The 288,358-nt window shown below is 40.2% G+C and overlaps 1 protein-coding gene across 2 annotated transcripts; it reads left to right on the forward strand.

The window, feature by feature from the left end:
- Window positions 1-54,581: 54,581 nt before the first annotated feature.
- Window positions 54,582-234,809, forward strand: uggt1 (UDP-glucose glycoprotein glucosyltransferase 1). 2 transcript variants are annotated; one of them, XM_059949051.1, is made up of 41 exons: window positions 54,582-54,699; window positions 59,305-59,443; window positions 63,079-63,161; window positions 67,303-67,433; window positions 67,529-67,641; window positions 70,009-70,183; window positions 70,954-71,050; window positions 74,628-74,706; window positions 75,898-75,998; window positions 78,621-78,720; window positions 81,397-81,457; window positions 82,553-82,644; window positions 82,765-82,915; window positions 83,540-83,659; window positions 90,758-90,843; window positions 92,716-92,851; window positions 93,841-93,972; window positions 106,698-106,862; window positions 110,730-110,850; window positions 111,694-111,792; window positions 125,138-125,161; window positions 129,457-129,551; window positions 136,444-136,650; window positions 141,090-141,221; window positions 143,952-144,079; window positions 158,516-158,611; window positions 158,743-158,845; window positions 159,982-160,061; window positions 164,803-164,992; window positions 186,553-186,711; window positions 187,780-187,865; window positions 188,202-188,286; window positions 193,036-193,121; window positions 195,069-195,173; window positions 198,005-198,089; window positions 201,558-201,740; window positions 203,097-203,257; window positions 211,173-211,287; window positions 229,762-229,878; window positions 231,072-231,219; window positions 232,205-234,809. In XM_059949051.1, the coding sequence occupies exons 1-41, from the start codon at window positions 54,672-54,674 to the stop codon at window positions 232,228-232,230; spliced, it is 4,620 nt and encodes a 1,539-aa protein (XP_059805034.1). In that variant the 5' UTR covers window positions 54,582-54,671; the 3' UTR covers window positions 232,231-234,809. The 2 variants fall into 2 exon arrangements, with proteins under 2 accessions (XP_059805034.1, XP_059805041.1); XM_059949058.1 differs by lacking the exon at window positions 125,138-125,161.
- The last annotated feature ends 53,549 nt before the right edge of the window (window positions 234,810-288,358 follow it).

The following is a 288,358-nucleotide window of genomic DNA, read 5'->3' on the forward strand; positions in this document are numbered from 1 at the left end:
TCCGTCAATCAAACGTTTCAAGCATTTGCCAGGTGTTAGTGAGAATCATTCTTCTCCCTTGATGTTACATTAGTTTTCCAGGGTTGAATCTTCAGCTCACTTCACTCTTAGGCAGCAAAAATCTCTTCTGAAGTTTTGTTAAAATAGGCATTCATAAGGATTCATATTTTGTTTTCCATGTTTGTTTTCTCTCTCTCTCCTCCCTCCTCCCTCTCTTCTCGCCCCCCCCCCCATTTTTTTTGCCACTGCCATCCCCGCAAAATAAAAGCTCCTCCATTTTTAAACATGAGGCATTTTGCAGATTCTGTATATCCAGAGCAACACCCACACAAAATGCTGCAGGAACTCGGCAAGTCAAGCAGCATCTATGGAAATGAATCAACAGCCGAGACACCTTCTTCAGGACTCCATGTTTAGGGAGAATGTAATCTGTGTTGTTGATTTATTCCAAGTGATCAAAAAGATGTGCCTTAGCATGACATGAACAGAGGTGAGAGGAGATCCCTATGTGCGTAAATAATGGGACTGATTGGCCTGTCTTTGTGAATCAGTATCTGAATAATGTTGTCCAGGGAGGGGGAATGAGAGTGGGGCTAAAAGAGCCCTCCCTAATGACATTAACTTTTATAATAAGACTTTATTACCAAGTAAGAGCAGGATTAAAAGCATTGGCCTCTCATGCCACCTTCACTAGAAAATACGATCAAAGTTGATTTGATTGTAACCACAACTCTGAACTCCCATCTACTTCTAATATCTTTCCACATCACAGTTTATCAAAAATCTACCATTTACCCCTGCCTTAAATAAGATTCTGCTTCTACCAGCCTTTGAAGAAAATAGTTTCCTTCTGTGAGTATTCAGAACAGTCTTCAGTGGGTACCATTTTAAAATGGTGGCCTTAGTTCTAGGTTCATCCTGAAGAGGAAATCTCTCAACGCCCACACTGTCAGGACTCCTCAGAATCGTGCGCATTGCAATTACGCCACTTTTCTCATAAACTCAAAGTTTCATACCTTCCTTTTATCCTTTTGTGGAAGGTATGTACGCTTAATGTTTCCAGAGTTGCTTGAACAACTACAGGTATTTCCATGGCGTTAGTAGGAAAAGTTTTTTCAGGTTTTTTGACTCTAGCAGCTAAGTCACTGTTCCAGTGACCCTTGTTCAATCCTAACTGTACAACTGTAAGGCATAGAAGAATTAGGTCATTTGCCCCATTGAGTCTGCTCTGCCACTCATCACAGCTGATTTATTATCCCTCTTAACCCTAATTCTCCTGCCTTCTCACCGCACCTTTGACACCCTGATTAATCAAGAACCTATCAACCTCTGCCTTAAGTGTACCTAGTTACTTCGCTTGCACGACATCTGTGGCAATGACTTGCACAAATTCACCAGCCTTTGGCTAAAGAAACATTTCCTCATCTCTGTTCTAAATGGACTTCCTTCTATTCTGAGGCTGTGCCCCCTGGTACTGGACTACTTACTGTATGAAACATCCCCTTTATATCCACTCTATCTAGGCCTTTCAGTATTCAATGGGTTTTAATGAGATCGCCCCTCATTCTTCTAAACTCCAGTGCATTCAGTGCCAGAGGCATCAAACACTCACATACATTAAGTCAAGCAACACACACAAAATGCTGGTGGAACACAGCAGGCCAGACAGCACCTATAGGAAGAAGTACAGACGACGTTTTGGGCCAAGAATTTCCGGCATCTGCCGATTTTCTCGAGTGTCGTACATACATTAACGCTTTCATTCCCAGGATCATTCTCATGAACCTCACCCAGACCCTCTCCAATACCAGCGCATCTTTTCTTAGATTATGGGCCAAGAACTGCTCACGATACTACATGTGATTTGACCAGTCTAACTGGCCTACAATTTCCTTTCTTCTGCCTCCCTCCCTTCTTAAGGAGTGGGGTGGCACTTGTAATTTTCCATTTCTCCCAGAACCATTCCTGACTCTAGTGATTCTTGAATGATCATTACTAATGCCTCCACAATTTCTTCAGCCACCTCTTTCAAAACTCTTGGATGTAGTCCATCTGGCCCAGGTGACCTATCTGCCTTCAGACTGCTCAACTTCCCAAGTACCTTCTTGGTAATAACAACATCATTCACTTCTGCCCCCTGATACGCTCGAATTTCTGGTATACTGCTTGTGTCTTCCAAGGTAAAATACTTTGTCTGCCATTTCTTTGTCTCCAATTACTACCTCTCCAGTGCTATTTTCCAGTGGTCCAATATTCATTCTTGTCTCTCTTTTTGTATAACTGAAATAAATGTTTGTATCCATTTTTTTATATTATTGGCTAGCTTACCTTCAAATTTCATCTTTTTTCTCCTTGTAGCTTTTTTATTGCCTTCTGTTGGTTTTTAAAAGCTTCCCAATCCTCTTAACTTCCCACTGTTTTGCTATATTGTATGCCCTGTCTTTTGCTTTTATGCTGTCTTTGACTTCCCTTGTCAACTGTGTTGACATTATTCTCCCTTTAGAAGACTTCTTAATCTTTGGGACGTATCTTTCCTGGGCCTTCTGAGTTGCTGTCAGAATCTCCAGCCCTTTGTGTTCTGCCATCATTCCTGCTGTCATCCCTTCCAATCAACTTTGGATGGACAGCTCATCTCTCATGCCTCTGCAGTTTCTGTTACTCCACTGTAATACTGATACATCCAATTTTAGTTTCTCCTTCTCAAACTGTAGGGTGAACTCTATCATATTGTGATCATTGGCACCTAAGGGTTCCTTTACCTTAAGCTCCCTAATCAAAGCTGGGTCATTACAGAGCATCCAATCCAGAACTGCCATTCTCTTCAACCACAAGCAGCTCTAAAAAGGCATCTCATACACATTATACAAATTCCCTCCCTTGGGATCCAGCACCAACCTGATTTTCCCAATCTCCTTGAAATTTGAAATCCTCCATGACTATTGCAACTTTGCTCTTTTTATATGTTTTTTTAATCTCCCATTGTGATTTGTAGCCCAGATCCTGGCTACTGTTCAGAGGTCTGTATGTAACTTCCACCAGGTTCGTTTTACCCTTGCAGATTCTTAACCCTACCCACAAGGATTCTACTACATTTTCGATCCTGTGTCACCTCTTTCTAAGGATTCGATTTCATTTTTTACCAACAGAGCCACCCACCCCCTCAGCCTACCTGCCTGCCCTATGTGTATCCTTGGATGTTAAGCTTCCAACTATGATCTTCTTCCAACCACAACTCTGTGATGCCCACAACGTCGTACCTGCCAATCTCTTAACTGGGCTAGAAGATCATCTACCTTACTTGGTATACTGCATGCCTTCAAATAAAATGCCTACTCTGGTGTATTCTTCATCCTTTTTGCTTTTAACTCCTGCTACACTTCAACTCATCCCACTGCACTGACTGCAATTTTGCCCTATCATCTGCCTGTTCTTCCTTACTGTCTCACTATACACTGCACCTAGTTGTATACTAACTGCCCCATCCTTGGCCCTGTCACTCTAGTAGCCATCCCACTGACAAACTAGATTAAACCCTCCGCAACAGCTTTAGCAAACGTGCCCACAATGATATTGGTCCCCCCTAGGGTTCACTTGTAACCCATCCTTTTAGTACAGGTCATACCTTCTCTAGAAGAGATCCCAATAATTCAGAGATCTGAAAGCCTGCCCCCTGAACCAATTCATCAGCTATGCTTTCATCCGCCAAAATCATCATATACTTACCCTCATTGGTGTGTGTGGCAGAGTCAGCAATCGAGAGGTTACGACCCTGGATGACCTGTTTCTTAGCTTTCTACCTCACTCCCTATATTCCTCTTCAGGACCTCCTCACTTTTCCTACCTGTGTTACTGGTACGAATATGTAGCACGACTTGTAACTGTCCATCCTCCCTCTTGAGAATGTTTGGACCCAATCTGAGATGTCTCTGACCCTGGCACCTGGAAGGTCACATACCATCCGAGTGTTTTTCACATCCATAAGACCTTCTGTCTTCTCCTCAGACTATGGAATCCCCTATCTTTGCACTCCTCTTCTCCCCACTTCCCTTCTGAGCCACAGAGGCAGACTTAGTGCTTGAGATCAGTTAGCTGCAGCCTCCCCCGGTAGGTCCTTCCACCCCCCCCCCCCCCCACAGTTGTCAAAGTGGTATTATTGTTGAGGGGAACAGCCACAGGGTTACCTGCACAGGCTGCCTAATCCCTTTCCATCGCTTGACAGTTACCTGCCTCCTGCAATTTAGCAATGACTATCTTCCTGTGTAAGCATCACCTACTCATTTTCTCGTATGAGCTGAAGGTCATCCAGCTGTAGCTCCAGTTCCGTAACACAGTCCCTAAGGAGCTGGAGCCTAGTGCACTTCGTGCCTCTTGTGCTGTGTATGTGAAACTTGCATGTTCTCCCTCCCTGGGTTTTCTCAGCTGATCCAGTTCCTCCCCACGTCTCAGAATTTGTGTGACTTGACATAGGAATGAGTGCATATTTCCATATTGTGATGGTGCTTGTGGCATTTTCCTGGCCTGATCCCTTTGTCTTTTTAGTCGGTGTTAATCAAGTAGATTCCTTTGCTCTTGAAAATTTTTGAGATCCATTGGAGCTGTCTTCAGTTCTGCAGTGTAGATCACCAACGGTTTTCAGAAATCGGGAAGTGAGTCAATCAGTTCAGAGTGTACTTATACTCTCCTGAACGCTGACCTCATATGGCATTCTTGATTGGGGGCAAAATATGTTTACCAAAACCTCTGGAAAACAAATGAGGAATAAAATCATAAAACTTTCCTACCTTGCCAGTTTACTAGCATGCTAAAAATATCCAGCCAACTTATCAAATATGGCCCTGTTTTTCACATTTACTTGGCCAATGAGAGCACATTACATCACAGGTGTTCAGCCAATGAGAATGCAGTTCATAACTACCCCTATTAGAGCCATATTAATTTGCATTCCTGTTGCCAGGAACATGTCCAATTGCAAAAAAACCCACAGCTCTCAACCTATTCTTCTAGTCATTGTATTTACGTGGTTGTTCCAGTTGTCTTTTGGCATAGTTTTGTTCACCCTTCCCCATTCCACCTTCAAATTTTGCGGAATGGAAGATTCACCACGGGTAATAATTTTTGTATGCACCAGTCTTCATGTTGCTACTTGGCTTGGTGGATTTACAAGATAAGCCCCTCTTATTTATTTATTGAGATACAGTGCAGGATAGGCCGTTCGAGCCGCACCACCGTATTAACCCTAGCCTAATCACAGGACAATTTACAATGACCAATTAACCTACCAACTGGTCCATCTCTGGACAGTGGGAGGAAACCAGAGCACCCGGAGGAAATCCATGCGGTCACGGGGAGAAAGTACAAACTCCTCACAGACAGTAGCAGGAAGTCCTTAACCACACATTAATTATATGGCAAAATTTAAGGGAGTTCACTCCACCAGTTCATGAACTCCTTCACCGGCTCCCCTCAAGACTGAAATTTACGCATCAAACTTAAATGTTATTTCACTGTAGAGAAATATCTTAACCTACAGTGCTAGCAGGCAGCATTAGTGAAATGCTTTGTCTTAAAATTCATTACATTGCCAAATTCCAATCTTCCACACTTTATCAAGTACCATTAAACTATGGATAAAGCAAGTCCTGATTATATTCAAGGGGAATTTCAGTGATCCCCTTTGGTGTCTAAATGGAGCATAATCCATTTCTATTGCATGTTTTTCCTAAGCCCCTCTTGCTCAAGAGTCTGTGAGAAATGTTGAGCTGCTTCTGGATTCTGTGCATTTTTGTTGTCTAATAACATAGGCAGGGCATTAAATAAATATGTTTAATTTTCAGTTTATAAGCAATAAGGTACCATGGTGTCTTGTTATTTTTTTGCATATTTAATTCATGTCCATGAATTCGATCCTATAAGCAGTCCTTACACATTGGTCCTTTGTGAAGGAGTTATGAGCAAATTGCACTCCTGTATTATTCTTGACAGATAATGAATTGTGCATTATTTATGTAATCACTTTGGCTTTCAGTTCAAGTTATTCCAGGATAGGCAGCAATCAGCCTAATTTTCAGATTTTTTTTAGAAAGCCTGCCTGAAGGCTTCATCTTGGCAGCCTGTGTGTTCTCAGGAACAAAAGCCTGACCTAAATTACTGGCAATTTCTCCTGACATCAGCCCCTCATTACTCAAATATTTGCTCAGTTTAAGAGGTATGGATGAACAACCAGCAACCACCCCTGAAATCGGCACACTTTCCGACTGGCTCAGCTGAAGCCTTTAGATGTTTTAGTGGAAACCTTTGGACAATTCTTGAAAGGGACCTTTTGCCAGGAATTTCTCATGACTGCTACTTCCCTACCATTCACTGTGCACCAGAACTGTATCCCAAACTCATGAGGAGTCTGGATGGACCTGAGGAAAGCAAGATTCCGATTTGCATTAACTCTGATGGCCACTACAAGTTAATTTAGGGAATCTCAGGTCCACCTTTCTGTTAGGAAAGGGGCATTTTAATCCTGTGATATTCAGGCATTGGGGAGGGGGGCAATTCTGTTTTGGTTGGAGTTGATCAGTTGTAACTCTCAGACACAAAGTACACTGCAGATGCTGTGGTGAAATCAACACGTACAAACAAGCTGGATGAACTCAGCAGGTTGGGCAGCATCCGTTGAAATGAGCGGTCATCATTTCGGGCTGTGACCCTTCGTCAGGACTGAAGAAGGAGGGGGCAGGGGCCCCATAAAGAAGGTCAGGGGAGGGTGGAAAACCAATCAGTGGAAAGACCAAGGGGTGGGGGAGGGGATAGGCAGGAGAGGTGAAGGAGGAATGTAAGGGGAAAGCACTATGGGTAGTAGAAGAAGGCAGAATCATGAGAGAGATGATAGCAGCTAGAAGTGGAGACAGAGTGAAAGTGAGATGGGGGAAGGGAGAGGGAGGGAATTACCGGAAGTTGGAGAATTCGATGTTCATACCAAGGGGCTGGAGGCTTCCCAGACGGTATATGAGGTTTTGCTCCTCCAACCTGAGTTTGGCCTCATCATGGCAGTAGAGGAGGCCATGTATAGACATATCTGAATGGGAATGTGAATCAGAGGTGAAGTGGGTGGCAACCGGGAGATCTACACCTGTCCCTACACCTCCTCTCTTACCACCATTCACGGCCCCAAATAGTCCTTCCAGGTGAGGCAACACTTCACTTGTGAGTCTGTTGGGGTCATCTATTGCATCCGGTGCTCCCGGTGTGGCCTCCTCTACATCGGTGAGACCCGATGCAGATTGGGGGACCGCTTTGTCAAGCACCCATGCTCCATCTGCAACAACAGACAGGATCTCCCGGTTGCCGCTCACTTCAACTCTGCTTCACATTCCCATTCGGATATGTCCATACATGGCCTCCTCTACTGCCATGATGAGGCCAAACTCAGGTTGGAAAAGCAACACCTCATATACCGTCTGGGTAGTCTCCAGCCCCTTGGTATGAACATCGAATTTTCCAACTTCTGGTAATTCCCTCCCTCTCCCTTCTCCCATCACATTTTCACTCTGCCTCCACTTCTAGCTGCCTATCACCTCTCTCACGATCCTGCCTTCTTCTGCTACCCATAGTGCTTTCCCCTTAGATTCCTTCTTCACCTCTCCTACCTATTCCCTCCCTGCTTCCCATCCCCCACCCCTTGATCTTTCCTCTGATTGGTTTTCCACCCTCCTCCCACCTTTATGGGGCCCCTACCCCCTCCTCCTCCAGTCCTGACAAAGGGTCTCAGTCTGAAACGTTGACTGTTCATTTCAACGGATGCTGCCCAACCTGCTGAGTTCATCCAGTTTGTTTGTACGTGTAACTCTCAGACAAATTTGTATGCCCAGTTTTCCTGACCCTTGACAGTGAAAAATGTTGATACTATTCTCAGTCTGAGTAACTCCCCCATCCTCCACCAGCCAGCCTTGCATTCAAATAACGTCATTGTTTTTAAATTCCATGGTGACAACCTCGTCTGGGCTGCAGAAGTTTCCCTAATGCAATCGCACGTCACATCCTCATCAAATATTGAAGCAACCTAAGTAATCAAATACAGTACTTGTCTACATTGATTGTAGTAAGGTGTTTGAGAAGGTCCCTCGTGGGAGGCTCATCTAGAAGATTAAGATGCATAGGATCCACAGTGAGTTAGTTGTTTGGATTCAGAATTGGCTTTACCTTGGAAGTGGTCTATGGGGCTGATTCAGTCTGTGACTAGCGGTGTCCCACACAGATCTATACTGGGACCTCTGCTGTTTGTGATATATACCACAGTACAAAGTATATTTATTATCAATACACATATATGTCACCATATACAACCCTGAGATTCATTTTTCTTGTGGGCATACTCAATAAATCTATAGAATAATAACCATAACAGAATCAAGAAAGACCACCCAACTTGGGCATTCAACCAGAGTGCAGAGTATAACAACCATGTAAATACAAAAGGAAGAAATAATAATAATAAATAATTAAGCAATATATATCGAGCATGAGATGAAGAGTCATTGAAACTGAGTCCATTGGTTAGAAACATAGAAAACCTGCAGCATAATACAGGCACTTCGGCCCACAAAGCTGTGCTGAACATGTACTTACTTTAGAAATAGCCCTCTATTTTTCTAAGCTCCATGTACCTATCCAGGAGTCTCTTAAAAGACCCTATCGTATCCGCCTCCACCACTGTCACCGGCAGCCCATTCCACACACTCACCACTCTGCGCAAACAACCTACCCTTGATGTCTCCTCTGTACCTACTTCCAAGCACCTTAGAACTGTGCCCTCTCGTGTTAGCCATTTCAGCCTTGGGGGTAAAAGCTTCTGACTATCCACACTCTCATTATCTTATACACCTCTAATGGGTCACCTCTCATCCTCTGCTGCTCCAAGAAGAAAGGGCCAAATTGATTCAATCTGTTCTCATAAGGCATGCTCCCCAATTCCGGCAAGATCCTTGTAAATCTCTTTCTTCTCAACTATGATTTGTTTGTCCCACAAGACAAAGGAAAAATCAAAAAACTTTAATGACTAAAATCTGAAATAAAAACAGGTCTGTTTTTGTCTCAAAGAAAGTGGCAAAGAGCTGAACTAATTGTTTTTCTTTCCACTGATGCTGCCTTGGTGTTTCCAGCACTTGTTCTTGGGTTCATAAATAAAACTATTTTCTTAGCTGTAAAAGTAATGGTTTGAGAGCTTTATCCAAATTCAACCTGATTTTAAGTCAGGAACACATACAAAATGAAGAATTTTCACTCTTAGTGGGAGTCTTGAATTTGTAAACTCTAATTGACTCCTGTAGATGAGGACAACCCTGTTTCCTTTTAATTATCTAGATTTTCAGTGCTTAATGCCTAACAGTGAGATCACAAAAGTAACTTTACTGAATTCAGTCATTGCTTAGAGATTTTCTTTTTTGAGAAAAAGAGTTATTACAGCACTGCTGTACAATGCTTTACAGCACTGGCTATAAGACTGGGGTTATATGTCTGTAAGGAGTCCACAAGCTGAGCAAGTGGAAACATTTCAATGATGGGGCAAGTGAATTATCTCCTATGGTTAAAGAGCCTGATGGTTGAGGGGTAATAACTGTTCCTGAACCTAGTGATGTGAGTCCTGAGGCTCCTGTACCTTCTTACCTATGGCGGCAGCGAAAAGGGAGCATGACCAGGGTGGTGGAGGTCCCTAATGATGATGCTTTCCTGCAATAGCATTTCATGTAGATGTGCTCAGTGGCTGGGAGGGCTTTACCTGTGATGGTCTGGGCCATATCCACTACTTTTTTGTAAGATTTTCCTTTCAAGGGCACTGGTGTTTCCATACCAGGCTATGATGCTGCTAGAAAATGTACTCTCTACCTCACATCTATAGCAGTTTGTCAAATTTTAGATGTTATGCTGAATTTCCAGAAAGTACCCAGGAAGTGGAGGCACTAATGTGCTCTCTTTGTAGTTACAGTTACGTGCTGGGCACAGGACAGATCCTCCAAAATAACAACACTTAGGAATTTAAAGTTGCTAGCCCTCTCCACCAATGAGGAGTGGCTCATGGACCTCTGCTTTCCTTCTCCTGAAGTCAATAATCAGCTCCTTGGTCTTGCTGACATTGAGCAAGAGGTTGTTGTTCTGGCACCACTCAGTCAGATTTTATTTGTTAAAGGGGTTTGGGCTTACAGGGAAAAAGGTGTTAGAATGGAGTTTAAAAAAAGCAACAATTGACTTTATTGACCAAATGTCCTAATTCTGTTCCTATATCTTACGGTCTTATGATTAAAGAGTGCATATTAATATTGATTGGGCTAAAAGAATATTCTTATCTAGGTAAGATAATATAATGACAGGAGATACCACAGATGCTGGTTATCTTGAGCAAATCACACAAAACACTGGAGGAACTCAGTAGCTCAGATGTGCCTGATGTAGGGTGTTGGCCTAAAATGGTGATTCTTTATTCCCCTCCATAGGTGCTGCCTGACTTGCTGAGATCCCCTAATGTTTTGTGTGTAAGGTAATATAATGTTCAGTAAGTAGAAAGATTGAAAATTAATATATATTTTATTTGCCTGCAGGAAATTCTATTACATCACCATGTTAAGAGATCCAGTTTCTCGCTACCTTAGTGAGTGGAGACATGTCCAACGAGGAGCCACGTGGAAGACGTCGCTCCATATGTGTGATGGCAGGACACCAACGCCCGAGGAGTTGCCATCTTGCTACGACGGGAATGATTGGTCAGGCTGCACACTTAAGCAATTCATGGATTGTCCATTCAACCTGGCTAACAATCGCCAAGTGAGAATGCTAGCTGATCTCAGCCTGGTGGGCTGCTACAACATGTCCTTTATAACTGAGAGAAAGAGGTCTCAGATACTTTTGGAAAGCGCCAAGAAGAACCTCAAAGATATGGCTTTCTTTGGTTTGACTGAATTCCAAAGGAAAACACAGTATTTGTTTGAGAGAACTTTTAATTTGCAGTTCATTAAACCCTTCATACAGTTCAATAGTACCCGTGCATCTGGTGTGGAGACTGATAATGAGACAATCCATAGGATTGAGGAACTCAATGATCTAGACGTGCAACTGTATGACTATGCAAAAGACCTTTTCCAACAGCGGTTCCAGTACAAGAGGCAGTTAGAAAGGATGGAGCGGCGGATACGGAATCAGGAGGAGCACCATCAGCAGAATTTTCCTGAGGAACTGCCCAAAGAGGAAATGGAAGAACAGGGACGAGTGCCCACAGAAGATTATATGAGCCATATTGAGAAATGGTAGCTATGATGCACCATGGTTTGCATCAAGTTCTTAAAACTTTTAGTCTTCTAGATCATAACGAATCTGGAGGTTGAATGAAAATTTTTATCTCTGTAATTTTGAAATGAATCTGTGAAACAGAGATGTTTGCTTCAGAGCAGTATGGGTCTTTCTCGACCAACTAGGTGCACATGGATCTGGAAACAGAATCAAGCCAGGATACTCTGGCCGGCCAATAATGTGATCAAAAGGCACGATCCAATGACTTACTGCAGTGGATGTGTTTGAAGTTATGAACAATGGATAACAAAACTCACCAACTGCATTGTGACACCTGTAAACACATCCTCCAGCAGGAAGCTAATGCGTTTGCTTCAGCTTAGTAACTCATGCTGTTTATCTCTCAACGTTATATGCAGTTGTGTTCATTTTAACATTTCATGGTTTTGAAACTTTTAAAAATTCAGGGTTGAGGTTTTGTACAACCACTGGCCAAGTGAACCACTGAGTACGAGCATTCCCAGTTGAATTCAATCCCGTCTTTAGCCCCTCTAAACCAGTCTAGTCTCTCCATCTTTCAGTTTTTGCTTTCCTGCTCTTTTGTTGAAGGTCTTGACTCCATCACTAGAGCACTGATCCATGGACATTGGTTGCCCCCTTGTTCATCATCCAAATGTTCATATCGTTGATGTGAATGTGGGCCAGTTAACCAACAATGAAGAAATCATGCTGGCCAAACCTGATGCAGTCCATAGGGAGCACCTACACAGCGATCATTATATATCAAGCAAGAGTGAGAAAATAGCCCAATTTTTTTTTCTCTCTCTCTCTCCTCACCATTTTTCTTTTTCCTAAACCTGGATAAATCTGGAACACTATGGCTAGTTGTAGATCCTCTTGTCTTGGATGAGATCAGCCTACTAATCACAGAACGGGGATCAAACTTTTAGACCACCTTGATCAGTTTGACTTTTGTTCCTGAGCCGTGCGATCAAGTGGTCATGTTCAAATTGCTCTGTGTTCAGTTTATTAATGTCATGTAGCAGTTGTGCACACACGCATCTCATCTGAGCCTGTTGTTGAGGAAAGGTAGTATGTTGAGCAAATCCATGCAGAAATCAAACGAAGAGTACCTTATTTCTTCATAGTAATGGGAATTTCCTTTTTACTCATTTTGTCAGGACTAAACTTAAACTTAAAAAAAATGAATGTTATACCTTTTATAATTTTCTCAACCATTCTGTAATGATCCATTTAATCTTTTCTGCATTGTAAATCATGAACCTCTTCATGCCATTACAATACTTTTGTTGGCTGTTCATGCCAGGTACCACACCGAAAGCAGCTCTAAATGTATGTATGGCATTTCCTGAAGGACACCAAACAATTAGCTTCTCTACAACCAGCCATCTTCATCCATATGTGATACATACTTTTGTTCCTAGATAATGGAAATATGTCCTCGGAGACAGTTCATGTACAGTATCAGGTTACTTTCTTAATTGAGATTAACTTGATTATTCTTGAAGCTTGGGTATTGGAAAACTGATTTTCAATGTCATCATGTGGAAGTCCTAATAGTACTTTTTTACAAATCCATTATCAGCTCTGACTGACCACAGGAAATGCTTATTTAGAAGGGCATAACCTTAGCTAACCCACTTTAAGCATAATAAAGCCATAACATATTTTATAGTTGTACCATGTGAAGGGAGCAGGATGCTATCATATCTCTTAACTCTCCCTTTTTATTTGATTACTCAAGATCTTGGGTAATTTCTTTGTACCAGTTCGAAATATGAAACAACCAGATTAAATGGTTAGATGGAGTGAATAAGACTATTTGTTCTCATTCCCTATCTCTCTCTCTCTCTCTCTCTCTCTCTCTCTCACACACACACACACACACACACACACACACACACACACACTCACTCTTACTTTCTCTTGCTTCAGAGACAACATAAATGTCAAAGATTCCTGTTGTTTCCATCTGTACTTGAACTGTTGTGGCTCCCTTTGTTTCAAGTATAAGAGTCATTGGAGATGTGAAATATTCCAAATTTGGATAGTAAGTTATTTGTTATACTCAAAAACGTGAGAAATAATAGAGTAGGCTGCTACTCAGCGATAACAGATGATGCCCTTTTTCTCTGTGCAGATTTTGGAAGGGATCATCTTGTCAAACAATCTACATTTATAAATGCAAAATCTGTATAATCTGGATATAACTACTGCTGCTTTTGAAATCCTAATTTACTTTGATTTTTGCTCAATTATTGTCAATGTTCAAAGGGTTTTTATCTCCAAACTCCACCAAGGGAAAGGTACAATACCAGGGGCTGCTTAGAATTTTTTTTGTGTTGTGCTTATCCAGACTTCATGATTAATCATTTTGCCTGGGGGCACCTGATTTCCACAAAAGCAGTAACATTTTGGGAGCCAAGTTTGTTCCTGTTTAAGTCGCTGCAAAGCCATATAGGGAGTGTCACTGGCTAATGAGAATGAATGGACCAGTGACTACTCTGTGCAATTTTCTTTTCCCCAGGTACCATACTCCAGCATTTAAAAGGGAGCTGTCAACTTTGTAGTGAAAACTTGGGTCGGCTCTGTTTCTGGAACAGTTGCAGGTTTCATGTTACTGTTTGATTAAAGAAAAGACAAATACCTTGTAGTCGCAGATGTGATTGGTAATGCAGCTATGTAATCATGCTCCCAATAAACCTGCCGCTGTTACTCATCAGGAGTAATGGGCTTATATTTCTGGGTGAAAATTTTAACATGTTTTGATATATGTCACTGAGAAACAAATGGATAAAATAAATAAATATGTTTAAATGGCTTTGCTGTCCATGTCATCATTATCCAACATGTAACACACGTTTGATCTTGTAAATATTTTAATCCTTGCACTCACTGATGGTTAAGTATTTTACAATACTGCTTTTTAATACATTGATGATTGAAATGCTAGCTTAATTTTAAAGTACCACATTCCAGTTTTATCCTGATTTATAGTGGAACAATGAGACCACACAGATGTCTGGGTCAGTAATTAAAAAGGTTAAAGGAACATGACACAGAATATCTTTCAAATAAATCTTTTGTTAACTGGTGCTGTGTTTTAGATCTGGAAGTTAAATGGTTTACTTACTTTCTTTGAAAGGAATATAAGGAAGACATTCTCAACAAAGAAACTATAGGATAAGTGGGAAATATCCAGGAAAGGCAAAGAATGGTGGTTGTCACTGTTGGCCTCTGATTTGGAAGTATTGGAGGTATGAATGAGTTTTCAAGTCTTCTTCGTGGATTAGGGAATGGATTAGTCAATGCACCAAATGAATTATGAATCTCTTTACTTCGGAGCTATTGTTCTCTCTGGTTTTAACATCATAAACATTTACTTCGTGATACATGTGTTTTATTTATATCTGTTTTATATGTAAGTATCTGAATATTTTTTCATCAGATTGTTGCTCCAGCAAACGATACATGGCAAGATATTATGCCTGCTGATTTTGAACATTCTGATAAATTCAGGTTTAAGTTTAATTGTCATTGCACCATACACATGAATACAGTCTAACTAAACTGTGTTCATCTGCGCTAAGGTGCAAAACACAGTACCAACTATCACCCACAGCACATACAGCACATATAATTCATACAGCAGAAAAAACATACCTTCACAAGAAAAAATACTACAGCCCAAGTCCTTGAGTGTCATGGCCTGTAGATTGATGGTGCATGGCATGTTTTCCTGGAGTCATGTTTTTGCAAGAACAAGTACACAACAGTTTCTCATCTCGCTCTGGGTCAGCCACACACAAATGCAATCCAACCTGCCTTCTACCGAGTGAACACTCGAGGACAGCATGGATGAGAGAGGCCAGCCGCCAATGCAGCACAGATTCCAACTCTCCCACACTGGTTCCAGCAACTCCTTTCCTGGGCACCTGCAATGGATGACCCCACAGCATGCGGGCCTGGACCATGCAATATCCGAACTGTTCAACTTTCCCACTATTTGTCTCATCAATAGTAGACGTATTATTCTACATTACCAATATCCAACAGGCTGTTGCGATCAGAAAAAAAATGTCAAAGATGATCATTTGCACTGTTTGTTGAGTGACGCACCACTCCGATGCCTTCGTCCTTGGGTACCTGTAGCAAGCTGCAACACAGAATGCAACAAGTCCTGCTCCACTGCTATTGTGCAACTCACTAGTGGGTAGACCTGCAGTACTTGATGAGAAAGATGGAAAAAGTGAACAATTACACTTTTGTTTGGACCCAGGGAAGCCATTGCGACTGAGTGTGTCACCATCTTTCCAGAAGTACCCCTTCCATTAAGGTGAATACACAGAAGAGGGATAAGCCCTCTTCCTGTGTGAGATTTTACCTATCTTTGGTAAGTGTTCCCGGTTTGAAAAGAATGTAGTGAATTGGGCCTACCCTCGAATGTCGATGTTTCCCTTATATAATTTGAGTTCATTGGAAACTAATTGATGGAGAACGATTTGATTAATCAGCAATCCGTTATTATTGTATATATAAGCTTTCAGAATGGCATAAGGAAAATAGAGGGAAAATAAGGTCTATGGACATACATCTGTCATGGAAAATAACCTCCATTTCCACTGGTGTGCAAATATATCTATTATGCGTGGTAACATTTATTTGATTCAATTACCATTAAATTCCCTTTGTTCATACATTCAGCTTTCAATTAATATTGAAGGCACAGTTACCCAAACTGTATATGACTGATAAGACACCGAGGAGAATACAGAAAAAAAATGCGAAATTGCTATCTTGGAATACAATTATATGTTCTTTATTATGCAAGGAAGTATGAATAAGGATTATATATTTTATTGAAAACAAGACAGGGTCTAGGTGTCTGGCTTGAATCTGAATGGTCAATAAATTATCAGCAAGAATATTATTAAAGTAATATCTCCTCTTAAGTAAGCAAGTGAAACAAAAAAATGCTTTATATGGAATTATTTAGAAGGGATGTTCTCTGCTTTCATCATTTCCGATGGAAATCTCAAGTGTCCCCTGTTTAATTTGAGAGCAGTGAATCAAAATCTAAGGAGTTAACTGTTCCAACAGATTCAAGATTTTGAATAATAGATTTCAAGAATTGTAAGATTTTACCCCCTTTTCTACCGATTGCAATGATTTTCAACTGTGGTTATTTTGTGTTTCCCAAATGACTGAACATTCCTGTAGTCAGGTGACGACCAAGGGCAATAATATAGCTTCACAAAGCAGGAAATGAGGCAGAGCAGTGAATCTGTACTGCTGAATTCACTAACTGCTGCTTTCAGCAGATGTGTGATGGTAAATTTATGCCACTGTAAGCTGAGATTTGTTAACAAAGCCAGGAAATGTATGTTGTGCAATTCAATATTTAATTGAAATCACATATCGTGTTGAAAATAGCATTAAATTACTCCTGGTTATTTGCAGTTTTCTTTCTGTTTCCAACCTTCTGTTTAAATATTCAAAGGTGATGCTGGAAAGATTGGAGCTGGTGTACTCTTCTGCTGGGGAGACCAAAACAGGTCGAGTGCTAACTTTGTTAATCAGCCCACAAGAGTGATGCTAAGCCTCCAAGCCAATTGCCATTTTAATTTTCTGTCTCACTCCCACCCTGATCTCTCTGTTCTCATCTTCCTGCTGTGTTCAGATGAAGGTCAAGGTTTGGTAATTCTTTTGATTAAACCATGTTGTTACTTTCTGAACTCAAGACTGCATTCAGCATTTTCAGATCACAACCTCTTGCCATTTTTTTTCTGACAGCAGTTATGGTAATGATTCTGCTGTTCCCATTAACATCTCCTCAAGGCACGTCTATTATTTCTTGTTCCATTACCATCCATCTTCGCTGCTTAATATCCCTTCCCTATAAATGTTCCCTTTAGCTTGTTCCTTGTCTGCATACTTAAAACCCATCACACCTGCAGCTTTTTACAGCTCCGATAAAAGGCTGGGAATCTGAATTGCATTCACGTCTATTACGGCTGCCTTACATGATACGAAATTTGTTATTTTGTGGCAGTAGTATCTGGGCAAAGACAGAAAATTACTATCAAATACCAATTAATAGTGCAAAAAATTTTGAAAAATGAGTTGGTATTCATGGAACATTCTGAAATCTGATTGCAGAGATCCAGGGATGCTTCCGGATAGTTCAGAGTGGGTCTTCAGGCTCTTGATGTCCCCCACCCCCTGATGGTAGTGATGAGAAGAGGGCATGTAGTGATGGATACTGTCTTCTTGAGGCGTTGCTTCTTGAAGATGTCCACGATGGTGAGGTGGATTGTGTTTGACATAGAGCTGGCTGGAACTACAATCTTATACTGCTTCTTGCAATCCTGTGAGGCTTCCATCCAAAACTGTAGTGCAACCTTTCACCTTGTACCAAATCTCCTCAAGCTCCTAACGAAGCAGAGCTCCTTCATTATTACATCAGTGTGCTTGGCCCAGCACAGGTCCTCAGAGATATTGACACCGTGGAACTTGAAGCTGCTCACCTTTTCCACCTCTGACCCCTCAGTGAGGACTCGTGTGTGTTCTCCCGACTTCCCTTCCTGATGGCCACAGTCAGCTCCATAGTCTTGCTGTGATAGACCTCTCAACCAACCAACCTATCTCAGTCTTGTACGGTTTCTTGTCGATCTGACATTTCACCAACAACAGTGGTATTAATCTGCAATATAGCAGAGACACTTTGGCCCATGATGTTGTGCTGGCCTTTTAAGCTAGTTGAAGATCAATTTAACCCTTCGCTCTCACATAGCCCTCTATTTTTATACCAACTGGATTAAACGGAAATCTGACAATTGTTTCCCCACATATGCAGATATTTGTAAGTTTCTGCTGAGATTATCCTACTTCCCACCAGAGTACGTTGCAGTCCACTGAAATACATTTCACACTATATTTGTGTATCAATGAGGTTTTACTGGTAGTCCACTTGATGGTTTGCTATTTCTCCGTTCCTAAAACATTAATTTTAATTTTGTTACGTTACATTCTGTCAGAAGGCCATTAGTGTTGGATTTTAAAAAATAATGCTTAATAACATTTTTACCTTTTCTGTTTGTCCTTTTTAATCTTTATTTTTCCTTTTAATCCCATGGGTGTTTCCCAATTTTTTGTTTTTTTGTACATTATTTTACTTTAGTTTCCATCTCTGACTTTAAACTTCCCAGTCAATGCTTCATGAGGTTTCAGCAATCTGGTTATAGACTGTGGCAGTATACTGGCCTGTTTACAAATGCTACCAATAGACCAGGGGTGCCAAACTCATTTTAGGTCACGGGCCGGATTAGGCAAAAAGCAGCTTCATGCGGGCCGGATCAGTCGGGCACGTGCGAGCGCAGCTTTCATTGCCTCCGTTTTTTCAGCCTGTTCTCAAGTGTCTCAGCCTCTGCTATAACTACAAAGTGTTTCACTTCACAAATTCCGTTTCTTATGAAGAAGACTGCTGAGCAAGCATTATTTTTATGATTGGTATTAACTTACAATCATAGGCTTCATATCGCCGGGCCATTAATAATTAAAATAATAGATCTATCTAAAATGATCTCGCGGGCCGGATATAATTGTACGCCGGGCCGGATATGGCCCGCGGGCCTTGAGTTTGACACCTATCCAATAGACTATAAATATCGTCTTGCTGGCAAAAAGGTGCTAGCATGAGAAACCAGTGGAAACTCATAACTGCAGTCAGTGATGTGAATAGTGAGGCCTATTCCTCTACAGTTGAGAGCAAAATCAGGACCATTAACTCTCAATTCACAGATGCTGCCTGGTGTGTTGAGAATTCTCAGTATTTTTTGTTTATATCTGGGACTTAGAGTAATTTCATTATTTTGACTTTAAACAGTTTACCACTCATCTGCTCTGTTCAAAAACATAGAACCCACAACACCAAATTGATGAACGTGATGGTGAGAGTTAACATAGTGGCCTGTACTAGTTACCAGTAGAGTTTCTAGTAATCTCACAGCAGGGGCATCATTAAAAAAGATATTCTGATTATCACAGCAAGTCCTTGTAGTTTGGATATTGTACCAAATATTTATTCTGCTGCCACCCCCCCCCCCCCCCCACTGTCAATATTTCTCTTAGTTTTTTTGCAGTTTTATGATTTTTTTTTCAGTATTCTAGTGCAATTGCAGACTTTATAAAAGATTCCTAGTTTTATTCTTTACTTTGGGATAGGGAAATATTTCAGCACACTCTACATCAGATTCATCGCTTATCAGAGAAACAACGTTCTGATACTGAGATAACATGTTGGAAATGATTAATTCAAAATTAAACTTCTTGAATTAGTTGTGGCCAATGTAACTCATCAGTTTCACCTGGTTCATTAATGCAAGGTTTCTTGTTGAAGGAAAGGCTAATGCCTGTGTGTTGCTTTTGATAACCTCATCTTCAGCACCTACTGTAATTACCTGCTGATTATTGTGTCCAGATTCAAACCTTTCAATACTCTACTTCTCATACTCCACAATGGTTAACCAAACAGGTTTTGAGATCTGAGATATCGTCCTTCTTTAAAGAATGGGGTTTCCCTTCCTCTAATGTCGATGCTGTCCTCATCCACTTCTCCTCCATTTCCCATCACCATAACAGGAACATAGTTCCCCTCTCCTTACCTACCACCTTTCAAGCCTCCACATCCAGCATGCCATTCTCCACAACTTCTGCCATCTTCATCAGGACCTTGCCACTAAGCCCGTCTTTCCATCCCCCCCTCTCCCTTTCCATAAGGATCACTCTCTACATGACTCCCTTGTCCATTGATCCATCCCCTTCCCTACTGATATCCCTGCTACAGCTGCCCCTTCACCTCCTCCCTCACCAGCATTCAGGGCCCAGGACAGTTATTACAGGTGAGGCATCACCTCACCTGCAAATCCGCCGGGGTCAGCTACTTAATCTGGTGCTTCTGGCCAGCTCCGATACTTCAGTGAAACACAACGTGGACTAGTGGCCCACCTCATTAAGCACCTTTACTCTGCCTGCCACAACAGGCAGGAGCTCCCAGTAGCCACCCATTTTAATTCTACTTCCCACTCCCATTCCGACAGTCCAAGGCCTCCTCTAATGCCACGATGAGGCCACACTCGGGTTGGAAGAGCCACATCTCTGGGTAGCCTCCAACCTGAAGGCATGAACATTGACGCAACACACAAAAAATGCTGGTGGAACACAGCAGGCCGGGCAACATCTATAGGAAGAGCACCGTCAACATTTTGGGCCAAGACCCTTCGTCAGGACTAACCGAAAGGAAAGATAGAAAGAGATTTGAAAGTAGGAGGGGGAGGGGAAAATGCGAAATGATAGGAGAAGACCAGAGGGGGTGGGGTGAAGTTGAGAGCCAGAAAGGTGATTGGCAAAAAGGATATAGAGCTGGAGAAGGGAAAGGATCATGGGACGGGAGGCCTAGGGAGAAAGAAAGGGGGAGGGGAGCACCAGAGGGAGATGGAGAACAGGCAGAATGATAGGCAGAGAGAGAAAAAAATACTAAATATATCAGGGATGGGGTAAGAAGGGGAGGAGGGGCATTAACGAACGTTAGAGAAGTCAATGTTCATGCCATCAGGTTGGAGGCTACCCAGCCAGTATATAAGGTGTTGTTTCTCCAACCTGAGTGTGGCTTCATCTTGACAGTAGAGGAGGCCATGGATAGACATATCAGAATGGGAATGGGACGTGGGATTAAAATGTGTGGCCAGTCCCTATATACCTCCATCCCCCAACAGGAAGGTCTCAAAGCTCTCCACTTCTTTTTGGATTCCAGACATAACCAATTCCCCTCTCCCACCACTCTCCTCCATCTAGTGGAATTAGTTCTTACTCTCAATAATTTCTCCTTTGGCTCCTCCCACTTCCTCCAAACCAAGGGCGTAGCCATGGGCACCTGCATGGATCCCAGTTATGCCTGCCTTTTTGTTGGCTTTGTGGAACAGTCCATGTTCCAAGTCTATACAGGTATCCGTCCCCCTCTTTTCCTTCGCTACATTGAAGACTGCATTGGTGCTGCCTCCTGCCTGCATGCTGAGCTCGTTGACTTCATTAATTTTGCCTCCAACTTTCACCCTGCCCTCAAATTTACCCAGTCTATTTCTGACATGTCCCTCCCCTTTCTTGATCTTTCTCTCTCCATCTCTGGAGACGGCTTATCTACTGATATCTACTATAAGCCTACAGACTCTCACAGCTATTCCTCTTCCCACACTGTCTCTTGCAAAAATGCTATCCCCTTCTCACAATTCCTCCGTCTCCACCACGTATGCTCTCACGATGAGGCTTTTCATTCCAGGATGAAGGCGATGTCTTCCTTTTTTAAACAAAGGGGCTTCCCTTTGTCCACCATCAACTCTGCTCTCAAACGCATCTCTCCCATTTCCCACACATCTTTTCTCACCCCATCTGCCCACCACCCCACTCGGGATAGGGTTTCCCTTGTCCTCACCTACCACCCCACCAGCCTCTAGATCCAACGTATAATTCTCTGTAACTTCCGCCACCTCGAACGGGATCCCACTACCAAACACATCTTTCCCTCCCCCCTTTGCTTTCTGCAGGGATCACTCCCTACGCAACTCCCTTGTCCATTCACCCCCCCCCCCCCCCCACCATCCCTTCCCACCGATCTCACTCCTGGCACTTATCCTTGTAAGCGGAACAAGTGCTACACCTGTCCTTACACCTCCCTCACTACCATTCAGGGCCCCAGACAGTCCTTCCAGGTGAGGCGACACTTCACCTGTGAGTCAGCTGGTGTGGTATACTGCGTCCGGTGCTCCCGGTGTGGCCTTTTATATATTGGTGAGACCCGACGCAGACTGGGAGACCATTTCGCTGAACACCTACGCTCTGTCCGCCAGAGAAAGCAGGATTTCCCAGTAGCCACACATTTTAATTCCTCATCCCATTCCCATTCTGATATGTCTATCCATGGCCTCCTCTACTGTCAAGATGAAGCCACACTCAGGTTGGAGGAACAACACCTTATATACCGGCTGGCTAGCCTCCAACCTGATGGCATGAACATTGACTTCTCTAACTTCCGTTAATGCCCCTCGCCTTCTTACCCCATCCCTGATATATTTAGTATTTTTTTCTCTCTTTCTGCCCATCACTCCGCCTGTTCTCCATCTCCCTCTGGTGCTCCCCTCCGCCTTTCTTTCTCCCTAGGCCTCCCGTCCCATGATCCTTTCCCTTCTCTAGCTCTGTATCCCTTTTGCCAATCACCTGTCTGGCTCTCAGCTTCATCCCACCCCCTCCAGTCTTCTCCTATCATTTCGCATTTTCCCCTCCCCCTCCTGTTTTCATATCTCTTACTATCTTTCCTTTCAGTTAGTCCTGACAAAGGGTCTCAGCCCAAAACATCGAGAGCGCTTCTCCCTATAGATGCTGCCTGGCCTGCTGCGTTCCACCAGCTGCAGCAGCAGTGTGTGTGGCATGAACATTGATTGCTCTAACTTCTAGCAGTTTCTTCCCTCTCTCCTTACTCTCTTTTTCCATTCCCCATTTTGGTGTCCCTCCTCCTTCCCTATCTCCCATGGCCTGCTGCCCTCCCTATCAGATTCCTTCCTCTTTAGCTCTTTACCTTGTCCACCTATTACCTTTCAGCTTCTCACTCCATCTCTCCTCCTCCCACCCACCTTCCCACTCACCTGGCTTCACATATCACCTGTCAGTTTGACCTGCTTCCCCTCCCTCCACCGTCCTACTCTGGCCTCTTCTCCCTTCTTGTCCAGTCCTGAAACATCATTAAAAATTCATGAATCTTGAATCAGAATATGAATCGGGTTTAATATCATTAGTATATTTTATGGAATCTGTTGTTTTCTGGCAGCAGTACAAAGCAATACATAATAATAAAAAACCTGTAACTTACAATGAGTATTAAAAAATTAAAGTGCAAAAAGACAGCAAAAATAGTGAGGTAGTGTACATGAGCTCATTGTTCATTTATACATCTGATGGTGGAGGGGATGAAGCAGTTCCTGAAGTGTTGAGAGTGTTTTTTCAGGCTCCTGTACGTCCTGGGGGGGGGGGGGGGTCTTTGGTGATGGATGTCGCCTTTTTTTGAGGCATTGCCTTTTGAAAGTGTCTTTGATGCTGGGGAAGTTAGTACCCATGATGGAGCTGGCTAAGTTTACAGATTTCTGCAGCCTCATCCAATCCTGTGCAATTAGAATGCTCTCCATGGTACATCTGTGGAAATTTGCAAGGGTCTTTGGAGACGCACCGAGTCGACTCAAACTCCTAATGAGCTGTCGTACCTTCTTTGCAATCGTATCAATATGTTAGATCCAGAACTTCAGACATGTTAACACCTAGGAATTTGAAACTGCTCACCCTTTCCACTGTTGATCCCTTGATGAGGACTGCTGTGTGTTCCCTCGACATCTCCTTCCTGAAGTCCACAATCAATTCCCTGACGTTGAGTGCAAGTGTTGTTGTAACACCGCTCAACCAGCTGATGTATTTCACTGCTGTACGCCTTCTCGTCACCATCCGAAATTCTGTCAAGACTAGTTATGCCATCAGCAAATTTAAAAATGGTTGAGCTGTGACTAGCTATGCAGTTATGGGTGCAGAGAGTGTAGATCAGAGGAAAAAGCATGCATCCTTGAGTTGGGCCAGTGATGATTGTTAGTGAGGAGGAGATGCTGTTACTGATCTTCCCAGTGAGGAAGTCAAGATTCCAGTCACAGAGGGGGGTGCCGAGGACCAGGTTTTGGAGCTTGTTATTTAGAACTACAGATATGATTGTGTTGAATGCTGAGCTGTAATCAATGAACAGCAGCCTGGTGTAGGTGTTCCTATTATCCAAATGATCAAAAGTTGAGTGGCAAGCCAGTGAGATTGCATCTGCTGTGGACCTGTTGTGGCAACAGGCAAATTGCAGCGGGACCAGGTCCTTGCTTTGGCAGGAAATTATTCTGCATGGCAAACCTCACAAAGCATTTCATCACAGTAGATGTGAATACCACTGGGCGATAGTTGTTGAGGCAGCTCACTCTGCTCTTCTTGGGCAATGCTATGATAGTAACCCCTTTGAAGCAGATGGGAACCTTCGACTGCAGCAATGGGAGGTTGAAGATGTCCCTGAACACTCCCACCAATTGGTTTCAAAGGTATATTTAATGTCAGAGAAATGTGTACAATATATATCCTGAATTTCTTTTTCTTCACAACCATCCACAAAAACAGAGGAGTGCCCCAAAGAATGAATGACAGGTAAATGTTAGAGCCCCAAAGCCCCCCAACTCCCCCTCCCACGCATAAGCAGCAGTAAAGCAATGACCCCCCCACCATCGGCAACCCCCACCAAGCACTCAAGCATGAGCAAAGCATCAGTAAAGACACAGCTTGCAGTACTCCAAAGACTACTTGTACACCCGGTATTCGACATGCCACAGGCTCTCTCTCTCCCTAATAAGGGAAAAAGAGGTGTCTTTATTTCACAGCGAGAGGGGAGACATAACAAACAACTCACTGATTTACAATGTTAAAAGTCCATTGTGTCACTTTTTCCAAGCTCTGTGCCTAAAGAATCTGGGTCTCTGGGCACACAGCCAACAGCCAGCTCACTGCTTTCAATCTTCCATCTCCCACGACAGATTGATTTCCTGCGGAGGCACCGACCATGAGTCCGCCTGCCTCCAGAGCCATGAAATCCCGGAACTTCGTCTCCCGGCCGTGTTCTCGAATGAGAGCGGGCCCATTCCGGCAAAGAACTGAAGTCAGAGTCTAACTCCAGGTCAGGGTCTTCAAAAGAACCTGAAAGGGAAAAATAGAGATATTAAAGATAGAAATAGAGCTGTTTCTGAAGATGCAAGCAAAGGAGTCGCCATTAGGTGCCACTTACCCTCCTAAGCTCTACCCACATTGGTTGGCACAGATTTTTATGCCCTACCAGACACAGCATCAGAGCCTGTTGCTTTGCGAGGATTCACCCTTTTTGATGTTAGGTTTTGCTTTCTAGAAAGTTAGGCCTGCAAACGCTGCCAGAGTTGACTTGCATCCAACTGTGCAACGTTGTCCATGTACTGGCATGCTTTCTCCTGGCTGCCTCCACTAGCTGGCATGAGTGGAGGCACTTCTCTTGTGCTCACGTCCTTCCCGATGGAATCAGCAAAGGTTTTTATGCTGCACACAAAACAGACCTGAGAGTTGTCAACCCCGCCCGACTCCAACTTGATGGGTAAGCTATCTATTTCCATTGATTTGGAATGCACTACAGATATCTGTGTAGAACTGGACCCAGTTGTTCTTTATTCCTTCCCCAAAGCCCATTTTGGAGAGCACATTCTTCATGTACATGTGTGAAGGGCCTTCTCTTTGTCCAAGCTGAATGCTCAGGAGGGCGTCCCCCTGTCCTACACCGAGGGGATGGTATCCTGGAGTGCAAGGCTGCCAAAGATGTTTCTGCAAAGTGCAGCACAGGTTTAATCTGGGCGGATCACCTGTCCCAGAGTAGACTTGACCCTGTAGATGGTAGCCTTGGGATAGGATCTTATACTCTACGTTTAACTGTGAGATACGTCTCCAATTCTGTATGTTATCTTTCTTTCACTTCTGCTCATAGTTGAGATTCAACATGGATTCTGACACCTGCCAGTCAGAAGCATAGCTTTGTATATTTCCTGCGGGTCTGGGCCCAACCAGTCCCAAGGAACCAAGTACAACTCAGCTGGTAAGCTGCCACTTCCAGGAGTTTTGTTCACTTTAAAGGAAAGGATGAGGCCAATCATTTCCTCCAGGGTCAGTGGCTGGTCCAGACTCTCCCACTGTCTAACATCTTCCATATAGAAGACAGGAAATTCTGGGAGGCTATGCCATCTGTAGCCTTTTTGATATACAGACCATCATAGGAAGGTCTGTAGATCTTCAATATGTCTGTTAGGATGCCACTGAGACATCCCCTTCCTTAAGGCTGTAGATCCGTAAATTCACACAAAATACTGGAGGAACTCAGCAGGTCAATCAGCATCTGTGGGGAAAAAATAAACAGTCAAAGTTTCAGGCAGAGACCCTTCATCAGGACATCAGCCCAAAACGTCGACTGTTTACTATTTTCCATAGACGCTACGTGACCTGCTGAGTTCCTCCAGCATTGTGTGTGTGTTGCTTTGGATTTCCAGCACCTGCAGATTTTCTCCTGTTTGAGATCTGTGAACTGTTTGGACTAAGAGGTGTGAGCACATGGCATGCTGCTCCATGAAGCAGACTCTGGATCAGAAAATAATCTTGGAGGATTCTGAGGAAAGGAACACAGCTTGTTGGCTCCTCACCTCTTAGAGACCCTCTCTCATGTCCAACCCACTGGCTGCAGAAAAGAAGTTGCTGCAAGTCTGTCTGGATTTTGTGCCATTCCCCCCAACTCTGTCTAGCTTTCTGAACACTTCTGAAGACGAAAAGCCGCTTGATGTTCTCCTTTGTCACTTCTTACCGTGCACCAGGGAGTCAGAGGGGTTCCATGGTCCTCTAACCTGTGAAATGCCTTAGTTCCTCAACGTTCCTGGACATTCAACTTCCATGTCCCCCTGCCTGCCTGGTGACAGGAGGCTCAAAGAAGGTAGTAACTGGCACAGTGGATCTGACACGAAGGAGGAGTTTGTTTGAGACCAGGCTGAGCTTACATGGGTCATGGCTGTGCTCCACCTGCGGGGGTGCAGAAGGCTCTGTGCAACTTTGTGTCTTTAATCGTTTCCACGTTTCCTCCGTTGCCACTGCCAGATTGTCCAGCTGGATCAGTGATGCAGTGGAAACCGCCGGCCAGGACGTCGCCGACAGTGGTGGGAGCTGCTGAAGAATGACCAGCCGCTCGCTCTGCACGGGCGACACTAAGCCGCTAATCAACCAGTGCAGAGTGTTATGTCCGCTACGAGCAGCTGCTCACCAGCCACCTCTTTGATTCTTGCGATTGATCAGTTGCTTCCCCACAGCAGAAAACCAGGCTGACAGTGCAACAACCATGTCCCCTCTCTATGATCACACAGACAAGCACGTTCACCACTGTTGTGCCCACCTCCCGAAGAGGCTGAGGTACGGCAGTCAACGTTCTCATAAGGAAGTCACGACTGTGTTTACCTCGGTGAAGAACTGCAAGGTGGTAACACTTCGCACAGTGTGCTCCACTCTGTTCATCTTCAGTGATATCAGTTTAATCTCCAGGGTTATTTCTGAGTTCAGCACACACACGTTCTCTGTCCTCCCAGGTTTCATACTCACAGCTTTGGAGAACTGCATCTGTGATATGGAACTTGGAGTGACATCCCCAAGAAGTGGGGGAGTGGGTTCCCTTGTGGTGTCGCTAGAGGGTGGGGGTGATCAGCAAGTGTTTCTCTTCTCACCGCTGACTGCCCTGCTCCTCCCCCCCCCACCCCCATCTCCAGGAGCTCAGCAATAACACGTTGGTTTCTTCCTTCAACTGAGCCTATCTGGTGGCCCTCCTCCTCCTTTCTGCCCTCCTCCATTTTAACCTTTCCTCTGGCCCTGTCTTCAGCCTATCTTCATCCTTTGATGACGAAAGGTTGCCACGCTGTGATCGATAAACAGCAGCCTGATGTATGTTTTTCTGCTCCAAAGCAGTGGCAATCCAGTGAGACTGGGTCTGCTATAGATGTCTTGCACTGGTAGGTGGATTGTTTTGGGCCCTGTTCCCTGCTCAGGCAGCAGTTATTTCTGGCCCTAACCAATCTATTGAAACACTTCATAATGGTAGATGTGAGTGCTACGTGATGATTGTGTGGATAGTGGAAGGAGGGTTTGTGGGTTTCAATAGGCTCTCCTGTGCTTTGTGAAGTGACTGCAATACCTTTAACTTCCCACTGCCTTGTAGTGTCAGGGATGTGGATTCAGTTCTGACCTGTGGTGCTGTCTGTGTGGGGTTTGAACATTCTCCCTTGACCACGCGAGGGTGCTCCAGTTTCGTCCCACATCCCAAAGACGTGTGGGAGGGTAGGTTAATTAGCCACTATGTATTGCCCCTGCTGTGTAGGCTTGTGGCAGAATCTGGGGGTGGGTGGGATTACACTACCTGAAATTTTGGTTTCAGTGCATAATTTGATTCTAATTGCTGTATTTGCCTGGAGCTGCTGAAATAGAGCTCCAGAAGTTCAGCATGCAAATGCTGATTAGATGTAATTTTTTTAAAAGGCAGAATATATGAGCTTCTCACTTCCAAGGTTGTTATAGCCAGGGTGATAGTGGGGATAAGCTCCCACTACCCATAAAGTGCTCCAAATGGCATGCGTCTCTAACAGCCTTTGACAACCAAGTCCATCTTTTGGCCTTCACACGTGGCTTAGCTACTAGGCCCGGCGGAACTGTTTCTACTGACAAGGGGCAAAGGAGGACCACTGGCACCTCAAAACCGGTTGCTTCGGGCAGGTGGGGCACATCAGCCTTGGGTGGCAGCCCGCCTAGGAGAAAGAAAACTCTGATTTTAAACCTCCGCTGCCTTGTGGTTATACCCACCCATGGGAAAGGCTTCGGGAGTAAACCCTGAGGAAGAAATCCGAGCTGGGGTCCCTAAGGCAGTTTGATGTTGTTTGCAGCTCCTCTCTGGCAACCTCTGCAACAACACTGGTGCCAAACTGTATCAGCGCTTGCCCTTCCCTTGGACTACATCAGTGACGTGGGGGTGGGGGGAGCCCACTGCATGGGGCAACAGCCGGTTCTTCAAATCTTTCCACCCAGGCCCGTGCCCTGGAGAAGACACAGACCACCAGAGGCACTAATCCGTGATCCCCTGGGATCGATGGCTGCCTACTACTCATTTCCAAGGAATTTTTAGAATGCAAAGGAAACATGGCAAAGATCTGAAATAAAGGCAGAAAATGTTATGTTCTGTGCTATATTGCTCCATCACTCTGTGGCTGTAAAATAGTAGGAATTCTGATGGGGTGGGGAATCTAAGGGAAGAATTTTTCACCCAGAGAATATTGAGCCCAAGAGAGTTGGGGAAGCAGAGCTGCTGACAGCATTCAAGAGGAGTCTAGGGACTCCAGATAGGCTTTTAAATCACCAAGGCAGGGAAGCCCAAGTGCTGAAAGAAGGGAATGATGCAGATGGGTGCCCGCTGGTCAGCATGGACCTGGTAGGCAAAGTAGTCTGTTCCATTTATTCCATGTCTTGATCCGATGGTATCCACAGAGAAATGGTACAGAGTTATCATTTGTGACCAATGATCTTGCACAGAGCTGGGAAAAATCCACAGGTAAACAGACATTGAGATACAGAGAAAGGGAAGAGAGGGGGTTGCAAGGAAAATCAAAGGAAGATTTCTGATAAGGTGGAAGACAAGAAGGATTAAATAATGGAAGGAATGATAGTGCTAGGGAGAAAGGGAGGTAAAGTGACACCTAAATAAAGGACAATCAGGAGGTGTGGTAAATGGGAGAATTACTCAAGTAGAATGTTGGGAATCTTACAATAAGTGTAAATGCTAGGAGTGTTAATTATCTGAAACTGCTGTAGCTGAACCTAGAAGGTTGCAATGAACTTGCACAGGTTATCAGATATATCGTAGCATTGAAGGTTCTGGGAAGGAAGATCCACAATGAGAGGGTTGTCTTTCACCTCCATTTCTCCTTTAGTAGTTGCTGCTTTCTTTTCATTCAAGTCCAATTCCCGTTTTCCTTCCAGATCGAGATTCATCCCTAATAAAATTACCGCAACTCAAAATTCCAAAGAAATTTATTCTTGCGGTGGAGAAAGACCTGTGCATACTCTTGGTTGAATAAATCAGAAGTTCCGGAATAAAAGCCTATAAATTATTGGTAAAGTTTTCAGAAGTGGTCTCAAAAAACACCCTCAAGTGTCCTCTTCAGGCATCCGACAGCAAACTATCAATGAAAGTTAATAAAGATCTAAGTAACGTACAAAGTCCTTTGGAACTACTTGTTTATTTCTAAGTAGCTGGTCACTGGACAATCATCTTCAATTAAATGCTTGGAGCCTCCAATGAATAAATGAAGGGAAGTTAGGTGGCAATCAATAGAAAATAAAACAGGAGAGCAAGTTTGTGGAAGAGAAGCTGCTGGAGAAGGATTGTGGAAAAACTGAGCCAGATTTGCCACTGGGTCTGTCACATGAAGAAAGTGAACAAACTTGGGGTTGATTCACTAGAATTTAAAAGAATAAGAGATGTTTTTATTTGGGACACATCAAATACTAGCGGCTTCAATAATAGGGGTGCAAGGAAAATACTTTCCCAAGTTGGAAATGAGGCAAGGAGAAATTATTCACTCAGCAAGTAGTGAATCTTTAGGAATTATCTTTCCAGGGTTTGTGTTTGCTAAGTCATTGACTGCAGTCAAAATAGAAATGAGTACATTTCAATGTATAGATGGGAGTAGGACAGAGAAGTGGTGTTGAGGTAGATTAGCTATGGTGGAAGAGTTGGATGAGCTGAATTCATGGTCCTAATACTTATGTTTTCACTAACTCCTTAATAAGCTAACAGACAGTCACACTAGTTCAAGCTCTAACTGCTCTCCCAAAATGGTGTCTTCTGTAAATGTCAACCTTCAGTTTCAAAAATATAGCATTTTTAGTCACATTTTAAAGACCTTAATACCTCATGCCTCTGGGAAAGATTGTAATCCCACTATACCAGATAGTGAATCATGTGGTAAGTACCAACTTCAGATATTTACAGTCAATAACCATATATTACAAATCTTCTGATCATTCAAAACCAGAAGCTACCTAAGAACATATGGAACAAGAAGCAAATGAATCTTTTTAGTGCCTGATTACATTTTGGAATTTTTTATATACACTATTGTAAACACAAGACCATTTAGTTCAAAAACCAGCACTTCTTTAATCTTTTTCTAATGTTATTTTCTTTTCTTTTCCAAACCGATCAGGGGAATTTTACTCCTGAAGCTATTAAATTCAATCAATAAGCAGTCTCCAATTGGTATAGTTGAGAGTATTTTAGAGAAAAACTAACAAGAAATATATCCGATCTTGGTCTAACAGCCAGGGAAGCAAATTGGCTTGCAATATTTCAAAATAGTCAAATCAAACCAGCAATGGGAACCCTGAGCCTTCTGTGGTGGAAGTTTAAAAAAAACAAAATTGTCTCCAGATTAATCTGTAAATCTATGTTTATTGTGTTCAACGGATGTTAATTCTTATTGTTTTCTAAATCTCATGGATTAAAAAAAATCAATTATAATCTTCTTTAAAAGGTATGAAGGATTTCAGTTTCTTCATTAAGCAACTTCACAAGGAGAAATATTATTGTTTCAATTTCCTCAAGGCTGGTATGGCAGAATTAATTACCGTACTGATACTAATTTTGATATGACTTCTGCTAGAGCTCCATTTCCACTCCTCTGATGGGTCGAATGTTATCTTTATGAGATAATTACATTGCAGCAAAGTTTTCTGCTTAACTATATACTTTGTGAAATGACTAGCTTTTATTCTTTACTGTTCATATAAAGATGCAGCCATTACGTACAAAATGGACAATAGCAAGGTGAAGAGTCGAGAATAAGCAAAAATTTAAACAAATTCCAAAAGGTGTTTTCTGAACTGAAGTTAAATTCCAGCAGAATCTTGTGATGGAAGATAATTTGTTTGTTAAAATTGCAACTCAAGGAAACTTTATTCACATGGACGACTCTGTAGTTTATCCTCTGCTCAATCTGTCCTTCCAATCCTTTACATTGATCTCCTTTTAAATCTTTTTAATCCCTTGATCTTATTCAACAGAATTGTTTTATTTGCTTTAACTCTGTCCCGACCAGATAAACATATTTTACTCATGCGATTATATTTTGTGTGTGAGCCTCTACCTTGGGAGCTGACTGGCTATACCTCCATGAACTGCATTAGTGTTAATCTGAACAATTCTTTCTTTGTTTGTTTGTTTATTGAGGTGCAGTGCCAGGGAGGTCCTTCCGACCCTTCAGGCCATGCCACCCAGCAACTGCCAAATTAACCCTAGCCTAATCATGGGAAAACTTACAATGACCAATTAACCTACTAACGTAGCAACTGGTACGTCTTTGGACCGTGGGGGGCAACTGGAGCCAGCTGGAGACAACCCCTGCAGCCACAGGGAGAAAGTACAAGTTCCTTACAGACAGCGATGGGAATTGAACCAGGGCTGCTGGTGCTGTAACGCGTTGTGCTTGACACTATGAAACCGTGCCATCCCGCATCAGTTCACATGCTTTCCAAGTAACCACCTTTTCCTACACTCCACCTTGACTCCTGCCCTTTAAAACACTTCTTCTGAGCACCTGTCAATCTATGTTTTTTCTCTCTGCCTCAGGGTTACTTTATTTGAAAATACTCCATTGACGTTTTATTCTGGTAAAGCTGTAATATAAATGCAAGGAGTTGGTTACCTATTTATTTCTCGTCATATCCTTTAATCTCCCAGCATCCTGGCACCTCATGAAATGGAGTTAATTTGATTTATAAAGTAATCTTCGGATATTTGACAACTCCTGCAATAAGAACATAGAATTCGAGCATTACATCTTTGTACACTTATCCTTTTGGCAGATTAAGCAGAGTGCGTACACACATCATTGGGGGAGTTATTAGTTTCTGCATGCTGCTTGTAAATTGCTAGAAAGTGCTCTGTTCACTTTTCAAGGAGCAGCATTAAATAATGGACCTTTTTCATTACCACTTTAGAGGAATGTTGCATTACAAAGACCAACACAATGATGAAGCACGCCAGAGCTAAGCAAATTCCTCCAGGACGCTATTTTTAAAAGGTGTTTAGAAACAATAAGATTTTTTTGCCTCCTGTGCATAGATGCAAAAAAAAGTGCTGCATAATAGCCTGATTATTGTTTGTCAGTCATACACCCTGTACTCATCAGCCAATGCAATTTGTCAAAGGATTCTTAAAATAAGCACCATTTTTGACAGGTCCTTGGTTCGACCTGCAGGTCAACTTCATATCACTTGATCTCACAAGATCAGCGGAACCAGCAAAATTGCCCTAAATAACCCTTAATCAGAGTTGATAGAATTTCCTTTGATTATAGCCAAAGAGATCTTTCATGACTCTCTAAGAAGCTTTATATCCAGTGATGTATATTTTTAAGGTATTGTAAAGCAATTTATACTCCAAAAGGTCTCACAAATAGCAGTGTTAAAGTGGTCATTGTTTCAGCTGGATTAACTGAGGGATAAATATTAGCCAGGACAAGGGGAACAACTTGCATGCTCTTTCTCTTGAAGCACTGCCATGGACCCTTGTTGTTTGCCCGTGAGAACAGATGGGGTCTCAGTTTGGGATCTCATCCAAAACACTTTGTACACAAACAAATCCTGCAAATAGCGGAGCAATAGCAGTCATATCATGCATTTTAGCAACATCAATGTTTCTGAGAACAGAACCATTCTTCAATACTGGACTCGGTGTTACTACAATAAAAATTAAACACACAACTCATAGATGCAGAGGCACAATATTTATAGACAATTTTCTTTGCGAAAACATTCTTCATTCATAATTTTTTCCAATTATGCAATCAATACATTTTGTCATTCACCATAATAACATTCAGGTTGTGCTTATAGGATTTAAATTCTGAAAATATGGGTTCAACTTCCCTTATTAAATGTTCTATCAGAGATAGGTGTAAGTGTTTTTAAAAAGAGATTTTTATATAACTCATTATGCATCCCAGGGGATAATCCAGAGAGCCCCAAGCCCTGTGTTATGCAGCATTTTGGGATGAATTTCATAAGACCACTGCTTCTCTTTCCTGACCTTCCTGACAGATACACACTCGGAAGGAGATATCTTTGTCACGCATGTGCACACATTAGGTACCTTAAATACTTCCTTCACAATTGCATGCATAAGAAATTATACAAATTTTGTACAAACCTATTGAAAGGTTATGTGCTAATAACTATTCTTCAAATTTTCTTGTCATATATTGACCAATTGACGGAATGTGTGTTCTGCTTTCTTCTAGAAAGTAAAATGAAATATCCTTTGTGTCTTTACTGTGAAATCAGAGAGGAAGAACTGCTGTAGTCAGCCAGCATAGGAACTTAATGTGAATTTTCTTCTTTTAATTTAGAACGTTGTAGTATTCAAAACCCAAAACAACACTTTATATTTTTATCAATTTCCACCAAATGATTTTATCATCTAAATTATACTTATAATTTTTTAGACATAAAAATGAACCAAAAATAAATGTTTTTTTTCAAAAAACAAATAATTACTTTTAGCTTTGAGGTGGATACGATAGGGTCTTTTAAGAGACTCTTAGATAAATACATTGAGCTTAGAAAAATAGAGGGCCATGCTGTAGGGAAATTCTAGGCAGTTTCTAGAGTAGGTTACATGGTCGACACAACATTGTGGGCCAAAGAGCTTGTAATATGCTGTAGATTTCTATGTTGAAATGATGTGAAGCCAGTTATTCTGCAGGTACATTAACAGTGCGATGCAACTATTCAATAACTGTAGAATTGTTCTCTAGAGTGGCTTTGGAGGTGTTGATTGCCAGGGAACATCTAGGGAAATGCTCTGTTTCAATGGAACTTCCCATTTCCATGGGACTAGAGAAAGTAATCGAGGAACTGAAACTGTTCACTCATGAGCTGGTGAACACCCGATCAAGCCGCTTGACATTTTTATTGATACATTGGAATTGGACGACAACACCTCTGAAGTGGCAATTCCAGACCAAACTTGAAAGATGCTCGACAGGTGTGGCAAGGCGAAACCAAATGACATAGTTGACAACAAGGTTTCACTTTCAGATGAGCTCAATGCCTTTTCCGCTAGCTTTGACAGAAAAAAACTTGAAGGTCCCATCACAATCTCCCAGCGCCAGCCTCAATGACCCTATGAATTCAACCTCTGAGGCCAATATCAGGAATGTGAATCCACAGGAGGTTTCTGGCCCAGACAGGGCACCTGGCCGAATACTAAAGACTTGTGCTAATCAACTAGCTGGTGTGTTCTCCAATATCTTTAATCCCTTGCTTCGGCAGTCTGATGTACCTCACTGCTTCAAGCAGGCTTCAGTTATGCTTGTGCCCAAGAATGGTAACCTGCCTCAATTATTATCATCCAGTAGGACCTATATGCATCTACTGTGATGAAGTGCTTTGAGAGGTTGCTGATAAAGCATTTCGTTGCCTGCCTGAGAAGAGATTTGGATCTGCTTCCAATTTGCACAAGTCCACAGCAGAAGCCATTTCATTGGCTCCTCACTCATCCCTAGACATCTGGACAGCAGGGGTGCATACATCAGGATGCTTTTCATTTACTGCAGCTTGGCATTCAATACCATCATCCCCTCAAAACTAACACATAAGCTTCAAGACCTTGGCCTCAATACCTCTTTGTGCAACTGGATGCTCAATTTCTTCACTTGCAGATCCTAGTCAGTTCAGATTGGCAACAATATCATCCCCACAGTCTCTATCAGCACATGTGCATGATAAGGTTGTGTGAATAGCCCACTGCTCGACTCACTTTATACTTATGACTATAAGGCTAAGCACAGCACCAGTGTTGATGACACCACTGTCATTGGGCAAATCAAAGGTGGTGACAAATCAACTTGTAGGAGGGAGGTTGAAGGTCTGGCTGAGTGGTGCCACAGCAACAATCTCAGAATGTCACCAAGACCAAGGAGATGATTATTGACTTCAGGATGAGGAAACCGGAGGCCCATGAGCCAGTCCTCATTGGAGGATCAGAGGTGGAGAGGCTCAGCAACTTTAAATTTCTCAGAGTTATCAATTCAGAGGATCACTCCTGGGTCCGGGTTGCGTGTCATTACAAAGAAAGCACAGCTGCCCTTCAACTTTCTTACAAGTTAGTGAAGATTTGGCATGTCATCTAAAACTTTGATGAACTTCTATAGATGTGTGGTGCAGAGTATACTGACTAGTTGCATCATGGACTGGTATGGAAACACCGGTGTTCTTCAAATGAAAAGCCTACAAAATGTAGTGGATACAGCCCAGATGATCACAGGTAATGCCCTCCCCACCACTGAGCACATTTGCAAAGAGTGCTGTCACAGGAAAGCAGCATCCATCATCAAGGACCCCTACCATCCAGGCCATGCTCTCTCCTCACTGCTGCCATCAGGCAGAAGGTCCAGGAGCCTCAGGACCCACACCACCAGGTTCAGGAACAGTTATTATTCCTCATCTATCAGGCTTTTGAACCAAAGCGGATAAGTCAACTTCACTTAACCCATCACTGAACTGTTCCCACAGCCCATGGACTCACTTTCAAGGACTCTTGATCTCATGTTCTTGATATATATTGCTTTTTTTTTTGCTTTTTGTATTTGCACTATTTGCTGTCTTTTGCACATCAGTTGTTTGTCCGTCTTTTTGTTTGTGGACTTTCATGGATTCTGTTGTGTTTGTTTGTGTTTACTGTGAATGCTTGCAAGAAAATGAATCTCAGAGTATTATACGGTGACATATATGCTTGAGTAATAAATTGCCACAGTGATATCTCTACTTTCTCAGAAGATTGCAGAGATTTGGCATGTCATCTAAAATTCTGACAAACTCATATACTGCACATGTGTGGTGGAGAGTATATTGACTGTTGCATCACGGCCTGGTATGGAAACTCCAGTGCCCTTGAATGAAAAATCCTACAAAAAGTAGTGGATAGGGCCCAGTCCATCATGGGCAAAGCCCTCCCCACCAGCAAACATATTTATACTGAGTGCTGTCAAGGAAAGCAGTATCCGTTATCAAGGACACCGACAATCCAGAACATGCTCTCTTCTTGCTGCTGCCATCAAGCAGAAGTTACAAAAGCCTCAGCACTTACACCACCAGTTATTACCCCTCGACCATCAGGCTCTTGAACCAGAAGGATAACTTCACTCACCATCACTGAACTGTTCCCACAACCTATGGACTCATATTTAAGGGTTTTTCATCTCATATTCTCAATATTTATTGCTTATTTATTTAGTAGTATTTTTTCTTTCTGTATTTGCAGTTTCCACATTGATTGTTTGTCTCTCCTGTTGGGTGCAGACTTACATTGGTTCTATTGTGTTTCTTGTATTTACTGCGAATGCCCACAAGAAAATGAATCTCAGCTGAATCTTAGCATTGAATCTGGTGACATATGGAGTTGATATTCTGATATTACATTTACTTTGAACTTGAACTTCGAATTACTGCCATTCTTGTGATTGAGTTACTCTGATGGTGCTCTGAAGAAGGGATTTCATGATGTTGGCACAATTACTTTGAAAGAATGAGTGTAAGTTTCTAAGTTTGGATAGTACACTCAATGGTCACTTTATCAGGTACACCTGTACACCTCGTTAATGCAAATATCTAAACAGCCAATCATGTGGCAGCCTCACAATGGATAAAAACATGTGGACATGGTCAAGAGATTTAGTTGTTGTTCAGACAAAAGGTACGAATGTGGAAGAAATGTGGTCTAAGTGGGAATAGTTGTTGGTGCCAGATGGGGTGGTTTGAGTATCTCAGAAAGAGTTGATCTAGGATTTTCACACACAACTGTCTCTGGAGTTTACAGAGAATAGTATGAGAAACAAAAAAAAAAATCGTGAACGGCAGTTCTGTGGGTGAAAGCACTTCGTTAATGAGAGAGGTCAGAGGGGAATGGCCAGACTGGTTTAAGGCAACAGGACTCAAATAACCATGTGTAACAATAGTGGTGTGCAAAGTATCTCAGAAAGCAGAGCATGAAGAACTTTGAAGTGGATGGGCTACAGCAGCAGAAGACCCCAATCATATATCAGTACAGGAAGTCCTTAATAAAGTGGCCACTGAATGTATTTTACTTGAAGAGAAGTTTGCAGATATGATCGCTGCCAATGATCTGTTGTGTTAGTCTTTTTAGTCTTAGAATTTGTGGGTTAAGAACTGATCGAAAGAAAGCCTTGGCAACTTGCTATAGTACACGTTGCCAATGATGGATTACCACAAACACAGTGTGCAAATATGAACGATTGAAATGGGTGATGGGACGGCAATCACAAAGATTGAATTGTCTTTGATGGTAAGCGTTTTGGATTATTTGCTTCAGTATCGACAGGAGAGGAAAAGTACAGCATGCCGGGCGATTAATATTAAATCAGGGATCATGACTCATCTAAATTAATGAAAACATATTAAATGAAATCAAGAAAATAATAGATCTAAGTGATAACAAATCCCTAGGACCAGATAATTTTCATCCTAGGATTTTAAAGGAAGGTTTTGAGAATATTGCAGGTAACCTAATTATAATCTTCCAAATCTCTTTTGAACCAGGATCAATACCTTAAGAAAGACATTAGTCTGCCAGCTTTTAAAAAGTGAGGGATTGATAACACAAAGTTAAAGATCAGCAAACCTAAGTTCTATTGTAAGGAAAATAATTTTAACACTTGACTTTCATGTTTTGAAGCCACTGGATGGACGAATAGCACTATGGATTTATTCAATGTCGGTGTGGCTGTAGATTGCCCCTGGATTCAGTGAAGTGTTCAACATCTGAGGAGCTGTTATGATATGAAAGGGAGTAATCACTACAGGGTTTCTGAATGTCTACAGAGTTGCTGAGTGTAGCATAGGACAGTTTGAAAGTTTTTCTGCTGAGCAGAGAGAGCCAGCAGAGATTTGTGTAAGGCAGGTTATGCCTGACAAAGCTGAATTTTTTGAAGTGTTGATCAAATTGGTTGACAAGGGATAGCATGGATGTTATTTATATAGACTTCCAGAGAACATTTAATGAAATCCCTCAGAAAATGCTGTCAACTATAATTGGATCGGAAAAATTGAAAGCAAATTATTGAACTGGCTGGGCAAGTAGATTCAGTACTTAAATTAGAATCAGAATCAGAATCAGGTTTATTGTCACCGGCATGTGTCATGAAATTTGTTAACTTAGCAGCAGCAGTTCAATGCAATACATAATATAGAAGAAGAAAAAATTAAAATAATAATAATTAAATAAGTAAATCAATTACAGTGCACGTATAATGAATTGATTAATAGTCATGCAAAAACAGAAATAATATTTATTAAAAAAGTGAGGTCATTTTCACAGGATCAATGTCCATTTAAGAATTGGATGGCAGAGGATAAGAAGCTGTTCCTGAATTGCTGAGTGTGTGCCTTCAGGCTTCTGTATCTCCTACCTGATGATAACAGTGAGAAAAGAGCATGCCCTGGCTGCTAGAGGTCCTTAATAATGGACGATGCCTTTCTGAGACACCGCTCCTTGAAGATGTCTTGGGTACTTTGTAGGTGAGTACACAAGATGGAGCAGACTAAATTTACGACCCTCTACAGCTTCTTTCAGTCCTGTGCAGTAGCCTCCCAATACCAAAGTGTAATGCAACCTGTCAGATTGCCCTCCACGGTACATCTATAGAAGTTTTTGAGTGTTTTTGTTGACATACCAAATCTCTTCAAACTCCTAACGTAGTTGTCTTGCCTCCTTTGTAGCTGCATCAATTTAGAACAACAGAACCATAGAACATTACAGCACAGAAACAGGCCTTTTGGCCCTTCATGGCTGTGCCAAACCAGTTTTCTGCCTAGTCCCACTGAGCTGCACCTGGCCCATATCCCTCTAAACACCTCTCATCCATGTACCTGTCCAAGCTTTTCTTAAATGTTAAAAGTGAGCCCGCATTCACTTCATCTGGCAGCTCATTCCACACTCCCACCACTCTCTGTGCGAAGAAGCCCCCCCCCATGTTCCCTTTAAACTTTTCCCCCTTCACCCTTAACCCATGACCTCTGTTTTTTTTCTCCCCTGGCCTCAGTGGAAAAAGCCTGGTTGCATTCACCCTATCTATACCCATCATAATTTTATACACCTCTATCAAATCTCCCCTCATTCTTCTATGCTCCAGGGAATAAAGTCCTAACCTATTCAACCTTTCTCTGTAACTCAGTTCCTCAAAGTAACGGCAACGTCCTTGTAAACCTTCTCTGCACTCCTTCAACCTTATTAATATCCTTCCTGTAATATGTTGGGACCAAGTTAGGCACTCAGAGATCTTGACACCCAGGAATTGGAAACTGCAAAAAGTATGATATAACGGGTGAGGCCTATAAAAGTCTGAGATGTGGTAGTAAATGCAGGCCACAAGTGGGGTCAAAAGTCAGGTATCCAGTTTTGCAAATGAGGATAAGTGGCATTGTAAGTAATATAGATAGAACCACTAAATTACAGGTGACAGCGATGGAGTAAGTGAATAAGCAGAAGAAGAGCAAGTGTACTTACTGTGAATGTAGACAAGGTAAGAGTCATCCACTGTGGACCTAAAAAAATGGTGAAAGAAAACTTTCTAAATGGTGAAAAATTAGAAGTGATTAAGATTCAAAGAGACATTTGGAAGGGCAGAGTGTGTGGTAATGTGGATAGAACATTAAAATGCTATGAACGTTACATTCACATTCAAAAATTAATGGAATACTGTTTTTTATATTTAAAGGATTGCAGGACAAAGAGGTAGAAATTTGTAAAATCCCTGGTTAGAATACTAGAATACACATAGTGTATGTGATCCGATTTAAGGTAGTGCTTGTGAAACTCAGTGGCAAACAAATCAAAGAAAAGTACCAATGATTTTATTAATCACAGGTTTTCTGGTAAACAATCACTGCAATCAATAGCCTGTAACTTCCCTTTCAGAGTTGGGCTTTTGAATTGTCAGTATGACCTGGCATTTTCGTGGTGTGACCTGAAGTCTCGAAGGTGCAGGACGGTTGCCGAGAAGCCTGGACAGGCCGAATCGAGGCAGTGAGGCCTGGGCCCGAGAGCAGGGAATGAGCCAATGTTCAGCCACAGCTGGAGCAGACACTGAGATGATTTGATGCGGCAGAACCAGGGTAAGGCAAGTGGAGGCAAGGCAGCGGGGGCCAAGGGTGAGGAAAGAACCAAGGTTTAATCAATTTAAGTGCTGGGCTGAATTGGAAAGGCCGGGATGGGCTCAATCAGAGTCAAAGCAATGAGGCCCAGGCCCAATAGCATATGAAAGTGGCGGGGCCCTGGGCTGAGAGTAAGGAATAGCCCGAGGTTTAAGCGCCAGGCCAGATTGAAATGGCTAGGGTGCTGGGACTGAAGGTGAGGGACGGACTGGTTCAGCTTGCAGTTCTGCAAGGTTTACTCATCTCTGTGCTGAAGTGAGGACTGGCTTCACGGCTGTGGACTCACTATCGTGAACTGCAGTTGCTTGCTTGATTTTGTTGTTTGCACAAGTCTGCACGTTCAGTATTCAACTGTCTGATTTTTTTTAATGGATCCTATTGGTTTTCTTTGTTTTGTGGCTGCCCGTAAGGAGACAAATCTCAAGGGTGTATGTAGTGTACAGCCTTTGATAATAAATGTACTTTGATCAGTTCTGCACTTTACCACTTGGATCACACAGTTCTGAATGAAGACGACTGCAGTTTTGTTTTTCGCAGTCACCTGGGATACATCATCACTGAGGATGGAGATGCTCCCGGACGATCCTCCAGTCAGGTTGTCGCAGGATTGCAAATCTTTTATCTTCTTTCAAAGTACACTTGAATGCTTCAGTCATGTTCTTCTACGCTATTCATTGATCAAGGATTGATCCACTGATTGACCATAATAATTGAGTAAAAAGTTATGTTAAACCATGAGATGATTGATCACAGTGGAATTCCTCCACTGATGCTAGCTCACTGTGCTGATGAGCTGTAGGATCCAAACACTGTCTTCTCCTTTTAGCTTAATGGAAGAGTTACAGAACATCACATCGAGTGTGAATTAGAACTTTGTATCCGTAAGAGTGTGTGCACTGGCAACTCTTGCCAATACAGTATCTAGGATCTTCAGCAAGTGGGTTAGTAAGGTTAAGTTCCAGGGTTTGTTTTCATTCGTGTTGCTTCTTTCGTTGGAATATAATCTGCTGAGCTTGGCAGTTATGTCCTTGCAGACTTGGTCAGTTCACCTTGTGGAATCCCTTCCTCAGAGCATCATGAGAGTAACTTGAAGAATTGTACATGCTTGGCTCTGGATTACATTGTGAAACATGTTGTTCATATTGATTCTGTTCAATAATCTGGAGAACACTTGTCATCAAAGAGAGCTGGTCACACAGTTTGTCCTAGTAATTGGAAGTCACAGAACATGCAAACAGGCTTTTTAGCCACCCCATCAACCACCCATTTACACCAATCCTACTTAAATCCCATTTTATTCTCCTCACAATGCCATCAGTCCCACCCAGTTTCTAACACACCGTGGGCAATTTACAGTGGCACTCAGCCCACCTACACACCTCTTAGAGATGTGCAGGAATCTGGAGCACATGAAGAATTCTCACATGGCTTCGGGGTAGAATGCACCCACTCCACGCTGATTAATCCTGGACCTCTGAAGCTGTGAGGCAGGGGATGTGCCTGATGTTCCTTTATGCCATCCAAATCATCACCCACTTACTGAGTCCAAAGCCAGATACAAGGCTTAGAGAAAGACTTCTAAAAGCACCACTACCAATACTGTGAGGTTTCACCTCGGCTGAGTTTCTTTTCAACAGAATACCATTGCTGATTTGTTTGTCAGCTGCTTGGGCTAGGCAGATGTTAATGGAGCTACTTTGACTTCTTATAAATGCTTCATATTTGTCATGCATCGCTTCATTGTAGTAAGCATATAGCTTAGTTCCACTTACTCCAAAAGGGATTTATTAAGATTCTTTTCACTCTATTTATTCCACTCCCCACCCTGCCTTCTTTACAGATCCAGAACTCCTTTACTTTGCAAACCATCCTTGACCCTGCTTTAAGGCACAAGTGATTTCTCATCTATGGAAATGGTTTCAATTAACACTGCTTTTATCAGTTACTGAGCACTGAATGAAAGTAAAATTGAAGACTCCCACGAAAGTCTGGGCCTGCTGCATTCAAATCTAGTGATTGTGATCTTCACAATTAATCAAGATATGGCTTCTGTAATGCTATCAGAGATGACAAGAGAAAATACCAGTCCAAAATTGAGCTGCAGACTGCCGACAGTTATCGCAGGAATTACCTGCTGTAATGGGCTATAAAACAAAGTCAGGTAGCAACGCGAACAACATCACATCCCGTTTTGATGAACGCTTTGAGTTGAAGGAGACCGGTATGTCGCCACCCACCCTGATGGCTCCATTGCCCCTGAATCAGCAGTCACTATGGAGGATGTAAGCTCATTTTCTGGAGAGTGAACCAGTGGAAAGCAGCTGGCCCAGATGGTGTCCTTAGCCGTGTCTTTAGATCCAATGCAAATCAACCGGCAGGAGATTTGCTGACATTCCGGGCTTCCCCCTGCTTTAACTTCTTTGAGGTTCTCACCTGCTTTAAGAAGACCATTATCATTCTGATACTGAAGAAGAACAAGGTATTGTCCCTTAATTATTAGTGCCCTGTGTCTCTGACATCCGCCATCATAAGGTTCTCCAAGACGCTGATTATGGCACCCATTAACGCCAACCTCCCAGACAATCTAGATTCACTGCAATTTGCCCATTGTTGAAACAGGTCTGCAGTGGATGCCATCTCCCTGGCCCTACATTCATCTCTCTTGACCATCTGGACATTGAAGTCACCTACATTAGACCATTGTTTATTGAGTACAGCTCTGCCTTGAAAACTATAACTCCAAGCAAACTTATCATGATGCTCCGAGACCTGGGAGTCAACATATCCCTCTGCAATTGGATCCTTGCCTTCCTGATCAACAGACCACAAACTGTAAGGATGGGCGGCAACATCTCCACCATGATTATTCTAAACACTGGTGTTTCACAAGGCATCATCCTCAGCCCTGTACTCTACTCACTGTATACTCATAACTGTGTGGATTTGGCATGGTGTATTGACAATGATCTTTCCTCGATGTGAGCAAAACAAAAGAGCTGGTCATCGACTTCAGGAAAGGAGATGTTGCTCCTGTCTTCGTCAAGGGAGATGAGGTTGAGAGGGTTGAGAACTTAAAATTCCTAAGAGTGAGCATCAGTAATAGTGTGCCCTGGTCCAGCCATGTAGACTCCATGGCCAAGAAAGCTCACCAATATCTCTACTTCCTCAGGAAGCTAAAGAAATTTGACATGTCCTCTTTGATTATCGCCAATTTTTATTGACACAACATAGAAAGCATCCTATATGGATGTATCACGGCTTGATATGGCAATTGCTCTGCCCGTAATTGGAAGGATCTGCAGAGAGTTGTAGATACAGTTCAGTACATAACGAGGAACACTTCCACGGAGTCCGTCTATACTCCCTGCTGCCTCCATAAAGCAGTCTGCATAATCAAAGACCTTATCCACCCTGGACATGTTCTCCTTATCCACACCATCCCTTCAGGCAGAAGAAAAAAAATCTTGAAGGCACATCAGTCGGTCTCAAGGTCAGTTTCTACTCCATTGTTATATTGAATGGTTCAATAAGATGGATTCCTGACCTTATTTTCTATCTTGTGATGACGTGGCACCTTATTCACTACCAGCACTGGACTTTCTCTCTAGCTGTTACAGTTTATTCTCTTTTCTATTATTGTGTTAACTTGTACTTCCTCAATGCATTGTACAAAGTTCCAGCTCCAGCTTCAATTGCTTAATACAGTCTGTAAGGAGCGGTAGCCAGATGCAATTCCTGCAGGCATAGTCATCAGTGACACTGGACGACTCCTTGACATTCCACATTCTACAAGAGCAGCAAACCACTGTCCTGATTGCCATTCTCACTGCTCTACCTGTGCAATCATAAAGAATGTGAAGGAACTCACCAGAATCTTAGCGCAGTCTCAGCTCATGGGCTTGAGCTCTTCTCACCAAAGTTCCTTGAGCCAAAGCTTTCAGCTAGAAGAGGCAAGAGCCAGCAGCCTGGATGACCTCTGGATCATTCGGGAGAACAAGGGTTATTTGATAGACAGAAATTGCAGGGAGGCCTAGGTTACAGGAGGCAAGTAACTGGGTAACTATCAGGAGAGGGAAGGGAAATAGGCAGGCAGTGCAGAGCCCTGTGTGATTGTTCCCCTCAATAACTATTTTTGATACTGTTTGGGGGGCAAGCTAACAAGCGATGGTCATAGCAGCCAGGTCTCTGGCACTGCGACCGGCTCTGTTCAGACGGAAAGGCGGAAAAGAAGAATACAGTATTAGTAGTGGATTCAAGCAACGCACACAAAGTCCGGGAGGAACTCAACAGGTCAGGCAGCATCAAAGGGAAAAAGCACAGTCGACATTTCGGGATGAGAACCGAAACGGCAACTGTATTTTTTTCCATAGATGCAGCCCAGCCTACTGAGTTCCCCCAGCACTTTGTGTGTGTTGTTTGGATTTCCAGCATCTGCAGATTTTCTCTTGTCAGTGATAGTGGATTCACTGGTTAGGGAACCGACAGGAGATTCTGTTGATAGAATGTTGCCTCCCAGTTGCTAAGATAGAGCTGTCCCAAATTGAGGTGAGTCCACAGCATTCTTATGGGGGGGTGGGTGTAGAGGCAGGAAGAGCAGCCAGAAGTTGTGGTCCATGTTGATACCAATGACATAGGCAGGAAGGCGGACAAGGTCCTGCAAAGTGAGTTCAGGGAGTTAGGTGCTAAGTTAAAAGACAAGGCATCTGGGGTGTGATCTTAGGATTGATACCCATGCCTTGAGGTAAGAAATAGGAAGATAGAGCAGTTTAACACGTGGCTGAGCAGGTAGTGCTGGAGGGAGGGTTTCAGATATTTGCATAATTTAATTCTCTTACAGGGTGAATGGGACCTTAACAAACAGAAGGGTTTGCACTTGAACTGAAAGGGAACCAATATCTTTGTGGGAAAGTTTTTTTCTTGGTGTGGAAAAGCAATTTGGATTTCAGTTCGAAATGGAATTGGGTGCACATCAGCTCTGGCAGGGTTTGCAAGACATTACTTCCTAAAAGGTGAACCCTAGCATTATAAATGGCTGTGATACCTCACCCCCCCCCCCCCAGGTGAGCAAATACCTTTTATGCACACTTCGAAAGGAAGAATAAATGACACCTTTCTGAATCCCTGTAGCATCTGGTGATCCTGTGATCTCTGTCTGAGAGGCTGACATCAGAACATCACCACCTCCAAATCATATACTGTTCTGATTTGGAAGTGTATCACCATTTCCTCATTTTTGCTGGATCTTAAATTGCTGTTGTCCGTTATAGAGATTTCTTTACTAGGCGGACTAATTTCGTAGTTCAAGAAGGTAAATTAAAAGTAATTAATTCATGGTTATCAATTAATACTGGCCCAACTATAAATGTTTACATTCTGTGAATATATTAAAGAATGTATTACTGCTGGTGTTGTGAATCTGCTCACCAGACCTGATGTCAGTGGGTGTCAATGTTCAGAAAGTGTTCCAATCTGCCACATTTGATTGGCACAGTAATTCTCTTTCTCTCAAGCAAGAACAAAGGCAATAATTAAGTACTAGGACTTATCAGCCCATGAAACAAGCTACAAAAATCCCATCTGGTTAAATTGTCTATTTTTTTGGTATGTTTAAGTATCTATGCAAAACGCTACAGATATCTGTATCTTATGCTTATTCATCCATCATTGCTAAGTTTTGTATAAATCTAATTGCTCAAATCAGAATTAAACACAAATTATCAGTTGTGCATGAATAGAAGCAATAGGTTCTGCAAAGTAAATTTCAATTAGGAATGCAATTCGTTCATATCTCCCTTGATTTTCCAAGGAACAGCTTGATTCCTTTGTTCCAGTTTGGCCTTTTAAGTGCGATTAATAGGATATATTTTCATGACTGAATGCAGCAATTTATCTCCACAGTAATATTACCCAGTGAAAAGAGGTCAGAAGAGACCAAATTCTTCAAGTTCTTTGAAGAAATTGAATTTTAAATTAAACTCCTGCAATATGCTGTGTCTAAGTTTTCAAAAAGGCTTTCAACTGAGTTTTTTTATGGAACAACAGAGGTGAGCTCATAATTGTGGAGATTCGGGGCTTAATGTTAAAAGAAAATGGTTAGCCAAATTTCCATCGGTGGACTGAGATATTGTCTCAATATGGACTGCTTCATTTGCTGAGCAATTATAAATTGAACTAACTACTGTACAAAATCATCAGCAAAGATTCATTGTTCTGACTTTATGATGGAATGAAGGTAATTGATGAAGAAGTTGAACATGGTTGGCACCAGGACATTGCCCCGATGAGCTCCACTGTCCATAGTTACATTCCTACATGTGAAGTACAAGATTAAAAACTGTGCCTGTTGGCTTTGGTCTTATTTAAGCTCCTTGATGCCACTCTCTCCTCATCTCTGGAATTCAATCCTTAGATTTAGGCGAAAACCAGATTGTGATGAAGTATGGAGACCAGTGGTACCGGGGAGTCCTGACTCATTGGTTGTGATATTGTTTTGCTCTGTCCTATGTGTACAGATTTTGCTATTTAGCAAATGTACAGCTTCACTAGGCAGCTGCATCATCATTTTCGGCTATGTCTGGTTCTACCCTCTGCATGCACTGGACACTCATCGTATCAAGAATTACCTTTCGCTTGATTAAAATAGACCACAAGAGCATGGGATATAGGATTAGAATTAGGCCATTTGGCCCATCAATTCTGCTCAGCCATTTCATAATAGCTGATCCATTTTCCTTCTCGGTCCAAAGTGCCTGCCTTTTCCGCATATCATTTCATGCCCTGACTAATCAGCAATCTATCAACCTGTCTTAAATATACCCACACAACACACACAAAATGCCGGTGGAACACAGCAGGTAATATACCCAGTGACTTGGCCTCCGCAGCTGCCTGTGGCAGTGAATTCCACAGATTCACCACTCTCTGGTTAAGGAAATTCCTCCTCATCTCCATTCTAAAAGGATGCCCCTCTATTCTGAGGCTGTCTCCTCTGGTCCTAGACTCCCCCACCACAGGAAACATACTCTCCACATCCACTCTATCGATGCCATTCAACATTCAGTAGAGGTGAGGGAAATACCTGGTAATGTGATTCTAATGTTGTCGTTTGTCCACTGTGTGTAACGAATGTCAAGTGGATCTGTTTGATTTGCTCCGAGTCAATTTCATTTAGTATTTTTATAGTGTTACAGAACATGATGGAGATGCCCCTGGTATGAAGGAGGGGTTTTGTGTCCACTAGAGCAACGCAGTGGTTACTGATACTAGTGCAATTGTAGGTTTTCGCAAATAAAACAGTGAAGCGATTATGCTTAGTGAAACCCGTAACACATTTTATTGAACTACAAAAGGCATGCTAAAAGCTCTTAATGTAAAAATGTCATCACGTCAGACCAGCCTCTTAAAGGGAAACCCCAACTCAATGTGAATTAAGTACATTTCTCCCAATTACGTTACCCTACACCCCTCCCCCTCGAATTCACTAAAATCGACATTGTGAGCCTGCCTGAAGCTCAGATGAGCTGCCTGGCTCGGGTCCTGTGTTCCATGGGTGGAAGAGCAGCTGGCTCATCCAGGGGTGTGTTGACATGCTCGTGGTCATGTTGTGACATCAGGGGCATGGCGGCAGAATACTCCAAATTTTGGTGGGCCGACTTAAAGCGATCTACCAAAAAAAATTCAGGTTTACCCTTCTTATCTATGACAAAAGTCATTCCTTCCCGTTCCAAAGAGTGGAATGGGCCGTCACAAGGGAGCTGAAAGGGATGCTGGTCTGCATCATGGCAGACGAAAACAAGTGAGGTGGAATGTAAATCAATAGGAACCCGAGAGTGCTTTACACCATGATGGGAGTTAGGAATAGGTGCCAAGCAATTGAATTTACTGAGGAGGTGGAATGCCGTTGAGAGGCTGGCCATGGCATCACCTGGCACTCATAACAACTGCCCCTATACCAACTCAGCTGCAGATGACTTTAGGTCCTCCTTTGGAGCAGCTCAGAGTCCCAACAGGACCCACGGGAGATGACCCGTCGGTCAGGGAAGACCGGAGCAGCCTTTAAGGAGCGGTGAAACCTCTCGCATAGGCCATTGGACTGTGGGTGATATGCCATGGTGTGATGTAGCTGGGTTTCGGGCTTTTGCAGCCCTTAGGTCTGATGTGAATTGGGCACCACGGTCAGAGGGAGTATCAGATGGGGTGCCAAACCAAGCGACCGAAGTTCAGATGAATGCCCGAGCCACGTCTGTGGCCGTCATCAATGCTGGAGGGACGACCTCTGGCCATCTGGTTGTACAGTGCATTGTGGTAAAGTGGTGCGTGAAACTGCGGAGGGGGGTGCAGGGGAGGAGGACCAATAAGGTACACATTTACATGATCAAACCATCGCTCAGGGACCTCAGAAGGTGCCAATGAATTGAAATGAATTGACTTTATTATTTACATCCTTCACACACATGAGGAGTAAAAATCTTTGTTACGTCTCCATCTAAATGTGCCATGTGCAATCATAGCAATTTATGTTAAGACCATAAGACATAGGAGCAGAGTAAGCCATTTGGCCCATCGAGTCCCATTCAATCATGGGCTGATCCAATTCTTCCAGTCATCCCCACTCCCCTGCCTTCTCCCCATACCCTTTGATGCCCTGGCTAATCAAGAACCTATTTATCTCTGCCTTAAGTACACCCAATGACTTGGCCTCCACAGCCACTCGTGGAACAAATTCCACAGATCTGTCACCCTCTGACTGAAGTAATTTCTATGCATATGAGTTCTAAAAGGATGTCCTTCAATTCTGAAGTTGTGCCCTCTTGTCCTAGAATCCCCTACCATGGGAAATAACTTTGCCAAATCTAATCTGCTCAGGCCTTTTAACATTTGGAATGTTTCTATGAGATCACCCCTCATTCTCCTGAACTCCAGGGAATACAGTCCAAGATCTGCCAAATGTTCCTCGTATGGTAACCCTTTCATTCTGGAATTATTCTCGTGAATCTTCTATGAACCCTCTCCAATGTCAGTGTATCCTTTCTAAAATAAGGAGCCCAAAACTGAACACAATACTTCAAGTGTGGTCTCACAAATGCCTTATAGAGCCTCAACATCACATCCCTGCTCTTATATTCTGTACCTCTAGAAATGAATGCCAACATTGTATTCACATTCTTCACAACTGACTCAACCTGGAGGTTAACCTTTAGGGCGTTTTGCACAAGGACTCCCAAGACCATTTGCATTTCTGCATTTTGAATTCTCTCCCCATCTAAATAATAGTCTGCCCGTTTATTTCTTCCACCAAAGTGCATGACCATACACTTTCCAGCATTGTATTTCATTTGCCACTTCTTTGCCCATTCCCCTAAACTATCTAAGTCTCTCTGCAGGCTCTCTGTTTCCTCAACACTACCTGCTCCTCCACCTATCTTTGTATCATTGGCAAATTTAGCCACAAATCCATTAATAATTTATAATAAATAGAACAGTCAATGCCACATAGAAATACACTCAAATCAGTGTGAGTTTATCAATCTGATGGCCTGGTGGAAGAAGCTGTCCTGGAGCCTGCTGATCCTGGCTTTTATGCTGTAGTACCCGTTTCCCGGATGGTAGCAGCTAAAACAGTTTGTGGTTGGGGTGACTCGGGTCTCCAATGATTCTTCAGGCCCCTTTCTCACACCTGTCTTTGTAAGTGTCCTGAATAGTGGGAAGTTCACATCTACAGATATGCTGGGCTGCCCATACCACTCTGCAGAGTCCTGCGATTGAGGGAGGTACAGTTCCCATACCAGGCAGTGATGCAGCCAGTCAGGATGCTCTCAATCGTGCCCCTGTAGAAAGTTCTTAGAATTTGGGGGGCCATACCAAACTTCCTCAACCGTCTGAGGTGAGAGAGGCGCTGTCATGCCTTTCTCATCACACAGCCGGTATGTACCGACCACGTGAGATCCTCGGTGATGTTTTTGCAGAGGAGCTTAAAACTGTTCACCCTCTCAACCCCAGATCCATTGATGTCAATAGGGGTTAGCCTGTCTCCATTCCTCCTGTAGTCCACAACCAGCTCCTTTGTTCTTGCGACATTGAGGGAGAGGTTGTTTTCTTGACCCCACTGTGTCAGGGTGATGACCTCTTCTCTGTAGGCTGCCTCGTTATTATTTGAGATTAGGCCAATCTGTATAGTGTCATCAGCAAATTTAGTTAGCAGATTGGAGCTGTGGGTGGCGACTCAGTCATGGGTATACAGCGAGTAAAGTGGGGGGGGGGGGCCTAGGACACAGCCCTGAGGGGCACCTGTATTGAGAGTCAGAGGGGTGGAGGTGAAGGAGCCCACTCTCACCACTTAACTTTAGATGGGAGGGGTTTTGCACTTCCTGCAGAGAAAGTCAATGGTTGGTAACCCAAGTTGGCATTCAGCGGGGTTAATAATCAACCCATGTTGGCTTAAGCACTCAGAAAGTGTGCGGAGATGAGACACGCGTTCGGATGTGGATGCAGTGGCAACAAGTATGCCATTCAGGTAAACAGAAAGGTAATCTAAATCTTTTAATACAGAGTTCAACAGCCATTGGGAAATCTGCTGCATTTTTCAGCCCAAATGCATGTGCAGGAACTCAAAGAGGCCAAGTGTTATTGGATGGGTGGGACCGGGTAACAATCAGAGGTGATGGCCTCGGTAACCACCACATGAGTGGCAACCACCGTCGGACTTGGGAACCATATGGAGGGGTGAAGCCCAGGGGATATTCCACTGGAGCACAATGCCAATTCCTTCTGAGTCAGCAAACTCAGCCTTAGCAGTTGCCAGCTTTTCTGGATCCAGTCTACGCACACAGGAATGGACTGGCGGGCCAGTTGTGGGAATGTGGTGCTTGACCCCATGTTTTGTGACTGTACTGGAGAAAGTGAGCTTGTTGAAGTCTGGGAATTCGCCCAGCAGCAAAGTAAACTCACACGTGGTGATGCACACATTCGACAGAGTTGTTGTGGGGAGCAGGGTAATGACCCAAAATCCTTGACAGCCACAAGCCGGCAGTTGCTAAAACTAACGGTCCTTGGGCACATAGGAAATCTGCACTGAGCAGAGGTCCAGCTACCTTAGCCAGGACGAAGTCCCACACGTAATGTTGCCCTAAATGTAACGTCGTGCACTGAAGCAGAGTGTCACCTCATGTCCTGTCAGTCTGGATTCTGCTGCCGTTGGTGACCTCCAGCAAGGTTTTGTTACTCTTTGCCTTCTCATCAATAGGCAATGCCTGTATGTTCCCCTCTATGACTCTGCTGAATGTGTGCATCACCACGTGTGAGCTTACTCAGCTGCTGGCAATGCTCACTTGAGCACCCGTGTCACACAGGAAGCTGCGTCCTGAAAGCGTGTTCGTAATGAGCGCCCAGGGTGGTCACAGACCTCTGATGTCCCGATGCGCTGGCACTGTTGAAGCTGCAAGGCGGTTGGCATTTCATAGAGCTCATACCAAAGATGGTGTAGTAAAAACGCAGACCCAGCATAGTCTGTTTCATGTGCTTATGTTGGGAGCCATTGCTGGCCGGGTTTATTGAGGCAGGGAAAGAAGGAGGAATGATGCATCTCTGCCTGGCTACGTATAGACTATCAGCCATTTCAGCAAGCTCCTGAGAGTCCTTCACGGGTGCATTGTGAGGGCTATGCAAATGTGCTCAGACATTTGCTGCATGAAAAGTTCTTTAAAAATAAAACAAGGATGGTGATTTCCCAGGAGAGACAGCATGTGGTCCATTATCTCCGACGGTTTAGCATCACTGGGGCTGGGCAAGCACAGGAACTGTTTGGTGTGCTCAGACTCTGATAGTCCAAAAAGGTGAGGTTTCAGCAATTGGTATTTATCATGTTCATGCGAGGGTTCAAGCAGACTCACCTTTCTTGCAGCCGCTGAGCGACACTACCACATAAAATAATATTGTCGTCGGTGGTGATTTCTCACAGCTTGAATTGGGCCTCGGCTTGTACAAACCAAGCAATGGAATTTTACTGGTCTGGTATGACGATGTAAAAATCATGTCAAAACTCCGGCAGTTTTAAAGTGATTGCATTGGCTGAAATGTTCAATAACTCCAGAATCGTCCTTGAGCATCGGGGTCACCAACGTAGGCTTTCTCAAATAAAATAACGTGAGGTGTTTTATGTTTTTAAAAAATGTAAATACTCATTTATTGTACTCCAAAAATCAAACATGTAGTGCAGTACCAGAACTTCACAAAATTTCTTACATGAAAAAATGTGTTTTCTTATGTGACTATGTTCATTTTTCCCCTTTCTCACTATACTAAAGGTGCATGGATATTTTTGTACCTTGGCTCCAGAGGAATGCACTCTCCTTTGGCAGTGTGGTTTGAGTGACAATTAAACTTGATTTGACTTTTACATCATCACGTCAGACCAGCCTCTTAAAGTGAACCCTAACTCAATGTCAGTGGTTGTGAATTATGTACATCTCCATCAATTACATCATCCTGTACTACTAAAATTAGCTGGATTTCTGAAGCAACATATTTGGTATTTCATTACTCCTATATTTCATTAGAAGTCTGAGGAGATTTGGTTTGTCACCTGTTTAAAACACTTGAAAACTTCTACAAATGTACAATGGAGAGCGTTCTGACTTGCTGCATCACTGCTTGGATGTGTTACTGCACAGGATCGATAGAAGCTACAGAAACATGTAAACTTAGTCAGCTCCATCACAGGTACTAACCTCCAAAGTATCCAAGACATCTTCAAAGAGCGGTGCCTGAGAAAGGCAGCATCCATTTATAAGGACCTTCATCACCCTTTTCTCATTGTTACTGTTGGGAAGGAGCTACAAAAGTCTGAAGGCACACACTCTGTGATTCAGGAACAGCTTCTTCCCCTCTGCCATACGATTTCTAAATAGGCATTGAACTGGTGATCACTACCTCACATTATTATTATAATAATCATTATTTGTTTTTGTATTATTTTTAATTTAACTATTCAATATACATATATACTTTCTTATTGTGTATTGCATTGTACTGCTGCTGCCACGTTAACAAGTTTCATATGTGCTGGTGATATTAGACCTGATTCTGGTATTTGATATGAACACTAACTCTGAACTTTGCCTGGTCTTGTTTGACTTCAGGTTTGCAGCATCTGCAGTATTTTATTGCGGCCACGCCCCCTCCCCGATGCAATGGTGCCGGGAGCCCAATAGGGAGCGATACACTGCGCCCCAGCTTCCCAAGGTCCTTCAGATAGTAGTTGTCCTATGCAGCCGCCGGAAGTTGTATCATTTAAATCACAAATGACTAACCATAAATAGTAGAAGAAATGACAATGAAATTTCTGTAACTGCCGGGTCTTTGCCAGGATGATAAAGCGATTGTTTGTTATTTGATTGGGCATGAGTACGTGAGCCTTCGGGGTCCTGGGCGGGTCGCAGTGGACACCTAAGATGGCGGCGCTCTGGCTCGCCGGCTCTGGTGAGTAAAGAGACGGGACAGAGGCGACTCCCACCGTTCGATGGCTAGGGCTGCGGTAGCCTGTGGACGGGTGAATGGCGGTGCTATTCCGCCGTGGTAGGCAGGTGACCGGATCGCCTTAATGCTTAATCTTGGCTTCCATATCCTGACACTGCCGTGTGCTTGCTGACTGTTAACCGCAGCCGCGCCTGTCAGTAGCGCCGAGGTGCTAGACAGTGGTATTTTATCGGTAGATTGTGTACGCGCCGTGTCTGTCTGTTCGGGGCGGTGGTGGTGTCGAGAGAGGAGCAACTTTTCCAGGTGGTAGTGATTGGCAATGAATCTAACCACTCGGGGAGCTCACTTCGTTAGAGTCTTGGGTTTCGGCCAATCAGTGGCAGAGGGGCGTGTCCCATTTTCTGAGTCCGGGACGCGGCGGTGGTGGTGACACGCTGACGGTGGTGATTGGAGCAGCCCGCCAGCGCCGGGTGTGAGAGGAAGTGCCTGGTGTTTGTCTTAGGATCTGTGCCTGCATGGGCTGTTGGTACTGCATTTGCATGCGGTAATACTTCCTGTGTTGGCACCCTATTAAGATCATGTGCGTACTGGAATCCCAAGCAGAATTGTGGAACAGAGTCCATGCCAGTACCCAAACCATGATGCTGTGTACTGACACATACTCCCTCTGCTTTCATTACCACAGTATTTGGTGCCCATTGCTGCAAATGCAGTGCTGTTACTTTCTACATGAATTGAAAGGTTTTTGTCACAGTCCCTTGTCATGTTTCCTTCTTCACTACTCAACCATAGTACAAGGCTGTGCTTACACAGCACTTGTGCTCCTTTGCTATTATTAGTTAAATTGTATGCTATGTTTGTAGCTGTAACCACGCACACTGCTGTGTTGATGAACTTGCATCCAAAGCATGGACTGGCACTCAAGATTGTTTATTGACTGCAGTTATTCCTTTAATATTCTAGGAAAACTGATTGCTAAACTCTTGGCACTTGAGAGTTAATGTCTTACTCTGCAGCGAGATCCTTGACTTCAACACCTCTGTCATGATTATTTTAAACACTGGTGCACTAGGTTGCATGCTCAACCCCTGCTCTACCCCCTGTATGCTCATGACTGTGTGGCCAGACTCTGCTCCAGCTCTAAATCCATTTTCAGGTGTGCAGATAGCCTCACTGTAATAAGCTGCATTTTGGATGATGAATGGAGACATATGCTGTCATGACAACCTTTCCCTCATTGCCAACAACCAAAAAGAGCTGGACTTATTTCCACTTGGCATGATTAACTTATTATTAAATTATTTATGGTTTTTATATTGCTATATTTCTACACTATTCTTGGTTGGCACGGCTGTAACGAAACCCAATTTCCCTCGGGATCAATAAAGTATGTCTGTCTGTCTGTCTGTTTGTCTGTCATTGACTTCAGTTGAGAGCTTCAATAGCTTCTGCGCTAATCATATTATGTCACAGCCAAGAAAGCTAATCATCACCTCTACTTCCTCAGGAGGCTAAATAAATTTGGCATGTCCTGTTAATTTACCAATTTTTATTGTTGCACTATAGAAAGCATTTTATCTGGATGCATAATAGCCTGATATGGCAACTGTTCTGCACATACCTGTAAATAATAGAGTTGTGGACACTGCTCAGCACATAGCAGGAAACAGCCTCTCCTCTATGGACTCTGTCCATAATTCTCACTGCCTCAATAAAGCAGCCAGCCATCCCAGACATTTTCTTTTCTCCCCCTCCCATCAAGTAGAAGATAGAAAAGCCTGAAAGCTTCTTGTTGTTCAGTCGAGTGTGACTCTTTGTGAGCTCATGGACTCCTGCACGCTAAACTTTCTTGTTGGAAACTCTCTCTCTGAGATCCCCCAAGGTCATACACATTGAAAGTATGTACCACCAGAGAAAACAGTGAGACAGCAGGTGGTGTGTTTTTTAATTGCCAACTGCTGTCTCAATGCAGAGAGAGAGGCTGTTGGTCCTCATGACGGGGTCTTGGAGAAACAATGTGGTAGCTTGTAACTTTGGAACAGTTGCTGGTCTCTGCTCTTGTTGTTGCAGGAGTGATCTCTTTCCCTCGCTGTAGAGAGAGAGAGAGACCGGTGCTGGTTTGTGGACTGTAGTTTTGATCGACTCTGAGGGGCTTTTTGCTGCTATTTACATGAGGGTGGGGTTGGTGTTTTTGCTGGCATGAGTTGGATTCGATGTTTTTGCTGCCGTTTGCACAAGGGAGAGTTTGGGATGCTTCAGTGTTTCTATCATCCATACTGTGGGGTTTCTTGTTTTGTGGATCACTGTGAAGTATATGAATTTCAAGTTGCATACTGTATACATTCTCTGACATTAAATGAACCTTTTGTGTTTCTTGAAACAGTTTGTGGTCTCTCTACAGATTTGATCCTCTAAATCCCTTGGGCTGTTGGCTGGTCTGTAATATAGCCCCATTAACATCCTGTGCTTTCTATGGTGCATTGATATGAATTGTTGAGAGTTGACGGGAGCATGCCTAATTTCTTTAGCCTCTGGAGGAAGTAGAGGCATTGTTGAGCCTTTTGGCTGTGGCATCAATATGATTGGACCAGTATAGGCTATCGGTGAAGTTCACTCTGAGCACCTTGAAGCTCCCAATCCTCTCGACCTGAGCGCCATTGATGTGAATAGGAACACGTGCTCCACGCCCATTCCCAAAGTTGATATTAAGCTCTCTTACTTTGCTGACTTTGAGTGAATGGTTGTTGTCATGATATCATGTTTCTAAGCTCTCTATCTTCTTCCTGTATTTGAGACGCAGCCAAGTACAGTGGTATCAACTACAAACTTGTAGATGTAATTAGAGCACAATCTGGCCACACAGTTGTAAGGCAATAGAGAGACAGAGGATGCAGCCTTGTGGGGCACCAATGTTGAACATAATTGTGGTGGAAGTGTTGCTGCCTATCCTTACTCATTATGATCAGTAAGTTGAGGATCCACTTGCAAAGGGAGGTGTTGAATCCCAAGTCCAGCAGTTTGGAGATAAGTTTGTTCGGAGCTGCTTAAATAACAGTAAATATGCATGAATAATTTCAAACAAATTTATATGTTACAAATTGCCTATGTTCCTTAGAAACAACTTTCTTGTGCATCCCCTTTAGCTGTCTTTTTGATCCATCTCTGATGATGGATGCTGCTTTCCTACAACAACATTTCATGTAGATAAGCTCAATAGTGGGGAGGGCTTTAACCGTGATGTACTGAGCCAAATCCACGACCTTTTGTAGATTTTCCATTCAAGGTCATTGGTGTTTCCTTACCGGGTCATGATGCAGCCAGTCAATATACTCTCTATGGTACATCTATAGAAGTTTGTCAAAGTTTTAGATGTTACACCAAATCACTGTAGACTCTTCAGGAAGTAGAGGCATTGCTGTGCTTTCTTTGTAATTGTACGTGTTTTTGCTTTGTTGCTTCTGTGCACTGGAGTCCTGGTGGATCAGTATGGGTGGTAAAGACTGATAATCTGCCCAAAAAAAAATCGGCATTTGTTTTATCAAACAATGATTGTTGGTCTTTCCTTTGACTCACCTGGGCACTGGTTCCCATGCTCCTTTGCGACTCTTTGTGAGCCAGTCCTATCACTTGTTCAACTCACCAGGCTCTGATTCCTATCTTCCTTTTGTATCTTCAATTCAAACTACCCTGGTTCACTGGGAATAGTACTATGTACAATCTAAGAAAAGAAAATTTAAAATGTGTCGCATAACATCTAGTAGTCAGGAAATGTTACTAGCCCTGAGTGTGCCAGATGATCAGAATGTGACTTGCACAATGTGAGGGTTTTAAGGAATCAACAATTAAGATTAAGTACACATTGCTCAAGAGTGGTCATATTCCATTTCATGCTTGAATTAGATTTAATTTGAGCCATGTTGATGTTGACAATTCTTGATTGTATTTATTAATTTTAGTTTTAATCAATTTTACTGCAGATTGTTTAGAGTCTCTTAACTCTAATAATTATTTTATACAGGAGGCAGAAGTATGTCAAGATTATGAGGGGTGTTTTTCCTAGGGCAGGGAGTCTACAAATGACCTATGTTTCTTAGAAACTATTTTCTTGTCCATTCCCCTTGGCTGTCTTTAACCATCTCTGATGATGGATGCAAAATACACAAAATGCTGGTGGACCGCAGCAGGCCAGGCAGCATCTATAGGAAGAAGTACAGTTGACGTTTTGGGCCGAGACCCTTTGTCAGGAATAACTGAAAGGGAAAACATCTGATGATGGATGTTGCTTTCCACGACGGCATTTTATGTAGATGTGCTCAATGGTGGGGTGTATAAGTTTCATACACATCGGGTAGTAAATACCTGTAACAGCCTGCCAAAGTTGGTGGTGGAGATGGATTAAATTACAGCGTTGAAAGGTAATTGGACAGGTATTTGGATATGAGATAATTAGTGTTGTTTGTCATCATGGATGGCATGGGCAAAATACACCAAAAGAGCCCATTTCAATGCTCTATATTTCTATGATTCAGTGATTTGATGAGTGGGGTAGGAAGATTAGTTTAAGTAGACCAGAAACTGATAACTTCTAATCTTTTGTGCTTCATACAGCTAAAAACAACAACTCCAGGATTCTTGCAACAGTAGCTCTGGTATGTGTATTCTTCTTGGTTGTGAATGCTGACTCGAAGGCAGTGACAACAACGCTAACTACCAAGTGGCCATCTACACCATTGTTACTGGAAGCAAGGTAATTCCACTGCCTACGCAGTGCCCATGGGACTGGTAATTCATATGTATTATTTATTTTTGTCTACATGAGGTTTTGTTGCCATTCCCAATGTGAACATGATATAGCAGCTAGTCAGTGAGTATTTGATGCTGAGAAAAGAGATTGTGCTTTCATAAAGAGTTACAACATCATTATGAGTGTTAGTGATAGAATGAATTTGTGATTTCTATAACACAAGAGATTCTGCAGATGCTGGAACTCCAGAGTAACAAACAAAATGCTTGAGGAACTCAGTATCAATAAACTGTTAATGTTTTGGGCCGAGACCCTTCATCAGAGCAGGAAAGTTCAAAAAAAATTTATTATTCAGGCACATATATGTCACCATATACTACTCTCAAATCAATTTAAGTTTATTTGTCACTGAAACCATACCTGGATACAGTTGAGTAGACTGGGGCCAAGGTACAAAACCATACATGCACATTCAAAATAGAAGGAAGGAAAGAAAAGAATATAGTCACGTAAGAAAAGTCATTTTTAGACCAAGACCCTGAGCGACAAGTTCCACAAATTGATGGTTCCTGTCAGTCAAGCCTGTAATTCCAGCATTCACAGTAAACACAATGGAATCAATGCAAAACTTCACAGAAAAGGACAGACAGTCAATGTGTAAAAAAGAACAAACTGCAAATATGAAAAAAAGAAATATAAATAATAAACATAAAGACAGAATGATATGAAGAGTCTTTAAAAGTGAGTCCATAGATTGTGGGAACAGTTCAGTGATGGGGCAAGTGAAATTGGGTGAAGTTATCCCCTTTGGTTCTGGAGCCTGATAGTTGAGGGGTAACAACTGCTCCTGAACCTGGTGGTGTGGATCTTGAGGCTCCTGTCCCTTGGCAGTGGTGAGAAGAAAACATGGTCTGGACATTGGGAGTCGTTGATGATTGATATTGCTTTCCTGTAACAGCACTCATAGAACATAGAAAACCCACAGCACAGTACAGGCCCTTTGGCCCACAAAGTTGTGTTGAACATGGCCCTACCTTAGAAATTACTAGGCTGACCTATAGCCCTCTATTTTACTAAGCTCCATGTACCTATCTAAAAGTATCTTAAAAGATCCTATCAGATCTGCCTCCAATACCATTGTCGGCAGCCCATTCCACGCACTCACCACTCTCTGAATGAAAAACTTACCTCTGACATCTCCTCTGTATCTACTCCCTAGCATCTTAAACCTGTGTCCTCTTGTGGCAACCATTTCCACCCTGGGCAAAGGCCTTTGACTATCCACATGATCAATGCCTCTCATCATCTTATACACCTTTATCAGGTCACCTCTCATCCTCCTTGTAGATGTGCTCAATGGATGGGAGGCTTTAACAGTGATGGACTGGGTTGTACCTACTACTTCTTGTAGACTTTTCTGTTCAAGGATCATTGGTGTTTCCATACCAGTCCGTGATGCAAGCAGACAGTATACCCTCCACCACACATCTATAGAAGTTCATTAGAATTTTAGATTTCATGCTGAATCTTCGCAAACTTCTAAGAAAGTAGAGGTACTGCTGTGCTTTCTTTATAATGGCACTTAGATGCTAAACCCAGGACAGATCCTCTAAAATGATAATATCGAAGAGTTTAACATTGTTAACGTTCTCTATCTCTGATCCCCTGATGAGAACAGGCTCATGGGCCTCCAGTTTCCTCTTCCTGTATTCTTGATGACATTGATTGAGGTTGTTGTGGTACCATTCAATCTCCCTTCTAAAGGAAGGGGGGAAAAAGCCAGAATAAGAGGGTGAGGGAGAGGAAGGAGTATAAACTGGCAGGTGGGGATGGAAGGTTGAGTATTAGTTTCTACAATTAGTTCTAGGATTGACCAACATATTTCAATTCAGTTCTACAACTAGCCATGCTATGATCTTTGAGGAGAAAGGAAAAGGAGTTTGGTAGTTTGCAGAGCTTCGTCACAGTGTTACTTATTTTCTACGTTAGCCAACGTTTGTTCGTTCCTTTGGTGTCATAGAAACAGAGTCTCACTTATCTTGATTTTGAGCCAGAAGTCACTATAATATAAACAAGGAACAGGATTTATTTCACAATTTTGTTAGATACCTTTTTCTTTATTCTGAATTTTGGTGTTGCACTTTGTGTTCTATATCTAAAGCATCCACTTGTGTTAGAATGTTCTTCCTGCATTTCAGTTCTGTATTCAGCACTATTGACCCACAGACCTTGGTAACCAACTTTTACTCCTCAGTCCAAGTAGAACAGTGTGCAACTGGGTGTTAGACTTCCGCACCAACAGCCCTCAGATAGTCTGAATGCACCACCGCTCCCCCTTCTCCATCATTCTCAACATGGGTGCCCCCCAGGGCTGTGTGCTGAGCCCACTTCTGTACACTATGCTCACCCACTACTGCATGGTCAAACTTCCGAGTAATCATGTTGTCAAGTTCGCCGATTCACTAACAATGATGAGACAGCCAATTGAGAGGAAGTGGAAGAGCTCAAGGTGTGATGCCAGGCTTCATCAGTGTTAACAACAGAAAGGAGATGGTTGTCAATTTCAGGAGAACTTGTACCACTCACACCCTGCTTTACATCAGCGGCAACAGTAGTGAAAACCGTGAGTAGCTTCAAACTTCTGGGATTGCACAATTCACACAACCTTTCATAGTCCCAGAACACATCCTACATAATCAAGAAAGTTTACCAATGCCTCTACTTTCTAAGGAAGCTGGACTGTGCACATCAGTACTCATGACCTTCAACAAATGCACAATAGAGAGCATCTTAATGTACTGCCACACTGCATGGCATAGAAACTGCACTGCGCGAACTGGAGGCGCCATGACAGGTCGTCAAAACCGTCCAACGTATCATCGGCACCAGCCTACTTGTCATCAAGGACATATATACAGAAAGATGCCAGAGAAAGGCTAGTATCACAATGGATATTACTCATCCTGCTCATGGACTGTTTTTCCCACTCGCATCAGTGAGGGGGTGAGGTAGCATCCATGTCAGGATCACCAGACTCAAAAACAGTTACTTTCCTCAAGCAGTAAGGCTGATCAACACTTCTAACCCACTCCACCACCTCTACTTTATAATTTCCTATCAGAGTCACCTTACGTACAGAATCTCCTGTACCCAGCATCATTTCATGTACATACAATTAATTTATTTATGTTATATTATGTATTAATATTTATTATGTTTTTTATTTTAATGTGTTTTTTTCAGAGCTGCATCAGATCCAAAGTAACGTTTATTTCATTCCTCTCTTGAGTACTGTAGATGGCATTAAACAATCTTGAATCATTGTTTTGTGACTTTGCTGGTTATTCTTTAGGTAGTCAAACTTTGTAGAGTCTTCATCTAATTAGATGAATAGTAATGCATTGATGTAATTTTGGTGCATTATCTCAGTCACAGTCTGAAGTGTGTGCAAGCAACCAGAATAGATGAGGTGCTCTAACTTCAGCAAGCTGTAGTTGTGAATTTTGGATAATGATAGAAAAATAGCTAAGTAGCAAGATCTTTTCTTGTATTTTCTATGTAATTTGCTCTTAACTGTACAATAATGACTTCATTGAAGAACTGTGTACATTGTAGAATAATTGTTGTTTCTCTTGCAGTGAATTTTTGGCTGAGGAAAGCAAAGCTAAATTCTGGGATTTTGTGGATGCTGCTCAAGAAGTCCATCAAGAGGATGATGAAGGTAAAAGTTCCCGAGTTGTATACCAATTCAATTTGATGCGATTGGTTGTCCCTTTCACACAAATTCATATCTCATGTAGAACCCAGGGTTACAAAGTGGGAAGAAACACACTAGCCTGTTTAATCATTTAATAGCGTCTTGGTTTTGTGTTCCGCCTTAACTTTGCCATGAAGTCTCTTGACTTTTATGTAGCTATGTAGTGTACCAGATTATTTAGTACATGCTTACACAGTAAGAGTAAGTGAATAAAATTTATACGCTTAGTGGCTGCTTTATTAGGCATCTCTTGTACCTAACAAAGTGGCCACTGAGTGTATACTTCTGCTGTTCTGCTGCTGTATGTAGCCCATCCACTTCAAGTTTCTATGTGTTGTGCATTCAAAGATGCTCTTCTGCACACTACTGCTGTCACACATGGTTATTTGACATTTGAACCAGTTTGGCTATTTTCTTCTGACCTCTATCATTAAAGTATTTTTGCCCACAGAACTGCTGCTCACTGGATGACTTTTTTTTCATGCCATTTTCTGTAAACTAGAAACTTATGTGTGAAAATCCCAGGAGCTCAGCAGTTTCTGAGATATTCAAACCACTTTCTCTTAGCACCAACAATCATTCCACGGACAAAGTCACTTAGATCACATTTCTTCCATATACTGATGTTTGGTCTGAACATGGTCTTCACCATGTCTGCATGCTTTTATGCATTGAGTTGCTGCCATGTGATTGGCTGATTTGCATTAACAAGGAGTTGTACCTAATAAAGTGGCCTCAGAGTGTATGTGCTGGACATTAGGGACCCAGGACAGGTAAACTGTATGTTAATGCCAAAAATTTAAAGCCACTGACTCCCTCTCCTGCTGATTCCCCCAATGTATGCTTAGCGCATATTCACCCTCCTTTCACTTCTTGAAGTCAACAATCAACTCTAGTTCTGCTAACATTGTGCAAAAGATTATTTCTGCATCACTACTCAACAAGGTATCTACCTTGCTCTGGTAACAGTCATCACCACCTGTGGTTCAGCCAACAGTATTAGTGGCATTGACAATATTGCCGATGGCATTGGAGCTGGGCTTATGCACACAGTCTTCTGTATAGAGAGTGGAGCAGGGAGCTATGCAGATAGCCTTGAGGTGCATCTGCATTGATGGTCAGTGAGGAGATGTTCTTACCAGTCCTCTGCCGGTGAAGAAGTTGAGTATCCAGTTGCAGAGGGAGACACAGAGGCCCAGGACTTGAAGCTTGATGATGAGTTTGGATGGGATGATTGTGCTGAATGATAAGATGTTGCCAATGAACATTAGCCTGATATGAGTTCCCAAGTTTAAAAAAAAATAGTTTTGCAGTGTGACAGAACTTTACCACGTCCATCAGCCACTCAAATAAAGTGAAGTAAAAATTTTAAAATTCATGTAAAAGTAGTTCATTTGTTTGCCCATAATTTAAAGATCAGCTAGAAGCTACTCTTTGTTAACCATACTTATTGGATACTTCTTGATAATGGATCCTACTGTTGCCAACTGTGGTTCCTACGACCCTATGTGCCTTCAGACTGTGAATTACATAGCCTCTATCTCTGACCTTGGCCACCTCCATCTCCAGCCTGAGACCTTTCCCACTGCCACTGGGTCCCTGGGCTCCCCTGCATCCATCACTACTTCCAAACACTGGGTTGCCAGGCTCCCCCATCAGCTCTTGGATCTTCAGAGCTTCGATCTTTCACCCACCCAACCTTCTCTTAACACCCCAACCCTCCCTCCTCCTCTGATGCCACCAACTCTCTAACCCCCCTCTGATCTCTGCCATGTCTTCAGTATTCCCTCTGACCTTCCCCGCTGTGAGGTGGAACATTCTGTCCTAGGCAAGGGCCTAGCTTTTGTCCCCTTTCACCCACACCTCAGTGAGTTCTGCGCATTCCACTACATAAAGCCCACCCCACCACGATGACCACTTCTCCCATCTTTAACCCTCCTCTTCTTGGACACCCTGCTCTAGTTTTCTCTCTGCTCTGGATCTTTTCATCTCTACTTGCTGATGAGACATCAACAGGCTTGACTTAAGCACTTTTCTCTCCTCTTTGAACCTTACCTCTTCACACTGCCCTCCACTCCCTCTGTGCCAATCCCAACCTCAGACCTGTAGACAAGGGGGGTGCTGTTGTACTCTGGCATACTAACCTCCACTTTGCTGAGATCAGGCAGTATCTCTCAGATACCTTCTCTTAATTATCCCTTGAAAAGGACCCCAGTCAGGACCATCAGGACATTGCCTCCAGCATCATCACAAACCTCATCAACTCTGGACATCTATCCACTGCCACCAATTTCATAGCTCCCTTACACTGTATTGTTCATTTCTACCTCTTGCACACCTGACTGACCAAGTAGATCTGTTGTTACTGCCTGCTCCTGCCCCACTGAGCTCATGTACGCATACTTCAACTCCATTTTGTTCCCCTTGGTTCAGTCCCCTCCCACCTACATCTGCGAATCTTCATATGCTCTTGATCTCCTCAACAACTTTCTATTCCCTGACCCTGATCCCTTCAGTTTCAGCATGGATGTCCAGCCCCTGTACATTTCTAACCCCATCAAGAAAACCTTAACAGTCTCCACTTCTTGCTCAATAACAGACCCAACCAGTTCCCCTCCATCACCATCCTTCTCCATCTGGTGGAATTGCTCCATTTGTCCCTCCCCACTAATCTTCTGGCACATCCCTGTGGGCGAAAGAAGTGCTATACTTGGTCATTAACTTCCTCCCTTACCTACATTCAGGGTCCCATACAGTTCTTCCAGTTGAAGCAGCACTCACCTGCGAATCTGTTGGGGTCACCCTACTGTATCTGATGCAGCTTCTTCAACATTGGTGAGATCTGACATAGAATGCGGGACCACTTTGTCAAACACCTTCGCCCCATCTGCAAAATGCAGTATTTCCCAGTGACGAAGCATTTTAATTCCAATCCCCATTCCCATTTCAACATGTCAGCCCATGGCCTTCTCTTCTCCCATGATGAGACCACTCTCAGGTTGGAGGAGCAACACCTCATATTTCGTGTAGGTAGCTTACAACTTGATGGCATGAACATTGATTTCTCCAACTTCCAGTAGTGTTTTGCCGTCTCCCTTCCCTCTTCTTCAATTCCCCACTCTGGCTCCTTTTTTGCCTTTTCTCTTCACTTGCCTATCATCTCACCCCTAGTGCCTCTCCTCTCCTTTCTCCCACAGTCCACTCTCCTCTGCTATCAGATCACTTCTTCTCCAGCCCTTTACCTTTCCCACCTATCACCAGCCAGCCTATACTACTTCCTTCCCCCAGTCTTCTTATTCTGGAATCTTCCCTTCCTTTCCAGTCCTGAGGAAGGGTTTCAGCCTGAAATATTGACTGTTTGTTCCTCTCCGTAGATGCTGCCTGACCTGCTGAGTTCCTCCAGCATTTTATGTGTGTTGCTCTGATTTCCAGCATCTGCAGAATCTCTTCCGTCCTTGTTAACTATGTTAATCTCGTGAGACACTCATCCTAGATTTGCGCTGTAGTGTGTACTGAATTTGTCGGCACCTGAAATGTACTATTATTAGATTCATTAACTTGGATAAAAATAGGAGAAGTGAGAGAAATTATATTTATCTGCTTGTTTGAAACTTGTTGCTGTAAAGACTAGTTTTGCTATCCCTCTTTTCCCTTATGAAGAAACTGATGAGCTGCTTTCTTGACCTGCTGCAAACTTTCTTGTGAAGCTGTTCCCACTGATATTGGATGGGGATAGGTTTGTATCAAGCACCAGTGAAGAAACAGATATATTTCCAAGGCAGGATGATGTTCAGCATGAACATGAAGAGCCTGCAGTTGATGTTATTTCCATGTGCCTCTGCCTTTGTCCTTCTTGTGGTAGAGGTTATTGTAATTCTGTTGGGCAGCTGTGCAGTAACAGTGAATGATAATACATGCGTTGAGTCTGGGAGAAAATGTTGTCAGGCTTGTCCATCTGTCTGTTCTCAGTGGTCAGATAAAATTAAATATTACCCAGGAGTCTATAATCTTTCCAGGAAGGAAGGTGAGTTGGCGTGTATATTTAGACTGGTAAGGACCAATTAAAAAATATTTGAAGCATTGTAATTATTTTTTTACATGGCAGGAACCGATATTTCGTATTACAACCACATTCTGCAGAAAGCTGGTGAGTTTTTGACTCCTGTACAGGCCAATCTTCTGAAGTTTGCCTTATCCCTTCGGGCTTATTCGGCCATTGTTCAGATGTTTCAGCAGGTGAGTCGACTATTTTTGTGTCTTACATAATCAATGGAAGTGAGTACGGTATTTGTTTTTTTTATTGATATAATTGATACAAACTCTTTGAATAGATTGCGGCAGAGGAGCCCCCTCCAGAAAACTGTTCTGCTTTTATAAATGTGCACGGGGAGAAGATCTGCAGTCCTGACAAGTTGGAGGCTGTTCTTCAGAATGCCCTGGAGAGGTAAACGAAAACAAAGCACACCGTGACACTGAAAAATATCAATTATAAAGTGTTTCTGAAATTGTGGACAAGTCAAATTCAAAATAATTTATAATTTATGATTTGTTATAAGTGGGCTTTGGCATGGGTACAGTGCAAAACAAGTTCAATATGTTTTGTTGATAATAGTACTTCAGCTGCAGAGCTTGGTTTCAAATTGACAGATATCCAAAACCAAGGCTCCAATAACTGTTAATATGATCAATTAATGACTTGGATTGAGAACACACCTCAATGATGTTAATCAGTATCTTGTCAAAAGCAAAGCATTATTATATGCTGTTCACATTTGTGGGGATTTTTCTGCTTTTTCATTTTTCAAGAGGTGTGATCTGTGGACCAGTGCTCCTGGTTCACAGGCCAGGGCCTGATCAACCCTGGCTGGTTCACCTGGGTGAGAGTGTCTGATGTTGCAAGATCCAAAACACCCGATGACCCCACGTTACACCAGTGATGATGTGTCCCAGCACATCCTAGGGTGTATCTCAGCATCATGACAATCTAGGGATGTTACAATGTACTTGGAGTATTGTTAATTTGAGATTGAGCTCTTGTGAGTTGCACCAGTTGATAACCTCCAAGACCTGGATTGTTATTTGTTTTTGGATGATCTGATTGTCTCACAGTTTAAAATGTTAAGTGCAATTTTTATAGCAGAATACAATAAATTGGTGGAATTGGCACATAATTTATTAAATAAATGTTCAAGAAATTTTGTTACATTGGTACAATGAAGAAATTGAAAGAGCATAAGTTTCTTAAAGGTCAAGTCAAACCTGTGCTTCTCAATAGTGTACATTTTGTGTAACTTGGCATAACAACACTATGAGTCTGATATTTTGATGAATACAGTGAATTCCAGTTAATTGGGTCATTGCTTATTTGGAACAGCTCTTAAAGAACAAAAACAAATCGAGAAACTAGCTGGGATTCCCTTTGGTTATTTAGGATAGTATGGCAGTTAATTGGGGCAGGAGACTGCTGCCAAACATTTTCTAATGGGCATCAGTTGTGTGCATGTTATGTGGCCATTAGATGCTACATTCTGCTTTGAGCGACCACCTTTATGCAGCATCAGTTGCGCTTGTGTTTAAAAAGCGATATTTTTTTTCACTGATAGTTGATAAGAGATAAACAGTAAGACAGTTCAGGACTATTTTGCTCATTGCATTCAGACTTGGAAATGCCTGAACCGGCTGGGAGTGAAAAGAAAACTATTTCACTACTTCAGCAAGTTAAGAACTATGAAGAAGTTGATGACGAATTTGAAGGTATTGACAATCATCCCAAGTGTTACCTTAGGTCCACACCAGATACTCAGCTCTCACCTGTAGCTGTTTGCACATGACAGTGACTACTCCCTGCTGCAGTGCTTCAGCTGGCAGGCTAAACCAGATGTGGGTAGCCAACGGGGCTCATACTCTGGTGAGATAGGGACATGCCTGTCTTAGCATGCGGTCAGATCTGGCAGACTGGGCAGATGAGATCTACAGAGAGATCCAAGGGCCAGAAAGGCAGTTTTGCAACACTGCATGGAGAGCAAAGGGCATGACAAGGCACAGAAGAAGTCAAGGTCATCCACTGCAACCAGGGAAGACCCCAGATGTGATCTCTACTCATCCCACCGGACATGGACTTCTGAGACTGAGAGAGTGGAACTGTCCCACTGCTACGGCTTTTCCACTTTAAAAACTCTTCCACACAGGTTTCCTGTCATCAGATGTGACAGGCAGTCACTAGTAGTATTGGTAGTGTCCTAATTTGTTCTTCTGTGTTTCATTTAAGTACTTTTGTTACTCAGTTAAACAGTAGTTTGTCTTTTTTAAAATACCATTTTAACTATTTGCATGAAACTTTAGCTAAATGGGGCAGCTGCTTAATTGGGGCACGGTTTCAGTTGCTCATCCTTTACAATATAATTGGTCTGGTTGATGCATACATCTGTATTTAACTTGTTTGTTTATGTGGTTCATTTAGATTCTGGCTACTATATTTTTTCCTACTCTTAGAAGATGCTATGTAGTAACAAAGGAATATAAATTTATTCCTGTTTTGGAAGTACATCAGTATGCTTGGCAAGTTCCGTATTTCAGCTAGATATACAGCTGTCTAGACTTCATTGGTGCTAAATATTCAAATTTGGGCAGTTTCTTTATGGGAAAGTGCTCTCTTTTGTGACTGAATAGTACAGACGAGGACAGAAACAGGAATTATGAAATTTGGAATTGAAATTTACCAAATAATTGCCTTCAAGGAGGATTATTTTGCATAATTTTACATAGAACCTTTTAGATCTTATTAATTCTGATTTTTGTCTTTAATTATTAGACCTGGCCCTTATTTGTTTAAAGTGGATCATATTAAGGCACCTTTAAGAAATGAACTTCCATTTGTGATTCTCTACGGTGAGATTGGTACCGAAGAGTTTTCCAGGTTCCACAAGCTTCTCTGCTCCAAATCAGATGAGGGAAGGGTCAACTACGTACTCCGGCATTATGTTGCTGTAAGACAAGCTGCTTTGTAATCAAGCTTATTCCCAAGTTCTTTGTTTACTGTTATTAATTTTCTGATATAATAATTACACCATTTAGGGATCTTTTTTGAAGTGTTAACCCCATGGGATGGGCAGAGTTGTACATTCGCTTTTTAATCAACCACATTTTTATGGCAGGATCTGATATGAATCAGTTGGTACTACTATGCCCAAGTGATGAATCTCAGATACATCTGGTTAATATTGGACCCCAGTTATTGACCTGAATTCCAGCTCCATTAGCATGGGGTTTCAAGACTGCTTTGCTGATTTTTGTTTGGGAGCAGAAAGGGTCATTCAATCCTTTTCAACTTTTCTGTTATTTAGTGAAATTATTGCTAATCTGTTATAGCATAATTATTTCCAAATGGCAACTGCTAAATTATTGCTTTTGACTACAACTATTAAAGAATGTTTTTTTTTTGGTCTGACTTTCAGATCAAAATTGAAGGTTAAAATTAAGGAGCTGATATACAACAAAACAAGCAAAAGTGTTAGGCAAGATTGAGGATGGAAGGGAATAACGATTGCCTTGAGCATTTGTTAAGTTTGCATTCGGGCATAGAGCCAGGAAGCAGGAAACTTAGACTAGTGGGGATGACAAATGAAATATAGACATTTTTATTTATGATGCTGCATTTAATTATTTAACAATCCATTGTTGTCAAGTATTTTGTTAAGTATTGAGAAAGCATAATAAATGATGGGTCAGTGATATTTGTTTTATAATTTTTTTTCAGCATTCAAGTCAGGAGAAGGTATTCCTTTCTGGTTATGGTGTTGAGCTTGCCATTAAAAGCACAGAATACAAGGCCAAAGATGACACACAAGTGACAGGTGATTATTAAAAAAAAACAATTGTATGCCTTCTCAAAATTTGTGGAAATGAGTAATTAAATTAAATGGTGATGTAAGATTTGTATCAGTTTACTATTTTCACCCAAAGGCTAACTTTCAACAGAATACATTAGATTTGTGGCATAGCAAGTGGTGCTGTATATGTCGCTAATTGGATTTGTACAAAAAAAGTAAAACTGTAACATCCTTCAGTTTAGTATTTACTAATGTGAGTGGCTCCCCTTTAAGACTCATCCTGCACATTTTTGAGGGCAGGTGCTTCCAAAACCGACAGTTACAGCATCACTAGATCAGGACAGTGGAGAGCTATCTTAGAGATAAAGGGGGAACGGTGACTGGAGGGAAATCTCAGAAATGCAGTAATGAAGTGGTGTTTTGGAATCCTCAAGTGTGTGTGGCCTCAAAGCAAACCAGCTGTAGCATCAGGGACATAGATTGAAGGGTCTGTTAGCTGCAGTTGGCAGCTCCTATACCCCTTGATCTTTACAGTATCCTCTTTGTTAAGTACAGCAAAATATAGAGAATGCATTTTTGCTTTGGAAAACAACACGGGTTTAATTTAATTTTTGTGCTGTAGAATACTTTTAGGGTTATGCACTGTACACCTGATTTTATTTTGTTATTACAGCTGTCCTAAAGTAATGAGCTTTTCATGTTTTACTGCTGTTAACTGATTAAAATGAGACACACACTAACCAAAACTAGACACTGAAGTGATGCCAGTTTTAGGATGGTTTGCAGCTGGAGATGTCAGACCAATTTCATAGTAGACAGGAACAACAGTTTCTAACATTCTTGAACTCTGACGCTGTCTGTTCTTCCTGCCAGTGTGTGGGTTTCCTTTGGGTGCTCCAGCTTCCTTCCACATTCCAAAGATGTACCAGTTTGTAGGTTAATTGGTTATTGTAAATTGTCCTGTGGTTAAGAGGGTTGTTGAGTGGTGCAGCTCATTGTGCCGGAAGGGTCTGTCCGCGCTGCACTCTAAATAAAATATAAGTAAGTAAATAAATCAAGTTAGCCTTTTGAAATATATAGTTTTTGAGGTAAATGTCATATAGTGATAGTGAAAGCTTGATGTGTCAAATGTTCTTGAAGTTCCATTGTTCTTGTTTTGCTGAATGGTACAGAAAAACAGTTGGACGAGATAGACACTTGTGATTTGAATAAATAAAAGTGGGGTGCCGTGGCATAGCATTTAGGAGTTTAGATATGTTTTGCCCGAGTACAGAAAGTAAAGTAGATTATATAACAGTACACATTAGGTGGAAATGAACTTGAAAATAATTTAACATGTCTTCAATTGGTAGATTCATTTTCCTGGAATTCCTTTTGATTGAACTTCAACTGTAAATTAATGTTTTATTTTCCTGTGGGGATAGTAGTGTGATTCAATGCAGATGATTAGATTTTCTCCACAACATACAGGTTTGAAGATATCATCTTACTTATGTTGGTCATGGTCAGAAAGAGAAGGGCTTTTGCTTATTTTTTGTGCCAAATGTTTGTGTTAATTCACGGTGGTGAGGGAACCAAAGAGTATAATGGAGGGAGAACAGTTTGATTGCACATGAAACCCATGGTAGTAGAATAGGTCTTGCGTGTAAGATCATGTTGAATGTTCTGGGTTGTTGGTGTCACAAGGGGAGTGGGATTGTGCTTAGAGATGGGAATATGGGCATGGGAGATGCAGAAAGTACTTAGTGCCTAAAAGGAAAGAGTAACATTGGGGAAAGTACACTTGGATAAAAAGCACCATTAGTGATTTCTAACACATTGAACGAGTGTGTTCGTCCGACATGTGGTCTGGAACACATCTACTCACAGAATCCAGGTGGAGACGGTGATGTGGGCACCTGTGAATAACTGCTTAGCAAAATACTAAAAGAAAAATACCAGTCAGAGGATCCAAAGCAGCAAATTGTTAGTCGTAGTTTCCTTTAAACAAATTGCAACAGATTCTCGTAGTGCGAAGTCCAAAATGAATTTATTATCAAATATGTATATGTCACCATATAGTACTCAGATTCATTTTCTCCCAGCCTTGCATTTTTGCAAGTGCCCCATGCATTGATAGGGCTTGTTAACATTGTAAATTACACTTTGGGCAGTACAGCATGAATACAGGCCCTTTCGCTCAACTAGTCCATGTTGTCCATTGTGCCCACCCAGATGGTCCCAATTCCCTGTGTTTGGCCTATATCCTCCAAGTCCCAACCCTCCTGTACCTATCCAAGTACTTCTTAAATTATATTATAGTACCTGCCTCAACCATTTCCTCTGGGAGTTCATTCTAAACATTTTCATAAGGTTGCTTCTCATTCTCTTACATTCCAAAGAATAAAGGCTTATCTGGCCAGCTTCTCCCTATAACTCAGGCCTTGACCTGGTAGCATCCTTGTAAATCTTCTCTGCATTCTTTCTAGCTTAACCTCATCATTACTATAAGGTGAACAAGTACTCCAAACGCAGCCTCAGCAATGACTTTTACAATTGCCACATGATATTCCAACACTTATACTCAATACTCTGATTGATGAAAACTGGCTTGTTATGCACTTTTCTCACCACCCTGCCTAGCTGTGAATGCCGCTTTCAATAAACTAGGCTCTTGCACTTGTAGGGCCCTCTGCCACACAACTGAATGCTCTACCAGTTATAGTATGCTCTTTTGATTTTCCAAAATGTCCAAAATGCATCACCTCACACAATCTGAATTGTATTCCATTTACCACTCCTCGGCCCAGCACTACCTAATTTGGTGTCATCTGCAAACTTACTGATCAAGCCTACTCATGCAAAATGATGGGGGAACTCAGCAGATCTGGTGGTATCAATGGAAAAGAGTAAACAGCCAGTGTTTTGGGCTGACTGTCCTCTTCTGAACTCACCAAGCCTTGTACATCCAAATCATTTACATAATAATAAGGGCCCTAACACTGACCCCTGTGGCACACCACTATTCACTGGTCTCCATACTGAGAAGTAAAATTTCAACCACCACACTCTGTTTCCTCCCTCTTAGCCATTTTGAATCCACCTAACCACCCTCCTTGGATTCCATGGTACCTAATCTACGAGATTAGCCTACATGCGAAACCTTGTCAAAAGCCTTTCTACAGTCTAGCTAGGCAACATTCATTGCCCTACATGCGTCTAAAAGATGTGTGAAACATGACTTTTAACGCACGGAGCTCCTCTTAATCTGACTCTTGCTAGCCAAATGCTAGTAGATCCTGTCTCTCAGAATTCACTCCAGTAACTTTCACACTACAGATGTCAAGCTGACCAGCATATGGTTTTGTGGCTTGTCCTTGATATCCTCTTTAAATAACAAAATGACATTAGCCAGCTTTCAGTCGTCAGGAACTTCACCAGTGACTAATGATGAAACAAACATCTCAATATATGTCTTGTTCAAGTTTTGGATTAATTTACTTTGTGTGATACACACAAACCTTTTCTTCCCTTGTGGAAAGTTTAGCTCTTCATTTTTGTCTACAGCTTATCATTTAATTACTCTGATTCTGAATGATTTATTTCTATTTTCACTTTACAGGTTTTGAACTGAACACCACAGTGATAAATGAAAATGATCCTGTTGATGAAGTGCAAGGGTTTCTTTTCGGCAAGCTGAAGTAAGATTTTTCACAGGAAATCTGGCTGCTAAGAGATGACTCTCTAAGATAAGCAACTTGCAAAATATATACAAACATATATTGGAACAATTTAAATTTTAAAGCTCTTGTGTGATATAATTCACCTTACTTCAAGATTGAAGGAAATGGTGTGTAAGGGAATTATTTGCATTCTAAAGGTTAAGATGTAAGTAGGTAAATACAATATATGTACCAGTCAAGTGAAAAAGAGATTACAAAATATTTCCCCAAGGTATAAATTAAAGACAGCTGTTGATTTGCTTTTCAAATGGGATTGAATCGATATCTGGTTATAATCATTCTGGAAGTATAAAGCAGAGATAATTAATACCCTATGATTCAATCCTGCTTGATCCTTCGGAATACCATTTATAGAATTGAGTGAATCAGGTTCCACATATAGAAGGTTTCACATGGAGATCGGCAATTATATTTTTGAAACTTCCTCGTGAATTCCTTTGAATTAACTATATTAAAAAATACAGAAAATACAGGGAATACTGAACAGGCTGCACTTCTTTTTAAGATGTTTTTTCGCGTGTCGCACCAGACAGTAAGCCATTCTTGTCTGGCGCGTGGTGTCAGGATTGGTCTCCTTTTGGATTAACCGGGTCATGATATGAACATACCTTTCTCGACCCTTGTGTTTTTTTATGAGGCTGAGTTGCTGGTTGATGCTTAACCCGGCAAGAATAGAAAGCGTGCTAGGGGGTGGCCCGACTTGGATTTGAACTCGGGAGCCTTCGCTCTGGAGTCCAGCGCTGATGCCATTGTGCCACCAGCCGGCCTAGGCTAGACTAATTCTGTGGGAAGAGAAAGTGAATTAACATTTCAGGTCCAATATCCTTTGATAGAACTGGAATGAAGACAAAGGTATTTCAATTATTTCCTCTTTTTTATTTTAATATTTGAGGATCTGCAGTTTTTCTTATACTTCTCTGATTGTACTCATCCCGTACTTTGGAGTTTTGCTATTTATTTTATAGTAAAATGATAACTAAATGTTGTAAGTTATTAAATCATAATTGTATGGAGATCAGATAAAAGAAATGAGTTTCCAGCATAATTTTCTTTGTTGTAGGCTGCTTGGGGTAGAATAACTTTGCATAGGATATCAATAGGTCATAGGCAATTTTTTGCAGTAATTGCAAATATGTTTTTTGTTGACAGACAGCTTTACCCCGAGATCAAAGAACAGCTTAAGGAACTGAGAAAGCACTTGATTGAAAGCACAAATGAGATGGCTCCTCTTAAAGTCTGGCAACTCCAAGGTATGATGAAAATGGATAATTGCCAAGTCTGGAGCTGTCATTAAGTTGGCAGTCCTTGCATTATTTAAAAAAAACACAGAACAACTGTGCCCTTAATGCTGTTTGTAGTACTGTCATTGATCAAAAAGAAGGCCGTACCTTCTTGGTAATGAACTTTGCTTTAATTTCATTATCTTCTGTTCGTCCCTCTGGTTCTGGATCAGTATTGGATAAAAGCATAACTAGCCAGGCAGCTTAGTCAGTTGGTCTGATAATATTTATTATTATTCTCTAAATTGGTATTACAGTTTAGTCTGATCTCATTTGCTTTAGAGCCAGAAAAGGAGAAAATGTCAGTGCTGAATTTTGAACTGAAAAATTGCATTTTTTTTTAAATGGTCACCAAAATAATTGTCTTCTTCCACATCTTTACCATCCCTCACTGTCTGCTTTCTGCAGGTATTGTGCCCTCCGTAATTCCCTTGTACATTTGTCCCTCTCCATTAGTCTGCTGGCTGGTACTTCTGCAAGCAGAAGAGGTGCTGCACCTGTGATGGTATTGGGATTGCTGACTGCAAAGTTCGAAACTCAAAAGACAACTTTAAGCTCTATGGGATATAAATAGCCATGGATACTCTCACAAAAGCGAGATTATACCGTAACTACCAAATCTTCAAAGACTAGTTTACTTCCCTGTTTATTCTCCATGATGTGTTTAACTGCTAATACTCATTATTCAAGTCATCGGTCCTCTCTCCCTGCCAAGGCCAAGGTATTTCCAGCTAACAAAGTAGTTTAAAACAGAGTTCATTTACTAACAGTGATACACATTTAAATCCACAAAACCCTGTTAAAGCACATTTAAAACTCAGAGGATTTCTACCTTAAACAGTTTTAAATTGCAAACCATTTCTAAAACTCAGAGCATTTCCAAAGCTCAAAATATTTCTCAAACGTAAAGGATTAAGCATTTCCAAAGTACAGGTATGCATCTTATAAACAAATAAGACATACCAAAGATGCAGAAAACAAGTTGTCTGTCACAGTAATCAAATCTGGAGGAATGGATTCTAGTTCTTCCATGTTTCTTCTTCCATTCTTAATTAGCCTGAACCCCTCTCTACATTTATACCCTTTCCAGCCACATGGACGACTTCACAAGCATGTGATATTTCCTCAGTCATCCTTTAAACACAAATGGTTTGAAAGCATTTTCAAAGATATGGATCTTAGCTAGCTGCCATTAATGCTGTAAAGCTGACTTCTGAGTACATAATACTCTTCCAACTATAAATGCATTAATTATTGAATTATGCTAAATGATATTATCCATCTGTTCTGCAAGCTACCTTGAACTGAGCAATTTAAGAGTCAGCTTGTCTGTTTGCAACAACCAAAATTAAATAACTTTATACTCTACTCTTGAACAATAATAAAGCAGGAATAGTGACTCTTTACAGACAGAGCATCTTCAAAATATAGAGCCTATTTGCAAAGCTGTTCTATAAAGAATGCCCTTTCTACTTAAAACTGCTTTCTATTTGCATTTTGCAAAAAGTAGGATATCTCAGTGGCCAAACATTTTGATTCCTATCCCTATTCCATAAGACCATAAGATATAGGAGCAGAAGTAGGCCACTTGGCCCATTGAGTCTGCTCTGCCATTCAATCATGGGCTCATCCAATTCTTCAAGTCATTTCCACTCCCCTGCTTTCTCCCCATACCCTTTGATACCCTGGCTAATCAAGAACCTATCTATCTCTGCCTTAAAGGTACCCAATAACTTGGCCTCTACAGGTGCTTGTGGCAACAAATTCCACAGATTTACCACCCTCTGACTAAAGTAATTTCTCCTATCAGTAATTTGGATTCCAATAAGTTGGTCCATGGCCTCATTTATGGCCACAATGAAGCCACTCTCAGGTTGGAGGAACAGCACCTCATATTCTGTTTGGGTAGTCACCAGCCTGATGGCATGAATATCCATTTCTCCATCTTCAGGTAATTTTTCCCCCTCTCTCTTCCCTCTTCTTCAATTCTCCACTCTGGTCTCCCTCTTTTCTCCTTCCTCAACTATCACCTCCCTCGATGTCCCTCCTCCTTCCCTTTCTCCCATGGTCCAATCTCCTCTCCTATCAGATTCCTCCTTCTTTAGTCCTTTCCTTTTCCACTTATCACCTTATAACTTATTACTTCATACCCCCTCCCCCATCCACTTAGCCTCACCTGTCACTTCTAGCTTGTACTCCTTGCCCTCCACCCACCATCTTATTCTGGCTTCTTCCACTTTACTTTCTGATCCTGATGAAGGGTCTCAGCCAGAAATGTTAATTGTTTATTCATTTCCATAGATGCTGGTTTACCTGCTGAGTTCTTCCAGTATTTTATGTGTGGAATTTCCAGCATTTGCAAAATCTTTTCTGTTTCAAATAATTATTGTGTTTGTATTTGACAATCCCTTCTAAATCTTGATGGGAAGAATAATATTTATATTTTTTAGTGTTCATTCTTGTTTATTAAAGTGACTGCCATTCTTCAGTTTGAAAAAGTGTTTGTAATCCTTTAATAACCATAAATACCTCTTATTCTGTTATCGACTGTAATGGCTTGTTTTGAAGCATACATTTGTATTTTCTGAACAGACCTAAGCTTTCAAACTGCTGCTCGAATCCTGTCTGCACCAACAGACGATGCATTGATGGTTATGCGTGATCTGAGCCAAAATTTTCCAACTAAGGCCAGGTATCAAGTTTTAATTTGTTTATTGTTGTAAGAGATATTGATATAAAGCATTAATTCAATTACCGATGAAAGTATTGGAGTTTGAATGTATTGTGAAAATATCACTGAATGACAGAATTGTATAGCTACAGAGACTGGCCCTTTGGCCCATCATATCTATGCTGACCTTTTTGTTCATCTACACTCATCACATTTACCCCCATTAAGTACATATTCTTTTATGCTGTGCTTCTTCAAGACAAAATATATTTAAATGTAGTGATTAAATTTGATTCCATCACCTCTCTGGCTTTACTTTCCAGATATCAATCACTTTCTGTGTAAAAACAAAATTCCCCTCCCCCAGATCTCCTTGAAAACTCCTTCCCACCTGAAACCTATGCTCCATTGTTATTGATGCTCTTGTTATGGAAGAAAATTCTGTATATCTATCCTAACTATACCTCTTATATTTGTCATCCCTCCGCCTCCTTCGCTTCAGGGAAAACAAACCCAGTCTATCCAGTCTTTCACCATAACTGAAGTCCTCCAATCTAGGCAACTTTCTGTAGCTCAGTCACTTCCTCCTTTAGGTGTGGCACCCAGAAAAGCAGACAATATTCCAACTGTGACTGAACCAAAATAACCTCCCAACATTCGTTTCCTCTGCCCTCATCTATAAAGGCAATATGCCTTCTTCACCATTCTAACTACCTGTGTTACCTCTTTCAGAGAACTACAGACTTAAACTCCAAAGTCCCTCTATTCATCAATATTCCTTTGCATTCTAGGATTCACTGGATGTGACTTCCCAAAATGCATCTCCTTACATTTCTTGGGTTTAAATTAAATCTGCCGATACTTTGCCCAGCTTTCCATCTATTTAATATACAACTTCTGCTATTCACAACACCACCAACTTCAGTTTCATCTGCAGGCTGACTAATTATATTGCGTATATTCACACACAAATTGTTAATTTATGGTTACTGCGTTGATCTGTGTGTTACACCAGTGATCACAAGAAAGCATCCTTCCACTTTCGATTGCCAAGCCACTTCTGGGTTCTAGGTGTCTTAACTTTCTGGAACACACAATCTTGCAGGACTGCGTCGAATACCTTATTAAAGTTCATGTGGATAATGATGCCTTTATCAGTCATAGTTACTTCCTGAAAACTTCCTTAAATTAGTGAGACAGGATTTCCCCCATACAAAGCCATGCTGAATAGTTTGGATCAGCCCCTGCTATTCTGAATGTACCCATCCTTTAGACTTTTCTCCAATAATTTTGCTACCACTGTATAAGGAAATCGTCAGCCTATAGTTACCTGCCTTATCACTGCTGCTCTTAAATGAAGGAGAAACGTTTGCTATCTAAATCTTTTGGTACCTCACTTGTGGCAAGTGAAGATGAGACGAGTGATACATACCATCGTTTACACACTTACAGTAAGTGTAATCATACTTAATAGTTACACAGGGATATCTAAATTTTGCTGTCTACTTAAGAGGTATTGTAGAAAGCCATTCTGCTATACGGCTGACCAGTCAATTGAATAGAGTAGGAAGTTCTAAATCTGAATTTAGAACAGAAATTAGGGTTTACTCATTGCAATGGATGTGATTATTCACTTATGCAAAGAAGATTAACTGCCAAGCAGCATCTCTGGCACTGAAAATTAAATAAAACATGGCGCCTCACTCCTTATGAATTTAAATACTAGTTACAGATCTATTTTAAAAAGTATATTTTTTTGTCTTTCTTTTCTGTCAGTGGTAATTTCTCACCCTTTTATTCTTGTACTTTACTTTCCACATCGGGTTTGATGGTGTTGAAGTTTTCAACTGGTACTGGTTTGTTAAGTCTGTCTGGTATTTGTGAACTTGATTTGGGAGGTCTCAGGCTGTCATTGCTACAGTCTCTAAGGTTTCAAATCCCTGTCAAGGGACCTGTACAGATTTCATGACCAACTGATGACATCCTGCCATGTTGTTTGACTCACAGTTCAGAATCTGGGCAATAATTTTCAGAATGTTTATTTATTCTTAAATTCCCTTATTCAGAGCATACATTTAACAGAAGGATCATTGAACCAAAATTGAATTTGTTTCTGTATAAGAATTCTTCCATTGCTCAGTTGATGATATTCTTAACTTTAGATTTTGAGAAAGCCATTAAGTGTTTTGAAAAATTAAAGATCACCTTTATTTATCACATGTACATCGAAACATCAAAGTAAAGTGCCTCATTTGTGTCAACAACTGACACAGTTAGAGGATGAGCAACCGACAGCCCGCAACTGTCGTCAGAGTTACAGCGCCATGCCCAGAACTTATTAACCCTAGTCTGTAAGTCTTTGAAATCTGGGAGGGAACTGGAGCACCCAGAGTAAACCCACACAGTCACAGGGAGAATTTCCTCACAGACGGTGGCGTGAATGGAACCCAGGTCACTGCCACTGTAAAGTATTGTTCTAACCGCAACACGACCACGTCGCACCACCCACTCCACCGTCCCAGTTTTTATACATGATGCACATTTTTAAGATTTACCAAAATTAAGAATAAGTAAGATTAAAAACAAAGAAAAATAATGGAGTTGATGCTTATGACAAAACTGATAGATGGTTTGTTTCTGGAAAGTCACAACATTTTAAACTACAGCATGATGTTTCCTCACTTTATTAATGTACAGATCTATAACCAGGACTGTTGTGAACTCTGATATGAGGAAAGAAGTAGAAGAAAATCAACGGGTAAGCGTACATTTCAAAATTTTTTATCGAAGTCAAAGCAATTGATATTGGAGATTGAAAATCTTGCTGGGCTGTGTGAAATTATGCATGATCTTTTCACACTGTACTGGCAGAGTCCAGGGTTGTCTTTGTTCTCCCAAAGCACATTCTATTGGCACATAGAGGGTATTGGGGCATATTGAAGAAACATCAGTCAATATCCCACAGCATCATTTTATATACGATTATGCTGTAGGCTAGTAGTGTAGTGGTATCAGCACTGGACTTCAAGGCAAATGGTCCTGGTTTCAAACCCAGCTGGTTTTCAACCTGGGCAACAGCAGTATCTGTGCAGAAGAAAGGCCTGACAATCCGTATCTTGCCATGAAAATCCTATGGACCCTATGGTCCATGAGGTCATGAAGGGTTGAACTTGACTTAATGACTAAACAGCAACAATACTGTAGGAGCAAACCAAGTAGGAAGATCCCTGTTGTTGTTTTACCATTAGGACCTTCCCTACTTGGTGAGTTGCTTCCAGGCACACTGGCAATAAAAGTAACCTCTGAATGGATTGATCGTGTCTTTTTCCTTGTGATTACTGTTTGCTGACACCTTTGTTCAGATGCCACTTTCACTTCACTACTTGAAATGTGTGCACGATGCTTTGTTTCATGTTCAGTGCAAATATTGGTTCCTTGAGGTCCAGCTTTAACTCAGTGTTCAGATACTTAAGAACTTCTTGGCTTTAGAGTTTCAGGAAATATTCAAGCTTAGTCGGTAGATATTCTAGAATGTTTGATGCTGTATTTGTCGGAAATTTCTTGTATGTTGACCTTTATTGCAGACCATCTGGTTTAAGATATTTAAGTGAGCTGATTATTGAAAATCTTTCAGTTGTATTTTCACATTCATGGAGTGAGTATAACCCTGAAATTAGACGCTTCACTATTATATTGTGTCATCTTTGTATCTTGCGTCCGATCTTGACCCATAATGTTGACCACCCTCTTTCTCCACTGAGTTCCACCAGCAGTTTATTTTTCTGATCCAGATTACAGCATCTGCAGTATCTTCTGTCTCTAAAGTTTTTAGTTGCAATGCTTTATCTTTCAGTTTTTCAAAGAAACTCTGGGCCTGCATCACGGTGACTCTGCACTTTTCATCAATGGTCTTACTATTGATCTTGATGTGCAAGATGTCTTCAGGTATGGAGAGTTAGTTGATTTCGGTGTATGCAAATATATACAATTCCTCTTTGTAAAGTGAAGCAAGTAATCAGATATTTCCTGTGAAAATGAATAATCTTGTTTCTGCACGTCTGTTAGTGTTCTGGACCTGTTGCGCAATGAGGCTCGTCTTATGGAAGGCCTGCATGATCTAGGGATTCAGGGGAATGAGCTGCATGAACTACTGAAGTTGAACGTGCATCCATCAGACTCGGACTATGGTGTGGATATTCGAAATCCAGCCATCTACGTAAGTTTGATTTTCCTGCACCCTTGTTAATTTCCAGTCAGAGCTCTCTGATTCCAGTCATAGGTTCTCTGTTTAATAAATTCTGTAAACTAGTACAGATCACCATTAAATAATGCATATTTGCTAAAGAGCCTTATTGAGAATCCTGTATTGGTCCTTGCCCTTCCCTTGGACAACATCAGTGTCGTGGAGAGGGGAGACTTGCTGCATGGGCAACTGCTGGTCTTCCATACAACCTTGCCCAGGCCTGCGCCTTGGAAACCATTCCAGGCACAGATCCATGGTCTTGCGAGACTAATGGATGCCACCAATTTTATTGAGAATCCTACAACTTTGAAGGACCATTAACCAGAAATTTTTCCATTTAACCTCTTTCTAATTCTCTGGAAATACCAGCTTTCAGAACTAACGTAGAGTATTAGAGCAGAATTAATGTCAGTGATTAGAATCATTGTGGTACAAGTTGCTTTGCTGTCAATTGTGTATTAATAACTATCAGCATTTTGTTAAATCAACAAAGAAATTAAAGGAATCTCAATAATAATCACTTTTGTTACTAATCAGATAAAATGTTAGCTGATGAATATTGTTTTATAGTTGATGTTCAAATTTTCTTTTAAATAGTGGATTAACAATTTGGAAGTGGACAGCAAATACAGATCATGGCCTTCCAGTGTTCAGGAGTTATTGAGACCTACATTTCCTGGAGTTATCCGACAGATTCGGAAAAACTTCCACAACTTTGTAAGTAGAAAGCAAATGGTTTAATTTTGCTTTTTTTATCATGCTTGTTGAAAACTGATATACATTCAGTGGCCACTTTATTACACCTGCTCGTTATTGCAAGTATTTAGTCCTATGGAACCAACTCAATGCATAAAAGTATGCAGACAGGGTCAGGAGGTTCATTTATTTTTCAGAGCAAACATCAGAATGGGGAAGAAATGTGACTTGAGTTACTCTGACCATGGAATGGTTGTTGGTGCCAGGCAGAGCATGTCGGAAACTGCTTATCTAGAATTTATAGAGAATGATGCGAAAAACAAAAAAAAAAATCCAATGAGTTGCAGTGCCTTGTTAATGAAGAGGTCAGAGGAGCATGGCCAGACTGGTTCATGCTAACAGGATGACAACAGGACTTAAAAAACCATACATTACAACAGCAGTGTGCAGAAGAGCTATCTCTGAATGCACAACACGTCGAACCTTGAAATAGATGGACTACTGCAGCAGAAGACCACAAATATACATTCAATGCCACTTTATTAGTTACAGTAGGTACCTAATAAAGTGGCAACTTTGTGTATGTTAAGATTGATTTTTGGACTTATTGATGAAATTTGAATTGAGAGGAATGATTGACATTCACACTGATTAATGACACAGTTCATGGACTTGTTTCAGCTGGCAGCCCGGCCCTCCGGGATTAAGTGTTGGCTTTGGGGCCCGACCTGATCGACAGCCCGGGCCCCTGACAATTGGAAGTGGCAGCAGAGCCTCCTCCGTCACTCAGCCCGACCTGGAGCTCCCGTCGACACGACCTGCTGATTGATCCCCACGGGACGCGTCCACCAACCTCAAGGAGCTGCCAACAACACACTGCATCGATGGAAATCTGGAAAGATGCACAAATTACTGAGGAAGTGTGGGAAAAGAGCTGGGTTGCTGATCAGATTGAAGCGGAGGGGCTTTAGGATCCATCTGCCCACCATCCTACTAGCTAATGTGCAAGCCATAGAGAACAAGGTGGATGACCTTAAAGGGAGACTCACCTACTGCAGGGAGATGCAGAACTGCTGTGTATTCTGTTCACAGAGACCTGGCTCTCCCCTGCCACCCCCGACTGTGCCATCCGACCAGAGGGATTTTTGATCTATTGGATGGACTGCACGGCGTCTTCGGGCAAGACGAAGGGAGGTGGTGTCTGCCTACTGATCAACACTGCGTGGTACTCGGACACAGTGGCACTGACAAGCTCCTGCAGTCCGGACCTGGAACACCTGTTGGTGAAGTGTCGTGCTTATTACCTGCCACGGGAATTGACCTTGGTAATACTGACAGCGGTCTACATTCCCCCCCCCCCCCCCCCCCCCAGGTGGACGTGGAGTGTGCTGTGAATACACTGTATGCCAACATCAGTGAAGTTGAGACCAGGTATCCAGAGGCTTTGCTCATTTCAGCCGGGGGCTTTAACCAGGCCAACCTCAGAAAAGCGCTGCCAAAGTTATACCAACTTGTCTGCTGCTCCACTAGAGGCCCGAATATACTTGACCACTGCTACACAGCAGTCAAGGATGCCTACCGTTCCGTCCACCGATCTCACTTCAGAAAATCGGACCTTCAGGCCGTACTCCTCCTCCCGGCTTACAAACAAAAACCGAAGTGGGACATCACGGTGTCAAAAGTGGTGTCATGTTGGACAGAGGAAACGGATGAGATCCTCCGTGACTGCTTTGAATCGGCGGACTGGTTAGTATTCGAGGACTCGGCAGCTAACCTCGATGAGTATGCCTCAGCTGTCATGGACTTTATCTGGAAATGCATAGAGGACTGTGTGTCTTGCAAGACGATCCAGGTATTCCCTAACCGGAAGCCTTGGATGAATTATGAGGTCCAGTCCCTTTTCAAGGCTAGAGCTGTGGCTTTTAGGTCCGGAGATACCAGTCGCTACATGGAATCCAGGTGTGAACTCTGGAAAGCCAAGAGGCAATATTGAGCCACGTTGGAAGCCCAGGCTAACCAGAGGGATGCCAGTAGACTATAGCAAGGTCTAAATGAGATCACTGGGCACAAAGAAAAGGCTGGGAATATCAATAACTGTAGCGCTTCCCTTCCTGATGAACTTGCATATTCTGCGCAAGATTTGAACAAGAAGAGCGTCCCGCCCCCTCTGGATGAACCAGACTTGGTGCAATCAGGATTCATCGTCACCGAAGAAGACGTTAGAATAGCCTTCCTGAAGATAAATCCAAGGAAGGCGACTGGCCCAGGTGGCATCCAGGGACGGGTTCTCCGGGCCTGTGCAAGCGAGCTAGCTGGAGTGTTTGCTGACATCTTCAACTGCTCCCTGCTTCAGTCTAAGATCCCCTCGTGTTTTAAGAAGGCAACGATAATCCCGGTGCTGAAGAAAAGCAAGGTGGCATGCCTGAATGACTATCGACCTGTGGCTCTGACATAAGTTACTATGAAGTGCTTCGAGTGATTGGTTATGGCACACACCAACCATAACCTACCAGTCAACCTTGACGCTTTGCAGTTCGCCTACAGGTGCAACAGGTCAATGGCAGATGACATCTCTCTGGCACTACATTCCTCCTTAGAACACCTGGAGAATAAAGACGCATAAGTAAGGCTCCTTTTCATCGACTGCCTTTAATACCATCATTCCAAATAAACTGATTCCTAAGCTCCGGAACCTGGGTCTTAGCACTCAGATCTGCAGCTGGATCTTCAACTTCCTCACAGACAGGACCCAGGCTGTAAAGATAGGGGACAAGCTCTCCTCTACAATCACTCTGAGCACCGGTGCCCCACAAGGCTGTGTACTTGCTGTACTCACTGCTGTACTCACTGTACACCCATGATTGTGTAGCCAAGTTTCCATCAAACTCAATATATAAGTTTGCTGATGACACCACAATTGTAGGCCGCATCTTGGGTAATGATGAGTCTGAGTACAGAGAGGAAATTAAGAACGTAGTGACATGGTGCGAAGACAATAACCTATCCCTCAATGTCAGCAAGACTAAGGAATTGGTTGTTGACTTCAGAAGGAGTAGAGGACCACATGACCCCATCTACATCATTGATGTGCTGGTGGAACAGGTCAAAAGCTTTAAATTCCTCGGGGTGAATATCACAAATGACCTGACTTGGTCTAACCAAGCAGTGTCCGCTGCCAAGAAGGCCCACTTGCACCTTTACTTCCTGAGAAAGCTGAAGAAATTTGGCTTGTCCCCTAAAACCCTCACTAATTTTTATAGGTGCATCGTAGAAAACATTCTTCTGGAGTGCGTCACAACCCGGTATGGAAGTTGTCCTGTCCAAGACCGGAAAAAGCTGCCGAAGATCGTGAACATAGCCCAGCACATCACACAAACCAATCTTCTATCCTTGGACTCACTTTAAACCATACGCTGTCAGAGCAGTGCTGCCAGGATAATCAAGGATAAGTCCCACCGAGCCAACATACTTTTTGTCCCACTTCCCTCCGGGAGAAGGTTCAGGAGCATGTACGGCCAGATTTGGGAACCGCTTCTTTCCAACTGTGATAAGACTGCTGAACAGATCCTGACCAAATATCTGGACCTGACTTGCACTACCGTACTTTCCCTTTTCTATTTTTTAATTATGATTTATAGTTCAAATTTTTATTATATTTACTTCGATTTCTACTTCAGGGAGTGCGAAGTGCGGAAACAAATATTATTGTGATGATTGTACACTCTAGTATCAATTGTTTGGTGACAATAAAGTATTTGTATTTGTAATGGAATAATATTAGATATTTCACAGGTGGATTTCTTGCCATGCGTAACTTGGAAGTATGGGCTTGGCCAAAATTGTTGCTTTGTGACACTGTTAATGTATTTCAAGTTGATGTTTTAGTTACTGCATCAAGTGTTTTTTTGGTTTCTCTTTGGGCAGGGGTACTTTCATGTGTCAAAAGGGGTCAGAGTGTTGTTAGTCTATTGCCAAATGTCAGAGACAGGAGGAAATCTGTAGGTGCTGTGAATCAAAGCAATACACACAAAATGCTGGAGGAACTCAGTAGGCCAGGCATCATCTATGGAAAAAGGTAAACAGTTGACATTTCGACCCAAAATGTCAATTGTCTACTCTTTTTGTAGATGCTGCTTGGCTTGCTGAGTTCCTCCAGCATTTTGTGGGTATTGCCAAATGTCAGAGGTTTAGTTTGCCCATAATTTGTTTTCTTGGGATTTTTCATAATCATCAGGAAGAAGAGATTGTGATTCCTGCTTCCTGGGCCTATCAAAAAACAGGAACTATTATAAAATTAGGTATGTTTGCTGGGACTATTGCAGATTTATTAAATAATGTGCATTCCACTCCTCTTTAAAAGATAGCCTGTATTTTACAACTGGATCTTATTATTACCCAAGGAGAACATCTTAATCAAAGTTATTTCTCAGCTTGCTTTAATAGTATTTGGATAAGTAGAATATATTATTTGCTTTATTAGATACACTTCTGAAGTTTCTTCTGTGCAAAAGTATTGTACTGTCAACCTTCATCTAAGCATTTGTCTGAGCTATATTCAGATTATTTCTTTGTCATTTATACAATAGTTTAAACAATTTGTTCAACGAAAGTTAAATGAAAGAATTAGTTAAACGAAAAAAATTCCCACTCAGGATCAATAAAGTACTTACCTATATACTACTAAAACTCTCATGCTCTGTTTGTGACCTCCAATTAGTGCAAACGGTGCATTACAGTGGCACTATTTTAGGCTCAATTGACTTAAAATGCGCTAACTTACAGAATGCAGGCAAAGTTCAGGGTTATATATTCACATAAAATTGTTCATTCCCCAAATTCAACTGCCCCGTTTTCACTCGAGAGCCGATCCATCATCATAGAAATCTGGACGCGACACCACGATGCATGCACACGGCCAGCCTCAGTAGCTACACCAACTGGAGCAAAAGGGCAGGGCAGTTCTATTTCAAGTGGTCACATATCACCAGCATGTGCAAGATTGGGACAGATCAACGAGATTAAATCTTATTGTAATTACCTGCTTCTCTTTCAATATTTTTATTAGTTTCTGTATAAAGGAATACAGAGTACAAGAAGATATATATTATAAGTAATAAAAAAGCACCAAATACATTGTATTAAAAATACAGTTACAATCACAAAACCCTGTACAGTCAGCCCTCCTTATCCGCAGATTTCGTATGCATGGATTCAACCAACCTCTCTCTCCAGCACTTATTGTTTGAGCGCGTACAGACTATTTTTTCTTGTCATTATTCCATAAACAATACAGTATAACAACTATTTACATAGCATTTACATTGTATTAGGTATTAAAGTTCAGGCAGTCCCTGGGTTATGAATGAGTTCCGTTCCTGAGTCCGTCTTTAAATCGGATTTGAAGTCAGAACAGATACATCCGGTATTATTCAGCGTCAGTTAGTCAAACGTTTTTCTTAGTATATATTACATATTTTACTTTTCGATGCATATAAAACACTTAAGAAACATACGCATTTCAATCATTTAACCACTGCATTGCTTAGTAATAATTGTAGCTTTCATCGGGGCAGGGCCTTTCACATTCTCCATTAAAATTGTTCTGACCGTTGAACGACGGTAGCCTAACGCTTTTCCAATGACTGATGGCGTTTCACCTCTTTCCGATCACGCTATTACTTCCACCTTATTTTCAATCACAATCATGATTATTTTTGTGAACAGAAACACTGTGGATTCAGAGCTGCACCGCCAGGTCCTAATGTCCATCGCACGGGGACATGTTAAATAAAGTCCGGGGTTCCGCTGGGTCCTAAAGACCGCCGCACTGATACATGTTAAATAAGGGACTTGAGCATCCGCGAATTTTGGTATCCGCGGGGGGTCCCGGAACCAATCCCTCGTGGATAAGGAGGGCTGACTGTATTCATAAAAATTAAATTAAATTGTAATATTGAAATATAATAATATTGTTATACAGAAAACAAATCTAAACCCACTACCAAAGTCAGAGCTGTTAGGAAAAGCAGGAAAAAAGGGGGGGAAACCCTTATCTTATAATAAAATATATTATTAGCTACCAGTTGTACTTACACAACCAATCAAAGGTTTTGAAAATAACTCAAAATGGTCCCCACAATGTATAAAAGTCTTGACTAAATTCAAAAACTGAGCATCAGATCTCCTCTAAATTGAAGCATGACATAACATCCTGTAACCCGTACTTCAAGACACCCATAAAACCCTTTGCTGCAGTCAAAGGACAGCGGTGACTATATCACATCCATTTAGGAGAGCGCCAACCACATAATCAGGAATAATCAGCTTCCTTTGGTATTACTAATTCGTACCTTCCATCCAGCATTAGGGTAAAAAAAATGGTCAGCCTAACTATGCCACATGGAAACAGAAGGGGGACGTTATGGTCAAGAGATGACACCAACTGTCGTCGGGAAGTAGCAAGGAGAGGGAGACTACAAGAATTGGATGAGGCCAGGGCCGCACGACTTCAGGATCAAAGAGTCAGGACAAAAAAGATGAGAGAAGAAGAGACAGAGGAGGAGAGGAATGCATGTCTCTAGAATGACAACTGGCACTGGAGGAAGAGACAAAGGAGCTGAGAAATGCACACCTCCAAGGTCAGAGAAACGAACAAACAGCAGAAGAGATGAAGAGACGGCGCATGAAAGGACTTCACGTCCCCAGAATGACAATGAGAGGCACAAGGGTGGCAGATCAACCAGAAATGATGCCATCAGAAGTGTCCTTCGTTAAACGAGGAGGAGCTATATTTGCCTTGCTACATATCGTTCTTCTTCAATAAACTGTTTTTGCTTCTTCAATTTCCAAAGCAAAGCAATACCAATGACATACAGGAAAATTTAATGTTCATTCTGGTCACATCAGACTGCACTACCTATTTCTCAAAGGGTGCTTCTACAGGTCACCCCATTGTCTAGTTATAATAATTATTGTTATTATTGTTAGAAATTTGGCATTTGTAGTGTATAGTGCTGAGATTCCAGTTCCATCTATGAAGAGTTTGTAGCTTTAAGGAATGAAACTCTGTTTCCTTTGGTGATGACCGCTCACACTACTTCTGATCATTGTTGAATTTAGGTTCTTATTATTGACCCGATGGATGAGAGCACTCCGGAGTTGCTGACAACTGCTGAAATGTTTTATATTAATGACATCCCTCTCAGGTGTGTTTTGCATGTGAAAATCCAATGGGCTTGAAGTGGCAATGTTGTGAGTTTAGTTATTCTCTATTCATTGTATTCAGAGTTTTTAAAGCATATTATTTCAAAAATTTAAGCTGATTAAATTGGATCATGTGCTCTCATTCTTTGATATTCATAATTTTTCTGTTTCAATTACGGTCCGCGATACCATATTTTGTTTACTTGATTCGTTAAAATTTTATCACCCCTGTGACGTTATTACCCTTTAAACAAATGTCATTGGTTAAGGCACATAGATGAGAAGGAATTGTTTGCAAATAAGTAAAGATAAATCTCCACTTTCACAAATTACTGCATTTTTTGTTCAGATCAAATAAATATTTTATTTCTGTGAAAGCATCTACGGGCCAGTTAGTTTATTTTGAACAATGGCGTTGTATTAAATAAGAGAACAATATTGAAGTTAAGTAAATATCATTCAATTAGCAAACCTTTTTTATTGTTACAGTAAATAAGACAAAGTTGAATGAGAGGATAAGATAATTTAAGAAAACAAATTATAAATGTATTATATTAACCAAAGGACACAGTCTAAGAAGGAGTTCTGATACTGACATGAGATTTTATCACCGCTGTGGGCTATTTTACATTAAGTTGTGGAGGAGTACTTGTAATATTGATTTCTGATAATTAATTTTCATGTATGCAAAAAATCTGAAGAATTTTGAGTTTCTGAAATTTTATTTAGCAATTCAATTACATATTCCTGAGAGTTGAGTAGACAGTAGAAACACAGAGTATAGCCTACAGGAAAGCCATTTGTCTCATAGAACCTATATTGTCTCTTGACAGAACTATCCAATTTAATTTCAATCCTTTGTTATTTCCTTCTAGATATTCAATATTTTTGTTGGAAATTTTACCATCATATCTTGTTTCATATTTCCAAATACTGATAAATGTTCTTTCTTGTGACACTCCTTAAATTCCATAAGAGCCCTTCAGTGTTCTGCTCCCCTCTTGTGCCTTATCATGCTGCCGTTTGCTTTGCTTGGTTACTTTGTTTAGTTTATTTTTTATATTTGATGCCATCTTTTTACTCTGCCTACAAAGGTAGTGTAAATCCTTCCCAACAACAAGAGCAATCCTACCTGAAAGAATATTGGTCCCTGATTGTATAGGTTACACCTGCCCCAGAAGCAGTCTCACTTTTCCAATACCAGATATTTAAACCCCTTTAGTTTTGCATTACTTATCTCTGTTCATTCATGTGCCAAAAATGTATCACTTTGCTCCACTGCCCCAGATTTAATTGTTAATTTCGTCATTTGGTTGTGTGATCCTGTGGCTTTTGCTATCTTTTATGTTAAATCTGTTTCTAACTTTTCTAAGTGTACCTCTAGTTTTAGATACTTTAAGGTTGCCACTGCAGTCTGAAAATCAGCTCCCTTTTCTGATCAACCTTTAACCAATTTGCTGTTCATGCTTCCTTTCTCCTTTAAATCGTATGAATTGAAACTTTTGCTAACATTTTTTGTATGATGCTAACCACACTTGCCACCCTTCATTATTTCATCAAAAACTCTGTCACACTAGTTGAATATTCCTGAGTTTAATAAATCCCTGTGGGTATTCATTTATTTATGTACCTCCATTTGGAGACAATAATTAGTTTTTGCCCTTTTACTATCTTCTCACTGACATTAGATAGGTTGGCTTTTTAATCATTTTCCTTTTCAAACTGGGTGTAATTTTTGAGATGTAATTTCAGCTCCATTTTATATAAACATGTGGATATCCAAGAATAAAGACAAAAATGGACTGTAATTTTTTTGTCATAAACAACTTAAGTACAAGTGACTAATGATATGTGAATGATTTTTTTTTATACAGAATTGGCTTGGTCTTTGTGGTTGATGATTCAGATGAGGCTGATGGCTTAAAAGATCCTGGTGTCGCACTTCTCAGGACTTTTAACTTTGTAGCAGATGAATTGGATAACATGAATGCCTTTCAGACAATCATTTCGGTATGATTAATGTATTAGATGGATTAAGAACTTGGAAATGACTATGTTTACAGTCCAAAATTATTTTGTTCTTCATCTTCCACAACCTTAGCTAACAACTTTTCATGCTATGACACAAACCTGAGAAAATCTGCAGATACTGGAAATGCAAAGCAACTCTCATAAATTGCTGGAGCAACTCAGCAGGCCAGGCAGCATCAGGAGTCCTGACGAAAGGTTTCAGCCTAAAACATCTGTTCCATAGATGCTGCCTGGCTTGCTGAGACCCTCCAGCATCTTGTATGTATTGCTTTTTTATACTATGATGTTGGCATCTGAGGACAGGATCATAATGACATTGAGTCACATTACTATGTTTGAGCCTGCCATTTTGCGTCAACCACATGATGTGGACCCATCAGGCTCTATTCACTTTTTATCTTTAAATCTTACCTACTCTAGTAAAATATTCTATTTTTAAGAGCTTTTTTGGTACATTTCAGAATATTTTAGTCTTTAGTCAGTATATGGCTAAATTTTCTTCCCATTTATTATTAACAATATTAAATCTTTACAAAATAGGAAAGGATACCCAGCTAATTGGACTGATGATTTCTTATTTTTTCTCATCCATGTTCAAAATAATCCCATTCTTAGGAAATAAGTTTTCTAGATTATTACGCTAATAGGGATTTAATGTTAAGACTAGTCTGCAATCAAAAGTCTAATTCCTGTTGTTTCCAATGAAATGCCTTGGCTAATTTCAACTTCAGTTTCTATTATCAGATTTATACTAAGGAATTTTATTTTCAGAAAGTATGGAAAAAACCTCTGAGTTTTTCTTCTTAACTATGTACAGCAGCCACTGTTTTAAGTAGATCAAATGGGTTTGATGAAGTCTTTCGTGGGACAAATTATAATGGGCTGAGTTGCTATTGAGATTAGAATGGAACAACACAAGCTCATAACTTCTTCCATGTATTTATGTATTGTGTTTCCTTCTTATTCAGATTTATAACAAGGTGATGCCTGGTGAGAAATTGACAATTGAGCATATCATCAGTACCTTGGAAAAGGACTTTGCCAGTGTAGAAGTGACTAGTATCCTGGGAGCAGATTCAGCATATGACAGAAATAGAAAGGTGAGACAAATTAATTCTTGGAGATAAGTTTTGATTTTAAGTGGCCATTGGGAAGAACCAAATAAAGGCAGCCTTTCAGAATGAAGGTAGTGACTTAGCTATGCAAATAAATTGAAGCTGTATGTTGCTTAAATTGTGAAGGTTGCATGTTTTATTATCCTTTCTCTAAAGATTGTTCATGCACAGTAGGGACATTTTATGTATATTACTTACAGTTTTCCAATTCGGTACAAAGAAGAGTCGCGAGATAATCTGTGCTTTAAATCCTAATAAATACATTATCATTTCTTTTTTTGGATGGAAAATTGTCGAATGCTAGATCTTTTAAAGGGACATTTAAAATAAGTGAAGTATTATAGAAGGATTTTATTTAGAAGTTGTCTTTTCCATTATTTATAAATAATTTATTTATAAATAATTCAAAAATTGTAAAGTCGTAGGCAACCGAATGGACTTTTGGCCAAAAATAGATTATTATTTGTAGCCATTGGAATGAAAGCTTGGGAGAATTTCAAAGTTGTATGGAAATTCAGTGGAATGTTTGGAGTGATCTTGACTGTTGCCAAATTGAGCAGTAACTGTACAGTTACCACCCCTCCAGAAACAGGATGTTTGGCAAGCACCAAAGATTAAAAACTTCTTTGTTTTTAAATTCTATGAGCCAAGTCATTATGCTATGGTGTTGCATATACATCAATGTAAACATTACTACCAATACCAATATAGAAGTCTAGCATGCTTTCAGAAAAGTCAAACTTGATATGTGTAACTATTTTATTTTTTACTTCTCTTCTAGTATTTGTATATCTGTGCACATCTAATGCTACTGTGACACTGTAATTTCCTTTGGGATCAATAAAGTATCTGTCTGTCTATTTGATGTATCAATTGCATAGGTCATACTTCTTAAGGAACTGGACAGCTGGGTGGAACTTCATTTTTGGGTCTGGGGTTTAAAAGTTCTGTAGTCTGTTATAGATTTTAAAAGGTATAAAGCAGGGGTCCCCCAACCTTTTGTGTACCATGCACCCATACCATTGACCGAGGGGTCCGTGGACCCTAAGTTAAGAACACTTGATATAAATTCTTACAACATTTTGCTTCATGAAAGTAACTTTTGTCTAAGCACTGAATGGTCAAAATCGTCAAGCCCTAGTAAAGTGAAAAATTCCAATTATGTTCTGGGACATTATGAAGACAATCACTTTGAAAATAATATGTAGATTATTTTTTAATCTTAGGATAATTTTATATCCATTTAAATTTGATTTTGGTTTAAATTTAAGTCTTCTTAAGTTAAAGAATTTAATATCCTAAAAAATCTTTAGAAGAGTAGATTAAAAAATCTCTTCCATCTTGTGGGGGAAATTCAGAACACCAATTTAGTGTTCTAAAAAATATGAGCTGGTCTATTCAGAACTGTAAATTAGAAGTTTTCTTTTCTACACAATAGTATAAATCTGGAGTGCATTTGCTCTAAATGGTCTAGATTCTGGTTGTGTTGTAACTTCTAAATTGGAGAAAGATTTCCAAGAATAAGGGTGGAAAGTACTGATCAGCTATAATCTAATGGAGGGATTGAACAAGACTGACAAGTCTTCCATTATCTGTACTCTGTGAGTTTTGTTTTACCTTGAGACAGGAATATTCAAAAATCAAAACCTCTGGTGTTTGTATGTACTATGGAATTTATTCTAAGTGTATGGCACAGAATAAATTACAATTATTATCTGCATCTTTCTAAGCACTTACATAAGTGCTTTGAAATTGCATAAATTATTTAACAAGTAACAAGTCAAGTACTTTATTTGGAAATAAATGCACTCACAAAAACTGAATGAAGATTGAATATTGCAAGAGCCTTGTGTTGCATCTATGCTTTGTCATATCAAATTAATGATTTATTACTTCAGATTAATATTTCTGTTAGCTATTATCTTCTGTTTCAGGTGCCGTTTAGATTATACAAAAGAATGGTCTTTGTTGTTTATTAACTCAGTCCTGAAGAAATTGGTTCTTTATAATATAAATTAAAATTTAATGGGCACTCTCCAAAACTGAGCTGGATGTCCTGGTGAGGAGAGTTGCTAAGGCTGCTGGGGAGAGTTTAAACTAGAATTGTTGGGTGTAGGAACCGAACTGAAGAGACTGGGGAAGAGGCGGTTGGCTCACAGATAGAGAAAGCTTGGAGACAGTGTCTGAGGGAGGATAGACAGGTGATAGAGAAGGGACACGCTCAGACGAAGGTTTGAGATGTGTCTATTTTAATGCATGGAGTATTGTGAACAAAGCGGATGAGCTTTGAGTGTAGATCAGTACTTGGAGCTATGACGTGGTGGCCATTACAGAGACCTGGATGGCTCAGAGACAGGAATGGTTACTTCAAGTGCCGGGTTTCAGATGTTTCAGAAATGACAGGGAGGGAGGCAAAAAGGGTGGGGGTGTGGCACTGTTGATCAGAGATAGTGTCATGGCTGCAGAAAAGGTGGATGTCATGGAGGGATTGTCTACGGAGTGTCTGTGGGTGGAGGTTAGGAACAGGAAGGGGTCAATAACTTTACTGGGTGTTTTTTATAAGCCGCCCAATAGTAACAGGGATATTGAGGAGCAGATAGGGAAACAGATCCTGGAAAGGTGTAATAATAATAGAGTTGTCATGATGGGAGATTTTAATTTTCCCAAATAGTGATTGGCTTCTCCCTACAGCAAGGGGTTTAGATGGGGTGGAGTTTGTTAGGTCTGTTCATGAAGATTTCTTGACACAATAGGTAGATAAGCCTACAAGAGGAGAGACTGTACTTGATTTTGTATTGGGAAATGAACCTGGTCAGGTGTCGGATTTCTCAGTGGGAGAGCATTTTGGAGATAGTGATCATAATTCTATCTCCTTTACAATAGCATTGGAGAGAAATAGGAACAGACAAGTTAGAAAAGCATTTAATTGGAGTTAGGGGAATTATGAGGCTATCCGGCAGGAAATTGGAAGCTTAAATTGGGAACCGATGTTCTCAAGTAAAAGTACAGAAGAAATGTGGCAAATGTTCAGGGGATATTTGTGTGGAGTTCTGCATAGCTACGTTCCAATGAGACAGGGAAGTTATGTTAGGGTACAGGAACCATGGTGTACAAAGGCTGTAATAAATCTTGTCAAGAAGAAAAGCTTACAAAAAGTTCAGAGAGCTCGGTAATGTTAGAGATCTAGAAGATTATAAGGTTAACAGGAAGGAGCTTAAGGAAATTATGAGAGCCAGAAGGGGCCTTAAGAAGGCCTTGGTGGGCAGGATTAAGGAAAACCCCAAGGCATTCTACAAGTATGTGAAAAGCAAGAGGATAAGACGTGAAAGAATAGGACCTATCAAGTGTGACAGTCGGAAAGTGTGTATGGAACCAGAGGAAATAGCAGAGGTACTTAATGAATACTTTACTTCAGTATTCACTGTGGAAAAGAATCTTGGTGATTGTAGTGATGACTTCCAGCAGACTGAAAAGCTTGAGCATGCAGATATTAAGAAAGAGGATGTGCTGGAGCTTTTGGAAAGCATCAAGTTGGATAAGTCACCGGGACTGGATGAAATGTTCATCAGGCTACTGTGGGAGGCAAGGGAAGAGATTGCTGAGCTTCTGGCGATGATCTTTGAATCATCAATGGGGATGGGAGAGGTTCTGGATGATTAGAGGGTTGCGGATGTTGTTCCTTTATTCAAGAAAGAGAGTAGGGATAGCCCAGGAAATTATAGACCAATGAGTCTTACCTCTGTGGTTGGTAAGTTGATGGAGAGGCAGGATTTATGAACATTTGGAGAGGTATAATATGATTAGGAATAGATTAGGAATAGTCAGCACAGCTTTGTCAAGGGCAGGTCGTGCCTTACGAACCTGATTGAATTTTTTGAGGATGTGTCTAAACACATTGATGAAGGAAGAGCAGCAGATGCAGTGCATATGGATTTCAGCAAGGTATTTGATAAGGTACCCCACGCTAGGCTTATTAAGAAAGTAAGGAGGAATGGGATCCAAGGGGACATTGCTTTGTGGATCCAGAACTGGCTTACCCACAGAAGGTAAAGAGTGGTTGTAGATGGGTCATACTCTGCATGGAGGTCAGTGACCAGTGGTTTGCCTCAGGGATCTGTTCTGTGACCCTTACTCTTTGCGATTTTTATAAATGACCTGGATGAAGAAATGGAGGGATGAGTTAGTACGTTTGCTGATGACACTAAGGTTGGGGGTGTTGTGAATAGTGTGGAGGGCTGTCAGAGGTTACAGAGGGACGTTGATAGGATGCAAAACTGGGCTGAGAAGTGGCAGGTGGAGTTCAACCGAGATAAGTATTAAGTGGTTCATTTTGGTAGGTCAAATATAATGGCAGAATATAGTATTAACGGTAAGAGACTTGACAGTGTGGAGGATCAGAGGGATCTTGGGGTCCAAGTCCATAGGACGCTCAAAGCAGCTGCGTAGGTTGACTTTCTGGTTAAGAAGGCATATGGTGTATTGGTGAAGTCCACCTGCCACTTCTCACTGAATTTGGGAGCCGAGAGGTAATGTTGCAGCCATATAGGACCCTGGTCAGACCCCATTTGGAGTACTGTGCTTAGTTCTGGTTGCCTCACTACAGGAAGGATATGGAAGCCATAGAAAGGGTGCAGAGGAGATTTACAAGGATATTGCCTGGATTGGGGAGCATGCCTTATGAAAACAGATTGGGTGAACTTGGCCTTTTCTCCTTGGAGCGACAGAGGATAAGAGGTGACTTGATAGAGGTGTATAAGATGATGAGAGGCATTGATCATGTGGATAGTCAGAGGCTTTTTCCCCAGGGCTGAAATGGTTGCCACAAAAGGTCACAGGTTTAAAGTGCTGGGGAGTAGGTACAGAGGAGATGTCAGGGGTAAGTTCTTTAACACAGAGAGTGGTGAGTGGAATGGGCTGCTGGCAATGGTGGTGGAGGTGGATACGAAAGGCTCTTTTAAGAGACTTTGGATGGATGCATGGAGCTTAGAAAAATAGAGGGCTATGGGTAAGCCTGGTAATTTCAAAGGTAGGGACATGTTCGACACAACTTTGTGGGCCAAAGGGCCTGTATTGTGCTGTAGGTTTTCTTTCTTTTCTTTTCTTTTCTTTTCTTTTTCAACCTTTTTATTATTGTTATTAATATCAACAAAATAAAATTGATACATAGATAATGGGATTACAAACATACACATTTTGACTGAACATGAAAGAATACATAAGCAATGATTACAGTATAAATGAGTATTCCCAAATCATGGACGATATAATATACAAATAAACAAGGCAAATCTAGGTATATCATAATATATAATAAAAAAGATAGAAAAAAGAAAAAGAAAAAAAATTATGCAAAAAAACTAGTCTAATAATCTAATAACTGATAAGGGAAAAAAACAAAAAAGAAAAAAGAGAAAAAGAAAATATGGAAAAAGAAAAAAAAAGGGCTGTTTATAATACCTCACAAAAATACAAAATCATCAGTGTCGTCAACTCCGATCCTCTCAACATATATAAAATCGAAACTGGAAAATCAAATAGGCTTGGAACAGGGTCATATTACATCATATGAAAATATTGAATAAATGGTCTCCATATCTTTTCAAATTTAATAGAAGTATCAAATACACCACTTCTAATTTTTTCTAAATTTAGACATAACATAGTTTGAGAAAACCAATGAAATACAGTAGGAGGATTAATTTCTTTCCAATTCAACAAAATAGATCTTCTAGCCATTAGTGTAAGAAATGCAATCATTCGACAAGCAGAAGAGGATAAATGGATTGAGTCCATCATTGGTAAACCAAAAATTGCAGTAATAGGGTGAGGTTGTAAATCAATATTCAATACCGCAGAAATAATATCAAAAATATCTTACCAATATGTTTTCAAAAGCGGACACGACCAGAACTTATGAGTTAAAGACGCTATCTCAGAATGACATCTGTCACAAATAGGATTTATATAGGAATAAAAATGAGCCAATTTATCTTTGGACATATGAGCCCTGTGCACAACTTTAAACTGTATTAATGAATGTTTAGCATATATAGATGATGTATTAACTAATTGAAGAATTTTATTCCAATTCTCAATAGGGATAGTAAGGTTAAGTTCTCTTTCCCAATCATTTTCAAACTTATAGGAGGGCTCTGAACGTATCTTCATAATTATATTGTAAAGTTTTGATATTAGCCCTTTCTGAAAAGGGTTTAGTTCAAACAAATTCTCCAAAATACCTGAAGACACAAAATTTGGAAAAGTAGGAAGTACAGTATATAAGAAATTCCTAATCTGTAAATATCTAAAAAAATGAAATCTAGGCAAATTATATTTATTAGATAATTGCTCAAAAAACATAAAACAATTATCCAAAAATAAATTGGAAAATCGTAGTAATCCTTTAGTCTTCCAAGCTGAATAAGCTTGGTCTATAATAGAAGGATAAAAAAAGCAATTGGGTACAATAGGAATATTTAAAACAAACTGAGTCAACCCAAAAAATTTCCGAAATTGAAACCATATACGTAAAGTATGTTTAACTATCGGGTTGTCAATTCGTTTCTGCAATTTAGAAAGAGCAAAGGGAAGAGAAGTCCCTAAAATAAACCCAATGCAAATCCTTGTACAGATTTAATTTCCAGGTTCACCCAATGAGGGCTAAAAGATATATCCCAACCCTTTAACCAACATATCAAATATCGGATATTAACTGCCCAATAATAAAATCTAAAATTAGGCAATGCCAATCCACCTTCCTTCCTTGCCTTCTGTAAATAAATTTTACCTAACCTAGGATTTTTATTCTGCCATATATATGAGAAAATTTTTGAATCAACATTAGCAAAAAAAGATTTTGGAATAAAAATTGCTACCGCTTGAAATATATATAAAAACTTGGGTAAAATAACCATCTTAATAGCATTAATCCAACCTATCAGAGATAAAGATAGTGGTGACCACTTAGTAAACAAACATTTAATCTGATCGATTAAGGGTAAAAAATTAACCTTAAGTAAGTCTTTATAGTTTTTTGTGATTTTAGTCCTTAAGTAAATAAAAGAGTCATAAACTAATTTAAAAGGTAAATTTCCATAAATTGGAACCTGTCTATTTAAAGGAAACAATTCACTCTTATTAAGATTTAATTTATACCCGGAAAAATCACTAAATTGAGCCAACAATGATAAAACTGCAGGAATGGATTTCTCAGGATTAGAAATAAATAATAAAAGATCATCTGCATATAATGATAACTTATGTATATCTGTCCCACGATTAATGCCAAAAATATTCTGTGATTCTCTGATAGCAATTGCCAAGGGTTCTAAAGCAATATCAAATAATAATGGACTAAGAGGACAGCCTTGTCTGGTGCCCCGAAATAAACGAAAAAAGGGAGATCTTTGATTGTTAGTAAGCACCGAGGCCACTGGAGTATGATATATCAGTTTAATCCCGGAAATGAATGTCGGACTGAACTTAAACTTCTCCGTCACATTAAATATGTATGGCCATTCAACTCTATCAAATGCTTTCTCCGCATCCTAGACCTAGGAGTCCTAGTTCACCAGTCAATGAAGGTGAATGAGCAAGTGCAACAGGCAGTGAAGAGGGCAAATGGAATGTTGGCCTTTGTTACAAGGGGAATTGAATACAAGAGTAAGGATGTTCTTTTGCATTTGTACAGGGCCCTGGTGAGACCACACCTGGAATATTGTGTACAGTTTTGGTCTCCAGGTTTAAAGAAGGACATTCTGGCAATTGAGGAAGTGCAGCGTAGATTCACTAGGTTGATTCCTGGGATGGCAGGGCTGTATTACGCAGAGAGATTGGAGAGATTGGGCTTGTACACGCTGGAATTGAGGAGATTGAGAGGGGATCTGATTGAAACGTTTAAGATAATTAAAGGATTTGGTAGGATTGAGGCAGGAAATATGTTCCAGATGTTGGGAGAGTCCAGTACCAGAGGGCATGGATTGAGAATAAGAGGTCAGTTATTTAAAACAGAGTTGAGGAAGAGCTTCTTCTCCCAGAGAGTTGTGGAGGTGTGGAATGCACTGGCTCGGAAGACGATGGAGGCCAATTCTCTGGATGCTTTCAAGAAGGAGCTGGATAGATATCTGATGGATAGGGGAATCAAGGGATATGGGGACAAGGCAGGGACTGGGTATTGATAGTGAATGATCAGCCATGATCTCAGAATGGCGGTGCAGACTGGAGGGGCCGAATGGTCTACTTCTGCACCTATTGTCTATTGTCTATCTAATGGAATAACACATTCTGAAGTGCTATGTGAAGGAGTATAAACAATATTCAATAATCTCCTAACATTGAAAAAGGAATAGCAATTTTTAATAAAACCGGTTTGATCTTCCAAAATAAGTTGGGGTAATACCTTCTCCAACCTGGATGCCAGTAACTTGGAAAAGATCTTGGAATCTACATTCAATAAAGATATTGGTCTATAGGATGCGCAGTCAGTAGGGTCTTTATCTTTCTTCAATATTAAAGAAATGGAAGCTCTATAAAAAGATTGAGGCAAATTGCCCAATCTAATTGCTTCTTCAAAAACCCTGCATAACCAAGGAGAAAGAGTAGCGGAAAAACAATTAAAAAATTCTACTGTATACTCATCTGGACTTGGTGCTTTCCCAGAATTCATGGAGGAAATAACCCCTTTAATTTCTGCATCCGTAATCGGAGTTTCTAATATTGAAAGATCATCTGATGATAATTTTGGAAAATTCAATTTCCCAAGAAAATCACAGAAGGTATTACGATCATGAGGGAATTCAGAATGATACAGGAAGGTATAAAAATCTTGAAATGATTTATTTATCTCATCATGGTTAACTGTCAAATCCCCATTCTGCTGACGGATCTTAGTAATTTGACGTTTAACCAAAGCATATTTCAATTGACTCGCTAACAGTTTACCCAATTTATCACTATGTATATAAAAATCAGATCTGGTTTTCATTAAATGATTTTCAATCGAAGATGTAAGTAATAAACTATGTTCCGTTTGAAGTTCAACCCTTTGTTTGTAAAGCTCCTTACTAGGAGTGATCGAATATTTCTTGTCAATCTCTTTAACTTTATCAACCAATAAAAGAGTTTCCTTCTTAATGCGTTTTCTCAGACCAACAGAGTAAGAGATAATCTGTCCACGTATATATGCTCTAAAAGTGTCCCAAAGTGTTCCGCGAGAAATATCATCCATTGAATTAGTTGAAAAGAAGAAATCGATCTGTTCCTTCATAAATTTAATAAAATCCGGATCTTGCAGTAAGGTAGAATCAAATTGCCATTGTCTAGCCCAGAGGTCGGCAACCTGCGGCTCCAGAGCCACATGCGGCTCTTTGATCTCTGTGATGCGGCTCCCCGTGGTTTGTTAGCTTTTGAAATGTAATTCGAAATTTGAAGATTATGGTGATCTTGTACAATCTGAAAACTTTGCGGAGACACCGTTTCCTGGCACATCCGAACCGGCTCACAATTAGCCAGCGTTCAGGCTAAGGGAGATAGCCTACGGGGGTTTGTGAGTACGTGTCTTTTGGAGCATCCGCGCCCACGGGGGGTGGGTTGAGGGAGGCTTTAAAGCAAGGCTGTTTAGTTCGAATAAAGTTACCTTTGACTGCAGTCTTTATTTTAGCACTGCGTGTAGCGCTACTCCGCTACAATGTGTTTTTTTATCGCTATTAATATACGTCACCACTGCCAATGCCTGACACCCGCCAGTGCGCGCTTTCTTTTAATTCTTCGATCCAAGGTAGGCTACCTATGTAGTAACCTTCAACACAACGTCTTTTTTTTCGGAGTTCAAAATGTTTTTGTTGCATGCAGAAATGTAATTTCGTTTTCTCTGCAGGAGTTCATCAATTTCATAAATGCAACACATTATAGTTTGTTTATACATAGCATAAAGGCAAAAAAAAAACCCGTTGTATGCAGTGTTATTTCATTTTGTGGCTCCCAGTGTTTTCTTTTCTGTGGGAAATGGGTCCATATTGGCTCTTTCAGTGGTAAACGTTGCCGACCCCTGGTCTAGCCTTAGAAGCTGTATCCGTAAATTTAATAGAAAGTTTTAATGGAGCATGGTCAGAGATGGCTATAATATCATAATTACAACCAATTATCGATGGAATAAAACAAGAGTCAATTAAAAAATAATCAATTCTCGAGTAGGAATGATAAACATGTGAGAAAAAAAAAACCTCTTTGTCCTAAGAATGCCGAAATCTCCAAATATCAAAAGTTCCATTATCAGTCAAAAAAGAGTTAATACAAGTGGCCGACTTATTAGGTAAAGTCTGAGTAGATATAGATTTGTCCATCAAAGGATTTAAACAACAATTAAAGTCACCACCCATTATTAACTTATATTCATTTAGATTAGGTAGAGAAGTAAATAAGGACTTAAACAAATCAGGACAATCCACATTTGGAGCATAAACGTTAACCATAGCAACCTTTTTGTTAAAAAGTAAGCCAGTGATTAACAAAAAATCTACCATTCGGATCTGAAAAGATATCGTGTTGGACAAATGCAATAGAGGAGTCAGTAAAAATTGAATCTCCCTTTACTTTGGCATTCAATTTCGAATGATACTGTTGACCCCTCCAAAACCTAAAAAAGCGATAATTGTCCTTTTTCCTCACACGAGTTTCTTGTACAAAAATAATATGAGCATTACGTCTTCGGAATACTTTGAAAATCTTTTTCCGTTTAACCGGATGGTTTAAGCCATTAGTATTCCAAGAGACAAAATTAATGGTCTGAGCCATATTTCTGAAATCAACCCTTTGGTAAATAAAGGGTTAACCAGATTATGAACTCATGCACCCGGAAGAGGAACAAAAATAAGGAGCGGACCTGGAAGTGACGACATCTCGGACATTTTTGTAGTTCAAAATCAGCCCAAATGAAAAAACTGAAAAAAACTGATATAAGAAACATAAGATTTAGAAAAAGACCTCCCACCCCCCACCCAAGAGGAAAAAACAAGACTACCCCAGCCAGGGATAGACTGGGAAAGAGAAAAGATGAAACTAAATCTACCCCCATATCAGCAGAAGACAACTCTGTATATAAAGGATTAAAAAAAAATCCACCCAAACTCTAAAGAAATTATAATCACTATACTAAAACCAAACTTCTTAATATAATTGATAGTAAAAAAAACAAAGAGAATATAATCACTAGTAACTTATAAATCAGGTTAAAACCCAAACAAGCCAAAAAAAATTTAAACTGTGATAAGAGATGCATTATAGGAAGAAGACGAGAGGAAAAAAAAAGCGAAATAAAAAAAAGCCAAAAATTTTTTAGAGAAAAAACAGCCATCTTAGTAAAAAAAATATTCACCTTCGAAGGATTAAAAATTCACCTTCGAAGGATTAATAATAATAACCAATGATAAAGTACAGTGGTTGAAGTAAGTAAAATAAAAAGATTAGTATGTCGAAAAAAAACTTTAACTAGAGTATAAAATATAGAGTAAACCTACATCAATAGCCAGAAACAAAATCTGGTTTTGGAAATAAAAACCATCTTACACGATCAAAATCACTCATTTATTAGAGACGAGAATCCGCCGCAGTAGGGAAGTTCTCTTTCAGAAAGCTTCTCGCTTTAGATGTAGAAAGGAAAACATGCCGTGGAGCATTCGGAGGTGAGATTCTGAGCTTCGCAGGGTATAAGAGCGCAGGTTTTAGATTTTTTTCATAACATTCAGACATCAGAGGTTTAAAAAGAAGCCTTGCCTTCATTACTTCTGGACTAAAATCTTCAACTAATAGAAAATTGTGATCTTGAAATTTGACCATCCCTACACGCCGAGCCACAAGAATAAGTTGCTCTTTAACATGCACATAATGAAATCGGACAATTACAACCAGTGGTTTAGCTGAAGCATTCGGTGATCGACGCATAATTCTGTGAGCGCGATCAAGTATTGGAGGACTGTCTGGGAATACAGAAGGGAACGCATCCTTTAAAAGTTGAGCAAAGTACTTCTTGGGGTCCCCTTGTTCAGTACCTTCCGGGAGACCAAGTATGCGTAGGTTCTGTCTTCTGGACCGATTCTCAAAGTCGACACTCTTGGCTTTAAGTGTTTCCACCTGTTAAATCGTCGAAAGTAAGTTCTGCTGCAGTTTTTCCAATTATCAAGTCTCGCTTCCGAGCATCCTCCAATAACATTTCATAAGTCAGTTCAGTGCGCTTAGGATCGGTCTGCTTTTTCTTCCTGTTACCATTAGGATTCTTACCAAGTTCTCGCCCTTTAGATCTAAGAGCCATTTCTGTATTCATTTCTTCAAAAATTCACAATAAACTCTTAAAGATAAGTCCAATAAAGTAGCAAGAATCTTTTGGTGTAGGTAAAAATAAGTTAAATCAGGGTGATCATAGGTTAAAAAAAGTAAAGGTTATGGAGCGAATCTGAAACAGTACTCACTCCATGAGCGTCTCCTGCTGACCTCGGTTTTCTATGCTTCTATGTGTTTTAAGATAAGTGTTTTCTAAAGCTTCCAACAATTTGTTTCTGTTTTTAGCAAATAAATCTGGTGTTTCTTGGTAACATAACTAAAAATTACATTTATGCCAGAATAGTTAATGGTTAATAGTTTAATGTGTATAATTGTTATAGCAAGATTTATTTTCTGTTGTGGATTGTGTGTCTGATACCTTTATGTCTCTTCATTAGGAAGGGAAAGATTACTATAAACAAACAGGCCTTGGCCCTCTGCCAATTGGCCTCTACAATGGCATGCCTTTCCCGAGAGACCAACTGGATCCTGATGAGCTAGAAACTGTGATGATGCACAGAATCTTGGATAACACTGCTTACTTCCAGAAAGTTGTTTACTTAGTAAGTATAGTTAACCTGTTGTCCACTTTAAATGATAAAGGATTGAGCAAATATGAGCAGCATGTAAGAATAAATGTTTGATTTGAATTTTCATTTAATTTGATACCAAAACTGATTTAAGTCCAAGAAAGTAGAGGATTTCTGATAATGTAGCATGTATTGCTTGAAATTATATCTCATACTGGTACATTTGTGACTAAACTAGTATGTTTTTAAGTGAGAGAAGTGCATCAAGCTGGTGATGTGAGAAACTGCACTTTAATTGTATTTTTAGAGCTAATATCAAAATTGGCATCAAGTTGAGTGCCCATTTTTTCTTTCTCACCTTTTAGATATTGTTTCCATGGAAAGCATTTTCCAGCTATGATAATTCAGAAGGAATTAGTTGTTTTTTTTTAAACCAGCAATGAAAGGCTGAAAAGTGACCAAACAAAAATCTTTGAAATTACTGGATTTGGACTATAAGACACAGGAGCTGAATTAGACCATCTGGCCTATTGAGTCTGCTCCACCATTCCATCGTGGCTGATTTATTACCCCTCTCTACCCCTTTCTCCTGCCTTCTCCTTGTAATCTTTGATGTCCCAATTTATCAAGAACCTATCAATTTCGGCCTTAAATATACCCAGTAACTTGGCCTGCATTGCCATCTGTGGCAATGAATTCCACAGATTCAGCACACTCCAGCTAAAGATATTTTTGCTTATTTCTGTGCTAAATGGACATCCCTCAATTCAGAGGCAGTGGCCTCTGGTCCTCGACTCCCCTACTATTGGAAGCATTCTCCACATCCACTTTATCTAGAACTTCCAATATTCGCTGGGTTCCAATGAGATTTTCCCTCATTCTTCTACATTCCAGTGAGTACATGTATGTTAACTCTTTCATTCTTGGGATCATTGTCGTGGACATCCTCTGGACCCTCTCCAATGCCATCGCATTTTCTCTTAGTGAGCTCAAAACTGCTCACGATATTCCAAGTGCCTTATAAAGCCTCATCATTACAACTTTGCTCTTGTATTCCAATCTTCTTGAAATGAATGCAAACCATGCATTTGCTTTCCTTACCACTGTCTAAACCTCAAGTTAACCTTCAGGGAATTCTGCATAAGGACCACCACGTCCCTTTGCACCTCTGGTTTTTGAATTTCTTCCTATTTACCAAATAGTCCACCCCTTTATTCCTTCTGCCAACGTATATGACCATGCACTTCCATACACTATATTCCATTTGCCATTTCTTTGCCCAATCCCCCAATCTGTCCAAAGTCATTTGGCTGACATTCTGCTTCCTCAACACTACCTGTTCTTCCACCTACCTTTGTATTGTCTGCTATCTTGGCCACAAAGCTATCAATTACTTCATCCAAATCATTGACATATAACATGAAAAGAAGTGGTCCCAACACTGGCCTCAGTGGCACACCACTCGTCACCGGCAGGTAATCAGAAAAGACCCCTTTATTCCCACTCTTTGCCTCCTGCCAGTCAGCCAATCTTTCATCCATGCTAGTGTCATTCCTGTAATACCATGGGCTCTTATCTTCTTAGCAAGGTCAAGTGTTGCACCTTGTCAAAGTCCTTCTGAAATCCAAATAGGCAATATCCACTGGCCTTCCTTTGTCTATCCTGCCTGTTATTTCTTCAAAGAATTCCAAAAGATTTGTCAGGCAAGATTTCCCCTTTAGAAAGTCCTGCTGACTTTGGCCTATTTTATCATATGCCTTCAAGTACTCTGAAACTTCATCCTTAATAATGGACTCCAGCATCTTTCCAACCACTAGCTTACCTTAATATTTCATCTTTTCTTTCTGTATGACTTTTTTTAGTTGCCTTCTGTCAGTATTTAAGAGTTTCCCACTCCCTCTACCTTCCCACTAATTGTTGCCATATTGCTTGCCTTCTCTTTTGCTTTTATGTGTCTTTGACTTTCTTTGTCAGCTACGCTTGCCTCATTCTGCCTTTAGAATACTTAGTAATCTTTGGGACGTATCTTTCACGGGCCTTCCGAGTTGCTGTCAGAATCTCCAGCCCTTGGTGTTCTGCAATCATTCCTGCTGTCATCCCTTCCAATCACCTTGGGTCGGCGCTTCTGCCATGCCTCTGTAATTCCCTTTACTCCACTGATATATAAAATTTGGTTTCTCTTTCTCAAAGTGCAGGGTGAATTTTATCATTTTATGATCACAGCCTCTGTAGGGTTCCTTTACCTTCTGCTCACTAATCAAATTTGTGTCATTACGGAACACCCAATCCAGGATTGCCATTTCCTTAGGCAGGCACAATCACAAGCTGCTCTAAAAAGCCAATCTCATAGGTATTCTACAAATTCTATCTCTTGGGTTGTAGCGCCAACCCGATTTTCCCAATCTACCTGTATCATACCTGTATGATACCTGGTTATCATAATATTGCCCTTTTGACATGCTTTTTCTATCTCCCTTTGTAATTTATAGTCCACAGCCTGGATATTGTTCGGAGGCCTATATATAAATGTCATCAGGGTCTTTTTGACCTTACAGTTTCTGAAGGCTACCCACAAAGATTTACATATTCCGATCCTACATCACCTCTTTCTAAGGATTTGATTTCATTTTTACCAACAGTCACCCCAGCCCCTCAGCATACCCACTGTCCTTTTGATGCAATGTACATCCTTGGATGTTAAGCTCCTAACTATGATTTTCTTTCAGTCACAACTCTGAGATGACCACAACATCATACCTGCTAATCTCCAACTGCGCTACAAAATTATCTACCTTATTCCCTATGCTGCACTCATTCAAAGACAACACCTTCTATAGTGCGTGAGGTAGCTTTAAACTTATTATGTGGTTCAAAAGTCCAAAATTAAGGGCCATCAAGAAAAGGAACCATGAGTAAATCAAAAAAAATATTGAGGGAAACATTCTTTATTTATTGGTATCAATGTTTGACAAGATTCTTCAGTGGGTTTTGTCCTTGGATGATAGTTACCAAAGAGCATGGATTTTCTGAAGGATTAGGAGAGAGTTGATGAGAAATGCAATGCTCAGCTAAATGATTTTTTTATCATGATGCACAAAGTCCTTTAGAACCAATGAAGTGTTCTTGCAATTCAGTCGTTTTATAATTTAGGAAGCATAGCAGCCATTTTGTACATAGCATTGTGATAATGATGAGATTGTTAGCTCAACAGCCATGTGAGTCATCCTATGTCACTTTCAAGATATCCCACAGCAATTTATAATTGGTGAATTTTTTTTTAATGTTTGTTGGATTTCTTTCTTTGTTGTGTATAGTTATTGTTATGTGGGGATGTGCAGAAACAAATTTGCATATCTGCTGAAGGAACAATGGGGAAAAAGATCAGTTAATTTGTTTTTACTGATGTTTGTTGAGGGGAATTCAAGTAAAAATGTGCATAAAACTGCAAAGAGTGGCATATTTGTGTTGGAGAAGGAGATTTGTTAAATTTAGTTCTTATCATTCATCTACTTATTATGCAATGCAAAAATCCAAATAGTTTAACAGTTGAGCAAGTCTGTTTGAGAGGTGACAGAAACCTTCAGAGTGTCAAAATATTACTTAAATAACTGTTTTGAAGCAGGAATAGTGGGGTTTTTCTTTGCTAGGCATATACACTGAATGTTCTCCATCTGTGCGGTGGATTTCTGTGATTTTTCTGGAAGCATTTTAGCTCTTAAAGTAAAACTTCAGCTAAGTTTGGAAAAGAAATCCATTTTGGTTGACAGAAAAGGGTAAGATGGGAAAGTACTTTTGTGGAATATACATGACACCACAGAAGCAGTGGCCTTTTTCTGTGCTGTTAATTGTATGTCTTCTTTTCCTTCTTTCAGTAACTTAAGATTATGTTGTCACTTTTAGGGTGAATTGAACAATGACCACGATGTTGTTGATTTCATAATGAATCAGCCGACCATTGTTCCAAGGATCAATCCCAGGATTCTCAGCTCTGAGAGAGAGTACTTGTCTCTATCTGCCAATGGTGAGAGTTGTCAATGTCTTGCATAAAAAATGTTTTAAATAAGCTTCACTATTTTGCTACTTTTTGATTTTAATTTGATAAACATGTCCAGTCATAATGGGAAAGCAAGAGAAAATCTGCAGTGGCTGGAAATCCAAGCAACACACAGAAAATGCTGGAGGAATTCAGCAGGCCAGGCAGCATCTATGGAAAAGAGTACACTTGACATTTCAGGCCGGGACTCTTCTAAAGGGACCCTGCTGAGTTCCTCCAGCATTTTGTGTGTTGCAATCATAATGGAAGTTAAGCTTATTAACATGGGTCTCCTGAAGTAGCCTCATTTACATCCTTCACCAAAGGTAAAAATTAATCTGGGGTGTGCAGCTGTGTTCCTTGAGAGTAGTTTACTCTGCTTAGAAAGTCAATGCTCGATCCAAATTTGTGAATCAAGTTTGGTGAGAAGACACTCACTTGAAATATGAAAATTATCGACAGATGTAACTTTTTCAACAAGAGCGGACTGGAAGAGATGCTGAAGAGTAAAATCGCCTGCTATTAAAGGTTTTGCTATTTATGAAGTTCATAAGTCAGATGATGCATTCAGTTTACAAATTTTGGTAGAACTCCTCAGTGAGAGAAGTTGGGTTGTAGTTATGTTGTTGGAAAGTCTGAGGTCTTACATCAAAGAGAGCTATTTATTCATTTATCTTCAAAATTGATGTAATATTTTATGTTGATAACTTTGCAGTGATAACTTAGAATTCTACAAAATAGAATTTAGAGCAGTTGACTAACTGTCCTTTAATTTCAGTTGAATTAGCCTATAGTGCTTGTGGATATTTAATGAACCCACATCTATTACAGCTAATTATGGAGTGGATGATTATTCCCGTTTTGCCCTTCTAAAATCTGAGGAAAAATCTGCAGCTGTGGCGGACAGTATGTCTTATTTGTCTAAAAGAGGTATGATAGTTTGTGGTGATTTTATGTTTATATGTATGATGTAAAATTTATTTTGCTATAATACATGTGTGTGTATACGTATATATAAAATCCCTAAAATATGGCTCATGTGGCTTATGCTGTCTCTAAAGAAAAAGCATGAATGCATAAACTGGAAACGTCTGCTGAAGTTTTTGTTTAAGGTGACTGACTAAATGATGTTAAGTAAATATTGATTTCACACAAAGACTTGTCAAAAGACATTCACAGACAACCTGGTCTTTTGGAAAAATCCTTCATCGGTTTATCACATTTCTTTGAAGCAGAATATTAAAATGTTAAAAACTTAACAAAGATAGACATTCCAATCAATAACATTTCTAAACATTGAACTACATAACAGATCTAAACCAAGATGAGCAGAAATCTGAAATGTTTTATAGTGTCATTTTTTTAGTAATTAACTTTTGTGTTGACATGGATGCAGCCATGCTTTATCCAGCTGAGTTATGTGAATTATATTGCTTATCACTTCTACCCTTTCAAGAGAATGGTATTAAATTTGTATCTGAAAATGTGACAACGCAAGGCATTAGGCCAGGTACTGAAAATCTTTGCTGAGCAACTGGCTGGAGTGCACCAGAACATTTTCAACCTCTCTTTGCTGTGGTCTGAGATTCCAACCCTCTTCAAAAGGGCAGTAATCATAGTGATGCCCAAGAAGAGCAGGGTGAGGCATCTCAACGGCTATTGCCTGACAGTACATCAACTGTGATGCAGTGCTTTGAGAAGTTGGTCAAGGTTAGAATTAACTATTGTCTGAGTAAGGACCTGATGCCACTGCAGTTTGCCTCCTGCTGCTACAAGTCTTTAGTAGAGGCAATCTCACTGGGTCTTCACTCTACTTTGGAGCATCTAGATAGCAGAAGAACATAGGTAAGACTGCTATTTATTGACTACAGCTCATCATTCATTTCCATCACCCCCCTCAGTGTTAATCACCAAACTTCAAATCCTGTGCCTCTGTAACTCCCTCTGCAAGGAGATCATCGGTCTGTACAGATCAGTGATGACATCTCCTCCTTGCTGACAGTCAAAGCAGGCGCACCTCAAGGATATGTGCATAGCCTACTGCTGTACTCTCTACCCTCATGACTGTGTGGCTAAGCACAGCTCATATACCATCTATAAATTTGCAGATGACAGCATTGATGTTGGTAAAGTCTCAGATGGTAATGAGAAGGTGTATAAGAGTGAGGTAGAATCAGTGGTTGAGTGGGGTCGTAACAGCGTTACACTGATTGTCAGAAAGACCAACGAATGGATTGTGTACCTTCGAAGGGGATGTTAGGAGAAAGCTCCAGTCCTCATTGATTGGCCAGAGGTGTAAAATGTGTGCAGCTTTGCATTTCTGGCTGTCAACGTTTTGGAGGATCTGTCCTGGCCCAACACATTGATGCAATCATGAAGAAGGCATGCCAATGATTCTACGTCATTAAGAGTTTGAAGAGATTTGGTATGCCACCAAAAACTCCTGCAAATTTCTATATACGTACAATGGAGAACATTCTAACAAGTTGCATCACAGCTTATTATGGAAACTCCAATGCAATGCATAGGGTCGTAAGAGGTTGCAGAAGGTTGTAGTCTCATCCATCTCCATCACATGCACAACCCTCCCCACCACTGAGGACATCTTCAAGAGATGCTGTCTCAGGAACTTGGTATATGTCATTAAGAACTCTCATGATGGGGGTCAGCCTTCTTGTTAATACCATTATAGCAGAGGTTATGGAGCCTGAAGATCTACATTCAATGGCTTCTTCACTTTTCCATCAGATTTTTGAGCTGTCCATGAAACTACCACATTATTCCATTTTCTATGCCATTTATAAAAAAAATACAATTGCTTTTGCCTTCTTTTACCACAAAGCAAGTAATTGGTAGAGTGATTGCAGACTGTTGCAGGAAACATAAGATTATTTTAGTAGGTGATTGTAACTTTCCACTTATTGGCTGGGACTCCCAAACTGTAAAAGGACTAGATGGAATAAAGTTTGTCAAATGTGTTCAGGAAAGTTTCCTTAATCATTACGTAGAAGTCTCAGCAAGAGAGTGTGTGATATTTGATCTGCTATTAGGGAATGAGACAGGGCAGGTGACAGGTTAGTGTGGGGGAACACTTTGCATCTGGTGTTCACAATGCCATTAGTTTCAAAGTAAATTTGGAAAAAGATAGGACTGGTCTGTGGGTTGAGATTCTAAATTGGAGAAAGGCCAGTTGAAAACCTTGGTTTTCAAAAAATATTGAGCCCCCTGGTTAAGGGAAAAAAAGGAGGTGCATTGCAGGTAAAGGCAAGCAGGAACAAAGGAGGCGCTTATGGAGTATAAGAAATGCAAGAAAACACTAAAGAAAGAAATCAGGAAGGCAAAAAAAAGCATGAAGTTGCCCTAGCAGGCAAGGTGAAGGAGAATCCTAAAGGATTCTGGAGACATGTTAAGAGCAAAAGGATTGGAAGGGACAAAATTGATCCTCTGGAAGATCAAAATAGTAATCCATGTGTGGAGCAAACCAGATGGTGGAGAGCCTAAATAATTTTCTTGTACCTGTATTTACTCAGGAGATGAACACAGAGTCTATAGAAGTGAGGCAAAATGGCATCAACTTCATGGACCCCAAACACATTAGAGAGGAGGAGGTGCTTGCTGTTCTAAGGCAAATCAGGGTGGATAAATTCCCAGACAAGGTGACAAGGTGTTCCCTTGGACCCTATAGAAAGCAAGTGCAGAAATTGCCAGGACCTTGACGGAGATAGTTAAATTATCCTTAGTGGCAGAACAGGTACCAGAGGATTGGAGGTTAGCCAATGTTGTTCTGCTGTTTAAGAAAGGCTTTAAACATAAATGAGCAAATTACGGGCCAGTGAGTCTGACATCAGTAGTGGGAAAGTTATTGGAAGGTATTCTAAGGGACCGGATATATGAGTGTTTAGATAGACATGTATTGATTAGGATAGTCAGCATGGCTTTTTGTGAGTTAGGTCATGTCTAACTAATCTTTTGAGTTTTTTGAGGAAGTTACCAGTAAAGTTGATGAAGGCAAAGCAGTGGACATATTTGACAAAGTCCTTCATGGGAGGTTGGTCAAGAAGGTCCAGTTACTTGGCATTTAAGATGTGTTAGTGAATTGGATTAGACATTGGCTTTGTGAGAGAAGCCAGAGAGTGGTAGTAGATGGTTGCCTCTTTGAGTGGACTGCTGCAGGGATTGGTGCTGGGTCCTCAAGTGTTTGTCATCTACGTCAATGATCTGGATGACAATGTGGTTAAATGGATCAGCAAATTTGCAGATGGCACCAAGACTGGGTGTGTACTAGACTGAGGAAAGCTATCATGGTTTGCAGAGGGATCTGATCAACTGGTAAGAAAGGGCTGAAAAATAGCAGATAGAATTTAATGCAGACAAGTGTGAGGTGTTGCAACTAAGGTAGGTCTTACACAGTGAATGGTAGGGCACTGAGGAGTTCGGTAGAACAAAGGGATCTGGGAATACAGGTCCAAAATTTGTTATTAGTGGTGTCAGAGGTGGATAGGCTCGTAAAGAAAGCTTTCGGCACATTGGTCTTCATAAATCAAAATATTGAGTACAGAAGATGAGATGTTATGTTGACATTGTATAAAATATTGGTGAGGCCTAATTTCGAGGATTGTGTGCAGTTTTGGTCTCCTACGTACAGGAAAGATGTAAACAAGGTTGAAAGAGTGTGGGGAAAATTTACAAGGATGTTGCTGGGTTTATTGGACCTGAGTTACAAGGAAAGATTGAGTAGATTAGGAGTTTATTCTTTAGAATATATAAGTTTGAGAGGAGATTTGATGGAGGTATACATAATTACGAGGAATATAGATTGGGTAACTGCAAGCAGGCTTTTTTCACTGAGGTTGGGTGAGACCAAAGATGAGCTAATGGTGAAAGGGAAAACTGTCACTCAGAGTCATGAGACTGTGGAATGAGCAGCTGGCACAAGTGGTGCATATGAGCTCAGTTTCAACGTTTAAGCGAAGTTTGGATAGGTACGTATATGGCAGGGGTATGGAAGGCTATAATCCCCGGTGCAGGTTGATGGGAGTAGGTAGTTTAAGTGGTTCAGCATGGACAAGATGGACTGAATGGCCTGTACCTGTGCTGTACTTTTCTATGACTAATTTCCTGCCATAGAAATCAGTGAGAATAAATATTATTCTGATCCTGAAATACTCAGTATTAGCAGTATCTGTGGATAGAAATAAAGTTAAGATTTCAAGTTAGTGATGTTCCACCAGAACCTGACAGTGTGAGCTAATCAGTTGATATGTATGTATTATCTAGTAACAGTGTGATCACTTGAGTCGAGTGTGTCCTCAGGTGGCTATAGATGCCAACCTAGGACCCAGTGTGGGTACAATTAAGTGGTGGCTGTGGTTAGTGGTTGAGTCTTTTACCTCTTCATTCTCTCCTTTTGCAGCTGCTGCTTGTTCTCCTGGCACAGAGGAGGTCTGTCTCATGTAGTGCAGCTCCCTCTGAACAGATTTACTCCATCTATTGAGAGCAATGTCTTCCCAGTTTTTAGGTGTCATGTTTAATTTCTTCAGACTAATTTTGATATTAGCCTCAAAGCATTTTCTTTGCTCACCAGGGGCTCAGTGACCTTCCTTCATCTAGGAGTAAAGTATGTGTATGGGGAGATTTGACTTGGGCATCCAGATGACATGACCTATCTATTTATTGTGGTAGAGAGATGCTGTTCATGTAGTGTACCTCCCTTTAGTACACTGCTGTTAGTGTGTCTGACCTTCCAGCTGATCCTCAAAATCTTTCGTAAGGTTCTTTTGTGGTATTGTTCCAGAGCTTTCAGGTGTCCACTGCAGGTGGTTTATGACTCTGCTCCAAACGGTAACGTAGAAAGGACGATGGCTGTATAGACCAAAAGTTTTGTTTGGGCCTCTGTGTCATGGTCTTCAAAACTCTTTTCCTTAATCTTGCATAGGCTTCACTAGCACTTCTCGGGTGGAGGTTGACCTCTGAGTTGATGTCTGCTTTTGAGGGAAGAATGTTGTCAATGTAGGAAAAGTATTCTATGTTTTAAAGGATAATATCGCCAATTTTTATGGAGGGCTGGATAAAAGTGGCTGGTTGGGTGGTGGCTGATATAGGACCTCTATCCTTTTTATGTTCAAAACAAGACCCAGGTATCTATATTCCTTGACAAAGGTATTCGGGATACGTTGGGTTTTCTTCAAAGTGTGCTGCGACGGCATTGTCATCTGCATACTGAAGCTCCATGATAGTGGTTGTGCTGACCTTATTCTTTGTTGAGATTGAAAAGCCTGTTGTCCATTCTGTACACAATTGGGATTCCCTGTGTCAGGTCTTGTCCAATAAGGTGAAGAATGGCAGCAATAAAGACGGCAAATAGGGTGAGCACAATGATACAGTCCTGATTGACTCCTGTCTTGACAGTGAAGGGTTCTGATTCAGCATCACTCTTGCTAAGTACTGTGGCTGACATGCCATCATGCAGTAGTCTCGTTAGTTATAAGTACTCTATACCGATGGACACTTGATATTTGTTAATTTCTGGTATTTTGAATTGGCAATTCATTTCAAATCTCCATATGTAGTGTTCAGTGATGCAAAATAACAATTTTCTGTTTTATTTTAGCCTGAAGATATTTAAAAGCTCATCCTGCGCTATCACCAGCAGAAAAGTAATTGTATTAACCTAATGATAGTGGCATAGTGGTAGCAAGCAAAAGAACATGTGATAAATATCTTTCTTAACTACTTACTTTTAATGAATAAAATCAAAACATGCTTGCTTTTAAACTTTCCCATTATGTGCTTCTAACAATGAATATTGACCAAGATGTCTTTGCTCTAATTGTTAGCACCAACATAGTCTATCTCTGTATTCAGCACGCCAATTAATTTGGCTCAAGAAAGAGGGAAGGTAAATATTATCCTTATTATCATCAGACGCTTTGCATGTTAAATTATATTCTGACTCATTTGAAATGGCATTTAAAGGTCATTATTGCTGATTATTTTAAGCAATTTGAGTTGAAATGAAATCAGCGCTAAATGTCCTTCCATGAATATTGCCATTTTTCTGCTTGCTGACAGGAAGAGAATCAATTTGTAAAATTAATTAATTGAATAGATTCTTGGTATTCTGCTGCCTTAACCTGGCATGGAACTGAACTCTTTAAATGGATGACAACACACACAAAATGCTGGTGGAACACAGCAGGCCAGGCAGCATCTATAGGGAGAAGGCTGTCGACGTTTCGGGCCGAGACCCTTCGTCAATGTATCTCTCTTTTCAGTTAGTCCTGACAAAGGGTCTTGGCCCGAAACGTCGACAGTGCTTCTCTTTCCAGATGCTGCTTGGCCTGCTGTGTTCCACCAGCATTTTGTGTGTGTTGTTTGAACTTACAGCATATGCAGATTTCCTCGTGTCTGCTCTTTAAACCTCAGTGATTGTATCTCTGGTAGCACTCCATCACTGAAAGTTGTAGGATGGACTTTCTATGACATGGGAAAGGTTGTGAACCTCTGGTCAGCGAGCAATGAGGTGCTGTTATGGTCCTGTTCCTATTGTCTTCAGAATTACACAATCCTGCATAGATATTTCTGAAGAATGGTGAATATGGCATTACGCTGGATACACCTCAGCATCAAAGAGGTCATCCAGGCTCTCCACTTGTGGTAAAATAGGATTTCATCCTTTTTGATTGCACAGAAGATGCATTGTATCTTGGCTGTGGTTTAGGTCAGCATTGCTGGCTGACTTTCAGTGCAGTTATCACTTATAATATACCCGATAAATAACCTAGATCTTCTCACCTATAGATAGGTTTCCACCCACTCATGGGGGAGCAATGGCTACACTCAGTTTCCTAGCCGCTCACACAAGTTTAAACTGAAACCTTGGTAGCTGAGTGCCAATGCTATAAGAGATATTAAAGCATTAGAATTGTAAATAAAAGCGCTGTTACATTTTTACACTCCTGGTGCAACCTGCAGTACATGACAAACCAGTAGGGTAACTTGGTGGGGTGCTAGATTCTGAACAATCCAGCCAAATGTAACAACCGCAGGTGCTTGGAAAGAGGAATATGCACAAGCAGAGCCAGGGGAACACAATATGCACAAAGAAGAAGGACAAAGAAGCCTTTGAGGCAAATGTCCCAGAAAGCTACATTGGTCTTGCTTTTTTAAGGAGCCTATTAAATCATGTTCCCATTACAGACAGCAACCCTCTTTCATCTGGTCATTCACACTATCCTGATAGACCAGCATTTAACCAGAGCAGCCCAGATGATACACACAGTTCCCTTACACACTGCTGTGCTGATCTAAAACACTGATAATTAGACACCCTTGGGACTTCAGTAATGCTGGACTGGCAGATTCTCCAGAATTTAGGATGTTATTCTTCTTAATACTCTGACACTCTTTTATTTTAATGTGTTACACAGTAGTGTAATATATTTTCTTGTGAAACAAATGAGTTTAAAGGGAGTGTGGGGAATAGGCAAGTTTAAATGGAGTGGAAAATGTTGCCCAGTTTATTTAAGAGTGTAGAATGCAGTCATCTGTGAGTCAGATGCTGAACCACCGGAATTTCCAAATAATGAGATGGTGGATTATTGAAATTTTACTGTCCAGAACATCATTGAACCCCATGTAAAATGATATACTTGGAGGAGGCATGTGAATTTGCTCATGTTGTTCAGCCTCTCTGAGTTTTCTATGCCTGAGCAAAGGGATAAGAACTGCAAAATTATGATCAATTTCACTTTGGAGCGCTCGCATGCTTTGCGGGATAATATGGCAACTTCATCTGTCAGCTTGCTTCGGTTAAGTGAACCACTGAAGAGAAGCTATAATTTGTAATGGGTAACTCCTCTTAAAAGCTGGTAACATCTCTTTCCATTTGAGCAGGTTCACAAGATGTGCGCAAACCCTGCCTAAATGAGCCATTGCAAGATATGCAACAATACCAGTGCAACTTATTTCTTCAAAGTATATTATTTTTTCCAAATAAGAACTCATTCGACTGTTGCTAATGTTCTGAGAATTACTTGTACTAAATAAATTTGGAATTTAAAAATAAAATAATTGCTAGTCTCACTAATCATAACTATGAAACTATCAGATTATCATTAAAAATTTACCCGCTTCACTGATGTCCTTCAGGGAAGAAAATCTGCCATCTTCATAGGATTTGATTACTGGAAGGCTGCTCCCCTTCACTTTATGAGTGCATACAGATATCCCTGAGGATCCATTAAAAATTCTTGACCAGCTTCAGACTGTTGTACAGGACCAATTAAAAGAGCATTCAGGGATGGCCTGTGTCAAGGCATAGCTGATTGTACTGCTTGAGACTCAATGGTAGGATATGTACTCAAGGATGGAGATTTTCATAGTGTATGCATCAGGCAATCTCTCAGAGGACGGAAGAGGCAATAATGCAAATGACCTGCTGGCACTTAATACAAGAAGGAATTAATTTGAGCTGAGGGAGGGTAATTTCAAAGGAGATGGGGGGCAATTTTTCTACAGATTGTTGGGGTGGTGGTAGAGGCAGATACTTTAGACTTTTAAGAAACGCTTAGATATGCACACGAATGTGAGGAAAATGGAAGGTCTTTGAGTTTTGTTTCTTTTTCATCGGGGGAAATTGATGTCTTCTTTCATCAAGGTCTTTTTGTATTTAATGGCTATCTGGAGTAGACAAATGTACATGCATACTTTGATTTAAAAAAAAATGAACCTGTGAACCTTTGATATTGTGCAGGCAGAATTAGTTTGGTTGGCCATTTGATTACTAATTTAATTAGTTTGGCTCAATTTTGTGGGCCAGAGTGTCTGTTCTATCTGGATGGCACTTTCATTGTTTCACTCTTGCACTTGGAGCCGACCTGCCAGCAGACCCTAAATCATAGATGCCTTTCTCCATGGTCTTCAATCTCCTCAGAATCAATTTTATGAGGTCATTGTTCACAATAAATGGATGTTTGTATATATGTGTGAGGTGACATGGTGGGCTAGGGTTCATATCTGTCTCTACTCCTGTAGAAAAGAGACAAATTTCTTCAAAACAGGCTGCTATTTGAGGGATATGGAGGGAGAGGGATATGGTTTGCCTGGCAACACTCTGTCTCAGCTAGAGCATCCCTTTGTTTCTTTAGACCTGTGGAATTGCTAATGGGATGAATCTCTTGATTCCAGAGATGCTCTAAGAATGTCCAGTAAGAATAGAAATCTGCTCAGTGAGGATGTCAAGCTGCTCGTCATGACGTATCACAATTTCCAAATAGCCTCAGGCTATTCCCATTTGGTCAACCAGACTCTGGTAGCACGTTGTCTTACAGTTGGTCGTACAGTATATTGAGTGTGAAAACCTTTATAGAGCATGAAGAGGTTAAGGTCAATAATGAGACTTTATTAATAAGACAAATGAGGAGGGATTATGAGGGAGCAAGAACTGGGTGATCTGTGGGATAATTGAGCAATAATCTTTTAAAGCTGGCATTACACTTAACCAGCATTTAGTAACTAAAGGAATAGAGAGCCAAATACAAAGTTATGCTAAGCCAGTATAAAACACTGGCTCTCACCAATTTTACAATGCAATATTATTAACACAATACCTATATTATTATGTCAAATTCAAAGGCACCACACTTGAGGAAGGATGTAAAGACACAGGAGGGGGTAAAAAAACTTATCTATTCAAAATCTAATAAGTTGAGTTTACTTTTCTGGGAAAAGGGGTTGTTAAGAGAATTGCTAGACATAATAGAGTAAACAGAGACTGCTTCCAGAGGCTGAAGGGTTGATAACAAAAGGACAAAAGATGAGGGACAAATATTTTGGAATTTGGAATGCTCTGGCAATATGATGAGTACACATTCAATAGTATGATGCAGAAGGGAGTTGGGGAAAATACAGGAGAGTTCAGGCCTATCTGACTTTGAGTATGTGGAAACCTTTCTAGTGCATGAAGAGATTGGGGTTAATAATTGGAGATATTAACGAGAAGAATGACAAGAAATTACCAATGAGGGTGCAGCAACTGTGAAACTTGTGGGATAATTGTTCAGTAATATTTTGAGACTGGCATAACATTTAACAAGCAGTTAGTAAAGCATTTAGTAACCAAAGGAGTATTATCTGACTGTAGTTCAAGCATAGTCTAATTAGTAGCTAGGTTTAAAAATGGGCATTGATTTTACAGCTGGTTTTTAATTTCATCAGTACTTCTGTGAACTGTTCCTTCATCCAAAGCATTGTACTTAAGTGAATTTTTATAAGGTACTTACATAACCACAAAGCTGGGAATTTCTCCTCAAACATGCTGGGTTTCCTTCTTGCAATTTGCCAGAATCAGAATACCATTTGCTAAGTCCCATGAGTTTTACAGTCAATATTATTATTCAACCAATTTTTTTAATATTTTGTGTTCTCGGATCTTGATCATCATGGTAATTACCATTGACTTTTGTACACCACTATAACTTATTGTAGTTTTTAAAAATAATTATAATTGCTTTTATCATAGCTGGCTCGTCATCCCTCTTAAAATGCTCATTTTTTGTGACAAGCACATTTGCATAACATTAATCAAATTCCATTGAGTTTTCATTCTTAAATATGTGAATTTTTCTTTTAAGCAGCAAGTTTAAAAGATAGCTTACTTGATAATGGTTTCTTGACTCATCTTTCATAAAAGAATGTATCTCTATACAATTGAGCTTGAGCTGAATCTTATTTCTCAAAGCTACTCCGAGCCAAAATTAAACATTAATCTTGTTAAGGATGTTATGTTCTAAGTAATAATTGTAAAATTCTAGAACTGGTGCATGTTACAAATTTCAGTTCATTGGATTGCTAGCTAGTTTGCTTAAGGAAAATACTTTTTGTTGGTAATGAAGAAAAATTGGGAGAAAGTCAAGTTGGTTTATAAACTTCTGGGTCTACTCCCTTGCCCTCACACACACATCCATGTGTACACACATGCACATTCTCACACACATACACACACACACACACACACACACAGAGTTTTCTCTCTATCACTTGTTCCATCACTCTGCTGTACAGGTCACTGATTTTGAGATTTCTATAATCTCTCTTATTCCAATATCTGCCAGTTTTTTGCCTCCCTATAGAAGAGTCTGATTCATGGAAATTGTTACCTGTAGTACACACTATTTTCATGTAATTTTTGAATTAAATTTCTGCATTCTTGTCTTTTTTATTGTTAGCACATAACTGCTGATTCTTCATTTTCTTGTTTATTGCCTTTTTGATAAATCTTATATAACTGCAGATTTTTCTGAACTATTTTGATATCTATTGTGAAATTTATGTATTAACTTGTTCATATCAAAAACATAAATGCTAGAAAATATTAATAAGTCATCCATGGAAAGAGAAAAGTTCACTGTTTCACCTAGTTGGTATTTATTGTGTGATGCAAGTTTTTGTCAATTCCTGGCAGCTGCTTTGTTTTAGAAATATACCATGTAAGTGGTGAATACTATGGTGCCTCTTTTCCAATCTATCCTGGTATTTTTCTTGTCTTGAAATTTTGTTGTGCACTTTACTGCTGTGTTTACAGTCTATCATCTCAGATAAGATTTTTTTTCCCTGCTGTTCGTTTGTTAATGCATTCTTTGGCTGCATTAGTAATATCTGGGAGATGGCCAGTGTGGTTCATTAGTTACTTGACAAGTGTTAAAAAGATCATTACATGTGCGCAGTGATAAAAAGATCATTACAGGTGCGCAGTGATAGAGTGATATTTCTTTATTACTTCCTCAGCAACTGTACTTTTCAAGAACAATGCAGTTTGTGGAATATTGCTTTTTTTAAAATGCTCTTTTCTTTCAATAATTAATTCTTGAATTGTAAGCCTTCAGTTTTCTGTCTGCAGTTCATCATTTGATGGTTAGAGCAGTCATGAGTAGATTAATTTCTCCCAGATTAGATATGATTTAATTTATTTTACTGATTTTTCTGATCAATTTTTTTCATGATTGTTTGTTTCATTACCATCTGTTTCTTCTTATTTAGAAATCGGGTGTTTTATTACTCTAGAGGTATTACTGTATATTGGGTGGGACATAGAGTAGTCTAATCATCCATAACTGAATGCAGTGAACTAACTTATTTATATAAATTCCTTTCCTGTACCAACCCTGTAGCTTACACTGTGAGTCTGATCTGTGCTCCAATTTGTAGTTATGCAAATATGTTGGAAGATGACTAATTTGAATTTAATTTTTCTCTATAAATGGCTTATGATTCACCTTAACAGGAGAATAGTTTTTAAACAATGTTTGCTTTATGGGAAAAGTCTTTTTTTTTGGTCAAACAAAATTAATTTGGATTCCATAGGCCTGTGTACTTTCAACTGTTCAGTGAATCTTTAGAAGATTTAGGGGTCCAAAGAATGTGACAATTGGGCAGTGAGGTAGTTGAGGTAGAGCTTCAAGTATGATTGAATTACTGTATAACAGTGCTGGCTCAATGGGCTGTATGTCTGATTTTTTTTTACTTGTGTTTTCAAAAATATTAAACCTAGTTTGTTAAATTTAGTATTTCTCTGAATTAAAGGAAGTGGGGATTTTAGATTATGAATTAACTATCTAAAACAGCTTGAAACAGAATATTGTACAGTTGCATCACATTGAACAAGTTGCACAAAGCTACAGATGCCTTGACAATTCACTTCCAGGTCTTGAATCTTGTGCATCACTCCAACTGTTCTTGAACAAAGAGGAGCATCTTGCTGTCAAATGTTAGGCCAGCCTCCTTCAGTTCAGGTCATCAGGCCACATTGTGGTTAAAATGTTGCTGTTTCAAAGATGAGATTGAAATAGACTTTCAGATCCTGAAATGGCACAAGTTAGCAACTAAATTCACTTATTGTTTTTAAAGTGCACTTTCATTTCAGTCAGGAATTAAGTGTAGGTAGCATTTCAAATTAAGTAATCTCTGAAGGACATCTCAAAGTTGTTAACTTCAGCTGACCTAAATGTTTAAAACTGCCTTCAAAAAATTGTATCTGACACATTTGATTAATGCTGTGTTTCTTCACATTAAAATTTCTGTTCTGAAACGTTTCTCCTTCAGGTGATGTGGTTTACAATGGGTACTTTCTGTGTTTGAATGCCATAGGCTCTAATGTTAGAGAAAAAAATGGCATGCATGTACACCATGAAGTTAAATGTAGCTTCAATATGCTATAAATTTGACTTTACTCATTTTTTACTTGATTTTTTTTCCTTTTATGCTTATTTTTATGCAGGGATTTCTTCGCGAGAGATCTATGGTAACTTTCTGCTCTATTTGTTAGTCTGATTCCAATATCTACTTTAGTGCAATGCATTTTTCATATTTTCCACTCAATTGCTTTATTATTGGATTTCAGTGCAACCACTCAATTCTAAATGCAATCAGGACTCTTATTATGGTACATTGGAACTTTAAGGATCGAAGTCACAGCTCACATATATCTATTAATTGAGATTGTTGAGAAAATTTACGTGTAAATTTAGGAAAGGGATAACAAAAGTACATTTGGTCAATCAAGCTAATTTTCTCTACTTCGGATTTGATCACAAAATCAAAAGGCAATTTCTTGACATGTATTAATTTAATCGTCAACTTTAGTATTGCATATTGAATTGCTGACAATTATTTGGCCCTCTGAAGCCAGTTTCTAAAACTGTATTCAAATGATGATAATGATCTGAGTCCTTCTAAATCTACAGTGACCAGGGTGGTATTGGGTTTATTCTCAGCTCTGTGTGAGGTTTGGTCAATATCAGTTGGGTGTGAATTTCCTTACTCTCCTGAGACGCTAAAAAGGAAGTATTTAAGCAGAATTCTTCAAATCTAGCAGTGTTAATGGTCTCTTTTAGGAAGTGGCCATGACTCTGCATTTATTGACAATTCCTTTGCGCTCTGCTGTCATGTCATCCAAACAGTGTGTTGATTGCTACTGTCTCGGTTCCAATGAAAATGAGTAATTTCAGTGATGCCCATCATCTTAGCAGAAATGGAAGAGTGAGGGGTCACAAAGAAAAAAAGTGATTCCATGAGGTTGTACGTTGAAGATTTTGACCATTTGAAATACAGAAATTTTGAGCAGAAATTCTTTGATATGCAATTGAGTGGAAAAATAATTCACTGAGAGATAATTAATCTTATACCTTACTAACATAATGTATTACTTACATAATTATCCACTGATGTTGCTTGTATAAAATAATTCTTTTGAAATCGATGGAAGAAATAAGATGGGAATAATAGCATGAATTCGCATGATACACATCTAATTTTTAATAATCTTGCATAATTTAATTTTCAACATACAATCCATTATAACAATGCATTATTAGTAAAGTGTTAGTTTATGTAAACATCTCATTTGACTTCTTCACGTTAATAGGCACATCAGCAGAACAGCATCAAACAGCATCTGTGGAAGGAAAAACAGAACATATTATTTCAAGGACACTATGTCAGAACTGGGGAATTGTCAAAGGCTCTTTGACCCAAAATCTAAACTCTGTTTTTCTTTCCATAGTTGCAGCATAAATGGCAGTTTACAGCTTTTTCTGCTTTTGTTTTAGATTTTCAGCATCCTTATTTTCCGTGTGTTCTTTCAAATATGCTTGATTATTGATATTCATGACCAGACTTTAAGCTGTTGTTAACCTGTCACTTCACGTACCTGTGCTGATTTATAATACAACCTGGCTATAAGAGTGGTGAATCCAGGCAGAATAAGTCCTGCTGTTACAGATAAATGAATACAAAGGACTGGCTGGCACTTAGGCAGGATGTGCAAATGCCAAACCTGCATTGTCAATATTTGTTGTAACAAGTGCAGGAGTAATCTACTTTGAACCTTAACAAACCAATTTCAAATTGTTTCCTTGTGGCATGACACGCCCTTATTATGTAGCTTCATGGATTGCGCCCTGATACAGCTTTCTTGTCAGTCAGACTCCAGGTTTGAAAATGAGTAGTTAACTGCATCTAGCTATAATTGTACAGGATTGCTGAGAAATTGTTTCCAAAAAAATCTGCAGAATCTTCCTCCTGAAACATTTCCTCTGCTTTTCTTTCCACAGGTACTTCCTGACCTGTTGAGTGTTTTCAGCACTTTGTATTTTATTTCAGATTTTCAGCATTTACAGTTTATTGACTTCCTGACAAAGATGCTCTGCAGATGAAAATTGCCTTAATCTAGAATACAGCAACATTGTTTCCATTCTTGGGTGTCAAAACAACATTCAAGATATTCTGCTTCGGACTTAGTGGAGAGAATTTTATTTGCTATAACACATTTTATTTTTGAATTACACTCTTAAGTGAGATCAACAATGATGTAGCAATCAAAATTGATCCCTTGTGTAATTTACTACCTCAGTAGCCTGAGAGTAAATCATATTTACTCTTAGAAAACTGGATTTTATCAACTTCATTTACCCTGAAACTGTACTGTTTAAAACACTTCACTAAAGATTCATCCTCTTTTTCTCCCAGAAACCAACTGCAGCCTTCAGCAGAGGCTCATATGTGGATGTACTGTAAGTAAAGAAATTGCATCTGAAAATCTGAATCAAAATAGTGAATTGCTGGAAACACTCAACAGGTTGGACAGCATTCATGTGAAAAGAAAGAAAGATAATTTAGTTTTTGAGGTCCTGCCTATGGTGGTCAAAATCAAGGTTATTCCCTGCCTCCTGGCCTCACTACCATTCTAGACTCTGTCTGCTGATCACTGCAATGTCTCAGTTCGACACTGTTGCATTAGAGAAACTATACATTACTAAAAGGAAAAAAAACACCTACTTTCCCTCATGTCTGTAAGAGAAATACTTTGTTTCTAATCAAAATGGTGTTGGGTTACTATATTTATTGGTGGTTCTGCTTTTTTTATGTATTAACTTGTGTAAGAGAAGGAAAAGTTTATGTTCATTTTAAATATGATGGCTAGGCTACCAGTTTAAAGCTTTCTTTTTGCCCTTTTATAATTGTCTTACAGTATGTATAACCAGAACATGTTTTTGGGGGTCAGAAGCATCCATGCAAGACAGAGCTTTCTGATTTTCTCTTGCCTTCTATTGTTACGCAGCAGTGGCACTGGTCCTCTGCATGGTCAAGATGGAGGAAAATTCTTGAAAAGGACGATAGGTTCTTCTATCCTGCTAGGATGAAAGAGTGCTTCACATCTGGTGTTTCACCAGATGTTATAGTCTAGAATTTACTTGTTTTCCATGCCAATAATCTTTGTGTCTCATTGCTAATCAGTCTGATTCTATTACATATTTTTGACCAATACAAAGATGGAATAAAACACATTTTGAGAACATTATTTGAACATTTTAGTGCTACTTATATCTCATTGGCCTTCATACTAAAGATATTCTTGAAAATGACAGAGTTCTGACACCACTGAACACTGACATTGCAACAGTAGTCCCATAACATAGATTATGTAACTCAATATTTCCTAACTATTTCCCTTTGCTGCAACAGAGTGGGACTGTATAAATTTGCCGTGTTGCAATGAGCAATAGGAAATGTAAGGCAAGTTAGATATCCCTTTCAAAAAGAATGCACATATACAACCCAAGTGTGTTAATTTTTTTGGACTTCTTTATTCTTTGGTCACTTACCATTTGAACACAAGAGAAATCACAGCTGCAAGCCTTCACATTCTTCAGAAACATTGTAGTTGCAGTTGTGACATACTAAAGCATTTGCTTTTGTTATAAGTTACAAATATGGCCATTCTCTAGCTTTCCTATAGTAAATGTCTTCAGTACTCAGCAATTATTCAGAACATTATACACATGACGAGATTAGAATAAAACATAGCTAAGGAGTAATCTTGATATACTTCTATTAGTAGAACTTCCTCAGGTGTTAAATCTTTGAAATATTTGCTTACTAGAATAAACACAATCTTTGGAATTAAATAACTCCCTTTATTATATATAAATGATCAACACTCAAATCTCTGATACTTCACTCAAATCAGTGAATGGCATGAGTCAGAAACAAAGTCTGGGTTTCTAAATGCTGCTAACAGGCATGCTGCTATTGATCATTGTTATTTGATTTGAACTTAGTAGTTAATTTAGGTTCTGTAATTCTCTGTCACTATTTATTTTTGAAACACCAGATCTGTGAAGTTATGTAGAGAACACGAAATGCATGACAATAGTTAAATGCATGTAGTAGTGATTGCACTAAAAATTGTGATTCTAACTACTGGGGTGGGGGGGGGGGCATGAACTTGTGTTGTAGTTGTAAGGTTAAATTTGAATCCTGATCACCAGTTTTTCTGATTTTGTTTTCAAACAAATGTGATCGCTTATGTTCAAATTAAATGACAGTTAATGAACGACATAATGTGCTCTCTGCACCACTTCTGTGCAGCCTCTGTGCCCCTCTGGCAGGCTGAATGTGAATACAACACGTCTGATACATTTTTACACATGAAGTGTATTTGTTTGCTGAGATAAATCTAATGGTAAGGGAGGGAAATATTTTAAAAAATTGTAGAATGTGTTTTATTTACTTGTATTTCCCCATTTGGTCTTGTAGATGATAAGTACATTCGTCCACTTACATTTTGGATCATCGGAGATTTTGATGACTCTTCAGGGCGGCAGTTACTGTATGAAGCCCTTAAGCATCTGGTAAGATATCACAATAAAAGCCATCACTATACCTCTCTGCACATCCAACTACTGATAAGTCAAGTCATACAAACCAAGCAAGTTTGATATTCAGGCTGCAGTTATGAAACAAAGGATTGCTGCAATTGGCTCTAATGTGGTGGTACTTTGAAAAGGTAACTGGATGACTGATTATTTTACAAAGCATTACAAATACAAGTGTAATGGGAGCACAGTGCTCTTCGTATAATACTTCTTTGTGGCAATCTTCAGAAGTTCACTGATACCAAGAGCTAACTGGCATCATTATGTTCTTTCTTAATTTGTGCCTTAAGAGAGGAAAAGAGAAAATTTGTAAGAATTTATTACTATGAAGATTGGATATCACCAATTATTTGTTGTATTACAACTTTGTTCTGATTACTATCTGACACTCTGGATTCATCTCAAAGAAAGACAAAATTGGGCAAAAAGACTAGAAATAGATTTTAGATGATCTACACCTACAAAGAAACACTAAAACATAACCTGAGTGGTTCTCACCAGGGCTGGGATCATTGGGAGGATGTTCTTGCCCTTTACCTGTGCAGTTATCAATGGAGGAAGCTACTCACAAGAGGTACATTGGCCATGCTAGATGATACCAAGAGCATAAGTTTGAGGAGATAGAGATTTTTTTTTATTGAGATACAATGTGGAATAGACCCTTCTTGGCCCTTCGAGCCACGCTGCCCTGCAACCCCTGATTTAACCCTAGCCTAATCACAGGACAATTTACAATGACCAATTAACCTACCAACAGAAAGTCTTCGGACTGTGGAAGGAGACCAGAGCACCCAGAGAAAACCCATGTGGTTACAAGGAGAATGTACAAACTCCTTATAGACATAAGCAGGAACTGAACCCGGGTTGCTGTTACTGTAAAGCATTGTATTTACCACTACACTACTGTGATTTTGAGCAGGGGGTGAGAATTCTTTGAATTTCAGAGAGGGGGCTGGGAAGTTCTGGATTATGAAATACCTGCCAAGATGGAGGTCTTATTTGTGGGGTCATGGGTTGTAAGTGATGCATTTAGAGTCCTGCTTTGGATAGCATCAGGATGACCATAAGACCATAAGAGATAGGGGCAGAATTTGACCATTTGGCCCATTGAGTCTGCTCCGCCATTTCATCATGGCTGAATCATTTTTGCTCTCAACCCCATTCTCCTGCTTTCTTCCCATAGCCTTTCATGGCCTGACTAATCAAGGACCTATCAACCTCCACCTTAAATACATCCAATGACTTAGCCTCCACATTTGCCTGTAGCAGTAAATTCCACAGATTCACCACCCTCTGGCTAAAGAAATTCCTCATCAGCTTCATTCTAAATGGACATCCCTCTATTCTAAGGCTGTGTCCTCTAGTCCTAGACTCTTCCACTATAGGAAACATCAGCTCCACATCTACCCTATCTAGGCCTTTCAGCATTCATAGCTTTCAATGAGAATACCATTCATTCTAAGCTCCAGCAAGCACAGGTCCAGAGCTCCCAAATGCTCCTCATTTGATAACCCTTTCATTGCCAGAATCATTCTTGTGAACCTCCTCTAAATCCTGTCCAATGTCTGCACATCCTTTCTTAGATAAGGGGCTCAAAACAGCTCACAATACTCTCAAGCAAAGCTTCAAAAATACAATATAAAGCCACAGCATTACATCTATGCTTTTATATTTTAGTCCTCACGAAATGACTGTGAACATTACATTTGCCTTCCTCACCACCGACTTAACCTACAAGTTAACCTTTAGGGAATCCTGCAAGAGGACTTCCAATACCCTTTGCACCTCAGATATTTTAATTTTCTATACAGTTAGAAAATAAGCTACGCTCTTGTTCCTTCTACGAAAGTGCATGACCATACACTTTCCAACACTTTCTTCCATTTGCCACTTCTTTGCCCATTCTCCTAATCTGTCTATGTCCTTCTGCAGCCTCCCTGTTTCCTCCACAGCACCTGCCCCTACGTATATCTTCATATCGTCTGCAAACTTGGCTACAAAGCCATCAATTTTGCCATTCAAATCATGGGCATATAATGTAAAAAGAAGAGGTCTCAACACCAACGCTTGCAGAACTCCACTAGTCACCAGCATCCAACCAGATTCTCACTTTATTCTTACTCGTGCCTCCTGCCAAGCAGCCAATCATCTATCCATGCTAGTAACACCTGGAAGGAAGTGGCTTGAGATGAAGCCAGAGAAAAGCAATACTTTGCTGACTGTTGACAATGACATGGCTACAGGACTAAGCAAAACTCTTAGATACTCTAGACTTTTTATATAGTTTCAGATAGCATGTCCTCCACAGAGCCCTGATTTCAACATCATTGGAGCATTCTGGAATTATTTGGAGAGATAAATGAAAATGAGACAGTAAAACTCTGCAGGAGAACTGTGGCAAGTTCTTCAAAATGCTTGGAACAACCTACCAGCTGATTTTCTAAAACAGCACAACAGTGTGCCAAAGAGGATTAATGTAGTTTTAAAAGTGAAGGAAGGTCTTACCAAAAATTGATTTGATTTGCATTTTTACTGTTCACTTGTAGTATTTTTTTGGGATTTAGAAACTTTTCATTATTTTTGAAAGCATCTTTGCTTTACAGATTTTTTTACATGTGCCTAAGACTTGTACCGTACTGTACATACTCAAGATCTGATCTTTTATAGCTGAAAACTTCAGTAGAAACTACTGTAGTAAATAACACATTCTTAAGGTGTTTAGATGGATTATTGCGAGGCCTCCATTGTGTCAGAAAACATGGTCATTGGGATACATTTCAGGTAAGACTGAAGTGCAGGGTTCTAAGATTTTCCTCCCACCCCAACCCCTCAGCATCATACTGACTAATATGCAGTCAGAAAACAAGAACGAGTGTTTCAGAGCGAGAACGCTTAATGGGAGGGATATGAGGGATTCCTGTGTACACTGTTTCAAAAAGAAATGCCTCAGCCCAGCTCTCCTGACCTGGCTTTCCATCCTAAAGGTTTTTTGATCCACCATATAGACCAGAATGTAGCATAGGTTAAGGGTAAAGTTGGAAGCGTCTGATATGGTCCCATGCTTCGTAAAGAACCTAGTATTCATTGCATTCATTGTGTATTTCTTAACCTTTATTAGTCCTCTTTTACACTTACAAGGATGCTTTACCATACCAAATAATAATACCATCCTGTACCCTAAGGCAATCCACTTCACTGTCAATTTTCGTGTGAGCAGTGAACTTACTAATCACACGTTTTTTATTCACAGTGTCATTAAATGTATCTAGCAAACAGTAAGGATTGTAAGTACACCACTGATCACAGCCTTTCAATTACACAAGTAACCCTACACTGTGACTCTGCCGCTTATTACCAAGCCAGTTTGTTAATTTGATTGGATCCCATGGGGTCTAACCTTTTTGGCTTCCCAAATGAGACCTTAACAAAGGTCTTATTGAAGTCCTTGTAGACTACATCAATCATAATGCCCACATCAATGCATTTTGTTTCCGCTTTGAAAAATTGGTCCTATCTTATCTCCGAATAAAGACATACTGACTATGTAAATAATACCTACCTTTACAAGTGAAAACTGTTCATTGATGGTTATGTCTTTACCTGTGGCTGCAAGATTCTTGGCCTTGCCTGCAGCAATACCCTGAGTGATGGAAGTCGGGCACTGAAGCACTCAGAATGGGTTTCTCAGCTGCAGAAAGTTGGAGAAAACATTCCCTATTATATATGCATTATTACTTTGGAAAGCCTGTTGTATGTTTTGCAGCTGTTCAGTCAGGTCTCAGTATTAATGAAGTGAACCTTTAATTACCCTTTAAAGCAACAAACTAGCATGATGTGCTGGTTAGAGTGAGAATATTCCATGGCAGTTGAATCGTGAAGCTTTGAGTTACATTTTCTGTTGTATGAGAAGAAAGACAATAAAAAGACTTCATTAAGTGTGTGTCTAACATGTGAACAGAGATTGCAACAGAATGTGCTTTGTTTAATTTTGAGATTGGTGAGATTTCATGAAGAAATAATTGCAAGTATAATATATCTTGGGTGTCTTCACTTTATGTTGCAAAAGAAAGAATTCACACGCCATCCAATCAGTATGCTGATGGCTAATCCAAGTATCTTTTTGATGGTATGCATCTAATCAGAGCATCTGTATATCTAAACTGCAGACATATGTCTGCAGGTGATTAATAAATATTGCATGCTTATTTTCCGCACCTGTTGGATTATGCACACATTGTTCCTTATTAATGGTCTTACCTGTATTCTAACTATTTTCATATCATTTTGTCTCTGAAGTAGAGGAGTAGCTACAATATTGAAGGAAATAGCTAAGGAATTTGTATTGAGTTTTGTGGGAGATTTTTTTTCTTCCTTTGTAGTCCAAGATTAGGTGCGCCTTTACAAATTGATGCGTTTCATTCTTGACTGTCTCCTGTTTTTATACAATGAAAGCTCTTAGTACAGATGGTGTTTGTGCTATAATTTCCCCAGTGACTGGGAAATGCACGATCTTGGCTGTGCTTCTCCAGCACACAGCTGATTTTGAGAACTCAATTGAGTAGGCATTTGTGATAATTACTAAGTTCCTTTGGCTTGCTCTTGCAGTTGTTAACATTTGTTTGACAATTTAATCACTGGGCAGAACTTAAAATGAAAATGGGGCTGAATTATATCCTTAGGATAAGAAGAGAGCCTAGATGGTCACCTTTTGTATATATTCACAGAATGCTGGAGGCACTTAGGCCAGGCAGCATCTGGAGGAAAAGAGTAAAAGGTCAATGTTTTGGGCTGAGACACTTCATCAGGACTGGAAAGAAAGAGAAGTCAGAGTAAGAAAGTTGGGGGGGGGGGGGTGGAAGGGAAGGAAGAAGCACAAGGTAAACACAAAGTGCACTGCAGATGCTGTGGTCAAATCAAGACGTACAAAAAAGCTGGATGAACTCAGCAAGTCTGGCAGCATCTGTTGAAAGGAGCAGTCAACGTTTTGGGTTGAGACCCTTTGTCAGGACTGACAAAGGGTCTTGAACCAAGAAGTACAAGGTGGTAGTTGACAGGGGGGGGGGGGTGGGGGATGTGGTTGATGAAGTAAAGAGCTGGGAAGTTAATTGGTGGAAGAGATAAAGGGCTGGAGAATGGTGAATCTGATAGAACAGGATAGAACATGACCATGGAAGAAGGGAAGGATGAGGAGCACCAGAGGGAGGTGATGGGCAGGTAAGGAGATAAGGTAAGAGAAGGAAACAGGGAAAGGGACAGGACCGCAATTGCTGGAATTTTGAGAAATCAACATTCATGCCAACAGGTTGGAGGCTACCCAGATGGAATATAAGGTGTTGCAACTCCAGCCTAAGTGTATCCTCATTGCGGCAGTAGAGAAGGCTGACATATGGGAATGGGAAGTAAACATGTAGGTGGCTACTGGGAGATCCTTTTTTTGGCAGACAGAACATAGGTGCTCAGCGAAGCAGTCTCCTAATCTACATTGGGCCTCACCGATGTACAGGAAGTGGGGGGGGGGTGCTGAAGGAGCCCCACTTCCTTCAAACCAAAGGTGTAGCCATAGGCACTGGCTTGGCTCCCAGCAATGGCTGCCTTTTTGTTGGCTACATGGTCAGTCCATGTTCCAAGCCTACACTGGTATCGCACCCCAGTTTTTCCTATGCTACATTGATGGGCTGTTTCCTGCACCCAGACTGAGCTCATTGACTTAAGCAACTATGCCTCCAACTTCAATACTACCCTCAAATTTACTTGGTCCATTTTTAACACCTGCCCTCCCCTGTCTTGATCGCTCTGCCTCCACCTCTCCCATCCCTCTCGCACCTTATCTCCTTATCTACCCATCACCTCCCTCTGGTGCCCCTCCTCCTTCACTTCGTCTGTCTTCTGTTTGTCCCTTCTGATCCCCCTTCTCCAGCCCTTTATCTATTCACCAATCAATTCTGTACTTAACCCCATCCCCTTTTCTCGGTTTCACCTATCACCTACCACCTTGTACTACTTCCCGTCCCCCCACCTTCTTACTCTAACTTCTTTTTTTACTTCTGTCCTGTAGAAGATGCTGCCTGGCCTGCTGAGTTCCTCCAGCATTTTGTCTGTGTTGCTTTGGATTTCCAGCATCTGCAGTTTTTCTTGTGTTTTGTTGCAGGTGGTGGTGATGATATGGAGGATTGTGGCTGTGCTGTAGTGTCAGATGAGAAGCTGGTATTGAAAGCGAAGAGTCACAGCCTTCTCCCCATAGCCCTTGATGGCCCGACTAATCAAGAACCTATAAACTTTGTTGTACTCCATGCAGCTAAACAGAGTGCAAGGTTGACTTACACCTAGAAATCTTAAGTTTCCAAAGTGATATAAATCAGACATAAAATGGTCACTTAAAAACTGATGATGTTGGAAATCTGAAATGAACAGAAAGTGCTGGAAAATCTTGGGTTAGGCAATATTTGTTGAAAAAGAAACCGTTAACATTTCTAGTCTATTTGTCTTACCCCAGAAACTGCTGGACCTGCTGAGGTTTTCTGTTATTTTCTAGTTTTATATTTGAAATGGTCTTTATAGCATGTGCCTATGGGGGGGCGGGGGGAGGAGGATGAAATTGCTTCTTGCTTTCTAAGCATTGAAAAAAAATGTTATGCAATTGAAATTTTAGACTGCCAAATTTCACTTAACTTTCTTTTGCCTAATATTTTTGCTACAATCTTTTTTCGGTCTTTAAAAACAGAAGACAGCCATCATCAAATATCTGTTCCTTTCAAAATTGTGGATGCATTTTACTCATTTGTCATTCACCATTTTTGGTTCTGAAGTTTGAAGATTCAAATTAACCATTTTTGTACTACTATTGATGTATTTATTTGTTGCTTTTCAGAAATCTAGCAGTAACTTAAGAATTGGATTGATAAACAATCCAAGGAATGAACCCACCAAAGAGAATACTGTTATTGCTCGAGCTATCTGGGCTGCGCTTAACACACAGAGCGTGAACAATGCTAAGAACTTCATCACAAAATTGACAAAAGAAGAAACTGCAAAAGCATTGGCTGAGGGGACAGACATCATGGAATTTGCTGTAGGAGTAAGTGATTTTTCTCAGTGATGTAAAACAAGTCAGCACTATCCTTCCATTTGCTTTGGTTGACTAGTTGCTTGATCTTTGGCAAACTGTTTTGTGGTTTCAAAATAGGGCCTTCAATGCTCAAAGTACATTGTGAGATTATTGTAGATGATTCCTTATTTATATTGCCCACTTGCCAGCAATGGCACACTTGTATGGCTCTCAATTAAAAGGCCAGTTAACTCCCTGTTTTTCATCCCCACAGTGATGCTGCCATCTACAGGCCCTCTTTGCTTGATGGCACTTAAATTAGAGTGTATCATTTATTCATAAGAGTGTACTGACTTACAGATGTAGCTAAATTCCTCAATTTCTTAATTTATAATTTTTTCATAACTTTTGCATTTTAAGGTGTGAAATTTGTAATATAATCTTCATATTAACCAGCATTGCATCAATACTGTCTGGTGTTACGATGATGTGAATTTCTAATGATGACATGTTGATTAATGTAAAATATATAGTGAAGAAGTGCTTGTGTGCTTTATGCTGGCATTCCATTTTGTTGTGGAAAAATGTCTGGGACTAAATACAAGACCCAACTAAACTAGAAACAATTTTAATTAATACTTGAATTCGGAAGTTAGTACCATTTGATAATACCTTTTTAGTACACACAGTAATATATTTGTTTTCCAGGATGTGTTTGATTGAGCTGATGAGTGTTGTTGTTGTTCTGTAAAACAGAGTATACTGTATATGGTTCTTCAAGTTAATTTTCTGAATAGAGTGTGCATTAAAATTTTGAGCCCTATCACTTCTGTCAAATATGGATTCTAAAGTTAATATTTTGCTGCAATTATCCATGAATCACAATAATGATTTTGTGCTACAGAATGTATATGTATATCACACAATGGGCTACAGACACTTCTCATCTGACTGCTGCAGATCTGTATCCATTATTGGAAGCTATGTTTGTCCTGTATTTTGCAGATTGTTTGCTGTCGGCTTTCCATTAGTCTCTGACTGCTGGCTAAGTTGTCAGTATCTGATTACAGAAGTGATGTTATTTCTGTCATGAAGATGGAATTTCTAATTAGTCTAATAGACGAGGACACAGTAATGAAATAAACATTTGATCTGCGAATGTTTAATGGAGAAATACTAAAGGAATTCAATGAATTATAGGAAAAGAGAAGATGGTCCTTAGCAACTGTGGCTCAAGTATGGACATCAATAGAAGTAGACAATAAAGGGCATTGCACACCCAACAAACATCTTATCCAAATGTGCCCTAAGTCTGTTCTTAATTTGGCGTTACTCTTACAGGCATGTTTTCAAGTAGGGTATATTGAGATTACATTCAGTAGTCCAAGATTCTTGCAAGCAGGATAAAAGAAAATATGGTGTTTTATTTGCAGTAATGACTACCTAAAAATCATTCTCTGCCAGAGTTTTCAGCTGTTGGGAGTGTACATTCCACCTCTGGTCATTGTCAGGCAAGCACTGGAGAAGCTGAGCACAGTCATGAAACTGTGTACTCTGATGTCTCCCCTATCATCGCAGGGGATTTCAACCTGGCCAGCTTGAAGAGGTCTCTGAACTAGTTCATAGCCTGTGGCACCAGAGGAACCAACACAGCTAACCAATTATACCACCATCAAGAATGCTTACCATGCCATCCCATGCCTACCCTTTGGAAAATCCAATCACCTGGCTGACTTCTACTCCCAGCATACAGAGAGAGACTAAAGACAGCATCAGTGGTGAGGACTGAGGTATGGTCAAGGGAGGCAGAGGGAGCATTCACAGGACTACTTTGAGTCAGTGGACTGGACAATATTCAGGTATTCATCTTCGAATATGAATGAATACGCCGCATTTGTCACCAACTTCACCAAGACTGTGTGGATGAGTGTGTGCCTTTGAGAACATACTGGACATACCCAAAAGTCATGGATGAAACATGAAATTCATGGTCTGCTGAGGGCATTCAAGACCAGTGATCCAGAACTATACTAAACATCCAGGTAAGACCTATGGAAGACTATTTTAAAAGAGAGAAAAGAATTCTGATTGAAGTGGAAGACAGAATTGGATGCACGTCAGCTCTGGCAGGATTTGCAGGCCAATACTTTCTACAAGGTAAAACCTAATGTGGTGAATGGCGCTGATGCTTCAGTCCCAGGTGAGCTCAGTGCCATTTATGCACACTTTGAAAGGGAGAATAAAACTACATTTGTGTGCATCCATGCGGCATCCAGTGACCCTGGGATCTCTGTCTCAGAGGCTGACGTCAGAACATCTTTAGAGAAGGTGAGCCCTCGTAAGGTGTCATTCCTTGAAGCTGTACCTGGTAGGGCACTGAAAACCTGTGCCAACCAAATGGCAGGAGTTTTCAAGGACCCCTTCAGTCCTCAGTGCTGCAGTCAGAGGCTCCCATCTATTTCAAAAGAGTGGCAATCATATGATTGCCTAAGAAGAACAGAGTGAGCTGCTTCAACAACTGTTGCCAGGTTGCACTCACATTGAGAAGTTGACCATGCCCAGAATCAATTGCTTCCTATGTAAGGACCTGACCCACTGCGATTTGCCTATTGCCACAATAGGTCTGCAGCGGATGCAATCTCACTGGCTCTCAACTCGTCCTTGAATGACCTGGACAATAGCAAAACCAGCTGCCGTTTGTTGATCATAGCTCAGTATTCTACACCAGCATATCTTCAGTACTAATGAACAAGCTCCAAAACCTGGAAATCCTCACTGACAATCAACACTGGTGCACCTCAAGGATGTGTGCTTAGCCCATTGCTCTACTCTGTCTACACCCACAACTGTATTGCTAAGCACATTGGTGGCGTTCAGGATCGGTGTTCTTGAACAACACAGGCCTACAGAAGACTAAGAGTGAAAAGCAATTCTGATTGAAGTTAGAAATGGAATCAGATTCATGTCAGCTCAGACAGGCATCAGGCCCTGATGGTATACCTGTTAGGCACTGAAAATTTGTGCCAACCGACGGGTGAGACTATTCAAGAGCATCTTCAATCTCTCACTATTGCAGTCAGAGGTTCCTACATGCTTCCAAAAGGCAGCAGTCAATACCAGTGTCCAAGAAGTGCAGGGTGAACTGCCTCAACGGCTATCGTCCAGTTGCACTGTCATTTACTGAGATGAAGTGCTTTGAGAAGTTAGTGATGGCCAGAATCAACTCCTGCAATTGGTCTATCACCACAATAGGCCTATGGCAGATACAATCTCACTGGCTCTTCATTCAGCCAAGATCACCTGGACAATAGCAATAACTATGTCAGGCTGCTGTTTATTGATTACAGCTTGAGTTCAACACCATCATACCCTCAGTTCTGCATCTGTATCTTCCCCACAACTGGATCCTTGACTTCCTCACAGGAAGACCACAGTCAGTGCAGATCGGAAATAACATCTCTTCCTCGCTGACGGTCAACACTGGCACACCTCAAGGATACATGCTTACCCCACTTCTTCATTCCCTCTACATCCATGGCTGTGTGGTAAAGCACAGCTCAAATGCTATCAATAAACTTGCACATGACACAACTATTGCTGGCAGAATTTCAGATGGTGGCAAGGAGGCGTACAGGAGCGAGAGATCAGCTGGTTGGGTGGTGTTGCAGCATAAACATTGTAGTCGACGTCATTCAGATCAAGGAATTGATTGTGGACTTCAGGAAGGGGATGTTGAAGGAACACACACCGGCCCTCATTAAGGATCAACAATGGAAAGGATGAATGATTATATGTTCTGGGTGTCAACATCTCTGAAGATCTAACCTGGACTGAACACATTGATGCAATTACAAACAAAGCACGACAGAGGCTTTATTTCATTAGTCTTGGTATGAAACCAAAGACTTGCAAATTACAGATGTACTGTGGAGAGCATTCTAACTGGTTACATCACTGTTTGCTATGGAGGTGCCATGGCACAGGATTGGAAAATGCTGCAGAAATTTGTAAACTCTGCGAGCTCCATTAGGGCAATAGCCTCCCTAGTGTAGAGGACATCTTCAAAAGGCAATGCCTCAAAAAGGCAGCATCCATCATTAAGAACCCCCATCACCCAGGATCTGTCATCTTAATTACCACCAACAAGGAACAGGTACCGGAGCATGAAGACACATACTCAACATTTGAGCGGCAGCTTCTTTCCCATCATTATCAGATTTCTGATCAGATAATACAATATATTTTTTTCCTTTTTGCACAATTTATTTAATTTTAAAATATATATTTCTTATTGTAAATTAAAGTTATTTTATTATGTATTCACAGAACAATACATTTCATGAGATATGTCTGATTCTGGTTCTTTTTTTTCGCAGAACATGGGATGTGCTATAATTTTGCATCTTATGTTTCTCTTTCTTTTAATTTGCCTCTGATTGCTTGACTGTTTTTTCATTTGCTTGCTTTAGGGTATGGAAAATGCAGCTTTCAAAGAGATGTTTGAGAGTGTCAGTCTGGATTTCATTTTGTCACATAGTTCGTTTTGTAAGGATGTAGTGAAATTGAACAAAGGGCAGAACGCTATCATCAGTAATGGACGAGTAAGTATTTTGTTGCTTTTACTTGACTGAGGTGTTCAGATTCTTATTTGATACTTAGCATATCATTAAAACCGAATGCTGTTCTTAAATTACCAGTGTGTTTGAATGTTCAACATTCCAGAACAGCCTTACTCAACCTTTTTGACCTGGAGGAACCCTTGAAATAATTTTCAGGTCTCTGGGAACCCCTGTGTAAAAATTATTATATCTACAGCTCACAGTACATTATAGTGATCGGTAAGTTGTAGATATAATAATCCAAAAATAATTGCCAGTGCTCTATTGAGTAGGGAATGAATTTTTAGCCAACCTTTTTTTTTAAAAAAGGATAGTAAGCTTAGCTTACCTTTCTTGAAATTAATCATTCTTTCCCTTTCATAAATTTTAAAAACACATAAGGCAAACGATTCGCAATGTTAAAAAAAATGTTGTTTTATCACTTCTCGCGGAACTCCAGTGACCTCTTGCAGAACCCCAGATGAGATACCCTGGTCTCTAGGTTAAGTCTTTTGCTCTGGCTGCTTCTCCAGCTTTACTTTCAGTAAAATGCTTGGCTACTGTCTGAGAGAAGTTTGTAAGAATGCAATCCCAGTCTCTGAAACCATTAGGGCTCAAACATAATCCTCCTATCCCATTTTTAATCTAGTGTCAGAATAGACAATTGATTTCTCCTATTCCAATTTATTTCCTTTCTTTACCAAAAGCTCTTTTCATGCCCTCATTCAACTAAAACTTTACTATTTTAAACCTTATCTCTTCTGATAAAATTCATTTTGTTAAAAAGCAGTACAGTCCCTGTTGCTTCCGACAATACATTCCTCATTCCTCCTAACTCCGTTCACAGGAAGTTCCATCTGTATTCTGTGCATAATTCTAGAACTGGTTTAAGATTATTACAAGGTTGATAAGTTAGTTGGCTGCTATAAATTGCCTCCAGTGTGTAGAATCTCATGGGGAGGGGGAATAAAATTGGATTAGTGTAGGATTAGAATAAATAGTCAGTGCAGACTCAGTGGGCTGATGGGCCTGTGTGTGCACTGAATGACTATCACCATATTAGAGCAAACCCTTTGGCATGCATTAGTGTTGTCTGCTTTCTATTACTTCATGCATTCTCCACACCTCCTGAATACCTACCATGTTCCACCATTAGTGAACAGTCGTTCAAACGTTACACCCCAATCTCTGGAAATCTCGAATTAATATTTTTCCTGTCTTTCTATTGCTCACTCCTTGCTTTTGTAATTGTTTTTTTTATTCTGTCCACCAGAAAAAGCGGGATATTCCAGTGGCCACCCATTTCAATTCAATTTTCCATTCCCATTCCAACCTGTCCTTCCATGGCCTCCTCTACTGCTACAACGAAGCCACACTCAGGTTGGAGGAGCAACACCTTCTATTCCGTCTGGGTAGCCTCCAACCTGGTAGCATGGACATGTCTTGAACTTCTGGTAATTGCCTTCCCCCCCTTCGCCATTCCCCATTCCCATTTCCCTCTCCCACCTTATCTCCTTCCCTGCCCATCACCTCACCCTGGTGCTCCTACCCCATCCCTTTCTTCCATGGTCTTCTACTGTATCCTATGAGATTCTCCCTTCTCCAGCTTTTTATCTCTTTCACCAATCAACTTCCGAACTCTATCCTTCACCTATCACCTACCACCTTGTACTTCTTCTTTCCCTCCTCCACCATCTTCTTACTCTGACTTTTCATCTGTTTTTCCAGTCCTGATAAAGGGTTTCAACCCGAAATGTCACTGTTTACTCTTCTTCATAGATGCTGCCTGGCCTGCTGTGTTTCTGCAGCATTTTGTGTGCGTTGCTTGTATTTCCAGCACCTGCAGATTTTTTTGGGTTTGTGCTTTTTCATTCATGCTATCATAGAACCATAGAACATTACAGCACAGAAACAGACCTTTTGGCCCTTCTTGGCTGTGCCAAACCATTTTTCACTTCTCTGTCCCAAATCTCTACTTTCCACTTGTTTTCTAAACTGTGTATCTATTTTTCTTCTTGGACTGTGCACTGATATATCTGCTAGTCCTCCAGAATTGTAGTGGTTGGTAAAATAAAATAATCTTTGCTGTCCTAGTGAGCCCTCCAAACATCTCAGCTATATGACTCTGATAGGCTTTCCATTACTATCAGTTTACTTAGTATACTGCCATGTGTTGTGAAGATTTACACAGCAAGACTTATACAATTTCCTGCACACTTGAAAGTAATGCAGCTGTCTAAAGGAAATAATTTATGCTGCTCAACTTTTGGATGGAATACCAAGCACGAAGCTCTGTTAGAGAGTGAAGCATTAATTACTGTTTAATGGAGAGAATGCTTATGTGTAGCAAGTAGAAATTAGAAATTATGAAATAATGATTTTGAAACAAGAGTACTATTAAACATGACCAAGAATTTGTAAAAAAAAAAGTAAGCAATAGTTGTAGGTTTAGGAGAGAAAAATTTTATACTGTCATATTTGTTTGAAAGAATAGAAGAAAATCTATTTTCCTCATTTATTTTCATTTCCCACCTGTCTTTAGTCAAAGTAAGAAAAGTTGAGCCTTTTCCTCTCAGCATCAAGCTTCAATTGAAGCTTTTTAAACTATTGACATTTTAGAGCACAGATAAAAGCATGATATTATTTAATCAGTGGAAACTTGTATCTCAAAGATGTCAGTAGTCATTATCCATTGAGTGCCCAAACCTAAGTTTAATTTTAAAACTTTGATAGATTGTTGGTCCTCTGGAAGAAAATGAAATCTTCAATCAGAATGACTTCCACCTGCTGGAGAGTATTGCTTCTGAGGCAGCAGAGAAGATCAAAATGAAGGTGCAAATGCTGTCCATTGAAGAAGATTTGTGAGTGATTTTGATTATTATATTAGCCGTTTTATAGTCGTTCTTGCCAAGTTACTTGTTTTGGGTATTTTAAAATTAAAAATCCCTTGGTTGAAAATTTGTAGTGGAATATTAATACAGGTTGACCTTCTATAATCCGGCACCATTGGGACCTGAGAAGTGCCGGATTAATGAAAATGCCGAATTACAGAAGGATCACATTAAGCAATAGCTAACCTCCTCATCATGCCTTTAAAATATCATGTAAATCAGTACAAGTTAGATAATAATGAAGCAGAAATATTAAATGAGTAGCAAGTGAAATTTTAATAAAGTAATATACTGTACAGGCGCAGATAAATAAAGGGTACAGGTAAATGTACAGGAATTAACTTATACAGAACAGTTGAGTACTTCCGCTTCTAAAGTGAGATTTTTAATGTACCTTCAGGCAAAGTTACATGTTTGCAAGTGTGGGGTTGTCAGGATCATCAATATCTTCATCTTGAAAAATGAGTGAAGCATCAGGAACTGGTGCTGAAACTGGCACAACAGGTTCTTCAAAAACTGTTGATGTTGGTGACAGCACATCTGGGTGAGCAGAAGCAGAAGTCAGAGAAAGGTGGTCTTCTATACACCACATTTCACACGACCGCCAGGCGGCCAGGGATTCGGCGCTGGGCTCTTCCCTCTTCACTCACAGTTACTGAGGGAATCCTCGTTAGTTTCATTTCCTCCGCTTAGTAATATGCTTAAGTTCAGCGGGTCGCCACGTCTGATCTGAGGTCGTAGGCAGAAGAGAACGGAACGCTGGAGGGCAGTACGTGACTGCTGGCATGCGAGAGAGAAGGTTGACCAACCCGTGCCAGGCAGCTGCGCCTCACGCAAATTATATTAACAAATGCAGGAATCACCTGTCTGTGCTTACAAGAGCATGCCAACACGTGAACAGATCTAGCTCAACCAAAACAATGCACAACAGGTTGGTCTGGTGGCCCAGGAAATTTGAAATTACAGTTGCGCGGAAAATTTGAAATCAGTGCCGGGTTACAGGTAGTCGGATTAGTGAAGTTCGACTGTATCTATCCTTAATTTTGAATTTTGTGAGACTTGTCTCATTGAATTAGGTATTTCATTGAACCCCATGCAATTACTTCCAAATTATTCACTATGTTTATTATAAATGACGATTGAAATCAGTCCCTCGGCATAGAAATGTAGAGTTGTAAATACAGTTTACATGTACATATACTTTATGGACATTATATCAATCTATGTATAAAAGCTGTCTATCTATAATTACTCTTTTTTATTATTGTGTTGTTATTAAGATTTTTCTTTGTGTTGCATCAGATCTGGAGTATCAATTTCATTCTCCTTTACACTTGTGTACTGGAAATGACATTAAACAATCTTGAATCTTGTTATAGTTAATTTGTTTTAAGTCTTTAGTGATTGAGCTATGTTGACAACAAGTAAAAGGATGTTTTATTAAATCTATATGGGCTGATGGTCAGCAAACTATTGTCAAGTTTGTAATGCCTCTGCCCTATTTCAGTCATTGCAATATGGTTCAAGTAATCTTCTGTTATAAAGATATAACAGACCTTCCAGCATGTTCGGTAGCATGACTGTAGTTGTACATCATCTGTTTGCAGTCGTCTGTAGACTCAGCAGTCCTGAGTAGTTATAGTTGGGAGCAAAAAAACAGTGGAAACAAAACTAACAGGTAATGCAGAAATCTCAAGTGATGGACTGTCTTGAAGATCTGTGGTGGGAAAGGTGTTGTTGTGACAAGCAGCCTGAAGCAAGTTTATGAAGGTGCCTGATTGATTACTTCTCTGTTGGCTGACCCATGCTGAGTGTTTCCCAATACAGTTAAAGCAAAATGAAGTGACCAGTGCTGGAAATGGGCTAGAATCAGTTAACACGAGGAAATCTGCTGATGCTGGAAGTTCAAGCAACACACACAAAATGCTAGTGAAACGCAGCAGGTCAGGCAGCATCTATAGGGAGAAGCACTGGCGATGTTTCGGGCCGAGACCCATCATCAGTCCTGACAAAGGGTCTCGGCCCGAAACGTCAACAGTGCTTCTCCCTGTAGATGCTGCCTGACCTGCTGCGTTCCACCAGCATTTTGTGTGTGTAGAATCAGTTAACACCCAAATGGTGACAATTTAATATTAAAGTTTAAAAGAAGCTTGGAAAGTGAGAAATGTAAGGTTTGATGTAAAGAAAAGAAATGAAGCTAAAGTAAATTAGAGCAGAAATGGAAATACCATAACTGAAAAGGAGACAGAACTTTTATAGATTTTCCAGAACTAATATTTTTGGGAAAAGCCCAGAAGAAATCTTCACAGGTCATTTTGGCAGACTTTGATGGTCTTTGAGCACTCAAGCTGTGAGTGAGGAAGTCTTAAAAATGTAAAACCTAAGAATATTGCTTCAATATTTCAAGACATTGCATCTGGAATATGAGGTTCTCCTGAGAGATATGATAGTTCATTAAAATTAGAACTGTGGCTGTCCATCTGGTAATTGTGGCCTATTCTCCATCTGAGATAATTTTCATATCCTTTTCTCCATGGAACATTTCTCATACATTTTTATGTATTTGCTACTCTCTGCAGTGGCTAATTCTTTTGTGCACTGTTGAATTTGTTATATCATTTTCCTAAATTGCATTAGTGCTCAGTTCTGTTTCCTGGCAACTTTTTGTCTTTTGATCTAGACTTGAATTGGATTTTTTTTACTATTATTTAAATCCAATTCCATATCCTCAGTGATCCCACTCATACCAGTTTCCATCAATAGTGTTATTTGCAAAAGCTTACCACAGCTTCTAGTATTCTTGAACACCTCACTGTTGCAAGCATCTCCCTTGCCCTCAATGCTTGCATTAGGCATCTCTATTCAAAATTTAAACAGTTCAGCTCAATCTATTTGCCATTTTCCAAATGCACTTGCTGTCAGTTGGAGCTACAAAATGCTGCTCAGTCCTTGGCCATGTCTTGATTGTTTGTATAGTTCTTGGGTTATTGAGAAACAACCGTAACACCTTAAGCTAATTGGCTCAATCCGTTGTGCTCCCAGTTTTTCCAATTCAATTACAAATCTGACTACTGTTGCCACCAAGTGAGTAACATGCTCAGAGTTTCCTAATCCTTGCTTCAAAGCCCAAACCCAATGTGTCTGATCAGGTCCAAAGTTTAGCAAGTGAAGATGGTGGCATGCAGGGACACAGCAACTGTTTCAGCTCCCGATAATGGTGCTAGCTTTAAACTCTTAGATAGTGTTTTAAAGTTTCTAGTCAGGAATTGCATTTGTCCAAAGTTCCACGAATATAGTGCCACTGAACTCTTATACAAAATTACATTTAATCTTCTGGCAGCTGAATTAATGGCGGTGCTCAACAGAATAGGGATTCTACGGACAGCGACCTGGCTAAGCAACTCGGCCGAGGAAGTGTCAAGCAGGGGCAGTGTGAGAGGAAGCAGAAATGCAGTAAGAGAGCTGGACACTAGTGACTCTGTGAGCTGAGCCAACCGGACCAACGGAATCATCACTTTTCGTGTCCAACATCCACTTGCTAGATAGTAAAATGGACTTGCTGAGACTGAGAATGAACACAGAATGAGATGAGATGCTGCTGCATTCTGGTTTTCACTAAAACGTGCCTAAACAGCAACATGCCTGACTCTGCATTTCCACTTGGTGGGATGACTTTGTTCTACGAACAAAGGAATTCCTTGTCAGGGACATCCAAAGGAGGTAGAATCTGTGTGTATAATTAAATGCTGGCCATATTACCGTTCAGGGAGTTTACTGTTCATCACTGCAAATCTACATCCCCCCCCCACCCCCGTGAGTGAATGCCGAGGATGCACTGGGAGAGCTTTACAGTATCTTCAGGTCTCTACAAAACAAGCATCTGAACTGTCCCATCTTAATTGCAGGAGACTTCATTCATGTTAACCTGCAAGGCATCTTACCCAAATTTCACCACCACATCACCATGGCCACTAGAGGAACAAACAGACACGACCATGTTCATACAAACAGTTTTTACAATACGCTCTATCCCCGTTATATGCGAGGGACACGTTCCTCGCAGTCAAGGCATAGTTTGGAAAACGTATTATGTGAATAATTATTTAAATGGAGAAAATAGGGATGCATTCTGGAGGGCTTCCTGAATATGTTTTATCTGTAATTTATTCATCTGCAACTTGACACTTTCTTCTTCTTCATTGTTATTACCTTCAGTCTGAGTTAAATGCAGAATCTCATCCACAGTTATTTCTTCATCATGAGAATCCAGGAGCACGGGGGTTTAGTGAATGGTAAACTACAAGAGGCTTCACCTTCCAGTCTCCTTCAGCATTGGAACACATACGCAGAGTCAACCTATCCTTTGCTGCCTTGAAACCTAATGCAGTCTTTTCATCCTTACTTACGAAAGTGAGTTTCAGCATACGCTTACAGAGAAGCCCGGTCTTGTCTGCATTAAGCACCTGCTTAGGAGTGATGCCTTACTCAGCTATCATAACCTGCAACTGCACAGGGTAGCATTTAGCAGATTCGTGGTCAGCACCAGCCTGCTTACCAGCTAAGTTGTCAAGCATCTGATAACTAACAAACTTAGAAAACCATCCCCTACTTGCATTAAAGCTAACAATATCACTTAACACTTCCTCATTAGCCTCTGAACAAAGGCGACCATAAATTTCACTGCACTTTTTATTTTCTCAGCATTTTTCTTTATGTTCCTAATCGTGGACTCACCCAGGCCGAATTAGCGTTCCAGAGCTGTGTTACCTTCACCTGACGCTGCCCTGTTTATAGCTACCAACTTCTTTTCAAGTGTTAAAGCGGTTCTCTGCCACTTGGCTGATGCTTAGGAGGCACAGTTAAATATTTCAAGCACAAAATCACTGCACCGTAGGTAATAACAACAAAAAGTTAAGAGCGCAAGATCGCAGATCCACACACTGCCACTACCAATGCGAGACTGGCAGGAGTGAGACTGAGTTGTGTGCGTGTGGCTTGTTTTGGTGGGAAGGCGGTGCGTCTCGACCCACACGATACCGGTTGGCCAACAGCCTTGCAGATCCCACCGCACACGCACGCATAACTGAGTTTTGGACGCATTTAAGGAGAAGTTGGTAGAAATAGGTTTGTCGCACAACTGTGAAAACGCACTGTCTGAAGACACATATAACGGGGATAGGGTGTACTTACAAAGCCATCCCATGTTCTCATTTTGGCCTCTCTGACCACATTTCCATAATGTTATTCCCAGCATTATGCTGAAAATGGAGAAACCAGTCAAGAAGACCATCACTATGTGGCCTAATGAGGCAATCTCTATGCTTCAGGACTGTTTTGAACAGACCAAATGGCAGTTGCTCAAGGAGGCCACCACAAACGGAGAAGGCATAGACATCAAGGAATATGCCTCACCTGTCACCAGCTACATCAGTAAGTGTGTAAATGACACTGATACCTCAAGAACAATTATCTCATGGCCCAACCAGAAGCTCTGACTGTATGCAGAAGTGTGCTCCCTACTAAATGCCTGGGATGCTGCCTTCAACTCTGACAGTGACAGAACAACTCTTAAGAGCTCCAGGAGAAACCTCATCTTGGGCATCAAGAGGGCAAAGACTGCCAACATGCAAAAAATTCAGTAACACCTCTCTGATAATGGTCCCCGGCGTATATGGCTGGGTAGCAAGGGATTGCTGATTATGCAAGGAAAACCAATGTCAACTTCCCCATGATGCCTCCCTCTCTAATGCTCTAAACAACTTCTATACACACTTCGAAGCATGCAACTCGACACTAACCACGAGAACTACTCCATTCCCAGGTACAGAAGGACTCTGGAGAGTCAACACCCTTAAGGTGGCTGTGCCAGACAACACCCCTGGCCAAGCACTCAAAGTTTGCACACCAGCTCACTGACATCTTCAACACTTCACTCATCCAGGCTGCTGCCCATGCAAATCAGCTAGCATCATCCCTGTACCAAAGAACTCTACACCTTCAGAACTGAAAGACTACTGCCTGGTGGCACAGATGCCAATAATCATGAAGTGATTTGAATAACTGATAAAGGCACTTATCAGAAACTTCATTCTTGCCACATTGGACACTCAACAACATAGCATCTGTCATGCACCTGGCTCTGACACACTTTGAAAAAAAGGACACTTACGTCAGATGGCTGTTTCTGGATTTCAGATCGGCATTCAACACTATTGCCCCACAGACCTTGTGAACAAATTCCTACTCCTTCTAAATACACCACTGATCAACTGGATGTTGGACTTCTTAATGAACTAACCTCAGATAGTCAGGATGCACTGCCATGCCTCCCTTCCCATCATCCTCTAGGACTGTGTGCTGACCCCATTGGTGTACATTCTGCTCACGAGACTGCACGGCCAAACATCCAAGCAATAACATTATCAAGCTTGCCAATGATAGGTCAACGGTTGGACTCACCACCACCCTACAGCCTAGAGAGGTAGAAGAGCTCCAGGCCTCATGCCAAGCATGTAATCTCTTCATTAATGTCTTCAAGAGAAAGTAGATGGTTACTGATTTCAGGAGAACTCGCACCTCTGTTTATATCGGCTTCACAACAGTGGAAACTACAAGCAGTTTTAAACTCCTGGGAGTGCATATCACACACAATGTCTCATGGTCCCAGAACACATCCTAGACAGTCAAAGAAAGCTCACTAATACCTGAATATGTGGCTCACTAATACCTGAATTTGTGGCTGAATAAAGCCGGACTTCACACATCCATACTTGTGTCATTTTACAGACACGCATTGGAGAGTATTGTGACAAGCTGCATCACTGCTTGGTACAGAAACTACATTGCAGTGGCTAGGAAGGCTGTACAGTGGGTAGTCAAAAATGCCCAGTGCATCACTGGCACCAGCCTACCCACCATCAAGGACATATATACAGAAAGCTGCCAGAAATGGGCCAGAAACATCATGAAGGATCCTACACACCCTGCTCGTGGATTCTTTGTTCCACTCTGACCAAGGAGCAGGTTACATAGCATCCACACAAGGACCATCAGAAACAAAAGCAGTTACTTTCCCCAAGTAGTAAGACCGATCAACACCTCCACCCACTAACTCCACCACTAATTTATTATTTCCTGTCAGTCACCTTACGTACAGCCTAGCGTCATTTTATCTACACATAGTCAATCTATGTAGATAAGCTATCTCATGTATTTGTATTTGTTGTGTTTTTTAATATTGTGTTCTTTGTCTTTTGTTTGTGCTGCATTGGATCTGGAGTAATAATTATTTTGTTCTCCTTTACTGTAGTCGGGAACATGCTTGAAGCTGTCATTAAGGAAGAAATAGTGAAACATTTAGAAAGGAGTGTTTCCATTAGACAGATGCAGCATGGATTCAGAAAGGGCAGGTCCTGTTTGACAAACTTACTGGAGTTCTTTGAGGACATGATTAGTGCAGTGGATAGAGGGGAACGGGTGGATGTTGTATACTCGGATTTTCAGAAGGTGTTCGATAAGGTGCCGCACAAGAGACTTATAAATAAGATATGGATGCATGGAGACGGAGGAAGTGTGTTGACATAGATAGTGGATTGGTTAACCAATAGAATGCAGAAGGTTGGTATAAATGGGTGTTTCTCCGGTTGGTAGTCAGTGGTGAGTGGGGTGCTGCAGTGGTCAGCGCTGGGCCCACAGCTTTTTACCGTTTACATTGATGATTTAGAAGAGGGGACTGAGTGTAGTGTAGCAACATTTGCTGATGACACTAAACTGAGTGGAAAAGCAAATTGTACAGAGGATGTGGAGAGTGCAGAGGGATATAAATAGGTTAAGTGAGTGGGCCAAGGTTTGGCAGATGGAATATAATGCTGGTAAATGCAAGATCATCCACTTTGGAAGGAATAATAGAACAGCAGATTATTATTTAAATGGTGAAAGATTGCAGCATGCTGTTGTGCAGAGGGAGTTGTTCATGAATCGCAAAACGTTGGCTTGTGGGTACAACAGGTTATTAAGAAGGCAAACAGAATGTTTGCCTTCATTGCTAGAGGCATTGAGTTCAAGAGCAGGGAGGTCATGCTGCAACTATCAGGGTACTGGTGAGGCTGCACCTGGAGTACTGTGTGCAGTTCTGGAATCCATACTTGAGGACAGATATACTGGCTTTGGAGGCAGTGCAGAGGAGGTTCATCAGGTTGATTCCAGGGGTGAAGGGGTTAACGTATGAGGAGCGATTGAGTCACCTGGGAATATACTCTCTGGAGTTCAGAAGAATGAGAGGGAGACTAGAACTAGGGGATGTTGCCTCAAGATTCAGGGGAGAAGATTTAGGACGGGGATGAGGAGAAACTGTTTTTCCCAGAGAGTGGTGAATCTGTGGAATTCTCTGCCCAGGGAAGCAGTTGAGGCTTCTTCACTAAATATATTTAAGATACATTTAGATGGGTTTTTACATAGTAGGGGAATTAAGGGTTATTGGGAAAAGGCAGGTAGATGGAGCTGAGTTTATGGACAGTTTATTGAATGACAGGGCAGGCTCAATGGGCCAGGTGGCCTACTCCTACTATTTCTTATGTTCTTATGTTTACACTTTTGTACAGGAAATTAGAGAAATCTTGAATCTTGAAACAGTGCCCACTGGACTGATTCCCCTTACATAGATAAATCTTTTCAAGTTCGAAACTATTCAACCCAGATTCTTCTTTATGGAATCATAGGAGCAGCTTTGTAGACTCCCTGTTCATTGATCTCTTAAGCAACATGAAATTACAATCCCCGCCATTACTATGCCATTCACTGTCATGGAAAGTTCTTAATGGAGTTCAACAGATATTTTCATTGATGAATGCTTTTGTGGTAGTGGCTTGCTTGGATGACCATATAATCCATCTTCCCATGTCCTGAAAGCCCAATCCTCACTGTGATTGACAATGTATTTAATGTAAAATTATAAACTCCTTTCTTCAGGTGTTATAGCTATAATAAGTGCTCTTGACTATAGATAAAAGTTTAAAGGTTAGCAGAAATCAAAAATGCATGTTCACCATGATTTGGAATGGAGAGGCAGAACATAGAACTTTCTTTCATTTAAACTTCATCAGAGCCATTCCTTATAATGCCATGATCTAATGGAATACTAGATGAACTGTATGATACCTCAGAGCCCCATTTCTACTACACCTAATACCATTTCCAGCAGTATAATGTGTCTGCAAAGCCAGATTCAGTGGAACCGTACATCATTAGTACAATACCCCAGAGTGGCATATCTTTGTGGAACAGTACTCTGACAAACAGTATCACATGTCAGCGGCACAATGCCTCTGGAATAACACATCTGACTAAAACAAAGTACTCTTATAAACCATAAATGAACAGTGCCAGACTGCAGCTGAGAATTATACTGTTTGGTAGGACATGGAATGAAAGTTCTCATTGGGGGATCATAGGTGGAGAGGGTCAGTAACTTCAAATTCCTCAGTGCTAATCATTTCAGAGGATCTGTCCTGGGTCTAGCAAGGCAGTGCCTCTTTTTTTTCTTAGATGTTTGCAAAGATTCAACAAGTCATCTAAAACTTTCTCAAGCTTCTATAGATCTGTAGTGGAGAGTATATTGAATGGTTGTATCATGACCCGGTATGGAAAAACCAATGCCGTTGAATGGAAAAGCCTACAAAATAGTAGTTGATGTTGCCCAGTCCATGACTGGTAAAGCCCTCTTCACCACTGAGCACAGCTACTCTGAGTGCTGGTTGCAAGAAAGCAGCTTCCATGATCAAGGATCCCCACCTCCCAGGCCACGCTTTCTTCCAGCTGCTGCCATCAGTAAGAAGGTACAGGAACATCAGGACCTACACCACCAGGTTCAGGAACAGTTATGACTCTTCAGTCACCAGGCTCTTGAACCAGTAGGGATAATTTTACTTAACTTCACTCGCCCACCACTGACCTATGTGTGTGTGTGTATGGACTAACCTGTTCCCACAACCTGTGGACTCACTTTCAAGGACTCTTCCTATCATGTTCTCACTATTTGTTGCTTATTTATTTATTATTTATTAATAGAAAAATCTAGACAGGCCTGTACCCAGATTGGGCAGTGCTCTGATCTGCGTCTGTTCTCCAGGTTAGGGGCAGCTGAAACTTAAACGTGAACTTCCTTCCTCCTTCTTGTTTTATGGGGTTGGCACCCAGCTTAATGGTGCATTACCGCCACCTTCTTCTCTGGAGTGTGGATCAGCAATAGACTTACTTCTAAATCCCTTCACCCATTTTCTCTCTCTCTCTCTCTCTCTCTCTCTCTCTTTCTCTCTCACACACACACACACCCAAATCTACACTTTATCCTTTCTTCTTTGGCCATCCTAGTACCCTATTCCTACTTATCCATCATATCCTATAAAAATTCCCTGTATCCCTTAAAAAAGCTAAAAGTACCCTGGTTGGTGAAGACTCTAAATGATTTTGTTGGGACACAATCGTCCACAACTGTTTTAATAAAGTCAGTGACAACCATGATGTATTCATTCAGAACCACAGAAGAGTCCTTGAACACAGCCCAGTCTTACGAACAGCTCTTTGTTGTCCTAATTTCTGGAGTTTTGCTATTTAGCCTCTTCCTGTATGCAAGTGGAGAAGGACAGCCAAGCAATCCAACTTATTGAAATGTGGTCTGGGCATGCAATGATAGACATTCCTTATCTTTGTATAGCAATGGGCAAGTCTGTTGGGAGCTCTGGTGCTACAGCTTGTATGCTGATGGTAATTGGGCAGGATTTTCTCACGCAAACCCAGTTGAAGCCCCCAACTATGATTTGAAATGTGTCGGGATGGGCTGTTTCTTGTTTGGAGATGGCAGTGTGCAGTGTCATCCAAGGCATAATTTTTCCCCTGGAGCTATTTCATCTTGCTTTTCAGAACTAGCTAGAGAGGCTGTTGGAATGCTTTGCTTACTTGAATGCTCTTGCCATTGTGTTATCGTGTGTCCTGCAACATCATAAGCAGTGTCACATTTATATATGTAGAACACACTACTAATAACCTTGGTATTGAGATGATGACAAATTCTGTGCAGAATTTGTATTTTCACAATGCATTGCTCTGTGTGCCAGCATAGTTATGCATAGCTTAATTCTTTTGTAAGCAACCATTTAGATATATTAATTATTTTAAACCACTCCGGATAGAACAGAACAGAAACAGAACTGCATTCAGGGCTAAGGTATCTATTTGGCAGGAGGAAGGTAAACAAAATTTATGATGTTGTAATAGGTCATTGAACTGAAATATCCAACGATCACTGCTGGAATGTGGTTTTGATTAAAAGGCACGATCAGATGTGATTATTTTCATCCACTGAAAGTGGAGGGTGAAGTGAGGAAATGGTCAGATGAACTATTCATCCTAAGGCGATTGAAAATCTAGCAGCTGTACTCCCCAAAATGACAAGGAGAGCATTTGAACATCACTGACTGGAGCCCTAATAAGAAATTATTTCAGGTAGATGTGGCTTTTGAAGCCACAGCGAATATTACACAATTTAACAGAGACTTACAGAATTGTTTAGACTTCTGTTTTTATTCTGGCTTCATCAGAATTTCTCTGTACAATATAGTAACTTAATATAAAACCTTTTCTCCTTGGAGCGGCAGAGGATGAGAGGTGACCTGATAGAGGTGTATCAGGTGATGAGAGGCATTGATTGTGTGGATAGTCAGAGGCTTTCTCCCAGGGCTGAAATGGCTAACATGAGAGGGAACAATTTTAAGGTGCTTGGAAGTAGGTACAGAGGTAAGCTTTTACGCAGAGAGTGGTGAGTGCGTGGAATGGACTGCTGGTGACAGTGGTGGAGGCAGATACAATGGAGTCTCTTAAGAGACTCCTGGGTAAGTACATGGAGCTTAGAAAAATAGAGGGCTATGGGTAACCCTAGGTAGTTTCTAAAGTAAGTACATGTTCGGCACAGTATTGTGGACCGAAGGGCCTGTATTGTACTGTAGGTTTTCTATGTTTCTATAAGATTGAACTTGAACTTAGTATAGTTGTGTTTTGTATAGCATAATAATTGATTTATACCCATACTTTGTTCACAGTACTTTCACACTGGATTTGTTAAATGTTTGTCTTTTAGATGTTCGATGGCAAGTCTGGCAGGGTTAGGGTATCCTGACCAATTGGAAAAAGGAGGCATACATTAGTCATAGGCAGCTGGAATCAAGCAAATCTCTTTAGGATGCAGAAGTACACTTAAATCAGAAGGGCAGAAAAGGAAATATGAGGTATGCTCAACAGATAAGGTAAAGGAGAATCTTAGAAGATTCTATTGTTATATAAGGAAATTAAAGAGTAACTAGGGAGAAAGTAAATTCACTTCAGGGTCATTATGTGGAGCCATTGAGTGGTGGCTGAGCTTTTAAGTGAACACTTCTTGTTTGCATTTACTGTTAAAAAGATGATGGAAGCTAGAGAATTATGGAGGAAAACAATAATGTCCTGAAACTTATCAACAATCTGAAAGAGAAGGTGTTAGAGGTCTTGAAGTAGAAAAGGATGGATAAATCTCTGGGCCTGGCCAAGTATATAATAGGACATTGCAGGAAGCAAGGGAAGAAATTGCTGGGGCCCTGGCAGAGATTTTTGTGTCTTCCTTAGCTGGATGACTAGAGGATGGCTAATGTTAGACCTTTAATTAATGTGGCCTGTACAGACAAACCAGGGAACTACAGGCCAGTGAGCCTAACATCTGTGCTGGAAAGTTACTGAAGGGGCTTCTGAGAGACAAGAACTATCTGCATTTGGAAAGGCAAGGATGGAAGAGGGATACTCAGTGTGGCTTTATGCATGAGAAACTATGTACCACAAATTTGATTTGAGTCTTTTGAAAAGATGAACAAGAGGATAGAAGAGGGTAGGGTAGTAGATGTTGCAATGCTTCCCCGTGTGCTGTTAAGCCTTTTGATAAGATGGTAGGCTTGTACAGAAGATTGGATCACATGGAATCCAAGGTGGGCTAGCCAAGTGGATGTAAAATTGGCTTGGTGGAAGGAGTCAGAGGGTGGGAGTGGAGGAATGATTTCAGGTTAGAGATGTGTAACCAGTGGTGTGTCACAGAGATCGGTGCTAGGTCCCCAATTGTTTGTCATATATATATTAACAGTCTGGATAATTATATCGGTGATATGATTAGTAATTTGTGGATGACATTAAAATTGATGGTGTATTAGACAATAAGAATTATTGTCCAGATCTATAACAGGATCTGGATCAAATGGGAAAGTGAACAAAAGAACGGCAGATGTAACATAACTTGGACATGTGCACTGATACATTTTGGGAACCTTAACTAGGGCAACACACACCCAGCGAAAGGTAGAATCCTGGTGAGTGTTGTACAACAGAGGGACCTAGGGGTGCAAATCCATAGTTCCTTGAAAGTACTGGCACAAGTGGATGAGGTGGTGAATGGTGGCACACTTGCTTTTTTCAATGAGCATAATAATAGGGTTGTTATGTTAAAGCTGTACTAGATGTTGGTGAGATGATGTTAGGAACGCTGTGTGCAGTTCTGGTCGCCACGTTATAGGAAGGACACGGTAAAGTTAGGGAAGATGCAGAAAAGATTCACAAAAATGTTGCTAGGACTAGAGGGCATGAGTTATAACTGGAAACTGGATAGGCAGGAAATATTTTCCGTAGAGCAAAGGGGGTTGCGGGCTGAGCTTTATAAAATGATGAGAAGCCTAGTGATAGCCTTTTTCCCAGAATAGAGGAGTCCAAAAAGGTGAGACAGGAATGATTTAAAGGACCCTGCAGATGGTAGTAGAAATTCAGCCCTGATGGAATGAGCTACCAAAGGAAGTGTTAGAGTCACATATAATTATAGCGTTAAAATAAATTTGGACAACTTCATGGATAGGAAAGATTTGAAGGGATGTAGCAAATAATACAGGCAAATAAGGTTAGCAAAGATAGTCAAGTTGACTAAAGGCCTGTTCAGATGTTGTATGACTCTGCTGAGTATAAACTTTGTCTTAAATATACAAAGTTTTTTTCTATACAAATTGCATTTGTCTATTTTAAGACAAATTTAACTTTGTACTGAATAGCATTTAGGAGACTTGCATAAAACCCATTGATTATTTATCTTGATGATGCCTTCCAAATGATTAATTGCAAGTGTTTATCTTCAATTATAGAGTGCCTTTCATTTTGTTAAATTAAGATAGTTATTCTCAATTATTTGCTTCCAAAGTTTAAAATGCTTGTGAAAAGCTCTGGGAAAATAAAATAGTATTGTACTGATATAGAACCTCTACTAATGGTTCAAAGCTCTAGAAGGGCTTGGCAGTTAAATAGCTCTCAGCCTTCATTTGGCAATTGAACTTATTAATCACAATTTTCCCCTAGTGCTAATGATCTAATAATGAAAGTGGACGCTCTATTGTCATCCAAATCCAAAGGAGAGGCAAGGGTTGACCTCCAATTCTTTGAAGAAAGATTGAGGTAAGCAGCAGCTGGACAATTTAAAATGCTGTATCTAATATTTCACTCAGCTAGATGTCAATTGTGATTTTATTTTTTATAAAATTCTTTCTAATGATTGAATCAAAACTTTGACCATTATCTCTTACTAGTGCAATTAAATTACGGCCTAAAGAAGATCAGGTTTACTTTGAAGTAGTGGCCATTACTGACCCTGTGACCAGAGATGCTCAGCGACTTGCCCCTTTCCTGTTGGTGAGTGGTTTTGGTAAAGCTGCTTTGAAGTTATTCCCCATCTTTTCTACTGTGTCCTTCTGTATTCATCACCTAGTCTTTTTCTTCCTTTGCAGAAATTATTGTCATTAGAAATTTCTATGGATTAATGCTTAATTTAAAAGAAAAGTCATTTGACAATACTCAGCCCATTGGCTTTAACAGTATCTGTTCACCAGGTTGAAGTTGGGAATTTTGTAGTAGAAGTCAAGGGGAGTATGGCTTGGGGCAAGGAATAGAAGAAATGAGCATATATACATTAATGTCAACTTTTTTGTGTCTGTTTGCAGTCAGTTGATCCACCTTCAATGAATCACTTCATGTTTAGTAGCTAATGTGTTTAAGAAAATATCGATTCTGCATTGTTGAAGTCATTGTAAGGTAGCAATCATAAGATTAGTATAATTCCGAAGTATGTGACTCATAAAGTATGAGACTACAGTTGCTGAACCTTGATCATGGTCATTCTACAACTAGAGACCCATGTTCGTTTCTGCTCATTGAGGCATGAAGAAAGCAGCTGTTAGAGTCGATATCTAGTGCTGGAAATGTAAACTATATAGACAGCTCAAGGCACATCTTTGAGGGGAATTTTTTTTAAAAAGTAAGTATATTTAAAGACATAAATCCAGAGCACCATTTGAAATTGAACAACTTGATACAAGGAAACTTGGGTTTAATATAGATGCTAGATTTTGATGCGAGGTTTGTTCAACAGTTGATGAGAAGCATGATGGAGGTTAAAGCAATGGAATGAAAGAATAGATTTCTCCAGAATGATGATTGAAATGGAATAAGTGACACCTCACATTTGTCCTTTTGTAAATGCAAAATCAGTCTTGGTCAAATAAAATTACTGGTATGAAATGTTAATCTTCACAATATGAATTTAATTTGCCGGTCTACTTCAAAGGTGTATTTCATTAACCTTGCCAGTTATGCTGTAAAGCCATAAATGTTGGCAACATAGAAGACTGTGGTTGAGCCCACTGCTCCCTTCTGCTCTTAACTAATGCTATTTCAGAGATAGCTTCATTGTTCAACATTCACCATTGTTCTGCATCTTCCTCTTTTTCATATGTTAGTCCAACTAAGCATAAAATGTCTTCAATTTTCAGGTTTTAAATCAATTGATCAACATGAACCTTCGTGTGTTTATGAACTGTCAAGCAAAACTTTCTGAAATGCCTCTGAAAAGGTAAAAATTTTATCTGCATCAGCTAAAACAGCTTTTTTTGACTGAGGGATAGGCTGATTAAAGTGGGAAAACTGCAAGTATGAAGTTTCTATATATTTGCATTTTTCTAAGCTGAAGAATTAATTTAAAGTATAGATTTTACCTCTAGTCGTACTGTAAGAGTATGTAACATCATTACAAGTGAATACTGTAGACAATGTAATTGAAGTATTATGTTGCTATTCTGATGAAAGAATGATCTTTGATGAAGAACAAGGTTGAAGAGATTATTTAGCAGGACTTTTTATGCATTTTCTCAGCAGTGATGTGGTCTTTTTGATGCACTTAACTATTTTCTTTTGCATCAGTTATGATTTAAGTTGGAAGGACCTATTTTGATTTTCATTAAAAGTGTATGAGTCCCCTTTACTGCTTTAACATAAAAGCAGTTATTCTTGATCTCCGCTGGTATTCAAATCTGGATTAATGCTGGATCTATGTTTATGAGCAAGTAATTATGTAAAATGTATATTAAATATATGGTACATAATACTGCAAACAGAATGTGCTGAAAGGGCTAATTATCCTTAAAAACCTTGGTTTCTGATTCACTCATGGATCTTGATATTGATGAAAAAAGCACCAGCCCACACTGGGATTTCCTCCATCTGTTCACAAAAACAGTTTGAGGAAAAAAAAACTTTATCACATTTCAGCAGGCATAAAAATGTACATGAGAATGTATGAATTTGGATCTAGTGTAGGGCACTCAGCCCATCAAGCCCACTCTGCAATTTAATAGAATCCTGGTTATCTGGCAGCAACTCCTGGAAGCTCTGCTTATAGATTCTAAGGGGAATCAAAATGCATTTTGTAGCTTTAAGCAAATTATGATAAATGCTTGTGATTGTTCCTTGTACAAAAAAACAACAACGGTTGTGTGTAGACCAGCATACAAATGAAAATATGAAATATAATAATAAATGTTTATATCAAATGGATTTTTTCAATAAATTTGATTCATCATGTTCTCTTTGAAAAAAAAACCTAGTTCTTCAAAAGACTTTTGGAATTGTATTCAGAGCCACAAACCATTTAACTTTGATAATTTCAATGTTGGCAAGGAGTCAAAAATATCTAATTAATAATATGGAAATATTACTTCCAAAATATTTTCAAGGAGTATTAGTATTTTATTTGATGGCATTATGAATAATTTGTAGGCCATAATTGGTTTATCAGAATGTCAGGATAATTTCCCTCATTTGCAAGCTGAAATCAAATAAAAGACATTTGTCAGAATAAAGTATTAGGGCCCATTCTAAATGCAAATAGGAGGCTAATTCTGTTTAAGATTCCTTTTCCAAAACAGTATTGAGTTTGCTCTATTACTGTTTTTCCAGATGCTTGCTTTCTAACCTAACAATCCTCAAAGGATATGTTTTAGTCTGCTTCTGGAAGGATAAGTCTTAACATCTTGTCTTATTACGAAGATAAACAGAAAAAAGTTGCCTCACCTGAACCCTTCCTTAAGATTGAAGGTCATCTGTAGTAAAAAATGAAAACAATTTTCCAACTTACTGTCCTGTGTTTTGCACTAGAATATGGGCTGGACTCGGTATGGGCTTCTAATTTATGCACAATCTAGTTTCTAGGTTAGGATATTTCTTTACAATATACCAAACATTTAAAAAGGTTGCAATTGTTAATAGTTAATCTTTGTTTTTGATGGATTCATTTGTAGCCAGTTTTAATTTTTATTCTGTAAACCTGCTTTAATTACTGGAATGTATCTATAGTTCGTTGTTTACTGTCTCTGATAATGGCAAAATATTTCCAAAAATGTGAACTTTTCCTTGAAATTAAATTGGTGCCAGATTGTAGTACTTTGACTAGTGATTGCACACCCTAGTATGACTTGCCATTGCGAAGATGCAGTGAAAGTCGGGTTAATATGGTGTGGGTGTGGATTGCATTGGAAAAATAGTACATTATGTGGTGGCAGTGCAGGAATATCTCCCGAGTGGGAATGATGAAGTTCAATCAAAGATAGGAAGGGTTGGGTTCAGTGTTGTTCAAGAAGGGCATGGATCAAGGTGGGTGTTAACTGCAGGGAATGGACAGAAAGAGGTGTGGTGCTGCCCTGGTAAACCGACAGAGGTTGGGGTATTGTCTGGATTTAGAAGGAAAATAGTGGTCACCAACTTTTTAAGCCCAAGATTCCCTGCCTTGGCCTTGGTGAAAGGCAAAATCGACCTACTAAATCGGTTAGTCACACACATGTGCACCAGGCAGAAAAGACCAGAAGTAAAACCCCGCAACCTGGAAGCAGAAATAATGTATGTATACCAGGAGTCACCGCCCTTTATTGCATCGCGGACCGGTTAATATTGACAATATTCTTACAGACTGGCCGACGGGGGAGGTGTTAAACACGACCGGAATACAGTGATACTCAAAGCAGGTTCCTTTTGTCCAGTCTATTCCGCAATTTAGTTTACGTGGCTCTCGGCACTTAGCTTCTGTCCCGCTTGCCCATGTTTTTTCCGCTGAAAAAAACTTAATGGGTTTGCCTTTATGTGCAGGGTGCTTGGACTCAAGCTACCAAAGCAATTTTGAGGGCTTCATTGCCTCATTAGACAGCCTCTGGGCCCGAACTCCAGCCTCTTGCCCGCCCAGCACCAGACACCTTGGCCAGGTGCAGCTGGTCGTGGTTGGGGTGAGAGGACAAGGTAAGGGCCAGAGGCCCCGTGCCGGGGCAACGGCGGTCACAGTCCGGAGAGAACGACCGACCGAGTGAGGAGTACGACAGGGCGCGTGCCCGCCCTCCTTGTAGGTAGGTAGGCTCTATTGGCCGACAAAAGTTTAGCTGGATGGATGACTTTCAGTAGATCACAGCGAGGTAGCTGCTCTGCTACTTACGAAACCCTGAGCCCCCAAATTAGGTCGTCTGCGGATATTTTAGCACCGGGTTCCTCACAAACATTCGGTGTGCCAAACAGGTTTAGAGGCAGCGCCCATCTATCCGCACTCCAGGCCAGTAACAACGGCACTTCTCGCTGGCCGCATGAGGCGGCTGGTTACCAGAGGTCAACGAGTGATCCCTGGCGCGAGGGTGTCACTGCGTTTAGGCAACTGATGACCTCACGCGCGTTCAAGTTCAATAGTGGGCGTGACAAGGAATAAGGAAAGGTGCAGCTGACTCGTATCATTTCATATGGCCAAATCATATCATTTCCTCACGGCCCGGTGGTTGGGGACCACTGAAGTACACAGTGTAGTGCGTGGTGGGGGAGCTACACGCATGCGCACTGGGCAGAAAGAGCGGAACTGAAATCCCGCAATCCGGAAACAATCTCTCAACAGTATTTGTGTATTTATTTTTCATTTTTTTGGGGATCTACTGGGAAAGTCTCAAAGATCAACGGGTTGGCGACCACTAAGGTAGAGGGTTTTAGGCAAAGCTACAGAATGTGGGTGGTTATAGAGTCATGGAGAAGTACAGCACAGAAACATGCTTTTCGGCCCATCTCGGCCATGCTGAAACCATTTAAACTGCCTACTCCCATCGACCTGCACCAGGACCATATACCTCCATAGCTCTACTATCCATGAACCTGTCCAAGCCTCTGTTAAATGTTGAAATCGAGCTCGCATGCTCTACTTGCACTGGCAGCTCATTCTGCACTCTTATGATCCTCTGAGTGAAGAATTTCCCCCCATGTTCCCCTTAAACTTTTTACCTTCCACCTTTAAGCCATGACCTTTGGTTGTAGACCCACCCAACCTAAGTGGAAAAAGCTTGCTTGCATATACCCTATCTATATCCCTCATAATTTTGTATACTTCCATCAAATCTCCTCTCAATCTTCTACATTCTAAAGAGTACATTTCTAACCTATTCAATTTTTCCTTATAAGTCAGGTCCTCCAAACCCAGCAACATCCTTGTAAATTTTCTCTGCACTCCTTCAAACCTGTTTACATCTTTCCTACAGGATGGTCACCAAAACTGCACACAATACTCCAAATTAGGCGTCACCAATGTCTGAAACAATTTCAACATAGCATCCCATCTTCTATCCTCAGTACATTGATTTATGAAGACCAAAAGCATTCTTTGCGACTTTATTATGATTCTTTTAAAGTAACACTGAAGCATGCCTCACAAGGGCATCCAAGGCCTGCTTCTGTACTCATGTACAGACCAAGGCCTGCTTCTGTAAGAAGGCACTGTTGGATGTGAAACCATAGGTGGAAGTTCCAAAAAGGCTTCTATTTGCACATTAACTACAGTCGTATGTAATCAAGATCCTGTGTGCATTAATCTACAAGCATATTGAAAACACAGATGGAAAAGTGCATCTTACATTTTATTTTTTTGTTGAAATTGAATCATGGAGCTCACAAAAATATGACACCAAGCAATCTGGTTTCTAAATGCTGCTGTTTGTCATTCACCATTGCATTAGATTTAGTGGTGCCCGTTACTTGGTTGCAAAATGGAAAATAAATTTATAAGCTTTGATTTAAGATATTTTTGCCTTGAAATTTTAACGCCGGTCAGCTGATGTGCTACATGTACTCTGCTTCTGAAATTTACTTCTGTTCTAGTCAGTGAACCAGAGAGAATGTGCTGCTACTGTAAATGATATGCTTTCTGAAAGAGAGCGAAATACTAGGTCATCAGCTTACATTTTGTAAGAAATACGTGGAGATAGAATTCAGTGACCTTAAAGAAATATCTCCTCTTTATTTTGCAGCATTTACCGCTATGTTCTGGAACCCGAAATAACATTCAAAGCAGATGGCACTTTTGCACCTGGCCCAGTTGCCAAATTCTTGGATATGCCTCAAACTCCTCTCTTCACACTTAACATCAACACTCCTGAAAGCTGGATGGTAGAATCAGTACACACCTCGTATGATCTTGACAATATTTATTTGGAAGAGGTACGTCCAGATGAGCTATTTCCATCTATGAGTATGATCAGTTATATGGATGTGGGGTATAGTCGCAGTCATCATTTCCTCAATCCTGATTGAGAAGTTATAGAACCTGGGCCTCTGTACATCCCTCTGCAGTTCCTAACCGGTAGATCACAATCTGTGTGGATTGTTGATAATATTTCCTCCTCATTGATGATCAATTCAGGTGCACCTCAGGGTGTGTGCTTAGTCCACTGCTCTACTCTCTATACCCATGACTATGTGGCTAGGAATAGCTCAAATACCGTCTATAAATTTGCTGATGCTACAACCATTGTTGGTAGAATCCCAGATGGAGACGAGAGGGCGTACAGGAGCGAGATATGCCAACTAGTGGAGTGGTGTCACAGCAACAACCTTGCACTCACCGTCAGTAAGACAAAAGAGCTGATTGTGGACTTCAGGAAGGGTAAGACGAGGGAACACACACCAATCCTCATAGAGGGATCAGAAGTGGAGGGAGCGAGCAATTTCAAGTTCCTGGGTGTCAAGATCTCTAAGAACCTAACCTGGTCCCAATATAACATAGTCAGAGGCTCTTTCCCAGGGCTGAAATAGCTAACACGAGAGGGCACAGTTTTAAGGTGCTTGGAAGTATGTACAAAGGAGACGTCAGGAGTAAGTTTTTTTACACAGAGTGGTGAGTCTGAGGAACGGGCTGTCAGTGACAGAGGTGGACGCAGATACAAAGGGTCTTTTAAGAGACTCTTGGATAGGAGCTTAGAAAAATAGAGGGCTATGTGCAATCATAAGTAACTTCTAAAGCAAGTACACGTTCGGCACAGATTTGACAATAGACAATAGGTGCAGAAGTAAACCATTCGGCCCTTCGAGCCTGCACCGGCATTCTGAGATCATGGCTGATCATCTACTATCAATACCCGGTTCCTGCCTTGTCCCCATATCCCTTGATTCCCCTATCCATAAGATACCTATTTAGCTCCTTCTTGAAAGCATCCAGAGAATTGGCCTCCACTGCCTTCCGAGGCAGTGCATTCCACACCCCCACAACTCTCTGGGAGAAGAAGTTTTTCCTTAACTCTGTCCTAAATGACCTACCCTTATTCTCAAACCATGCCCTCTGATACTGGACTCTCCCAGCATCTGGAACATATTTCCTGCCTCTATCTTGTCCAATCCCCTAATAATCTTATATGTTGCAATCAGATCCCCTTCCAATCTCCTTAATTCCAGCGTGTACAAGCCCAGTCTCTCTAACCTCTCTGTGTAAGACAGTCCAGACATCCCAGGAATTAACCTCATGAATCTATGCTGCACTTCCTCTATAGCCAGGATGTCCTTCCTTAACCCTGGAGACCAAAACTGTACACAATACTCCAGGTGTGGTCTCACCAGGGCTCTGTACAAATGCAAGAGGATTTCCTTGCTCTTGTACTCAATTCCCTTTGTAATAAAGGCCAACATTCCATTAGCCTTCTTTACTGCCTGCTGCACTTGCTCATTCACCTTCAGTGACTGATGAACAAGGACTCCTAGATCTCTTTGTATTTCCCCCTTACCTAACTCTACACCGTTCAGATAATAATCTGCCTTCCTGTTCTTACTCCCAAAGTGGATAACCCATTTGAGGGCTGAAGGGTCAGTATTGTGCTGTAGGTTTTCTATGTTTCTATATCGATGCAGTTAATAAGAAGGCAAGGCAGCAACTATACTTCGTTAGGTGTTTGAAGAGATTTGGTATGTCAAAAATTATAGGTGTACCGTGGAGAGCATTCTGACAGGCTACATCACTGCTTGGTATTGGGGCGGGAAGGGGGTGGGGTGGCTACTGCACAGGACCGAAAGAAGCTGCAGAGGGTTGTAAACTTATTTGGCTTCATCCTGTGTACTAGCCTACAAAATACCCAGGACATCTTCAAGGAGCGGTGTCTCAGAAAGGCAGTGTTCATTATTAAGGACCTCCAGCACTCAGGGCATGCCCTTTTCTCACTATTACCATTAGTTAGGAGGTACAGAAGCCTGAAGGCACACAGTCAGCGTTTCAGGAACAGTTTCTTCCCCTCTGCCATCTGATTCCTAAACAGACATTGAACCTGTGAACACTAACTCACTTTTTTAATATGCATTATTTTTGTATTTTGCACGAGTTTTAATCTATTCAATATAAGTATACTGTAATTGATTTACTTATTTATTATTATTTTTTCTTCTATATTACATATTGCATTGAACTGCTGCTGCTAAGTTAACAGATTTCATGACACCTGCCGGTGATAATAACCCTGATCCTGATTCTGAAATAAAGAAGTCAACTGACACTGGTGCAGGATTATTTTGAAAAGTACGTAGAGAAGTGGATACCTATGTATTTGTTTTCTCTAAAATAATCTTATCTGGTGTGAACAAAGTTGTGCTAAAAATATCAGAACCAGGTTTAGTATCACTGGCCAATGTCCTCAAATTTGTTAACTTAGCAGCAGCAGTTCAATGCAATACATGATGAATATAGAAAAATAAATAAATTACAGTATGTTAAATAGTTAACTTAAAAGTAGTATTACAAAAATACAAATCCCATTTCCAGAAAAGTTGGGATATTTTCCAAAATGCAATAAAAACAAAAATCTGTGATATGTTAATTCACGTGAACCTTTATTTAACTGACAAAAGTAGAAAGAAAAGATTTTCAATAGTTTTACTGACCAACTTAATTGTATTTTGTAAATATACACAAATTTAGAGTTTGATGGCTGCAACAGACTCAACAAAAGACAGAGGCATGTTTACCATTGTGTTATATCACCTTTCCTTTTAATAACACTTTTTAATCATTTTGGAACTGAGGATACTAATTGTAGTAGATTTTCAATTGGAAATTTTGTCCATTCTTGCTTGATATAAGACTTCAGCTGCTCAACAATCCGTAGTCTCCGTTGTCTGATTCTCCTCTTCATAATGCGCCATACATTTTCAATAGGAGATAGATCTGGACTGGCAGCAGGCCAGTCAAGCACACGCACTCTGTGTCTACAAAGCCATGCTGTTGTAGCCTGTGCAGAATGTGGTCTGGCATTGTCCTGCTGAAATAAGCATGGACGTCCCGGGAAGGGACGTCGCCTTGATGGCAACGTATGTCTCTCTAAAATCCTAATATACGCCTCAGAGTCAATGGTACCTTCACATACATGCAACTCACACATGCCGTGGGCACTGATGCACCCCCATACCATCACAGATGCTGGCTCTTGCACCTTTCGCTGATAACAATCAGGATGGTCGTTTTCATCTTTGGCACAGAGAACTAGACGCCCGTTTTTTCCAAAAACTGGCTGAAATGTGGACTCATCTGACCACAGCACACGGTTCCACAGTCTTTCGGTCCATCTGAGATGAGCTCGGGCCCAGAGACCTCACCGGTGTTTCTGCATAGAGTCGATGTATGGCTTCCTCCTTGCGTAATACAGTTTCAAGTTGCATTTCTGGATGCAGCGATGGACTGTGTTAAGTGACAATGGTTTTCCAAAGTACTCCTGAGCCCAGGTGGCTATAATTGTCACAGTAGCATGACGGCTTCTTAGGCAGTACCGCCTGAGGGCCTGAAGATCACGTGCATTCAGCAGTGGTTTTCGACCTTGCCCTTTACGCACTGAGATGTCTCTGAATTCTCTGAATCTTTTCACAATATTATGTACTGCAGATGTTGAAAGACCTAAATTCTCTGCAATCTTGTGTTGGGAAATGTTCATTTTGAACTGACTAACAATTCTCTCACGAATTTTGGCACAAAGGGGTGAGCCACGACCCATCCTTGCTTGCAAAGACTGAGCCTTTAATGGACGCTACTTTTATACCCAGTCATGATACCTCAGCTACTATCTTTTCCAATCTTTTTATTATTATTATTATTAATATCAACATAATAAGATTGATACATAGATAATGGGATTGCAAACGTACGCATTTCAACTGAACATGAGTGAATACATAAGCAATAGTTACAGTATAAATGAGTCTTCCCAAATCATGGATGATACAAGTAACCAATAAACAAGGCAAACCTAGGTATATCGTAATATGTATTAAAAAAAAACAGAAAACAGAAAAAGAAAAAAAAATTTATGCAAAAAAACTAATCTAACAATCTAATAACTAATAAGAAAAAAAAGAACGGAAAAAGAAACAATGAAAAGAAAAGGGCTGTTTATAATATCTAACAAAGATACAAAATTATCAGCGTCGTCAATTCCGATCCTCTCAACATATGTAAAATCAAAACTGGAAAAACAAATGGGCTTGGAACAGGGTCATATTACATCATATGAAAATATTGAATAAATGGTTTCCATATCTTTTCAAATTTAATGGAAGTATCAAATAGAACACTTCTAATGTTTTCTAAATTTAGACATAACATAGTTTGAGAAAACCAATGAAATACAGTAGGAAGATTAATTTCTTTCCAATTCAACAAAATAGATCTTCTAGCCATTAATGTAAGAAATTCAATCATTCGACAAGCCGAAGAGGATAAATGAAATGTCCATCATTGGTAAACCAAAAATTGCAATAATAGGATGAGGTTGTAAATCAATGTTCAATACAGTGGAAATAATATCAAAAATGTCTTTCCAATATTTTTTCAAAAGCGGACAAGACCAGAACATATGAGTTAAAGACGCTATCTCTGAATGACATCTGTCACAAATAGGATTTATATAGGAATAAAAATGAGCCAATTTATCCTTGGACATATGAGCCCTATGCACAACCTTAAACTGTATTAATGAATGTTTAGCACATGTAGATGATGTATTAACTAATTGAAGAATTTTATTCCAATTCTCAATAGGGATAGTAAGGTTAAGTTCTCTTTCCCAATCATTTTCAAACTTATAGGAGGGCTCTGAACGTATCTTCATAATTATATTGTAAAGTTTTGATATTAGCCCTTTCTGAGCAGGATTTAGTTCAAACAAATTCTCCAAAATACCTGAAGACACAAGATTTGGAAAGGTAGGAAGTACAGTATTTAAGAAATTCCTAATCTGTAAATATCTAAAAAAATGAAATCTAGGCAAGTTGTATTTATTAGATAATTGTTCAAAAGACATAAAACAATTATCCAAAAATAAATCGGAAAAACGTTGTAATCCTTTAGTCTTCCAAGCTGAATAAGCTTGGTCTATAATAGAAGGATAAAAAAACCAATTAGATACAATAGGAATATTTAAAACAAACTGAGTCAACCCAAAAAAATTTCCGAAATTAAAACTATATACGTAAAGTATGTTTAACTATCGGATTGTCAATTCGTTTCTGCAATTTAGAAAGAGCAAAGGGAAGAGAAGACCCTAAAATAGAACCCAATGAAAATCCTTGTACAGATTTAATTTCCAGGTTCACCCAATGAGGGCTAAAAGATGAATCCCAATCCTTTTTTTTAAACTTTTTTTATTGCATTTTTAAGTAGTTACAAAATCCAGTATGAAAAAAAATGTATATAACCCTTCCCCCCCTCCCCTTAACCCCTCCCCCCTAACTGCCCTATAGAAAAAAAAAGAGAAAGAGAAAAAAAAAAGAAAGAAAGAATGCCTGGTTGTTGGAAGATCTCCACATGCTCCATGGAATTCGTAAAAACTTTAATATGTATATTTATTTCTTTCCCCAAATAACCAATTGTTTCATCTTCAGAGCATCTATAGATTTAATCCTGTCTTTTGTAAATAAGGGCTCCAAATTTTCAGAAATGTTTCATATTTATCTCTTAAATTATAAGTAATTTTTTCTAATGGAATACAACCATAGATTTCTTTCTTCCAAGAGTCTATACTTAAATATGTATCCGATTTCTAAGTAACTGCAATAGCTTTTTTGGCTATTGCCAGTGCAATTTTTATAAATTCTTTCTGGTATTTATTTAGTTTGAGTTTTGGTTTTATCCCTTCAATATCACCTAATAAGAGTAATATTGGATTATGAGGAAATTGTGTTCCTGTAATTTGTTCCAGTAAAAGTCTTAAATTTGTCCAAAAAGGTTGAATTTTAGAACAAGACCATGTAGAATGTAAAAAAGTACCAGTTTCCTGGTTACATCAGAAACACTGATCCGATAAGTTTGGATTTAATTTATTTATTTTTTGTGGTGTAATATATAATTGATGTAGAAAATTATACTGCACTAATCTTAACCGAACATTTATTGTATTTGTCATACTATCAAGACATAGTCTTGACCAATTTGTTTCTTCAATTTTAATATTCAAATCACTTTCCCATTTTTGACTTGACTTATGGATTCTTTGTTTAATTGCCTGTTTTTGAATCAAATTATACATACAAGATATAAATTTTTTAATATTTCCTTTTTGAATTAAAATTTCTATTTCATTAGGTTTCGGCAATAACATTGTTTGACCTAATTTTTCTCTTAAATAAGCCCTTAATTGAAAGTAACAAAATAAAGTGTTATTTGATACTTTATATTTATTCTTTAATTGATCAAATGACATTAATATACCTCCTTCAAAACAATTCCCTATATATCTAATCCCTTTTTGAATCCAATTATATAAAAGTTGATTGTCCATTGTGAAAGGAATAAGTCTATTCTGAATTAAAGATCTCTTTGCTAATAAAGATTTTTTTGTCTCATCATCAACATTTATCTTATTCCATAAATAAATCAAATGTTTTAATATAGGAGATTCTTTCTTTTCCCATATCCATTTAGATTCCCATTTGTATATAAAATCTTCTGGTACGTTTTCTCCTATTTTATCTAGTTCTATTCTAATCCATGCCAGTCTATCTTCCTCGAAAAAAGATGCAATAAATCTAAGTTGATTTGCTTTATAATAATTCTTAAAATTTGGAAGTTGTAATCCTCCTAGATCAAATTTCCATGTCAATTTTTCCAACGATATTCTTGACATCTTACCTTTCCAGAGAAATTTCCTCACATATTTGTTTAACTCTTGAAAAAACTTCTGGGGTAATTGTATTGGTAATGATTGAAATAAATATTGTAGTCTAGGGAATATATTCATTTTTATAGTATTTACTCTACCTACTAATGTTATTGGTAATGCCATCCATATATCAAGATCTTCCTGAATTTTTTTCAAAAGTGGTAAATAATTTAATTTGTATAAGTTTTTTATGTCATTATCAACTCTTATACCTAAATATTTTATACGATTTGCTGGCCATCTAAATTGAGTTATTAATCGACATTGATTATAATCTCCTTTAGTAAAAGGTAAAATGTCACTTTTATCCCAATTTATTTTATAACCCGATATTTTCCCATATTCTTCTAATCTATAAGATAATTTGCGTAGTGAATGTAATAGATCTGTTAAATAAAGTAGAACATCATCAGCAAATAAGTTAATCTTGTATTCTTCCTGATTAACTCTGAAACCCTTAATATCTGGGTCCATTCTAATTAATTCAGCTAGTGGTTCTATTGCCAACACAAACAAAGCAGGTGATAATGGGCAACCTTGCCTAGTTGATCTTGTTAATTGAAATGATGTTGAAATTTGACCATTTGTCACTACTTTAGCTTTGGGGTTAGTATTTAAGGTTTTAATCCATTTTATAAATGATGTTCCTAATCCATATTTTTCCAATACCTTAAATAAAAAATCCCATTCCAATCTATCAAATGCTTTTTCTGCATCTAAAGCAACTGCCACACTCATTTCCTCCCTCTTTTGCGCTAAATGGATTATACTAAATAACCGGGTTACATTATCTGCCGATTGTCTATTTTTGATAAATCCTGTTTGATCCATATGCACTAATTTTGGTAAGCATTTAGATAATCTATTAGATAAGATTTTTGCTATTATTTTATAATCGGTGTTTAATAAAGAAATAGGTCTATATGATGCTGGTTTTAAAACGTCTCTATCTTTTTTTGGCAATACTATTAAAATAGCTGTTGAAAAAGATTCTGGAAGTTTATGCATTCTTTCCGCTTGATATATTAACTCCATAAAAGGAGGAATTAATAAATCTTTAAACTTTTTATAAAATTCAGGTGGAAAACCATCTTCTCCTGGAGATTTATTACTTTGAAGTGATCCCAAAGCTTCTTCAACTTCCTTCAATGTAAAAGACGTATCTAATCCCTTCTGTTCTTCTGTATTTAATTTTGGAAGAGTTATTTGTGATAAAAATTCTTCTATCTTAACATCATCATTCTTTGATTCTGATTTATACAACTCAGAATAAAAATTCTTAAAAGCCTCATTAATTTCTAGAGGCTTATAAGTAATTTCATTCACTTTTGTTTGAATTGCATTTATTGTTTTGGAAATCTGATCTGTTTTTAACTGCCATGCAAGAACTTCATGTGATCTTTCACCTAGTTCATAATATCTCTATTTAGTTCTCATAATTGCTTTTTCTGTTTGATATGTCTGGAGTGTATTATATTTTAACTTCTTATTAATAAGTTGTCCGTTTTTCTTCTGTCATATTTCTTAGAGATTCTTTTTCTAATTTTATAATCTCTTTTTCCAATTGATCTATTTCTATCATATATTCCTTCTTAATTTTAGAAGTATAACTTATTATCTGGCCTCTCAAATATGCTTTCATTGCTTCCCACAATATAAATTTATCATCAACTGAATGTAAATTTGTATCTAAAAAGAACTGAATCTGCTTTTTCATAAAATCACAAAAATCTTGATGTTTTAGTAGAATTGAATTAAATCTCCATCTATAAATTGATTCCTCTTTATCTATCATTATCATTGTCATTATTAAAGGAGAGTGATCAGACAATATTCTTGCTTTATATTCCACATTTTTCACTCTATCTTGAGTATTTGTTGATAATAGGAAAAAATCTATCCTTGAGTATGTTTTATGTCTATTTGAATAGAATGAATAATCCCTTTCTTTTGGATTGATTCTTCTCCATATATCAATCAAATTTAAATCTTTCATCAATGATAGAGTTAATTTTGCTACTTTTGATTTTGTAATAGCCTTTGTTGATCTATCTAAAACTGGATCTAAACAAAAATTAAAATCTCCACCTATTAATATTTTATCATGTGCGTTAGCCAAATTCAAAAAGACCTCCTCTATAAATTTTACATCATTTTCATTTGGTGCATAAGTATTCATAAGAGTCCATAGTTCTGAAAAAATTTGACAATGTATAATTAAATATCTTCCTGCCGAATCAGTTAATACATTTTGTATTTTAATTGGTAAATTTTTATTAACCAAAATTGCAACTCCTCTCGCCTTTGAGTTAAATGAAGCTGCAATGACATTTCCAACCCAGTCTCTTTTTAATTTCTGATGTTCTATTTCCGTTAAATGAGTTTCTTGTAAGAAAGCTATATCTATTTTCATTTTTTTAATGTATGTTAAAATTATTTTTCTTTTTATTGGTCCATTAAGCCCATTAACATTAAAACTTAAAAAATTCAATAGATTAGTCATTATTTTTAATTATGTTACTCCAATCTATAATAATACTTAATCTTTCAACTTTCATTGTATCCTGGGAAATCTTTTTAGAAGTCTCCATGTTGCTATGTGTGTCCCCACCAATCATCCAGACAAAAGAATAGAAGAAAAATAGAAAATAAAGAAAAAAACAAAATACCTCCCTACTAATGTTGTGAAAGGAAAAAAAACACAACATTACCCCCCTCTATTGTACGGGTCATGGCAGTCGCCATGATTACACACGTGAATCCCGTAGTAACCGATTCAAAGCTCCCCAGCCCCCCCGCAACATAAAAAGTATATATATATAAAAAAAACATACTATTCTCAGTTATTATTTCTAAAGTTTTACTTTTCTCCCTTATATCATCCTTAAATGTCCATCAGTTCCATTCGCTATCTCTGTCTTCATCTTTAACCATTACATTTAGAAGTCTCTACGTTTAATTAGCGAAGAGATGGGAGTTTTTGTGCGAACACCTCCGCTTCTCGATAATCAGGAAAAAATCTTTTTCCCTCCTCCAAAAAAATTATCAGTGTTGCTGGGTGACGCATTAAAAACTTATAACCTTTTTTCCATAAAACATTTTTAGCTGGATTGAATTCTTTCTTTCTCTTCAAAAGGTTATAACTTATATCAGGATAAAAAAGAACTGGTTTCTCTGCTATCATCAATGGACCTTTTCTTCTTTTAGCACCTTGGGCAGCCGCCTTCAAAATCTTTTCTTTATCCTGGTATCTTAAACATCTTATCAAAATTGATCGCGGATTTTGATCATCTTGAGATCTTGGTCTTAAGGCTCTGTGCACCCTTTCAATCTCAATTGAAGTTTCTTCTCCCATTTCCAATTTTTCAGGAATCCATTTTTGAAAAAAATTTATTGGGTCTTCTCCTTCGGTACCTTCTTTAAGTCCAACAATTTTAATATTGTTGCGTCTACTAAAATTTTCGAGCTTATCAATTTTTCCCACGAGTTGTTTTCTTTCTGATGTCCAGGCATCATTATCATCTTCCATCTTCTTCATTCTTCCATCCATTTCTTCCACTTTGACTTCCAAATCTGTAATTTTTTTTTCCATTTTTTTCCTGTTTCTTTGTCATTTTATCAAACATAGCCTCCATTTTTGTTATTTTTTCTTTAATTACTTTTAATGCATTTAATTTTTCTAATTTATGCATTATTTGCCTCAAAGTCTTTTTTGTATTTTCAGAGGAACTTTCATCTCCATCTTCGTCTGATTTTTCCAGAGAGTCCGACTCTCTCGCAGACTCACTTTCACTGTCGGTTTCAGTCGTTGCTGGGTTTCGTAGTTCTGGTTGCACTCGTTTGCGCATGCTCGTTCCTTTGCGCATGCGCAGTTCTCGTTGATCCTTTCCTTTAGAAATGGCTGATGCTGCCGCGGTCTCCTGTTCTGTTTCACCGGTGGTGTGTTGTACCTGAGTCCGCGGTTCTTCGGTAGAAGTAGGCCTTGATTCTGTTCCAACTTGAGCGGTCTTCGCGGAAGTAGTTTTCTTCATCCTCTGTTTATGAGGCATAGCTTAAAACAATACAGAGTAGTTTATGAGTAACCTTAAAAAAGTATTGATTGACTTTTCTTCCCTTAAACATTAATTTATTAACTTTTTTACGGGAGGGCTGAGTTCCAGCGTCTCGATCCTACGTCATCACGTTATGTCCCCCCCCAATCCTTTAACCAACACATCAAATATCGGATATTGACTGCCCAATAATAAAATCTAAAATTATGCAATGTCAATCCACCTTCCTTCCTTGCCTTCTGTAAATATTTTTTTTACCTAATCTAGGATTTTTATTCTGCCATATATATGAGGAAATTTTTGAATCAACATTAGCAAAAAAAGATTTTGGAATAAAAATTGGTACCGCTTGGAATATATATATAAAAACTTGGGTAAAATAACCATCTTAATAGCATTAATCTGACCTATCAGAGATAAAAATACTGGTGACCACTTAGTAAACAAACATTTAATCTGATCGATTAGGGGTAAAAAATTAACCTTAAATAAGTCCTTATAGTTTTTGGTGATTTTAATCCCTAAATAAATAAAAGAGTCATTAACTAATTTAAAAGGTAAATTTCTATACATTGGAACCTGTCTATTTAATGGAAACAATTCACTCTTATTAATATTTAATTTATACCCGGAAAAATTACTAAATTGAGCCAACAATGATATAACTGCAGGAATGGATTTCTCAGGATTATTATAAATAATAAAAAATCATCTGCATATAACGATAGCTTATGTATATCCGTCCCACGATTAATGCCAAAAATGTTCTGTGATTCTCTGATAGCAATTGCCAAAGGTTCTAAAGCAATATCAAATAATAATGGACTAAGAGGACAGCCTTGTCTAGTACCCCAAAATAAACGAAAAAAGGGAGATCTTTGATTGTTAGTAAGCACCGAGGCTACTGGAGTATGATATATCAGTTTAATCCAGGAAATGAATGTCGGACTAAAATTAAACTTCTCAAGCACAGTAAATAAGTATGGCCATTCAACTCTATCAAATGCTTTCTCCACATCTAATGAAATGACACATTCTGAAGTGCTATGTGAAGGAGTATAAACAATATTCAATAATCTCCTAACATTGAGAAAAGAATAGCGATTTTTAATAAAACCAGTTTGATCTTCCGAGATAATTTGAGGTAATCCCTTCTCCAGCCTGGATGCCAGTAACTTGGAAAAGATCTTGGAATCTACATTCAATAAGGATATTGGTCTATAGGATGCACAGTCAGTAGGGTCTTTGTCTTTCTTCAATATTAAAGAAATGGAAGCTCTATAAAAAGATTGTGGAATTATCTAATTGCTTCTTCAAAAACCCTGCATAACCAAGGAGAAAGAGTGGCGGAAAAACATTTTAAAAATTCTACAGTATACCCATCTGGACCCGGTGCTTTCCCAGAATTCATAGAGGAAATAACCCCTTTAATTTCTGCATCTGTAATAGGAGTTTCTAATATTGAAAGATCATCTGATGATAATATTGGAAAATTCAATTTCCCAAGAAAATCATACATGATATTATAATCATGAGGGAATTCAGAATGATACAGGGAGGTATAAAAATCTTGAAAAGATTTGTTTATCTCATTATGGTTAACTGTCAGATCCCCATTCTGCTGACGAATCTCAGTAATTTGACGTTTAACCGAAGCATTCTTCAATTGACTCGCTAACAGTTTACCCGATTTATCACTATGTATATAAAAATCAGATCTGGTTTTCATTAATTGATTTTCAATCGAAGATGTAAGTAATAAACTATGTTCCATTTGAAGTTCAACCCTTTGTTTGTAAAGCTCCTCACTCGGAATAGTCGAATATTTCTTGTCAATCTCTTTAACTTTATCAACCAATAAAAGAGTTTCCTTCTTAATGCGTTTTCTCAGACCAACAGAGTAAGAGATAATCTGTCCACGTATATATGCTCTAAAAGTGTCCCAAAGTGTTCCGCGAGAAATATCATCCATTGAATTAGTTGAAAAGAAGAAATCAATCTTTTCCTTCATAAATTTAATAAAATCCAGATCTTGCAGTAAGGTAGAATCAAATCGCCATTGTCTGGCATTAGAAGCTGTATCCGTAAATTTAATATAAAGTTTTAACGGAGCATGGTCAGAAATGGCTATAATATCATAATTACAACCAATTACCTATGGAATAAAACAAGAGTCAATAAAAAAATAATCAATTCTCGAGTAGGAATGATAAACATGTGAGAAAAATGAAAACTCTTTGTCCTTAGAATGCTGAAATCTCCAAATATCAAAAATTCCATTATCAGTCAAAGAAGAGTTAATATAAGTGGCCGACTTATTAGGTAAAGTCTGAGTAGATATAGATCTGTCCAACAAAGGATTTAAACAACAATTAAAGTCACCACTCATTATTAACTTATATTCATTTAGATTAGGTAGAGAAGTAAATAAGGACTTAAAAAAATCGGGATAATCCACATTTGGAGCATAAACATTAACCATAGCAACCTTTTTGTTAAAAAGTAAGCCAGTAATTAACAAAATCTACCATTCGGATCCGAAAAAATATTGTGTTGGACAAATGCAATAGAGGAGTCAATAAAAATTGAAACTCCCCTTACTTTGGCATTCGAATTCGAATAGTACTGTTGACCCCTCCAAAACCAAAAAAAGCGATACTTGTCCTCTTTCCTCACATGAGTTTCTTGTGCAAAAATAATATGTGCATTCAGTCCTTGGAATACTTTGAAAATCTTTTTCCGTTTAATCGGATGGTTTAAGCCATTCGTATTCCAAGAGACAAAATTAATGGTCTGAGCCATATTTCTGAAATCAGCCCTTTGGTGTATAAAGGGTTAACCAAATTATGAACTCATGCACCCGGAAGAGGAACAAAAATAAGGGGCGGACCCAGAAATGACGACAACACGGACATTTTAGTAGCTTAAAATCAGCCCAAATGAAAAAGCTAAAAACAACTGGTGTAAAGAGCTTAAGATTTAGAAATAGACCCCCCACCCCCCACCCAAGAGGAGAAAAAGCCACCCCAGCCAGGAGAAGGCTGGGAAAAAAGAGGAATGAAACTAAATCTACCCCCATATCAGCAAAAGGCAACTCCGTATATAAAGGATAAAAAAAGATCCACCCAAACTCTAAAGAAATAATAATCACTATACTGAAACCAAACTTCTTAATATAATTGCTAGTAAAAAAACCCAAAAAGAATATAATCACTAGTAACTTATAAATTGGGTTAAAACCTAAACAAACCAAAAAAAATTTAAACTGTGATAAGAAAAGCATTATAGGAAGAAGATGAGAGGAAAAAAAAGGCGAAATAAAAAAAAACAAAAATATTTTAGAGAAGAAACCGCCATTTTAGTAAAAAAAAATTCACCTTCGAAGGATTAATAATAATGACCAAAAATAAAGTACAGTAAGTAAAATAAAAAGATTAGTACATCAAAAAAAAACTTTAGCTAGAGTATAAAATATAGAGTAAACCTACATCAATAGCCAGAAACAAAATCTGGATTTGGAAACAAAAACCATCTTACAACGATCAGAATCACTCATTATTGAAGACGAGAATCCGCAGCAGTAGGGAAGTTCTCATTCAGAAAGTTTCTCGCTTCAGATGTAGAAAAGAAAGTACGCCGTGATGCATTGGGAGGCGAGATTCTGAGCTTCGCAGGGTATAAGAGCGCAGGTTTTAAATTTTTCTCATAACATTCGGACATCAGAGGTTTAAATAGAAGCCTTGCCTTCATTACTTCTGGACTAAAATCTTCCACTAATCGAAAAGCAAATTCTTGGAATTTGTCCATCCCTACATGCCGAGCCACACGAATAAGTTGCTCTTTAACATGCACATAATGAAATCGGACAATTACAACCGGTGGTTTAGCTGAAGCACTCGGTGATCGACACATAATTCTGTGAGCGCGATCAAGTAACGGAGGACTGTCTGGGAATACAGAAGGGAACGCATCCTTTAAAAGTTGAGCAAAATACTTCGAGGGGTCCCATTGTTCAATACCTTCCGGGAGACCAAGTATGCGTAAGTTCTGTCTTCTGGACCGATTTTCAAAGTCAACACTCTTCGCTTTAAGTGTTTCCACCTGTTTAATCGTCGAAGATAATTTCTGCTCCAGTTTTTCAATGATCAAGTCTCGCTTTCGAGCGTCCTCTTGCAAAGTTGTGATTAGAGCTTGCTGCTGGTTAACTACTGAATCACTTATCCATATAATCCTGAAAAGCCTTTATATCTTGTTTGAAAATTTGTCATTGTTCTTCAAATTTTTGATTTAAAACCTCCAATAACATTTCATAAGTCAATTCAATGCGCTTAGGATCAGTCTTTTTCTTCTTCCCGTTCCCATTAGAATCTTTCCCAGGGTCTCGCCCTTTAGATCTCAGAGCCATTTCTGTATTCATTCCTTCAAAATTCACAATAAACTCTTAAAGATAAGTCCAAAAAAGTAGCAAGAATCTTTTGGTATAGGTAAAAGTAAGTTAAATAAGGGTGATCATAGGTTAAAAAAAGTAAAGGTTATGGAGCGAATCTGAAACAGTGCTCACTCCATGAGCGTCTCCTGCTGACCTCCCCTCACCTACTATCACTTAGCCTGCTTAATGTGGATTCTTCCAAACCGGTGTTACTTGAATATTCTGTGCACTTTTCAATCTTATTTTAACTCTGTCCGAACTTTTGTTGAGTGTGTTGCAGCCATCAAATTCTAAATTTGTGTATCTTTACAAAATACAATTAAGTTGTTCAGTAAAACTATTGAAAATCTTTTCTTTGTACTTTTGTCAGTTAAATAAAGGTTCATGTGAATTAACGTATCACAGATATTTGCTTTTATTGTATTTTGGAAAATATCCCAACTTTTCTGGAAATGGGGTTTGTAGAAATAATTATAACAGTCAGGCAGTGTTCATGGGTTCAATATCCATTTAGGAATTGGATGGCAGAGGGGAAGAAGCTGATCCTGAATCGCTGATTGTGTGCCTTCAGGGTTCTGTACCTCCTTCCTGATAGTAACAGTGAAGAAGGGAGCATGTCCTGAGTGATGAGGGTCCTTAATAAATGACGCTGCCTTTCTTGAGGTACCACTCCTTGAAAATGTCTTGGATACTATGGAGGTTAGTGCCCATGATGGAGCTGACTAATTTTACAACTTTCCATAGTTTCTTTCAATCCTGTGCAGTTGCTCTCCACTGTACTTTTGTAGAAGTTTTCAAGTGTTTTATTGATCATGATTACTGGTAGGAACTCTGCATTCAATTTGGGGTTCAATATCTTACATGATGCCGATTCTAGGAGATGGTACTTAATAGATTTATTTGATGATTGAGAGACTTTAGTCATGTTGCAGGATGAAAGAAATGAGCATAGTCTGCTTTGGAGCAGAGGCTGTGAAGGGATAAACTTACAGAAATGCTGAAATTGGAGAGTTCTGGTTGAGAAACTAAAGAGAAACTGTTTTCATTGATGAGTGAGTTTATAACCAGAAGGCATGAATCTCGGGTAGTCAACAAAATAACAAAGGCTGGGATGAGAATTAATTGCACACTAGATTGCTATCATCTGGAAAACACTACTTGAAAAGGTGGAAGTGAATTCAACCGTGACTTCCAAAAGGAAATTAGATGTATACTCCAAAGGAAAAAACAGAATACAGGTTGTGGAGAAAGAGAAAAATAGAGCTAATTGGATGCTTCTTCATTAGAAGTGGCACAGATGTGAGGGATGTCTTTTCCTCTGCACTATCCATAGTTGAACTAGCTTTTCCAGTCGCCAGGAAGTTGCACAGGAACTCTACTGCAGTCAATGGGGTGTGCTGCAATGGTGTGGAGACTGGGACCAATGATTGTTTTGGTTGTAGTCCACTCCATCAAGCTTCAACTGTGACTAGGACCCATGGATACAGCATTGGACATTTTCATTGTCTTGCTTTGTTCTTTTTCCCCAAGGTGTATCTGAGAGTTTGGTTAGGAGGTGGAGGTGGGGAACAGAATTGCCTTGGATTACATCTGGTAGAAAAAGAGAGGGCTAGCAGTGGGATGCAGGGATCAGCAGGTTGTGTGGAATGAGAAAGTTAGGAGAAAGGATGGACGTATTGTTGTTGAGCAGTACATGAGGATCAGCTGGGAGTTTCAAGGGTAGCAGGTTTTATTAAGCCCGAGATTGAGCAGAGGGATATGGCTTCAGAAGCAGGGAAAAGGTACCTTGAGTCTGGCAGTTTGCAGGTTGCAGTGGAAGGTGTTTGGAGCTCAGGGCCCAAGTATATATCTGGGATTATTTGAGCTAGTTGTTTTTTTTTGTGGCGAAAGGTATTTAATTTGTTGTGTTATGTACTTAGCCTCAATGTTGCAAGAAATGGTGTGTGTTGTCCTGGCACTGCCCAACAACTGGGAAGTGTGGTGAAACTCCCTGGAGTACTTCCTAAAGGAGTACTGAATTAGGAATGATATCTTCCAATTTGTCCCTAATGCTGTAATTCTTTTGGGGTGGCAAAATCAAATTGTACCAGGGTTTTCAGTTGCAAGAAAAAAGTTTTTGAACCCTTTGCATTTACCTGGTTTTCTACATTAATTACTCATAAAATGTTGTCTGACCTTCATCTAAGACAAATGCAAGCTGCCTAAAGTAATAACACACAAACAGTTGTACTTCTTATGTCTTTATTGAACACAATGTTTAATCATTCACAAACCAGGCAAAAGTATGTGAACCCTTGTATTTAATAACTGGTAGAACCTCCCTTAGCAGCAATAACCACCAAACGTTTCCTGTAGCTGCTGATCAAACTTGCACAATGGTGAGGAGGAATTTTGACCCATACCTTTGTACAGAACTGTTTCAGTTCATCAATATTTCTGGAATTCCTTGCAAGAACAGCCCTCTTCACAACGTGCCATAGCAGCTCGATTGGGTTAAGGTCTGGACTCTGACTTGGCCATTCCAAAACACAAATTTTCTTCTTTTAAACCATTCTCTTGTTGAATTGCTGTTGAGTTTCAGATCATTGTCTTGCTGTCCGGGCCCGGAGGGTGCAAAGCAGCCCCAAACCACAATACTGCTTTCACAGTTGGGATGAGATTTTGGTGTTGGTGTGCAGTGCCCGTTTTCCTCCAAACAAAGCAGTGTGCATTTCTGCCAAAAAGTTCAACTTATGTCTCATCTGTCCACAGAATATTGTCCCAGAAGCTTTGTGGAGCATCCAGGCAGTCTTTTGCAAACTGGAGATGTGCAGCAATATTTTTTTAGAAAGCAGTGGTTTCTTCTGTGGTGTCCTTCCATGAACACCATTCTTGTTCAGTGTTTTTCTTATAGTGGACACACAGAGATTTTAGCAAGTTCTAAAGAGTTCTGCAGGTCTTTTTCAATTACCCTTGGTTTTTTTTTCACCTCCTTCAGCATTGCTTATTGTGCTCTTCTTGTGACCTTTGCAGGATGCCCACTCCTAAAGAAAGTAGCAACAGTACTGACTTTCCTCCATTTGTAGACAATTTCTCTTACTGTGGATTGATGAACATAAGAAAATGAGACATAGGACAGGAGTAGGCCATCTGGCCTGTTGAGCCTGCTCTGCCATTCAATAAGATCATGGACTCATCTCCATCTACCTGCCTTTTCCCCATAGTGCTTAATTCCCCTCCTATGCAAAAATCTATCCAACCTTGTCATAAATATATTTACTGATGTAGCCTCCACTGCTTCATTGGGCAGAGAATTCCACAGATTCACCACTCTTTGGGAAAAGCAGTTCTACTTCATCTCCATCCTAAATTTAATCCCCCAAATCTTGAGGCTATATCCCCTAGTTCTAGTCTCATCTACCAGTGGAAACAACTTTCCTGCCTCTATCTTATCTATCCCTTTCTTAATTTGATATGCTTATATGTGATCTCTCATCCTTCTTAATTCCAGTGAGTACAGTCCCAGGTGACTTAATCTCTCCTCATAGTCTAACCCCCTCATCCCTGGAAAGAACCTGGTGAACCTCCTCTGCATTGCTTCCAAAGCCATTATATCCTTCCTCAACTAAGGAGACCAGAATTGCACACAATACTCCAGGCGTGGCCTCACCAGTACCCTGTCCAGTTGCAGCATAATCTCCCTGCTCTTAAATTCAATCCCTCTAGCAGTGAAGACCAACATTCTATTTGCCTTCTTGATAGCCTGCTGCATCTGCAAACCAACCTTTTGCGATTCATGCACAAACATTGCCAAGTCCTCTGAACAGCAACATGCTTCAGTCTTGTACCATTTAAATAATAATCTGATATTCCATTTTCCCTTCCAAAGTGGATGACCTCGCATTTACCAACGTTGGACTCCATCTGCCAGACTCCTTGCCCACTCACTTAACTTATTTATCTCTCTCTGCAGTCTCTCCATATCCCATGCACAATTTGCTTTTCCACTCAATTTAGTGTGATCAGCAAACTTAGGTGCATTACACTTGGTCCCCTCTTCCAGATTGTTAATGTATATCGTTGACATTTGCGGGCCCAGCACCAACTCCTGCAGCACACTGCTCACCGCTGATTGCCAACCAGTGAAACACACGTGTAGCCCAACTCTATGCTTTCTATTAGTTAACCAATTCTTCATCCATGCTAATACATTATCCCCTACTCTATGCATCCTTATCTTATGGATAATTCTTTTATGTGGCACCTTATTGAACACCTTCTGGAAATCCAAGTAAATAACATCCATCTGTTCCCCTCTATATACTACACTTGTTATATCCTCAAAGAACTCCAGTAAGTTTGTCAAAACAGAACCTGCCATTACTGAATTCATGCTGTGTCTGCCTGATGGATCCATTTCTTTCCAGATGCCTCGCTATTTCTTCTTTAATGATAGCTGCAAACATTTTCCCAACTATAGATGTTAAAATAACTGGCCTACATCCTTTTTGAACAGTAGTTTGACATTCACTGCCTTCTAATCTGTTCGGACCTGTCAGAGTCCAGAAAATTTTGGTAAATTAACACCAAATCCTCAACTATAACATCTGCCATTTCTTTCAGCACCCTGAAATGCATTCCATCAGGACCGGGGAACTTGTCTATCTTTAGGCCCACAAGTTTGCACAACACTACCTCTTTAGTGATGGCTATTGTATCAAAGTCCTCACCTCCCATCACATCCATAACATTGCTCTTTGGCATGTTAGACATGTCCACCACCGTGGAGACCAAAACAAAATAGTCATTCAAAGTCTCGGCCATATCCTCATTACCCAATATCAATTCCCGTTACTCCAAGGTACCAACGTTCACTTTGGCCACCCTTTTCCACTTTATAAAACTATAAAAACTTCTAATATCCATTTTTATATTTTGTGTTAGTTTATTTTCATATAATCTAGCTTCCCTTTCTTTATTGCTGTCTTAGTGGTTCTTTGTTGCTTTCTAAACGTTTCCCAATCTTCCAGGTTCCCACTAGTCTTGGCGACTTTGTACACATGAGCTTACAGTTTGATGCCTTCCTTTATTTCCTTAGTTGTCCATGGAAAGCTCTCTCCATCCTTACTGAACTTGCTTTTAACTGGAATATACTTTTGTTAAGCATTGTGAAAAATCTCTTTGAAAGTCTTCCACCGTTCTTCAACCGTCCCACCAAATAGCCTGTGTTCCCATTCCACTGTATCCAACTCCTCCCTTATCCTGTTGTAGTCTCCCCTGTTTGGGCATAATACACTAGTTTTAGATCAACTATTGCACCCTCCATTTGTATGAGAAACTCAATCATACTGTGATCACTCTTTCCAACGGGATCCCTAACTACAGGATTCCTAATTTTACCTGCCTCATTGCACAAGACCGGATCCAAGATAGTATGTTCCCTTGTAGGTTCAGTAACACGCTGTTTAAGAAAGCTGCATTCTCACTCAGGTCTTTAGAATTGTTTTTGTAGCCTTTTGCAGCTTCGTGCATCTTTATAATTCTTCTTCTAAGGTTCTCTGAAAGTTGTTTTGATCGAGGCATGATGTACATAAATGAATCTTTTTTGAGAAGAGCAGGCTCTATCAGTAACCTGACTTTGTCTATTTTATAGGGTAGTACACCTCTACAACCCACACCTCCAATCTCATCTCATCGATTGGAACATCTGACTCTAAATAACTTTTGTAGAAGGCATTACCCCAGAGGTTCACATACTTTTTTGAACCTAGTCTGTGATTGCTTAAATGATGTACTCAGTATTGACAAGAAGAAGTACAATTGTTTGTGTGTTGTTATTTTAGGCAGATTGTGTTTGTTTATTATTGTGATGTGGCTGAAGATCAGACCACACTTTATAAGTAATTAATGCAGAAACACAGGTAATTGCAAAGAGTTCACAAACCTTCGCTTGCAACTGTATGCAGTCTGAATTTTACAAGTGATGCAAGAGTTTAGAAAAACAGTCGTCATATTTTCCCTTAAAGCTAAACTACTTTTTGTGTGCATAACACTAGGAAAAAGCCAGCATTGTGCAGTTGATTTCCCGAAGAAGTACAAACCATACGAATCTCTCATTTTGACTCTCATTTTCAGGTTGATGGTGGCATAGCAGCAGAGTATGAACTGGAGTATCTTTTGCTGGAAGGACATTGTTATGATGTTTCAACTGGACAACCACCCAGAGGTCTCCAGTTCACGCTGGGTACAAATGCAAACCCTGTAATCGTAGACACAATTGTAATGGCAAACTTGGTAGGTAGTCAGCGTGCTTTGCAAACATTAATATAAATTTTATTCAAAGATTTTAATATGTATTCTGTCCATGGTGTGAATGCTGTGAATGTCCATTGTTTAAATCATTTTTCATTAAATGTCCTCCTTTTTCAAGTTGAGTTGAATGTTATATGCTCTTTTTTGTTCTCCCAATGTCCACGTGGACTTCCTCCCGCTTTCTAAGCATGTACAGTAAGGGTTAGTAAGTTGTGGGCATGCTCAGAAGTTTGCTGACACTTGTGGGATTTCCCCCAGCACAGTCCTCGATTTGAGTGGACGCAAACAACATGTTTCACTGTATGTTTCGATATTTCAATGTACATGTGACAAAGCTAATCTTTAATCTATCCCTTGTGTTCAATATTCTCAATATGCAAATCTCATCCCAATTAAAAATCACAATTAGCTACTCATGAAATAATTTCTGGAATCCAGAGGCCGTAATTCCAAACAAAATATGCTCAAGGTGAGAAGCTTTTATGTCATTTGATCTTATAAACTATGACAACGGAAGTCATATTAAGCTTTCGGGAAACATGTTTGTAATCCTGTTACTTTAGACCTTAAGGCTTCTCAGCTCTGCTTCTACTTCATCTATTCTCCATTCACCTGAACTAGCACGCTATCAATTTCTCCACAGCAGGTTTAACCCTTGTGCGGCTGTAGTTCCTGCTTTATCCCACAGCTTTCAGCAAGTGTCCACCCATTTTGTAATTCAGTCCTAAGGTGGAGCTACCATTAAAAATAGTGCATTCTCATGTTGAGTTCTTGTGCCATTCAAAAACTCTTGACTGTATATCATTTGCACATAAATAATATTTTCTTAATCCCCTACTCTCTCAAGGTTCCCTGTTCATTTGGTTTGATGGAGTATAATTTGTTTCAATTAAACAATACAGAATCGCTTAGAATTTTAAAAATACTGTTTTAGTTAAATGGAAATGAGTAAATATTGAATTTGCTTTTTAACTGAAAAAAAACCCCAATGTGAACTATAATTAAGGTGACTACATTGAAGCTAAATATCCATGTTGCTTTTTTAAACAGGGCTATTTCCAGTTAAAAGCCAACCCTGGTGCTTGGTCACTCAGATTAAGGAAGGGAAGATCAGAAGATATTTATAAAATTTACAGGTATGGTATCCCTGAGCCCTTGTTGTAGTTGGAGACCTGTGTGGTCTCATAATCACCCAGAGATCCCTCTTTTCCCCTCTCCTTTCTCCCTGGAGAGATCTTTTTAAAGTACTGGCCTACTTCTAGTGAGCCAATGTGGAAATAGTGCAGTAGTTCTAGTCAGAAGCAGTGTCTGTGAAATGACATGTTGGTGTTTAATGCTCTTAAGCAAATCAATAATTATTTCTCAAAGCAATAATTTCCAAATTTCAACATTTTGTTTAATTGCAGCTTCTGATTTTAAAAATGTGACTTTTTTCCCTTCTCTGAAGTTTGTGTTTTTATTTCATTATTCAGCCATGATGGAGCAGACTCGCCTCCTGGTAGTGATGAAGTAACTGTTGTTCTTGACAGCTTCAAAAGCAAAATTATTAAAGTGAAGGTATGCTTGTTACAAGTATGTAAGTATGGATTAAAAAGCTGAAAAGGGGGATTATTGAAGACCAAACACTGTAAAGTTAGTTCTCAAAGTGTTGCTTTACTCCTCAGGGATACTCTGTGTATAGTGTTCTTTTTTCAAGCCTGTATCTTGTATATTATGTAGATTAAGAATAAATAAACCAGGTTGGAATAGGTGATTAACACAGCAGGTCTGTTTCTCCCTGTAAAGGACTATTTAATATTCAGATCTACTTTTGTTCCAGTGGAATTCATTAAGTAAGCCCTTTCATTGAGTTGAACAATGGGAGCATTTAAAAGTCAATAAGTCTATTCAAAATTATGTTAATTGAGGAGCTGTTTATAGCATATGGGAAGGTAATTTATTGTATGGGTTATGTATATAAATCTGCATTTGTGAAGACCTTATAGCTACTAGCAGTGTAGCAAAAGAAGAATATAATTCACTGGAGCTGGAAAAGAAATAGCTGATGTAATGGAAACGATTGACTTCTGAATAGGACAATTCCATTGATGAGTAGGAGTATTGATTTGTCATTAGGGAATCCCTGATCCCAGAGTACATCCAATGAAGCTGATGAACCAACTTCTTCATGGGAAAGTCCAGTAGCAAGTATTTTTCAAAGATGATTTTGATTTAGATACACGAGTTGCCATTTCTCCATGAAGAAGTTGTTGAATTTGTTGTCATTGCCAATGGGGATTTAACAAATTATTATACATTTATATGGTAAAAATTCATTAGAAGAAAATGAAAAATTGAGTATAATTTATGAACCAAGGACCAAGTTATACAGTTCTTGCCTTTCACCTGCCAGCTTGTATTCCTCCCACCTTTTGTTCCGGTTTAATAACAAGATGGGTGGCGCATCCAGTCACAGCGGCCACTCAGGCTCTAACTAATGGTGTGATTGTTCATCCTTTACATCTTTCTTATGATTGCAAGACACTGCTGGATACTAAGAACGCCAAGTACTGCGAGTCTACCTCACTAGTGAGTTGTTTGAAAGCAGATGAGCTCTACTGTGCACCATGTTGTTGCCTGCAGCAGTCACCCAGGGGGATGCATTCAGAAGCCACGCATAAAGAAACAGAAGCCTGGAAAGCATGATACGAAAGGCGAAACCCTTTAGTCCAGCTCGCCCGCCCGTTATGCTTGCAAATAATTCGATTGCTAGAAAATAAACCAGATACCTTCTGTCTAAGACTAATCAGCATGAGATGATGAACAGATGTGTGCTCATACTGACAGAAACATGACTCCAGGGTACCACCCCTGAAATGGCCAGCCAGCTAAAGGGTTTCATCTCTTTTCAGGCCAACAGAATTCCCGTGGTCTTTGACAAGACCTGCAGTGGAGGTGTATGTATGTACGTTAATAAAAACTGGTGTGTGAATGCTTCAGTACTGACAGTTCATTCCCATGTTAACTTAAGAATTGTCCTGACTAAATTCCATCAGCATGTTGACTTTGCTACCAGAGGAGAGAACACATTGGACCTGGTTTGTACCAACATCCGAAGTGCATACAAAACTGCTCCTGACCTCAGAATCTCTGACCACTGACCTGTTACGTTAATTTCTGCATGCCAACCACTGATTAAATGAGTTAAACCAGTTCAAAGGGAGACGAAGACCTTGCCAGAAGGAAGCAACTTCAGCATTGCGGATCTGTATTGAAAACACGGACTGGAGTATGTTCAAAATTCAGATTACATTTATTATCAAAATGTATACTATATGCAAACTTGAAATTTGTCTTCTTACATGCAGCAACAAAAACAAAGAAATCCAATTAGAACCCATTAAAAAAAGACCCAAACAAAAGTCAAAATATGTGAAAAAAAGAACAAATTTGTACAAAAATTGAGAAGTAAAGAAATAACATTCAAAGCTAAAGTGAGTAGACCGCCACGAAGCCATTTTGTCGTTGCAGCTGATCCAGGAGCCTGTGAGTTGCAGGCTGCAGCCTCAGTTCCACACAGAGATGAGTAAATCTCACACAGCAGTGAGCTGAACACCGATCCCGTTCCTCTCCTCCTGGGAATCCTGCTCTTCAGGGAGTTGTCTGCCTCTGACCATCACATTAACATCAATGATTGTGTGGGATCTGTGACTGGACAAGTTCATTGAGGATGCACCATTAAACTATGTGTTATTAAACTGTCTATCTGAGGGCAAACCAGAAGCCATGGCTGACAGCAGAGGTCCAGGCCTGGCTGTGAAAGTGGGATTCTGCCTTCAGACCAGGGGATAAGACAGCTTTCCTGCACCATCTGGAAGACAAAATGGGATTATTCACAAAGAGTATACAGCCTATTTCCGTGTCACCCGAGAACACGAGGTGCATGTGGCAGGGCATTAATCGCTGGCTGTCTTTTACACTTGGTTTGATGCACGGAACGATATGCCAGCGAGGAAGACGCAAGCCAAAGTCAGCCCACATAAAGCTACAGTTCCTGATAACATACCTGGTCAGGTGCTGAGGGAGTGTGCAGCCCAGTTAACTGAGGTTCTAACAGACATCTTCAAAACCTCTCTGGAACAGTCCACTGTCCCCTCAGGCTTCAAGGCAGCCACCGTCATCCCAGTGCCCAAGAAGGCGACAGTGATCTCCCTTAATGATTACCATCCTAGTGGTACTGATCTCAGCACTAATGAAGTGATTTGAACAACTGGTTATGGATCACATTAAGTCACATCTTCTTGCTATATTGAACCCTTTACAGTTGGCTTATCACTTAAATCGGTTCGCTGATGATGCCATAGCCTCTACACTCCATTCTGTCCTGTTCCACCTGGAAAATGGCATCTCATATGCCAGGATGCTGTTTATTGACTGAAGCTCAGTGTTCCATATGATCATTCCTCAGAATCTGGTGGGTAAACTGTTGGGTCTCACCACCTCTCTTTGTAACTGGATCCTAGACTTCTTGACAGAAAGACCACTGACAGTCCGTGTTGGCAAAAACTTCTCTTACTCCATCACACTGAGCACCAACACTCTCCAGGTTCAGCCACGGCTGTTCATACAGCTGACTTTTGACTGCATTGCTAGATCCAGTTCAATGGAATTGTGAAGTTTGCTGATAGCACAAGAGTGGTTGGCCTCATCGGCAAAGACAACAGGATGGCGTACGAGGTAGAGCAGCTCCTAGAGTTATGCAAGAACATCGTAAGTTTCAACATGGGCTAGACTGAAATATTGATTGTGGACTTTAGGAAGCTGCAGGCTGACCACTCCTCGCTGCATACACACAACTCCTTCACACAGAGAGAGTTAGGAGCACCACGTTTCTGGGAATACACACAACAGACAATTTCACTTGGTCCCTCAACACCACTTCCATGGTCAAGAAAGCACAGCAGCATCTCCACTTCCTGAGGGGATTGAGTTGAATGAGGCTCCCTCCAACTCCCCCCACCCCCATCCCATTCTAAGCAATATTTACGGGAGCACAATCAAGAATATCCTGACCAATTGCATCACTGGTACAAGAATTGCAAAGCATCTGACCACAAGTCCCTACAAAGCATTGCGAGACTGCTGAGATGGTCACTTGTGTCTCTCTTACACCCATCAGAGATATTTCTCAGGAGCACTGCGTACGTTGGTCCCCTAGCATTGGCAATGAGCCTTCCCATCGGCTAGGAATCTGTGCCTCCCTGCCATCGGGCAGGAGGTACCGTTCCCATCGTCCAGAAATCTGTGACTCCCTACCATCAGGCAGGAGGTACCGTTCTCATCGTCCAGGAATCTGTGACTCCCTACCATCAGGCGGGAGGTACTGTAGTATTAGGCCAAGAACTGTTAGGATGGGAAACAGCTTCTTCCCCAGGCCGTGAGACTACTGAACTCCCTGCTGCCAGCCAGGCCTCATCACACATGAAGCGGCATTAGTATTGGTTTACTTTTAACTTGTTTTGTGAATGCAACTTATTATTCGTTAACTTACTTGTAATAATATGACTTTATGTGTTTTGAGTGTGAGTTATATGTGCTGTGTTGTGCTCCTTGGTCCAGAGAAACATTGTTTCGTTTGTTGGTATACATGTGTACTGTTGAATGACAACAAATTCAACTTGAACTTGAATTTCCTCTCCTATCTTGCTGAAGTGACTCAGCCTGAAGCATTGACTGTTTGTTTACCTCCAAAGACACTGCCCGATCTGCTGAATTCCTCCAGCATTTTGGGTGTGTGTTGCACTAAGTTAAACTCATTGTTTATCAGTGCAATGAGTTATTTTTTATATCTTCATAGGGATGTTTACACCAAAATGACATAAAAGCCACCCTAAAGTTTCTTTCATGCCAGTTTCTGTCTAATCCATGTCAAAAGATGCCTAATTAAACCGATATATTCACCAGCTTTTCTACCACTTTGTTCCTGTTGTTTAGCTGTGGAAGATCCTTTTTAGACAAGCGTGGACTTAAAGAACAATGCACTTATAACTGCAGTGTACTGCGGGCTTGAGTGCAGAAATGTTGTTTCAGATAGTCTGAAAAGTGACTTTAGAATTAAGACATGATGATAATCTTGATTCTTCATCCAGAGCCCAAAATTATTTCGCATTTTGCAATATTAAGTTCCAACTGCCTGCTATTTGTCAGCAGTCAGCTTCTTTCTTCACTTCATTAAGTCATTAGGTGTTTAATGCACAGAAACTGCATTTCTTCAAAATGTGGTAAAATAGGGACCGCAGAATTAATTGTTTTGCTGTGCTTCTGTAGGTCCAAAAGAAACCTGACAAAATGAATGAAGAACTCCTCAGTGATGGAAATGTGGAAAATGAAGGCTTCTGGGAATCCATTAAGAGGTAGGAACATCTTTGGACATTACTGGAAATACAGGGTGTTTATTATTATATTAATAATTTTAGACAAACCAGTTGTTAATAAGTAAAATCTAAATCAAAAAATTTTTGTCAGCATTTGTCATCCCATACCCTCTGTTTTGTACACAAGCTGGTTCTATTTCTTTTTATCTTCTATATATATAGATACATAGAGCACACGAGAGCTGTTACACTGTTCTTTATAAAATAATTTTTATAGAGCACATTGCTGTTGGCAAATTTGAAATTAATTTATCACAATCTGCAAATTTGTATTGCCACTGCACTGTAGCGAAGGTAATGCACAAGACTCAGGTTACCATAAGGTAAAGAGCATTTTTGTAACAGTAGGTAATAATATTAAATGGAATTTATAGGTCCTTTTAACTTGGTTCCAGTTTCAGGAAAGTTATACTGCTTGTCTCTGTGGCCTCAAATTCAGATTCATTTATTTATCGTATGTACAATGAAACATGCAGTGAAGTGTGTTATTTGCATTAGTAGCCAACTCAACCTAAGGATGTGCTGGAGGCAATCCACAAGTGTTGCCACACATTCCAGTGCCAACATAGTATGCCCACAATGTTCAGCAACAGACATTCCTCCAACGCCAGGACAGGCTGCGCCTCCAGCCTCTATTGGACTCGTGGGCTATCAGGCATGAACTTCCGACTTCCCCATTAGTCTTACAGTCCAAGGACTCCGGCCATCAGGCCTTGACATACAGACTGCCAGGCTTTAATCTGTAGTATCAACTTGAGGACTCGCTGATAACAGAACCCCAAACTCCAGGCTTTGAACCTGGAAACACAGATTCACGTACCTCGGGAGTCACCAGCTCCATCTTACATAGGAGTAGAATTGGGCTATTTCAGCCAACAAATCTGCTCCACCATTCCATCATGGCTGGTTTATTGACCTTCTCAACCCCATCCTTCTTCCTTCTACCTTTAACACCCTTACTATTGAAAACCAATGAACCTCCACTTTAAATATACCCAAGACTTGGCCTCCACAGTCATCTGTGGCAATTAATTCCACAGTTTCTGCACACTCTGACTAAAGAAATTCCTTCTCACCTCTGTTCCAAAGGGATGTCCTCTTCTGAGGTTGTGCCCTCTGGTCCTAGACTCACCTGCTATAAGAAACATTCTCCCTATGTCCACTCTATCTGAGCCTATCAATATTCAATTGGTTTAAATGAGATATCCCACCCCCCATTCTTCTAAACTCCAATGAGTACAGCCCTAGAACCATCAAACGCTCCCTCATACATTAACCCTTTCATTCCCAGGATTATTCCTGTGAACTTCCTCCAATGCCAGCACATCCTTTTTTAGGTAAGGGCCCAAAACTAATCACAATACTCCTGTCCACACAGATCTTCAATTCTTACTGACCTGGAGGGGAGACCTCCTCTCTGGCCTTCAAACAGGGAGTGCGGAGCAGAGGCCCAGACTCTGACCTGACCGCTAACTCCCAAGTCCCTATCCATAAGCCCTAATCCAGCCCATAACTACACTCCCTGTCCCTAAATCATCCCTACACATCTAAAAAACAACGAAGTCTGAGCCATGGCCTAAATGGAGACCACAGTTCGAGGCTAGTTTGACAGGGATTATTTTACTCCAGATTTAAGATTATACCATGACGGTAGTTCTCTCTGCTATAAGCATAAACTATTTAACTCACTTAGTATACCTTTGCCTTCCTGTGTATAGAACTTAGATTGACAATGTTGCCACAAGTCCAAATATTTTTAATAAGTCATTATTGAGTTACCATCAGGCGGAATTTTTTTTTCCTTAAATCTCAACCCAGTATCCAGGGAGATGAAGAGCCAGACTCTCTCATCAATTTTACAAGATCATCACCTCGTCCCTATAACATTGTTAAAAATTGATCAGACTCTACCTTCTGTTTTCACAGAGGATTCACAGGAGGTCCAAAATCTGAAGAAGTAAAATCAGACAAAGAAGATGTCATTAATATCTTCTCAGTTGCATCGGGTCACCTGTATGAGAGGTTTCTAAGGTCAGTTAAATTTATCTTCCATGCCATACTGTTTCTCAGAGATTTACTGTGACTCCTAATAATTTTATTTGTCCTCAAGTTTGGAACTGCATTCAAGAGTAATTTTCATGGATGTTTCAGATTTTCATTTTTGTGGAAACAGTAACATGAAGAAGAATGTTTTGATCTGGTGTGTTGCATACATTTCGGTTGCCCCACTGCAGGAAGGATGTTGAGGCTTTGGAGAGGGTGCAGAAGAGGTTTTCCAGGATGGTTTGGAGAGCAGGTGCTATCATGAGAGGCGAGATACACTTGAGTTGTTTTCTCTAGAGTGGCGGAGGCTGAGGGAAGATTTGCTCGAGGTTTTTGAGATCATGAGAGGCATAGATAAAATGGATGGGGAGTATCTGATACCAAAGAGCCTGCACTGAAGGTGGGGGGGGGGGGGTAAGGTTGAAGGGGGATATGAGGGGTAAGTATTTTACTCAGATAATGGTGGATGCTTGGAATGGTGGTAGAGGCTAATACATGAGAGGATTTTGAGAGATATTTGGATAGGCACAGGGATACAAGGAAGATAGAGGGATCTAGATGTTGTGTAGTTAGGAAGGATTATTGTTTGGGTGTTTTTGATTTGCTTTTTAACCAGTTCGGCACTACATTGTGGGCCAAAAGGCCGATTCCTGTGCTGTACTGTTCTCTGAAAGACAGCTTTAAATGTTGAAGTACTGTGGCCCCATCAGTTAGGTTTCAGTTCAGGTAAATATACCATTTTACAAAATGTTACAATAATTATCCCTTGTAATAATGATCAGAGAGGCACAGAGAGATCTGTATTTACTGACAAGTATATTTATTGTCTAAGTTAACAAGTACATGAATTCATACACTAAATTCCTTGTGTGCACACCAACTACTTTTCCTGACCTTTCATGAACAGTTGAAGAACAGAAAAGATATTACCAGTTAAAAAGGAGTTTCTGCTGTTAGCCACATGTTCCTCGTAGTCCGGTTTCAAATCTCCGCGTATCCGTGCAGTACCTCACATTCCCAATAGTTTTTCTCACACAGAGTTAGTGCTGCCAGCAGACTTGAATTTTCTGCTTTTGTCCCCATTTCTTACCAATTCAAATATTGCAGGGGTCATGTGTCTGACGTTTCATACCTTGTTATTGGCTCTGCTCCAAGCCAGCATCCATTTATTGCCCTCTTTCCAGCAAGTGACAATCAGTAATTTATGGCTCTTTGTTCTCAATCAGCTTGAATCACACAGATCAGACACAGACCAACACTAACAAACCTGCATGTTATAGCCAGTCAAGAACACCTCACAAATAACTTCTTCTTTGCCAAACTTCTTCCCTAGTTCAGCAGATTACCTGAGATATTATTGTGTCTTCTTTAAAACACTGAACAAGCCAAGTAACAAACTCAAAATGGAGGACATAAAACAGTTCCACAAAATGGCAGCCTCCATAACCAAGCACATGACAGGGACAAAGACAATTGGTCCATCTGCTTCTACAGGCCTTGATTCATTCGAATTCATTGATTTGTGGACTGTAGTTCTTTCTGGCTAACAAAAACAATACTTTAAAAGCATTAGGCCACCTTATGTTTTGCCAGGAATTCCAATGCATGATGCTGACCCATAGTGACCAGCAAAGTATCAGGTTTCACCCTGGTGCTCACTGAACCAGATCACAGAATGTTTTCTGCCAGCGGCAAGAGAAAGTCAGTAAAACTTAATACAAAATAAAAGTTTTATAGATACAGACAAAAAAAGGGATTGAGGTTGAGTCAGCTTTTATCCCAATTCAAAATAATGAATTCATCTTTTGCAAGTGATAAAACAAAGTTATGTACCCTTCTAATTTACCACAGAATGTTCCAATACACCTCTCTGCTTAGATTTTTTTTGTTTTGAATTCCAATCAAATATTCCATCTTGAGGTTTATAAACATATGTTTTAAGCTTTATTTTCATTAGCATTTTTAAATGAGTTTGAATACACAGAAAATGTGCAAGCAAGATCACTGTTGTAGGGGTCATAAGCATATTTCAGGTCATCATTTTAAGTTTATGCTGATGGAGAAATATATTTTACAGTTAGCTGCAACATCTATTGTTTGCGTGTCTTTTTAATAATGTTCATATTTCTTGGGATTGATGATTTTGAGGAGGTGGTTCAATAATTTGTCAAAATATTCTACTTAGACCTGCATTAGGAGATTTGAATAGCACATGAATGTAAGTTTGTGAAAATATAGAAGAGGAGGAAGGGGATAACCTTTCTAAATCTATCAGCAAACTTTTACCAGTATCATATTTATGTTGGTCAGGTTTCCCTTCTTTTTCCTGTTCCATTTCCCATTCTGGTTCCCCTCCTCTGTTCGTTTCTTCCATGGTCGACTCTCCTCCCTTATTCGATTCCTTCTTCCTCAGCCTTTTGCCTCTTCCACCTATCTCCTCCCAGCTTCTTAATTCATCCACCTACCCCACCCACCCAACTTTTTGTTCTGGTTTCTGCCCCCTTCCTTTTCAGTCCTCATGAAAGGTCCTGGCATATTGGCTGTTTATTCACCTCCATAGATGCTGCCCGGCTTGCAGAGTTCCTTCAGCATTTTGTGTGTTGCTCAGATTTCTAACATCTGCAGAATCTCTTGTGTTTATGTTCCCTATATTTTATATTCTTTATATATCCATATTTAAAGTCTAATTTATAGTTTGTTGTCCTAATTTCACACCGGTGGGTTGGAATGAGTTCTTTAAAAGCTACCTGGATTTTTTTGTAGGAGGCAGTCTTTCTAAGATATGTACATTCAGCTCTCTGTCTTCCATTGCCCTGCAGAATAATGATGCTGTCTGTCCTGAAGTACACTGAAACACCAGTGAAGTTCTGGTTCCTTAAGAATTACCTCTCACCAACATTCAAGGTTTGTAACAAAAAATCAAACTCCAGTATGATTAAGAAGAGAGAAAATACTATAACCCATTTCCGTGCTTGTGTAGGAATTGTAGTGTTATATGCCTTTTCAACCCATTTTTTCAAATAAAATGAGCCACTTCTGATCATTATAAGTATGCTCCAAATTTAGCAAACCTATTTAAACCAAGAATCATAAAATAAAAGTTAATTAGTTTCTCTTTCCAAATGTTTTGTGCGCAGTTGAATTTAAGGATTTGTTTTGATTGCTAAAACATAAAATAAGAAGCACTTAGCAAGTCCTTCAAGCAATATAGGCCAAACACAGACAAACCTCAGGGGAGTATATGGTGACATATAAATTTTCATTGACGTTGTCTTTGAAATGGAATAGCTTGGGTCTGGCGGCATGGTCAGCCAAGCTGTGCCAAGAGGTGTGTTTCCATGTTGTGTTACTAAACGACTCTTAAGTCATCCAGCACGTATGGGAAAAAAAACAATTTCAGGATAAGGACCTTTCATGAGAAGGTGAGAAAACATGTTGGTTTCAAATTGTGAAGAGGGTGTGAGAAGGATGAATAGGACAACAGGAATACCTAACAGGGTTGGTGTTATGATATGCCATTTACCAAGTCTTTTGGCCACTGACAGAGATGGAGAAGTGAAGTGAACTTTGAACGAAGGTGCTGTGCATCACTTCTGCTTTGGTGCTTTAGTTAAATACTGATTGCAAGAATATTCCTTGTCTTTCTGGGCTGATATTAGATGTAATAATTGACTAGTCTATTTTACATGTCCCACTAATGCTCTTAGCAAAGTTCTTAATGTCTTCACAGAGATAAGCGCAACAGTCAGGAACTGGTCATGTGTCCAGATATTGTATATTTTGTGCCATCACTCAGTACTGCCATTAAGGGGCAGTTTCAGGTAATAGTCAGGTGAAGGATTGTTCAGGTCTGTGTTTTGTACCAAGGGAGGTAAAGTTGAAAGCAGGGGCATCATCACCTGGCAGTACAGAAGGTAGGGTGGGGGAGCTATATTTCAGGATTGACATTGCAAGAGATAGATCAGGAACTGGCAGCTCAGAGGAAAAAAGTGAGTGGGAATTGAGGACCAGTATTCTGGAAAAAGGGAAATGAATTGGAAACAACAGCTTCATTACAGAAGTAACACAGATTGGAACTTTGATTGAAAGATGAGTTATGAATTGGGGGTGTTAGTATTTGGTAGAGAAGGGAGTAAGGATTGATGTTGCATTTGGTAAATATAAGTTGTAGCATCCAAATCTGCCTTGGAAAAAACAAATTGTCTTTGGAAAGCCAAACAACATTGTCCAGATTCATTTTCACTTCTCCAGAAGGAGTATTATTTCTCCAGGAATGACATTGGCAGAGATGCAGGGACACCCCATACTCATGAAATAGAATTTCATGAACTGACACAAAAAAAATCCAGAAATGGCTATTATTGTGTTTCACTCCCATAGAAAATCAATTTCAATATCATATTGTTGGAAAAAACAATGTTTCACAATTAAATTGGATATATAAAATAGAAGGATTTTTCTTCTCCAACTCAATATCCTTCTCCTGTGTATAAGATGATTGACCAACAGATGCTTGAAAAGAATGCTATAACTATATTTGATACTTCAATAATATTTTTTTCATTCATGTTCCTCTTCCCAAACTAAGCTGAACAGTCTAAGGCCAACCTTATTTGGTCATTATTTTAAATCCCAAGTGCAAGGTTAATTTAAACGACATTCAGTGGCCACTTTATTGGGTAAACCTATACACCTGATTGTTAATGCAAATGTATAGTTATTTTTATTTATTGAGATACAGCATTGAATCAGTCCTTCTGGCCTTTCGAGCCATGCTGACCTGCAACCCCTGATTTAACACTAATCTAATCATGGGACAATTTACAATGACCAATTTACCTATCGACTGGTACGTCCTTGGACTGTGGGAAGGAACCAGAGCACCTGAAGGAAACCCATGCAATCATGGGGAGAACGTACAAACTCCTTACAAATAGCAGCAGGTATTGAATCTAGGTCACTGATACTGTAAACCGTTGTGCCAACCTCTATGCTATTGTACTGCCTCAAATATCTAATCAGCCAATCATATGGCAGCAACTCAATGCAGAAAAGCATGCAGACATGGTCAAGAGATTCAGCTATTGTTCAGGCCAAACATCAGAATGGGGAAGAAATGCGATCTAAGTGACTTGGACAGTGGAATAATCATTAGTGTCAGACATGGTGATTTGAGTATCTCAAAAACTGCTGATCTCCTGGGATTTCATGCACAACAGTGTCTTAGAGCCTACAGAGAATGGTGCAAAAAAATAAAAGCATCCAGTGAGCAGCAGTTCTGTGGATGAAAACACGTTGTTTTTGGGAGAGGTCGGGAGAATGATCAGACTGGTTCAAGCTGACAAGGAAATGAAAGTAACTCAAATAATCACGCATTACAACAATGGTGTGCAGAAGAGCATCTCTGAACGCACGACACATCAAACCTTGAAGTGGATGGGCTGCAGCGGCGGAAGTCACACTGGGTTCCACTCCTGTTCCTAATAAAGTGGCCACTGAGTATATATGTTACAGCTTAACATGAGAAGGAATTAAAAAATTAAACACAAAAAAGCTACAGATGCTGGAATCCAAAATAAAAACAGAAATGCTGGGGGGGCTCACTAGCTCAGTAGCATTTATGGAAAGAGAAATGGCTAATGTTTCAGGTCAAAGATTCTCCATCAGAACTGAGAAGGAGAGACCAAATCCATCTAGGCCATACACAGAGTGTATTTCATTGTTTGATTGAAGCTCACAGAGTAAACAGTAACACAGTAATAATAAATATAGTGGTGAGAATGGTGCAAAGATTGCAGTGCAGTCTGAAGCAGTGCAATAATTACTAATGTCACAATAGTGGAATAACCAAGGTAGAGGTAAGAGTACAAGAACATGGCAACACCACTGGGAAGGAGGTATGAAGGAGAGGATAGTTTGAAAGCAGGTGATGGAGGGCAGTAGATGGAACAAAAGAAGGGTCTATAATTGAGTAAAATAATTTTGCTATTAAATGGACAATTTAGCTAATTGAATAAGGTGTTATAAATGGTATGCAGTCTGGGTGATGTTGTATAGAAGGGCCTCCTCAGGCCAGAATCTACAAGTGAAAGAATAAAAGGAGAGGAATTGTAGGCAAAATGACCAGTCTTGATACTAATAGAAAGAAAGAACAAATTACAAAGTTAGAGAATTCAATGTTGAGTCCTACAGGATGCACTGTACCCAGACACATTTTTTACAGAGTTAAAAAGTTGTTTCACAGAAGTGAATCATATTAATTAATATAACCATGGCTAATTGCCAGTGTGATTATGGCAAATTGGTGAAATGCAGAATTTAAATCAGTTGCGTTTTCTATATTCTGCTTATTGTCTACTCTTTTTTTTGTAGGAATTTATCCCACACATGGCAAAGAAGTATGGTTTCCAATATGAACTAGTACAGTACAAATGGCCCAGGTGGCTTCACCAACAGACTGAGAAGCAAAGAATCATATGGGGTTACAAGATACTCTTCCTGGACGTGCTTTTCCCACTGGCTGTTGACAAGATTTTATTTGTGGATGCGGATCAAGTAATTATTTTTAAGATGTGAATTTTTGATTGCTAGTTAAATATTTATCATATGAAGACCCTTCAGATGTGATCTGATGTTTAAGCAAGCCTGGATAGTAAATATTAATAAGCTGATGGCAAGTAAGAAATATAGCAGTTTAAGTCACAGGAGCTCTTGCCATATCTGTTTTGTGAATATTCTAGCAATAGCAGTGTGTATTGATATGAAACAGATGCCTGCAGCAACAAAATCTGTGCCCTTAAGTGTGTTGTGTTTTGCAAGAAAGGAAAGACAATGGAATGGGTAAGATAAATTAAAGATGGTTTTCTTATAACTGACTGTGAAGATATAGGGCTCCTAATGTTCTCAATTCTATAGAAAGATTAATGCGGGGCTGAAAACTCATTGTACCTAACATGCGTACTTTTTTTGGATATATATTGTATGCTTCATCAAGTTTGAAGCAGCAACAGTACCTGAATATATTACCATCCTGCTTTATCTATCAAACCTTTTCATTGTTCTAATTCCTCAGATCCCACTGAATCCCTTCTATTATCATCCATTCCTTTACTTTGTTGGTAAGTCCAGACAGTGAACATTAGTGGACATTTTGACCATAGAATCTCTTGATGCACTCAGTGTGTCTCCAGCATGGATTACTGAATGACAATCAGAGTTGAGAGCTTTTTTATCTAGTGGTATGGAAGTCATTTAGTATCCCTTATGCTGCTCTGTCTGAAATGGTCTAACATTTGAAGTATTGGGCACTAAATTGCTGGTCTTCACTATCAGCAAGCTCAGTTTTCAATATCAAAATTGATATTAATCAATAAAGTTATTATGCATCTGTTACTATCTGACAAAATCGAGTAGTACTCTCTAAAACAATTCCTGACCCTTTGTGCCTGGTTCTTGAATGTGTGAAAGGGCTCAGTTAAATAGCTTGTATTACAGAATTACTTTAATAATCTTTTAAAAAGCTTTCCATTTGAATCAATTCCAATGCAATTCCTGAACTGAACGCCACACTAAAGATGCATTAAGGGTGTTTGCAGTTTGCTTTCAGGCAATGAGAGTTTGCAGTAAACTTTTGATTTAGATACAGATCGAACTCCGATACAGTACCTGACACTTCAACATGATATATATGGCTAGAAGGATGCTGCTAGGTGAATTGATTCTGAGTCATAACAAGGAAATTGTGCAAATGGGTTTTACAGTATTTCTTGCAATATCTTTGTTACATTTTAGCAGCATCACTGACTTTATCAGAAAAAGGTCTTGGAATGGTTGAAAACCATTCCTTGCCATTTAATGCACAACGAATTGCAAGGTTCTTTGCTTGATCAACTTGCCATTTTTTCCACACAGATAGTGCGTGCTGACTTAAAGGAGCTGCGCGAATTGGACCTTGAGGGAGCTCCCTATGGGTACACTCCTTTCTGTGATAGTCGTAAGGAAATGGATGGGTATCGGTTCTGGAGGTCAGGTTATTGGGCAAATCATCTGCAGGGAAGAAAGTACCACATAAGGTATGATCTTTGCAGCTTAACAATAGTTAAGTTATTGATCAGGAAACATTCAGCCTTTATTTGCTCTATTGATGTGTTAATATTAGACTATAATAGTATATTATTCTATTTTAATTTTATTGGTAGTAAAGTGCTTTGGACTACTCTCAGGATATGAAAGAAAAGAAATAGATGACTTCCTTGTACCTCCATCTGTTTACTCTCTGATTTGTCACTGCTTTTCTGAGTTTATGAGGACAGTTGGGAAAAGCAGATGAAAGCTTTGTATATGTGTTTTCTAAAGAATTTGTGGTGAAGATTAATACATGAGATGCGGAGAAATTCCTTTAGCCTAAGAGCTGTGAATCTGTAGAATTTGTTGCCACAAGCAGCTGTGGAGGCCAGGTCGTTGGGTGTATTTAAGGCAGAGATTAATAGGTCCTTGATTTGAAATGGCATCAAAGGTTACAGGGAGAAGGCTGGGAACTGGGGTTGAGGAGGAGGAAAAAAAGGATTAGCCATGATTGAGTGGCGGAGCAGACTCGATGGGCATGATGGCCTCATTCTGCTCATTTGTCTTATGGTCTTATGAAATGAAACCAAAACTGTGCACAGCTGCAAGAAAGGCAGTTTGACAATGTTCCATTGTTGACATCAGCCTGTGGCATCCATGCTGGTGTAGAACTCAAACACTTAGGACTAACAGATGTTGGAGGCTAGATTATTTGGGTGTGCCATCGGAGTCTCCATTTATAAGTCAAGATAACTTCTTGTTGCTCTTATTGGAAGTGCGGTTCTGACACCAAACTGTTCTCAGGTTTCAATGAGAGCAATCTTTCATAATGTACACTGAACTGCTAAATCCTTTTAATACTTGGCAGATTTCTTATCGATCGCTCCTATGCAGTAAATCCTTCTTTTGACTGACTGAGACAAATAAATTTCTTACATTTATACAGCATTATTATCAAAATGACTCCCAGACCTTTCTAAGTATATCAGTTTGGTGAGCTGAGACTGTTGTCATTTTCCATTCTATTTGTTGCATTGGCACCATTCTGCAATTCCATCATTCCTCGGGATGAGTAACTTGATACTAATAAGCTTTGAAACTTTTGAGAGCATTCTGATGTTAAGTTGCTGTAGTGGGAATGGGTTCCTTGCTTGAAATAAGAATACCTCTGAGCTGCTTCAACATACATTTGCCAGAGGTTAGTCTGGCCTTTAAGCCTCCAAATCTCTGCTGAGCCGTTTATGTTGTAAAACATCATATACATATAAATAACTTCAATTAAATTTGACACTTTGTAATTATTTTTATATTTGGTATGTGTAACTGCATGAATCGGTATGGTGTTTTGAGTGATTTTCACAGTTTATTTGTTTAAATTTTTGCTCTAGATTTTCCTAAAACCAATTACAAATATTGTTATTTAACTACAAATATTTTGAACAATTTTGAATACTATTGTTCAAAATTCAGAAATTGCTACTTGAGTTGTGTTGTTTCCCATACACTTTAAAAAGAGCTTGATGTCAGCCTCACTGAGATGCTTTAAGCAACATGGGATTACTTTGTTTATACAAAGGCTGTAACAAAGCATGCAGTGAATGTTAAGAAGTGTTCACCACAGATTAGGTTATCTTTTAATGATGTTGTGAGGACTAATTAGTAGCAAGAAATTGTTTCACAACCCTTCAATCTGATTGGTTTTGGCTATGTATTTGCTTACCTCATGCACTCAGACCCAGATGTCCAGTTTCCCTCTGTTTTTAATTTTCACTCTCAGCAGTTTGCAGTACAAAAACATCTGCAGACTTGCAAGGGCAAATCTATGTCATGCTTGGCCCAATTAATCGTGCTACCTGAACAAAATTAAAGCACTTTGCCTTTGTACAGTTATGTTTAGTGAGAACATTTCATCATTCACAACTACTTGATACAGCTTTAAAATCTAAAACAGCATTGTTCAGTGAGAAGAGAGAAATTCTTAGCTTTCCGTGAAGGGAGGCAAGCATGGCTTTCCACGACTGAAGTTGGCAACAACTATAATAACATTTGAATTTATTTGGTTTGGACATGCGTTTCACTTACAGATTAAGTTTATCTATTTACCTTAAATTTTTGTTTCCCTTATTGGAAATTCTTTTGCCTCTTGGCTGAATTTGATTGAGATATCCTGGGCCAGAGAGGAGATTGCCTCCACAGTTTATGCAAAATCTTGGAAACTGTAGAAGAGATTTGCCATGTTCACTGTTGACTGTCCCTCCATCTCTGACCACCTACACCTGCTTTTACTGCAGCAAATGATTTTTCATCTGCCTGGTTGTACTAAAGGGTCAAAAGAAAACAATATACTAGGACATCCTTTGTTAGATGCAAATCCTCCAACTCTTCCCTGAGCTTCTGTCATACTCTCCCAACCTCAACTTGTACTTGCACCAGGCCAAGAAGCATGAGTTGCTGCAGGACCTTTAATCTCTACTGTGTGTTAGTTTTTGCTCAGAGGTTCATAGCAATCTCTACAGCATTCAGGAGGACAAATGCAACCACCTCAGTTTCAGGAATGGGGAGGGGCATGGAAAGTATCGATTAGTGGATACCAAAGGTCATCATGTGTACATTTTGAGGTGGGTGGCATCCTAAGGCTTGTGTCACCAGTGCGAAGAGCATTTACATCCCATGTAAAATTTAAGAGCCAAGAATGACCAACAGCCACCTGAAAAGCCCCCACTCTCAGTCAACTTGCCTCAACCAAAGGAGGCATTTGGCAAACCAAACATTTCCATACTGCCAAGTTTGGCAGGATTAAAGCTAAGAGGGTGGGTTTTTCCTTTCACACAGTTAACCTCAAACCAGTACATCGGCCATTGAATTATCTAGATTTGAGTGTTATTGTTGACAGTGACCACCCCCAATTTTCTGTCAACAACAGTTACAAGCTGCTTTCCATTTCCTGAAGACATATCAAAGCAATTCACAGGCAAATCATTTCAGTTTTGTTCTCTGGTGAAAATGCATTGCTTTCATATACTGATGATTCTGCAAGTATTAAATTAGATATATGTGTTTATAAACTATGATTGTTTTTGTTGATTTAGCTGTCCACCTGACCAGATTACACCTCAGTTTAGTAAATCAATTGCTTCCAGTAACATACCACTTCTCATCACTGCACTGAAATGTTAGTTTTTTTGCAGGGGAAAACCTGGTTTAGGATTGCATCACATTAAATGCATCTTTTACAAGGAGTTGCAGTGCCACCATGTGACAAAGGAAAACCCTGCCTAAACAGAGTAAATCATAGACTACAAAGAACACTTTGAGCTTTATCCCTTCCAATTCTGGTTAACATCTCAGTTGGTAACCATACTTCCATACTTCTGATCTCTCAAGAAAGGAAAAACATAATTGTTTTCAAAGAAAGAAGAAAGGCACTTCCATTTCTGGATGTTCCATCTCACCTTGTTGAAGTGAACTGCAGCTGCTGTACTGCAGACAATATAGTAGTAGCCAGTTTACACACGACATACTCCCACAGATACCACTGTGGTGATATCCAGATAATCTGTTCTAGTGATATTAACTGAGGATAAGTATTGGCCAGGATGCCAGGAATTACCCCTTTGTTCCTTTTCAAAACAGTGACCAGCTGGCATTTCATGTTCATTTGAAATACACTGATGATTTACTGTACTGTTAAAAATAATTGTCCCTCAGTTGCTGGATTGAAGCCTGATTTTTGTGCTCTCACAAGTAAATAAATTAACCCATCCAGCAGAGACTTGCCAAATAGGAATAATGTAAAATTAATTGTTAGCAAATGTGAATAAGTAATGAACAATAATAAAATGGACATTGGATTCAACAGCAAGTGCTGGCAATAAATCATAGCCTAAACTGCACACATAGTTGAAGATGTAGACAAATTCAACTACCTCGGAAGCAAAATCAGTAAATCAGGAGGTACAGATGAGGACATCAGAGCAAGGATCGGAAAAGCCCAACATGCCTTCACAACCCTGCGACCTGTTTGGAGATCTACGGCCATCTCTGTCAAAACTAAGCTCCATATATTCAGCTCCAATGTGAAGGCCATCCTGCTATATGGATCCAAAACATGGAGAATCACTAACACCAGCTGCAACAAGATCCAGACCTTTCTCAACAAATGCCTCCGGCAGATCCTCCGCCTCAAGTGGTACGACAGAGTGTCAAACCTAGACCTATGGAAGAGAGCAAACCAAGAGCCCATTGTATTCCAGATAAGGAGGAGGAAGTGGAGATGGGTCGGCCACACCTTGAGGAAGAGCCAGTCGAATGTCACTTGACAATCACTCGAATGGAATCCACAAGGGAAGAGAAGAAGAGGTCGCCCAAAGCAAACCTGGAGGCGTAGGCTTTTGGATGAACTGAAAGCCACCGGCCAAACTTGGGAGACTGCAAAAACATCTGCTAGAGATCGCAGGAAGTGGAGGATTTTTGTTGAGGCCCTATGCTCCATAAGGAGCGAAAAGGATTAAAGGTAAACTGCACAGATTTACAAAAAAATGATTTAGTTCCTTTGGGAAAGTAAACAAGCAACATTGCTTGATATGCAACAATAGAGTCTATCTTTAAAACAATGTTTTTGATAATTTGTGATCAAAGCATATGCTGTTCAATGTTATTCATCTGTTGGTGCTGCGGTAACTTGAAGCAAAGATAAAGTACTGTGCAGAAGTCTTAGGCACCCTAGAATTTTGTTTTAGATGTTTATTGTTTGGCTTCTGCATTAGTGTGTCAGTAGAAAAGAATGAATTTTAAAAAAATAAAATGTTTCAGAGAAATTTTTGTATTTTGTTCAAAAGTAACAATATTAATAGACCACTTTTCAATAAGAGCTTAATTACTTTGCAGGTATATAGTCCAGTACATGGTTAAACAAAGATGGCAAACAAGTGCTAATGATCAGTGACATGATGAGTTTAATGAATTAAGCAGATTAACTGAAATGGAAATGGGTGAGGAAGGAATCAAACCAGGCAAAGAGCAACCAAACTTAAAGGTGCAGCGTGTGCAGATTTAACCTTCAAATCATTTCTCTTGCTTATACCATAGCAAGAGTGAGCAAGGCATAAGATGGTTGTCTTTGCATCAGCAAGGTCTCTCCCATGCAGAAATTTCGTAGCAGACTGGAGTTTCAAGATACATTGCCCAATTTGAGGACTAGAAACACAGTAGTCAGTCACGGAAACTGAACACAACAGTCGAGAGATGCAACAAGCTGATGTCCCTTTTAAATCAGAAGAAATCCAGCACTGCTATCAGCTCTGAACTCACAGAAACCACTGGAAACCAAGTAGACATCTCTTTAGTCCGGAGAAGAGTTGCTGCCAGAAAGCCATTCCGCTGAAGTGAAAGCAATGCCGAAAGACTCACCTCCGCACAAAAACACAAGGACTGGGATGCTGAACAATGGCAGCAAGTGCGCTGGACCAACAAGTCAAAATTATATCAGTCAAAATTTGGCTCAAACAGGAGGCTGTTGGTTCATAGAAAAGTGGAAAGCACTAAATGGTTTCTGCTACTTTAGCTGTCTGCTTCATCACTAAGAAGTACTAAAGATATGAGTTTTCTGCCTTGGAGAATAAATAACCCAACTATGTGAAATTATATCTGTCCCTGTTCCCTGTAATGACATGCCAGTAAGTTTATCAGGGGCCAAAATTTTTTAATTTCCATTTCTCAAACCAATAACTTTCTTTCCTCTATTTATCAGCTTCAGCTTGGCACTGCAAATTTTTAAAGTCCTTTGATTTTCCAGTTAAAGATTCATTTCTGTTCTCCAAGTCCCAAATGCGGTTTTGTTTACCATTAGGTTATCTGTTTATCCCTCCTGCACAACACAACTGAAAACAAAAAATGAACACCTGCAGGGTGCTGTGGTAGTGTAATGGTTAGCACGCTATTACAGCTCGGCTATCGGAGTTCAGAGTTAAATTCTGGTACTGTCTTTAAGGAGTTGTATGTTTTCCCCGTGACCACGTGGGTTTCTCCAGGTGCTCCTGTATAGTCCAAAGATGTACTGGTTAGTAGGGTAATTGGTAATTGTAGGTGGTCCTGTGGTTAGGCTAATGTTAAAAAGGTGAGTTGAAGGCAGTGCAGCTTGGTTGGCCAGAAGGGTGTATTCTGCACTTTGTCTCTTAAAAAAAGTTCAAATACAGTGCTTATAAAAAGTATTCACTCCCCTCCCCAGAAGTTCTCCTGTTTTATTGTTTTACAGTATTGAACCACAGTGAATTTAATTTGGCTTTTTTGACACTGATCAACAGAAAAAGACTCCTCTGTGTCAAAGTGAAAACAGATCTCTAAAAAGTGATCTAACTTAATTACAAATATAAAACGCAAAATAATTGATTGCATAAGGTTCAACCCCTTCAAGTCAGTATTTAGTAGATGCAACTTTGGCAGCAATTACAACCTTGAGTCTGAGTGAATAGGTCTCTGTCAGCTTTGCACGCCTGGACACTGTAACTTATCCCCATTCTTCTTTAAAAACCTGCTCAAGCTCTGTCAGATTTAATGGAGATCGTGAATGAACAGCCTTTTCAAGTCCAGACACAAATTCTCAATTGGATTAAGGTCTGGACTCATACTTGGCCACTCCAGGGCATTAACTTTGTTGTTTTTAAGCCATTACTGTGTAGCCTTGGCTTTCTGCTTGGGGTCATTGTCATGCTAGAATACATATCTTCTCCCAAGTCACAGTTCTTTTGCAGACTACATCAGGTTTACCGCCAGGATTTCCCTGTATTTTGCTGCACTCATTTTACCCTCTACCTTCACAAGCCTTCCAGGGCCTGCTGCAGTGAAGCATCCCCACAGCACGATGCAGTCACCACCATGCTTCACATTAGGGATGGTGTGATTTGGATGATGTGTGGTGTTCGGCTTACAGAGTTTAATCTGATAGCCAAGGAGCTCAATTTTGGTTTCATCAGACCATATGACCTTCTTCCAGCTGACTTCAGAAGCACCCACATGTCTTCTGGCAAACTAGCCGAGATTTCATGTGAGTTTTCTTCAACAGTGGCTTTGTCTTTGTCACTCTTCCATAAAGCTGCGACTGGTGAAGCATCTGAGCCACAGTTTTTGTATGTGCAGTCTCCATCGCAGCAACTGAAGCTTGTTCAGAGTTCACAGTTGTCACAGGTCTCTTGGAGGCCTCACTCACGAGTCCCCTTCTTGCACAGTCACTCCGTTTTTGAGGATGGCTTGCTCTAGGCAAATTTATAGCTGTGCCATATTCTTTCCATTTCTTGATGATTGACTTTACTCCAAGTGACTCAGAAGTTTTCTTGTATTCTTCTCTTGACTTGTGTTTTTCAATAACCTTTTTGCGGAGTTGTTTGGAGTATTTTTTTGACTTTATGGTGTAGTTTTTGCCAGGATACTAACTCACTAGCAGTTGGACCTTCCGGGTATAGATGTGCTTTTACTACAATCAGTTGAAACCTTGGCTGCACCAGTGGTTATTTGGTGTGCCATATTGAAGGGGATGAATACATATGCAATCAATTATTTTGTGTTCTATATTTGTAATTCATTTATATCACTTTGTAGAGATATGTTTTCACATTGCCACAAAAGAGTTAAATCCATTGTGATTTAATGTTGTAAAACAATAAAATATTAAAACTTCCAAGGGGGGCAGTGAATACTTTTTATAGGCACTATATAATAAACCTGCAAAGGAAGTCTGATGATTAGGAAACTCTGATCCACAAAAGATTATGGTCCAACGAACTTCACTCCAATTAATTTGATCGGTTGTCTTATATAAAGAATGCATTGTGCAAAAGTGAAATTACTCACTAACCTGGTATGCTGTAATCATGTTTATGGTGATTTCACTTAAATATGAATGCCACTTTAATTGTATTCTCTTTTTAGTGCCTTATATGTAGTGGACTTAAAGAAATTCAGAAAAATTGCTGCTGGCGATCGACTCAGAGGACAGTATCAAGGCCTCAGTCAAGACCCCAACAGCCTGTCCAATCTTGACCAGGTTTGTGTGCATGGTTTTATTGCTGTACTATGGGAAGAAGGTAGGAATATGCATATCATTTGTGGTATATGCCAAGACTAATCTGCTTAGCTGTTTACCTTTTACGAGGATGTGGATATTTTTGTGGCTCAGATTCTAAATTCTAGGAAAATCTTGGACAATTCAAAGGTATCCACTACTTTCTGAAACTGAAAATCCAGGTAAAGCCTCATTGATGTTCGATTGATGTTGAGGGATCTATTGAGTTGTAAATGGCGTCATGTGGCAAGCTGAAAACTCAGAATCTTCTATGCAAAAACATCTGTGTTGGTGCTCTTTAGCAAAAATCCTGTTCTTTTCAATTTATCTTAATCACGATCCCTAAAAAGTGAAAAATAATTCCTCCCTCATCTTCCTCACTAAATTTGTTGTAGTTGATGTACCTCACTGTATTGATCCATTGTTATTTGTAGCTCTTTAGTAGAAATTGGATGTTTTGTTTTTAACATTGCAATAATAACAGCACTAAAAACTAAATTATAGTGCAGTTTGGAACAATCCATAAATGCTAAATGTGCAAAGTAAATGCAAGATTATATTGTATTAATGTGCCACTTATCCTTCAATACTTGGAAAATCAGGAATTCAAAATACTTTGCAAAAGGAGCCCAAATCTTAATAATTTTAACCTTATCTCTGTTGAAATCACTCCACTTGGCTAATTCAGTGTTTTCAATTCAGTGAAGACAGTGATTTTGCTATACCATCATTAGACCTGGATGATTGTTTCATCCTCTGGAACAGTAACTGGTGTATTTGATTATCCAAACAGTTCTGCTATTATCAACTATCATTCCTCTTAAAATCTTAAGATTTAAGATTAGTTAATGTCATTTCCAGTACACAAGTGTAAAGAAGAAAATAATTGTTCAGATGCAATGTACCACAAAATAACACAAGATAAAGAATGCAATAATGAAAAATAACAACAAATATAAATATATAAAATAGCTCCTATGCATAGATTGTTGTATATTCATAAAGTGATGCCAGGCACAAGAGTGTCTGCATAAGGTGGAGGTGTTGATCAATTGTATTGTTTGGGAAAAATAACTGTTTTTGAGTCTGGTGATCCTGGCATGGATGCTACGTGGCCCCCTCCCTGATGGGAGTGGGACAAATGGGCCCATGAGTAGTATGGATAGGATCCTTCATGATGTTACTGGCCCTTCTCTGCACCTTTCTGTATATATGCCCTTGGTGCCAGTGATGTGTTAGGCAGTTTTGACAACCACTGTAGAGATTTCTGTCTGCTGCGGTGCAGTTTGCATACCATGCAGTGATGTAGCATGTTAGAAGGCTCTCTACTCCACATCTGTAGAATGATGTGAGTTATAGGTGTGCATAGTCCAGCTGTCTTCAGTCTCCTCAGAAAGCAGAGGTGTTGTTGAGCTTTCCTGACTGTGTAGGATGTGTTCTGAGACCATGAGAGGTTGTGCGAGGTGTGCTCTCCCAGGAAGTTTCCACTGCTGTGGCACCAATGTAAAGAGGAGTGTGGGTGGTGCAAATTCTCCTGAAGGTGATAACCATTTCCTTTGTCTTGTTGGCATTGAGGAAAAGGTTATTTGCCCAGCACCAGGCCTCGCTCCCACCTCCTCTTTCTAGGCCATTTCATCGTTGTTGGTGATGAGCCCTCCCACTGTCGTATCTTGACAATGCGGTTACTCAGGTGTTTGGCCGTGCATTCAGTGTGTGAGCAGGGTGTGCAGCAGTGGGTTCAGCTCACAGCGCATTTTGAACTTGTGAATTCCAATTTTAAACTCCTTAGCTAGTTGAACAACCTCCTTGGATCTACCCTGTTGAGCCTTCTATATTTACCAGGAACCAATGTGACGTGTCTTTGCTGCACTTCCTCTTTATCTTGCATTTCCTTCTTTAGTTCAGCAGATAAAAATACTCAGTACTTTAGGGGAGACAAAACTGACTACAGATGCTAGAATCTGAAGCAAAAAGCAAACTGCTGAGGCTATCTTAGTGAGTCAGGCAGGTCTGTGGAAGGAAATGGATAGTTGTCAGAATGAACTGCAGATGCAATTATGGAACGTTGATTCATATTTTTTCATTGTCCATGAAATATTTCTAAAATCAGTGCAAGGGAATTAAGTTGTGTGGGTGCAGCCCACACTAAATTGTAGATCTCATTCAGATTTATGTAGTGAGTTGGGTGCTATTGATGTGGCCCATTATTGGCAAGTAAGTTGAGGATAAACATTTTAGCCCTCTAGATAAGCTGGCCCTTGATATTTTTCAGTCAGCTTTTCTACCTTTCTTTCTCACATTGTAGTATTCCAAGCTCCAATGCAAGTAAGTTTGCCTTACTGTTTATCCTATGAACACTAATTGGCTCTTCTCCTTAACGTGTCTTTTGCATTCTTTAATCTGTTTGTTCCCCCAGTGAACTCCTAATCATGATAGTAGTTATTCTGTAAAATAAAAATACAACCAAATTTATCCTCATTGGTCATCAATTCAATTTATATTTTTACTCTTATTATTTTTCCTTTGTGGAAATTTTAGGAGAGTGCTTGTTTTTGTCTTTCAAGTTAACAGCCTAGTGTTTCTAAGATACATTATTCAGTTCTCCTAAATGTTCCTCAGCAAAATTTCAAAGAGCTTCATTGTATAATTCTGAGTTTATGTGAGTTTATTTTGACCCAGAATGATAACAACAGATTTGGAAGACAGAGTATTGGATAAAAACTGATCAGCCAAGCCTGCAAAGGGGCAACAGAGGACTTGATCCCTGGCTCTTCCTATAATATGATTTTATTTCCATAATCACTTTAATATTTTAGTTGAACAATTTTCTTCTTATTTGACCTCTGTTGTTCCTTTGCAGGCTTGCATAATCCAGTCTTATCCATTGCCCTCACATGGCTCTCCGTTGGAAATAGCAATCGTTTAGGGAGCAAAGTCTGAATTTTTGTTATCCCCCCCAGACATAATGAGACACTTGTAAATGATGCCTTGCCAGGACAATCAGTCTCTGCAGAGACGAGGAAAAATAATTCTATTTTTAATTAAATGTCATGAGAAATGGATTTTTTCTCCTAAATGCATCAAATTGTACCATTTTTAATTATAAATTTACAGTGAGTAATGCCAGTTCACCCACTGTAACAGTGTGATATAATACAACCTTTAATGCAATCGGCATTGTTTAATGCTTCTACATTAACCCACAAGTGTGTGTAAAAAAAAAAAGCCAGTTCGTTTTTTTTCCCTGTCTTATGGATGTAAGAGCTTCAGCAGGTTAGATTCACAGTACTTTTTTTAATTAAAATCTTTCCTCACATAGCTCTTGAGGAAATTATTAATGTTGAAAATTGCATGCACTCCACTAAGCTTTTTAATAAAAGAGCAGACCACTTGAAAGGTGTATTATTTGCCCAATTATTTCTATAATTCATAATGAAATTTATACTTCTGCTAATTTTGCAATTTGAGCTTTCCCTCCAACTCTCAATGCCCATGATCACAACCAAAATTTGTGCAAAGCCACATCTATGATATGAAATTTGTGTTTCTGTCTATGATTAAAGTGGGTGTTGCATGTTTAGTAATAGATGATCACAGCAGCAATTTTACACCATTAATCTGTTGTGTGCTACTGCTGCTCAAAAACAATAAAAACATCAAATCATGTTTTAAGGGCTATAATTGAACTATTAGCCCCAATTTATCATTGCAAAGGCGCCAAATAGTATGGAAATATGCTAACAATACAAATATCTAGGAACGATAATTTTTACATTAATAATCCTCTTGAGCAAATATGACTTATTCAGCATGATAACCTGATACTAATGTGTTGTTTGTATTATGCAATATCAATGATAGTAAGGAACAGTGACCCATAATTTGCTGTTACAGTGATAATAATGACAAATGCCATAATTTTGACTGTTGCATTTTACAATGCTCTCTGATGCATTTGGGCTGTAGTTTGCAGAAAATAATCAGGACATGTTACAGCAAGCATAGCTGTGGATTAGAAGCAGCCTGAATACTGTCTGATGCATACCCAAGTTACAGGAGGCCAGCACAGATAGATGAGGGATTATTTAACAAAGACACATTTATCTGATAACATGGGAAAGAATTGCAGAAGTGCCCAAATAATTTAATTTATTTTCACGCTGAGGCAGTGTAAATATATAGGTGAGAGATTATAAACAAGTCTGTATTTCCTGAGCTGTGCAATCCAGGGCCATGTCTTATTAATTGTTTCCATCCATGTTCGCTGCATATGATAAAGTGATAGCATACAATATATGATCAACATAAGAATACACTCATTTAGATAAAAGCATTTAGTGCTTGGTTGTCAAATACATTTTTGGATTTCTCAGTTGAAGGATAAGACTTCAGTAAAATTACCTGGAACAGATAAGTAGAAGTCATACCCTTGGGTAGCCTGATAAACAATTGGAAAATTTACTGATTAAGTTTGCTGAAGCCACTCAGTTAATGGGGTATTATTACAGTAGCATTAATTCAACAATTAAGTCTTTGTACTAGTTTAGCAAAGCTGGAGGATGTGTGGAATTATAATAATTAGCTTTTCAACGGTTATAGTGAGAGTTAGTTTGATGAGAGAATCCCAGTTTATCATAGTGTGACTTAAACTTGCTGTGACTCAACTTGACTCAACCAGATTTCCAATCCCCTCCTATATGCACATTTGATTCGGCCTACAACATTGGTGTCATCAGCAAACGTGAATACGGCATTGGAGCTCTGCTTAGATGCAAATTGTGGAGGAGATGTTGTTGCCAATCTGAACTGACAAGTCTACCAGTGAAGAAATTGAGGGGCCAATTGCACAAGAAGATACTGAGGCTAAGGTATTATTGATTAGTTTTGAGGGGGTGACGATTTTGAATGCTGAGTTGCAGTAGATAAAGAGCAACCTGATGTATGCATCTTTGCTGTCTGGATGTTGAGTGAGGAGTCAATGATATGGCATCTGTTGTTCCAGCAGGCAAATTAGAGCAGATCCAAGTCACTTCTCAGGCAGGAGTTCATATGTTTCATCTCTAAGCACTTCATCACTGTGGATTTAAGTGCTACTGACCGACAGTCATTGAGGCAGGTAACCAGTCACCTTGGGCATTGGTACCATTGAAGCAGGTGAATAGCTCAAACCATGGAAGTGAGAGGTTAGAGATCTCAGTGATCTCTAACCAGCCAGTTAGAGATCACTGAGATCCCAGCCAGTTGATCAGCACAAGCCCTTAGAACTTGGCCAGGTATCCCTTCTGAGCTGGATACTTTTTGTGGGTTCGTCCTCCTGAAGGCTGCTCACATGTCAGCCTCAGAGACTGAAATCATAGGATCGTTGGGGGCTGGGGGAGGTTATGATGATTCCTCCATGTTTTGACAGTCAAAGCAAACATGGAAGTCATTGAGTTCATCTGGAAGCTAAACCCTGCCGCAACTGTTGAGCATCCTTCGTTGATTCAGGTTTAGTCCTAAATTGCCACTTTGCTTGTGAGCTAGATTCCCAGAGATTGCACCTTGACCTCTTGTAATTTTCTTGGTCATTGGATTTGAATGCCTCTGATCTGGCTCTCAGCAGATTATGGATCTCATGGCTTCTGATTGGGGAATTCTTTTGAATGATTTTGTGGGGACACAATCATCTATAACTGTTTTAATAAAGTCTGATACAATCATGGTGTATTCATTGAGATCCATAGATGAGTCCTTGAACACAGCCCAGTCCACTGACTTGAAGCAGTCCCGTAGCCACTCCTCTGCCTTCTGCAACCACATCTTCATTGTTTGAATCTCTGCTCTTTAGCCTCTGCCTGTATGCAGGTAGGAGGACAGCCAAGTGACCTAATTTACCAACGTTAGGTGACCATGGCCAGAAAATTGGTGAGATCAAGAGCATGTGAGGTGTCATGAATGTATTAGGTGGGAAGGGACTGAACCTAGGGGGATAGAATGGACTCAAGGTATGCAGAAATGAGTTCAATGGGTAGGAGCAGGCATAGGTAACAGGCCTATCTAGACAGTCAGGTTTGTGGATCTTGGGTAGGAGGTAGAAATGACCAGTGCAGGTTAAGGGAATTATGAGTTTGGTGGCAGTGGATGGGAGTTCTCCAGGATTGATGAAGTTAGTAATGGTGTGGGAGACCGTTGGTTCTGAGTGGGGTCTTTTTCAAGGGAGTAGGTAAGGGGAAGAGTCTGAGATTTGTCGTCTGGCCTCAGCAAGGTAGAGGTCCGTCCACCAGACTGCAACAGTGCTCCCTTTGTCTGTGGGTTTGATTGTGACGTTGGGATTGGAACAGAGAAAGTGAAGGGCAGTGTGTTCAGAGTGGGTAAGGTTCAAAGAGAAGAGAGGAGTCTGAAATTGAGCCGGTGATGTCTCGTCAGCAATTAGAGATGAAAAGATCCAGAGCAGGGTGTCCAAGAAGAGGAGAGTGGGTCATCGGTGCAGTTTGTGGAATTCTTGCCAAAGAAGTGGGTTCTGAGACAGGGGCGTCAGAGTATCTTAATGTCATGGGTGGGCGTAGAACTCATTGAGCTGCGGATGAAGGGGGATAAAGGTAAGGCCCTTGCTGAGGACAGAACATTCCGTCTCAGAGAGGGGAAGGTCAGAGGGAATGGAGAAGACACAGCAGGGATTAGAGTTGGGGTCAGAGGGGGGAGAAGAGTTGGTGGTATCAGATGAGTTGTGGGGAGGGTTGGGGTGTGTAGGGAATGTAGGAAGGTGGAGATTTCCAGAACCCAAGAAGTGACGGGGAGTCTGAGAGACTCGGGGCTGGAGAGTGATGGTGGGGAAAAGAGGCTTGGGGGCTCAGCAAGGAAAATCGCAGCCTGGGGTTGGTGACATGTGAGGCCCAAGCTGGAACTGGAGCTAGAGGCTGCATAATTCGCAGTCTGAAGGCATCCGCTGTTGTTGAAACTGGAGCTGGAGACAGCCGGAGTTATGTCTGAGCGTCCATTCTAAAATTTCAGTTGCACCTTATAAGTTAAGATGCAATTTTCAGTGGTTATCAAGATATGTAAAAAAATATGAATTTGACACTTAATGACTGATATCATTATTGTTTGCAAAATGCATCCTGTGGAGCACTAAGTGAGTCGTTGATGGCAGCTTCAACTGCCTTAGCTGTTCATTTGCAAATTCTAGCCATTGTATCCATTTTATTGATTGTGACGGTAAGTACTAACAGTCCTGCATTACAGTTGCAAATCTGTGTTTTAGTATTCTTTCTTTCAAAAGTCCAGCTAACTAAAGGTGATGTTAAATTCACAATATATCGAATTTTAATATAAAATTGTGATAAAGATTTCACTACTGTGTAATTCTGCTATTACAAAGGGCTTTGAATAGAGAATAGCTAATACTGCTTTGCAGTTGTTGGTTACTACAGGAATTGTTAGACAATAGACAATAGGTGCAGAAGTAGACCATTCGGCCCTTCGAGCCTGCACCGCCATTCGGAGATCATGGCTGATCATCTACTATCAATACTCGGTTCCTGCCTTGTCCCCATATCCCTTGATTCCCCTAGCCATAAGATACCTATCTAGCTCCTTCTTGAAAGCATCCAGAGAATTGGCCTCCACTGCCTTCCGAGGCAGTGCGTTCCACACCCCCACAACTCTCTGGGAGAAGAAGTTTTTCCTTAACTCTGTCCTAAATGACCTACTCCTTATTCTCAAACCGTGCCCTCTGGTACTGGACTCTCCCAGCATCTGGAACATATTTCCTGCCTCTATCTTGTCCAATCCCTTAATAATCTTATATGTTGCAATCAGATCCCCTCTCAATCTCCTTAATTCCAGCGTGTACAAGCCCAGTCTCTCTAACCTCTCTGCGTAAGACAGTCCGGACATCCCAGTGTTAACAAATGTAATACTGATTAATCTTAATAAAGCAGACAGTTTACAGTTCAAATTCTTTTTAGACATGTTTTGTAGCTGAAGTATTCATTCAAAACAGTGTGTACCGTCTTGTTAAGGTTGCTGTGAAAATTGAATCAGGACATGAGAAAAATGATGCTGACAACTTAAAAGCACACATTATCGTGATTGCTTTGGACCTGGTACCTCCTTTGTGACTTGTGATTTATGCACTGTTATTTGATGATTCACAAATCATACAGTTAACATGATCCCATTTGATAACTCCTATAATGTTTCTCTGTGACTCCAGAATGATTGTTGATGGGCTTTGAGTACTTTTTGTGTCACTGAGGAGAAAATGGTTAAGTTATCTTATGATCACCTGAGGTTGAGGTTTATTTTTGGAATGACTCTCTATACAGGCTACACAGAACGAAGTATGTATGGCCTAAAGAAATTGCACCTCTCCAACACATTGTCCAATATTCTTTCATGTAGGCTTGCTGATGCTGTCAGACAGAGCTTAAACTAGCTGACTCTAGATTCAGAAGGGGAGCAGAATAGACAAAAAAGGAATCTGGACATGCTGAATATTAATACCTGAACAGAAGGCAAAGCACAAACATATTTTATATCTTATGTATGATTTAACTGTAGCATAAACATGAGCAGGAATGATAACTCAGTGTTCCTGCTTATCTGAGATAGCGGAGGATAAAGAGTGATTAACAATTTTAGTTCTGGAATAATCATTGTGAGAAAAAATATGTTAATATCACATCAGGCTATACATGTTGAACTGCAGAATTGAAAAGGGGCAATCAAGATGCTGTAATGTACTATGGACAGTCCAAGGTAGAGCAATTTTGTGATGTGCAAAAACATTAGCACAGTAAAAGTAGGAGATTTCAATAACCCTGCTATAAATTGGTATAAGGTACAGAGGAGAAAAATACAACATCTGAGAGTATTCCTTTTAAACAATTTCTTACAAGTATTACAAAATACAGACTTAGTTTTATGGGTTGAAGCTGGGCATTTGGTATGAATAATAGAGAAATCTTACAATGGTCATAACTCACTTAAATTTGTCATTGTGAAAAATGCTAAAGATAAAGGTTTTAAAGTGACAAATGTTAATTGGCTGACTACTGGTTCAGTAAAAGTGCATTGGAACAGCTACTTAAAAGTAATTTAGTGGTAACCATGAAAGTACTCAAGACAGAGATTCAAGGGATTCCAGATTAAGAAGTTACCATATATTAAAAAAATGTGAAACTGCCAAAAGCTATAGAATGTACTGTGGAGTATCAAGAGGGAGATATATGTGAGAGTGGGAGCCATTGTAAAAAGCAGGTCTCATTGCATGTGAGTTTCCCTATGAAGTAACAAGAGGGAGATCTGTTTGAAAGCAGGAACCATTGAAAAGAGCAGGTCTTGATGCATGTGAGTTTCACTTTGGAGTAGCAAGGATGAGATCTGTGTGAGAGCAGGAACCATTGAAGAGAGCAAGTCTAACTGCTTTGTGTTTCACTTGGGTCAATAAAAAGAAATTAGGTTTAAGTGGAGCGACCATTATGGTACATTCATTGTCAGAGCACGACAGAGTTAAGAGAGGAGAACTGAGGCTTTGGCTCAAGATGTTTCAGTGAGAAGTGGTGGAAGCCAAGGCCACAGAGGCCATTTTGAAGCAACCATTGTGTGAATAGGCCAGTGTAGGGGTTTGAGGTCTGAGGCTATGGCTCAGAGGCACAGATGAGGTTATACAATCAGGTAAGGTATTTTTTTGTAGTAGTTAATGAAAAGGATGCGAAATTACAACTAATTAAATTAAGTAGGGGTGTATGGTGGTTCCAGATGATGAAATCTGCAGGAAATGTTGGTCGCTCAAGAAACTCGGGTTCAAAATGATAACCTGGAATTTGAGCTTCGTACAGTATAATGCATTGGGAAGGGGAAAGTTATCTGGACACACTTTTTTTCAGGAGGCTGTCACACCCATTAGGTTAACTACTTCAAATCTGGTCTGTAGCCAAGAACAAGAGGGTGTGACAGCTAGTGAGCTAGCTAAGGGAATCCAGAGATAGTGCTGGAGGACCCTCAGTCCTTGACCTTGTCCAACAAGTATGAGATTGTTGCTTCCTGTGAGAATGACAGTGGGGGCTGTAGGAAGGATGAGCAACAAAACCATGGCACCTAGGTTCAGGGAGCCATTCAAGAGGAGAGTTGTAATTTGGAATAACATAGTAAAGAGAATATACACAGTTTTCTTTTGTAAGGACCAAGAGACACTAGCATATGTTGTCTAGCTGGTATTGGGGTTCAGAACATCTTACCTGACTGTAGAGTGGGAGTGGGTGGGGAAAGATTCCATTGTTGTGGTCTATATGGGTATCAACAATGTATGAAGAACAGGGAAGGAGGTTCTGCTGAGAGAATTTGAGCAGCTAGAGACTAAAATAAAATACAGAACAAAAAAGGTCATCTCTGGATTGTTATCTGAGCCACATTCAAATTGGCACAGGATTATAGAGTGCTAAACATGTGGCTCAAAGGTTGATGCTGGAGAAGTGAGTATGAATTAATGGAACATTGACAAAGTATTGGGGAAGGAAGGAGCTGTTCCAATTGGATGAGCTCCATCTGAACCATGTTGGACTAGGGTCCTACCTGGTTGCAGAACTGGGGCAGTGGGTAGGACTATAAACTAAATAGCAGGGACTGGGTTTAATAGCTTGGAAAAGTAAGGATATAGAAAAAGATAGGAAGAGGTTATTAAAGTCATAATAAAGAAGTTTAGAAGGATAAGAATTTAACATAAGGCAACGTGGAAACAAAATTGAAAAGAGAGATGGTGAATACAGGACCGAAGATGTTATATTTGAATTCGTACAGTATTCAGAGTAAGGTAGATAATTTTGTAGCACAGATAGAAATTGCCAGATATGATGTTGTAGGCATCACTGGATTAAATATCACAGCTGGGAGTTTTAACATCCAAAGATATGCATTGTGTTGAAAGGACAGACAGGTGGGCAGAAGGAATTAAACCACAACTTCAGAAAGAGGTGACATAGGATCGGAAGGTGCAGAATCCTTGTGGGTAGAGTTAAGAAACTGCAAGGGTAAGAAGACCCTGATGGGAGTTATTTGCAGATCTCTGAACAGTGACCGAGATGTGGTGTATAAATTATAGCGGGAGATGGAAAAAGCCTGCCGGAAAGGCAACATTATGTTAGTCATGAGGGCTTTCAATATGCAGATAGATTGGGAAAATCAAGCTAATGCAGGATCCCAGGAGAGAGTATCTGTGGATTTTTGGAGAAACTCGTGGTTGAGTCCACTAGGGGATCAGCATTCTGGATTGGGTGTTGTGTAATGATGTCATTAGAGAGCTTAAGGTAAAGGAACCCTTGGGAAACAGTGATTATAATATGATGGAATTTATTCTACAATTTGAGAGGGAGAAGCTAAAGTCAGATGTATCAGTATTACGGGAGAGTAAAGGGAATTACAGAGGCCTGAGAGAGGAGCTGGCCAAAGTTGATAGAAAGGTGCCACAAGCAGGGATGACAGCAGAACAGCAATGGCTGGAGTTTCTGGGAGCAATTCGGAAGGCACAGGACAGATAGATCCCAAAGAAGAGGAAGTATTCTAAAGGCAGAATGACACAACTGTGGCTGACAAGGGAAGTCAAAGCAAAAGAGAGAACATATAGGAGCGAAAATTAGTGGGAAATTAAGAGGATTAGGAAATTTTAAAAAAACCAACAGAAGGCAACTAAAAAAAAACACAAGGTGGAAAAAGACGAAATATCAAAGTTAGCTAGCCAATAATATCAAAAGTGATACCAAAAGCATTTTTCAGATATATAAAGAGTGAAAAAGAGGCAAGAGTAGATATTGGACCACTGGAAAATGATGCTTAATAGTAGCAGGGGGAAACAATGAAATGCCTGACAAACTGAATAAGTATTTTGCAGTAGTCTTCACTGTGAAAGACATTCATTGTATGCCAGAAGTTCGAGAGTGTCGAGGGGCAGATATGAGTTCAGTTGCTATTACTAAGGAGATGGTGCTTAAGAAACTAAAAGGTCGCTGACAGGATTGTAGAAATATTAGCAATAATCTATCAAAAATCAGTAGATTTTGGCATGGTTCCAAGGACTGAAAAATTGCAAATGTCACCAGTCTTCAAGAGAGGAGAGAGGGAGAAGAAAGGAAATTGAAGGTCAGTTAGTCTGACCTCAGTGGGTGAGAAGGTGTTGGAGTTCAGGATGTAGTTTGGGGGTACTTGGAGGCATGTCATTAAATAAGCCAAAGTCGGCATGGTTTCCTTAAGAGAAAATCTTCCCTGGAAGAAATCTGTTGGAAGTTTTTGAAGAAATAGCAAAGGAGAATTGGTGGATGTTGTATGCTTGGATATTCAGAAGGCCTTTGACAAGGTGCTGCACATAAGGCTGCTAAACAAGATGAGAGCCCAGGAGAGATACTAGCATGGATAAGCATTGACTGATTGGCAGTAGGCAAAGGGTGGGAATAAAGGGATCCTTTTCAGATTGGCTGTCGGTGACAAGTGATGTTCCACGGGGTGTCAGTATTGGAACTTCTTTTTACTTCTTTTTACATTCTGTGTCAGCAATTTGGATGATAAAATTAGTAGCTTTTTGGCCAAGTTTGCAAATGAAGGTAGATGGAAGGGAAGATAACAAGACCATAAGACATAGGAGAGAATTAGGCCATTCACCCATCAAGTCTGCTCCGCCATTCCATCATGGCTGATCCCGGATCCCACACAACCCCCTACACCTGCCTTTTCATCGTATCATTTGATGCCCTGACCTTTCAGGAAACTACCAACTTTCGTCTTAAATATACAAATGGACTTGGCCTCCACCGCTGTCTGTGGCAGAGCATTCCACAGATTCACTACTCTTTAGCTAAAAGAATTTCTCCTTACTTGTGTTCTAAAAGGCCAGCCCTCAATTTTGAGGCTGTACCCTCCAGTTCTGAAAACCCCATCACAGGAACCATCCTCTCCACATCCACCCTATCTAGTCGTTTTAGCATTCGGTAGGTTTCAATGAGATCCCTCCACATTCTTCCAAATTCCAGTGAGTATAGGCCTAAAGCTGCCAAATGCTTCTCGTATGTCAACCCCTTCATTCCCTGAATCATCCTCGTGAACCTCCTCTGGACTCTCTCCAATGACAACACATCCTTTCTGAGATGTGGGCCTAGAACTGTTGACAATAACAAGTGCTACCTGACCAGTGTCTAATAAAGCCTCAGCATTATCTCCTTGCTTTTATATTCTATTGCCCTTGAAATAAATGTCAATATTGCATTTGCCTTCTTTACCACAGACCCAACCTGTAAATTAACCTTCCGGGAGTCTTACACGGGGACTCCCCAAGCCCCTCTACACCTCTGATGTTTGAACCTTTTCCCCATTTAGATAGTGGTCCAGACTATTGTTCCATGCATTATTGTACATTTCCCAACACAGTATTCCATCTGCCACTTTTTTGTCCATTCTTCCAACTTGTCCAAGTCTGACTGTAATCGCATTGCTTCCTCATCATTACCTTCCCCTCCACCTACCTTCGAAACATCCACAAACTTTACCACAAAGCCATCATTTTCATTATCCAAATTATTGACAAACAATGTGAAAAGTAGCGCTCACCATACTGACCCCTGAGGAACACTAGTCACCGGCAGCCAACCAGAAAAGGCCTCTTTATTCCCACTCGCTGCCTTCTGCCTGTCAGCAATTCTGCTATCCGTGCCAACATCTTTTTGTAAGGCCATAGGATTTCATCGTGTTAAGCAGCCTCATGTGTGGCACCTTAGCAAATACCTTCTGAAAATCCAAGTGAGTGACATCCACTGCCTCTCCTTTGTCCACTCTGCTTGTTACTTCCTTGAAAAACTCTACCAGGCTTGTCAGGCAAGATTTCTCTTTACAGAAACTATGCTGACTTTGATTTATTTTGTCTCCAAGTGCCTTGAAACCTCATTCTTAATAAGAGACTCCAACACTTTCCCAACCACTGAGATTAGGCTACCCTGGCCTATAATTTCCTTTCTTTTGCCTTCCACCCTTCTTAAAGAATGGAATGACATTTGCAATCTTCCAGTTCTCCAGGACCATGCCAGGATCAAGCGATTCTTGAAAGATCATGACCAATGCATCCGTTATTTCTTCAGCAACCTCTCTCAGGACTCTACGATGGAGTCCATCTGGTCCAGGGTGACTTATCCATCTGAAGATCTTTGAGTTTGTTTAGCACTTTTTCCCTTGTAATAGCAATGGCATTCACTCCTGCTCCCTAACACACACAGACCTCTGGCACACTGCTAGTGTCTTCCACAGTGAAGATAGGTGCAAAGTACCCATTAAGTTCATCTGCCATTTTTTCATCCCTCCATTACTACCTCACCGGCATCATTTTACAGTGGCCCAATATCAACTTCCTTTTCCTCTTTATATAACTGAAAAAAAACTTTTAGTATCCTGCTTTATATTATTTGCTAGTTTGCCCTCATATTTCATCTTTTCCAATCTTACGGCTGTTTGATTTGTCTTTTGTTGGATTTTAAAGGCTTCCCAATCTTCCAACTTCCCATTCACTTTTGCTACCTCATATGCCTTTTCCTTGGCTTCCCTTGGTCCTTAACTTCCCTTGATGAGGAAGCAGAGGCTGCAGAAGGACTTGGATTAGGAGAATAGACAAAGAGATGGCAGGTGAAGTACAGTGTCAGGAAGTGTGTGGTCGTGCACTTTGGTAGAAGGAATAAAAACATGAACTATTTTCTAAACAGGAAAAATTCAAAAATCCAATGTGCAAAGTGATTTGGGAATCCCTTTGCAGGATCTCTGAAGGTTCATTTGCTGGTTGAATTGGTGGTGAAGAAGGCAAATGCAATGTAAGCATTCATTTCAAGAGGACTAGAATATAAAAGCAAGGATATAATGCTGAGGCTGTATAAGGCTCTGTCAAGCCCTCGCTTGGAGTATTTTGAGCAGTTTTAGACACCTAATTTTAAAAAAAGGATGTTCTGACATTGGAGAGGGTTCAGAAGAAGTCCAGGAGAATAATTCCAGGAATGAAAGGATTATCACACGAGCAGCAATTGAAGACTCTAAGCCTGTACTCACTAGAAGTTAGTAGAATTGGGAGGGGGATCTCATTGAAGTCCATCAAATGTTGAAAGGCCTAGGTAGACTGGATATGAAGAGGATGTTTCCTTTGGTCGGGGAGCCTAGAACCGGAGGGCACAGCCTCAAAATAGAGGACATCCATTTAGAACAAAGATGAGGAGGAATTTCTTTACCCAAAGGATGGTGAAGTGTGGAATTCTTTGCCACAGGCAGCTGTGGAGGCCAGGGCACTAGGTTCATTTAAGACAGAGATTGGTAGGTTCTTGATTAGTCAGGGCGTAAAAAGTTATGAGTCGAATGCAGGAGAATAGTTTGAGAGGGAAATGGATCAGCCTTGATGAAATGACAGAGCAGTCTCAATGGGCTGAATGGCATAATCCTTCTGTGTGTTACAAACTTGTGGAATAGGTGGAACTGTGCACAATACTCAAGCTGCATCTCACGAGTGTTGTGTGCACTTCTATTTGCCACATAATGAGAGAAATGTGTTTGCATTGTAGAGTGAGAAAGTCTTTTTCCAGAAGGAAAAAATGGTTCAGTAACAATGGCAAACATGAGTATGGCCCTGAATGGTAGTGAGAGAGGAGATGTAAGGCTAGGTGCACCAACATTCAGGAACACCTTGCCCTACATCTTCTTTCTCAGTACCATTCAGGGTACACCTCCTCCCTCACTACCATTCAGGAACACCTGCCCCTATACCTCTTCCCTCAGTACCATTCAGGAACACCTGCCCCTATACCTCTTCCCTCACTACCATTCAGGAACACCTGCCCTTATACCTCTTCTCTCACTATCATTTAGGGTACACCTGCTTCTACACTTTCTCCCTCACCACCATTCAGGGTCCCAGCAGTCCTCCCAGCTGATGCAGCATTTCACCCGCAAGTCTGTTGGGTTCCTCTACTATATCCAGTGCTCCCAGCGTAGCATCCTGTATATCGATGAGACTCGACATACATTGGGAGACCGCTTCACCAGTGTTCCGTCTGCCTGAAAAGGCGGGATCCCCCTGGAGCCACCCATTTCAATTGCACTTTCCATTCCCATCCAATGTGCCAGTCCATGGCCTCCTCTACTGCCATGATAAGGCCACACTGAGATTGGGGGAGCAACACTTTCTTCTGCCAGGGTAGCCTCCAAGATGATGGCATGAACATTGATTTCTTGGACTTCCAGTAATTGCCCCCCTTCCCTTCACCATTCCCCATTCCTGTTTCCCTCTCTTACCTTATCTCCTTACCTGCCTATCACCTCCCTCTGGTGCTCCTGCCCCTTCTTTTTCTACCATGGTCTTCTGTTCTCTCCTATCAGATCCCCCTCCTCCAACCCTTTATCTCTTCCACCAATGAACTTCCCAGCTCTTTTACTTCACCCCTCCCTGTCTCCTCATTTCACCTATCACCTGCCATCACGTACTTCTTCCTCTCCTCCCTTCCACCTTCTTACTCTGACTTCTCCCTTCCTTTCCAGTCCTGAAGAAGGGTTTTGGCCCAAAATGTGGACTAAGAATGGCAGATGCTTAGGATGATAAGCATGTTCTTCCTGTTCTTGGTGGAATAATGTATAAATTGTATAAATCCTAAACCCAGTTGATCGCGTTCTGAGTCAAAAACACATAGGATTAAGTCCATTTGTAGATTTGAGTAGAGAATCCATCACTTTAGTTGTAGTGGTTCAAGGGCATCACTGTGTCATATGCCTTCTTGAGACTAAACTCATTGTTTTCTTCAAAAAAAACAGGAAAAAAATCCAAGCCAGTGTTATGAAGAAAATTTCCCCAATTAAATAAATAGTTCTAAAAAATCTGCAGATACTAGAAATCTGAAATAAAAATAAAGTACAGGAAAAAATTAACAGACCAGAGAATACTCCGTGGAAAGAGAAACAGGTAGCATTTGAGTATCCAAATGGAAGAAAAACAGAGAAACACAGGCAGAAGTGGCCACTCCTGATGCAAGCAGAAAGAAAAAGTGAATTACCTAAATTTGGAAAATTCAGTGTTGAATCCTGTTGGCTGTATTGTGCCTTGGTGAAAGATGATATGTTATTCCTCAAGTTTGCACTGGTTTCATTGTAACAGTGCAGGAGATCACAGACAAACATATAGTTGGGAATGGGATGCTGAATTAAAAAGGCAGGCGGTCTGAAGTTCCAGGTCACTCCAGCAGTCTGTTCGCAAACAGACAAAAGAACTAAATTTCTGTTTTAAAGTCACATTTTTTCACCCAGCAAATCAACAGCTGATCAACATCAATGGGTCTGCAGTTGTGAGGGTGAGTAGTTTCAAGTTCCTCAGTATACATATCCCAATGATCTCAGCTGGACTCCACCAGCTTTATGGCAAAAGAAGCACAACAGCGTTTCTTCCACCTCAGGTGACTGATGAAATTCGGCATGGGCCCCCAAATCCTCAAGACCTTCTATAGGGGCATTACTGCCTGGCTGTGTCACTGTCTGGTACAGGAACTGCATCAACCTTGATCACTGGGCACTGCAGAGAGTGGTATGGACAACCCACTGTATCTGTGGATGTGAACTTCTCTCCATTGAGGACAGTTACAGCAGCAGGTGCAGAAAGAAGGCCTGAAAGATCATCGGGGACACCAGTCACCCCAACTATAAACTGTTTCAGCTGCTTCCGTCTGGCAAGCGCTACCACAGCATTAAAGCATTATAGCCAACAGGCGATGGGACAGCTTCTTTCTACAAGCCATCAGACTTTTAAATTCACATGTCTGTACGTTGCAACAGAGTCATAACACAAAGTTTTTACTCCCTCACCTTGTGGGATGAATGTAAGATTTAAATAAATTCTAATTGAAAGAAATTCCCACACCACTTTCTCTGCAGTAGATAGATTAATGCATTTCTCAACTCCAAAGAGGGTGTCAGACTTGAAACTTTTTTTCACAAATGTTGCCCAAACTGCAGAAAATTTGCAGCATTTTATGCTTTTAATTTTATTTTTCTGAGGTGTCTTAGTGAATATTCATCTGTCAATAGAACAGTTTATCTGCTTGTCATCATACTGTGGCTTGTGGGCATGCTGAGCATAAGTTATTTACGAGCTGCTATATTTCCTGAAGTTTTTGAAAAAGTGCTTGTATTTTGAAATTGGCGGTGAAGGGCTTTTGACAGTTGTCAAAAATGCTGTATAAATTTAATCTAAATTGGGAATTTCAAAGGTTAACTGAAGACAGTATGATTTGGTGTGATGACTAATGTGCATACAGTCACACTGTGCAACTTTGGGCAGCAGCAGATTTATTTGTAATGTAAACAACATTAAGTTGTGGTAATAGTAATTCATGGTACTTATTAATGTAAAGGTATTGAAATCTGTGGTAATCAAAAACTGATTAAAATTACTTCCTTTGTTTAACTGCTAAATGTGTTTTACAGGATTTGCCTAACAACATGATTCATCAAGTGCCTATTAAATCCCTTCCACAACATTGGCTGTGGTGTGAGACATGGTGTGATGAAGCATCTAAGAAGAAAGCTAAAACTATTGATTTGGTAAGTATGCTGTTAGAGTGTCTGCTGCTCACCGAAACATCATAATTCATTCTGATGTTTCAGTGAGATCTAGATATAATAGAAAATGGGTTTGTTTTTGGCAAGTTTCTATCCGTTAGAGACAAGAGTAATATGATGCACCATACATGCTCTCAGCTTTTCAGTGGAAGAAGTTATAGAGAATGAACCCTTAAAAAAGCTCATAAGGCTGTTGTAAAAGTGAAAAGGGTCTGGGAAAAAAACTGAATACAGAACAAAATAAACTATTCTCTTTGTACGAACCCTCAGTCTGGTCATACCTTGATGACAGAATATTCTCCTGTATGCCCCATCACTTTGAAATATGGACGCTGAAGAGAGGGCTAATTGTTGCCTCTTCAAATGTTCCTAGTTGCCAGAAACAACTAAGGGAACCAGTGATGTTTTTTTGGCTTTTAAAAGATTTTTGACATTGGGCAGATGTAACTGAAGTTTTTAATAATGGAAGTATTTGACAGTTGCACGATTAGATGGAGACTAGCTATCTGAGCTGATTATTAACTAAAAACATGCTTTTTTGTGGCCTTAATAGCAGCTATTCCTGTTGCACAAAGCACAGCACCTGATCCCATGAGCTCTGGACATTGAAAGGGGTTTACAGCCTGAAATGGATTGAGTATTTTGTCGACCAAGAATAGATCCCTATAAAGTGAAAATGTTTGATGTACTGTGTCAGATTGTTGATGATACCCATTTCCATCCTTCTAAACAATGTTGAACAAATTGAAAGCACAGTGGTGCAACTGGTCAAGCTGCTGTAATCAAAGTTCCAGGGACCTAGGTTCATCCGTGTCTGCATGAAGACTGCACACTCTCTGCGACTGTGTTGATTTGCCCGGGTGGTCTGTTTTCCTCCCACATCCCAAAGAGATGGTAGGTTAATTGACCACTGTAAATTGTCCTCAGAATGCAGTAAATGGAAAAGGACGGGAAGGAATTGATGGGAATGTAAGGAGAGTCAAATGGGAATGGGTAGGAATGGTTTTTAAAAAATCGGTGTTTGAAGGTCAGTGTTCACTCAGTGGGTTTTCCTGCCTCATCTCACATTGAATGAGTTTCATGAATCAAATATTAAAGTCCTTATTATATTTGTGGGTCTTGACCATCACAGTCTGTAAATTTCTAATAACCAGCATTTAATTTGACATTTCCAGTGCAATAACCCTATGACTAAAGAGCCCAAATTGGAAGCAGCTATGCGAATTGTCCCTGAATGGCAGGACTACGATCAAGAAATTAAACAATTCCAGAGGCTGTTGCAAGAGGAGAAGTTGAATGGACGAACTCGTGCCAGTACGAAAGGTGAGGCTGGTAATCTCATTACACTTCAGTATATTTGAAACCTCTTTTAATTTAGTGAGCAAAGCATGTTCGCAGTAAGAGCATACTAAAAAGAAATCAAAATGATTGCATTGATAGTTTATGATCTTTATGCTGAAAAGTAAATATTGATGACTCAGTAGGTTTCAAAATATATTTGTGATAGTTTTCACTAAAATAAGCATTAAAGGCAAATCATGGAATCAGAAACAAGAGAAAATTTGCAGATGTTGGAAGTCCAAGCAACAAACACAAAATGCTGGAGGAATTCATGGAGCAGCATCAGACTGGTTTTGAGTTCAATTTTATGGTTAAGAGGTGTATTACAGGCTCATCACAAGGAGTCATAGCACCTAATCAGATTCATTAACATTTGGTTAAATACACTTTAGTAGACTTTTGCAATTCTCAACACATATGACTGAGCAAGTAAGCAGTTGAAGTGTGAATGTGCAAAGCAAGTGAGTGCATGTGAATGATTGAACATTGCTCTCTATGCAACTTGCAAAGCATTAGGGAAAAGAAAACTAATAAAAATACTAATATCAAGAATTCTCATCCAAGTTTCCATGTTCCTTATTGAATGTTCAGTATTGTGATTTGTTTTTCGGTTTAATAAATAATGACTTTTTTTTAAAAAATGTGAAAAATGAATGTGGTCTATAATGTTTAGATTTCTTGTTTAAACATTTGTTATACGTCTAGAAGTGTAATACATTTATTGATGGCTGCCTGCAGCAAAATAATACAAATTACATGTCCTGTAATTTTGTAACTATATAAAAATAAAGGAAATTCAGCATTATAAGGAAAATTCCCAGGAAATTAGTTATGATGAGAGCCTAGGTTAGGATTCCAACAATGTCATTGAGTGTCAAAGAGAGTCATTGTGGAAACAGGCAATGTTGGATGTTTCCTTGATTTTTTTGTGTGAGACCTAATTTATGGATTCTCTTTCATTTTGCAGATCATGTCCCACATTCTGAGCTCTGAGATGTGAACATGAGACCAGTTTAACTCTGTTCAAGGAGTTGTTCTTTTATTCCTACATGAAATCTCCTCAAATATGGCAAAGCTCCAAGATTGGAATGAGAATGTACAATTAGTTTTGTTCTTTTTTAAGTATAAGGTGTATTATAATTGGGGTTCGGTTCTGTGGACAGGTAAAGCAATGAGGTTGCAAGCATCATTAGAAAATGTACAGGTATTCACCTCAGGGACAAAGAAAATCATGCAAAATTTGACTGTTCTGCATATTTGTCAATGAAGTATAGGAAAGCCAAGAACTATAGGGATAACCTGAGTTCCCAATAATAAAATCTTTAAATCTTTCAAAGTATAGATTTTCAGATTCCTGGATTTAACTTATCTCCATTAGTCAGTGCAATGTTGGTGAGGCCTGAAACTCATTTACAGCATCTGTCTGTCTTTTTCTCTTTACCCCTCCCTCTCCCACTTCCCACACTCCCCCTCCCCTCCCCCTGCCACCCCCACTCTCCCTCTCTCTCTCTCTCCCCTCCCCTGCTTGCTCGCTTACTCACTCTCTCTCACTCAAACACACGCACGCACACATGCAAATACAACTTCTTACCTTCTGTTTCGCTTACCTGCCCTATGTGTTTTTGTCATACATATGATGTGTTACTCTCTACTGACTGACCACCAGATCAAGATGAATTTCTGTTTGAAGTTAATATATTCTATTCTACAAGCTATGCTTTCAGCATGATACTCAGAAGCTTCAGTTGTGATGTTAAATACATCAGTGTTTTGAGTATTCCAGATAACATAATGCAAAACTGCGATGCAAATGGGATGTTAGGTTGAGGAATAGGTATTTTATATTGTTTGGTATTTTTTACTCTAGAAAACAGTTCTGCTTTGAAAGGTGTTAAATGCAGCTCACTGTCTGATGTATAGATTTTAGAATATTTGCACACTAGAATTTATTGATAATGTATATTTGTTGTTTGCGCCTCCACAATCAAGAACTCAAAAGTTGCTCTACTGTCAAGCATACATTGGAAGCCTTCAACTAATGCAATTCAAACCTAATTTTCACAATGCCAGTTTTCAGTATGTACAAATTTACTATTGTATCCTTTCAGAATAATCAACAGCCAGATTACTGCCTCCATAAATAATTCAAAGTGCATTTCATAACACAAGTCACAGTTCCTATGATGCATGTACATTACTGTTTTGTGATTTCTAGATTTTCTTTTTTGTTCACTCTGCTTAATTGCAGTATAACAGGGAGGAAGATTAGTAAAGAATTCTTTATTTATTCTTGAAGAAATTTGCAAGAACGCAATTGTTTGTGTCATTACTGATATAGATTATGTCCAAAACTGGTATATCGCTGGTTTGGTAGCACACTTTATGGAAGGAAATTCTTATCATGCTTAACTATAGAGAATATTACCTGAAGCTTGTGTACAAATCTGAGCCAGTTGGATTTTACTGTTTTCCCATTGTTTTGGTCAAAGTATGAAGTTTGCTTTCTTTGAGTACCATTTCAGTGATAGAACATGAACTATTCACTTTGGCCTCGAGGTATGATATTGTTTCAGATGCAATTCCATTATTAAGTGTTTCAGTGAAATGTGGATATTTCTGATGCCAAAGTGTACAGAAGCTGAACTATAAATTTTCAATATCTGCCTGATGGAAAGCATTAACTGAACCATTCCTTAATTAGATAGTATGACGTTGACTGTCACATATTAATCATTCTTTTTTTATTTTGATATTATTTGCACTCTGCTTTTTCTGTTGGGATTGTTTTCCTACACTGGAAAGGAAAGAGATTTGCAAGTTGGAAAATGAATACAAGAGCCTGAAACTTTGAGAAGACAGCACATTACCGGACAACTATGTATCAAAATTTAGCTTCTGAATGATGTTCTGACAGGGTCTATAGTATAAAAAACAAAATTAAAACTGGAGGAATAGTCAGGTATTCCAGGGAAGTGGTGCTTTCCTCTCACTGTTGTGAGCAATGTGTGGTTCTTATTTCAAAGCTGAATTTCTGAGTTGCTCAAATAAATTGACTTGAGATATCTTAATAGTTTTGGATCAGAATGGACAGTTGGCCTTTACTTGTACTGAAGGAAGCTAGTGTGGGAAGTATTATTCAGCAGTAACCTTGTGTCCACAGGAAGTGACTGTCTTATTGAGATAATTAAAAACAAAGATACTTCAAATGAAGTGTGTAACATCCAGGCAATTGAAGTGCTTATGAGTGGCCTGAAACATACCAAAAATTGACCTGGCTCTGATGTTTTTTTGGGTCCCACTGTTGCTTTGGAAGAATCTTTCCAGTCCCAGTCAGTGCTATAATGTAGATTTTTTTTAAGGTTAAGAATGTTCAATTCATTAATAAATACCAATGTTTAAATGTTGCATGATTTTATTTTGCTTTTGAACTTTCACATTCTACAGCCAAAATGTGAACTTTTGGGATATTTATGATTCTGAATTTTTGTTTTGGAAAAGTCTTTTCAATATTTTATGTAATTGCAAGACTGTTATCTGTAATGTGTAAAATACAAATCAAACTCTCTCTTCTACATTTTCCACATATTGGATTTTGTTCCTTAAAGTTGAGCAGTGGGAATTAGAGACAGGTAAGCTTTCAGTACAGTTCAAACTCCAACTGTTATTTTGAAATATCTAAAACAGATGCTTTCAAAATTATATGGAAAGCTACACTATTCCTTTCCAGTCCTGAAGAAGTGTTTGGGCCTGAAACATTGACTGTTTATTCATTTCCATAGATGCTGCCAGACCTGCAGATTTCCTCTAGTATTTTGTGTGTTGCTTTGGATTTTCAGCATCTGCAGACCAACTGCTGAACGTAAATATATTTCTCTCAACTTTTCCACCATCAATATGAAGTTTGCTTAAATACAAAGTATCCAGGTGAGGCAACACTTCACCTGTGAGTCGATAGGAGTCATCTACTGTATCTGGTGTTCCTGCTGTGGTCTCCTATTTATCATGAGACCTGATGCAGGTTGGGAGACTGCTTCACCAAGCACCTACCTCCATCTGCCAGAAAAAGAGAGATCTCCCAGTTGCCACCCATTTTAATTCCACTTCCCTTTCCAACATGTCAGTCCTTGACCTCTTCGACTGTTGTGATGAGGCCACACTGAGGTTGGAGGAGCAACAGCTTGTATTCCATCTGGGTAGCTTCCAACCTGATGGCATGAACATTGATTTCTCAAACTTCCGTTAGTGCCCCCCCCCCCCCACCACCACCCTTCACCATTCCCCATTCCCATTTCCCTCTCACCTTATCTCCTTGCCAGCTTATCACCTCCCTCTGGTGCTTCTCCCCCTTTTTCGTTCATGGCCTTCTGTCTTCACCCAATCAGCTTCCCCCTTCTCCAGCCCAATATCTCTTTCACCATTCAACTTCCCAGCTCTTGACTTCACCCATCCCCCACCCCCCTCTCGGCTTCACCTATCATCTTGTGGTTCTTCCTCACCTCCACCCACTTTCTTACTCTGACCCATCTATTTTTTCCAGTTCTGATGAAGGGTCTCGGCCCGAAACATTGATCATACTCTTTTCCATAGATGCTGCCTGGCCTGCTGAGTTCCTCCAGCCTTTTGTGTGTGTTGCTTGGCCTAAGGATCATTTGAAGGGGATTTATACCAATTATCCCTTCTCATACCTGGATCGTGTGATGTTCTCTGATAAAGTTTTACTTACTTTATACCTACATTAACCCATATATTTGTCTTCTAAAAAAAAAATTAAGAGAAGACTTATGCTCTCCAGAGACAGTGAAAAACCTACACCTTACTTCAGTTCTTACGCTAGTGTGTTAGGTCTTCGCATTCTTTATTATTTTTACTTACTGGCCGAGAGTGCCTTGAACTTATCCCTTGATTTACAATACCAGCACTGATGTGGAACTCTCAAAGGACTTGAAATCAGAATCATACTCAGGTTTAATATCACCAGCATATGCTGTGAAATTTGGTGTCTTTGCTGTAGCAGTACAATACAGTGCATAATAATAGAGGGAAAAAAACTGAATTACAGTAAGTATATATATTAAATTGTTAAATAAGTGGTGCAAAATAGAAATAAAAAATAAGTAGTGAGGTACTGTTTGTGTTTTCAATGCGTATTCACGCTTCTGTACCTCCTTCCTGATGGTAGCAAGGAGAACAAGGCATGACCTAGGTAATGGGGGTCCTTTATGAGGCATCGCTCCTTGAAAATGTCCTGGATACTATGGAGACTAGTGCTCCTGATGGGGCTGACTAAGTTTACTTGGCGGTGTGGAGGATCAGAGGGATCTTGGTGTCCGAGTCCATAGGACGCTCAAAGCAGCTGTGCAGGTTGACTCTGTGGTTAAGAAGGCATATGGTGCATTGGCCTTCATCAATCGTGGAATTGAGTTTAGGAGCCGAGAGGTAATGTTGCAGCTATATAGGACCCTGGTCAGACTCCACTTGGAGTACTGTGCTCAGTTCTGGTCGCCTCAAGGGTGCAGAGGAGATTTACAAGGATGTTGCCAGGATTGGGGAGAGTGCCTTATGAGAATAGGTTGAGTGAACTCGGCCTTTTCTCCTTGGAGCGAAGGCGGATGAGAGGTGTACAAGATTATGAGAGGCATTGATTGTGTGGATAGACAGAGGCTTTTTCCCAGGGCTGAAATGATTGCCACAAGAGGACCAGGTTTAAGGTGCTGGGGAGTAGGTACAGAGGAGATGTCAGGGGTAAGTTTTTTACTCAGAGAGTGGTGAGTGTGTGGAATGGGCTGCCGGCAATAGTGGTGGAGGCGGATACGATAGGGTCTTTTAAGAGGCTTTTAGATAGGTACATGGAGCTTAGTAAAATAGGGGGCTATAGGTAAGCTTAGTAATTAAGGTAGGGACGTGTTTGGCACAACTTTGTGGGCCGAATGGCCTCTATTGTGCTGTACATTTTCAATGCTTCTAACTCTGCGGCTTGCATTGATCCTGTGCAAGAGCACTCCCCCCACCCCCCCCCCCATTCCAGACAGTGATGCAGCCAGTTAGAATGTTTTTTGAGATGTACTAAATCTCAAAATCCTCATGAGATATAGCTGCTGTCTTGCCTTCTTTGTAGCTGCATCAATATGTTGGGTCCAGGTAAGATCCTTAGAGATATTGACACCCAGGAACTTAAAACTGCTCACTGTTTCCATTTCTATATAATGAAATGATATGACAGTTTGTATATTTTGTTAATTTGGGGTTATTGAGTACAAGAAATTGTAATTGTGATTTCTATACAACCTGTGAAATGGAAGTTTGTTCTTCTTTCAACACTACACTTTTTAAGTGCTGTATATTGGGAAAGGTTCAAAGGGCATCATAAACTAATAAGGATGAAAGAAGTCACTTGAATTTCACAATCTAGGAACAACGTGGGGAAGGAAATTGTAAAAAATGCAATGTATATTTAATTGACATGCACCCACATCATTACTCTGTTATGGAGAAAAAGAGATCAGAATCGTGATTTTTAAAAGAATTTGTGACATGGAATATCGTTAATTTTTCATCACCATACTTTTAAGTAATGTGTAATGGAAACATAGAACATTACAGCACAGTAGAGACCCTTTGCCTCACACTGCTGTGCTGATGTTTCAACCTACTCTCAGGTCAATCTAACCCTTCTCTCCTACATAGCCCTCCATTTCTCTATCATCCATGTGCCTTGTTAAGATTTTTTTATATGTCCCTAATGTATCTGCATCTACCGCCACCCCAGCAGGGTGTTCCACGCATCTGCCTCTCTCTGTCTAAAATAAACATGCCTCTGACATTCCCCCTATTCCTTCCAATCACCTTATGCCCCTTATATACACAATTCCACCCTGGGAAACGTCTCTGACTATCCACTCGATCTATGTGTCTTATAATCTTGCACACCTCTGTCAAGTAACCTCTTATCCTCCTTTGCTCCAAAGAGAAAAGCCCTACCCCTCTCAACCTATCCTTAAAAGGCATGCTGTCTAGTCTAGGAAGCATTCTGGTAAATCTCAGCCCCCTCTCTAAAATTTCCACATCCTTTCTATAGTGAGGTGACTAGAACTAAGTACAATATTCGAAGTGTAATCTAACAAGGGTGTTATAGAGATATAACATTACTTCATGGCTTTTGAACTTAATCCCCTGACTAATGGAGGCCAACATGCCATATGCCTTGATAAGAACCCTATCAACTTGTGCAGCAATTATGAGGAATATATGGATATAGATCCCAAGATTCCTGTTCCTCTACATTACTCATATTCCTGCCATTAACCCTGCATTCTGCCTTCAACTTCTACTTTCCAAAGTGAATTATATCACTTTTCCAGGTTGAACTCCATTGTCAATCTCAGACCACCTCAGCACCCTGTCAATATTCCATTGTAACCTACAATAACCTTCTACACTGTCCACAACTCCACCAAACGTTGAGTCATGGAGATGCACCGCTCAGAACAGGCCCTTCAGCCCATCTAGTCCATGCCAAGACCACTTAAACTGCCTTCTCCTGTTAATCTTCCTTGGGGTCCATACCCCTCCTATCCATGTATCTATTAAATGTTGAAATTGAACTGGCTTGCACCACTTGTGCTGGCAGCTCATTCCAAGCTCACAGCTCTCTGAGTGAAGAGGTTTCCCTTCATGTTCCCCTTAAACTACTCACCTTTCACCCTTCAACCATGGCCTCTGTTTGTGGTCCATTCGAACCCCAGTGGGAAAAGCCTGCTTACATTTAGTGTCTATACCCCTCATTATTTTGTATACCTCTATCAAATCTCCTCTCAAACTTATACATTCTAAAGAATACAGTCCTAACGTATTCAATCATTCCATTTAACTCGGGTCCTCCAGACCAGGCAACATCCTTGTAAATTTTCTCTGTACTCTTTCAACCTTATTTACATTTTTGCTGTAGGTAGGTGACCAAAACTGCACACCATACTCCAAATTAGGCCTCACCAATGTCTTGTACAACTTCAACATAACATCCCAACTCCTGTTCTCAATACATTGATTTATGAAGGCCAATGTGCAGGACATTTTCTTTACAACCCTATCTCCCTGTGATGTCACTTTCAATGAATTATGGACCTGTATTCCCAGATTCCTTTGTTTCTACAACATCCCTCAGTGCCCTACCATTTGCTGTGTAAAACCGGCCCTGGTTGGTCCTGCTGAAGTGTAATACCTTGCACTTGTCTGTATTAAATTCCATCTCCCATTTTTCCAGCTGATACACATTCCTCTGCAAGCCATGATAGCCTTACTCACTGTCCACTACACACCCAAACTTGCTGATCTATTTATCCAGATCACTGAAATAGGTGACGAACAACAAAGGTCTCGGCACCTATCCTTGTGGGACACCACTAGTCACAGGTTTCCAGTGAGAGATACTGCACTCTGGCTTCTCTCACAAAGCCAATGTCTAATCCAAATTACTACCTCATTCTGAATACCCAGTGACTGAACCTTCTTGACCAGCCTCCCATGCGGCACCTTGTCAAATGCTTTACTAAAGTCCATGTAGACAACATACACTGCCTTGCCTTCATCCACTTTCCTGCTAACTTCCTTGATAAATTCTATTAAGATTGTTTAGACACGACTTACCATGCATGAAGCCATGTCCTTAATCAGTCCACATCTATCCAAATACCTATAGATCCGGTCTCTTAGAATACATTACAACAACTTTCCTACAACCGATGTCAGACTCGCAGGCCAATAATTTCTTGGTTTATGTCTAGTGCCGTTTTTTTTAAATGATCGGGGCAAAGAGGCTAGACTGCGCATGCGCGTTTCGTCGTGCACCAAAGGTTTAAAAGAAAGACCGCCATATACAGCAGCCATCGGCATAGCAGTCATTGTCGGAGGCAGACTGGGACGGCTTTGGCTCAATCAGGCAGAGGCGAGGTTGAACAGTGCACGACTGCACAAGCACATGGAGATCGGCCTCTAAGATCAGCGGGGGAGTTTAAACAGCCAGCTGATTACGAGCTTCACTCCAGGTGAGGTAAGGCCGAGTGTTCCTTTAATTAATCTAATTAGTTTAGGATTAGGTAATGGAGGCAGCAGTCAGGACATTTGAGTGCTCCGTTTGCAGTATGTGGGAAGTCAGGGCGAGCACAGTTGTCCCTGATGACTACACCCGCAAAAAGTGCATCCAGCTGCAGCTCCTGACAAACCGTGTTAGGGAACTGGAGCTGGATGAACTTCAGATCATTTGGGAGGCAGAGGCAGAAATAGACAGGAGTTTCAGGGAGATACTCACCCCTAGGAGTCAGGAGAGGGAAGGGGAACAGACAGGAAGAGCAGAGCACCCCTGTGGCCGTTCCCATCAACAATAAGTATACTGTTGGTGGGGATAACCTACCAGGGACAAGTTGCAGTGGTTATGTCTTTGGCACTGAAACTGGCCCTCAGCTCAGAAGGGAAGGAGGGAAAAGAGGAGAGCAGTGGTGATAAGGGATTCAATAGGGGACAGATAGGAGGTTCTGTAGAAGAGATTGAGAATCCTGGATGGTCTGTTGTCTCCCTGGTGCCAGGGTACACGATGTCTCAGATCGAGTTCTCAGTATTCTCAAGAGGGAGGGTAGGCAGCTGGATGTCGTGGTCCATATAAGGACCAATGACGTGGGTAGGAAGAGTGAGGAGGTCCTGAAAGGTGAGGTTAGGGAGCTAGATGGACAGGACCTCCAGGATAGCAATCTCAGGATTGCTACCAGTGCCATGTGCATGTGGGTTTAGAAATAGTAAGATAGTGCAGATCAACAAGTGGCTGAAGACATGGTGCAGGAGGGAGGGCTTCAGATTTATAGATAATTGGGCAGTTTTCCAGGGAAGGTGGGACCTGTTCCGGCGGGACAGTTTACATCTGAACTGGAGGGGGACAAATATTCTTGCAGGTAAGTTTGCTAGAGAGGCTCCAGTGGATTTATACTAGATACAAGGGGGGAGGGGAACCAGCCTGTAGGAACAGATGTATGGGAGAAGGAAGAAAGAAGACAGTAAAGTTCTTTGTACTGTTAGAGATAAACAGAGAGGAAGAGGTGGAGAATTTCTTAAATGCATTTATTTTAATGCTAGGAACATTGTAAGAAAGGTGGATGAGCTTAGAGCATGGATTGATACCTGGAAATATGATGTTGTAGCTATTAGTGAAACATGGTTGCAGGAGGGGTGTGATTGGCAACTAAATATTCCTGGATTTCGTTGCTTCAGGTGTGATAGAATCAGAGGGACAAGAGGAGGAGGTGTTGCATTGCATTGTTTGTCAGAGAAAATATTACAGCGGTACTCTGGCAAGATAGATTAGAGGGCTCGTCTAGGGAGACTATTTGGTTGGAATTGAGGAATGGGAAAGGTGTAGAAACACTTATAGGGGTGTATTATAGACCAACTAATGAGGAGTGAGGATTGGAGGAGCAAATTTGCAAGGAGATAGCAGATATTTGTAGTAAGCACAGGGTTGTGATTGTGGGAGATTTTAATTTTCCACACATAGACTGGGAAGCCCCTACTGTAAAAGGGATGGATGGTTTGGAGTTTCTAAAACGAGTGCAGGATAGTTTTTTGCAGCAATACATAGAGATACTGACTAGAGAAGGGGCAGTGTTGGATCTTCTGTTAGGGAGTGAAATAGGTCAGGTGACAGAGGTATGTGTTGGGGAGCACTTGGGATCCAGTGATCACAATGCCATTAATTTCAATATAATTATGGAGAAGGGTAGGACTGGACCTAGGGTTGAGATTTTTGACTGGAGAAAGGCTAACTTTGAGGAGATGCGAAAGGATTTAGAAGGTGTGGATTGGGACAATTTGTTTTATGGGTAGGATGAAATAGAAAAATGGAGGTAATTTAAAGGTGAAATTTTGAGGATACGGAATCTTTACGTTCCTGTTAGGTTGAAAGGAAAGGTTCAAAGTTTGAGAGAGCTAAGGTTTTCAAGGGATATTGGAAACTTGGTTAGGAAAAAGAGAGATATCTACAATAAATATAGGCAGCATGGAGTAAATGAGGTGTTTGAGGAATATAAAGAATGTAAGAAGAATCTTAACAAAGGAATTAGAAAAGCTAAAAGAAGATACGAGGATGCTTTGGCAAGTAAAGTGAAAATAAATCCGAAGTGTTTCTACAGTTATATTAATAGCAAAAGGATAGTGAGGGATAAAATTGGCCACTTAGAGAATCAGAGTGGACAGCTATGTGTGGAGCCGAAAGAAATGGGGGAGATTTTGAACAATTTCTTTTCTTCGGTTTTCACTAAGGAGAAGGATATTGAATTGTGTAAGGTAAGGGAAACAAACAGGGAAGTTATGGAAACTATGACGATTAAAGAGGAGGAAGTGCTGGCATTTTTAAGGAATATAAAAGTGGATAAATCTCCAGGTCCTGACAGGATATTCCCTTGGACCCTGAGAGAAGTTAGTGTAGAAATAGCAGGGGCCCTGACAGAAATATTTCAGATGTCATTAGAAACAGGGATGGTGCCGGAGGATTGGCATATTGCTCATGTGGTTCCATTGTTTAGAAAGGGTTCTAAGAGTAAACCTAGCAATTATAGGCCTGTCAGTTTGACATCAGTGGAGGGTAAATTAATGGAAAGTATTCTTAGAGATTGTATATATAATTATCTGGATAGACAGGGTCTGATTAGGAACAGCCAATATGGATTTATGAGTGGAAGGTCATGTTTGACAAATCTTATTAAGTGTTTTAAGAATTTACAAGGAAAGTTGACGAGGGTAAAGTAGTGGATGTTGTCTATATGGACTTCAGTAAGGCCTTTGACAAGGTTCCGCACGGAAGGTTAGTTAGGAAGGTTCAATTGTTAGGTATTAATATTGAAGTAGTAAAATGGATTCAACAGTGGCTGGATGGGAGATGCCAGAGAGTAGTGGTGGATAACTGTTTGTCAGGTTGGTGGCCGATGACTAGTGGTGTGCCTCAGGGATCTGTACTGGGTCCAATGTTGTTTGTCATTTACATTAATGATCTGGATGATGGGGTGGTAAATTGGATTAGTAAGTATGCAGGTGATACTAAGATAGGTGGTGTTGTGGATAATGAAGTAGGTTTTCAAAGCTTGCAGAGAGATTTAGGCCAGTTAGAAGAGTGGGCTGAACGATGGCAGATGGAGTTTAATGCTGATAAGAGTGAGGTGCTACATTTTGGTAGGAATAATCCAAATAGGACATACATGGTAAATGGTAGGGCATTGAGGAATGCAGTAAAACAGAGTGATCTAGGAATAATGGTGCATAGTTCCCTGAAGGTGGAATCTCATGTGGATAGGGTGGTGAAAAAGCTTTCGGTATGCTGGCCTTTATAAATCAGAGCATTGAGTATAGGAGTTGGGATGTAATGTTAAAATTGTACAAGGCATTGGTAAGGCCGAATTTGGCATATTGTGTGCAGTTCTGGTCACTGAATTATAGGAAAGATATCAACAAAATAGAGAATGTACAGAGAAGAATTACTAGAATGTTACCTGGGTTTCAGCACCTAAGTTACAGGGAAAGGTTGAACAAGTTAGGTCCTTATTCTTTGGAGCGTAGAAGGTTGGGGGGGACTTGATAGAAGTACTTAAAATTATGAGAGGGATAGATAGAGTTGACGTGGATAGGCTTCTTCCATTGAGAGTAGGGGAGATTCAAATAAGAGGACATGAGTTGAGAGTTAGGGGGCAAAAGTTTAAGGGTAACACGAGGGGGAATTTCTTTACTCAGAGAGTGGTAGCTGTGTGGAACGAGCTTCCAGTAGAAGTGGTAGAGGCAGGTTCGGTATTGTAACTTAAAGTTAGATAGGTATATGGACAGGAAAGGAATGGAGGGTTATGCGCTGAGTGCGGGCCAGTGGAACTAGGTGAGAGTAAGCATTTGGCATGGACTAGAAGGGCCCAGATGGCCTGTTTCTGTGCTGTAGTTGTTATATGGTTTTATGGTTAAAGACCAGAACAACATTGGCTATCCTCCAATCCTCTGGTACCTCACCTGTCAATAAGGATGATTTAAATATGTCTGCTAGAAAATCTCTCCTTGGAAATTTCTGCACTTGCCTCCGGTAGGGTCCAAGGGAACTTTTTGTCAGGCCCCGCAGATTTATCCACCCTGATTTGCCTCAGTAATATGAAGTTGATACAGCTTTGCTTTACTTATATGTACGCTGTGTCAGTCTTCAGAGTAAATACAGATACAAAGATTTAAGATCTTCCCCATCATTTTTGGCTCCACGTGTGCATTACCATTCCAGAGGATGAATTTTGTCCTTTCCAGTCCTTCTGCTCTTAACATATCTGTAGAATCCCTTCAGATTCTCCTTCACCTTGTCTGCTAGATACTTCATGCCTTCTTTTAGCCCCCCTGATTTCTTTCTTCAGTGTTCTCTTGCATTTCTTATATTCCATAAGTACCTCATTTGTTCCTGCTTACCTATACCTGTGATGCATCTCCTTTTTTTTTTCTCTTACCAAGACCTCAATATCTCTTGAAAACCAAAGTTCCCTATGCTTGTCATCTTTACCTTTTATTTTGTCAGGCCTATTCAAGCTTTGTACTCTCCAACTTAGTTTCTGAAGGCCCTGTTTCCACTTACAAAGCACACCTTTGCCAGAAAAAGGCCTGTCTCAATCCACACTTGCCAGGTTATTTCTGAAGCCATCAAAGTTGGCCTTTCTCCAGTTGAGAATTTCAACCCTCAGACCAGACCTCTCTTTTTGCATATGTGAAACTAATGCCATTGTGGTCACTGGATGCAAAGTGTTTTCCTACACAAACTTTTGCCACCTGCCCTGTCTTATTACCTAATAGCAGATCCAGTATCATACACTCTTTTGTTGGGACTTCTACATATTGATGAAGGAAATTTTCCTGAACACATTTGACAAACTATCCCAACTCGTCCGTTTACAGTATGGGATTCCCAGTTTAATATGCGGAAGTTAAAATCACCTACTGTAACAGCCTTATGTTTTTTACAACAGTCTGCATCTCTTTATGAGTTTGTTCCACTAAATTCCTAGGGCTATTCCGAGGCATTAATATAGTGCTATTAACATGATCATAACTTTCTTATTTCTCAGTTCCATCCATAATGCCTCAGTAGTCGAGTTCTCCAGTCTGTCCTGACAAAGCACTGCCATGAGATTTCCCTGACTGGTCACACCACCCCTCCTCTTTTAAACCCTCCTGCTCTGTCACATCTAAAACAATGGAACCCCGGAATATTGAGCTGCCAGTCCTGCCCTCTCCTGCAGCCAAGTTTGACTAATACTACCATGTCATAATTCCAGGTATTGATCCATGTTCTGAGCTAATCCACCTTTCCTACAATACTTGCATTGAAGTATAGATGGCTTAGGACACTAGTGGTACCATGCTTAACCTTTTGATTCCTGAGATCTCCACAACCTCTCCACTATCTATTCTGGCACTCTAGTTCCCATACCCCTGTATCTCTAGTTTAAACCCTACCATCCAGCATTAACAAACCTTCCCACTAGGATATTAGTCCCCCTCAAGGTCAGGTGCAAACTATCCCTTTTATATGGGTTCCATCTTCCCTGAAAGAGAACCCAATGATCCAAAAATCTTATACCCTCCCTCCTACAACAAATCTTTAGCCTTGTGTTAACCTGCATAATCTTCCTAGTTCTGGCCTCACTAGTACATGACACAGGTAGCAATCCAGAGGTCACAACCATGGAGATCCTGCCCTTTAATTTAGCACTTAACTCCTGATGCAAAACCTAGTTTCTCATCCTCCCCATGTATTTCAATTGTTCAGGTGATCCAAGGCCGAGTGTACAGCACAGATTGCATCGACACTAGATCTATTGTGGTGATAGGCTAATTGCAGTGAACCCAGGTCCTTGCTTTGGCAGGAGTTGATTCTGGCCATGCCCAACCTCTCAAAGCACTTCATCCTAGTAGATGAGAGTGCCTCTGGACAATAATTATTGAGGCAGCTCACCCTTCTCTTCTTGGGCATTGGTGTGGTTGTTGCCCTTTTGAAGCATTTGGGCACCTCTGGCAGAAGCAGTGAGAAATTGAAGATGTCTTTGAACACTACCACTTCCCTTGATCCTCATACCTTCTTGGTCCTCACCTCTAGAAAGTCCAATCATCTGGCTGTACTTCAACTCCTGTTATATAAGCAGAGATTGAAGACTGCAGCACCAAAATGTAGGCATACAATGTTATAGTAGGCATTTTAATGGCGGTATAACTATGGTCAATTGTGTTTTACAGATGATACGTTGGTGATAGTTGTTCAGAGGCTTCTTCAAGCACTGATCATGAAGGCATCAGGGTATGTTAATTCATGCGGTGCTCAGTTCCACCAGTGCCTGCCTGATGTTGGCCGGAGGTGGAATATACACCACTACAGGATGATGGCAGAAAACTCTCACGGCAGATAAAATGAACAATGCTTGACCACTAGATGTTCCAGGTCAGGTGAGCAGGATTGAGAAGGAACTGTCATATCTGTGCGCCATGTTGAGTTAATCATAAAGCTTACTCCACCTCCTCTGCATTTAGAAGATTCAAAATGCGGCCTATCTTTTCAATGGATGATGAAACCCTCCTGCTGCAGTGCTGCATCCAAAATGGCAGGGTTGAGCCATGTTTCCATTACACAAAGTATACAACAGTCCCTGATGTTCCTCTGGTACTGCAATCTTAGAAACATAGAAAACAGGTGCAGGAGTAGGCCATTTGGCCTTCGAGCCTGCACTACCATTCAGTATGATCATGGCTGATCATCCAACTCCGAACCCTGTACCTGCTTTCTCTCCATACCCCCGATCCCTTTAGCCACAAGGGCCATATCTAACTTAACTATAGCCAATGAACTGGCCTCAACTGTTTCCTGTGGCAGAGAATTCCACAGATTCACCACTCTCTGTGTGAAGAAGTTTTCCCTCATCTCGGTCCTAAAAGGCTTCCCCTTTATCCTTAAACTGTGACCCCTCATTCTGGACTTCCCCAACATCAGAAACAATCTTCCTGCATCTAGCCTGTCCAATCCCTTTAGAATTTTATACGTTTCAATAAGATCCCGCCTCAATCTTCTAAATTCCAGTGAGTATAAGCCTAGTCGATCCAGTCTTTCTTCATATGAAAGTCCTGCCATCCCAGGAATCAATCTGGTGAACTTCTCTGTACTCCCTCTATGGCAAGAATGTCTTTCCTCAGATTAGGGGATCAAAACTGCACACAACACTCTAGGTGCGGTCTCACCAAGGCCTTGTACAATTGCAGTAGAACCTCCCTGCTCCTGTACTCAAATCCTTTTGCTATGAATGCCAACATACCATTTGCCTTTTTCACCGCCTGCTGTACCTGCATGCCCACCTTCAATGACTGGTGTACAATGACACCCAGGTCTCGTTGCACCTCCCCTTTTCCTAATCGGTCACCATTCAGATAATAATCTGTTTTCCTGTTCTTGCAACCAAAGTGGATAACCTCACATTTATCCACATTAAGTTGCAACTGCCATGAATTTGCCCACTCACCTAACCTATCCAAGTCACCCTGCATCCTCTTAGCATCCTCCTCACAGCTAACACCGCCACCCAGCTTCGTGTCATCCGCAAACTCACATTTAATTCCCTCGTCTAAATCATTAATATATATTGTAAACAACTGGGGTCTCAGCACTGAGCTTTGCGATACCTCACTAGTCATTGCCTGCCATTCTGAAAAGGTCCTGTTTACTCCCACTCTTTTCTTCCTGTCTGCCAACCAATTCTCTATCCACATCAATACCATACCCCCAATACCGTGTGCTTGAAGTTTGCACACTAATCTCCTGTGTGGGACCTTGTCAAAAGCCTTTTGAAAATCCAAATATACCACATCCACGGGCTCTCCCTTATCCACTCTACTAGTTACATCTTCAAAAAAATTCTGTAAGATTCGTCAGACATGATTTTCCTTTCACAAATCCATGCTGACTTTGTCCAATGATTTCACCTCTTTCCAAATGTGCTGTTATCACATCTTTGATAACCAGCTCTAGCATTTTCCCCACAACCGATGTCAGGCTAACCAGTCTATAATACCCTGGTTTTTCTCTCCCTCCTTTTTTAAAAAGTGGGGTTACATTAGCCTCCCTCCAATCCTCAGGAACTAATCCAGAATCTAAGGAGTTTTGAAAAATTATCTATAAATATCTATATTTGTCTATAAATAAAGGTTAAACATATCTTTAAAATATCTATAAAAGTTTTTACAGTCAATTTTTATGTTCCCTGCCAGCTTCCTCTCATAATCTTTTTTCCCTTTCCTAATTAAGCCCTTTGTCCTCCTCTGCTGGTCTCTGAATTTCTCCCAGTCCTCAGGTGTGCCGCTTTTTTTTGCTAATTTATATGTTTCTTCTTTGGACTTGATACTATCCCTAATTTCCCTTGTCAGCCACGGGTGCACTACCTTCCCTGGTTTATTCTTTTGCCAATTCTTTGGTCTTGCTGATGTTGGGGACATCAAAAGTTATTGTTTTGATACCACTTGATCAGCCAATCTCCATATGAAAGTCAAAATGCACATCAACAATTTCTACTGTTTCAAGCCTCTTGATCATTTGCCAAACATATTCTATCTTTAACAAACTTGGCCTAAATTTATTAAGTTATACTGTCATATGCATATTGACTTTGTTATAATTTATCATTTATTAATATGAGGCTGAATTGCCTACTGAATGTTTTCCCCTTGATAATTCCTAAACAGTAACAGGATATCAAAACCACTTCATTCACCTAAATAATATTTCTCTTGTACCAAATATAAGACTCTCAAACAATGTGAACAATTAAAACAACACTTATTACGAGTAAGGATAGAACCACATTAATTGGAGGACATTTTGGGATTAGACAGGGAATAAGAAAGGTTAAACAAGTAATTCAGCAGGGATTTGTTAGTAGATACATACTTTGAGGAAGGAGGATCAAGTACCCTTTGAAGTCCTAAAAGCAAGCAATGTAACTTAAACGGTGGGGAATTTTATTTGTGATTGTTGTTCATAGGACACTGGCATCCATCTGTTATGTTTTGTAGCTCCAGAAACTAATCAAAAGAAAAATGCAGGAGCTGGGGATAAACATGTGTACTTTATTTCCTTTAGTTGAGTGCACACGTGATGTGGTGGCGTAATGACGTGCTTTGTAACTATAACTCAAAATTAATTATGTAAACAAAGAATGCTTAATCAAACAATATATTTACAATATTATTCAAACATTACTGAAATATTAAATACAGAACATTCCTCCTTGCTTAGCTATAAGCTCCAACACAATATCGAATGCATCTTAACTCAAATGTGTGATGTTTCACTCTCTGGTCATCTTCTGTTGTATACTGTATACACAGTTTAAGACCATAGGATAGAGCAGCAGAACTGGGCCATTTGGCCCATCGAGTCTGTTCCACCATTTCATCAAGGCTGATCCAATTTTCATCTCAGCCCCAATCTCTTGCTTTTGCTCCATATCCCTTCATGCCCTGACCAGTCAAGGATCTGTCAACCTCTGTCTTAAATGTACATTAAAAACTTGGCCTACGCCGCAGCCTGTAGCAACAAACTCCGTAGGTTCACCTCTTTCTGGCTAAAGAAATTCCTCCTCATTTCCATTCTAAAAGTATGCCTCTCGATTCTGAGGCTGTGTCCTCTGCCACCATAGGAAATATCCTCTTCACATCCACTGTATCAAGGCTTTTCGCTGTTCCATAGGTTTCAATGAGGTGACCCCTCATTCTTCTGAATTTTAGTGAATACTGGCCTAAAGCTATCAAATGCTCTTCATATGACAAGCCATTCAATCCTGGAATGATTTTTGTGACTCTTCTTTGAAACCTCTCCAGTTTCAGCACATCTTTTCTAAGATGAGGGACCCAAAACTGCTCACAATACTCCAAGTGAGTCCTCACCGGTGTTTTACAAAGCCTCAATGTTACCTCCTTGCTTTTATATTTTAGGCCTCTTGAAAGGAATGCTATCACCATATTTGCCTTCCTCACCACAGATTCTGCAAAGTAACCTTTAGGGAATCCTGCACAAGGACTCCCAAGTCCCTTTGTGCCTCAGTTTTATGTATTTTCTGTCCATTAAGAAAACAGTCAATTCTTTCATTCCTTCTACCAAATTGCATGACCGTACACTTCCCAATACTGCATTCTATCTGCCACTTCTTCGCCCATTCTCCTAATCTGTCTAAGTCCTTCTGCAGCCTCTCTGCTTCCCTAACACTAGCTGCCCTTCCATCATTCTTTGTATCATCCCAAAACATGACCACAAAGCCACTGATTCTGTCATCCAAATCATTGACATATAACATGAAGAGAAGCAGTCCAAACACCAGTCCCTATGGAAAATCACTAATCACCAGCAGCAAACCCATCCTTTTGTAGCCTCTCTACTTCATCAAAAACTTTGCAACAAAGCCATTGATTCCATCATCCACATCATTGACATAGATCATAAAAAAGAATTAATCCCATCCTAGACCCCGTGGAACACTCATCACCAGCAGCCAACCAGAAAAGACTCCCTTTATTCTTAATTCTTGCCTCCTGCCAATCAGCCACTGCTTCATCCATGCTAGATTCTTTCCTATAAATACACAGGCTCGTAGCTTGTTAAGCAACCTCATATGTGGCATCTTGTCAAAGGCTTTCTGAAAATCCAAGTACACAACATCATCCAATTTTCCTTTGTCTATCCTGCAAGTTATTTCTTCAAAGAATTCCAACAGCTTAGTCAAACAAGATTTTCCTAAGTACCCTAAAACCTCATCCTCAGCAATCAACTCCAGTATCTTTCCGACCATTGGTCAGACTGACTGGCCTATAGGCTCCTTTCTTCTGTTTCTCTCCCTTCTTGAAGAGTGGAGCACCATTTGCAACTCTCAAGTATTCTGGAACCATTCCTGGATCCAGTGATTCTTGAAAGATCATTACTAATGCCTCTATAATATCTGCCTTTAATATCTCAGTTGCTGTCCTGATTGAAAGCTAGCTCTTCTTATGCACTCTCTGATATCAGTTGTCCAACTCAAGAAAAACTGCCATGAAGCAGTTTTATTACTACATAATAAAACTACTATATAGACATCAACAGCATAGTAAGTTTTAAATTGTCCCATTCAGGCCTAAAGTTTTCATCGCTGTGGAGAATTTCATATTCTTGTGGGATAACACCTTTCCTAACAAGAGGGGAATCACTCTGTTGGCAGGTGAGAGTTGTGGCTATGAAACTATTTCACGTTCTGGGCCCCACTCTGTTGTGGTTGTAGGAATTGACTCTGGGACTGCAGGAAGTGGTTCTACCAACTCTGGCCATCTTTCTTCTCTAACAATTGTCTCTGCTCTCCTCAGCTGATTGATGTGTTGGCTCCAGATGACATTAGAAGCAATCTCCACTGTATAGGAGAGTGGTCGAGTTCTGTACTTAATCTTTCCAAGTACCCACTTTGATCTCCTCCTTAGACCCTCGCTGGGAATGCTTGACCAGGAGTGAAACATTGACCCTTTCTGTTTGAGAAGCCCTCAACTTGTCTCAGCTGTTTGTCCTGCTTTCTGAGATTGGGTTGGAGGAGACCTAAGTATGAACACCAGAGACAATGCTGAAACAGCAAAACTGGTGAGTTGTCGGTTGTGGAGTCTGCGATATGCAAGGGGCGAGCTTGTGATTCAGTGTCATTGTAGTGAGTTCTACTCACACAGGTCGCAGTGCATTCTTTAGACTCTGGGCAAACCATTCCACCAAGCCATTTGTAGCTGGGTCATACGGTGCAGAAGTAATTTGTCTTATTCCACTCAATTTCAAGAATGACTGAAACTGTTCTGCAATAAACTGTGGTCTATTGTTACTGACTAAATGTTCTGGAACAAGGGTCCTTGAGAAGAGACTTCTCAACACATCAACTGTGTGCGAGGTTGTAATGGAGGCCTTTGGGGACCCTAGCCACTTTCTAGCTGCATCCAAAATAACCAAGAAATGTTGGCCCATGAATTGTCCAGCAAAATCCACACAAACCCTGTGCCAGGGCAATGCACGCCAGAGATGGGGAGACGCTGCTATTGGCATCTTCCTGACCTGTTGGCATCCTGAACAGTGCAAGGTAAACTGCTTGATCTGCTGATCTATTCCAGGCCATCAGACAAAGCTTTGAGCCAATGCATTGATTTTGACCATGCCTAGATGACCAGCATGTACAGTAGCTCCTCCTCCTCCAACACTTTAGCTCTCAGCTTCGATGGTCAAACAACTCTCAATCCTCATATAAGGCAACACCAGTCAAGGGCAAGTTCATCCCGGCACCGGTAAAAATGGGGGATCTGCAATCTCTGCTGCATAGTCCAGACAGTATAGTTGGCCACATAAACCTAAGACTGGGTGGGTCATTTATAGTTTCTCATTCCATTGTCTCTGCCATAATAAAGAGACCTACAATTTGCATTATGCATCAGGGGAATGTCTTTTGTAAATTTTTCAAGTATTTCGTTTAACCGGGTAAATAGAACAATCGAAGAGCATTTCCATGAATCCTCTTGAATCTGATCTCGTAATTGTGTCCTCCCAGAAACAGGGCCCATCTCTCCATTTGTTGTGTTGCTGTTACCCTTTCTGAAAGCCGCTTCATACTGCTTTGTCCATTGCCATTTCTTCCTGACCTGTAGTAGTGAATTCAAGGGGTAGCTAGGTTTGTCAGGAACCTGTTAAGGCAGTTGACAAATCCTAAAAAGGACTGCAACTCTGACATGTCCTTTGGCTTTGGGCCAACCATTACTGCTTAAATTTTCTCAGCACCCTTGTGTAATAAAGATGTGTCAACAGTGTGACCACAGTAAATGATGCTTGGTTTTAGGAATTCACACTTGCCACTTCATATTCTGAGCCCACAATCTTCTCACTTTTTCATCACTGCCTTGAGATTATGAAGATGTTCCTTGTCATCTTCACTTGTGAGAATTATATAATCCAGGTAATACTGAGTGCCTGGGCGTCCTTGCAGCGCTTGGTCCAATAGCTTTCTGCCTGAGATACTACTCGAAGAATGATCCTATTATGGTGATGAAGTCCTTTGTGAGTGTTTATGATGAGAAGCAGCTTGGACTGTTCTTCCACCTCCATCTGCAGGTAGGCCTCAGCTACTGTAAGTCCACTTTACAGATATGTTTCCCTACAGAAAGGTTTGCAAGAGTATCTTTTATCCTGGGTAGAGGGTATTAATCTACTTTGAGTACTGAGTTGATGGTGACGTTACGATCACCACAGTTGTTGATAGACCCATTCTTCTTGGCTACTGGGACCACTGGTAATGCCCATGGGCTCCACTCAAACTCAGAAAGAATTCCCTCAGCCTCTTTGTGATCTGGCTCACTGGTTGCTTTATCATGGATGGTATAAGGAAATGGATAGGCTTTGTAAAACTTGGCATTTTAATTTAACAGAATTTTACCCTTGATATTTTTGAGTTTTCCAATGCCATCTTTGAACACTGCTTTTGCATCATCCAGTAACTTTCTTAATTCACTCTCAATTGACTTTATTGCAGTGGATGTGGCATGCAAATTGTGGATGATCTCCAATCAACTGGTAGTTGTCTCAATGATTCACAGCCCCACAATGTTGGTCTTCATATTTTTACCACATACAAGTCCAATTACATTTGTTGGTTGTTATATTTCACTGTTATGAATGTCATGCCCAAGTAGTTATCTTTTCTCCAGTATAAGTTCTTGTTGGACATCTACAGGCTTCAGTTCAGTGTCTTTCAATTGCCATTCAAATTCATTTGTGTAATGACTGAAACAGCAAAGCCAGTGTCCAATTCATTTTTAGTTAATTTGCCATTCACTTTTGGTGTAACCCATATTGCTTGTCTCTTGTCAGTGTTCACATTGTAAATCTCAAGTCTACACAGTCCTGTGTCACTCTCATCATTATATTTTCCACTAGAAGCATGCAGATTAGTTCTCTTTCTGAAGCTGCAACATGACTTTTTTAAGATCTTTTTCTCTTCTCTGTGCCTGATGTGCTCTTTGTATGTGTTCTACTTTGTTCAATTTTTCTGCAAGTTTTCCCTTTAAGCCTCCATTGGTCTGCTATATGTGAGCCCCTGCCACAATGGTAACATGATTTGTCTGGCCAGGCAGATTTTTGTTTAGACATTGCAATTCAGTTCATGCTCACAATTGTTTCTGATTGCAACTCCATTGCATCTCTGGCTGCTGTTTCCATTGATACAGTGATCTCAACTGCTCTCCTAAATGTGTATTGTGCTTCAATTGATTGCATTTCAATCTGCCATCTTGACAGAGAGTCCACAAGGTTTGGAATGGAAATAAGTGCCGAGAAAGCCAAGCTCAAGGCAAATGCCAGTGGTGCCATCATAACAGACATCTCAGTCCATGGTCAGAAACTTGAGACAGTGCAGCAGCTCAAATACTTGGGGGCAATCATCAGTGATGAAGGATCAAGACCAGAAGTGCTGGCAAGAATCACACAGACAATGACTGCACTGTCCAAACTCAAGACAATATGGAGGGACAGCAACATCACCATGAAATACAAGATCAGACTCCTGCATGCATTGGTATTCTCCATCTTCCTGTAGGCATGTGAGACATGGACCCTCACAGCAGAGCTACAGAGGAAGATACAGGCATTGGAAATGAGATGCTATCGCAACATCTTGGGCATCTCATACTTGGACCACATCACAAACGAGCAGGTCCACAAGACCATCCAGCACCACATTGGCCCCCATGAAGACCTTCTCACAATGGTGAAGAAAAGAAAGATAGGATGGTACGGCCACATAACAAGATCCAATGGCCTTGCAAAGACCGTTCTACAAGGAACTGTGGAGGGGAAAAGAAGGAGAGGCAGACAGAGGAAAAGATGGATGGACAACATTAAAGAATGGACAGGGAAAGCATTTGCAGTGACCCAGGCCCTGGCACACAACCATGACAGTTGGAACAGACTGGTGCAAAGCTTGTCATGATGGTGCCCTGACGACTCCACCAGGAGTTAAGTGTGCAAGAAGAAGAAGAAGTAGCTTCAATTAGTTTATAAGATTCTACAAACTACATGATTTCTCAGATGTATCCTTAAGCCCATCACTGAACTGACAATGCTCAGACAATTTCTTCAATTCAGCCAGATACGCTGAAATGGACTCCCCTTCGTTTTGATTCCACTTACAAAATCTAAAGCTTTTTACAATGAACAATGTTTTTGGTTCTAACCCTTCTTGTGTTACTTTTATGAGATCAGCAAAGCTCAGTTTGGCTGGTTTGGTTGGAGTAGTTAAACTAAGCGAGCTGTATATTTTTTCATCTATTGCTTTCCATAAAACTGGGACTTGCTTTTCATTAGCTATTACATAAGCCAGCTGGTGGCACAATGGCATCAGTGCCAGACTCTGGAGCGAAGGTTCCCGAGTTCGAATCCAAGTCAGGCCACACCCGAGCGCACTTCCCATCCATGCCGGATTGAGCGTTGAGCTAGCCACTCGGCCTCGAAAAAAAACAAAGGTCGAGTCAAGAACGTTCATATCGTGTTAATCCGAAAGGAGACGAATCCTGACGCCACGTGCCAGACAAGAATGGCTGACTGATGGAACATTTGCTTCAAAATACTGCTCAATTTGTTCAGTATACATCAGCTACTTATCTGTTGCATCAATCTTTCAGATGTACAATATTGTGCAAAAGACTGACACATGCAGCACAGAACTGTTGTAATTCTGTGTATTGTATTGTACTGCTACTGCAAAAAAAACAAATTTCATGACGTGTGAGTGACGATAAACCTGTTTTCTATATGGATCTCTATTGTAGATTGAGAGTGGGAAGGGGGCAGGGAGAGAGGGAATCATGATAGGGAAAAAGGGAAGAGAAACAAGTGGGAGCAGAAAGCACCAGAGAAGCATTCAGTAATGATGAATAAACCAATTGTTTGGAATTAAATACCATGCTTGATTTCTCAAGGCTGGATGTATCTGCACCTATGCTGTCCACTGCGGCTGGCATGCCTTTTCTGTCACCTGTCCATCACCCTTCCCACAGAGCTCCACCCTCACCATTCCTAACATCCTTTACTTCCGTTGGATTTACAAGCTCGCTCTTGCTCCATATTGATAAATAGAATGCTGTGCAAAAGTCTCAGGCACCCTAGCAATACATGTATATATCTGTGCCTAAGACTTTTGCATAGTACTATAGCCAGCCATTTCTGTGTTTTTTTTTGTTTACTATTATTACTGCCCAGTACTCACTGTTCATGAACATGTGAATTTCATCCGTTTCTGCCTTTTTTTTAAAATTTGGCCATCTCTCTTCTCTTGCTAAAAAAAAAGTGCTGTCCTTTTTTTAAAATTCTGATGTCCCTCTTTCCCCTTATTGAGAAGAAACATGCTGCATTTCAACAGCAAGATAGTCGTTTCGGGTTCATTTTAAAACTTACTTGTTATCACCATTATGTTTTGTAATTCTAGAAGCTAGTCCAAAGAAAAACACAGGAGCCAGAGAAAAATGGGCCTTCTTCATTAGTAAGGTGCATACTTATGATGTGGTGACATAATGACGTATGTCATTCCCATATTTCTAACATATAACCCATGATGATTTATGTAAACAAACAAGGAATACTTAATTAAACAATTTATTTACAATATTACTGAAATATTCTTGAAATGTAAGTACATGGCACCATCATTAAAAGTTTAAGAGAGCCATACCCTTTTTGTCAGCATAATCTGGCTAGATGGGATCCTTCATTAAGATTAGAATTGGAGAGAGAGAGTCAACTAAAATAAAGGGCCAGTTTGTCTTTTCAAAAGCTTAGCAATCATGTCAACTGAGTGGAAGTGAATTTCCAAAAAGCTGCTATATGTTTATAGGGAAAAAAACTTAACATAAAGCTACAAGAAGCAGGCATATATCCTCATGATAGCTTTCCATTAGCATCGTTCAAGTTGTGGTTCATTTGAGCCACTTTGCATTTTCCCAACAATGTCAGACTCCTGTGAATCTTTGTGCAATTCTATTCCATTGTCAACCCTAACATTGTATACTGTAATCTTTGAAGAGCAAAAAGACTTCTAAACTAAACGAGTTGAAACAGTTCCATCTCCGCTGGTGTTTAACAGTTAATTCAATTGCTCCCTCTGTGCAATGTTAAAAATGTCTCTTGGGATTGACTGTAAAAGCAAATTGTCCAGTCAATTTTTTAAGGAGGTTGTAGTTATCTCAGAGATGTTATTAATGTCTTTCAGGCTGGAATAAAAGACATTTCATGTTCTGTAATGTAAATCGTATTCAAAGGTATGAAACCTGTTCCAACTGGAGTGGCTTTTGTCTTCTCCAGAGAAATACGTGATCAATCAACTTAATAAAAGAAATTCTTAATGTTTATCTAATGAAGAAACCTGGAGACAGACAATAGTTCCCTCCATCCCATATCTTAAGTGTTCTGATCGTCTTCCAAATCACCTCACTGAAAGATAATCTATACAACAGGTGATAATGTTGCTGCATTTTAATTGAAAAACTGCATGCAAATTGTGGTCCAAGTAGAGCAGGAATGTTCCCTACTCAAAATATGAAATTAGTTCACTTTAGACAGGGAACTAAATTAGTTTTATATAAAATCTTTAATATAGAAAAGTGTGTAATACGAGGGGTGATTGATAAGTTTGTGGTCTAAGGTAGAACGAGTCAATTTTAGAAAACCTAGCACATTCATTTTTCACCCTCACCTAGTGTTGCCACCATCTCCTCGTGGACCTCCTTGAGTGATAAACCCTTGAGACCAAGATAGCGGATGACTGCATGAAGGCCGATGTCCATTTTCTCAGACAGTGCTTACTTGCAATTTTCAATTACCTGAAACAGAAATACCACAAAAATTATTAACTCCAAACTTTCTGCATAATCACTTAGAGTTGAACTGCACATACATGTAATGAGAGCTGTATATCATCTCCTTCTACCTTAGGCCACAGACTTGTCAATCACCTGCTGCTGTGGACACTTTCTGGAGGTCCAAGATGCTGACTTCTACAAGGAAGGGATCCGTATGCTCCACGACCGCTGGACTAAGTGTGTAAATGTAGGAGGGGACTATGTTGAAAAATAAATGTGCTAGATTTTCTAAAATTGACTCCTACCTTAGGCCACGAACTTATCAATCACCCCTCATAGAGTGTCACATGAGCAAGCAGGTAAAAAATGTTAGCAATTCAAGGGAGATATGAAGACAATTGATTAAAGGTTTGGTTAACAGGTGTTTTGTTCATTGACTTTTTGCTATTCAGACATCGATGCCAGTGCCAGCAGTTATTGCCCATTTTCCATTCCTAACTGCCCCATCATGTGATGGTGGTCTGCTTTCATCAACAACAGCTGTCCGCTTGGTGAAGCAGCTCCTATGGAAGTGTTTTGAAGTATTTACAGGAGAAAAGGGGAAGAGGTAGAATGAGGATACTATCAACCTTTAGACTTTTGTCTCAAGTAAGGGTTTGCCTTCCTATACCAAAAGCAAAATATTACAGTCGATGAAATATGACAGCACCTTATCTTCCAACTTGACAAAGCTGTCCATTTTTATTTTCCTTCCTTACATTTTCTCGCACTATTTCTGTAGTCCTCAGTAACACTGGGCAAAATTTTTTTCAAAAGAGTTGCTTCCTCAGAATTTTTTGTTTGTTTACGATAGACCACTTAATAATTGCAGTCTAATTCTATCACACAGGAATTTGGACAAACAAGAAATGAACTTTTATTAAATGCTATGTGTTCAATTGCATAATCATGCTGATGCTTTGCAATAGTTCAATTGAGCTAAAAATGTTTTGTTGATAGTTTTCATTTGTACTCAGTGTCTGAGGCTGAGAAGTCCAACAATAAGTCTAACAGCTTAAGTGTCCAATAATAATCAGCCAGCATTGATGGATTCCAGTTGTCGTGATTCCATTTCTCCATGACCACCATGTCCTGGTGAAACCTTTCACCATGCTCAATTGGTGACAGTGCCAAGATGTGCAGGGAAGAAGTCTAAATGGGAGCGTAGAAAATTAATCTGTAGTGACATGTTGCACTTAATGGTTTTGTATGCTTGAAGCATGTTGTCAACCAGCTGCATGTAGTTTGGTGCTCTGCAGTTGGCAAGAAAATTTTCATCAACATTCCATGCAATTTTCTCTGGTCCCATTAGAAGTTCCTTGTCATTACCTGTTTGAGTTGTGGACCAACAAAAATACCTTCCTTAATCTTGGCATCAGTAATTCTGACTTGAATTATGAATTGAAATAACAAACAGGTGATTTCAAACAAATAGTGCATGATAGTGAAATTTAATGTTGATTTTTATAATCAGCCTAAAATCCATAAGATACACCCAAAAGTATTCATAAAACAAAATCTTTGTTGTCCAGTGTAATTTATGCTTAGCGCATATTAAAAACAGAAAATGCTGGAACAAATTAGCAGGTTTGTGAACAATAAGAGACAAAGTTATGATCAATGTCTGGAAGAAGGACAAGGCTAGCATGATTTATTCCTGGAAGAGAACTGGCCTTTAGAGGCTCATCTGAGAGTGAGGACATGACATATTATCAGGTTTCAGTTATTGAAACTCTCTGAGCATTAATATGGTAGCATTGATGATCATCATGTAAATGACCTGTTGTAGGAGAATTGGACCCTATTTGCTATTGACCACTCATATAAAATTTGCATTAGTTCTTATGACTGTAGGCCAGCTCTAGGTACTTAAGTAAACCCTATTGGGTAACGATAAGAATATCAAATGCCTTTGTTCAAAAACTAATTAATTGCTTTAATGACTCAAACAGTTTGTTTGAAATAATATATGCAAATAGACAGTGAGATGGATAAATCTTTTCTTTTTGAATGGTCATCAGAGGAATTGATTAGAGAACAAAAGTCAATCAGGGGAAATGTACTATATAGAAAGTATGCACATAATAACATGCATACCATACAAGTTTCAAGTCTGCTTGTGTAGGTGAATCGCCAGAAAACAGAAGTAGCTGACACAGAGTGAATCACAGCTCAAGATATTAACCTCATAATGTGGCAAAATAAACCATACTCCCTGGGTGAACTGGATTTGAGCAAAGTCTCAGACTTTCATCCAAAAATTGCTCATTAGGATTCAGACAACACTGAATAATGTACAGTAGGCCCTCCTTATCTGCGAGTTCCACATGTGCGAATTCAACCAACCGCAAATTGAGAAAACCTGGGAGTGCTCTATCAGCACTTGTTGCTCGAGCATTGTTCACCTCGCGTCTCGTTCGTTCACTACTTTGTTCCTGTGAAAAAATGGCTCCTAAAAAGCAATTATGTGGTCAAAGCAATTCCTCAAAGGCTAAGAGGGAGCATAAAGAGCTATCTCTCACCGAGGAAGTAGAAATATTAGATCTTTTGAAAAGTGGCATGTCGCTTTCCGAAGTGGGCCATAAGGTTGGATAAGAACGAATCAAGTATTCCCACAATAAAGCAGAAAGAAGCTGAAATTCGTGGAAATGTTAGTGCTGCCCCTACAATGGCAAAAATGGTCTCTCTGGTTCGTGACAAAGTGCTTGCGAAGACTGAGAAAGCATTAAATGTGTGGCTACAGGACATGTCACGAAAGCATATCCCTGTCGATGGCCAAATTATATGTGAAAAAGCTCTTAGTTGCTGTGAGCACTACTGTGACGGGGTTGGTGAGAGCGAGAGAAATGAGTTTAAGGTTAGTAAGGGATGGCTGGCTGGCTATGTAAAGCGCTACAGCCTCAATAATGTAAAGATCATGGGAAAATCGGCATCTCGTTCGTGCGCTGCTTGTGATCAAGAGGAACATGTACAGTTCTTTTTCTTGTCAATATTCCCTTAACAAGACAGTGTAACAATTATTTACATAGCATTTCCATTGTATTAGGTGTTATAAGTAATCTAGTAATGATTAAAAGTTTTACTCATTTGATCATTGTCTCACATCTCGTTCGTTCGCTGCTTGTGTTGTGACTGAGAGGAGCATGTACAGTCTTTTTTTCTTGTCAATATTCCCTAAACACTGCAGTATAACAACTATTTACATAGCATTTACATAGTATTAGGTATTATAAGTAATCTAGAGATGATTCAAAGTATATGGGAAGATGTTTGCAGGTTATATGCAAATACTACGCCATTTTATATAAGGGACTTGAGCATCTGCATTTTTTGGTATCCGCGGGAGGTCCTGGAACCAATCCCTCGTGGATAAGGAGGGCCGACTGTATTGTGTTGTTTGAAGATCATGACTTTTTTCTGCATTCTGGTTTGCAGATAAATTCCAAGTGCTCCTGTCACGTTTTGTCACCTTGTAACCTTATCCTTCAATCTCTCTGAATTACAGATGACAGCATGTGTATAAATGTCTCTCTCCAGCAGATTTCATCGTGATCATTATGACTCCAGTATTTCTACTATTTTTTAATGTTTCTTAGTTGGACATATGATTTCTTTCTGTTCTATCACTGAGCAGCGGTGAACCATCTGACTGGCCTATCAGAGTTCTCTTTGGGAACTAGTTGACTTGATCAGCATTTCTGATCTGGCTGTTGTTCACAATTGCACTTGTAACGCTTACGCGACCGGCTGGTATATGTCTGGGGGAAAATTCCAGCCATCTGCCAAACCCCGCCTCCTGTATAGTTAGACGCTGCGGAATACACGTTAACGCAACATCGCACACACAATATCAAGCTCACACCAGGTATGGTTACAGAAATACACTTTAGGTGATTAATAATGATACAGTATATATGAAGGAAAAGAAAATTAAGAAAAGGTGCCAAAACTTATAAGAGTTCAGTCAATTTCGTGCACATTGTTGGAGCTCAACCATCGAACTGTTCGACCACCCTTCGCTGTCCTCCGACCTCACACCTGGGACCACCCAAAGTGATCAACCGAGCAGTGCGGCACGCGTCCACCTTCTTCGCCATCTTCTCCCTGACTCTCGAAAAGACCACGAAATCCCAGCTCCCAGACCCACAAGAGAAAATAACACCCAACCCAATTTGTTGACAAATGAATACAATCCCTGTTATCAGCAATTTTAACCTAAACAAGCTGCAAGAAAACATTCCCTCACCAGTTAGCATAACAAAGAAGCAGTTTTACTTTTAACAACAAAGAAGCCATTTTGATTAACATACACAGTACACACTTAATAAAAAATAAAAACAAACAAATAAATAAATAATCAAGTACTCTTCTCCCTACTGGAGACTGGGGATTACACACATACAACATAATAGTTTATTTAGAGGTTACTTTTTAAACTAAGCAATATGACATCACACATACAAATATAATTGATTCAGATCATTGAAGGGTAATGTGCACACCACTATACAACCTAATATAAGGACAAACATAAAACTGCCTGGAAGCAAGTACAAAATACAAAATCATTCTTTGCATTTAAATTTGAAATTCAATAATTTACATGAGAACAAAACAGCTTTCACTTGGATTATAGACACGAGAAAGTCAGGCAGATGCTGGAAATCCAAAGCAACACACAGAAAATGCTGGAGGAACTCCGCTGGTCAGGCAGCATCTTTGGAAGTTTCCATCTGAGACCCTTCTTCAGGACTGAAAATAAAAAGGTGGGGGGAGAGGGAAGGTGGGTACTAAAGCCAGCTGGGTGAGAAAGGTCAAGGGCTGCAAAAGGAGAGGAGAGTGGACCATCGGAGAAAGCGAGTTAGGGGACCCAGGGTCAATCACTTAGATTGCCTTTCACAACCTCACAGCCTCCCAAAGAAGAGAACAATCATAGCCATACTTTTGGCATATGATATTAAAAACAAGACATGTTAAATATTCTCAGCATGTCAGGCAACGTCTGTGGAGGAATGACTTTACTACATCAAGTTAACGATTATTCATTGACCCTGCACCTGTGGTTCCATGCTGCTATAAACTTGAAATAAAGGCATTTTTATGACAGACAACCTGTACCTGGCAAAGCCCCAAAACAGCAAGACAGCAGTATTAGGACAGAGTGCACAAAGCAGAAATCATAAACACAAGAGCACAAGATGATAGGAGCAAGAGTATGTCAAGTCTGCCCCAACATTCAATACGATCATGGATGATGCAATCCAGCCTCGTCTCCTTCCCCTGTCAGATTCCCATAGCTTCCATCTCCCAACCTTCCAAGCAATTGTCTAATTCCACTTTAATGACTTCTAATGATCTCACTGTCGTAATCTTTAGTGGTGGAGAATTCCAGAGATTCATCTCCCTCTGCAAGAGGAATTTCCTACACATCTTGATCCTAAAAGACCACATCACAATTTGTAATTATGCCTCTTCGTCTGAGATTTTGCTGCTCATTGAAACATCGTGGCTTCTACCTTGCTCAGCCCCCTCGAGATCTAATGTTTCAGTAAGATTATGTTTCATTCATCGAAATGTCAAAGATGGTGCTGGTAATACTCAGCAACTACATATTGGTGGCAATAAAAAACAAAACAAAGTAAGCTACTAATTACTAAATTAGTTACGATCAACATTAACAATGGAGAGGTGAGTGGCGGCTGTGCCGGAAGCGAAGACAAAGGTGAGAAATGGTGGAGGAAAGCCGAGTGGTGGCAGAAGGGAGGCACGGAAAAAGTGTGGTTGGGGTAAGTGAAGGTGGGGGCAGGATCAAAGTATAGTCAAGGCAGAGTCAGGAGAGCATGGGAAGTCCCGATGTCAGATCGATTTAAGTGTTGGGCTGAATCGTGGAGGCGGGGTTCAGGGCCCAGAACAGTCCAAGAGTGGAACAAACTGATTTTGGGTGATATAAGCGCCGGGCTAGATTGAAAAGGTCAGGGTGTTGGGACTGGAAGCGAGGCGAGGGCCAGTTCTGCTCGCTACTCCCGTGTAGTTTCCTCAGCTCCATGCTGAACTGAGCCTGTGGCCTGCTCCATCTACAGTGAGGCCTGACTCCACATCTGTGGTCTTGCAATGTTGACTTGGCTTTGCAGTGAACCGAGGCTGCATCCTGCTTGAGCTAGAGTGATGCCTGATTTCGTGAAACTTCACTCCTGAAGCTTTTTGCTGCCTTTTATTGTTTACACAATTTGTCTTTTTCTTTCTCTCTCTGAGAATTAGGTACTTAGTTTTTCTTAAGAGTTCTTTTGAGATTTCTTTGTTTTCTGGCTGTCTCTAAGGAGATGAATCTCAAGATTGTATAACGTATCCAAACTTTGATAATAAATGTACTTTGAGCTACAGTTAGTTTGCTGCTCATGATTAGACATCTCCATTACAAAAATAAGTCTAATGAATCTTAAGGGGGCCAAAAATGTGCATAGTGCAGTGCTCAAGAAGTGACCGCACCAATTCCCTGTACAATTATAACAATACTACCTAAACAACAACTTTTTACAATAATTTGCAACATGCTGTTTTCCATCCGAACCACTTTCTGCACCTGCCTACTAACTTTTTTGTGATTCATACATACAAGAACCCTGTACTTCAATAACATAAAACCTTTCTCCATATACAGTATATAAATACTCTTCTTTAAGACTCTTCTTACCAACGTGCATGGCCTCACACTATCACATATTAAACTCTGTTTTAAAGTTTTCGCCACCTCACATCAATTTTTAGATTTTTAATAATCCACTTATTTTCATACCTATACTCTGCCCCTCCTCTAATGATTGTAAGTAATTGATCCTTCTTGTATCCTGATCCACTAGTTATATCCTTCTAGCCTGAACCACCACTCCCCACAATTTATTCCAAATCTCTGTCTTCTATGTTCTAAAGAATCTCAATCCATGCTACTACATTTCCCATAATATCATGAATGTTTATCTTGTGCATCGGACTTTTATATAGCACCTTGTCCAGAGTATTTGAGAATCTAAATGCATAACATCCACCGGTTCCCTTATGGAGATCTGCTTGTATAATCGAACTGCAGGAAATTTGCCAAGCCTAATTTACCTCTCATAAAACCGTATTGGCTTGATTTTATCACATTAAGCTTTTTTAAATGACTAGCTAATTTTTCCTTATAAACTCCAGCAATTTGCCAAGAACAGATGTTAAGCTAACAGGTCTCTAATTACCCATGTTTTTACTTCCTCCCTTCTTGAACAACAAACACATTCTTACAGTTTTCCAAACCGCTGGTATCTTCCCTCAGCTCAGTGAGTTCAGCTGATGGCTCCATTACCTCACCAACCCCTTTCTTTAAAACCCTTGGGTGTAGGCCATTGGACCTCTAGTCAAATTAACTTTTCCAGTGCCTTGACTCTCAATGATTCTGAGTACGAGTTCTTCCATACTGTTTGAAACTACCCTATCAGAAATCTTTGAGATATTTGCAGTATTGTTCAGCACAAACATGTATGCACAGTGTTACTAAACTAATTGGTCATTTCTCTGTTTCTGTTTATTAGGTCCCATTCTACGTCCCTCAAGGTCACACACTTATCCTAGCTACACTCTTCTATAGATACTTTTGCTGCTGGCTTTGATAAAACCTGCCAGTCTTCCTTTGGGATCTATCTTTAAGCTTTGAGTTTCTCACTACTGATTTAAAAAAATATATATTCGCAAAGTTTCAGAGGTGCATAGAGTTATACAGCACAATGTTAGACCCCTGACCAAGGTGCCTATCTTATGTTAATCCCATTTGTGTGCATTTGGCCCACATCCCTGAATGTATTTTAAACATTATACAATAATTGTACCTGACTTTACCACCTTTTCAGATCCTCATTCCATATACCCAGAATACTCTGTGTGAGAACCTTCTTCCCTTTAAATCCTTCCACTCTCACCTTGAAACTATAAAATTTTGTTTTACACTCCCATACCTTCAGAAAGAAACCGCGATTATCTGTCCATCATTTAGAAACCTTCAGAGTGTCATCCCTTGGCCTCCTTTGCTCCAGGGTAAACTGCCTCAACGTACCAATTTCTCCATGTAACCCAAGCCCTCCAATCCAGGCAACATGCCTGTGATTTTTTTTTGTGTCCTCTTTAGCTTGATCTCCTTCTTACACTGTGGTGACCAGAACTGCCCCAAGTGCAGCCTAGCCAGCAATTTTACTCTGATACTCAGTGTCATGGCTGAAGAAGGCAAGCACGCCATATGTCTTCTTCATCATCCTGTCCACAAGTGTCACCACTGTTGGGGAACTATGTACTTGTACCCCAGGCACTCTCAGTTATCATCTAATCTTGGACACCTGTCTCACCCTTTCTCTCTTTGCACTGCTCATCTCTCCTCTCCATTCTCAGTTCTGCTGTAGGGCTGTGACCTGAACAATTTCCAGCATCGTAGTTCTAAAACAATGGCCTCAACAGAACATTTGCAGTGATGCCACACTTGGAACTCCTGTACTCAGTTTTATAGCTGTACTGTGATGGAAGGGTTGTCTGCTGTTGCATTCTCTGATGGTATTGTGTTCCCTGACTGTAAAGCAATACACTCAAAAGAAGATTTTAAGCCCTATGCAATATGGTTATTTACGGATACCCTCACTATAGGGAGCTTATACTCTTTAAGGACTAGCTTACTTCCTTATCTAGCCTCTGCTGCGAAGTAAAGCTGCTAATGCTAACTTCCTGATAGGTGGATCCTCCCTCCCTACTGAGGAGGAGATATTTCCAGCTAACAGTTTAACCACAGCTTATTTTATGTTTAATGATATACATTCTAAATTTAGACAAATAATTCCTAACACACACTTACCACTTACAAAGGATATCTGATGTTCTGATGTATAAAATATTTTCAAGTTGCACGTTTTACAAACTACAAAGGATTTCCAAACATAAGTACAATCTTTATGAACTAGAAGAACATACCAATGGATCGCCCATGAACAAGTCGTCAGTCATAGCAACTGAAAGTTGAAGAAGTTCTTGTTTCTGTAACCCCATCTTTCTGTCATTCTCCTTGTCATTCCTAACAATTCCCAATGATTCTGATATTTATATTTTCTACTAGATGACATCATCTGCATGTGATATTTTCCAGATACCTTTGTTGAGACAAAGTAGCTCGCACAGATTGTCTTCAAAGCTTCTAGTGACAGAGATCCCAAACATTCACAATTAATCCTCTATGTACACAAATGTACACTTGTAATCATGTTTGATGTGTAAGTGACATAACCCTATTGTCTTGCATTTGGCGAATGGAGACGAGAAGTCTCCTCTTCATTTACTTTGCAACCAGCTACCGGCTGTGGTGAACAACCCCATGCTCTGTAACACTGTCGTTTGCAAATCTGTGTCTCCAACTTCAAACTGGCTGCTGCTTGCAATTTACATTAAGAACTGTGGACTGGTTCTTACAACAAAAAGGTGAGCAAATAATGTTTTTTGAAAGTTTAACTTTATCACTAGCAATCTGACCCTTTGCCACTGTGCTAGAAAGCGGAAGTTAGCTGTAAGTGTCTCAGGTCCTTGAAAGTGAATATTCATCACAATACTTGATCTGCAATAGTAGGTACATCTAACTTGAAAGTTAATATTGCTGCTGGAGCTTTACATTGTCAAGAAGTTAGAGATACTGCCCAGTAAAAAATTGTTTAATTGATGTTTGAACTCGAGAAATTCTAAACACTTCTTTGATTATGTGTTATTATGCTCATTCCTTGTGAGAATATGAAAAGCAAATTGGATGGGTTTCTGATGCCCCTCACCTATCATCTGGCCGATCTTAGCAATTAGATGAACAAGTGGCTTTCATTGCAAAAGGTCTTGAGTATGGGAGAAAGGTTATATTACAGTTAGCAAGGCCTAGATAAGACAACGTCAATATACGGTGTGGAGTTTTGATTTCCTTACCAAAGACGTACTTACCATAAAGGAAGTTGAATAACAATTCACCAGAATATGAGACTGTTCCATCACAAAACCTCAGGTCAATTGGGCGTGTATTTACCGGATCTTGGAAGAATGAGAAGGGATCATATTGAAACATTCAAAGCTATCTCAGACGTGACTGTCTGGATATGAAGAGGATGCTTCCCTGGTTGAGGGCCTCAATCTCAAATTATTGATTAAAGTAATTATGACTGAGATGAAAACAAACTTCTTCACAGAATGATGTGAGCCTGTGGAACTGTCTACCACAGAACACTGTAGAGACCAAGTTATTAACTAGATTTAGAAAGAAGATAGATTTCTAGGTGCAAAAGATCAACGGGAGAGAGACAGAATATGGCACTGTGGTAGCGATTGGGCCACGATCATAATCAATTCCAAAGAAGGCCTGGTGGACCAAATGATCTACTCCTGCTGAATTGTTTTTTTGTTTGTTTTTTTTCTGGCAATGATTTAGAGCAGGGGTCGGCAACCCACGGCTCCGGAGCCGCATGCGTCTCTTTCATCTCTGTGCTGCGGCTCCCTGTGGCTTTGGAAAATAAATGATGAGTATTTAATTAAAATGTATTTTATGTTAGTTTGTTAGTTTTTGAAATGTAATTCTAAATTTGAAGATTATGGTGATCTTGTACAATCTAAATAAAACGTGTTTTTTGTCGCTATTAATATACGTCACCACTGCCAATGCCTGACACCCGCCAGTGCGCGATTTCTTTAATTTTTCGATCCAAGGTCGGCTAACTATGGAGAATTCTAAAAAAAGAAAAGTGACTGAAGCAAACAGAACGTTTAATGATATGTGGGCAGATTCATTTGCTTTCACTGCTGATGAGACTAGTTTACCAGTTTGCTTAATATGCAATGAGAAACTAGCAAACAACAAAAAGTCAAAAGTCTCAAGACTTTTCTAGAATAAACACGCAGCCTTTGCTCAAAAATATCCGGATGGAGATGAGAGCAAAAAAGCCGTTTCGGAACTGATACAGAAGGTTGATCTGAGCAAAAATCATTTCAAGAAGTGGATGAAGTCTGGAAAATCAACTACATATGCTAGTTTTGCTGCCGCTCAGGAAATAGTCAGGCACGGGAAGCAGTTTACAGATGGTGAATATATAAAAGAATCTTTCATTAAGATTTCAGAACATCTATTCACGGACTTTAAAAACAAGAGTGAAAATGTGCAGAAAATCAGGGATATGCCCCTCTCTGCAAAGACTGTCAAAGACAGAACCATAAAAATGGCAGAAGACATCACAAGACAGTAAATTAAAGACATCAATTAAGCTGTGGCCTAATCGATTGCCTGTGACGATTCTAAAGACAAAGGTGATATTGAACAAATAGCACTGTTCCGTCGGTATGTAAACTCTGCCGGGCCACAGGAAGAAATGATTGAGTTGATACCTCTAAAAGGCCAAACACAAGGGGAGGACAATTGTGAGGCTGTCTTGAATTGTTTAAGAGCCAAAGGAATAAAGACCACCCACCTGGTGTCAGTAGCTACTGATGGGGCACCAAGCATGACAGGAGTGCACAAGGGATTTGTGGCTTTACTGCAGAAGTCGCTGGACAGAAAGCTGCTGACTTTTCACTGCATCTTGCACCAAGAGGCACTGTGCGCTCAAACATTTCCTCCGGAATGCACAGAAGTAATGGATGTTGTAATTCAGATTGTCAATAAAATAATGGCAAAATGTTTAAATCACCGTCAATTCCGTTTGTTACTGGACGAGCTGGAAAGCGCATATTCTGATCTCCTGCTGCACAACAAAGTCTGGTGGCTGTCAAGATGGGAGTTGCTGAAAGGATTTGTCATGTGTCTGGAAGAAGTGAAAACTTTCCTGGGCAGCAAAGGTCTCACCTTTCCTGATTTGGAACAGCCAGAGTGCCTGTAAAAGCTACATGGTGGACATGACAGCGCACCTGAACACGCTGAACACAGCTCTTCAGGGGAAAGGACGCACAGCCCTGCACATGTTGGAGGATGTTTTGGCATTCGAGCCCAAGTTGACAGTGCTTTGCAGAGATTTACAGAAAGGCACATTGTCTCACTTCCCCAATTTGAGAGAGTTCAAACAAGCTCATGACATGATAAATTTGGAGTATTTACATTCTGCAATCATCGCAATGCAAACATCGTTTGGGAAACGCTTCTGTGAGTTCAGAGAGGTAAAAAACACATTATCCTTCCCGGTCACTCCCCTAAGCATCGATCCATCTCTACTGAATACAACTGCATTGGCAGGTGTGAGTCAACCTGATCTTGAGATGGAACTGGCCGACATAGCCGACAAAGACATATGGGTGTCCAAGTTTAGATGCTTGACAGCAGACCTTGAAGATTTTGCCCGTCAGAAGGCCGTTCTTGCTCAGAATCACAAATGGAATGATATTGAAAACTTCCTCAAACCAGACAAACTTGTGTTCGAAACATGGAATGCTATCCCCGACATTTATGTAAACATTAAAAAGTATGCGCTTGCAGTCCTGTCGATCTTTGGGTCCACAGATGTATGTGAGTAGGTGTTCTCCAACATGAACTTTATTAAAAACAAACATCGCGCACACCTCACAGATGACAGCTTGCGATCCTGTGTAAAGATGAGGGTGACATCATACAGCCCTGATGTGCAGACGCTGTGCGCTGAGGTCCAGGAGCAGAAATCCCATTAACCAAGTATGATAAATATTTTAATTGCCTATTATTTTACGTATATTCATATTTTTTCACTGTTCAGTGAAATAGTCCTTTTATTTTTCAGATTGACAGCTGGCTGACATTATTTTTGGTTTGCTGCTGGCGGACAATTTAAGTTTGGCGTTTTTCATAAATACAAGAAGGACTCAAATAGACATTGAGTATTTTACTTAAAAGTAACCATCAACCCAACATCTTTTTTTCGGAGTTCAAAATATTTTTGTTGCATGCAGAAATGTAATTTCATTTTCTCTGCAGAAGTTCATCGATTTCATAAATGCAACACTTTATAGTTTGTTTATACATAGCATAAAGGCAACAAAAAAAGTTGTATGCAGTGTTATTTCATTTTAAATGTCAAACGGGTTTTGTGGCTCCCAGTGTTTTCTTTTGGGAAATGGGTCCAAATGGCTCTATCAGTGGTAAAGGTTGCCGACCCCTGATCTAGAGCGATAACCATTTGCAACAAGTCAACTGACTGAACAGGTCTTACCAGATTAGATTTCAGAGCTAGGACTTTGCTACGATTCTCTGACCTTATAACCATATAACAATTACAGCATGGAAACAGGCCATCTTGGTCCTTCTAGTCCATGCCGAATGTTTACTCTCACCTAGTCCCACCAACCTGCACTCAGCCCATAACCCTCCATTCCTTTCCTGTCCATATACCTATCCAATTTTACTTTAAATGACAATATCGAACCTTCCTCTACCACTTCTACTGGAAGCTCATTCCACACAGCTACCACTCTCTGAGTAAAATTCCCCCTCGTGGTACCCCTAAACTTTTGCCCTGTACTATCAACTCATGTCCTCTTATTGGAGTCTCCCCTGCTCTCAATGGAAAAAGCTTGTCCACATCAACTCTATCTATTCCCCTTCATAATTTTAATTACCTCTATCGTCCCCCCTCAAACTTCTATGCTTCAAAGAATAAAGACCTAACTTGTTCAACCTTTGAGATTTTTGATTGGAGAAACCCAGGTAACATTCTAGGAAATCTTCTCTGTACTCTCTCTATTTTGTTGACATCTTTCCTATAATTCGGTGACCAGAAGTGGACACAATACTTGAAATTTGGCCTTACCAATGCCTTGTACAATTTTAACATTACATCCCAATTCCTATATTCAATGCTCTGATTTATAAAGGCCAGCATACCAAAAGCTTTCTTCACCACCCTATCCACATGAGATTCCATCTTCAGGGAACTATGCACCATTATTCCTAGATCACCCTGTTCTACTGCATTCTTCAATGCCCTACCATTTACCATGTATGTCTATTTTGATTAGTCCTACCAAAATGTAGCACCTCACACTTATTAGCATTAAACTCCATCTGCCATCTTTCAACCCACTCTTCTAACTGGTCTAAATCTTTCTGCAAACTTTGAAAAACTACCTCATTATCCACAACGCCACCTTTCTCAGTATCACCTGTATACTTACTAATCTAATTTACCACCCTATCATCCAGATCATTAATGTATATGACAAATAACATTGGACCCAGTACAGATCCCTGAGGCACACCACTAGTCACCAGCCTCCAACCTGACGAACAGTTATCCACCACTACTCTCTGGCATCTCCCATCCAGCCACTGTTGAATCCATTTTATCACTTCAATATTAATACCTAACAATTGAACCTCCCTAACTAACCTTCCATGTGGAATCTTGTCAAAGGTCTTACTGAAGTCCATATAGACAACATCCACTGCTTTACCCTCATCAACTTTCCTAGTAACCTCTTCAAAAAATTCAATAAGATTTGTAAAACATGACCCTCCACGCACAAATCCATGTTGACTGTTCCTAATCAGACCCTGTCTATCCAGATAATTATATATACCATCTCTAAGCAAACTTTCCATTAATTTACTCACCCCTGACATCAAACATACAGGCCTATAATTTAAAAAGCAAACACAAGGAAATCTACAGATGCTGGAAATTCAAGCAACACACACAAAATGCTGGTGGAATGCAGCAGGCCAGGCAGCATCTATAGGGAGAAGCGCTCTCGATGTTTTGGGCTGAGACCCTTCATCAGGACTAACTGAAAGGAAAGATAGTAAGAGATTTGAAAGTAGGGGGAGGGGGACATGCGAAATGATAGGAGAAAACCAGAGGGGGTGAGGTGAAGCTCAGAGCTGGAAAGGTGATTGGCAAAAGGGATACAAAGCTGAAGAAGGGAAAGGATCATGGGACAGGAGGCCTAGGGAGAAAGAAAGGGGGAGGGGAGCACCAGAGGGAGATGGAGTACAGGCAGCGTGATGGGCAGAAAGAGAGAAAAAAAAGGAGGGGGGAAAAAACTAAATATGTCAGGGATGGGGTAAGAAGGGGAGGAGGGGCATTAATGGAAGTTAGAGAAGTCAATGTTCATGCCATCAGGTTGGCCTATAATTGCTAGGTTTACTCTTAGAACCCTTTTTAAACAATGGAACCACATGAGCAATATGCCAATCCTCCAGCACCATCCCCTTTTCTAATGACATTTGAAATATTTCTGCCCCTGCTATTTCTACACTAACTTCTCTCAAGGTCCTAGGGAATATTCTGTCAGGACCCAGAGATTTATCCACTTTTATATTCCTTAAAAGAGCCAGTACTTCCTCCTGTTTAATCATCATAGTTTCCATAACTTCCTTACTTGTTTCCTTCAATTCAATTCCCTTCTCCTTAGTGAATACCGAAGAAAGGAAATTGTTCAAAATCTCCCCCATCTCTTTTGGCTCCACACATAGCTGTCCACTCTGATCTCTAAGGGACCAATTTTATCCCTCACTAACTTTTTGCTATTAGTATAACTGTAGAAACCCTTTGGATTTATTTTCATCTTACTTGCCAAAGTAACCTTGTATCTTCTTCTAGCTTTTCTAATTTTTTTCTTAAGATTCTTTTTACATTCTTCATATTCCTCGAGCACCTCATTTACTCCATGCTGCCTATATTTATTGTAGATATCTCTTTTTCCGAACCAAGTTTCCAATATCCCTTGAAAACCTTGGCTCTCTCAAACTTTTAACCTTTCCTTTCAACCTAAAAGGAACATAAAGATTCTGTACCCTCAAAATTTCACCTTTAAATGACCTCCATTTCTCTATTACATCCTTCCCATAAAACAAATTATCCCAATCCACTCCTTCTAAATCTTTTCGCATCTCCTCAAAGTTAACCTTTCTCCAATCAAAAATCTCAACCCTGGGTCCAGTCCAATCCTCCTCCATATTTATATTGAAACTAATGGCATTGTGATCACAGGACCCAAAGTGCTCGGCAACACATACCTCCGCCACCTGACCTATCTCATTCCCTAACAGAAGATCCAACACTGCCCCTTCTCTAGTCAGTACCTCTATGTATTGCTGCAAAAAACTATCCTGCACCCATTTTACAGACTCCAAACCATCCAGCCCTTTTACAGTATGGGCTTCCCAGTCTATGTGTGGAAAATTAAAATCTCACACAATCACAGCCCTGTGCTTACTACAAATATCTGCTATCTCCTTACAAATTTGCTCCTTCAATTCTTGCTCCCCATTAGGTGGTCTGTAATATACCCCTATAAGTGCTACTACACCTTTCCCATTCCTTAATTCCACCCAAATAGCCTCCCTAGATGAGTCTTCTAATTTATCCTGCCAGACCACCGCTGTAATATTTTCTCTGACAAGCAATGCAACACTTCCCCCTCTTGTCCCTCCAATTCTATCATACCTGAAGCAACAAAATCCAGGAATATTTAGTTGGCAATTACACCCCTCCTGCAGCCTTGGGATGCATTTGGTGGATGAAACTCTCCAGCACTCTTGGATGCCATTTCTATTAACACAGTAACTTTAACTGCAAGTTTAAAAGTCAGGATGCACATCCTCAATAGCTTTGATTTGATTTGTTTTTCTGTCAGTGCATACACAATCTTAAAAGACCATCTAAATAGACACCAAAATAGCAATACAACATTAGCTATTTCATGAAACAATATATACACTGTCTTGCATGCTTCTGTCCCTTGACCAAAATACAAAACAAATATTAATGGCTTCTAATACTTCTGAATTAATTATTGAATTTTTGCACAATGTCTTTCAACAAGAAACCTTTCACCTTGAGTCATACAGTCTAACCTGAGTCCAGCGTTTCCACTGGCTGCCTCACCGAGTCTGCACACAGACGGACACAAGTGTCATTTGTACCATCTGTGGTCACCCAGCTGTGGAAGGACTATCCCTCCGCTCTCTCTGATCAGCAACGTGCTGCTGTTGCTTTGCTCAGTCCTTCAGCATTTTACTGCAGTTACAGTTGTCCTCCACATCTCCATGTAATCTTCCTAACTTGGCATTTGTAGTTTCTTTCCGTACACTTGTAATTTCTGTTGCTTCTCGTTCTTCTGTTGCCCTCCTCACACTGATGTCTGCCCACTTGTTCCCTTTCTGCTCCCAACTCTCCCCTTTCTGGTGAGTCTTCTATCCCCTTGGGGTTCAGTGAAAGGACTGGGAAATCGTCCATTAAGCAACTCTTCTGGGTGGTGTTCTACTGCCATCGTGAGACACCAAAATGAATACGTGCCAAATGTGCACTGAATGGCCTTTGAAATACAATCGTGATCAATAACGCCAAACCCAATTTATAGATGCATCAGCATATTGTCCCTGATAATTCATTCGAAAGCTCTGAATGGATTAAATTTCATCAGGGGCTGTAATATGCTGACATTTAGCACTACTGACCGGGGATGGAGCTCCAGGTGAATGTAGTCTTATACAAAAGACATATGATCAGTTGCATATACTTTCTTTTGACAGAAATGCCAATCTGTTCTGAAACCACATCACCAACGTATATATTTTAACCTTAAGCACCAAAGCATTCTGCATCCACAAATAATATCCAAACTTCGTATCCAAGCATATTGCCCTGAACCACTAGCAGTCCAAAATCACATTGCAGATGTCAGATCTCACAAGTAGGAGATTAAAGACCATGTAGCAGCTCCTTTTTGTTTCTCACTGCAGGCCCAAATACTCCTTGCATCTCTGAGTGCTCTTGGGCCCTGAACCATAGAGCCATACAGCTCAGAAAGAGGCCTTTCGACACACCAAGTCTGCACTGTCTATCAAGCACCCAAGTATATTAAGACCATGAGACATAGTAGCAAAATTAAGCTATTTGGCCCATTCAGTCTGCTCTGCAAGTCTAACATTGAACTGAATTGACTTTATTTCTTACATCCTTCACATACATGAGGAGTAAAAATCTTTACATTACGTCTCTGCCTAAATGTGCAACGCGCAATCGTAATAATTTATAATAAATAGAACAGTCAATGCCACTTAGAAATACACTCAAATCAGTGTGAGTTAATCAGTCTGATGGCCTGGTGGAGGAAGCTGTCCCGGAGCCTGTTTGTCCTGGCTTTGATGCCGTGGTACCATTTCCCAGATGGTAGCAGCTGGAATAGATTGGGGTTAGTTGGGGTGACTTGGGTCCCCAATGATTCTATTTGCCCTTTTTTCACACCTGTCTTTGTAAATATCCTAAATAGTGGGAAGTTCACATCTACAGTTCACGTCCACACCACTCTCTGCAGAATCCTGCAATGAAGGGAGGTACAGTTCCCATACCAGACAGTGATGCAGCCAGTCAGGATGCTCTCAATTGTGCCCCTGTAGAAAGTTCTTAGGATTTCTGATGCAGGATTAGGTGATTTATTGTAGCTGCATAAAGTGGGAGCTGGTAGATTCCACCGTGACTACGGACGACCACACCTGCAGCAAGTGTTGCCCGCTTGAGGAAATCAAGCTCAAAGTCGATGACTTGGTATCTGACCTTTAATCACTGATACATCACTGAGGGGGGATAGTTACCTGGAAACTGTGCTTCTGGAGGCAGTCACATCCATTGAAATATCTACTTAGCATTTGGTCTGTGACTAGGGACAAGAAGGTGTGATGGCAAAGGAGGCAGGTGGGTTAATCTAAGAGGTAGTGCTGGAGGAGACCCAGTCCTTGAGCTTGACTAACAAGTCTGAGATTATTGCTCTCTGAGAAGATGAGAGTGGGGCTGTAGGAAGAATGAGTAACTGAACCATGGCTCTATTACTCAGGGAGACATTCTAAAGGAGGGAGAGAAGAGAAATGTAGTTGCAAATGAGGATAGACGGTGGGGGGGGGGGAGGAATAGACACAATTCTCTATTGCAAGGAGATTGAACGTCCTGAAGGCTGTGTTGTCTGCTTGGTGCCTTTGTTTAAGACATCTCATCTGACCTGCAGAGGAATTTGGTGTAAGAGGGGGAAGACCCAGCTGTCATAGTCCATGTGAGCAACAATTAAGCAGGAAGAAGAAGGAAAGAGTTTCTGCTGAGGAAATTTGGGGATTAGGGACTAAATTAAGACTCAGAGCCAAAAAAGTAATCATCTCCGGATTGTTACCTGAGCCATGTGCAAATTGGCACTGGATTAATAACATCAGAGAGTTAAATGCCCGGCTCAAAGCTTGGTGCAGGAGAAGTGGATCTGAATTCATGGGACTGTATTAGGGGAGGAGGAGCTGTGCAATGGGACTGGTTCCACCTGAACCATGCTTGGGCCGGAGTCCTGGCAAAATGCAAAATTAGGGCTGAGCATAGGGCTTTTATCTATATAGTAAGCGTTGGGTTCAACAGCTTTGAAAAGTATGGATAAAGAAAAAGGGTTATTGACATCTCCAGCATAAAGAATAAAACAAAATTAAGTTCAGGCAACAGGCACACAAAATTGTTAAGAAGGATTATTAATACAGGATTGATTGTGTTATTTTGTATGCTGTGTACATTTAAATATCAGGTTGATGATCTTGTAGCATAATTAGAAATCGGAATATGTGACGTTGAGGGCATCACGGAGTTATGGTTGAAAGAAGATCACAGCTGAGGGCTTAATATCAGATTGAAAAGTCAGGCAGATACGTAAAGCTGGTGTGGTGGCTTTGTTGGTAAGAAAATGATATCAAATCCTTAGAAAAAGGTGACATCAGATTGGATGGGGTAGAATCATTTTGGGTAGAGTTAAGAATCTGCAAGGCTAAAAGGTCCTTGATGGCAGTTATATTCAGGTAGCCAGGATGTGGGGTATAAATTACAATGAGAGATGGAAAAGGCATGTAAAAAGAGCAATGTTAATGATAGTCCTGTGGGGTTTCAATATACAGTTAGATTGGAAAATCAAATTGGTGCTGGATCCCAATGGAGGGAATCTGTGAGATGCCTTTGAGGTGGCTTTTTAGAGTAACTTGTGATCAAACCCACTGGGGAAAAGGTAATTCTGGACTGAGTGTTGTGTGTAGTGAACCAGATTTAATTAGGGAGCTTAAGGTAAAAGAACCCTTAGGAACCAGTAATCATAAAATGATACAATTCATCCTTTCGAGAGGGAGAAGCTAAAAATCTATGTATTGCTACTACAGTTGAGTAAAGGTAACTACAGGGGCATAAGAGTGGACTAGCCAAAGTTAATTGAAAGAGGATACCAGCAGGAACAATGGTAGAGTTGCAATGGCTGGAGGTTCTGGGAGCAATTCGGAATATGCAGAATTGGTCCGCCCTAAAGAAGAAGCATTCTAAAGGGAGGATGATGCAACCATGGCTGACAAGGGAAGTCAAAGAAAGCATTAAAGTGAAAGAGGTGGCACACAATATAGCAAAAAATAATGGAAAGCTAGAGGATTGGGAAGCTTTTAAAAACCAACAGAAGGCAATTAAAAAGAGCAATAAGGAGAGAAAAAGCAAAATATGAAGAGAAGTTAGCCAATAACATAAAAGAGGATACTGAAAGTTCTTCAAATCTAAAAAAAAATAAAAGAGAGGCAAGCGTGGACCTTGGACTACTGGAAAATATCACTGGAGAAGTAGTAACGGAGAAGAATGAAATGACGGATGATCTGAATAAGTACTTTACATCATACTTCACTGTGGAAGATACCAGCAGCATGCCAAAACTTTGAATGTCAGGAGGCATACATTGCTATTACTACAGAATACATGCTTGGAAAGCTGACAGATCAGAAGACAGAAACGTCACCTCAACCAGATGGACCACACCCCAAGGTGTCGAAAGAGGTCACTGAAAAGACTATAAAGGCATTAGTAATGATCTTTCAAGAATCACTAGATTCTAGAATGATTTCGGAGTATTGGAGATTTTCAAATATCACTCCACTCTTTAAGAAGGGAAGGAGGTAAAAGACAGGAAAATTTAGGCCAGTTAGTCTCACTTCAGTGGTTGGTAAGAAGTTGAAGTCCATTATTAAGAATGAGCTTTTGGGATACTTGGAGACAAATGATAAAATAGGCCAAAGTTAACATGGTTGTGTGCTGGAGCTTCTGGAAAGCATCAAGTTGGATATTTCACTGGGATTGGACAAGATGTACCCCAGGCTACTGTGGGAGGAGAGGGAGGAGATTGCTGAGCCTCTGGCAATGATCTTTGCATCATCAGTGGGGACGGGAGAGGTTCTGGAGGATTGGAGGGTTGCAGATGTTGTTCCATTATTCAAGAAAGGAAGTAGAGATGGCCCTGGAAATTATAGACCAGTGAGTCTTACGTCAGTGGTTGGTAAGTTGATGGAGAAGATCCTGAGAGGCAGGATTTATGAATATTTGGAGAGGCATAATATGATTATGTCATCATGGCTTTGTCAAAGGCAAATCATACCTTACGAGCCTGATTGAATTTTTTGAGGATGTGACTAAACATATTGATGAAGATAGAGCAGTAGATGTAGTGTATATGGATTTCAGCATGGTATTTGACAAGGTACCCCATGCAAGGCTTATTGAGAAAGTAAGGAGGCATGGGATCCAAGGGAATCTTGCTTTGTGGATCCAGAATTGGCTTGCCCACAGAAGGTAAAGAGTGGTTGTAGATGGGTCATATTCTGCATGGAGGTCGGTCACCAGTGGAGTGCCTCAAGGGTCTGTTCTGGGACCCTTACTCTTTGTGATTTTTATAAATGACCTGGATGAGGAAGTGGAGGGATGGGTTAGTAAATTTGCTGATGACACAAAGGTCGGGGGTGTTGTGGATAGTGTGGAGGGCTGTCAGAGATTGCAGCAGGCCATTGATAGGATGCAAAACTGGGCTGAGAAGTGGCAGATGGAGTTCAACCCAGTTAAGTGTGAGGTGGTTCATGTTGGTAGGTCAAATATGATGGCAAAATATAGTATTAATGGTAGGACTCTTGGCAGTGCGGAGGATCAGAGGGATCTTGGGGTCCATAGGACACCCCAAGCTGTTGTGCAGCTTGACTATGTGGTTAAGAAGGCATACAGTGCATTGGCCTTCATCAACTGTGGGACTGAGTTTAGGAGCTGAAAGGTAATGTTACATCTATATCAGACCCTGGTCAGACCTCACTTGCAGTACTGTGCTCAGTTCTAGTCACCTCACTATAGGAAGGATGTGGAAACCATAGAAAGGGTGCAGAGGAGATTTACAAGGATGTTGCCTGGATTGGGGAGAGTGCCTTATGAGAATAGGTTGCGTGAACTCGGCCTTTTCTTCTTGGAGCGACGGATGATGAGGGTGACCTGATAGAGGTGAAAAAGACGCTGAGAGGCATTGATAGTGTAGATAGTCAGAGGCTTTTTCCCAGGGCTGAAATGGCTAACATGAGTGGACACAGTTTTAAGGTGCCTGGAAGTATGTGCAGAGGAGATATCAGGGGTAAGTTTTTTTTACACAGAGTGGTGAGTGTGTGGGATGGGCTGCCGGCAACGGTGGTGGAGGCAGATATGATAGGGCCTTTTAAGAGACTCCTGGATAGGTACATGGAGCTTAGAAAAATAGAGAGCTATGGGTAACCCTAGGTAATTCCTAAAGTAAGTACATGTTGTATAATGCTGTAGGTTTTCTATGTTCTATGCTTTCCTTAAGGGGAAATCTTGATTGACAAATCCTTAAGAAATCCTTGAGAAAATAACAGACATGATAGACAAAGAAGAGTCAGTGGATGTTTTCTTGGGTTTTCAGAAGGCCTCTGACAAGGTATGGCACATGAGGCTGCTAAACAAGGTGAGTGCCCATGATATTACAGGAAAGGTTGACTGACTGGCAGAAGGCAAAAAGCAGGAATAAAAGGAAGTTTAGTGATGTGACCAGAACTGAGCAAATTCAGTAATTGAAGGTGCAAACATACTTGAGAGTCCTATTGCCAGATTCCCTATTGATTAGCTTGCAAGTAAGGGAGACAAATAAAATTTTAACATTTATTCCAAGAACACCAGAACATAGAAGCAAGGGTCTAATGTTGAGGCTTTACAAGGTATTGGTCGTACCAACTTGGAGCATTGTGAGCAGTTTTGGGCCCCATATCTAAGGAAGGAAATGCTATCGTTGGAGAGTGTCCAGAGGACATTTACAAGAATAATCCTGGGAATGAAAAGGTTAATATATGAGGAGTGTTTGATAGCTCTGGGCCCATACTCATTGGAGTTTGGAAGAATGAGGCAAGATTGCCTTGAAATCTACTGAATATTGAAAGGTCTGGATATGGAGAGGATGTTTCCAGCTGTTGGGGAGTCTTGGACAGGAGGGTAGAGAGTCTAAATAGAAGGATATTCCTTTAGAACAGAGATGAGGAGGAATTTCTTTAGCCAGAGAGTGGGGAAATATGTGGAATTCATTGCCACAGACGGCTGTGGAGACCAAGTTATTGGGTATATTTAAAGTGGAGTTTGATACACTTGTGGTTAGTAAGGGCATCAAAGGTTAAGGGGAGAAGGCAGAAGGATGGGATTGAGAGGGAAAGTAAATCAACCATGACAGAGAGGCAGAGTAGACTTGATGGGCCAGATAGCATAAATCTGCTCCTAAGTTTAAAGGTCTTATGGCTTTAACATAACTTGTTGCTTGGGGATAAGTAGTGGGCATGGTGGGCCAGAGGGCCTATTTTGTGATTCTGGGCCCAAGGCAACTCAGAAAACAAGGAGTATTTCAGTTGATATTGAAAACCTTGACTCAACCTATCAGGAGCACGCAGAATTCACAGAATAAAAAAAGAGAAGAATAGCACTATCCGCCAAATTACTTATTAAGCTCCTCCTGCCCACCTTACTTCATCAACTAATGCTGCATTAAAGTGAAGTGGGAGCCAATTATCCTCAACACTGAGAGACTGAGGAGGATGTTGCAGGGTGAATAATGGTCACGAAAATAAATCTCCCAGTCCCTACACTGACTCCCACTCCACCTGGCAAAGCAGCCGTTTGGAATAGGTTTTGCTGGTTCTGCTGCTGCAGAAGGTGTCAAGTGGTGAAAGATGCCTTTTATTTACCTACTTAAAATGGATGACTATGCGCAATGCTAGCTGATTCTCAGCATATGCCTGCAAGGATACACGGGCTTCTGCAGATGCTGGAGATCTTGAGCAAAACATACAAAATGCTGGAGGAACTCTACAGGTCAGGCAGAAATTATGGAGCAAAATAAAAAGGAGAAAGTTTTGGCCAACGCCCTTCATCGGTCCTGACGAACAGGCACAGCCTGAAACCCTGACTGCTCAAACCCTCCATGGATGCTGCCTTACCTGCTGAGTTTCTCCTGCTTTTTCTGTGATATGCTTGTGGGGTCAGGGAACATACCTGAGGTGTGAAAATATACAAATTGTTCATGCTGTTTGTTGAACGGCTGATTCTTGATGGACCAAGTTGAAAATTCTATTCACAGCCTCTCTGTTGGCCTGAGCTTGTGGGTTAATGAACTGAGCTGATTAACTCTTCCCACCTATGAAATCGCCATTCATTCACCATTTCTATGGAAGTCTAAGCTCTCAAATAAAACCAAGGGGTTTCCAAAGTCTTAATATCGCAAGGCAAATGCAAATCAAAACAAAATCAGCAGATCTTGGAAATCTAAAATAAAACAGAAAATGTCAAAAAATATTTCATTGGCAGGCAGCAGCTGTGGAAGATGAAACAGAGTGTGACCTTAAACATTAAATATTTTTCTTTTCCCACAGATGCTACCCGACCTACAGTGTGTATCCAGCATTTTTTGATCTTATCCCTGATACCCACAAGATTTCAAAAGAGAAGTGCTTGTGTTAACTACTAGCCGGCAATGTAGTGGTTAGCACAACACTTTACAGTACGGGCAACCTGGGTTCAATTCCTACAGCTGCCTGTAAGGAGTTTGTACGTTCTCCCTGTGACTGCATGGGTTTCCTCAGGGTGCTCTGGGTTCCTCCCACATTACAAAGACGTACTGGTTGGTAGGTTAATTGGTTGTTGTAAATTGTAATGGATTAATTTGGGGGATTGCTGGGCAGCATGGCTCTAAGTGCCAGAAGGACCTATTCTGCACTGTACCTCAATAAAAAAAAATAAAATTACATTGTAATTATATTAATACTGCTGCTCAACAACTCTGTGTACATCATCAAAGTCTAAACCCTATGTCTGGGGTCTCTTTCTAGCAATTCCCTTTTTTTCTCACTTCAGTTGACCCTTTTGTCAAAGTTACCATGGTTTATCTTCAGCCACTTTCTCTGTTAGGACAATACATGGCTTCACAGTGCACTGTACTACAGAACTCTGGATATAGAGGCAAAGTAGTCCATTTGAACAACCCCCACCTCCTCACCTAAGATGACCTAAGATGAATTAAAACTATATTTATCCCAAAGGAAATTATTGTTGCAAGGTTACTCAGTCAGAAATATATACTTTAAAATACAAAATGTAAGCATTGAGGTATGAAAAAGAATACAAAACGTGCATTAAAAAGTAACAGTGCAATGAAACTGTATATCCTGAAGGAGGAGGAGGTGTAGAGTCCTATAGTCACAGGGAGAAAGGATCTCCTGTGGTGTTGAGTGGTGCACCTCGGTGGAATCAGTCCGTCACTAAAGCTGCTCCTCTGTCTGTCCAGTATATCATAGAGGGGTGAGGGGGATTGTCCATAATGCTCCATAGCTTCTCCAGCATCCACCTCTCAGACGCAACCACCAGGGAATCCAGTTCCACCCCCAGAACAGAACCAGCCTTCCTGTTGAGCTTATCAATCTTCTTGGTGTCAGCTGCTCTCACCCTGCTGCCCCAGCAGACCCCAGTGTAGAATTGAATGTTGGCCACCATTGACTCGTAGAACATCTGCAGCATGGCACTGCAAACGTTGAATGACCAGGGCCTCCTCAGGAAGTACAGCCAGCTCTGTCCCTTCTTGTACAAAGCCCCTGTATTTTTAGTCCAGTCCCGTTTATTGTCTAGGCAAGTTCCCAGGTATTCATAATCCCTGACTACTTCCACATCCGTTCCCTTGATGGAGCTGGGAATGCAGGGTGTTTTCTCATTCAAGGTGATAATAGATGATCTTCAACTTCAAGCTCCAAACCCCTGAATGAATCAACTTTCATTTGCTCAAGAAAGTACAGGCCCACTTTCCTTAATCTCTCCTTGCACAATAAACCCACCACTGCACAAAACCATCTGGTGCATCTCTGTTGTACACACCTTATCACAGCTATATCCTCCCTTAAGTAGACAATAAGGTATCTTTAACAACCTTTCTTTTGCTCTTAATTAATTAAATATTTAAAGCCTTTAACTCTCCTTTGCATTCTATTTAATATCTCTGTCCTTTTGTTCTAATCCATGCAACTTCTGGAGACGGATAGGATGCCCCATTTCTTCACAACACTATGAAGCACAGAAACAATCCAGACTAAATGCTTGATTGGTCAGAACTTGTTGATCTTTGTTTCTGGGAGGGTTGTGACAGGACGGGGCAGTGATGTTGGTAGAGATAGGATATGGTATTTCCATAATCTACAGATCCCTGGTTTGAAAAGGGAACATTGTGCTGGTCTTCCGTGTTCAAAGATGCTCCACTGCCAGATCTTCATGGGGACTCTATAGCCAGGTGTCAATGTGAAATTGGTCATTTGGGCTGGTGCATATGGGTACAAGTAGAACTTGGAAGAGGAAACAGGGAAAATTACACAAACATAACATATATTGCACAGACTAAAGTTCATAATTTGTTTGTAGTTGCTTTTGTAACTGCTGCCCTGGCCCATTGGGTCTCACCCTACTCTTCCCATCCCTCCCAAGTTCTCTGAAAACTAACTTACGTTTCTCCCCCAGTTCTGCTGAAGTGTCCTGCCGTGAATCATTTGCTGCTTCGCTTTCCACATATAATGCAAGAACTGCTGAGTATTTTCTGCATTTTATCTCTTTTTTGCTAGAAATTTATAGACAACTAAAGATTATCCTATCAACCCTTTGATGGTTTTATTTTAATGAAGCTTTGAACTGTTTAACTCAAGACGTCAAAAGATCTTGGCAAAATAATTGTTTTAATTTGTACTTCACAGAAACAGAAGGATCTTAATCAACAAGAGTCCACATGAAGGCCCTTTAAGTGAGATAATTTGCAGAGTTATGAAGAGTCTGAAAATTTGAAGGTGCCTTATGCATGAAAGAAGCTAAGCATTTTGTGCTAGATGACTCATTGCCAGCTTTCCTGGGATTATAAGTAATTTTAAAAGCTATTGCGAGGGTGTGTCATTAATAAATGAGTATTCTTTTCAGACTAAACAACTTCGCTGCTGATGAGCAACAACTCTGGCTAGTTGTCCAATGAATCAACCATCGTTTATGGAGTAATTTCTGGTGCCTATCTTTGCTTCTAGATGGAAAGTGACTGATTTGGTGTGGAGTTGCTAACTGCTAAACCTGTATCTTTTCACCAATCCTCCAATGCACCCCACCAGTTGGTGAGTCTGGCCCTTCCTGAGTTGAATCTCCCTGCCTTGGTTTCAGAGGGCAGCCCCTGCCAGTCAGCAAGGCTTCTCAGTGAACGGGACTGCTGAGTAGTGAGACACTATCCTGGTCATTTCTGGAGTCTCTGACTCTTTCTGGGACTCAATGGACAAGGTGGGGTGGGTGTGCTCACAATCTTGTGAGCACAGCAGATACAGATAATTGTCCACAACTGCAGTCAACAAGGAAGAGGCATTTTGGGAAAACAGTTAAAAGATTGAATCGTAACATGGAAACACTCAGCAGGTGATGTTGTATCTCAAGTTATTAACCTGAAATGTAAACTTGGTTTCTCTTTCTAAACATGTTGCTTCATCTGTAGAGTTTTCACAACCTTTTCATATGTTTTTTTTCATACAGATTTCCAGCACTTGATGTAGTTTAGATTTTCAATTAAAAGACTGAAGCTAGTCTTAATGTTTTCTAAAATGCTTTTAAGCAAAAAGCAAAGCAATCTGTGGGAGGAACTCAGCAGGTCAGGCAGTATCTGGAGAAGAAATGGATCAATTTCTTCAATGGGTTATTGAGTTCCTCCAGCAGATTAACTGTAACTGTAGTTTTCTCAGATCTTCTGCATCTGCAGTCTGCTGTCTCTCCAAAACATATCCAAAGTTTTTTGAAGCTTCATTTTCTCCTAATGATTGGCAAAAAAAAAACAGAGGACATTTCCTCATCATGTCCTTTTCCACAGTGGGAGATAGGTCACTTAAAGGGCACCCATGAAATGTCACTGTCGATACTCAGTCACCATCCATGTCAATTATCTGTGAGAAAGGGAGTGAAGTCTTCAGTGAACAGGAAGGCTAGTCACATGACCATCCTGCCAGTCGATGCCACGGGCGCAGTGTAGCAGTCAGCAGTATCGCATGTGCCTCCTATTGGTGCACATGGTGGCTGCAACTACAAGATATATAGTGGGGCATGTTGGATCCTCAATCTAGCCATTTGCTTTCAAATTCAGACATGGGGTTATTGGAGTATTAAAACAGAGAACACCAAGCAACTGTAAAGTGGTCTGATTATCCTGAAACCTCAACTGCCTCCTCAATGTCCTCTCAAGAAGGAAAATCCAGTCCTTACCTAATGTGGTTTACTTGTTATACCACTCCCATGCCGAGGCTTGGTTTGCAGTTCTTTTACTCCAATAGCATTCTTTCTTGTGTAATTTTGTATAAGTCATGTTTAATAAATGCTTTCCCTGTGAATGATTATCTCTAACGCTCTGAGCCGCGATGCTGCTGCAAGTGAGATTTTCATTGCATCTATGCATACACGTACTTTTGCATTTGGCAATCAACTTGACTTTGACTTTGAGGTGGTTCACTTTTAACTGTTCTCTGAAATGGCCCAGGGAGCTCTTCAATGTGGCAGAATGCACAGGAACACATTAAAATAGGAGCAGGACTCAGTCGTCAAGCCCTTCAAACTTGCTCTGCCATCCAACGTGTTCAATGGCTGAAGATGACCCAGAACTTCTCTTCTATGCCAGCTCCCTATGGCCCTCTTTCCTCACTCCTTCAGAATAACAACTGCAGAGCTAATGTCACAGAGTTGCCTGGGATGGGCAAGGAAGGCTGGCTTCATCTATAAATGTCCCCCAAAGAAAAACAGTTGAGATGATATTCAAAATTTATTATTGTGCAAAATGAAAGGATTTTCATGTTTGTTTAAAACAGGGTTTCCCAACCTTTTTAATGCCATTGACCAATACTGTTAAGCAAGTGGTCTGTGGACCCCAGGTTGAGAACCTCTAGTTTAAAATGTCCTTTCTCTAGCTGTTATGACAGCGCATCACAAACACATCAGAGCAGCATAAAGCTGGAAATTGAGTAAAAGAATAAATGTAGATGTTTCTATTGCTCATGTGATGTTTTTGTAATGTAGTGTGTATGGAACTAGATCACCTTGAAACAGGATTGTTGATGAGTGTGCTGCTGAATGGTGTGGCATTGCAACACCACGAAAGGTGCTGCAGAAATTGAAGGTCTCTTTTTTCCAGTTGGAAATACACTGATCCTAAATCACTCAAGATGCAATCTTAAGCACTGTCATACTGATACCTGCATTGATCATAGTGAAACAATGAGTGTGTAATTAACACTGTAGAAATCAGCAATTGTCAGAGAGGTACATGGCCTGGAAATGTGTCCTTCAGCCCAATTGGTCTACGATGACCAAGATTTCCATCTAAGCTAGTCCCATTTGCCCTCTTTTAGCCCCATCGATCTAAACCTTTCCTGCCCATGTACCTGGCCAAGTACCTTTTAAATGTTCTTAATCGACCTGCCTCAAACACTTCCTCTGGCAGCGATTTCCATATACTGATCACTCTGGATAAAAAAGTGACCCTCAGGTTCCTAGTAAATCTCACCTGTCTCACCTTAAACAGCTCTCCTCGGTCTCGATTCCCCAACCCAACATACAATTTCACTATCTATGCCCCTCATGATTTTATACACTTCTGTAAGATCAACCCTCATTCTCAAAGTACACTTATTATCAATGTATTCATTTTACAGCCTCAAGATTCGTCTCCTTAGAGGCAGCCACAAAACAAAGAAACTCAAAAGAACCCATAAAAACAGAAAACTGTGAAACACCTAATGGCCAGAGAAAAAAAAGTGTGTAAACGATAAAGGTAAGCAATA

The sequence above is a fragment of the Hypanus sabinus genome, chromosome 2, assembly GCF_030144855.1.
Source record: "Hypanus sabinus isolate sHypSab1 chromosome 2, sHypSab1.hap1, whole genome shotgun sequence".
In the NCBI taxonomy this organism is placed as follows: domain Eukaryota; kingdom Metazoa; phylum Chordata; class Chondrichthyes; order Myliobatiformes; family Dasyatidae; genus Hypanus; species Hypanus sabinus.

Bases quoted from the DNA above. Each gene is read 5' to 3' on its own strand.
- uggt1 (XM_059949051.1), top strand. From the start codon at position 54,672: ATGGCGGCGCTCTGGCTCGCCGGCTCTG. The intron at 82,645-82,764 runs GTATGGAGAGTT...CACGTCTGTTAG, and splicing joins GATGTGCAAGATGTCTTCAG to TGTTCTGGACCTGTTGCGCA. The intron at 201,741-203,096 runs GTAATTATTTTT...TTTTCCACACAG, and splicing joins TATTTGTGGATGCGGATCAA to ATAGTGCGTGCTGACTTAAA.